The sequence below is a fragment of the Numenius arquata genome, chromosome 10, assembly GCF_964106895.1.
Source record: "Numenius arquata chromosome 10, bNumArq3.hap1.1, whole genome shotgun sequence".
NCBI classification, from domain to species: domain Eukaryota; kingdom Metazoa; phylum Chordata; class Aves; order Charadriiformes; family Scolopacidae; genus Numenius; species Numenius arquata.
In genome coordinates, this window is record NC_133585.1 from 2,348,714 (window position 1) to 2,587,447 (window position 238,734).

General features: G+C 43.2%; 3 protein-coding genes and 1 long non-coding RNA gene across 4 annotated transcripts; 3 read left to right on the forward strand and 1 right to left on the reverse strand.

Annotated features, from left to right (window-relative positions):
* The first annotated feature begins 37,560 nt into the window (after nt 1-37,560).
* On the forward strand, nt 37,561-50,908 carry LOC141469603 (uncharacterized). Its single transcript, XR_012463464.1, has 3 exons — nt 37,561-37,585; nt 48,522-48,548; nt 48,765-50,908. It is a non-coding gene; the product is annotated as an uncharacterized lncRNA (long non-coding RNA).
* A 16,976-nt stretch (nt 50,909-67,884) lies between these two features.
* On the forward strand, nt 67,885-103,093 carry VSTM4 (V-set and transmembrane domain containing 4). Its single transcript, XM_074155041.1, has 8 exons — nt 67,885-68,009; nt 73,434-73,832; nt 80,269-80,337; nt 81,346-81,453; nt 85,488-85,521; nt 90,898-91,010; nt 91,301-91,362; nt 102,926-103,093. The coding sequence occupies exons 1-8, from the start codon at nt 67,955-67,957 to the stop codon at nt 103,049-103,051; spliced, it is 966 nt and encodes a 321-aa protein (XP_074011142.1). The 5' UTR covers nt 67,885-67,954; the 3' UTR covers nt 103,052-103,093.
* Nucleotides 103,094-114,757: 11,664 nt separating this feature from the next.
* Nucleotides 114,758-234,793, reverse strand: WDFY4 (WDFY family member 4). The gene is made up of 62 exons (XM_074154726.1): nt 234,723-234,793; nt 233,925-234,198; nt 228,414-228,528; nt 227,576-227,679; nt 225,963-226,109; nt 225,395-225,584; nt 224,063-224,252; nt 222,777-222,937; nt 222,013-222,465; nt 220,301-220,405; nt 219,752-219,942; nt 216,522-217,132; nt 212,792-212,885; nt 206,138-206,352; nt 205,145-205,248; nt 203,993-204,200; nt 203,642-203,718; nt 202,074-202,292; nt 201,244-201,428; nt 198,601-198,832; nt 197,526-197,677; nt 196,870-196,981; nt 196,566-196,756; nt 194,853-195,005; nt 194,385-194,458; nt 193,382-193,543; nt 192,640-192,731; nt 191,546-191,645; nt 190,548-190,753; nt 189,788-189,957; nt 189,157-189,282; nt 188,901-189,062; nt 188,608-188,805; nt 187,486-187,603; nt 186,751-186,908; nt 186,075-186,313; nt 183,531-183,640; nt 182,430-182,621; nt 181,674-181,813; nt 170,716-170,793; nt 169,578-169,781; nt 168,717-168,768; nt 167,219-167,385; nt 158,355-158,503; nt 157,127-157,247; nt 154,893-154,978; nt 153,585-153,647; nt 140,782-140,824; nt 139,861-139,980; nt 139,316-139,433; nt 138,508-138,617; nt 134,119-134,272; nt 132,446-132,537; nt 128,412-128,624; nt 127,868-128,015; nt 126,855-127,012; nt 125,912-126,070; nt 122,208-122,387; nt 119,323-119,505; nt 118,620-118,707; nt 116,186-116,297; nt 114,758-115,165 (listed from the first exon to the last, which is right to left on the reverse strand). Exons 1-62 carry the CDS (start codon nt 234,791-234,793, stop codon nt 115,099-115,101), a joined length of 9,666 nt encoding a protein of 3,221 aa, XP_074010827.1. The 3' UTR covers nt 114,758-115,098.
* LRRC18 (leucine rich repeat containing 18) lies at nt 150,648-151,460 on the forward strand. The gene has a single exon (XM_074154431.1). The coding sequence runs from the start codon at nt 150,648-150,650 to the stop codon at nt 151,458-151,460; it is 813 nt and encodes a 270-aa protein (XP_074010532.1).
* Nucleotides 234,794-238,734: the final 3,941 nt, after the last annotated feature.

The following is a 238,734-nucleotide window of genomic DNA, read 5'->3' on the forward strand; positions in this document are numbered from 1 at the left end:
AGCCACAGCTTGCCCCAAAATGAAGAGCAGAACCACCTGCGGTTACAGCCCAACTCCCACTTCCGCGGCAGAGCAGGGCTCCACGTGAACCCAGCGCTCATTTGCATTTTAAAAAGAGCTGCTAATTACATCGCTACAGCATGAGCGAGGCAACAACCATGCAGTATCTGCTGCCTGAGAAACTCCAAGCATCAGGAAGCTTGTGATGAACTAATCCTCTCTGGGATCCAAGAGTAGTTGAAGCTTCCTGGTCCTTGGTGGGACAATGACCTGCCTTCTCCAAAGCAACCTTCAGCTTTGAATTCCCCACCTGGGAGAGGTGCATCCTTCACCTTAGATCCCAGCAGGAAGGTTTTGCAAAGTCCACACTCTCCTAAACTCCTGGTCTGGGCTTTTGGCGCTCAAGCGCTTCTCCTAATTCATCCCCAACTGAATGCTGGTCCTACCAAACATCTGGGAGCTTCTGCAAAGTTCTGGCCCCAAACTCCACGCTTCCAACAGCTATTCACACCCTGCACCCATGGGAGCATTTATGCACAGAGTCATGGCACCTAAGAACCAAGATATCAGAGAGAACTGGTGCACACTGGAAAGAAAATTAGAAGTTTGGGATGAAAACAGACAGCAGAAATGTAGTTTTTCAGGCACCACTGCCACTAATGTCTGTCTCTCCCACACATTTCTGAAGAGGGGTGGAATGTATTTCTGGAACAGCTGTGCTAAAAATAAACCCATCCCTGCTGTCTATGAAGGGAGGCAGGTAGAGCCCTGCTTTCTGTAAGCCCATGAACTTGTGAACTGCTCAGAGGCTGAATCGCAACTAGAAAGACCCCTCTGGAAATCACAACCGCTGGTGCGGGAGCAGTGGCTGATGCCTTGGAAAATTCTAACCAGGGACATGGAAGCAGCTGGGGTTAACACTGTTCATCATGATGAACGTGCTTTTCAGGCTCCAGCTTTGAAAAGGGTTCAAATCTTGGGATAGGCATGGTGCTTATTCAAATATGATGATAATAAATACATATATTTGCAGATTCAGTGCTCAGATGAGACTCTGGGATCAGATGGCCCGTCATTAAAATAAAACCACTTCTGGGGGAAATTACTGAATAGCACACAGCAAACACAACCCAGCGGCACTCAGATGTTGTTATCCCGCTCCCAGGAAATTTAAAAAGCAAAAATTCCTGCTGCTTCCTTTCAGTGAGTGCAGAGCAATAACGGATCACACTGAACTTGTGTAGGCAGCAATTTGGACCGAAATTCTAAATTAATAGGAAAAGAGTAGGCAATTTGCACAAATATGTCAATGGAAAAATGAATGTATGTACATATAATGAAATCCATCTTTCACACACACACTTGAAACTTGTACCCTTGGCAAGGCTGAGACTACAGACGTGAAAGCCTTATGCAAGAGCAGCAGATTTCAGCCTTTTCTGACTTGTATCCCATCCCTTAACACTTTCTCCAGGGAAATAAATGGAGTTCTGCCCTACTGAGAAAGACAGGGTTTTTTCCCTTTGTTACCTTAGCTGTAAATCCCAGAGAAGCCCTGTGCAGACCCCGAGGGGTCAATGGACCGATCACAGGCAAAGAGTCCCTGGTACATGAAGACCAGAAAGTGGAACTGATTATAAACAGAAATGACAACACGCCACCCTAGACTGGGAAAATGCAAGCATCAAACTGCTTTGGTTGTAGAAAGTAAATGGTTTATAATTCTCACGGTGTTAACGAGCAAGGGGCCTATTTAATAACCCATGAGAGCAATATGACTATATTGAGTTTTAAGTCACTAGTTTACAGCACTTTTCATCTAGAAGAGCAATGGAGGCTCAATTCCTACCTGGCAGCCACAAGCTGAATGATTTGTTGAGTGTTATCACAGTTGCTGCAATAACTTGATCTCCAGGCAGAGCATGGGCTGGACATCAGCTGAACAAAAGCAGTGAACCAAGGGCGAGGACATGTCCCACAGCAGGGACAACACCTTCATCTGCTCTGCATGTTGATCCCCACGCTTGCAGGTAGATATTGCTGTGTCCCATCTAAAAAGTCTTGCAAGGTCTGCATTTCTCTGGAGGTGTTTCTAGCCCCTGCGTGTCTGCTCCTGGATATGGCCAGGAGTGCATAGAAGTTAAAATTAAAAAAAAAGAAAAGTCATGGTGCAAACCAGATGCTGCTCCACCAGCCTCCTTGGGACAGCCCAAGCCCCTTCAGCTTGTTCTCCAGCAAAGGGGGCTCCACCTCCATGTCTGGGACCTGTCTGGACAGGAGGTGGCTGCCAGTTCTATCCCATTTCTGCAGCTTGCCAGTAACCTGGACCCAAATCCCTTCCTTCCATGCTCAAGCTGATCTGAATACACACCTCTTATGATGATGGAAATGCTCCTTGTTTCTGGGGAGGGAGGTGCACCACTTGTTCCTCCTCTTGAAATCTTTGCGTTTCATCCCTTGCTGAAAGGGAGAGAATGGCTGAAAATGAGTTGAGGTCTCCAGTTTTGTATTCTCCTCCAGGAGGCACTGGGCTTGCTAAGCATCTGCACGTTTTCTGCTATATGAAAGTATCACCTTTCAGGTGCCTTCCAGTCCCTAAAAAGGCTACAGGAGAGACGGGGAGGGATTCTTGATCAGGGAGTGAAGAGATAGGACAAGGGAGAATGTTTTTAAACTGAAAGAGGACAGATTTAGATTAGATCTTAGGAAGAAATTCTTTGCTATGAGGGTGGTGAGACACTGGAACAGGTTGCCCAGAGAAGCTTGATTTCACCTTTCAGAATTTTATAATATGGTACTTAATAAAATTATTTTCATCCTGCCCTCAGAAAGTAATAAAAGATATTATTTTCTAACAAACAAAATGCTATGGTTCTTCTCTGAAAACAGATTTCTCATGAAACCAACAAACTTTGCTGCATTTCAGCTTTGACTGCATTTGCGATCGCTGGCAGACATTGGTACCACCATCTTTTTAACATCTGTGGATACAACCTTAAATTCAATTTTAAAGGAATTTCTACAGCCTGATCTGCTGCCCCATCGATACCACCGGACTCAGCTGACTCAGAGACGACTCGTCTGGATTCCAGCCCCCAACACTCATCCTAAAACTGGGAGGTGCCCGGGCTGTGGCACCAGACTGGGGCTCAGCAGCTCTTTTATGGCCTTCAGGGACAGAAGGTAGGCTGGAAGGACTCTGATGACACAGCCCCAGTGACAGTTTTTGGCAAGGATGTCTATCGCAACCACATCTTACCTATTTCCCCCAAACCAAACTGACTCTCCAGTCAGGAGGAAGGTCTGGCTTTTGCTGGTAAGAGAGCCGCCTCGCATACATCAATCATATCTGCAGAAACCCAAAGAGATGCTTTTGTATAACTGTTTCACTATTAAGCACCCTGCCAAGAGCGGAAGACAGATGTGACAGAAAAGAAACCTACTACAGGAAATGCTAACCCCAGAAGATGGCTAAATTATTCTGCAAGCAAGGGTTTAATCCTGCAAACCACTGTTCTGTATCTAAAATAGCCAAAAATCATATTAGGTACCTATCTGCCCTCTGGGCACTGATTTACCTCGGAAATCCTTCCCTTCCCATCAGGAATTGTCGGTGAAATCAGCAGGAACTGATAGCACTTTGCATTTCGCAGGAGAGGTTCAGCCCGTCCCAGGACTTGCAGTGAATCAGCCTTTCAACCAAAGGTTAGGGAATGGACACCCTTGTGACAGGTCAGATGAGGGGGAAAAAAATGCCTGTAAATACTCTGAGCGACCTAAAAATTAGTTCTCTTTAAAAACATCACACAGAAGCCCGTGACATTTAGAGATATCAGGACAAACGCATTAGGTATTTTATAAACATAGCCATAATCCATCTAATTTAAGAAAAGAGGTTGGAGGAATGTGGCGTTACTGGCCGAGTGTAAATATTTCCTATTTACAAATCACAAAGCAAAAACCGGAGACCACGGGCTCATTAAAATAGCTGGGCAGCAGCGATGGCAAACACAAGGTGCTATTTTTAGGGGATCATATGAGCACCCAAGCAGCTACAAGTCCCGTCAACCCCAAGGTGTCACATGGCTGCTCGCAGAGTCCTTTGCACTCTATCGCCCCAAGGTGAACACGGGTTTTTGCTCCAGCCCCCCCCCGCGCCCCCCACCAAATTTCACACGGCAGGTTGGATGAATTTCCACGGAAGTTGCCCCAGGACCACTGGCCCCATCCTGTGCCAGGTCCCTTTGCAACCGAGAAGAGGGTTTTTTTGGGCAGCGTTTGCAGGGCTGACACCGCCCCCCCCCCCCCCGGCCCCCAACCCTGACGCTGGGGAATATCAATGTTTTACAAGAGGAAATGGTGTTATGCTGCAGAGGTAGCTGCGGTTCACATGCGAGCTTATCTCTGGGTGGGGAGGGGTGAAGAGAGAAAAGATAAAACACTAAAACTTGTTACAGGCTAAGGAGTCTGCCTGAATTTCATGGGTTTTAATTTTGTGGTTTGCAGAATACACTTGCTGTGGGCCAGGAAGAGGAAATAGTGAAGCACAGCAGCAGAAAATATGAGAAATTTATTCCTCAGCAGTACCTGAAGTTTGAAAACATATTCAAAAACTCCTATCGCTGCCAAATGTGTTCAGAAAATACTGGGGTGCAAGATGTCTACAAGCTGGAGCCCTGGTGGGCAGCGAGGGGAAGGGCAGCCTGGCTTAGGAGCGAAGTTTCAGCCCAGATGTGAACCAGACAGGGAAGGATTTTCTATTTGCACTTCCTCCTCAAACCAACTCTCTTCCTAGCTCAAAAAGGAGCACTGGAAACCACATAAGGTCTTGAAAAATATTTCAGTTTTGCGTATCTTGGCAGAAAACAGGCACCAGTAGAATCATAGAATGGTTTGGGTTGGAAGGGACTTTAAAGATCATCCAGTTCCAACTCCCTGTCCTGGGCAGGGACACCTCCCACCAGACCAGGTTGCTCCAAGCCCCATCCAGCCTGGCCTTGAACCCCTCCAGGGATGGGGCAGCCACAGCTTCTCTGGGCAACCTGGGCCAGTGCCTCACCACCCTCACAGGAAAGAATTTCTTCCTAATATCTCATCTAAATCTCCCCTCTTTCAGTTTAAAACCATTCCCCCTCATTCTATGGCTCCACTCCCTGATCAAGAGTCCCTCCCCATCTCTCCTGAAGCCCCTTTAGGGACTGGAAGGGGCTCTAAGGTCTCCCCGGAGCCTTCTCTTCTCCAGGCTGAACCCCCCCAACTCTCTCACCCTGTCCTCACAGCAGAGGGGCTCCAGCCCTCTGAGCATCTTCGTGGCCTCTGGTAAACACCAGTAAACACAGCAAACACCATTGCCTAACCCGTTTCCAGTCCTCTAGCAGATCAGAACACACCAGTTCACCGTGAAAAGCAACATAGCACTTTGCCTTTTTCCCATTCCAGTAATCCGAGGAATTATAATATTGCATTTCTAAAATAATATGACTTTAAGTCACGTTTGAGAAAAGTAATCTAAAATTGGCATTCAGTAAAACAGGCAGCACTAGAAAGAGAACTAGAAGTTTATGCCCAGTCTTTCAGAAAAAAAAGCCAGTGAGTAATTGTTCAGGATTTTGCTGAATGTCAGGAATGGAAGATTAACAAGCCAACAGATGGTGATGCAGCGAGATTATCAGCGTTAGCGGGAGGAATTCAGGCAAACACAGAAAGGCCAAGAACAGCTAAAAAAACCTGGCCTGAAAGATAGCAAATGTGCTTCTTCGTGGAACAGAGCGAAATAATGACTGAGAAGAAAAGCGCCAAATGAGGAACAGAAAGCAACCACTGCAGAAAAGCCAGAGAACAGAGACGTGGCAATCGAAAACCCAGCTCAGAGACCCAGCTCAGAGACGGGTCCCAGCTCCTCCACCTGCAGACACAGCCCAGGACCTGGCTGGGAGGTCCTTGGCACAATCTGCCTCGGGAACTGGGTGGACTGGAAAAATAGGGATGGACCTTCCTTCTTTTCCCTGTGGCTGAACTTGGAGAACAGAGTGAGAGATGTGGAGTAGATGGGAAGACAACATCAGAGAAACCCCTAAGAATCCTCCAGGCCTAAAAACTATGTCACAACCCCTTAATGAGGATTAACCAGATGAGTCCCAGGTAATCAGAGACTGCTCTTAGCAGCGAAGTGATTCCTAGGACTGAAATTCACTGTACCAAATGTACTAAAGTGGCTGGTAGTAATAAACTGACAAATGCAAACAAAAGAAATCTTCTTTAATCTCATTCCATTAAGGAAAGGGCACGTGGTTTGAATTATGACCATACAAACCACTGACTTCAGGCACTTTTTAAAGGTTTATAGTCTGAAAAACTCATTAGAAAAAGCTATGCTTTCAGATATTTGAAGAAAAATATAATGGGAATAAAAAGATAAATATTGTCTTTTAAAAATTGTCACAACTGGTTTCCTCTAAACTTTACAAAGGCATTTTAGGCAAAAAGATGAACATAGAACAAATACTAAAATTACTGCTGCTGAAAATTCTAATCCTGCAAACATGTATGTGATTAATTATTTTCCTGCAGGGATCGGGGGTCCTACTCTGAGGAACAAAACTAAACATGTTGGCAGAACCAGGGCCCTACACAAACCTACAACACACCTCATGCAGATACTCTCAGTGACTTCAGCAGAAGTGTTTACACACCATGTAGAGCACAGACCGAAGCATTTAAGCACTACAAGCTCAAAGTGCATTTTTATTGCCATCTTTTTTGTTACCGGCAGAAAGTATTGTTGTTTCAACATACAGCCCTAATTCCCAAATCCAAGGTGGATCTGAAATCCATTAAGAAAATGACTGTGTGTGCAGGGAGGCCTGAAGAAGGAGGCAAGGTCTGATGTCTCCACTGATGACACCTTTAACAGTGTTCATGTCATTTAGGATCACAAGTCCCATTGATTTCAATATTCCAACCCTGCTGAAGGACAATGGCCCCCTCAGATGTTTCAACATGACACAGGGAAGCTGGATATTTTGGAAATTGCTGTTGAGTGCAGAAGCACTGGCAGATACAGCTGAGCCAGCTCCAATCAACAGAAACCCTTCCAGAAACATGAGTGAGAGCTGGAACCTGCTCCATTTGCTTATTGCTTTAAAGGCTGAGTTTGTGCCGTCCTCACAGAAGGGATGTAATGAGACCTTTTTCCAGCCTAGTTGAGCACGACAAGCATGAAACATCCGAGTAGAAAAAAATATCTCTGCAAATATTGGAAGTCTACAGGTTTTTAGCAAAACAACTTAAGAAACAAACTTCCACGTTAGCAATGCAAGACCAGAAAATATAAAGAAAGCAAGGAAGTGGTGGTGTAAATAGAAATTAGTAAAAATCAAACATTATTTAAATAACACTATTTTTACATTCAACATTAAATGCTCTGATGTATGGTTAATTCCAGTGTCCCGATTCCCATTTTCATTTCTACCTCTCACAGCTTTACCATTTATTCTGGCATCAATGTAAAAAATGATAGCCAGCAAATTCTCATAGCTTCTCATAATTCAAAAGTAATTTGCAGACTCACTCTTTCCACAGGATACTTCAGATATAATCACACCGTCCTTATGTTTACTATTTGAGTTACATTAGTTTGTGAAGTCCATGAGATTTTAATAATAGTAATCAGGTCTATTAAGGGTTTTCACTGTGGCCAGTACCAGAGTGAGCAAGCACCTAACCTTGCCCTCAGAGAAGATGATCTATAAATCCAGGCCCCATGTACACCCAGTCCTGTTGTTTTAAGAGAAAAAAACCCCAACAACTGACAATTTGAATGAAATCATGCTGCAAAATACATAAAGATTCATATCAAATCCTTCTATTGGAATGCTTTCCGGATCTCACCTTCAGTTAAACACCTACAACGTGCTGTGTGGACACACTGTTAGATTCGGACCAACTAAACTATACACTGAAGGTTACACTGGGCACCTATAGAAAAACCAGGAAGAGAATCCAGCTCTCTTTTTCCAGCATTATGGACGATTCATCGACTTACGCTGAGTCCTAGATGGGGTAACCTCCAGGGAAGGATTTTTATTAGCACATTCTGCCTTCTGCAAATTACTGTGGTATGATCATAATGCCTTTGCGCTTTTCTAAATACTACCAGTAGGTAGACAAAGTGCCTATTCCTCTTGAGTGTAGAGCTGCATAAACAACAACAATAATAATTAATAACTTTTGCAATTATCTTCTGCCAAATGAAATCTCATCCTCAGCTTCAACTGGATACATTCATCTGTCTTAAGTTGTTGTCTAGGGTTGCTATGCACTAACTGTTGGTATGTTCCATCCCAAAGGTGGCTCTTTGGGAAACTTTCAAGCTCTATAAATAGAAGATATTATTATTATTGGGAGGGAGCAGGAATGCAACAATTCACTCTCAGGTGACTGAGACACTCAAGAACACTTGTTTCAGCATTCGAATGTACGGATAGTTCACAATCGGTGACGTGAGGGAGAGAAAAAGCTCTAGCTCAAAATACCCTGGATGAGCAAGAAGATGGGATCCAGTGGATGGAATCCATCACACCTAGTGCTGGTCTTTTAGGAGTTTAAACTGGCCACCTAGGCTCCCTTTCTCATCAGTGGAGGTTAGCAGACACCTCCGGGAGGTTTGAAATGCCTTTCTTCCTGCAGGCAGAGTCACAGTCTCAGGACATGGTCCTCCTGTGAGGACCATGAGAGTGGAAGCCTTCCTGACCAGCTTAGCCCAGCCACCGAGTGCTGAGACAGGTGAAGAGAGGTGGCAGGACCCTGGCCCCCAGAAAGGGGACCAAAACCCAGAAATGGCTGAGAACCCCAGAACAAGGAAATACAAAAAAAATCTGAGGAGATGTAAAGGTAGTGGGGATACTGGGAAAGTCCTAAAAAAATAAGTAAAGAATAAAGGGAAAACTAGGACCAACAAAACAACCGAAGTCATTGTCTTTCTTCTAAACTTTGCAGGTCTGGTCCTATTTCTGTTGACTCCTTGTAACTTTTCCAGGAGGAAATGTGAGCAGATCAAGATTTTATAGGATCTGATCAAAGGCGCCTAGAAGAATGAAGCGTTCTCCTCTACGTCCCTTCATTTCAGCCTCCCTAAGCAGATCAGACCACACTAAGCTGCCCCACTGCCCGAGAAGCCCTGCTGGGCCCTCAGCGCTGGGCAAGAGACAAACCCCTGGGATGCCTTTATCATAAGCTTTGGTTTTCAGACATGAGTGTCATTTCTTGACCACCACAAGGCCACAGGATTTTTTCAGGGCTAGGCTAAAAAGAGGAAGAGAGGAGGTGGACGACGAACCCAAATTTGAGCAAGACAAGGTGCCCTCCCTCACCAGCAACAGGTCCACACAAGCGAAGGGTGTGACATTTCACTTCAAAACCAGCCAGGAAACAGCGTTTCACCCAGAAAGATGAACCAAAGAGATACGTACCCAGTTGTCCCTGCAGTGTCATGCCCACCTGTGCCAGTGCCACCCCGTGCCGGTGTCCTCCTTCCCCCATGGTGGCCAGGAGAAGGACTGTGTGACACGGCAGGGCCACGGTGGCCTGTCCTGTGCCAGCCGGGGGTGCTGAGCAGCAGAGTGACAAGCAAACACTGCCTTCCCCTAAAGAGACAGGTGCTGTTTTCCAGTTAAACGAGCTTTTAAGCTCTGTTTCCTTTCACTGGGCATTTGACAGCCCTGGAAAAAGACATGCGGAGTGTTGTTGAGTGTGAGCATGAGGGCTGGAGGACACCGGAGAGGGCGGCAGTGGCTTGGCCCCGCTTCAGCAGCGCTCTGCCTGGAAGCAGCGAGGGGGACGAGTAGTTCCAGTTCAACTCTTCATTCATCAACTGAAAAATTTGCCTTAACTGTACCTCATTCTTCTCCAGAAGAAGTCCAACAAAGGGGCTGGGGTGATGCAACCTGCTGCTGCCCAGCCATGGGCAAAGACAACCCCAACTGACCTCTGTCAGGGAGCTGAGGGATCGATGCTGGAGACGATGGTCTGAGCACCAAGGCCTGAAAAGAGGGTGGAAGATCAGTAGACATGAGAAGTGGCCATTAGCAATTAGGCTTCTGAGACATGCTGCTAGTTAGAAGATCTTTGATTAATACCACTAAAGACAAGAATCCCTGCCCACCTAGAGCTAGATATCTGTTGCTTACTAAAAATGCCAGGCTGGAAACTATTTATGCAGCCTCTATCAAAGGGCCAGACTTTTTTGCAGCCCTCTGTAGGGGCTGCACTGTCCACAAAATGGGACAGGCCACTAAATCCAGGTGGACGCAGGTGCCATGGTTCAGCCCAACCTTCCTCATAGCAGTCTGGTGACTTCTCGGCAAGTTAGCCAAAGAAAAAGATGCAGGGAGGTCCTTTGTGCCCCCATTCAACTTGTTTTTGCGCCAGGTGATCAGCGTAAACCCCAACCCTCTTCCACTGTGCACTGAACTTGTGCCCATAAATCTTTTTTCAGTGGTGCCCAGCAACAGGACAAGAGGGAACAGGCACAAGCTCAAACACAGGAAGTTCCATCTGAACATGAGGAGGAACTTCTTCCCTTTGAGGGTGGCAGAGCCCTGGAACAGGCTGCCCAGAGAGGTGGTGGAGTCTCTGTCTCTGGAAACATTCCCCTGGACAACTTCCTTGGACATGTTCCTGTGCAACCTGCTCTGGGAGGGGGTTGGACTGGGTGATCTCCAGAGGTGCCTCCCAACCCCTATCATTCTGTGATCTGCACAGAATTGTTGTGTCCCAGGAGCTGCAGCAGCTCAGGTGGTGGTGGCCACAGGTCTCTGCACCACAGAGGCATCCCACTGACAGCTGCACTCCCACAGACTCGTGAGACCTAAGTCCACACACCTTGGGAAGCCACCTGGGAAAAACCTTCCCCTAGAAGTTCTTGTGTGTCTGTCACGTTGCTAATCATTTTATCCCAAGCATTATCTGTTTGCCTTGAAGTCAGAAATGCCTTCCGTTTGTGGAATTAATTCACAGTCTTAACAACACCAGAAGGCAGGTTTTTGTGGTCAAATATATTGCCACATTAATAACTTCAGAATATTACATGAGGCACAAAAAGAAAAGAAAAGAATAAATTAACAGAAGAAGCCTGCATGGCACACTGGAGAATTAAAGTGCCATTTTATTACACACACCTTAGAGTTAAAGTTTTAATTTTCTTTTAAAAGATAGCAATATATCATCTTCATCCTCTGTGTTCAAAAACACTTAGAGAGGGTGATTTGTTCTTTGTTGCAATCTACAGGACAGCCAAAGCTGTAGTCAAGCGGTGTTGACCAAATCCCTGCAATTCCACGGTGATAACAGAATTGTTATTATTGTTTGTATTCATTATTGCTCTAAATAAGGGACTTTTCTCCAAGGATCCTGATGTACTTTAAATACAAATGAATGAGTCCTCCCTAATCCCTTGTGATCTATTCTATTCTTCTATGATTCTATTACGTAGAATCCCCCTTATCTAACCCCTTATTTTACAAAGGGGTTAGAAAGGAGGACACGGAGGCAGAGAGGGCTTACTGGCCTTATTTTCACAGCAACTGACTTCAAAACAGCTCCTAGTCAGTGCTTTGGCTCAGGCCAAAGCTCTAGCTCTAAGTCAGAGGCAGCTCCAGGAATTATTCCCAGCTGGACATGCTCCCCCTGCCCAGATGTATGGCCGCATACATCCATACAGTACACGTACAGTAAAATCCTGCCGCTTGCGGGTTTCACTTGCTCTGCTGAGCCGGCACGGAGGAGCTTTTAAAAGTGGAAAGGCATCCAGAGGCATCTTTTTCTTTTACAAGCTGCAGACATTTGCCTCTTAGCACAGAAGGTCACCAAGCAGGCAGGGAGATCTCGGTGGATGTCACTGCAGCGCAGTTTCCAAAGCTCCAGCAGCTCTCCCCACTGCCTTATACTGCAGACCAGCAGAGCTATATTTGGAGGCAGATACGGGGGGTTATGTTCCCGAGGGCCCCCGACAGAGTGAGTTCAGAGCGTGTTGTCATGATGGACATGCACACGTGTGCCCTAGCAGAGTGGAGGTCAGCCATCATTCATGAAGATTGTGGAGACCACTTTACAGTCCCGTTACAGCATTTGCTGGTAGCACGTGTTCCCTTCCCACCCTGCTTTCTCCCCAGTAAAGCTGCTACATTTTTAATGCCTCCATTAGCTCTTGGAACAATTGACAGCTTCAAGTCTTTCCCCTGCAATGAGCTCCAACGCGGAAACGCCGCACGGCTTTCAATCACAAGCCAAATGGCTAAAGATTTTGAGAAGAGATTTAAATTCCAGAAGGGGAAGCCTGCCCAGTCAATGCTACACCTTTAACATAATTATTAATTATTCATAAACAACTATAAACGCACCTAGCTCCTGTGGTACCATTTCTCTCTGGAAATGCCCTTGCTGCAATTGCCCGCAGGTGTCTGGATTTTCCTCTCCCAGTGCATCCACACCCAAGGCAAAGTGGCTGGACCTAATGCCTCTATTGAGAGCCAGAAGATTCCGTGTTTCATGCAGAGACGCCAGCTTGTCCCCTAAAACATATCAAATTTTATGTTTCTTTTAGCGCAAGAAATGATTCTTTCATTTAAAGAGGACAGTGCAGTTAAATGGTTTCTACACAAGGCAGTCAGACCTCAGTCCTCCCAAAAAACCACCCAAGTCTGCATTCACAGCTGCAGAAGAACTGTAAAGGTTCAAAGCGCCAAGCAAATAGAAATAATATGAAGCTTCTGCTCTCCTGAAATCTTGTGTTTTTGAGAGATGCTGTCAGCCCCACCAGCAATGAAAGATGTTTCTCTAAGTGCTTGATTTAGTCTGGGAGCAGGAAGTCACTCAAGGCTCTTAATTGAGACATCGCTGACAATTACAATTTTGTTATCTAAAGTTGGCTCGGTTTTAGTGGAAAAGCCCAGCCATGGAGAGACACGAGCCTGTCCCCTCTCAGGCGGTTCAGCTTTAGCTCTTCAGAGCTATCAGGAATAGAAAGAGCTAAAATCATACTTCTGTCACGGAAGGAAGCCACGCACATGGTTTGAACACCAATTTAAATCAATTCAGAAAATTATTTTGTTAAAACAGATCCGTCCCTTGGTACAGTTCCTTTGATTTTAGCTTGACAGCACTGTTTTGGCGAAGGGACTGACTGAAGAAAGAGCAAAGCAGGTCACCGAAGCTGCAATTACACGTGCTGTGCCCATCGCTGTCGAGCTAGTCGAGAGGTCAGTGCCCAACAGTTTTCTGCCCCATCTTCCCACTCGGGATCTTACTGTCCCCTCCGGATTCCCCAAGCCTGACTCTGCAGAAACAGCACAGACTGAAAGTCCTCCCGGTAAGAGCTTAAACTAAACTTCATTTTTCTCATGGATCTGGGTTAGCGGGGAACCGCACACAATTATGTTGGCAGAGCAGTGGGGACAATAAGCCCCTGGGTAAGTAAGCGGTGATGTGTGGTAGCCCATCCGCTGTAGGAACTCAGACCTCAGCCCGAGCTCTTACGCTGCTTAAAAGCAGTTTAAGCAGTTTTAAGCAGTTATGCTGCTTAAAATTTTGGATATTGTTTGACTTGGTTCAATGATTCATGACCAGCCTTTGTGTAACACACTAAACCTGCAGGCAGATGCGCTCCTGTGACAAACTAGGTTACAAATTTGTCACCTGAACCATGCTAATAACTAGCCATGGGCTCGTTGCTGCAGCTTATAGCAAATATGATATAAAATGCGTTGCCTTAAATTCCAGTGAAATGAGGGATGTTAAACTCATTTAAGTTCAGCCACACTGACCTGTATGGACATACTCTTCTTGTTTGAAACCTTGCTGGCAATGCTTAACCGTAAATACCTGTAGAAGCTGGAATGCTCTGGGTTCAGTTTTAGCTCACAGACACATCCAAAGCACACGCTGGTTTTGGTGAACCGTTTCATTTGAGCTTTTGGGAGGCACCAGTATGTTCCCAGAGACGGAGAGAGATATTTACTGATAGAGAAAGGAAACCAAGTAAGAGAGATATTGGTGTGGTAAGCTGTGGCTAGCTGAAAGTGATAAGAGAGCTTACTAATTTTAATTCTAAACAACTGTTGCATTTGGAGTGAGAAATGAGTCTAAACTGCTCATTTTCATGCTGTGGATAATGCCAGCTGAGCAAGGCATTATAAGGAACTCTGGCTACACGAAACCTTGGGTTAGTTGGGCAGTTGTCTCCCTGTTGCTTTTACGTTCCTTTCTTGATGGTGTCCTTCCCAACTTGGGCATGGCTTGGCAACGAACTGTGCTTCCAGACCAGGGGAAGGGTCCTCCATCATACCACACACACAGCCCGTGGGTGCAGGCGGCATGACCCTGCCACACTGACAGGATATCATTCTGATACTGCTTGCAGTTCATGTAAGGTTAATCTCCACTTCTTGTAGCTGAGCAAGGAGACAGCATCCTTCTTTTCATTGCCTCCTCTCCCCCTTCTACTATCACAGTTTCTGAAGGGATAATAAGTGCTCTTGCTTTTTCTCACTTGGGAGCAAAGAAGTTAGTTATCTACAACTTCCCAGCAGGAACACTTTGGACAAATAGAATCATAGAATGGTTCAGGTTGGAAAGGACCTTAAAGCTCATCCAGTTCCAACCCCCTGCCCTGGGCAGGGACACCTCCCACCAGACCAGGTTGCTCAAAGCCCCATCCAGCCTGGCCTTGAACACCTCCAGAGATGGGGCAGCCACAGCTTCTCTGGGAAACCTGTTCCGGTGTCTCACCACCCTCACAGCAAAGAATTTCTTCCTAAGATCTCATCTAAGTCTCCCCTCATTAAATACATTTCACCTATTGAAGGCTTTTGTAGGTTACCATTCACAGTTCTACTCCAGCACAACCAATGAACAACAAATTCTCGTAAACACAAAGGAAACCAGCACAAGAGCGTTACCAAAACCAGCTCACTAATATAAACCTTCAAGAAACTTCTGCTGCAGTGAAATGGTCCAGCAAAAAAACACACCTCCACACATTGAAATCTTTCCCTTTGAGATCACAAAAGCTAAGAAAATGGGTCATGAATCCCGTCAGTCAAGATACCCACCCACTAAAGGTCTCTATTCAGTCAGCTAGGTAGACAGAAAAAGAATTATGATATTTAAACACAGCTAGATGGAGGCAGGGAGTTTTATTATTACAATCCTATACAGCTGGAGAGAGCCCTGGGGCCACTGAGTGAGGTCCTGACCCTCAGTACCCAATCTATCTCCTGGATGATTCTCCCAACAGCAGCCAGGGGAAGCCTTCATGATGCAACTTCTATCTTTCCTGCACTTACTGAATGGCTTTGGTTTCCAAGTAAGTCTACAGGACCCTGCAATCAAGTCACTCATTGCTCTCTTGAACTTGGACCCCACAGGCAAGCCAAACTGAGCAATCAGACCTCACCCCTTTATCTCCATGCTCCCACTCCAAAGTCCTATTTTCAAAAGCAACGTGAGCACTTAGGAGAGTAAGTCCCAATGAAAATTGTTCTTTGCAAGTGGCACTAAATCTCTTTGGCACTTTCAGAGTTGTATCTTGACCTCAGCTTGTGCGGTACGGCCGGCAAACCTTTTCATCCAGCTGCTGACAGCCCATCTGCAGAGCACAGCTCCTCAGGCTCCTAGAAAACATTCGTTTCTAAACAAGACAAAGCCAAAATGGACTAAATCTAGTGCTAGCAATAGACCAGCTCTGAGAAGGAGGTTGGGCAAGAGCCACTGGATCTTCTTTGCTACCAACGCTCCTATGATTTCTACGGTTCAGGAAGGAGAAGGCGCTGGCAAGACTCCACGTCAGCCCTTCAGCGTGGGAGAGTCTACTCTTCTCTAGCATCCTTCAACACAAAGATCCCCAGATTATCTACAACCCAATTTATTTCAATCACCTCAAACCACAAGGAGTCCAGGAGCTGAAACACACCAGAAGGAAACAAAAAGACTCCTCCAAGTCTTCCCTACCAGGGATTTCAGAGGGAAATGAGAGATGCACCTATCCATTGTGGTAGGAGAAGACTTTGAGATGTGCAGTCTTCAGATCTACACTGGACAGGGCATACCCTTCTCCTGGGGAAAAAAAGAGAGAAAGAAAGCATTTTTGCTGAAGACTAACAGATTAGAGATTTCTGCTGTAATAGCATGGAGTTCAAGAGAGACTGTATGTGCGCTCAGAGGAATGAGCAAATCTTCGCAAACGCTGATAGACTGTAAATAAATAAATGAAGTATTAATCATCACTGCCATCAAACTCTGGGAGAAATCTATCTTTGTATTATTTGGATGAGGCTCTGTCATTAGTTCAACCTTGCCATTTTTAGAAATTATTAGAGTTTTATAGCAGGTCTGAAACTCTATGCCAACGAGACTGTGATTTTAATGCATATTAATGGGGCAAATGGGGGAGGGGAAAGGAAGTTGGTACGATTCCCTTACAGAGCAGAACGCTAAATAAGAAGATTCCAGCTGTGCAACAGGAAAGTTAAAATGGTTTGTTTGGATCATTAATATTGCAATGAAAACTAATTAAACCTAGAGCTACAAGGAGGAGCTCATTAGAGATTTGAAGAGAGGCAGCACAGCACTCAGCAGCCTCCAGTTTTAGCAGTTTCTTTTATCACACCAAGTGGGGATAGCAAGAGTTCACCGAGCAGACTGAGGATAGCCTGAAGAGCCAAGGGGATATGGATGCCCAGTCCAGGGGATGCAACTGCAAGAGGCACCTGGATGCTACAGGCCTTCTTTGGAAAACCCTGTGTTGGTTTTGTAGCCCTGTAGAATGAGCCAAGACCTTTCACTGGGTCCCTGCTCCAACGAACATCACTGCGCTCTCTGCTTTTCACCTGCAGCTCCAGCCTTGCCTCCTGCAATGTTACAGCTTTGTCCCCTTGTCTGACTCCACATTTGAAACTTTACCTAAAATTTTCTTGGCCCCAAAAGCTGCCTTAAAAAAATATCGTTGGTCCCTCTATGCCCACCCTTGGCCATGGCACTTCAGAGTCTGTAGTTTTAGTATGATCCTCAGTTTTGCACATTGTTTCTTCTCCATGCAGCTTTTGCTGTAGCCGGAGAAGTTGTCCCTGCCCCCGCTCCATGAACATCAGCATCCTCCTACAACTATTTAACTCTTCTCACCTCTGATAATGTCCTTCCTTCCCCCATGGCCTCCCTACACCCCAAACCCCACAAAGCCCTGCTCCCAGCTCCACAAAGCAGCCCAGTGATACAGGACTATCTCAAACTCTTCCTTACATATTTGTTCCAGGAGTGAATAATGATCAAATTGGGCCTCCTTGAGTCTTGCATCCTCAAGTAAACACTGCAGCCCCAACTAAGTTGTTGCTTATATGTGCTAAGTCCCGGTAATGGCGCTTGCATTTCACCCCAATAAAGGCTGCAAGGACGAATCACCTCTTAATGCCAATCACAAAGGACTCTGTGGGGCGAGTGCCCTCACGGATGAAAGACACCTTGTAATTTTACTCATGTTGCCTAAATGTTGCTGGATTGGGCTCTTGCTGGTGACCTGAGAAATTTAAAAATCCTTTAGTTGTAGAGGAAACAGAATAAGATACTAAACTGAAGACACGTAACTCAGATGAGAATTTTCCTTGATGAATCATAACCGAATGCCAAAGAAACTCCCTCAATCACAGCGTCAGACCATTTGAACGTGGAGACCACTGAAAACCCGCCCATTTTCAAGTCACTATAGGAGGTGCTGACTCAGGTTTTTATTAATTTTCTCCATCTTTGGGCATCAGGGACATAAATTTGGGAAAAAACCTTCTGCTGCATTCACTGTTAGGAGACACTACAGCCAAAGGAGTTGGCAGGAAAAGAAAAAAGGCTCAGAAAAGGAGAAAATGGACAATAAATACTGAAGATCCCAAGTGATGGGAATGGACCCAAGCAAGTCAGCAAGACACCAGCCCCAGCCCAGCCTGTATTTCCAGGCAGGTATTATCAAGGCAGGGTCTTCCCTGGATAGCCAAGGAGAAGGAAAACATGGACAAATGCTGTAAAAATAAAAAGAAGTCACTGGAGACGCAAAATTCAGTTTCAAAGATGACATCTAGGCATCAGTCTACTCCATTTACGCCAGTAAAGACCCTCACAATCAACTCTGCTGCAGCATTTCATGGAGCGTGGGAGGCACAGAAAGGCTGTTGGACAATGAAGACTATGGCGTGTCCTGCAGATTCAACCCTGGTCGGTGCCGGCAGCCATGGGGAGCAGGGATTTCTGCACAGGCACAAAGGAGATGACAGACAAGCTGTCTGTTTAGCGCTGTGTAACAAAACAAGCTCTTGCTTTGCTTGGCCCATGAACAGACTTGGTGGCCATGGGCAGGTTTGGGTTACAACAAGCCCACAGAGAGAGTAAGAGCCCAAGTGAGGCAAAAGCGTACTTGAGATTGCCCTTGAACACAGGAGTCCCAACCTAAATTTAGATGCATGGATGTACACTGGACCAGATTTATACAAACCCTGCAAAATTCACACCGAGAGACCCAAGGTAACGTTATCTGTACTGTTTCCACTTTTTCCCTGGGGGAGAAATAGCCGAGTTTGTGATGATGGCACTTCTGCCTCTTAATAGACCGCAATGCTGAGGACCTACATTCCACTTTCTATTTTCCCCTCCCTGATGCTCCCCCTCAACCAAAGTCCTCAACAGCATAGTTTTGGAATGACAGATATTTGCCCAGGCTTGAGTGACTGCTGTAACCTCGCATTCCCTTTTCTGGTGCAGCTTGGCATAGCACAAATTCACACAGTTCAAAGTCAGCCCTTGAATACTTCACATGCTGGTTCTGCTCTTTCCTCCCCAGACATCAACACCTTTAAGCAACCCTCTATTACCCCTGAACTAGTCCATCTGATAAACTTTTGCTTGATAAACAAGGACAGTGACAAACAAGGGGGAAGGAAATCAAGAAACACATTATGGCCAAAGATTTCCACAGAGAAATGAAGACCAGGGAACACATTAAGCTGTGATCAGTGGCCAACTCGCATTAGTTGTCCATCACATAGGGCTTTCAAGGACATCTTCAAATAAATCTAATTCACAAGGTGCTCCATACGAGGGGGAGGAGGGGAGTGGGAAAACACAAGCTCAGTAGAGATGGACAATACAGGGGAACAGCATCTACCTGCATCTGTGGTGTTTCAAGGATTTCATGGGAAAGGCAGTTTAGTTTCAGATCCTCTCCATAAGATTATTTTGTGCTGTGATGCGAGCAGACGTGGGTAACGTAGTCAAAGCCGAGTGTCTTGGCTGTTGCTCGGTCATACATAGTGATGATTTTACTAGCAAAGTGCCTGGGCACCGAGATGTTGTTTCTGCTAATTGCCCATCATTAACGCTGCCTCCACAGGAAAGACCTTGGGCCTGAGCTGTCAGAAAGACAACATTGGTTAGATGCTCTAACCTAATTTGAGTACCTTAAACCATAATGTAGGTGCTTAAATTCCTGTTGAAGGAGCTAAACCTCTGTCTGTCTACATACCTAAATGTCTATATAAGTGCTTAAAGAAAGAAGGAAGGTGACTAGAAACAGCCCCACCATGCAGAGACCGAGATTTTTGAGAAGCCTCTGTCAGGGGCCAAAAGCTTTCAGCTTTCCCCAGCACCACACACAGGCAGATAACGCATCTGGGGGGAATCTGCACGGAAATGAATGATGAACCATTGTTTTATTTTAACTTGGTGTTTATGAAGAATGCCTACGGATTTCCAGTGCTTTTCAGTGTTTGGTAAGCGTAAAAGGAGAAAAATCACATCATTCTAATCCCAAAGCAGGGCAATTGGTTTGTTTATGCCTATTATATTCCATTAAAGATGCAATATCTGCTTTATCTCAAGAGATGTTCCAGCTTATTTATGCCGGCTTACCCCTAGTGTAAGGGCAAATATTAGTTAGCACCAAAATGGGATGCAGTTAAGTCTAATGGCACGTCACCAGCATTGCTTATATTGTAAACAAATTAAGTGGCACTTACTTTGAGGCAGAACTGGATAGTTTGTTCAAGTGGCTCTGCTTTATGTGCATTCAGAATTTGCTTCCAACAATAGGATTTCAAGAGTAAAGTGGAACATGTTCATACATTTGAAGTATAATATATACATTCTGTAGGAGCCTGTTTGTCCACTGTTCAGGAGTCATCGCTGCCCTCGACTAGCAGTCTGACATCAAATGATTCCCTTATCATTAAAACAAACAAAAAAAATCCACACACACACAAAAAAAAAAATCCAAGCTGAACATTTCTACTCAGAAACGTACCAGGCTTTCTTGTGGATCTCTCTTATATCCATCTCATGTCCCCTCTTTTGATGGTTGAATTGACTAGTAAAAAAAAAATAATCCCTGGATGTATCAAATTTTTGCTGTGCCAGTGCAATGGATCATCCTGTCCTCTGGTTACAGCACATCATGAGAATGCAATTCCATGGGTGACCCAGCCAAGAGAGGATAACAGGGACACAAACTACCTGAATCACAACTCCTATAGGGCACTGCACCTACTTTCTCAAAAAGAAACAAGTGGTGTTTTTCAGGAGTTCATTCCTGATGGAAGCTCTACCTTTCTGCATTTACAATACATTTTCTTGAAAGATTTATTCTGTTGAAAACCCTATTTTACATCTAGGAACAGAAGAGACAAGAAAAGTTTCATCCAGATCAATACCCATGTCTCTCAGTGGGTCATTTGGAGGAAACAACCTGCAGATTTTCGGCCATAAGGAGCCCAACTTCTCCTGCCCAGGCCGAAAGCAGCAATGGACCCTGTGCCTTCCATACGTTGCCTGGGCACTAAAGCTGCAAAGTGACATTGGAAGCGCATCATATACTTATCCTGCTCTATACCTGTAGCAGTAGGTACTAGCTTTGAGCAGCGTGTTATGATGCTCTTATTATTTCCTGAAAATACTTATTACTGAATGCATTTTTCACTTCTATATTTAGACATGGCCCAGAATTTCCTACATCACTGGTTTTAATATAGCAATCCTACACTTATTCTCACCTTAATGAAGTTTGGGATTTGAGATGAGGTAGGCAGACAAACAACAGACAGTTTCCTTCCTACTGAACTAGAGAGACATAAGGACAGTTTTTCTCTCTGGGAGACATCTTGGTACTAAAGGGGACTGCAATTAGTGCAATTTTTATGAGAGAAATCAACAATATCTCATTGAAATACACATTCTCTCTGGAAATCCTCTATCAGAGCCAGAGGCCATGACTTTGACACCATTATTCTTGAAATACTAATAAACTGCTTAAATCACCACACAGCAAAGAGCTGCTTCCCCCATATTCAACACCCAGCACAGCAAGTGACCTTTTTTGCTACCCACAGAGGCCAGCGAGTGTAGATTCTCCTGGACCTACATGGGGAGAAGCCAGAGAGGAAATCCTGGTGTCCTGCCCTTCCTCTGGGAAACAACGAGGCTGTTCATTCAAACACCTCCCTGGGCCGCAGCTGTTGCACTCAAAGAAATGGTCTCTTACGGCTGTATTAGCAAAAATGGTTAAGTTTCCCAGTTCTCCCACTACCTCCAAAACTGCATCCTGTCCTACACAGGACTCAAACAACCTATTTCACTTTCCTGACACCAGTATAATTGAAACAGGACAACACACACATGCAGACATGAGCAAAAGACCAGATCACCTCCTCTACAGCCACTGAAGACAAGAGCAAATCTGTCAACTCTGCCACCTTCTCCTCCCATCCACCTCCCTTGATTCTTCCCTTCAAAGCTTAATTGATCCATTAAAAATAAGTATTATTACAGGTGGGCAATTTATTTTTGCCACCCTCTTATTGCTCACCCTTAAAAAAAAAAAAAAAAGGATACTTTCAGTATCTGTTAGCATCCCAGATACCTTAAGAAGCTGTACAAGGCAAACACATCAAGAAAAGGCAAAGCTAAAAAACAGGAACTGTGACTACACCAGGTGTCCTATCTTGCTCATTTCATATCCTGCTTTAAATTGAGTAAGTACTAATAGATAAAAACATAAGTGTTTTAGAAAAACAACAATAGAAACACTCTGTTTTGGCTACAGTGCTGTTACTTTCATATCGTTTGACTTCCTCATTTCTTTCCTGGGCACCCTTAGGTTTACCATTAACATAGCTATTTATGTTCATATTCTTATAAACACCAGCTAAAGATTGTGCTCCATCTCCTGAGTTAGCAGTGGAATTAATAGGCTGATTTTCAGGAGTAGAGAGCACCTCTAGCAGAGCAGGAAATGATGCTGCTCCATACTGTGACAGCAGCAGCAGCAGAAGGAAGAGGAATTTAAGGTGAGCAGGACACAACCCGAGAGCGGCTGGGATCTGCCTCCCAGTCCTGAACCTCTGTGAATTGCAGAACTCAAAATATCATTTGCAAAAAAACCAAATCCAAAACCAAATCAAGCTAAAAGCAAATCTTTGCATTAGAATCACATACTATCTGAAGAGGGCGAAGAAAAACCTTGTGCCTTTGCAGCTGCTTCAAAATTTCTGATGGTTTAACGTCCTCTACAGTATAATTCCAGCTCCAGATTTTCAGGGTCTCTGGTGTTCGGTTTTGTTTTGTTGGTTTTTTGTTTTTGTTTTTTTTTCCCAATGACCACTACGCCCTTGGAAGTGTTTACCCCATTTTACTGATAGAAATTACTCACAGTGGCTTCCCTTTGTTGAAGTCCAACATGCTTATACAGAGTACAGATGGGCAGGAGATGCATGAATACTGGATGGGAACTGGACACACTTTACTCCTTTTTTTCCTCTTGCTCTGAATTTTCCTGGGCGCTGCCTTTTGCTCCACCACCACACATGCCACCTTCAAAAATTAAACACCCAGTCATTTTTGGAGTCTTTGGATCTTTCTAAGTTATCATCATACACTGCAAAGGTATTTTAAGACACAGCCGAGCATATCAGAATGTGCAACAACAACAAAGCCGGGCTGCCTGGGATGTTTTGTTCATGCCGTATGAAAACCTCCATAGGAAAAATTCCAGCACTGCTACCCCAGTAAAGGAATTTTATCCACACAGAGCCCTCCAGCGACTGGGACAGTTGATAATCAGCGGAGCAGACAATATCACCCAGCGAGTACCAGAGCTTTCATTTAGGGTCACCCAGTCCTAAACTCATTGCTCAGAGAGCCAAACTCTCCCCACAAGGACACCTTTAATCAGCTTTGTGGGATCGTTGCTTCCTCCCACAGCCTCCCAGCTCCTCTAGCACCTTTCCAGATGCTACAGCATCTCCACCATGGCTTACGGTGCTTCAGAGAACATAGAGCACGTGGAGGAATATCCTCCTCTGGCAGCTCACTCAGACAGATGTGCTCAGCATAGAGAGGTTTTCCCACAGGATGCTGAATGTACTGACATCCTCATGCTCGGTGAAGAGGGTCCCTTCTGTCCCTGAGCAGACTCTTGACTCCAGCCTGGAGGTGACCTGCACAGAGAGGAGCTGTCAGCCAAAGCCAGCCATGGAAAACACACAGACACCTTCTTCCCCAGCCAAACCTGGCTTTCTGGTGGAGTTGGACCAAGTGGTCAAAGGCACCTGCTGATGCACATGAGCAGCTTTGCTGGGGTTAATACAAGTTTGTTCTGTTTGGCACATGGGATAGATAATAAATGGGGCCTGTTAGTCCCACTGAACGACGCAAATAAGGAGATATATTGGACAACTGCTATCTTCACTCTGCCTTGTTCATCTTCCATTTCAGATGAGGTGAGGGTCTGTCCTTAAAGTCAGGTGGAGACAGGGCAGGAAGGACTCATAGAGCGAGTCTATGGAAATATCATGGAAATACACAACAAGTTGAATTAACGTATCTTATATCTGAAATTTCACATGGTAGCCCAAACAGCATTTCCAAAAAGCTCATCTTAGTGCAATACAGTCCTCCTAATGTTGTTTTGATAGTGTTTCCTAGGTGTGCGTTTTGGTTTTAAATAAATAAATAAAAATCCAGATTTGGTTCTCTGACTTTGTAACAGCATCCCTTCAGGCATCATCAGCAGAGTTAGACTGTTGAATTTTCCATACTGTAATAGGTATTTTCTACTCAACACAAGAAATCCATCCATGCAATACAGAAGGACACACAGTCAAAAACCCAACAGGTTATCCACATGGGAGTACATGCATTTTTTAGACAACCAAGCCAAAAATATTGCAGGGTATTTCCAAGAGGCAATGCTGGTGAGAGATGGGGAACCACAGGTTCTCTATGGCATGTCTCCCTACAGCAACAAAGCTCATATGATCACACTGTCTGTGTTTGTGTCCCTCAGTCCTCCCAAAGGCATCTGAACTTACTGAACAATTTCAGGGTTAAGATCTTTTCCAGTTGGTGAAGTTTTTGTAATTTTAAAAGAAATGTCCCACCTGTTAACCCTCTGAACAATATCAGAGTGGAAAAATAATCCCTTTCAGGTAAAAAAGCAAGTCAAATCAGATGGGCTCAATTTGCAACTAAAATGTGACCTGGTTCTCTTGAAAATAAAACAAGATCAAGCTACAAAAGAAAACAGAGCCTCTGTTGACTGTTATTTGCAACCTCACTTTTGGAGGAACACAGGCTGAATTCTCAGTCTTCTCAATTTCTTTGACTTGTCAAGCTTTTGCTCTGTGTGCTCCCACACACATCCTTCCCCGTGACTCACGGACTACAATGTCTCAGGCAGGATCCTGACCTCTTTCCTCACCAAACTTAAACACTTCGCAGTCATCTCAAGCATGAACACAACCTCCTACTTCTAGATTCTCTTCTAACTGGCAGGCCAGCTGGGGACTTTATGAGAAGGTTGGAGGAGTCTTTATCATTAATCTTTTTAACCTAAATAAACTATTTCGTACTAGACAATTTGTCTCCTACTTTTATAAACATTTTATACAACAGGCTACAGATCAGGCTATAGTTGCCTAAGACAAGTCAGATTAGAAGTTTCTGTAAAACTATTCCTCTGAGCTGAGGTCTACAAATACACGAGGCTGTGGGGTATGTTTAAGCAAAAGTAATCCTAAGAACATACCTACAGGTCTAAACGCACTGGCTGGAGATTGATACCTCTCCTAGAAAAATTTTAGCTGAAACCAGAAAGGAATTGAAATCATCTTATTTAAAGCAGATGAAGATGGGAAAAATTGCTGCCGTTGCTGATGCTCTCTGTATGCTACCTGGAATCCCAGCCTGTAGGAAATCAACAGTAAGAGACACAAAGAAAATGCTAGAGAGACACTTACTGCAATGGAAGAAAGACTGAGCTATAAGTCTGAGCTATAAACTGTGTCGTCAAGAAAGAGGATCAGTAGGTTCCCCAGGACCCCAGACCACAGCAGGAGTCTGAAACCCAGCCTAGAATGTGTTTGACTGTTTTCGTGCAAATACCAGATACGTACCTTTCAAATACCCAAATACCAGATACGTACCTTTCAAGCAGAAAGATTATCCTACAAAAAGCTTCATTTTCAACCCAAATTTATATCTGCCTTCCTGTGTTTCATGCCAGCACCTAATAGGCTCATTGCTCTGTTTTAACCCCAAAAATATACAATCTCCCAAAGTGATGTGCAGGTGCTTTCCTTCACCATGGAAGAAATTGCCTTCTGTTTTAACACCGTTTTTCCCTGTTGCAGCATTACACAGAATCAGTCTAGTTTAGAAATAAAAAAAAAAAAAAAAAAATCTTTTTCCCTGGGAATCAAGGAATAATGACACATAGGCGCAGACCACCTGAATGAATAATCCAACCACATCTCGTATGGAAGAAATTAAGCTCAGTAAAAGTTATAACTTCCAAGAGGGACACCGCACAGTTTTATAAACCTAAGAACAGAGCAAGACCTGGGGCAGCACATCTGCAAATTACCAGACTGCTCAGATGAGCCGTGGACGGCTTCAGCATTTCCTTTCTTGATGTTACACGAAACGGACTCGAGTACACATGTCCCAAGGCTTTTTACTTTGTCTCCTTGCACCTCTCCGAGTTTGGCAACAGCACTAAGTCTCCCTCAAGTAAAATCAAGAAAACGTGTTTTTAAAATGTTTACAGTGTCTCTGTAACGTAACACGTTTCTTCACATTGAAAAGGAAACGGTGACAGAGGAAAAAAAAAAAAGGAGCAAGACTGAAATGGTGGTTTCCCATAGTATTCCTTATTCCTTAATGTCGAGGGAGGAAGGTGCCAAATAGCTGGTGCAGGCGTGTTTCCCTTTGTTAACACGCCTGACATCTGTGATTCTGCTGTTTGCTGAGATGTGGAATCCCTCCCAGTTGTCCCAGCAGCTCAGAATCCTGACAGAGGAGGAGACAGAGAAAATAGCAAAGGAAGAGCAGCTGTGAGTTTTCAAACATAGTTCCCATTTGTTCCGGATGCCCAGAGCAAAGAACCATGATTTTTGGCAGTCACCAGCCTGAACATGTTTTCTTCAATTTGTTCTGTTCTGTGACGTGGCGCGTTAATGGAAGGCAGCGCGTCCACGCACACCGGACTGCCCGGAGGCTGCCTCATCTCCATCCACAGCCGTCGAGCCAGGTGCACAAACTTTTCCAATCTTCTTCTAAGAATCTTTTTCAATCACACCTCACTTCCCCACACTCTGAAAGCAGATTTTGAGCCCGAGGACTGGATTTGTGTGATAATGAGTTCTCATCAAGAGCTGTTAATGAAACAAAGGAAAAGGCCCCTTGATCAGACCAATGAACCTTTTTGGCTCCGGCAGTGGCCCCAGCAGAGGATGCCAGCAGTGGTTACAGGCAGTGGCCCCAGCAGAGGATGCCAGCAGTGGTTACACACAGGTCAGGCACTAACGGAACATCCTGGGCAGCCAGGAGGTTTCTTTCTGACTTCTCACTTTGAGACTGACATGCATCCCGTTGCATTGGAGCTTCCTCTTTCCTTTCAAATAGGTTGGATTGACGTTATTTAAAGAGCATTTTTTTTTTCCCCGTTTGGTTTGTCCTGCCGAATTCTTCATTTCACATTTGCTTTCTCTCCCCTTGCTCATTTCTGTGAGATTGTTTAATTCGTTCTGTCTATGGCTCTGTTGTAGTTCCTTATATTGTTGCCACGCTGAAAGCAATCTGAATTTTCTCCTCTCTATCGCCTCAATTTGTTACATGCTTTTGCTTTAGGACCTACCCTCACAAAAATCACACAGCCAGTCCTGCTTCAAGAAACTAACTCCTACGAGAAAAGAGGCAATGCTGAATGGGTAAAGGCTTTGGAGAATGGGATCCTAAATGCTCACATCCCTTTTTTTAGTTAAGCGGAATAAATCAGGCCATCTCCACAAACTGTGTTACACCAGTTAAAACAAAAAGGGAACAAGGACTTGCATGTCTGGTCCCTCAGAATCTTTTAAGAGGATCCCCTTTCTGAACCCACCACAACTATCCTGACACTCCATCCTAAGCTGCTTTGGGCTTGGCTTTGTCCTGTTCAGTGCAGTTTGACTCCCTTTTTGTTTCCACATGGGACAAATTCCACAGAGAATCAAAGTTTGCCAAAAGGACAGATTTCTTTTGAACCTCGGGTGGCAGAGAAGGAACAGCATTTTAGTGTGCTTCTAATTACAGCCACCATGACAGTTCATATGTGTAGCAATAAAAATAACCATAAACCTACCTAATCATTAAAGTAAAGCAAACAACTCCTCTCTGTATCATCATACACAGGTACTGGAGTTGCTAATAAACCAGGAAGAGCACTGAGGCACCGGAGGAGCATCTTTCCTATCTCCACAGTTTCTTAAACAACTTTAGAGGCATATTTTTATTAAGTATATGCAAGGCAGATGATCTTAAACCTCAAAAAGAGTCTGCATAATAATTGTGTGCTCTTCTAATGCTCTCCAAAGACCTATTCAGAGTCCATTCTGAAAGACAATAATATATCAAGAACTTCTGCAAACTTCCTCCTAATGAACACATGCCAATTTGAGACCAAGAATTCTGGCCTCAGAGGACAAAATAACCACTGCTCTTAGTCTCTGGGTGTTTTGCTACTTTATTTCAGAGTGATTCAAAATCTAATTAAATTTCTAAACTCTAATGAAATTACAGAAGAAAAATCATTTAGGATTATATTATATACAATTACTCACAGCTGAAAATTACAGTTAGCCTCTTTCACCAGGATAGGGTCTCCTGAGAAATCCTTGTTATTCATGTAACATATAAATCTGACATTACTCCCACTATTTACAGGTCGAAGGTAAAAGCAGAATTAATTAAACATATATATCCTGCCCAGTGGCGGGATGGTGGAGAGTGGGTAACAGAGGGAAGGTTGATAATGATCACTGTGCTTGAAACCACATTTCTCAGTTTGGTCAAGAATCAGAGTTTGTTTGCTTGGTTTTGGTGTTTGCAACTCCGATCCCAGAGACAACCAGGAAGAGTGAAAGAGCAAAACTGGATTACACACATGTGCATGTGTGCACACACGCACACTCACAACGGGCCAAAGCATTAACAAATACCTTCTGTCACATCCACCACACTCAGTCAGTTCTACTTATGCTTCATACAGTAAAATAAGCCAGGAATTAAGGCCCCCTCAGAGGGTACGTGGGACATCTTTACTCGTATTTTCAGTGCCTCAAGAGTCTTATTTGTTGGCTAAGACTGTGTTTGGCTTATCCTTGCACAAACACCTGGAAGCCATAATCACGATTTTTTACTCACAGCTTGTCAGAGCAACTAAACATTTGTGAATATCTTACTCATTTGCGGCCATTTTTCCTCCAAGGTGGCCATACACGCGCAGTCACCAGCGTTCCTTGTGGCCTCCAATAGTCCCATTAAGAAGAGACCTCTGGAAGGAGGGATTTACAACTATAATTTACTCAACAAGACACATGTTTCATCCAGCTTTAAGATGTGAGATTCTGCTAAGACCAGATTGCTCAGACATTCCCTCACCAACAGGAGGAAAAAGAAATACCCAAGAGGTTTTTTTCTCTTAAAACTTCTCACTCAAGGTGTGTTTCAGATTATTTTCATGGGAGTATATAAGCATCTACCTGAGATGATAATACCAGACAGCAATGGACTAATCTAAAACAGAAAAGCAAATCAAGACGCAAGAGGCAAAAGCAATAGAGAGTCCTCTGTTGCAAAAAAAAAAAGAAAAAAGAAAAGAGGTCCATGTTCTTGAGCCTTCCACCTCTGAAGGATGGACCTGAAATGAATTGGGAGGAATGGGTTCATTTAGCAAAAATTGTTAATATTTACTTGTATTCTTTGCTGCCATTCATTTTTGGAACAGGTTAAGCTGTTTGAAAAGATGAATTTTCCTGAAGAACAGGAAAAAGTCTGTTTTTTCACTGTGTTTCAAAGAACAAGCTCCCTATCAGAAGCATCATCTGCCAGTAAGTTCCTGCTTTTCAGCTCCTGCTATGTCAAGAACGTTCTAAGGTAGAAATTATTTTCCAGGAAATGGCTTGCAATGGTTTTGCAGCCACGGTGAGTTTCTTCTGCTCTGCTCCTGAAAAAGCTGGTTTTGAAAGGGAAGTGTCTCTCCTCAAAATGTTATGGTGGCATTAATGTTGAGATTAAAAAAATAAATAAAATTTGGCAGCAGTGAGATAGATTGCCTTAGAAGGTTCTTCGTCTAAGACAGAAAAGCCACTTGCATCTCAATAGATTTAGAAGACATCAGCGGAGCCCAATGCACTGTGATAGCACTTTTTCAATTTTGTAAAAATAAATGTTAGTATTTAAAGATCCCCTGGAGAGCAACACAGCTGAGTAGGCTGTGACTGTTGGCCGTCTACCTTCTCCACAGAACATTTTCAAGCAGGGAGTTTATTTATATGTTGAACTTAAAACCAAAAAAGGGAACTTCTGTTTGCAAATGCAACTACTCAGGATGTGACTGTAGTTGCCCAATACAGTCACATGACCTGCTTTAATTTTTTTTTTTAAAGAGGCGCTGCAGAAGAGCTAAATTCAGAAAATTTGGCTGAAAGCACTCTGTTGTCAAAACTTCACGATGACCTTACTAACAAGCTGGATACCAGTCCTAATGGCATTTCTTCTTCTCTTACGTAAGTTATCTATCATATTTCTTCTCCATCCTTTTTGAGAGCTTGTTTTTTTTCCCCCTGAACTTCGTGGGGTTATTTCTTTCCTAGTCTAATTGTATGTATGCAGTTTAAAACTTTGTTTAGAGCTTTGATCCTTGGAAAAAGAGTATTTGTTGGGTCTGTGGGGATTTTTGCTGAGTTTTCTAGCTAACACATCCTAGACTGAGTGCTAAGGGGGCAGCTGTGCTCAATCCAGAAGACACCAGGAAGTTAAACACCTGTATCTTTGTGAATGAGATAGACACCATATAGAAAACAGTAATTCAGTAGAGTATAAGGGAAAAGTTGATCCGTGTGCATGTTTTCTGCAAGCCACTTTTGCCCTCTGCGACTCTCACTTACAGGACTTCTCCTGTCTCAAGCTGCTTGTAATCCTTCCTGCCAGCCCAAAGGATGAGGGCTTGCTCATCCTCACAACTTGCCTCTGACTTCACAGTTACCTCCACTTTGTGCAGGGAAGAAGCGGAGCTCATAGGTAGGAAGCATCCACTGGGGTCATATTAGCATTGGGAGTGATGGGGCGATGCAGCTGGCAGGAGTTGCAAAGACAAGTTTACGTGGGTTACTGTGGTCTCCGAGACTTTAGGTAAGGGGGCAGGCACCCTCTGGTGGCAAAACCCTGATCTTCACCTAATAGCCACCTCCCACACCAGCCGGCTTCATGCAGAAATTGAGAGAAAATCATCATCTACCCTTGGGGAACCCCACAAGGGCTGTTTGCCCCACCTGAGGCATGCAGAATAGCTATTCCAGCTGGCATCCACTGGATATCTGCTCCTGCCTCAGCTTCTGCAGCAAAGCAATCCATGGCTCTACAGCAGCACACTATCCTCCTGTCATTCCTCTCAGGGTATACACCCGAATTTGTCTCTCACTGTCTTCTTTTGTTGGCACTCCAAGCCCTCTCCGTCTTCCTGTATACACTTCCAATATTCCAGAGAAGTGGAGACCGTCCAACACACAGGACACACATAACTAACTGTTCTTATAGACGTGAAGAGAAAATCAGCAACGATTGCTCCCTAGTTACTGACTAGTCATTGCTCAGCAAACAAATGGCACAAGTCCCATTAATTACAGCAGCATCTGCCTAGAGCAGAGAGACGCGGACTCATGAGCAGCAGGACACGTTCTACAGCAAAAGGCACTTTGTGATAGATAACAAGGGAAACGCATTAATATGCTTCCATGGAACGGTGCAGGCAAAGGCAAATCCATAGCCTGGCAAGGACTAGAGCTCAACAAATCCCTGTCTTCATGTAGGAGTGACTCCTGTCCTCATCTATTACCACAGAGAAGGAATTTGCCTCTAATTTGAGGACCGAGGAAGGACCCCATTTGGCCGGGTGCTAACAGTGCCCACCTTATTAAATTTACACGTAACTGGGAATTTTGCTACACTAAATACCAGCCAAAATACTTTTCTATTTTTTAATAATAGTTTTCAGGGACAGTTTCCAGCAGGATTGTTGCCTGTAACCTCTTTGTTGTCACGGGCATTCCTTATTTGACTCCGGAGTTGCTCAGACACCAAACGTGAGCCACCCCTTTTGTCCACCCTACCTCTGGGTTTCCCAGATACTAGCTTCCTTTCCCATTTGCTGCCTCAGAGATAAATGGCACTGAACCACAGGACTAGCCACTCTCCGCTGCAACGAGGAAAAACCTGAGATGGGGGAGGAAGGGAGAAGAAAAGTCACATGGAAGCAGGAGATCACAAGCAAAGGGACTCAGGCAAGCGCTGTGCCTGGAGAAAAACAAGGCACATGTTGCTGTTTATCACGGCAGGTTATGGCTGGGAGTTGTTCACAATATTTAATAAGGTGGGGAAAGTGAGCTATTCCTGCTCCCTGATCTTATGCCCAAATTGTCGTCTGCACCACCACTGTCCTCACTGGGCTGACCTATGGGCACTGCGCGAGCATGGTTCGGTGGCAGAGGGCACGGGGAGAACAGGACGTCCCTCAGCATGGCTCCGGAGCTGTTTTCTGCACAGCCCAGCTCTGGCCACAGCAAGTCTGAGGAGGGCCAAGCCTGCCCAGGGCCACCAGGGGCTGCCAGTCTGGTGGATTTATTTGCAGGTCCATCACCAGCAGATCATAGAACTGCCTGGGTTGGAAGGGACCCTTCAGATAGTCGAGTCCAACCATCAACCCAACACTGACAAAAAGCATCACTAAACCGTATCTCTAAGCACTAAGTATACCCATCTGGAGAGGACCATGCTGGCAGAGGACTGCAGTGGGCAGCCAGAAGCAAAAGCTTCCTCAGCTGCACGCCTGCCTCCAGCATACCTGACCAAGCCCGGTCCTCAGGCAGGTGGCCACAGCAGGTTCACACTTACTACTTCTCCATCCCACTACCTCTAACAGAAGGCCTGTCTAGTCTGTGGTCTCATCTCTGGACTCTCTACCAATGACCTCTTCCAGTCCCTAAAGGGGGCTACAAGAGAGATGGGGAGGGACGCTGGATCAGGGAGGGGAGCCATAGGACGAGGGGTAACGGTTTTAAACTGAAAGAGGGGAGACTGAGATGAGATATTAGGAAGAAATTCTTTCCTGTGAGGGTGGTGAGACACTGGAACAGGTTTCCCAGAGAAGCTGTGGCTGCCCCATCCCTGGAGGGGTTCAAGACCAGGCTGGATGGGGCTTTGAGCAACCTGGTCTGGTGGGAGGTGTCCCTGCCCAGGGCAGGGGGAGGACTGGATGATCTTTAAGGTCCCTTCCAACCTGAACTGTTCTATGATTCCATGACACATGCACAAAATGTTCCCCCACTGGCTGGAGACACCCCCTGGTGCTGCCGGAGCCCTGGGGGTGACATCTCTATTATAGTGCCTGTGCCAGGAGAGGTGAGAAAGCACCACCAGTTGCTTTGAGACCCTTTGCAAAATGACCCACGAATTACTCAAGTATAGATATAGAATTCATCCGCAAAGCCCTTCCACCCAGAAGCAAATATTCTCCAAGTTCAGAGGGTTTGCTCATCCCCAAAAGATCTGACCCGAAGAGGGGAACCTCAGTCAAACAGTGACACAGGTGTCATTTGACTTGGGGCCAACCCACTTCTTTCCACCTAAAGAGAAACCAAAACAAACAGGAGCCGGCTACTCTGTCACAGGCCTCAAAAGCAAACGGTATTTAAGCAGCATCCAGTAAATGATATTAAACCTTAATTAAAACCATATTGAAAGTATGAATTGAAAATGTTCTCTCTAGTCCTGTGGGTTTTCAGAGATTTCCCTCCCTCCCTTTTAAAAAAGAAACTAATAATTTAATCTCAATATATTAAACTGACCTACATAAAATATTCCATGTAAAATATTATTTCTGCCATAAAACACATAATCTGTCACTGGTTTAATTCCATTAGAAAGCATACATTAAGGTCTATGTATTACGATCATTAGGATAATAAAAGTAATACAATATCGCTTTTATTATGTTTGAATTTAAAACATTCTTCATATGAGCACAAAGAATAATTAAGGAGATGGAAGAAAGGGCTTTTTTTTAAAATTTATAATGAAATAAATTCACAGGCGAGAGCAAAGAGACGGGATTTTAATCTGGAAAATCAGGAGCTATGCTTTTTACACCCACTGTGTAGTCTCAGACCTTTTTTCTCTTTTTTTTTTTTTAAATTTCCTTTTCTTTGCAACTTTGATTTTGGTCATTTAGACTAGTCAGCTTTTGTGATCATATTTGCAATTCAATTCCCCTCCCCCATCCCCAACGCCCTTCTCTGAGTGTCACAGGCTTTTTGGAGAGAAAACATTTCTGTTTGTATAAAATAAGTTTCCAGACATTTTAATTATGAAGAAAAGTTTGGCATAAAAGGACTTTCCGTTCAGAATTGGGGCTCCCAAAATATAGTTGCTTTAAAACTCAAGCTCGTGATCAGATTTTTGAAGCTTGGTTCATAATTTATGAAAATTTGGCATTAGAAACGCGATTAAAACCAGGAAATAAAAACAAATCTGATGTGAGCCACCCAATATATCAGATTTTTCTGACATAACCACAGAAGCCCCAGAGCCCACACTTGGCTTGCGAGTTTCAGCAGTCAGAAAAGCAGACTCAAGATGGATTTCTGTAAAGGTACAAAATGCCTACGAAAAGACAAAATTATGTGCAAAAGAGCTATTTTCCCCACAAGGTCCCATGTATACTGTCACCTAAGCAGTGGATTGCCAGAGAGCCAGCGCTGCAGGACAGGACTTCATGTTCTGCCTCAAGCACGTACAGGAGACAGAGATTTCATAGCATATTGTTTTAAAATGCAGGAGTCATATCTGCCTTCAAAGCCTTCTCCTGCTTCAGGCACCTCCTACATCTACTTGAAAAGACTTTGGAGGAAATATCCGTGCATGCCCATCACTGAAAAAAAATATTTGAGCATATATTTTTGCAATTTCCTATAATAAGCAAGTGGCATTGAAACTAAACGTGACTGCTCTCCGTTTCTTGACTTTTTTTTTTCATTTGGAAAATTTTGAATCCGTTTCCTTCAAAAAGTGTGTGTGAATGAATTGTTTTCCTCAAAGCCTAAAGCCTTGCACAGCCCGAGCATCAGGCAGAACAGCCCAGTGGCTTTATGGCAAAGGGAAGTGTTAGGAGAACGCCCTTTAGATGAACAGGGAACTTGGCATGAAAGTCTCTGAAAAGGTTCCTTCCAGCCCATAACATTTTCTTGCAAGAGGAAAAGACTCTCTGCCGAAAATAAATTACATTTTGAAGACTGGAACTACAGGCAGGACTGGGACTCATGTTTTCTGGAGCGGGGTGCTGGGGTGTGCCGTAACCTATCCTGTTAGCATCTCTTATTATTTTTACTGCATCCTTAATCTTTTTCTTGATTTATAGAAATTTCTCCTGCATACAGTTCTCAGGTTTGCTGTAAGAAAACTCTAGAATGCAAACAGTGCTAAGACAACATAACTTTTTAAAATTGTATTTTCTCTTCTGTCCAAAACTGGGATGTGGTGGCCACATCCCTAGAATGTTCTCATTAACTTGACTGATAACACTTCACCACCCCAGGAAGCCTCAGGTCCTTTCTCAAGCTTTACCAGGCTCAGCTATTCTCTTGGAAATAGCCAGATACAACATTCTCCTTGATGTCCTAACAGGCTAAAACATTTCCATTTCAGATTTTTGGAGAGCAAAGGTCTATGCTTCTGGAAACTCAGAGGAGGAAATAGGTGAGTTCAAGGTGAGATTTTTGCTTCTGGACAGGAAGTTAGGGGCAAAGTAAATATAACAAAAATGGATGTGCTTGGAAGACTAAGACTTTATGTACTTTTTACGTCTAGAAGATAATCATCCGGCTGCGTGTTTGTACTTTGCCGAGCACAGCAAAGCCCTGCCGTGTGACTGGGGCCTTTAAATGACTTTTAAGTTAATATAAATGAGCATAGGGAGGAGAGAGCCTGGAACGCAGATCCTGAACACAGGCACCCTCCTGCCTGGCAGATGAAGGGGGACCCTTATGTACACCTTGGAAACCGTGTCACATCTGAAACACAAAGACTGTATTTATTACCTAATGGTCTATACTCACTGGCTTGTTTTCAATTTTTGCAGATTTCACATATGTTATTATAGGAGTTACTCTGGGAGCAGTTCTAGCAATCGGTTTTGTAGCAGTAATAATCTGCTTGATCAAAAAACAAATGATTGACAATGTCTTTGGAGGTAAGAAAAAAATACTCCCTGATTTCTTATCCAGAGATCTAGATTTCCTTATGTTCTGATACAGCAGATCTGAGCTTCAGTGTTAGGAATGGTCTATGCACTATGGCTCTGGGTTTCCTTTGAAAAACTACCTTAAAAGTGTCTGAAGTACTGAGTCCCTAGAACTGCAAATTCACATTTCAGTACGATCAACTCTGCTCTTTAGCCTTACAAGAGAAGTAGAATTCAGTTCACCTTACTACCTGGGTATATTTTAGAATAATTATTTTTTAAAACAAAATTCTGTCTATTCAACATAAGTTAAAGAGCCTGTTGGATTTGCAGGATGGGTAAGAGACTTGCTCACACTTCCTACCCAAAATTACTATTTATTTCCCTGACTCTGGACTTTTGCTTCAAATGTGACTGTCTGACTCTAAGACATGCAGTTTCCATCAGAGTATACACTGCAAAACTCCCTATAACTTTTCCACTGTGACTAGTTTTCAAGTTGCCCCAGGAAAGCGTATTTTTCACCTGAAACAGGCAAAAGCGCTTTGATCTAATGTCGCGGTTTGGACTGGATTGGCCAATGACAAGCTGCTCTCAGTAGCACATGAAAATTTGGCTTGGAAGGAAACCATAGCAGAAATGGAAGCAGTGAGGCAATTTCATTAAACATGCAGGGAAATAATCCTTACTGAAAAGAGAGGGACTACAACAACAGAGATTGGGGACTGAAAGTATCACACTCTCTCTATGGGATCTCCGTGGTGAATATCTAAAAGCACTTTTATAGCCCTGGTTGCTTGTTCTAAAACCAAAGGAATTCTCATAGACGCAGCCAGTTTCCACCATGAAAATAAACCAGACATTAAACAAGGAAAAGGCAGTGAGAGAACTCAGTGAGGTTGCTACAGCCCAGGACAAGGAGCTGCTTGTCCATCCACTGTGTCCACAAACGTTTGCTTCCGTGTCCAGGTCTTTGCATTAACCTTCACGCCACAAATGAGAGGCCATTTCCCAGCATCCAGAACTGTCTAACCCTACTAAGTCAGCAGCACACCGTGACACACCACTTCAGCAGCAGTCACAGATCTCTGCTTGGTGAAAAGGAGAGCAGAGTGGTCTTAATTATTAAGCTTGAAGTGAAGTGGCCTCAGCTCTCTGGACCTAGTACTGCTACAACGAGCTCAGCCATGACCTGATTCCCTCCTATTTGCAGTAAACACTGGTCTTTTAAAGGACAATTTTGCAAACAGACTCCCCAGGTAACCCATGAGGGTTATATGACAATGTATACAATGAATTTTGTCTTCCCCAAAGACGAATGGCTGATGCTTTCTTTCGTGGCACCACACAGCAGACCCAAAGGGAAACTGCTTCTGCCTCACCCGCACCAGCCATCTGCCCTCAAAGTTGTTTCTTATGACACTTTGGGGATGTGCCACCATCAAACTCAAAATAGCCAAAACATTAGCAACGATAGAGCTCTGAGAAAATTCACACGAAATATTCCAGCTGGAATAATGAAGAAGGGCTTTAGGAAGGTTACACAATGCTACTAATATCAAAGAGTTTTGCCTCGGAAAGGATGGCTGGGTCTTTACCAGCTGTAACTGTGTTCTCCTGGATGCATCCTCACAACTTCTGAGCAGGCCTGTTACCACTCTGTTCCTGGCTCCTTAACTAACCACGTTTTCCTGTTCTCTCTTTAGAGTCAGATGGCAAAATGGATAGAAGGTAAGAGTCATCGTCCCACGCGTTTTCTGAGGTGGTGCCATACACAAACTGTAACGTTTAACTCCTCTCTGTCTCTATGCATGATGCTTCCCCACAACTGGGATTCGAATAATAACATATAACACACTTGGAAGCCTCTAGAGGACCATGACACAGAGTGTATCTAGTGAAGCTGCATGGAAAAAGGAAATTCCTTGTAACAGGATTTTGACATTTAAGAAATAGGAAAGAAATCCCAGCAGACTGAGATTTTCTTTAAAAAGAAAATCCTTCAAACAAAATTTTTTTTTGTTTTTAGTTTGTACTATGTGTTATAATTGTAAACTCATTAAAAAAAAAATAATACATTTTTTAGGGATGAAAACCAAAGGTCTTGTTTCAAAAGTGCAGAAGTTAAATGTTCCTTGACATTGCTAGAACTTTTCTATATTTTTTCTGAAACAAAGTTTTTACTGTATTGTCACATAGTCACAAGCCCTTTAGATTAAAAAAAAAAAAAAAAGAAGAAAAAAAAAGAAAAAAGAAGAAAAAGATGCAAACCAAGGTAAACAGATTCATCAAAAATTTCCCAGTTACTGTGTCTGGATCTCAGTTCTGAGAATTCCCTTCACTCCAGGCTCTTACTGGTCAAGGTCAAGATCATTCCTGCTGGAAGGGATGTGGTTTTACCCTTCGTCTTCCTCCCCGCTATCCAGAAAGAGTAAGATCATTTTAGGTTTGGGCACCTGATGGGTTGCCAGGCAGAAGAGACAATGCTGGACTGCTTAGGCAATAGGGTAGAGATGTACAGGAGCAGGGACACTGAACTGCAAGTTGTCCACTGACTCATGGTAATCTACAGATGTGGACACATTGTTGTGCCCATTTGAGACATTTTATAAGTGGCTAAAACTGCCCAAACATGAATTAATCAGCATTCTCAGGAACTGAAGGCAACAGCTGTACTCAATGACCTAAGAAGTGGCTTTTAGCCTCTTTCAGAGAGCTGGATAGAAGGATGTCCCCATCAGAGTCGTTCCTCATCAAGAAAGCACAGCATATGTAAACACTCAACTGAAGATCAAAGTAAGGGCTCCCCTTGGAGCAAATACTTCAATGTTTTGCCTGTCCAACAGAGAAGGGCCCCAGCCATGAAGCATCTGTTATTTTCCCAGGAAGACACTTCCCCAACATAACACAGCTATCTGTCACAAAATGTTTCCTTTCTAGTAACATACTATTCTCTTATAAGACACTGATAATCTCTGTGTATTTACCTAAAATAGATTAGAACTATTAGATGAACAAATACAGAATTAGAAGAACAAATATAGAATACCCAGTAAACTTTCTGGTGTATTAAGGGCAGTAGAGACAGAGCAATGAATGGGAAGGGCGTGAGAAAGCTAAGATCAAATAGAAAAGTCAGAGACCAGTCAACAGAAAAGGGAATAAAGGGAGTAGAAGGACAAAGACAAGAGATACAGAAGGCAGCATATTTACTGCCTGGATGAAACGCAGACAATATGATCTATGAAGTACTCCACATTGAACTTTTCTACCTCCCCTTGCTGTTTATTATGTGTGATATTTTCCTTCAGAGACAGTTTGAACATCTACGATACCATCCTCTGATCTTTCTAGGGGAATTGACTGACTTTGTCATGGCAGCAAAATTTAACATCTTTAATGATGACCTTACATTCACCCCTTTGATGATTCCTCGTCCCAGTCTATAGGAGTTTGCTGAAAGGTAGAGTGAAGTTTCCAGTTTCATGCCAAAATTCTGGTCTTAAGGCTCAAAATGTGACACAATGCACAAACTCTTTGCCTTAGAGCCACCAACACTGACCAGTGAGAGAAGCTGTAATTCCACAACTGGGGATCGGGACAGGCTGGACCGATGTGCTGAGTCAACTGTATGAGGTTCAACAAGGCCAAGTTCCAGGTTCTGCACTTGGGTCACAACAACCCCCTGAACGCTACAGGCCTGGGGAAGAGTGGTTGGAGAGCTGCCTTGCAGAAAAGGACCTGGGGGTGTTGGTCGACAGCCAGCTGAATATGAGCCAGCAGTGTGCCCAGGTGGCCAAGAAGGCCAACAGCATCCTGGCCTGTATCAGGAACAGCGTGGCCAGCAGGACTGGGGCAGTGACCATCCCCCTATACTGGGCACTGGTGAGGCCTCACCTCGAGTACTGTCTCCAGTTTTGGGCCCCTCATGACAAGAAAGACATTGAAGTGCTGAAGTGTGTCCAGAGAAGGGCAACGGAGCTGGTGAGGGGTCTGGAGCACAAGCCTGATGAGGAGCGGCTGAGGGAGCTGGGGGTGTTCAGCCTGGAGAAAAGGAGGCTGAGGGGAGACCTTCTCGCTCTCTCCAACTCCCTGAAAGGAGGGTGTAGCCAGGGGGGGTTGGACTCTTCTCCCAAGGAACAGGCGATGGGACAAGAGGAAATGGCCTCAGGTTGCACCAGGGGAGGTTTAGAGAGGATATTAGGAAAAATTTTTACACAGAAAGGGTGATTGAGCATTGGAAGAGGCTGCCCAGGGAAGTGGTGGAGTCACCATCCCTGGAGGTATTTAAGGAGGGCAGATGTGGTGCTGAGGGACACGGTTTAGTGGGGGACTTGGCAGCGTTAGGCTAATGGTTGGACTCAGTGATCTTAAAGGTCTTTTCCAACCTAAATGATTCTATGATTCTATTCTATTTTCTACTTGACCAGTGATGATTATTAGTGCTTGTTCAGGAAAAAACCTTTATCCAACTGATAAAGCACCCACCAAATTCACCTGCAGCCAAATTTTGTTTTAAATTTCACATCCTTATTCCCACAAGCATCTCAAGCCACTCAATAATTTCTCTCCCCAGCTGGGACATACTCTGAGTGGGTGTCACCCAGCACAGGACCATCATAGTCAACGGAGTTGCTCAACCTCATACCAGTTGAAGGCCTTGATGCAGATAATCTTTTATGCGAGAACCCTGATTATCTGGTACAGAACCGAACCAACACATTGCAAGAACAGGTTTCCCGTAAAATCAGGAAGCATTCTGATGTGTCCTCCTGGATACTTTCCCAAATAATACTTAAAACAGAAGTGTTTCTACATGCGCTGACAGCTCACTGTAAAATAATTTACAGCATTTACCACTTTATTTAGTTGGGTATATAACACTAAGATTTAACCACTCGATTCATAATGGGATGCCCTTAAACTCAATGGGATATTTACTAACACTTGAGAAGAGGCTTGGGGCAAGCTTCTGTCAGCTAACAAACCAGTAAACTAGGTGGCAACTGACAATTATTTAATGTCCTCTTTTTTAATTAATAGCCATGTCAGTTTCAAATGCCATCTTGGTGTAAGCTTGGTAAATTATAATGCCTAAAAATTTCATGCAAGTTTAATGTATTAATAAAAATGTCTGGGCACATTTAATGCTAGCAATATTTTGAGTTAACTACACTGCATGGCAGCCAGATTTATTTTGACAGAAGGAGACAAAGAGAGAGACATCCGGGGATAAGGAGAAGGATGGGGGGGACAGAGAATGTTTACTGAAGAGGTACATATTTTAGACCTGCTGCAATAGCGAAAAGGAATCTGTTGCCTCAACACATCCTGGGCAACAGCACACACCAGAACTCCTCACGCCACTCACCGGGTTCTGCAGGCCCCTGCGTAAATCACTCAGCAGGAGATCAGGTTTTAAATGCAAATCATTCTGAGGTTTGATGGAGGAGAGAAGGAGCTCGAGAGCTGCATCGGCCAAGCGCCTAGTGTATCAGTGATTTTCTTTCGCTACCCATCAGGATGGTCTTTTGTATTTTCCCCACTTCTCAGGGACTGACTTTTCTTTCCTTTGCTGGACTATGGTGGGGAAGCACAAGGTACTCTTGAAAAATCAGGGCAAGTTTGAATGCTGAGCCGCAGTTTCTTCCAACTAGCAGAACTGTCTCAGCCTAAACATTTGAGCCGAGAACCCTTTTCCTAGCATTTTGTCACGTTCAGGTCTATAGCCAGCTTGTGCTGACAGGCAGAGACGGTGAGCAGGATCTGATCTAACAATGTCACAGCCTTCAAACAGGACGAAAGTCAGATAGAAAGAAAAAAATCTCCTGTTTTGGAGGCGACAGCAGTTCTTTCTGATCTAAATACTCCAAACTGGTCTGTGGTACTGCGAATTGCAGAGCGCATCAGTAACCAAGCAGGAAACCAATCTGGCAGGCATGAGTCATACCACTGCATATTATCAACTGCAAATGAGAGACACAACCTGTCTCATCACCGGAGTCTGAGCTCACAGAGACCTAGTTTTGACGCCAGGTTGCTTGAGGAAGCCACAAGTGGGAGTCCTTTGGAGAATGGGCCCCAAACCCTACAAATCCAAATCCATAAGTAAATAGGCGTTGAAAGACGAAAGACTGCAGCCTGGTCTGAACACGTCGCTGGACGAGGTCGGGGCACAAGGAGAAAAGCATGAAGATCTAGAACACGGTTTGCGCAGGATTTGCTGGGCTTTGACCTGCATTGCAGCCACTCAGCTACGGCATCAGCTATTCACACGTAACACTAGACATCGAGTCGGCAGCCAGGGAGCGGAGCCGCCTCAGCCGCTCTAGTGGCCATTGAAACCGTATCTGCTTAAGATGCGGGCACACACCGCCGCTCTGCCACAGGCAAGTTCAACGGCAAAAGTACCTGAAATAGCATGAGGCCAAAAATAAATCTGCGAAGGAATTATCCTTATCCAGTCCCTAACTAAGATGTCTTTTCCACAGAAGGTTTTTATACAAAGAGAGCAAGAAGCGGGGACTGGTACTGGTTGTTTTAAGCCACAATACAGCAACTTTTGTGAATTTTAAATACTTTGCAATGAAGTAATTCCCTCCTGTGGAAATTTTTAGACTGGGAGATGTTTGCTTTGCACTGAGCTAATTTTAAGAGGACGTTTTTCCCAGCAGTAAGGTACCTCCCATTTCAGCCTGGAGAAACCTGGAATGAGGCTGGTTCATTCTCCATGTTTCATTCAGGCTGTGGCCTTTCCGCTAAGACCCCCATTAAGAAGTTAATGTAGGATTTGTTTGGACACCTCTCCAAAGGGAGATGAAATCAATGACTCATTACACAAAAATATGTGACCACTGAATTATCTATCTCTACAAAACACTTAGAAACATTGTCAGCTGCAGATGAGTATGAAGCAGCACACATTTTCCTAAGCATAAATCTATGTCTGTCACATCCTCCCAGGAGATGGGCACTACAGCATCCCATCTTTACCTGCAAGGTTACAGTCTCCACCTTCCAAATTTCCTATTGCTTAAAGATGCTCCTTCAGGTACCTTCAGCTGCCTCTTATCTTTCTGATTCACCTCGTTCAACCATGGAATGCAAGTAAGAAATACAGGCATAGGAAAGGAATTTGTTAAGCACAGTCACTGGTATTTTTGAGTGTTTCCAATCTTACCAGAAGAGCAAGTCTTGGTATAGAATGGTTTGAAAGGCTGCGTTGGCTTAGCTGTTCATGCAGAGTCCCAGCTGCTTGATCTCTTCTCAGTCTGGCCTTTGGTAACAATGAAGAATCCTAATTTTCAAAAAATACTTTCTTCTTTAAACGTAATATATGACTCCACCTGCCTTCACTCAAACTGCAACTGTCTCAAATCGCAAACTCACCAGCCTTGCAAAAAGGAAAAAAAAGAAAATGAAAAAAGAAAGAAAAAAACCCCAACCCAGTGACTAGAGTTACCAGAAGCCATTCAAAACCATTGGCACTTTATGGGTCTCTCATGGGCAGTCCTTCCTTATGTATCTCATGTTTTCACATTAGCAGAACAGTGCTTGGAACAGCCTGAATCCTCCAAGATGCTTTTCAACAGCAAACATAAAAACCCAAGAGCTTCAGCTGTCAGAAACTAGAGCTGCCAGCAGGACACCTGGCAGAAGGCAGCTCTGACTTCACACAGTCTCACAAAAACACACCCAAGTGGATCTGCCCCAGCCCACCAGTTGCCTCCTTCTCCAGGCTCAGTTTTGCCCTTCTTGTGTGCAGCCATGGCATTCCTGCCGCAGAAAGCAAGCATTGTCTGCTCTGGAAATAGCAAGGTTCAGCAGAGGGATACAGGAAAGCAGAGAAGAAAAGGAGCTGGAGAACATACCAAAAAGCTTCAATCTCCACCCATCTTTCACCTGCCTATGACCGTCACTGCAGCTGATGGAAATGGCCAAGCTCTGTTGCCTCCTAGTCCATCTATTCTCCCATCTCCATCCTGGCTACCTTTCCCAGTGCCCACTGGGCTTTCTTCATGCCTCATCTGTAGCCTGCAGGTATCTGTTTCTTCCCACGTGGAGGACTAGAGATGTTAGTGCTTATACAATACAAAGTCTGCCACAATTTCCCCCACACCTTGCAGACCACTGCTCTTGGACAGACTGACCGTATCCCTGTCCTTGTTTTGGAGCACACCCTTTGGCCTTGAGTCTTCATCTTCCACAGTTCCATTCCCCTACAGCCCAAGTATCTTCTGGTCTTGCGGAGAAGGCAAAACCAAGCTTCTCGTGCATGGTGATAAGGCATCTTGCAACAACAGAAGTGAAGCATTAAAGGGAAAAAATTAGCCATAGCCTACATGTACTCCTGTCCTCTCTAAATTCCCAGTAATCCAGACAACTTCCTGGATTTCTCCAGATTTCCTCAATTTCCTTAGAGCCACTGAGTTGCCTGCATCTGTTTTTGTTCTCCTAAGACAAGTCTCTTTTTTCTTTTCCTTTCCAAGGAATATTACTTTTAAATTATGACAGCCAGTGTCATCTTCTTGGATCTGGAAAAAAAAATCAGTCATGTAGATTCAGCAGAATCTTTGACACCTTTGGGGTCAAAGAGTTGAATGTTGTCTCTTAACACCCCTCAGCTATATACTAAGCTGTTCTTTCACTTCCCACTTTTTTTTTTTTTCTTCTTTTTTTCCCCAAGCAGCTCTTCACAAGTTCTTTCATTCTGACAGCTAATATATTCTACAAACAAACCAATCATTAGCTCAGCAAAGTTTTCCTAAGTTGTTAGAGGTTTACAAATAAGGACAAAACAGAGCCAACAGAGACACTGAGCCTCCTCCATTACCTAAATAAGCCTCACAAAATCAATCAAAAATTATTCCTTTCTGGTCTGCTTTGACTTAGCAATATGGTTTAGTGCTGGTTTTTGTCAGTGTTAGGTTGATGGTTGGACTAGATGATCTGAAAGGTCCCTTCCAACATGGGCAATTCTATGACTCCAGAGCCTCCTCCTTCACGTTGCCACCATGGCCAAATACCAGTAGAGAACAACTATTGGGAGAATGGGAGTGGAAGGCTACATGGAGGGCTACAGTCCTCTTGGGCAGAAGTGCATTTGCACTTCATTAAGGAGCAGATACCAGCTGCACAAGAGGAGTCTGGCCCTGGTGACACTCCAGAGCTGGCCTGATTCCTTGGTCAACGCTGTAGGGATCAGTGGGTGGCCAATAGACTGAAGGCTGTGGTCACTGCTTTAGGTTTTCTCAGTCTGCATCCTGGGAATGGAGTTTAATGAAAAATATTTAAAAGCTGCATAAATGCCGTAATAACACGTTATTGCCAAAAAAAAAGAAAGTATGAATACAGAGGGCCTAAACAACTCCATGTGTGTTTGTGTAAATCTTAAAAAAATGAGCAAATGATTGCAGCAAAAATGGCTGTCTCAACTCCTCGCACGTACACATTTGCAGAAACAAAATGAAAATACCCATTCTGTGTTGAGGCAATGGTCACCAGTGACAACAGCAATAAACAGCTTTTCTACCTGGTTCTGTCACTGCCCTGTCTAGTCAAACTTGCCGTTCTGAACAACCTTGGACAAGTTACTTTGGCTCAGGTTACCCTTTCCATAAAATGAAATTAATCTTTATATCACACACTTCAAACCCAAGGACACTGAGCTTTGCACTGTGCTGGGGACACCAGGCTTTAAAAAGCAGCACTAAGACACTCCGTAGGCACTTTCAGGCCCTCAGTTCCTCTTAGCACCATTCCTGAATAGAGGGAATACTTCATATACAGACACATACGCACACAGAGACAGGTTTATATATATATATTATTTATATATATACACACACACACACGCATATAGCCCACACTGTTAGAGATTAATTCATTAAACCCCTTTCCAGGATACAGCATACTTCACTGATGCCAGCTACCAGCCTGATGGGCAGAGCCACACTCCTGGCTATTTTTTGCTCCTCCTTGGCCACTCTCCACATTCCCTGGGAGAGCATCTGGCCCGGGGTGCCTGTGCCCCCTTCAGACCTGGGCGGGGGGGGGGGCTGCAACTGCCATTGACCTTTTTGCAGCTGCCAAACCGGGGAGGAATCCTTACTCCTTCCTACCCCTCTGCACAACTGTTTGAGGCTAGTTTTGAATAGCTCTAAATCATTTGGTTGTAAGAGCTGGTCCCAAACCTGCTGAGTCAGGAGAATGCTTTCCTGGTAATATTCAGCCACCTGTTGGGAGGGAATTCCTTCCACAGCCATCGTGGGCTCTGCTGGCAAATTTGCTGGTGCCTCTAATTCCAGCAATAAGTGAGTAACTCTGCCTTTCCCTGGAGCTGCTGAAAGTCTGGATTAGAAAAAAAAAAAAAAAAGTAAAATAAATAAATGTTTCTGGAAGAGTAGCCTCTTCCTATCAACAGACATCCAGGGTAACTCAAATATTAGATGCCACCGAGCAGAGAGCCTCCTGCCCCTGGGCAGCGCCTGTCTGCCATCCAGAGTAGCTTTATGTTGACAAGGGCTTGTCAGAGAGGTGACAACACGGGATTAGTGAGGAATGAAAGCTGCTATCACAGCTAAAGCACAGCTTGAAAACAAAACAAGGCCTCCCGTCGCAAGAGAGTGTACCACGGGTCTTAGCCAGAAAAGAACAGCATCAAAGCAGAGCTCCTGCATATTCCAACTCGCAGAATTTCCTGTATTTCATTGAATTTCTGGACAAGTTCACACTGAACGTATGAAAAAGGAATCACTGATTTCAGACGGGCTCCTAGGAGCCTTTTATTTTTCAGTGACTTCTTAGAAAATAAGATTATTTATAGATCCTTTTTTAAGATCATGTATATAGCCTGTCAGATCATTTTACTTCAGTTCCCTGATCTCTTACTTTCCAAGAGTTCTGCCTGGAAGGGCCTGTACTGGGTATCCAAAAAAGCTGCTTGTTTTCCTTCTGGCTGTTGCTTATAACCACCCACCCCCATATCCCACGTGCACTTCACAGCCTGGTGTCGGAGAGCAAACAGCCAGCTGAAAGAAATGAGCAAATATATATTTGCAAAGCAAAGAGATACCAATTTCTGCCTCGGAGACTGCAAACGCTTGGGGATCCATGGAGCATTTCTCATGGGTTCACAGAAGTTTATGGGCTTAAAGGCTTTCCACGTGGGTTTAAATTGGGCTTAAAGACACTTCACAGAGGCCCACAACTTCCATGGAAAATTTGTATGGGCTCATAAAGGCAAAAAGACAGAAAACTGGCTGAAAAGTAACTAGGTTATTTTTTTTGTATATTAAAAACAACACCTGGCCCACTCCCAAATCTGATTTACTACATCGACATTGAAACGCTTGTGCTGGTGAGGATCGGGTTGGGAGCTGGAGACAAGCGCTGAAAAATAACTGCCCCTTTAGGTGGAAATGCTGTTTTTAAAGTGTTTGTGAACCGGTTCCTTTGAGTGCGCTTCCACAACTCCCTGGGAGAGAGCAAAGCGTGGGATTAACAGCGTGTCCCATCTCCAGAGACAGTCCTGCTCCGCTTCCCCCTCACTCCCAGCAGAGCCACATGCAGCCATGCATCTCCACTGCCTCCAGTGAGCATCCCTGGACCTAATCCATTCCGGATTCACCCCCGTTATAGCTCAAATCACTTTGCACTGGCCTTATTCGGCATTAATCTGTTGTCACAGTCAGAAGAAGAGGGGAGAATTGTTGTTTTTAGTGGCTACAGTTCCAGACAGGCAGAAACTCACGTAACTTAGTTCACATGCTTAAATCTGCATTATTTTGTGTGAAGAAATTTTGACAAGTTCATAAGCACAGCCCTTATCAGGTCCCCTGATTATGTTCTGAAGCGCCTCTCCTTTCTGGGAATGAGCTGCCCCAAACAGCTTGGAACAAGCTGAAAAATCTCGCTGTGTAACCGTGATGTCCTGGGTAACATCAGGGCTGTGTCACTGAAAGAAATCCCTTGTGTCTGCAAAGCGCCAGACCGGTGGCTCTGCCATTTCACAGAGCTCTGCTGACTCACCCCAGCCCCACGCTGGAGAAAGGAATATGGGAGAAAACAGCAGGAAAAAAAACAAACAAACAGAGATTTCCCTCCGATTCCAGCCTTTCTATGCCTCACCACATGGTCTCCCACGGACGCTATGCCCTGTTCAAACTGGAAAGAATCAGGTCTTAACTCTTTATTACAGACACTAACAGTTAGTGCAGTGAATTTCACGTGAACAGGAAAATTCAGCACAGGTTTCTAAAAGACACGTGTGACAGAGTTTCTCTCGGAGAAGGAAAAAAGACCGAGGCAAACGATGAGAAGGCTGTCAAAACTCCTGCGAGTTCATTCTTTAGCAAAGCCACCAGAAAATGCTTAAGTAGTATTGAAGGAAACGGACTGCGATGGATACCATTTCCCAGCGGAGTCATGAGATCTAAGAATAAAAACAAGCTGAGGGCTGACAAGACAAGAAAGGATCTCATTTCCAAGCACTGACGCTAGATGGAGTAAAACTGAATGAAAGATTAAGAGCAGTGAAGAAAAGAGGAGAAAGGAGGAAAAAGTTCCTGTGTTTCCCCAGCTGCTACTGTGTTGCTTCTTTGAATACTCATCTTTTGATTACTGCTCTGAAAGTCACAATTAACATCTCACTCTTTATACTTTGCAGGTCAAACATGGGATCAAGCCAAAACAGGTACGTTCCAGAGGGACCGGGGTGGAGACGCATATATGCAGACGCATAGAAATTCATGAATGTAATTCCAGCAGCTCCATTAATAATTTTCTAGAATTCCTCTATTTTTTATCTGGGAATCTCCCAGCTCAGCTTTTATAATGATGCTATGGATCATGCCAGGTAAAACCAAAGCCAGAAAGTTATTGCTCATCTGTGATGTTTCTTTCTTTTTAGAGACGACGTCAATGTACTCGGAAAGCAAAGTACAAATGATCAATAACCCTTTTGCAATCAACAGTTACCTGCTCCGAGGATCGATAGAAGTCTCTCGTGCATAGGCAGGAGTCTCACCAACACCGATTCCTTTCTTTGTTCTTTAATTGAAAGACTGATTGATTGATTGATTACAGGAGGAGCTCATAGTGCATGCTAACTTCAATCACCTGCACACAAAAATCCTCAACAGCACGTACATGAAGGAAATCTATGAGGAAAACAAAAGAGATGAGCTCTCCTCATTAATAGATCCTGTTAAGCCTCTGACAAGTATATGTTTGATTTCTAAAATCAGTTAAATACAGGGTAATCAAAAAGGCAGTAATACATTTCAGCAGCAGAATTCACGGTCACGCCCGTATTTCGAGATAGGTAAATAGTGACTGAAGCAACTTGAAAAATCATTCATTCAAGGTTGAAGCAAAACAAGGCTTCCCATTTTTTTCAGGAAATACGTCTTGTGTTAATAGGAAAACATTTCACTCACACTAAAGTTATATCTATTTTAGCTTTAGGACTGATGTCTTTTCTGTTTAACTGTAGATGGTAGTGCTAATTTCAGCTATTTAAAGTTAATTGTGGTCACTTAAAATGAGAAACTCCTTTTTGAAATAATGTTTTTCGTATTTTGTTCTTAGAACATTGAAACGAAAACAGTTTTGCATACTTGAAAAGTTTCTGGAGATCTGAAACAAAACATTTCATGTCAACATTCTACAACCAAGCTAATCTAACATTTCCAAAATTCACCCAGCTCTGTTTTTTTTAGTATAAAACAGTGCACTGAGTTCAATCAGAACTTGCGAATAATTTCAGTCTCCCAACCCCTTCGTTCTTGTTCTAGCCTTATACATTCTGTTGAATTTGATGTCATCAGAATTGCTTTGCCTGGCTCCAATTACAAGCTTCTTACAGCGGGAGTGACAAGAAGAAAAATCAGAGCTTTGTCTCAAAACATTTAAAATAGTTTAAATAATTTTAAATGGTTTAAACCCAAGTTATTTTGTAGACACATCCCAGCTTTTACCAAAGCTGTGAGCCTGGGGCTTCGGTCTCGGTCCAGAAAATAATGCTGTAGATTCTATTCTGTTTAATCCCCTTCTTTCGAGAGTGCCGTGTTATAACAGATGTTGTCATCACAAGGTGCATAAAAAGTAGGAAGATTTTGGTGTTTCAAGCCAGGCTTTCCTTTCAGCTTGGGGAAACAGGGCAGCAAATGGCAGGCACGACGTTAATTAATGGCACAATATTTTGCAGCCATAGCTGTTACGTTACACTATTCCATTGCAATTACAAAGAACCACCATCCAGATGCAAAGACCACAGGCTGTAAATAGATTGGATCTTCCTAAACGTTTAGCTCAGGCCAATGTCTATAGACACATGGATGTTTTTAATCTCTCATTTAACTTACATTCCTAAAGTTAACTTTCAAACCAGTGTCTGCTCTCAGTTATGCCATGTGGCAGGTCATAATAAAGAAAGTTCTTTCCAGTTCTTCGCTACTGTAATATAACAGAAGTTATCCAACTTAAAAAAAAGGCAAATATTAGACTGAACTTTAACCTAGAAATTCTGTGTATTGTTAAGAAATACCACTTGAAAAAATCATAGAAACCAGGGCCTCCTGCCCAATAAGCAACTTTCAGACCGTGAAGAGCTGCGATTAACCCTACACGTTAAAGGCAGAGCTGATGTGCTGAGTCAGGGACTCAGAGTCCACACGCTGTCAGGACGTAAGAGCAGCTATATCAGAATATTTCTATGAAGAGTAAGCTACTCTACTACTTGTAACTGTAACTGAAAGGATTTGAATATATTTTTGTTCTGACCTTAGCAAAGCAGGTAATTTTCCATACGTGGAAAGGAAACTGGATGGCAATTTTTCCACACATTTTGAACAACAAAATGTAAGGTTTATTTTCAGAGAAAATTGATAGGTTGCAATAATTTCCCTGGATTCCTGGGTGTCTGTTACCCAGCTCGGTAACACTGCAGTTCATTAGCAGCATTTGCTAACAGATAAACTAAAGCAGTAATGTGATACTTGTAAGTAATTGTGTGTGAGTACATGTGTAAGTGAATAAACCATCTTGTAAGGTATCTGCTAATTGATTTGCTTCCTTTAGTACCATTTTAATTAAGACTTGGAACAGAAGAGAGCATGCGGTCAGGGAGGGAAGCTACTACCTTCCCTCATTTGCGTGAACAAATGTTCCTTTCACATCATTTCGGTACACTACGGGAAATAAAGATGAAAATAAACAAAAAAATGGTAAGTTAGAAGCAGTAGAGGAGAAAGGCCTGGAGAATTAAGCTTAGTAATCTTGATTAGGTGAATGTGCTGGGGTGGTGAATAGATTTTGAGTTCCTGAAACCTTCTGATGCCTGCCTTGGCTCCCTGGGTGTGGGAAAAGGATGGGCAGCACTGAGACAGAAAGCTGGGGACAAGGGACCCCTAGAGCTGCTGTTCCTGCTGCTAAGGAGAGGTTTGGGCACACTCAGCAACTGCCACCGCTGCCATCAGTGCCCCATAAAGCCCAGCTCTCCCACCCCATATCTGCAGCAGCCAGCCTGACTCCGTACGGACAAATGAGGCTGCTGCAACCATTTTGCCACCCCAAAGGAGCTGCTGGTTTTGCCCATCCCCACAACCAGCTTTTCCAGCATCATTGTGTGTGTTTGCAGCCCAGAAAGCCCCCCGCATCCTGGGCTGCATCCCCAGCAGCGTGGCCAGCAGGGCGAGGGGGGGGGATTCTGCCCCTCTGCTCCGCGCTGGGGAGACCCCACCTGGGTACTGTGTCCAGCTTTGGAGTCCTCAGCACAGCAAGGACATGGACCTGTTGGAGCGGGTCCAGAGGAGGCCAAGAAGATGATCTGAGGGCTGGAGCCCCTCTGCTGTGAGGACAGGCTGAAAGAGTTGGGGTTGTTCAGCCTGGAGAAGAGAAGGCTCTGGGGAGACTTTAGAGCCCCTTCCAAGTCCCTAAAGGGGCTCCAGGAGAGATGGGGAGGGACTCTTGATCAGGGAGGGGAGCCACGGGTTGAGGGGGAGTGGTTTTAAATTGAAAGAGGGGAGATTTAGACTATATATTAGGAAAAAATTCTTTGCTGTGAGGGTGGTGAGGCACTGGAACAGGTTGCCCAGAGAAGCTGTGGCTGCCCCATCCCTGGAGGGGTTCAAGGCCAGGCTGGACGGGGCTTTGAGCAACCTGGTCTGGTGGGAGGTGTCCCTGCCCAGGGCAGGGGGTTGGAACTCGATGATCTTTAAGGTCCCTTCCAACCCGAACCATTCTGTGATTCTATGATCAGCAGCTCCTGAATTTGGGCCAAGCTGCGCAGCACTGCTTGGAAATAATCAGTAAAGGAAAGAAAACTAGATGAAAGGGGAGCATTTTGGAGACATTCAACCAAAAGAAAAAAATACACTGCTAGTTCCACTAATTCTTGACCAAGAAGGCAGCCCAGGCAGGCCACAACCAGCACAACAGGCATCTGCTCTGGCCTATTTTCCTGTCCAGCACAGGTTACGCTGCCCATGCTGAGCACCCCGAGCTCTCCCTGAACTCGCTGGCATTCCCTTGAATGGATAACAGTGCGAAAGACTTCAGAGACGGGCTTTGGACACATGCCCCAGTTATGTCACGCTGCAGTGTCCTCACGGCAGATGCACAGCAACATAATGATGCCCGTGAATAGAGTTATTCAGAAGTGGAGACTGTTGTAGACACAACAAGTGAGCTACGAGGTGCCTACACAGCGTGCATTTCTAAAGAGACAACGAAGCAGCGCTGGGTTTAGTGACAAAATGCATGAGCCACAGCAACGGTGGCATCATTCAGGTCAAATCCTGCTGTTCAGCGGCATCGGTGCAAACCCCGACCAACGGCAGGGGTCACACAGCTCCATGCAGTGCTTGCTTTTAGGGTAATAAATCAGGCAAAACCCCACTGGACTCAGTACAACTGCAGGGGGAGAAAAGAAGTGCCCGCGGGAGGAGTCCTGTAGATCAGACCTCACTGATATAAATCTGCTCCAAGAGGTGTGATCACCTCTTCCCAAACAGAAAGGATGGCAAATGTCATAATAGTCAAAACAGTTGCAACCTGAATCTTTCTTGGCCTCTCTCACGCCTGAAAGTGAAAAATCAGATCGTTTTAGCCAAGAGCATTTTTTCTGTTTTTTATAACTGCATTTAATCAAATACAAAAGACCAAGACAATTAAAAATGCTTTGACTCACCAACCAAATATGGGAAAACAAGCGAAGCACCTACCTAGCAAACCTGATCAAGAAAGGATGTTTATACTATACAAATAGGACCTATAGAGGCTTCAAACTTCATAAAATTGCGCTTATTACACACAGGGAATATTAAAATAGCCAGCCTAAGTCTGACTGGAGCCTCTTTGCCACAAGGGCTAATAGCAAACATCTAGATGAAGTCTAAGAGCATTACAAGCATGTGCCAATGCTCTCCTAGAAGAACTTACCACCCTACAGCAAACTCCTGCTTAGCGTCCCCAAGCCAAAAGTGGTCCTGTTGAATTTAGTATCTTCTGATGTACTTTCCTTCCATTGTCAGAAATGGTTGATTCCACAGATACTATATATTTATACATCAAAAAAATCACAAAGGCCTTTGCCCTTCCTGTCACTACATCAGTGAATTTTCACGGTCACGACTAACACAGCAGTTCACATACTCCTAAGAAGGCACGTCCACTCTTTACAGAGAGGGGAAATGAGACATGGAGCAGCCCAAGTGCTGCACCAAAGGCCAACGCAGGATCAGCAAAGCAGAGAATAAAGACAACACTTTCCAAGTTCAACGTGGGTGAGCTAATTACTAGACCATCATTCTTCTCTACTGCCACTTCCAACAAAAATGCTGGTTTTGGAACGGTTAGGTGTTAAGTATTTCACCTTATTGAATATATGTGGTCTCAATTCTCCTATTTCAGGCTTTAAGCCCTAGAAGAACCCTGTGCTTTCACTCACAACTGCATCAAACAGGAGCCTTGGCCAAGTCGGTGACATTTCACTTGGGTTAAACACCATGTGGACTAATAACGAGCCCAGAGGAAGACTGGGACACTGCACACACTCTGCCTTCCCCGTTCCATTAAAAAATGTGTCATCCCAGCCCCACAGCCCATGCAGTGCTCGCAGGAGGCAAGTGATGTTTCATTTGCATCCCTCACACCACCACTGATGGGGGTCTGTCTGGATGCAGACAATCCACCCAGCTTTTCCTTTGCAGATCAGACTCTACGCAGCGCTATCAGAAATCTATGAGTCAATGGGCAATTAAAATAATTACCTTTAATCATATTCTTCAATTACTCCGCAGTGCTGAGGGAGGGCTCACAGAGCTGGGGCCAGACACAAACATACTCTGTTGTGATTAAAACTGGCTGAAGTGCTCCAATGAATATAAAACACTGACTATTCACCCCTTTTGGGAACAACCCCTTTATGTTTTAAGCCGCCTGATACTTAAACTCATTACAGTGACACCAGGGAAGCAACGGAAACCTCTGGTGAGTGCACAAGGGCTCCTGCAGGGACTTCTTCAAAGGAGCTGCCACCTTGAAATGCATACAAAGCACAAACCAGTGACTTAGAAGAAAAGACGGCTGCGTATTCAGAGGATGAGCAGCTCTAACAGCAACTGGCAAAGCGACCCTGAAGGTTGGACGGGTGAATCTGCCCCTCACATGCTGAGTATCTCCAACAGCTCCAGGACCTTGCTATTCCAACCCTCTCTGGGAGGCTATTGGCATCTCTTTGTCCTGATGGAGGGTTCCTGACAAAGGGTGGCCGTGACTTCTGCGTGGCTTGTCTGTGAGAAACCACACCAGTGTCAAGGTGCATCCAGAAGGCATACCAAGCCTCAAACCAAAGAACAGCTGCTAGTTCTCTGCTCCCAAACCTTCCTACTGACTTATTTATTATCTCCTCCTGCGTAATTTGTCATAATCTCTAACGCGTCAGGCCAATTAATCATGCTTCAGAAAAAATGAGATTTCTCACAAGGAGATTATCTGTCTCTGACAAACAAGGAATAATTCAATTAGCTTCCTTTTCTAAACATTTATTAACTGGTTTTGGTAAATTAGTCCTTTTTGTAATTTAGCTATAATTTAGGAAGATTTAATATGTCATTAGGCACACCGAATTCTGCGTTAATATAACATTATGGCTGAGATTTTAATTGCCCCAGAGTCAGGAACTGTATAGATAAATGGCTTGATTCCCACATGGAAGTGGCTGATAGGAAGTACACGGGGGCCCACAGAAATTCTCCTTAAAATTCCTTCTTTCGTGAGTTAAGCACATGCTTAAGGACTCTGGAGAATAGGAGGCTTTCTCTCACTCGGGTAAGGAGTCTAAGAATTCAGTGAGAAAGAGAAATATTTACATATTTATTTACAGAATTCCTACACATTGGACTAGATCTTAAAGGTCCCTTCCAACCTAGACGATTCTATGATTCTATACTAGAGAAATTTATAGTATACATGGATTTAACTCTCCTCACAGTTCTCAAAGTTCCTGTTTTCCATACCGCAATTTCCTGGGAAAATCCTAGTATCTAACAGTAGTACCTGACTGTGGCCTCTCAGATGAAAATCTCTCCTCTGTTTCATTCTGGATTATGCCTTTTAGTCCTTTTAGACACTGCCAATTGATAATAATGTAATGGCCTTAAAGAAGTTGATGCAACTTCATACTGAGAATAAAAATCGGCCTCTTTCATGCTGGGGGGAAATCAAGAGAAGATCAAAACAATTGAGTTGTGTGGATGTTAAAAGGCATAAGAGGAGAAGCAGATGTAGGTTAAAAGCAATGTTAATTACTTTACCATAGCAGGGCCATATAGACTTTGCCTAAACTAGAAGTGAAGAGTCAGTTTAAGCAGACTAATCCCTACATACTGACTGTAGCATGGATTCAGAGCATCTTAACTGGTCCCTGGAACAGCTGAACTCCAGGTATTTCCTGGAACACCTGGTGGTAACCTGCCCATGGCAGATCATTTCAGACTTTGTTTTTGACAGCGTGGATCCACCATGAAGTGCTGCGATTTGGGGAATCTTTTATTTCAGAGAATTTTAGAGCTCAGGCCAAGTCAGCCTCCTCCCACCAACATCTGAACGTATTGGCCAGTTTCTGTCAGAACTTCACAGAAGGGCAGAAGCCTCCAAGACAGTTATATTCTAGTACGCTTCATGAAGACAAGCAGCTAGAAAAGGACCTGATTAGTCCTCTCCACAGTGTGGATACCAATACCTAAGATGACACAAGACCCCATCTGAAGCTTTTCCCAAGGCTGGGGCATTCTCTATATCTCTCTTTACAGATTACCTGACACCTAATAACAGCCATAGCCTTATTTAGTTAATAAGTCAACCAAGCGCATAACACAAATCTGTTGGGAAGCAGACTCCATTAGTTCTGCTGCTCGCAAAACGTATCTGCTTACATTTGAAATACGCATCTGACAGCAGAAGTGGGAGGAAAACGGCCACAGTTTAAGAGAAGCCACTTGAGCCCCTTGGGCTGGCACCGCCAATACACACCAACCGTGTGGTAAACCACATCTCAGAAAACAGAAAGGTTTTTAACACAGGCAGCTGCCTTTCTGGCTGTCAGCTGGAATGACTGGTACCCATTTACAGCTGAGTTGACCAAGAAAAGCCTCAGAGCAGCAAGATCTGATTCTCTACTTGTCTTGAAAACACTCATCACAGGCACAACCAGGGAGCTCATACCTCTGGCAAAAAGCCAGATGCTGTAACCACTCTGCCATCACACCCTCACTTAGGGAAAAGAAGAACTTCCCTTAATTTTATTTTATGGTTAAGATACTCCAGGACTCATTAGATGCTATGCTGTTCACTAGTTTAAAGCCATAAATTCACATTTGAAAGAAATTGTACGAAACTGAGGCTTTTTCATGAGTTATTTCAAATGGTAACAGGAGGCACTATTCTGCACTCAGCAACACACCAACCAAGGCTGGGAGTAACTTGGTGGAATTACTGCAGGAAAGAGCAATGCAGACAGGAGGAGAGCACAGACCATGTATTTTAAAATTTTAAATATTCCTATATTTAACTACAACCCCAAACTCAATAATTATTACCGTTAAGGGATTTATTAGGCAAGGATTGCTCTGGAGAAAGCCCAGCTGACCTCAGTGGGAATTATGCCCAAGTAAACTTCCCACTGGAGCATGCAATACTACTCTTATGCTCACACTCACGAGCATTAGCAGAGCCCAGACCCATATCTGAAAACTATTTCATTAGCTCTCAAAGGTGTCATTAGCAACAGAGGCGAAGCTTTAAAAACTATTGGGACGGATTCCCTCTGTCCCTTTTCGGTCTGTACAGCATCCATTAACACTCTGCAGGCAGCTGGGAGGAATTAACAGTCCTGGGCTGCAGGGTGCATTAAGCTCTTTTAATTTTCCTCCTTCTCAAAGCCATTGAGGGGCGTAGAAGAGAGGGAAAGGTAAATGTCCGGGGGAAAAAGGAGTGTTCCGGGCACGTGTCGAGCTGTGCCTTTGGAAAATGTTGGTGGGAGATGCATAGAAGGAAACATTCAGTTAGATGGATGCAAAGCAAGGCCGACACGTTCAGATATCACAGTTACAGCCGGCCAGACTCAGCACTATCTCAGGACACAGTACAGCACTGGGGCAGAATCAAACCAGAAAACTGTTCTGCAGGAATGAACAACGGAGGGGGTCAACTCCCTACTAGTGAAAAAAAAATCCTTACAGAAGACCTGCCCAGTTTCTACAGCTACAAAGAATGAATGCTATCAGAATACCGGCCAGAATGTCTGTTTATTTCTGATAAAAGTTGCATGTCTAACAGTTGAGGTTTTTAATACTTTTCAATTAAGACAGCCAAGAGAGTGACAATGAAAATGGACTGCAGAAACTTAAGGAGGGCTGCATTCCATGCAAAAATGGAACAAGATTTGTTAATGCACGGGGAATGGAAAGTACAAAATGCAAAAGAGTTTGTAACAGATCTAAGACCTGAAAGACAAACATTTTTTCTGGAGAGGGGAGAAAGGGAGTTGGGGAGGATAGGATCTAACCAGGTCCCTGATAAGAGAACAGTTCCTCACTGGCATTAAGACCCACACGCACATGGAAGTCAGAGACGAGCCCAGAAATAAACTCTGGCAAAAACATTTGGAATCTGCCAAGCAAAGGAAGTCATCCAGACTTGACTGAAGCTCACAGAGTGCAGGCTGTGCTGATACTGTGGCCACGATAGTGTACAAAAACCACTGTAAGTAAAGAAATCAAGACAGAAACTGCCCGTGGAGCTCGGAGTCCAAAATAACAGCACGAGACTCAGAAGCCAAACCCATGGCCAGAGTTTAAAACTATGCGAAAGCCATAATTCTTGAGAAGATGGCAAACAAGGCCTGGTGAGTTAAACTATGGTAACACCAGCACTGCTGCTTCTGGGGAAGTCTGCCCAGCAGGGCTACAAAACATGGTTTGGCCAGCAGCTGTGGGATGTTTACTAATTTTGTCTTTGATGCTCAAGTCAGTGTAATGCCAGGAAGAGTCATATTAGCACTACACTGAGGAAAAGATAGGTCAAAGGCAAGGCCCGTTAAAGAACTATAAGAATTAGATGTATGGACAGTTAACAAACTGGAAACAAAACAATTGTCTAAGACATGGCGAAGAAGGAAAATCTTCTCGCTGATCTTAACGTGGTAAGTCTATCAAGACAGAGCACTCATCAGAGAAGGAGGGACCAAAACAACTAAAGAAGGCTTTAGTGACACCTTTCAGGAGATAAGGAAGCTCTCAAAGAGTGCCGAAAGGACACAATTACCCCAAGACACAGGCCCCCAGGAAAGAGGGGGCCACAGGCCCCCTAAAGAGGAGCCAAGCTTAGGCCCGTTTCTCTGGGAAGGCAGGGAAGAAGTATCCATCCAGTTGCTGTACATCTGTTCTGGTTGCTGTACATCTGCTGTAGGGGGCAAAACAGACAATTCATGGAAAGACAGGACGTCCCTGACAATAAATGCTGATATAAGCGAAATCAAAGTACAGCTCAGGGTATTATCATTTTTTAATTTAAATGTTAAGTGTGCTTTTGCACATTTTATTAATCCACAGAATGTGCAGCATTTAAAAATGGAAATAACATAGCTAGAAAGAACTACAGATGTTAGTAATTAGTGGCACATTACTCACATTTCATCCTAAAACAGATGTGTGTATTATTTTAATTATAATGACTAATATAACATATGCCTTTGACATATATATAAGCACAATGTTTTCTGTGAGTCAGTGCTTTAAGTATGGTTTTGATTTTGTTTACTTTCCTCAGTTCAGTGTCAGAGAAAGAAAGTATATTTGTTACATCCTAAAAGATCAAAAGAAGCAGAGAAAGTCTCTGTGTATTATGGGAAACCTGTGTTTTGACGGTACACATTTGCAACTGGTAAGTGGAATGTTACAATCTCCAGCTTCACTCAAATTACTTCTCTTTAATGATGATATTTCCTTACCCTGAGGCTGTACCACAAACAATTATGGAACATTTTGGAGCCTGCATTGTATGCTATTACTTTTAAAAGATAGTATCCTGCTTCCCTTTTTCCCCCTACAATCTTTTTGTCTTCAGAGAACTGTCTAAATACACTCTTTTTTGAAAATTACTTGCATATGCCATGGCTTGTGTTATGGTCATTTAGCACTGTGGTCATTTACTGTAGGGCTGACTTTTCAGTCAATTTGCTGACTGCACCGACAGTCAGAGAGGAGGTTGTATTAAAAATAAATAAATCGGACTTCAAGAGCAGAATCACCAGCAGGCATCCAACAAGGCACTAATATACTGTTACGGTTTGGGCCAAGTTGGCCAATGACATGACAACACGCTCTGCCCCACCTCTTGCTCCAAGGAGAGGAAGAAAAGAGAGAAAGAGATTTATGAGTTTAGGAAAAAACTAAACTATTTCAATGAAATATTAATAATAACATAAAAAAAGAAACAATGAAAAAGATACAATATATAAAAATATATACAAAACCATATCAAGGTCCCAGGGAGATGCTACCAGCAGCACTGGGAAAGTTCCAGACTGGTCTCAGTGACAAATGGGAACTGGATTCCAGAACACTCTGATCAGGATCAAAGGCAAACAAACCAACAGGGTCTTCCTCAGGCACCAGTCATCAAAGAAAGACAACAATTGAAGAAGAACCCTTAAGAAGGAGCCAACATGACTCCTTTGCTCCCTCAGCTTTTATACCGAGCATGGCAGATGGGATAGAACACCCTATTGGTCAGTTTTGGGTCACCTGGGCTGTCCACGCCTCTCCACAGATGTGACCCCTCCATGGGGTAAACAACCAAGCCAGCTGACCCTGGTGGCCACAGCAATGAGTATAAGCAAGAGTGTGTCTCACTGAAGAAAAAGTTGGCTGTGTTCCACCCCAAACCAGGACATGTACCTTATGTGCCATTTGGGCAGAATTTAGATGCTTTCACCCATCTATCCTATTTAATTTTAGAGGTTACCTAGGTTCAGATACTGATTTCCCCAGAAGATGAGTGTGGTGTCTATTGTGGGTCCCAGGGAAGGAGCTGAGCCCTCCTCCTTTCTATTTGTGTCTCTCCATAGCCACTCAGGCACGCACAAACCTCCGAGCCCCTCCATCAGCCTGATGAAGTCAACCCCAAGCATGGGACATCCATTTTACACCCTTCAGCAATAACCCTTCCAGCTGGAAGGCCTTTGCTCAATGTCTGCTGTGGCCAACGTATGTTTTGATAAAATTGCTGCTCCACGTAACAGCATTGCTTTTCTAAATATAATCCTACAGACCCATAAAATGCAAAACGGGTATTGACTATGTCTAGGAGTGATCCTTCCCCTGACCAACGGAAGATTATTTTGGAGAACCTGAAGTGCTTCACCTAAGAGTGATGCACTGACCTTAGTATGACAAGTTTCACCCTCTGACATCCCCCCCGCTTTCCGTTTTCTCCTGGCAGATCCCAAAAATAAACAGTAGATGAAGTATTGTCATGGACCATCTTCTCAAGGATGTAGTAAAACTCCATGGTGCCAAATTAGTAAATGACACCCGTCTTTCCCTGCTCCTGTCCAGCAAATCCCAAAGTGGCAGGAAAAGCCCCCATCCTCCTGCAGCCGCTGAGATTCAGCAGACACGAAGCCATGAATAATTGGCCTCTCAGTATAATCTGGCTCCTGTCAGCTCTGCTGCTGCTCTCAGCATTGCCGTCGTAAACTTTGCTGGCAATTTCCTGGAAGTTTTTCATGTCTGACCTTTTTAAAATTTCACATTTTATTGTTTCAGATTGCCGTACCACCTCTGCCATTGCACCCAGACACTGCTTATTGGCATTCTCCATCAGCAATCTCCATCAAAACCTTCCACTCCTATTATTGATACCTTTTGACAGACTTTAAAGTTGGAGTAGAAATATTCCATGCATAGGCTCTCTGCCAGGAGGTTTCTTTTTCAACTAAGCAAATATTAGTCACCATTTGAAAAAAAAAAAAACCACCAGGGAGCTTTGCCAACATCTGACTTAAAATCAACACAATAAGCTTTTAATACCTTCACAGGTGGGAAAAGTCATTTGTCACGCTTCCAGGGGACAATCCTGAGTTCAAAGCTGTCTTGCCCGAGTCATAGAGTATCGTCCATACAGGTTTTCTGTCATTTAGAAAGTGCAGAGGAAAAGCCCCTTTTTGTACTTGCACAGAGGAATTTCACGGCTGCTCACTTGTCATTCTGCCCACGTCCCCGCTGCCCTGCACAGACTATTGTCCAACGTAGCCATGGAGCCAGCAAATCAGACCGGACACAGCCAAAAGGGATCTGGCTGCTACTTCACCACATCAAAATCACTAATTTTAATGGGTCAGGACCTCCCCTCCTCCATCAAACAGTGCAAATAATTTGGTGCTTCTCTAAGGCCTGTGGTTGAAGGAGTTATCTTCTCCCTGCTTTGGCAGACACACGAGGAACTTTGTCTATTGGCTTCTCACGTAAGGAGAGGAATGCAGGAAAAAAGATCAAATTCTTTTTTATTTATTTTTTTTTTTAAAATAAGTAAGTAGTGCAAATTTGAGAGTTTATACGAGGTAACTTTTCAGACGGAAGAAATGCAAGCTCATCTTGTGATATGGCAACTCTACATCTCATCCACGTGGCCACAACACCGCTAAGAAAAATGTCTCTGTTTGGTTAAAGGCTGCATCCAAGCATACGGTATGTACGGTATGCGAGATGTGGCTTCTCTCATATTCTCTGCAAAGAATCATTTAGCAAATGGCACCTGAACTTCTGTTCTTTAAAAAAGAACAGATAAAGCATTTCTTTCGCTCCTTATTTTTACCTTTAAAGGAAAGAAGATGAAGAACACATAATATTCGGCACCTGACAGCTATGCGAAGGAGATGCCTTTAACTCGCTACATTATCAGCCTATTTTTCACTTAAAGGTAGACACTGTCCATCCTCATTTACAACATGAGAAAGAATATATCCTAAAATATTCAATATTTGAAGGACATGAAAGTCAAATATTTTGTTTATTCAAAGTTGTGCCAAAAAATCTTCAGAGAGATCCTAGGAAAACAAGTGAGGTAACTTTTTAAGCAGTTCATGGACCTGCTGGATATTTGGATGGATATTTGTTCCTTATTTTACTGCTCAGCAGGAAACATAACCACTTGTCTCATCCATAACTCCTCCTGAAGCTCAGAGGTCCAAGTTTGACCACTACTCAACCCTGTATCGCATACTAAATTTGACTGGTGCTTACTGATGAAACTGTCTCTGGTAAAGATCTTTACTGAGAGAATTCCTTAAGAAACAGTAGGTTTTTACTCCTGTTTTTAAGTTTAAAGAATCTTTTTATAAAGTTAGCGGCTGCCAAAGTGTAGCAACACCATTCCTGACAACAGAGGAAAAGGCAAGCACGTCTTCCAGGGACATTCCTGAGGTTAGGGAAGGATTCCCTGCTTTTCTGACAACAAACTGCACTGTGGGTATGTGTGTGGGTACTTCGTTTCCAGCCTGGAATGTTTTAAAAAAATACAGAACACAGAGACGCAGGATTTATTATCTGAACTTAAGAAAAGCAGAAAGAGAAGAAAGTCTTGGGGGACATGGTAGAAAATGGAGATAAGAGAGCAAGATGCTGTGCCTGAGTAAGACAAAGTAGGTCAGAGACAAAATGTTATTATGGGATGTGAAAAGTGAAGAGCTTAAATGTCTTTTCTGTGGCCTGTTCAAGGATTTAGTATTTCTACCAAGAGAGACAACAGAGAGAGAAAGACCATAAAACAGTATCAAAAAAAATAAAGCTAGAAGAGTTCTTCAGATCTCTTCCAATATCTGGTCCAACATCCTTCTGAAAAGCTTATCAGCTACAGTTAGGCCATTTCTGACAAATATTTGAATTCAAAAGCCTCTTGCAATGAGGGCCCCCCACCTCCCTATTCCAGCCCTTCACTGACGTTGTGGGTAGAAAGCATCTTCTAATATCTAATCTCACCTCTTGCAACTCAGATGCGCAGTTTCTCATTCTGCCATCAGCCATGTAGCACCAGTCGGCAGCAGCGGCTGTTTGAGTGTCCCTGGGCAGGTTCGGTGATTCTTTCCTGATCAGCTTCACCTAAGAAGGTTTTCCCTCTGTAACCACCAGGCTGCAATCCGAACAGGGCCATATCCAGCACTGTGGGAGCCACCTTGACCAGGGAGGAGGGATATTCTAATAAATTCTGTCTCTTCAGCCCAGAATGAAGAGAGAAAGGCACACGTAGCATGGTCGGGCCCCATCAGTGAGCATCTGAGATGATACAACGTCTTGCTGAGGCAGTGAGTGTTGCAAAGCAAAGCTGGAAAAGTCTCCTGGGAACACAGTATTCCTGGAATATTCCTGGGAAAATTCCTGGGAACACAGTGTGTTTTCCCTGGCCATACTGCACTTCTTTAAGCATGCCCCATCCCTGGAGGGGTTCAAGGCCAGGCTGGATGGGGCTTTGAGCAACCTGATCTGGTGGGAGGTGTCCCTGCCCAGGGCAGGGGGGTTGGAACTGGATGATCTTTAAGGTGCCCTTCAACTCTAACCATTCTATGATTCTATGATTTGCCATCAGCCAGTCAGGAAGAGGGCACTGAGCTAGAGACGGGTCATTGCTTTCCCAGTAGAGTCATTCTTACACATCCTGTCGACAATAAGGCAGTGGAATATCTCTCAGACTGAAGATCTGGAGACAAATTCTGGACACCAAGTTTTAAATACGCTGCCAGCACAGGGTGTGCAGAAAGCACAGACCAAATCCCACGAGGCAGGAGACTTCACAGATCAACCACGTCCCTTCAGTCTTCAGGAGAGGCTTGTGCTTCCTCAGACTTGGTGGCAACACTTATCTGGGGAGACAGACAAGTCAAAACAGAGGATGACATGGTGCATGGTCAGGGAAACTCTCAATGACCGTGTGGTTCTGGAGTCAATGCCTGTTCTGAGCCGAGCAGAGTGGGATCAGCAGGCGCACAGCGGGTAGCCCACAGCAAAGCACTCAGTAATGTCTTAAACGGGACATGCGCCTAATGAGAATGCGTAGCCAGAACATATTAATGCTCTGAAAAGGCTTTGAAATCCATCTTAGCATGACATTTGCTCACCTACTGCCAGAAATACGGACAGCTAAAAGCGACATTTTAATAGCTTTGGAGAGCAGAACTGGAACTGCAATGGACTTTTGCAGTGGTCCTCAGATGACACTATATGAAGCTGAGACCTTTTAATAGAAGAAGACAGGTTAAGAATAGCAGCCAGGGAGGGAGGACGGGACAGCAAAAACCTGTTGTTAACGTTCCCTGATAGAAGTGACTTTGCAGAGAGGCAAAGGGGGGCCCAGAGCAACTGAGGCTGATGATTTCAATAACGCTGCCCCTGGGGAGCGAGGGGCTCCAGGCTCTGCGGGAAAAGGCAGTCTGAGCTGTGTCAGCTGCACCAAAGCGCTGAGTAAGCACTTTCCACATCAGGGCAGACCCGTTCCGGCAGGAAACGAGGCCACGTCAGTGCTGCCAAAGCCGAGAAAGCCGTATCCTGCGGGTCAGAGGCTCCGCTCGCAGGCGTCAGCACACTTCCAGAGAGGCTACGGGGGGGTGCACTGCCTTACAGAGCTGTGTGCCCAGCCTGGGGGGTGAAAAAAGGGGATTATACTGCACTTTCATTTGGCCCCTGGGAGTTTTAGTGCATGGGTAAACTCTGGCAGTATCAGGTACAAGGCATCAACAAGCTTGAGTGAAGGTTTTGCAAAAGCAGAAACATCTGGGCTGCTCCAAATGGGTTGAAGGGATGAAAGATTTTAACGGTGAAATAATGCAAACCACATAATTGCAACCTTCCATGCAGGTCCCCCCCAGTTCCATTAGCAAACCCTTCCAATCCAGGCACGAAGAAAGGTTACAGATGACCCAGCTGCAGCCCAGAGGCTGGAACCGATCTGCGTAACATCATCCAACAAGTCAGCAGCAAATCTGAGAAGATCGGGAGGTCAGCAGTCTACGTTTTTCCACTTCCCTAGCCTGAGTAGTGCTGTCTGGCCCACGAGTATATCCCAAGAGCTGGCAAAATGCAGATTTATTTAGGTACATTAGGTGCTGGGTTGCCCAACAAATGTTGCTGGCGGCACCTTAGCGGCAAGAGAGAGACCCTTGCATAGAAACTTATGGTCCTGTTCCTAGCCATGCAAAGAAAAGCTAAAACCTTGGTAAAAAAACCCACAACTAAATAGGCAGCATCACCTGAGCTTATTTATGCAATGACAAGGAGAAAAGACTCTCAGCCTAAACCACTTTACATTCTGACATTTAAAAGAAGTATCCCTTTAAGAATAAGGAGTGCTTTTTGTGTTATGTTAATGGCGATCTTTCGGTGGGGGAGAAATGAACTAAATAATTCTACACAGAAGAGAGAACCCACAACACACGGGGAACTGTCAAAGGTGCAGAGATCACAAGCAGCAAAACAGAAAGACTATGTTTTCAGGAGACTGGAGAAGTCCAGATGTGCCTCTGACTCTTCTTCTACCTATCTTCTGTCACAGGCAAATACACCGTATGAAGCCTTCTCACCAATCAATCGTCCTAGCTCTGTCCCAAAGCTCATTAGGGTTCTTGATGCAATTAAAGGAGCTGTTAGTGCATCGGTGACTGGGATGGGCTGATAAAGAATGACAAACATTGATACTGATTCTCATAGTGTATCTTTAAGCTCTGTAGGGTCCAGGCACTCACACGAGAGCTTGGGCAGTCCTTTTTGATATCTTTACATCAGTATTTTGTACACACCATTGAAAGATCTGTAGAGTGAAGGAATTTATGGAGTGAGGCATGACTTAGCCTAGCAGAATTATATGAGAAGGTCTAAAATGTCCATCCAGCCCAATATCTTTTCTCCAACGATGGCAAACAGCAAATGCTTTGGGAAAGAGTATGCAAAATCAGCCATGCCTGGTTTCCCCCGCAATCAAGTCCAAGGACTGCCTGAGATGGAGCTTCCAGCAGGACCATCAAATTAAATAATTGCCGGTAGTTTTTTGGTGAATTTGGCTGTTTCTTTTTGAATTTGCTTATCTCTTTGATAGGATTTCCCTTTGCCGTGTTAAAGAAGTCGAATCTACAAATCTTAATTAGGTCCCCAGGCAGTACAACTTTCAACAACTCCCTGTTTCCTCACGTCTGCTGATGGTTCTGTGCATAATCCAGACCTGCCATGCTCTCGCGAGGAGTGTTTGTACGGACGCAGAAGCCTGTCCCTGGGGAAAACGAACTGCCTGATATTAAAGGCAGTGTTCGGTCTCATAAGGATCAGATGAAGAACACGCTAAATTATCTGTGATCCTTAAAAGCAGACATGTATTATCCTGCCCAATAGATTACTAGGAGAGGGGTGGAGTAGCAAAATCTGTACTAATTGCTTGATCCAGGGAAGCAGAAATGCCAAAGTGCTTGTATCATCCACACTGCACCCAACGTGAACACTAAAATCAGGCATCACCCATGATACCTGCTGGCAGAAGGATTAAGGCCATGTCTCTGGAGATTTGTGGGCTTTTAAAATGATAAACACTTGCAAAAGGGGCAAGGGGGAAGAGTAGACTCCCAGGTGCCAACTTCCCTTCTCCTTTCTGGCCAAGAAGCATAGTGCTATTTGGCAAAACAAGCCCAGTAACCTTGGGGGGGATGCACCTTAAGCTGCTATAGCAATTAATTTAGAACTTTTTTAAAGAGAGGGTGAATGCCAGCGGTTGTGCTGCCACAGGAGAGGGTAAAATCCATCCAACACCTGAACACCGTGGGTACTGTCCTAGTACAGGTCTCCAAACAGCCTAAAGCATCCACCCCATGCCTGCTGAAGGGCCACTCCTGCCTGCCAGACCCCCTTGTCCCCAGCCTGCCACCAACAGAGCCCAGGGAAAGAGAGACAGCCGTTAGCTAGAGCTGCCTGGAAACGGTGGTTCTGTTCCAGTTAAGGAGCGGGATGAGGGGAATAGCCGTGAGGGCCTGAAAAACTTCCCACACCTCCAGGAAAGCAGAGAGGATGTATGACACAGCCTTCCTCGTCCCACCACCCTGCCCCACAGCCCACAGGATCTCTCTCACCCGCTCCCAAAGAGGCTTTCTGTGGTGGGAGAAGGGAGCTTCCCGCTTTCCATCTGCACAGATCCATGTCCTTCGGGCAGGGGGGGTGTGTGCACAGGGGGGGACCACGGGGACTAGAGATGGAGCACCCCTATCTAGCCCTAGTGCCACCCCAGAGGCCCGGGAACGGTGGGGGGATAAGAAAGGGAAAGAAGGCGAGAAAAAGAGGAGGGGAAGTTGAAGGGGGCGGGGGGGTGTGGGGGGGCAGGACGGTGGGAAGAGCAGAGAAGTAGGGAGGGAAGGAAGAAAGCGGAAAAAAAGGAGGAGAAAGGGGAGGAGATGAAAGGCAAGGGGAGAAGGGAGGACCGGGCGGGGAGGAGGCGAGAGGCCGGGGAGGAGAGGAGGGAGGCAGCTCGGCGAGGGAGGGAAGGGACGGGAACCCCGGCGCCCCGCGGGCCATGCGCCTCCTGGCCGCGGCGCTGGCCGCCCTGCTGGCCACGGCCCCGGCCCCAGGTAAGCGGCACCGCGGGCGAGCAGCGCCCGGCCCCGGCATCCCCTTCCCGGCCGGGACGGAGCACCCCCCTCCAAGTTCGGCCGCCGGCGGGACCCTGGGCTCCGCCTGGAGCTGCCGCTCGCCCCTCGGATCCCACCCCCCGCCCCCGCACCGTGGGCACCGGGGAAGGGGCCGCGGCGGCTCCCGGGGCTCGGGCACCAGGAGAGGTTGGGGTGCGGGGGGGGGGGGGCGCCGGCCGGGGATGCCCGGCAGAACCCTCCCCATCGCCCCGCTGCCCCCACAGCCGGCCGGGCTCTCCCCGCCGCCCCCCGCCTGGGGTGGTCCCTCGCCGCCCCCACGGCGCCCCGCAGCAGCGCTTCTGCACGGCGACCTGACCCGCAACGCCGCTGTCACCAAAAATACCGCCCCCCCCTCTCTTCCCATGCAGAAGTTTATGGAAATGTGTCCCCTGCCACCTCCCGCGCCGGGCGGGACAATGCTCAGCTGCCCGGGCAAAGTTGAGGCGAGGGGAGATTGGGCATTGCCTTCTCCACGGGGGCATTCATCCTATAGGCACCCGGTGGAAACGGAACCCACAGGTGACTTGGAAGAAACCTCCTGCGCTCAAGACCTTTCTGCCCCCAAAATCAAAGGGGCGGTGGCCAGCGTGGTGTCCTAAAGCTGCAAAAACGGACACAGAGTCCGGATCCGAACTTCGGGTTAGGGAGCGGGGAAGCCCTGCTCATCCGCGGTTAATAACGAGAGTTGGATTTGGATCTTCACCTTAAAAAGGGCAGGAGATGGTGGAGGCAGAGGTTTGGTTCAAGTCCATCTTCAGTCGCTTCATAGGCTTTCGCAGAGAAGGAGCCTCTGACTTGTGAAACTCGCAGACAGATCCTCTCCAACTGAAAACAGCTGCTTGCTTTTGGCGATCTTGCTAGCCAGGCTCCTAATTATTTTCATTTAAACAAAGAGCTTTGCTTCTTCCTGGCCTATCTGCTCTTCTAACTTTGCAGTTGTAGCGAAGTCAAAATTAAGCAGGCTTTGACAGTAGCGTTGTTTCACAGAACAAACTACAACAGGGGTAAAAGCCATCCCAATATGCTTCTGGTCATGGAAATCCAAGACCAGAAGGCACCTACCCTGACGAGGTGCCTCTCTTGTCCCTTAAGCTGTCACAGGGGCTGAGGAAAAAAAAGGAATATTGTAGATTCTGCCAGTCAGTCCCCATGGAGGAAGGAAAAGGGGCTTATGTGTAACACTGATCTCGGATCTTGAGCAGTAGTGCCCAGTACTCGTGAGTATCTCCACCGAAGTAGCTGGGGTTCTTCCACCAAAAGGCAGCCCCGCTGAAACTGCTCACCAAACGTGGGGACCCTGCAGTGACTGTGGGTCCCCTGCCACTCTTCCGGCACAGACAGGTTTTTGGCTGCTAAAAGTGTAATTTCTTACTTCTGATGGTGCCGTGGAAGCGTTTTGCTGTGTAATATAGAGTCAACTATCTTCAAAATAGGATTTTTCAAACCAGAGTAGTCCACAGTGACCTTCCCTGAACCCCAACAGGCTGGTGAGACCTGCAGGTGGAGGGTACCCAAGAAACAAACAGCTAAAACATCGGGATGGGGGCAACTAAACGAGCTAATTACAAATGGGAAAGACGTGATTGATGACTCAGCGCCCTGCAAAGGAATCCTCAAGTCCTTGACTCACTCTCCTCCCCTTTTCTATAAATAGTTTCCCTTTCCAAGCAGAAGCAAGACTAAAACTCTTGTGGTGGGCTCCACCTGAGCGGGTACATCACACTGTACTGGGAAGGCAGGAGAAGAAAACCAGTGTTTCCCCACTTCAAGCAGCAATCTGAAGTGTAGAAATCCAGTGCTCTGTTGGCACACGAGCCTGCTCTCACGTTGTGGAGGAGTCTCCTGCCTTGGCGAGGAGCCCGTTACAAGGGTAAAACCTCACTTTGGGGTTGATCCAGCGCTTGCTACAGGCAGGAGGAACATTTCTGCCGGTGTCTGGGAGCCGTGAATGAGGCTTTTCCTCTCCACGTAAGAGGTAAATGACCTCTTTCCTCCAGAATCCACCATCGTTCCTGCTCCAGTGGCAGTGGGAGGACAGTCACATGGACACTTTTAATGTTTTTCATAAAGCGTCACCTGACCCTGTTCAACATAAGATGAGATCATGGCAAAGGCATCAGGAAATGTCCCAAACTCGCCCCATTGCCACACCAGCAGGAGCCCCAGAAGAAAGAGGAGACGGGTTCCCACTCATCAGACAACACAAAGGATGCAAAATTTGATATTTCCTGATAAAAAGGGATGTCCCCAGAGGAGAAGTAGAAGCCTTAGGTATAAAATGCCAATGTTTGTATGAGTGTACACAGCAAGAAAGGGATCAGAGACGCCACAGACAATGCTGCTTTATCTTCTTGCAGAGGCTTCCATCGTCACCATATCTGAGTTCCTCTGTATTTTCTCTTGGGTACTTTTTGGCACTAAGTTCTGCCTAGTTTCAAATTAAGCAATGATTCTTTTTGCCTTTTACTTTGGGACTCTATTCCACAATTAATCCTAGCCAGCTTTTTCAAACAAGAAGCTCACATGTCAGGAAAATGACATAATTGTTTTTCTTTACAGTTTTCACGACGTGTTCATAATTTCAGTAGAAAACGGTTGTGTTTTTCATTTACCCAAACCACGTTTTTATGAATTATTTATTAAACGTTTATAGCCTAAGTAATTATGAGGACCTCCAAAAGTATTGAAATTCTTAAAGTTATTCCTTATTTCCTGAGCAGCACAACCTTCAAAATATAATTTTATTTTGATGGCAGAGGGAGCCGTCTTATCTTCACGTCTGCCTGTAAAGCACCAAGGTCAGGCAACTCCAGCAAGTAATAACTGAAGTTTCATGCCTGGAAAGCTTTTGGTGGTATTCAGCCTTAATTTTCAATTTCAACATCCTGTTCTACTTGTGTGCTGTCTGCAATCCAAAATAATCTCTTGCTTTGGCACTTACATGAATTGCACACGCAAACATCATGCACAGATAATTATATCAATAATCTAGGCCATGCTTAGCTGCAGTTTCTTAAAGAAATTTTAAAAAACCTCCAAACTTTCTTTATACAACTTATTTTCTCCTTCATAAAGAAAAAATAATGTCTACTTAGAAAACACACACCATTCAGTAGAGCTTTCTATTAAAACTACCCCAAGTAATTATTATACTATTAATTTTCAGAGGGTTCTGCTCAAACAACTGCAGTGTAACCTCTTTAATTTAGTGGATTTACTTTAAATAAGGTGTTAGAATTTGCCACTCAATTTCATGGCTTCACTGGGGCCATAAAACCAGTGCCTCTGCCTCCAATACTCCTTCAGAAATAGAATGGAAATACTTGACTTGCTTATTTTGAAGATAAATGTATGTCTGTGTTTCAGGAGCTGATGTCAGACGAGTCTCTGCCAAAACGCTCATCCCCTTTGTTAAAACGTTCCTAGCTGATGTGCTAGAAAAGTGTCCAGATATGAAAAAAAAAAATAAAAAAAAATCATTCTCCCAGAGTTACAATTCTCATTAATATTTGGGTACAGGATATCCACATAACAGGAAGCTTAATATTCACAATTTAGAGGCCATTTCACGCTTTGCGGAGTGCGTTTCAGGGAGTGCTTGCTCACTCACTGCTGAAATATGGTTCTCTCTCTCCCGGATGCCATCAGACCGATGGATTACACGTTACAAGTCATTTAGGGAACACATCGCCACCATATACCATTGGTCAAAAATAGATCAGTCTCTGATATGACTAATAAGAACGTTCTTAACGTATATTAGGAAGGAAATAAACTTGAGTGTTGATTCCCATGCCTCAGAAAATCAGCCCAGCGTAAATCAGTTGGGTCAGGAAAGAAAAATCTTCCTCTAATGAACAGCTATGGATTTCTTTCAACCTTCACCAATCCTGGCCGTGGTTAGAAATAAAGCAGAGAGACCAACAACTGGCCTAAGCTAGGTTCATGCTGAAGAATGGAAAAACAAGAGTCAGAAATGAATAGAATAATGGAATAATAATTTCACAGAATCATAGAATGGTTTGGGTTGGATATTTGTCCCAGTATAATCTCATGTCATATTTTGTCATTCAAATAATGTCAGATTAAATTGAATTTGTAGTCAGAAGGACTAATCTGACAGATTTAACGCCTCTTGAGATGACCATTTGATTACGATAAGGAAAATATTACTTGAAACAGAGGCCATGGGGAAGTGTAAATGAGGAGCTGGTTACAGGCGTATAGGGAAGTTAATAGTCTTTCAGTGATTATCTACGGAACAGCATCATGTAAGGTTTGTACAAATGATGTCTAAAAGAAGTAACATAAGCAATGCACATTGAAATTATACAATCTTATCGATTTAGCATAAGATTGGGATAGAATGTAGGAAAAACACAGGACCAAGTAACAGAAGTGGAGCAGAACTCAGTAAAGCAAAGCCACGCACTTGGGTATTAGTAAGAATTTCTCTGATACGCTAGGAACTGAACCACAAGTGACAAAGAAGGGAGAATGCCCAAGTATATAATTTAATTATATATGTGATAATATCATGAAAAAGGACAACATAATTGTGGGATACACCAGGCAGGGTATATGCCAGTTAAATCTGGGGAGCACCGTGACTATTTCACTGGACATTGGAGACCTTCTTTCCAGACACTGTCTATAATTCCAGGCACCCACATTAAAAAAAAAAATTAATTACAATCAAACCCAAAATTTCAACTGGAACCAATGCAGAGATGGGCAACTAAGGTGAATAGGGAAGTGGAGACACCCCTTTACTAGAGGAGACTAACAGAGCTTGACTTCTTTAGCTCAACATAGCAAAGGCTGAGATACCAGATAATTGCTTTCTATATGTAGTTAGGAAGCAAGTGCTAGAGAAGAAAACACTTATTTAAACTTAAAGTTGGCACAGGAACAAGTGGGCATAAACTGGCTATTGGAACAAATTAGCCCGGCTGTCCTAAGAAGGATGCAAGTTGCCAGAAGAGCTGGTCAAGGAACAGCTTTCCAAAAGACATTCTTGGCTCTTTCTCCAAGCTAGTTTCAGATTAACGCTTGTTCAGATGACTTAAGATATGTGATGTTGGATGAAAGATATGTTGATGTGATGAACAGCAGTAAGGTGTCCACTTCAGCCCTGTCTTATTAATTAGCGACAGCAAGAGCACTAGAGCAGACTCAGCGAAGGAGAGCCTCATACCATCTCTAACATTCACAGAGAGACAGTGGGTGTCGGGTTCTGAAAGCTCATTAAATCTCTGCACAATGAAGGGATGCCATCGGTTGGGTGGACTTACACAAGGGGACAGGTTATGGTGCTGTTGTGCCGATATAGAGGACTCTCACCATCTTTGCTTTCCTTCGCAGATGTTTGTGAGGCTTTAAATGTGACAGTCTCTCCGGGACCGACCGTGCGATACTCCGAGGGGGATAATGCCACCCTTTACTGCCACATTTCTCAAAAGAGAAAGACGGACAATTTGCTGGCTGTGCGGTGGGTCTTCGCTGCATCACCCACCCAGGAGTACCTGATGATCAAAATGACAAAGTTTGGCTCTGTCCAGTACTATGGAAATTATACTCACCATTTCCACAAGCAAAGACTGCATCTTCTGAAAGAGAAACATGGAACTATGTACAAATTTCTTATCCTAAGCCTCCAACAAACAGACCAAGGACATTATATATGCAAAGTCCAGGAAATTGGCAAACACAGGAATAAGTGGACAGCATGGTCAAATGGCACAGCAGCTACCGAAATAAGAGGTGAGAGACTACTGATTTCAATTCTATCATTTTTCTTGTGCCATGATCCTTTTTTTTTTCTTTTCTTGCAAGTTCATCCACAAGGTACCGGAATTTAGGTTATTTTAAGTTTTATGTGTGGATATGAGAACAAAGCCTAATACTCAACTTCTTTACTTGCACATTGCAATTTATTCAGCCCATAATAAAATGTAGAAAGCGAGAAGATTGGTAGAATTGTTGAAGATAGTCTATTTCCTTTGCCTTTTACCAGAATAACAGTAGTTAAAACTCCTTTACATTCAGCTATAGGTTTCTACAACTTTGCTAGTAGGAACAAACAGATGCTATAATTATTTAAATACAAAGAGACAGGAACAGGGAGAAATTAACTTATTTTCTGAAGAATATGCAGCAGGTCAGTCCAAAATAGAAGCATTCTATTTTAGATCTATGTTTTGCCCCTCTCTTGGTGTTTTCATTGCTTTTAGCAGCAGTTGGTGAGTAGCATTTTGAGTATCACTTCTGTACTTTTGATTCTATCACTTGTAGGCAGGAAGCAGAGAATCATAGAATCATAGAATGGTTAGAGTTGGAAGGGACCTTAAAGATCATCGAGTTCCAACCCCCTGCCCCAGGCAGGGACACCTCCCACCAGACCAGGTTGCTCCAAGCCCCATCCAGCCTGGCCTTAAACCCCTCCAGGGACGGGGCAGCCACAGCTTCTCTGGGCAACCTCTTCCAGTGCCTCACCACCCTCACAGCAAAGAATTTCTTTCTGGTATCTAATCTAAATCTCCCCTCTTCCAATTTAAAACCATTACCCCTTGTCCTGTCACTACACTTCCTGACAAAGAGTCCCTCTCCGTCTCTCCTGTAGGTTCCCTTCAGATACTGGAAGGCTGCTATGAGGTCTCCCCGGAGCCTTCTCTTCTCCAGGCTGAACAACCCCAGCTCTCTCAGCCTGTTTTCATAGGAGAAGGGCTCCATCCCTCTGAGCTAGGAAAGCAGCAACCAGCCTGCTGGTATTGATCTTCAGATAAAGAAGTGACCAGAAATGAGGGAGGGTTTTGAACCAAGTTGAAAACAGGTCTTCTCTTCGGGCCTTCTCTTTGCGCTTCATGAAGTTTCTGCCATTGCTGTTGACGCTGAATTTATTGTTGTGTGTAGACTGCAAAGGTTACTCCTGTAGCTGGGAAAACCCTAATCCCATGTATCCAGTTTATGTTCTGGGGAAGGCGACCCTAGCTCTCCTCTGAAACCAGTTTTGCTCTGAGGGAGTTCTGTTGGCTACAGGCCTTTTCAAGATAGATTCAAACACTTTTAGGTAGTCTTTATCCAAAGCACATTCTGTTCAACATCAACTTCACTGGTGTCATCCAGGTTTCTGTATCACTTTTGGATTATACACACACCAGGGAGACAAATGTCACAACAAAACCTAATCTTTGTGAGGGTATGGCCTCCTGTGGATACCTCTCAGGTATCACACGCTTTGATTTTGATCTATCAGAAGTACGAGAACAAAGATGTGAAAAACACACTATAACAAGAGATAAACAGCAGCTTCACGTTGACCAGCAATGTTTAAACCTGCCTTGAGAAATGGTGGCATTAACATAACGTAATTAGCTGATTATTACTAGCAATAATGAAAGACACTAACAATCCAAAGCTGAAGTTCTGTTTAGATGAATAGGAAACACCATGGATCAATTTTAAACAACAGCAAGAAAATCCAAGTCTAAACTGTTCGGTCTTACTGGGTATGCAAAAGTTGTCTGGAAAGCCTCTGAGACATTCATGTGGGATTTTGTTCTAATTCCTGGTTGCCGACAGTCGGAAATATAAATAGTGACAGAGCAGGACCCAAGTCCAAACTGGAACCCTACCTGTCTCCACCAGGGAAAGCCCAGCCCTCCAGCACCCAGACCCCAGCTGTGTGTGTCTTCTTTTGCACAGAAGACCAGGGAAGTGGGACTTAAAGGAAAATGTCACCAAAGTTCATTAGGCTCCTAAATACAAATCACCAGAGCAATCAGTACCATGGGTCGGAAATGTAATCCTGCAACCAAATGTAATCCATAACCTGGTATCCTAAAGAAACCAAAGCCTACGTGATCACAGTAACTAGTCTGCACCCTTTTGAATTCATGGGCTGATTGTAATGAGATAACGGCCTTAAAGATATTAAGGTTGTACAAGTAATGTGAAATTGACTGCGGGGAGGGAGAGAACGTCTGCGTGAACTTCCTCACTGAAAGAAAGCTGTAAGAACAAAAAAAGGTAGTTACTATTCTTGAGCTGCCATGTGCCCAGTGACCTTCCATGTTGGAGACTGGGTCTCCTGGACATACCATAGGAGGAGGTGTACTAAGGTTGCTGTGGAGAGGGGAGCCATTAGGGTATGTCACACAGGTTTCATTAGCTTCACAGCTCAAAGAGCAGTTTCTTGTCTGATTTTTGCTGCTGTTTTCACTCTTGTTTTTGAATGACGAGGAGTAAAAACACTACAGCCCAACATCTCCTGAACTCAGCCATCTCGGTCTCTGGAGGGCATTAAGTTTTACAAGCACTGACCCCACGTTGGGTGGCTGGAGCCAAGACACAGTGGTTAGTCTTGTAACCACACAGGGATAGGAAATGGAACTTTATTGCAGGCAGGATTCAGACCTGCAAACTTCAGGCACTAGCTTGCTTGGTGCTCAGCAGTTGTTCTTCCCCGCTGTTCCTGTGCTTGGCTTGGAACTGGCTCTCCTCCTCCTCTCCCTATCTCTTCCTCCTTCACCCTCTAGATTTGGCTGAAAGGAGAGATTCCGCCAGTGCCAAGAAGGAACTGGCAAGCAGGGGGACTGGTCACCCCAACTGCCTCAGCCTCTGGGAAGGGGCAAAGCTGGCGACTGGTGTGGGGAAGGGAAGCCAAGGGTCTCATCTCAACCTACAAAGAACCAGAGGTTCAAACACGGTGCTGGAGGAGAAGAGGAGAGGCTGAGAGCAACTACCAGGTGGTGTTACTTCCAACAGCACCTCGAGGGGATGGCCAGGGCTGAAGCCTGCAGGGCTGGGAGGTCACCATACAGTCCCAGAATCTCCTAGAGGATAGACCACACCTTTTACCAGTGCTATGGGGAGGAAATTCTGAGGATAACTTGAAGGATGGGAGCTAGAGAGGGCCAGGTCTGGTGTCAAGACACCGAGAGAAGCAGTGAGGGAGGAAAGTGCTGTTGCAGCTGGGGGCTTAAACTAAACCGGCCCTTCCCCTCAAATCCTCTGCGCCAGGCCAGCAGCCGTCTCCAAGGGCAGTACACTGAAAGGTGGAGGGGATAACAAGAAATGTGTTTCTTGTATGAAAGACTTGCGAAATAGACCAACGGATGTATCCAAGGGATATAGAACAAGTAGCAGGCTGTCAGGAAAAAAAAAAAAAAAAAAAAAAGGAAAAATAGACAGAAAATCAGATGGAGAATTCAGGGTTTTCCTGTGACGGTGTCATTTCGTACGGCAGGTCAGCATTTTAAAGAGTGTTTTCTCATTCACTGAATGATGGAATTTCTTAAGTGCCTATAGAGAAACATACGGATTTGTCAGGAGTGCTTGGGAAGGGAATGACATATTCCAGGTAAATGGCAGCAGAAGGAAAAGCAATATAAAATACTGTCAGACCACCCGTCGTACCCCTCCTCACGAAAAGCCACTCTGCATCTTTCATAGCTGCTCAGGCTGTTGCTAACTGTAACACAGGAACTTCCCATTGCTCTTCCTAGCTAAAGTGTGGGGTTCAGATCAAGTTAGTTATTGCAAAGAAGGAATGCTCAAACTTTTCCCTCCAGCCCTTAAATACTACTTCCCTCCCTGATTTTTAGTATGATTTATGAATACATAATCAGAGCGGGGATTTGAGACCACCCCGGACCCTCCAAAAGAGTGTTTCTTCTAATACTAAATCCAGATCAAAGATACTAAAGGACATCTGAAAAATGACATCGCTTTAAATACCATAGCAACTGTTTTATTGCTAAAATTCTCTTTACTGGAAGCAAAGGACTGCCTTAGCTCGCAGTCGGTTAATGCACTGTGAGCCACAGGACTCGCTGCACACGGGAGGGAAGACAACTCTTTTCAGAGCGGCGATAAAGTCTCCAGTTTCCCCCGTGGTAACACTTGGGCTTTTCAAGGAAATTTTCTTCCAAACACATTTTGTGTTTTATAGTATGATCAGTTACACTTTTTATTGCAAAGGGATTTACTTGTATTGCAGTTAGATCCAGGACGCAGCAAAAGGAGCAAAACAAATTGCCTGAAGCATTTGGATACTTAAGTTGTACTGCTTGTGCTTTATCAAATAAGGTAACAGTATTCAAACAAATCACAGTTGCTGTCTTGTCTAACATTTTGTTCCAGTTAATGTCTCTGCAGTTATGCCCGAAAAACCCAACAAAAAAGAACTAAAGCCTTTTTTTTTTTTTTTTTTTTCCCAGGGAAGGTATTCTAAAATACTTGTCAAAAATCTGCCTGTGTGATGCTTTCATGTAACAAATGAGTAGATTTGTTAAAATATTCAGGTTGCTCTTCACATCATTTATCACAACTGAGCTGAAGATTTCATTAGTCCCGAAAGCAGTTCCATATCCTTTGAATTAGCCCCACACTTCACATCCCTACAGGGCACTCCTTAATGAATTCCCTTTTCAGTAAGATACTTGTTCTTTAATGATTTCCCACGTGGACCTCTCCTGGACGTTCAGACCTCATTGGTAATCTGGAGGACGCCACCAGACTCCTGCTCCATTGCTAGCAGGGAAAAAAATGATGGATTAACATAAGTGAGGTCATCTAATCTGATGTCATCAAAAAATGCCAGCATGTATAAACAATCTGGGGCTGAGGAGAGAGGAGAGGGTTTTGAATAGTCATCCAGCAGCTAGAGCATTTGGATTCTAGCGCTGGGTTGTACAACTGTTATAACATTGACATCCATCAATTTGCCCAGAGCTCTGTCGTCTGCTCCTCCTCCTGAAACAGAGAGGGCAATTCTGTACAAAATCTGAAGCTATTTTCCCTCTTTACCAAGTCGGAACATAGACGTTCAGCCATCCCCTCTTCTAGGCTATAGATGTGAGCTGGGACAACTTGTGGTCATGCAGTCTTTCTTCTCAGGGAAAAAAATCCCACCCGCAGAATTACGCCAGCTGAGAACTTAAGCTGCTCTACACTGGTCAGTGGTCGTTGATAGAGCAGTGACAGAGCAGTTTATGTTAGTTAAGATGTTCAGCCAAGTCTGTTCCTACATCTAAGCCAAGGACACCGAGGGTAAGTAGATGCGTTCAGCTTTCCAGCTCAGATAGGCAATTTCTGAAGCATTTGGACACGCTTCAGAAAGTCCATGCATGCATGGGTGGGTTTTTTCAGGTAGGCAGGTATCATATCCGTGTATATATAAAAGGCATGGCACAGAAGCCAACTTTTGAGGGAAGTATGAAGAAAAAGGAACTCAGGAGCAGTGCTTTTGCTTGGGGTCTCTCAGTGTGTTATTTGGGCACTGTTGTAGGAATGGCAGGCCAGTTCAACCTGCCAAGGGACATCCACCAGGCTTTTGGAAGGAAGGCAGGTTGGACCAAATCGGGAGCCTACAGGGTCAGTCCTGAAGCTGGGGAAACGCTATCGTGTCCACAGAGATGACTTCGGTGTCAAGCACTGCTAGAATGACTTCCCTGTTTTTTAAAGAAGCTCTGCCTAAAGTGGCAGAGTCATTCTCAGGAAGCCTTCAGAGCCGTGTCCTTCAGTAAAGTTGCTGCTCTTCCAAATATTACTTTTCCTTAACCTCTAAGTCTTAGCAATAGACTACAGTGTTTTAAATCCCTCATAATAACCACAAGGGAAATTAAATTCCCATCCTCTTGAGCAAAAGTTGTTCATCTCCTCTCTAAAAAGTATCCTGTTTTGGGACAGAACACAAATTGCAACCCTAGAGGTACAAGTTCTACGTAACTGAGAGCACAGAGCTGGAATAAAACCAGCTGCATACAGTATTATTGACAGCTTTCTCCCTGGGACACTCCCCACAAAGCCATTACAGAATTTATAAGCACACGGCCACCCTATTCTAAGGCCTCAGCTCTTCTAAAGTGTGTTTCTGTTCTTTTGCTGTTCTTCACTGCATTTAACTTTCAGATGAAGAGCCACACGTTACATCTTCCTAGAATAAGATGACAACGGGGAGGCAGTCTCAAGCCATACAGCACTCATGGGGGGTGCCAAGCCAGATGAGATTTGATTTTTATAATTCTGTTTTATAACTGAAGGGTTTCGTTGAAAGATAATTACCCTGTGAGATAAAGCAAGATCTTGGTGCACTGAAGTCTAAGGCGGAACTACATTTACTTCAAGAGGTCTCAACTTTTTATGCCACACATTTTCAGTTCTTGTCATGTCATATTTGTTTTCTTTCTTTTTTCAGTGATTTCATCAAAATCATCTGATGATCCCAGTTTCAAGAAAAACCATGAATCTTGGAAGTTTTTTGAAGGTAAGGTGCATCTGACTGCTACTGGTTCCGTACAAGATGTCAGTTTAATCCAATGCTACGGGACAATTAAAAGTGTCCCAATCAGGACCAATTTTGCTAGTTCCTGTGCAAACTCAAACCTTCCCTGAGAAATCATCCTACAGTTTGCAAACTATATTGCTGTCCTGCATAAGGGCAACAAAGCACAGAACTGCAGGTCAGGGGTCTAGTTCCAGCAACGCTATTTTCTGCAAGAACACTTGACCTCCGAGGCTTAGTTTCCTCTCTGTAAAGCAGGAAAGAAGCCAATATACCTCCCTAGGGACATTTCAAGACATTAATGGGTAGAGCATCCTTAGAGTACTCTATTTAGAGTTCTAGTAAAAGCAGAAATAAGTCATTAAAGATTTCTCCTTCTGAACAAAATACTCCCTCTTGATCTGCCACGGTACAACTCCTGTCACCTCCACTGGGAATGTGTTATGGCACCTGAATGCGAGCCACGAAGGGAGACTGAGGCCGTAGAGTGGAAAAAAAAAATTATGAAAAAATTACAAAATTTTCAAGCTAGTGCTTCCACCAAAGGAAGCAATCTCAGACTTTCGTCCTCCTTCCTCAACCATTCAGCCCTCCCACCCCTCCACTTTTTTTTTTTTTTCTTTTTAAATGAGAAAGTACAGCTGTTTGAACTGGGAAATTATCCAGCTGAAGTTCTTTTGTTTTCCGGTTGCCCAACCAAAAAACAAAGAAAAAAAAAAAGGAAAGAAAAAAACCAGCCCTTTCCTCCCTCCCAAATGTAAGCCCTCTTAGTGTTACTACACCAATTTGCATTTACGGGGATTTCAGCCAAGTTTTAAACTGAGCAGGATACTATATGAAAGTTTTAGGAGGGTTAAATTACTTATGAACTATTACCCTAAATCTTTTGGGCTGGGGTCTATTTAGAACTTGCAGATGTAACTGGTTTCTGTCCTGTAAGCGAGAAGGGTACAGCTGTGACACTGACCATTGCCTGTGCTTGGCTTTCAGATCTCTACGTCTATGCGGTGTTTGTGTGCTCGATAGGAATCATCAGCGTCCTCCTTTTCACACTTGTCATTCTCTGTCAGTCACTTCTGAACAAGAGGAGATCCACAGGTGAGCGAAATGTCATTTTGCGAGGCCCTTGCCAAAGAGGAAGAGGGGGGAGGAAGGAGAACGCAGAAAAAGCAGGAAATATCTCCTTGCCTTGATTTCAATTAAAAAAAAAAAAAAGTGGTGGAAGAAACCATTTCTGCCAGCAAAACTAGAGCAAAGGCATTTTGCTCCCTTTGAACAGCTATTTCACTTTACATTTGCTTTGGACTTTCCAAAATCTTTCAGGTGTGCAGAAACATAAATTGAAGGTTGTTGGAACTTCTTTCAAAGGTGACCGAACGCTGTATCATTACATTGCATTCTGATCAGATCTAGCTAACGTTTTGCACAAGTGACATTTCTGTGGACGTTCAGAGGGGTTTCAAAGCAGTCTTACTCTCTTCTATTTTCTTCTCCCTTCCTGACTAGCTCTCAGTATTCTCGGGAATATGGGAGTTGTTATTACCATGCTCTCATTTGTAGCGTTCTTTGAAATAAAAGCATCATTTCATCATTCAGATCTGCCATTTCATAATAATCTTTCAAGATCAAGGATTAGTGTTTCATTCTTCTCATCCTCAGAGAGGGTTTCTCAAAGAGGCTACATCTGAATGAAAGGAGCCCTATTGTAATGAAAAGCGCTATTCCAGATCTGTGGAATAACCAGTGCAGGCTCTACTTTTATTTTAGTTTAAAAGTGGGTTATTTGGAGAGCTCACCCGAGCTGTGAGGATGAGATGCTTCGCAGCCACCATGTTAGAGGAAAGCAGAAGGACCATGTCTGAACAGAAGCTTTCAAAAAAGCATTTGGTTAGTGATTTGTCCTGTTAATGACTGGAGAGAGTTGTGACTTTGCTGCCTCTTCAGCACGACACACGTACCACGAAGGAATGAGTGACTCAGATACACAAAGGAGAAGACACGTAAACCAAAAATAGATGTATACAGAAGTCCTTGCCTGACCGCAAACACATTTCAGGCTGTGGCTCTGTCTTCCCGTTAGTGTGCTTAGTAGAGTAACGCTGATTCTAACTGAGCCCAACAACTCTGCTGGCCAAGGGGAAGGAGCAAGATCAATGTTATTCTTCCTCCCCTGTTAAGTGATGACAAAGGTTTTGTGCCAAGGGAGTACCCACGCTTAAGTATGTTGGTCATGGTGAGTCACCCTGAGGCCACAAGCACTAGACACGCAGATGTATCCCATTTTTTTCTTTAGCAGACATTGGGCTGGATTTTGCTTCTGGTTTGGGTGATTTACACTGGTGTCAGCATACAAGCAGCTTGCAGAAAAGGTCTCTTTACACTGAGCCAACACCAGTTAAATAGAGAAATAATACAGAATGCAATAGATATATATAACAGGGAAAAAGTAATTTTTTTTCTGAGTTGCAAAATCCCTTCTTCACCACCCTAATATCTGAATAATTTCAGGTTCCAACAATTTTTTATTTAGATTTTGAACATTATCCATTAAACACTGGCAGCATTAAACTTATGGGTTCAATGAATAAAGCTTGGCAGACAGGCAGCCAGTATACAACAGACAAGATTTTCAGGCAAGCCTTTCAGCTACGTCCACTTGATCAGAGTATTTTCCAGCCTTCCGTAAAGCATCAGGGAATTAAATTTCTGGTGGTGGAAGAAGCATCAGTGATGGACACGGTTTCCACCAGCCTCATATTGCTTTTTCTCCCCATGACTGCTGGGCCATGGTGGCAAGCTCAGCCCTGAAGCTCTGCTTCAGGGAGCAGTAGGTCCCTGGGAGGTACTTTCTCCGCTCATCCGTATGGACACAGTGCACAAACAGCCCCCTCCTCCCTCAACACTCTTCTACCCCCTCCAGAGGCACCTTCTGGGGGTTAGGGTCTGACCACAAGATACCCACCCTGTCAGCCAACAGCAGTGCTCTCCCATTCAGACTGTTAAAATAAGGCATTTCTCCTCAAAAAGTGTTATCTTACCTCCTCTCCATCCTCGGCATTCTGTACCTCCATCCTGGGCTGCACCAGGCAGATCCTGGTGTTCATGTGAAAAGAGCCTGCAGGGAAATCCTAAAGTCCATCCGCCCATCCTTCCTTGAGGAAGGGAGGAAAGACAGGGACAGCAAAGCAGTCCTCTCTCTGCATCACCCCAGGCCTCCAGGTAGGCTCCAGGTACAGCCGTCTTCCACCTTCAGTGAGATGGTTGCAGCATCATCTTCCTCAGAGGTCCTCCAAGAGAAATCTGGCTCTGCTCTTCCCCTTGATGTCAGGTCAGGAGCCTAGGACATCCAAAACAATCTCATTACCTCACCTTGCTAGGCAAATTTCCATCAGGGCTTTTCCCTGAACCTCCCCAGTCACCCACTCCTATCACAGGGACACCAACAGCTTTCTCCACTCTCCCACCACTCCAGCTTCCTCCCCCAAGTTCCTTGGCTTCAACACCACCACAAGGAGGACAACCTGCCCCACCTCACCACACCACCACATGCAGGGAGTGGAGGCAGATACCCTTAGGACTAAACCGCAGCCCCCTAGGAGCTGTGTGGCTTCCTTAGAACGGGAGAATTTAGGTAAGACCAAACAGGAATCCTGGCCAGTGTCAGGAACAGTGTGGCCAGCAGGACTGGGGCAGTGACCATCCCCCTGTACTGGGCTCTGGTGAGGCGCCACCTCGAGTGCTGTGTCCAGCTTTGGGCCCCTCACTACAGGAGGGACATTGAGGTGCTGGAGCATGTCCAGAGAAGGGCAACAGAGCTGGTGAGGGGTCTGGAGCACAAGTCTTGTGAGGAGCAGCTGAGGGAGCTGGGGGTGTTCAGCCTGGAGAAAAGGAGGGTGAGGGGAGACCTTCTCGCTCTCTACAACTCCCTGAAAGGAGGGTGTAGCCAGGGGGGGTCAGTCTCTTCTCCCAAAGAACAGGCAATGGACAAGAGGAAACAGCCTCAAATTGCGCCAGGGGAGGTTTAGGATGGATATTAGGAAAAAAAATTATATTGAAAGGGTTATCAAGCATTGGAAGAGGCTGCCCAGGGCAGTGGTGGAGTCACCATCCCTGGAGGTATTTAAAAGCTGGGCAGACGTGGTGCTGAGGGACATGGTTTAGTGATGGTTTTGTCAGTGTTGGGTTGATGGTTGGACTGGGTGATCTGAAAGGTCCCTTCCAACCTGAGCAATTCTGTGATTCTATGAAAACCTTCCTGTAGAGACGGGCATGATCACATAAGTGCACCATTGTCTGGTTTTCATGGCCTCTTAAAGAACGGAGAACATGAAGGGAGGGTGGGGTCTATGTTGTATTCAACTTCCCATCATGGCTCAGGGATGCACTCTCCTTTCCTTCTGAGAAATAAGCTGGCAGTAAGTTGGCCAGAAGAGCCAGAGCCTCTCCTCCTGCCTGCGTGTCTCCACGCTCAGCACGTGGCAGAGCTTGGGCAGAGCACAGAAGCCACTAAGCCACAAAAGAGCATCTTAATAACCCTGGCTCCGAAAAGGCTGCGGGGAGGGGAGTTGCCCTGGCTCAGGGCTACAGATTCAAAGTGATAGGAAGCAGAAGGATTTATCCAGCTCACACACAGCCATCGGAGACAGGAGAGTGGCTGGACTGGACCTCTGATGTGACCCCAGGAGGCAATCCCTTTATGCCTGAGCCCACAGTTTAGCTTACGTTAGGAACAGCAGTGGCTCCTGTGGGTGAATGGTTTATTTCAGGCTTCTGGAAATAAATAGAGGCACCACAAGGGAAATAAAAAGTCTTCAAAGTAAAATTACTGGCCTGCTGTACTTTTCCTTAGCAAGCTGTCTTTTGGCTGGGCTGACCGCTGGAATGTGTGCTGCCCAGCACTTCCACAGCAGATTTTTGGTGTTGTTGATATGTTCCCCGCTCCAAAGCCCAGCTACGTCTTTGAGTCAGAATACATTTTAACGCACAACATAATGTATGGTGACCATTAGCAGCTCTCCCAGTGTAACAACCTGGCAACTCCACACTCTCAGCAGTGCCCAGTTGTAACTCATAAACTGTGATGGTGTGACACCACATTTTCTTTCTTTCTTTTTCTTTTTTTTCTTTAACAGTGAAGCATTACCTGGTGAAATGCCCCCAGAACAGGTAGGAGATTACGCTTCTCTTTACTCTAACCCAATGCACCAGTTCTGTTCTTGTTTTGCTGAAGGAGATGAGTGATGTTTTTCAAAATGCCTACAGGAGGATAAAGAGTCCCGAGTCCGTGGCTCATGAACGTGACTGCAAGCCAACATCTGCTGTGCGTGATAAGGGAGACCTACCTGGGCTTTCCAGCTGTAGGTCCTGCAGGTGCTTCAGTGAGAAGCCTCTCCTTGAGGCCCTGAATTGCTTTCTGGACAAGCCCGTTTTCATCCCCTGTGACTTTCTCAGGTTTCCCAACACCTCACCGGGATGGTAATGCCTTAAACCATCCATGTAAATAGAAAAAACCATAATGTAGCCCAGCGATTCCTGCACCCAGGATCAGCGAGTGGGGCTCAAAAGCAGATTTTCAAGGCCCACAGTCTGGTCCCAGCTGAGGATTCCAAGTGATGGGAAAAATTCTGCGTCTGCTGCAGTCATTTATCACTGTCCCTTTAAATACCACCGACTGCCAAAAGTTCTTGACTGTGTGATGCTATAAAATCCGTTCCCATTGTATGATTTTCCTGAGATATAAATTGTACTGGAACTGCAGTAAAAAAAAAAAAGATGACAGAAGTATTTTACAAACAAAAAAGATTAAAGAGGGATTCCTCATAACAACACGGGAGAACAGCTGTTGCCCAGTTTTCAGTGACATAAAACATGTGTTTCTAGCCTTGTAGCTTAAATCCAGCATCACTTGATATCACAGATACTATTTCTTATGGTATCTTTTTAAATACTACGAGATTCAATGCCAAGTACAGCAGACCCGAGGTCCTCCAATAGTGTAATTTTTAGTGCATTCTGGTGGCATTACCGCTGTATTCAATCTCACCCACGCTCGGATGGAAGTGAAGTCACAACAAAGCAAAAGAAGGGTCAGCGGAGGCCAGTACAAACTGAAACTTTCATGTTATTCATGGAAAGATCTTTGTTCTCTGACCCTGACCAGCCATTGCACCACACCAAAAATTTACAGAGACAGCTCAGCAGTTTTTATTTTTCCCTGGATGTTTTCTCTTTCCCCTTCTTTATGAGCTGCTGGGACAAAGCTGGAATTACAAAGACCAAAAAAAGAAGGGTGAGGGGGAGGAAATCAAAGTAGATTGGGAGGCAACACAAGAAGAGGAGAAAAATGAGACCCGACTGAAAAGATGACTGAAAAAATGGAGCAGGGCAGTCAGATAAAGAGACTCGTACTACAGAGTCTGCCTCTCAGGGAAGAGACGATGTGGTAGTGATACTGCTGCGAACACTGACCTTAGGAGGCTGAATAGTGAGGGCATAACAAAGCAACAGGATTTCTTTACTGTAAAATGGAGTCCCCAAAAGGGAAAAAAAATGCATGAATCTATATGGATAAAAATACAGTTTCATGTATTTCAGAGTGACACTGAAATACATGAAATAATGAATACAAGAAAGACAGGGAACTGCTGGAGAGGGTGCAGCAGAGGGCTACAAAGATGATGAGGGGCCTGGAGCATCTCTCTTACGAGGAGAGGCTGAGGGACTTGGGTCTTTTTAGTCTGGCGAAGACTGAGGGGGGATCTGATCAATGCTTATAAATACTTAAAGGGTGGGTGTCAAGAGTATGGGGCTGGTCTTTTTTTACTGGTGCCCAGGGACAGGACAAGAGGAAATGGGCACAAACTTGAATATAAGAAGTTCCGCCTAAACATGAGGAGGAACTTTACTTTGAGGGTGGCAGAGCCCTGGAAGAGGCTGCCCAGAGAGGTGGTGGAGTCTCCATCTCTGGAGACATTCAAAACCAACCTGGACACGTTCCTGTGCAGCCTGCTCTGGGTGACCCTGCTCTGGGAGGGGGTTGGACTAGATGATCTCCAGAGGTCCCTTCCAATCCCATATCATTCTGTGATCCTGTGACATGATATGCTAATGAAAGCCCCAGTCCCACAAATGCATGTCTAAAGCACACTGACTTCAGGGCTTTAAAATTAAATAGATGTTACCAGTATCATCAGTTTTGTTACATTTCACACTTGGTACCATTTATTTTTCACCCTCTGCTCAAAACGCAAACCATTAATTCCTTTGAACTCGTTTCTCTTCACCTGCACTTTCCTTGTCTTGGAACTTAATTCAACACATTTAGACTCAAAACGCAGTGTCTAAATATCCATCAGGCCAAACTGATGAACTAATTTGCAAAAGGCTCCTGCCAGTCAAAATGACTGCGCTGTGCAAAATTCAGCCTTGATTAGAGAGGCTCAGCTCCAACTCCCTCAGTGATATTTCAAACTCAGAGCAGAATCCAGTTTCAAAATTACATTAATAGTCCGGTGTCTAAGAAATGCCTGTACTCCCACTGCAGTAATACCTAAACATCTTAAAATATTTCATGCCTTGACATCATAATGGTTTTTTTACTTAATTGGAATCTGAAGCGCAAAGGGCTAAGTGATTTGCCCCAGGTCTCACAAAATGGCCTTGGTAGAAAAGAAAATTAAATCCAGATTTCCTGAGCAGAACAAAGCAAATGTTTGGGTTTGGTGTGCTACTTGACCAATAACAAATTAAGGAAAAAAAAAAAAAGTTAACCAAAACCCAGTTCTTTCCCACATTTTAAAAATAAATACCTAAATAAAAAGTATAGTTATTTTGGGTTTTCCAAACCACCCGATTCCATTTTCTGGGGTTTTCTTTTCTTTAAATATCCACCTTCTTATTATAGTCCTTGTTATTAGATCATTTTGTCAGTTTTCAGACCCAGAAAGCCCCAGGAGGTGTAGCTTTGAAAATAGGAATTTTTTTTTTCTGTCTTTTATATTTTTTTTGGCCTGAACTCTCCAGTCCGTCAGTGACTGCTCTTCTGGAGACAAATAATTTGAGGTGAAAGAAGTGTATACCTCAAAAAGCCGTCCATGTCGACACCTTGGGTTCCGCGGTGCCAATCTGACATGGCAGGAGCAAATTCTGCAGGACTGAACCAGGACCAAGTCCATCCCCAGCACCTTTTCCCACAGCTCCCCTGGATGGAAAATAGCAAAGTTCACTCCAGTGAATTTTTTGTCATCCCCCTGCAGACCTTTGACAAGAGGAAATAGCTGACTTAGATGACAACAGGAAAAGTTCCACATCCTTGACTAATAAGGGCAGTAAAGTTAAATTTGTAGTAATTTGCCAGCCTTGGGACAGCCGTGACCTCCACCAACCTGCTATCCTGGTGCCATGGTTCTTAGGCATCTTCCACAGGTGGTTTTTTTCCCCCCAAATCCTGTATTTTTCTTGCTCTCTACAAACTCATTAGATCCTTCAAGAAATGCACAATGTGACACTGTTGAAATAGAAGCCGGGAGGCCAGAGGAGGAGCTGGAGATAAAAAACTAACTTTCCTTTTAGACACAGAACAAGACAAAGCTCACAAAGGGGCAGTGTTTTGGAGCCAAGGAGTCTGTTCTGAGCCGCCTTGTTTGGTTTGAGGAGCTCAGTTTTAAGACAGCAAGAACGGTTATTGTATCACCCAGAATTAGTTAACCCTCTATGGCCCTAGCATTTAAATGAAAAGTGTAAACCACAAATACATGCCTCTGTAGCTTCACTTTTTCAGGGGCAAAGCGGGAATATTAACTAATGCAATGAATTGACACTAAGCCTTTTCATATATTGTGCTTAAAGTAGCTATATCAGAATAATAGTATCTTTAAGCTACGCATCTGCCTCAATAACCTCAGATTATTAAAACCAAAAACATTAAAAAAAAAATAAATCATTCTCATCTCCTTCTTGGTATTCTTTGCAGTTTGTTGTGTTTGGGCAATGGAGCCACGGACAGTTTCATTTCCTGCTGGTTTTAAACCATTTCATGTTTTGATTTTAACATAGAAACAACTGATTGTTGTGAGACAGGTTCACAAAGGCTCAGGCAGAATTTGAAATTATTCTAATGCAACCCTCAGCTTACATAATCGATGTGATTTATTTCTAAATTATGAAAATATTTTACCTTTTAAACACTTTAAAAATTTTTAAAGTTTGGCAGCAAACCTATGTTTTGGACTGAGTACGTGGATCAGGGTTCTGGAAAATCAGCAAACCAGAGGCTTTTTGTCATCTATGCAAGTGTAAATCCAGAGTGATTTTACCAATGGTAGCGACATTCATCTGGATTCACAGCTATGTAAAATGATAATATCTATTATTTTGTTATTCTCGCATGGGCAATCGCTGCGACATCTTAACTTTCATTAAGACTTTGGCCCAGTTTGAATATTTTACTCTATTAATATATAGAGAATGTTTCATTATGCAAAAGCACCTGGAGAGGAACAGCAACATGGGATAAATGATTTAAAATTTGGTGAAATCAGTGTTATGACCATGGAGGAGACCTTGGTTGGATCCTGTTGTATGGTGTAACTCACCAGTGCAGAAGAGAAAGGTCCCCCCACCCATAGTGAGTTGATCTTCTCCAGGGTGAGCCCATGGTCAGATCCATCTGAGCAACAACTTCTTACCAAGTCACCTCCACCACCGTAGCCATCATAACCAACTGCTGTACCCTCTCCCCACACCCCAGCTCTAAGTTAAGATTTCTTTCATTACCGATTAAGCCCATACAATGTTATTTCACATTAGTTCCAAGCCAGGAGCACCTGCACCGTCAGGTACCACAGCTCAGCTGACAGGTGACAGCAATCACTGCACCCTCACTGCGCATCCAAGCACTAAATATTCAAAGCAGGATACACTGCCTCAGACTTTGGGAGATGCTATGGGTAAAAAAACCAGACTTGGAGGATGTAAAACCGTAAGAGTCCAAACCCAGAAGCTTTCTTGGACATGAGTCTGTTTACAATATGGCTTGTAGTCTTCCCTCAATACCTACTAGTGCTTTTCCCGCACAGATGTACTGGAGAATGCCCAAATTTAGAGACTGGGGCACAGCATCAAAGATTTTGCTTTGCCATAGGCTTCCTGGGTGAGCTTACCCAAGTCACCCAACCCATCTGTGCCTCTGCTCCTCGAGGACAAAGGGTTCGAGCTCATCTGGGATGCAGTGGTGAGATCATACATGTTTTTAAGGAATAGGTGCTATGAAAAGAGCCTTGTTTAAAACCTGACACTTTGCATTTTCTGTGCCAGGACAAATCAGACTCTTGAGTTTCTCAGCCAGACCGTATGGTTGAAAAAACCCAGAGTATTTCCAACCCCCGTAAGAGGTTTTTCAGTATATCCCAAGGACAAAATACAAGTTTTTGAGCAGGGACTCTCACAAGCGGAAGGTGATGCGTTTGCATGAACTCACTGGGACAAACTGTCTTTCCCTCCCTTGCCTTCTCTTTTCCTCACGTATGGGTCTTTGCTTTGCAGCTCAGGGGAGACAGTTACCAGCGTGACAAGCATGTCCCCTCTACAGCCCAAGAAAGTAAAGAAAAAGAAAGAGAAAGAGAAAGTGGAGCAGCCACCAGCCATCCCAGCAAAAGGTACGAACACAGAAGTGCAGAGGGATTTCAAATCCTGAGTACAACCATTTTCTGCACACAAAAAGCATGTTTTGCATATGAGATTCTTTAATCTTATGATTTTTTCTAATTCATAAACCCTATGCTTCATTGTAAAATGTTACCCAAAATACAGTTAAACTCTGGTGTAAGTACATGTATTTGCTCCTAATCCGCTATTAATCTGTAATTTATAAATTCATAATGCATATACTAAAAATGACAGTGAATGATGATAATATGAAATGATGCCTTAATATTTATTTCCATAGCTCCAATAGCCAATAATTTTCCTAAGCCCAAGCTCTTGAAACCTCAAAGAAAATTGATCCTGGTAAGTAACTGTCTATGACATTATTTTCTCCACATTCTTCTCTTTCAATACAATTGCTGTAATGCTGCCAGAACTCTAGGTTCAGAAACTGTAAATTGGCTTAAAAATCATATGAGTCCTTTTCTTTAAGTAATACTTTCTCAAGTGATGAATTGTCTTGGCTCTTTTCGTTTTGAGCATTAGGTTACACTGGATTATGTTTTCCAGCTTTCTAGAAGTCCCAGTGTCTACAAATTTAGCCTGTTCTTAAATGAAACCTGTTATTGATTCTCACGTGCTTCTGGCGGCTGTTGCTTTGGGAAAAAAATACCTGTTACTGATAGAATCACAACTGTACTGGTCACACTGGTCTTGAGACTTTTCAAGTCAGAAACAGGAGGCCTGATTCTGGCCTACAGTGGTGTAAGCCAGGAAAAAAATGAAGTTGCAAGAATAAGATGTATGCATATAGCTCATATTAAGGAAAAAACCCTCTATCTCAGGATAGTTTCTGTGGGATATAAGTTTCTGTTTGAAAAAAAAAAAAACAACAAACCCTGCAGATATATGCCAGAAAAATAAAATAGATGGAGAGATGTTTCTCTGCTCCAGTTACAAAGCTGTACCTGGGCAAGGCATGCAGGGATCATAGAGACAGTTTGATACCAACTACCTTCAGCTGCCTAAATAAAGAGGGTGGTCTGCTGGACTCCCTGTACAGTCAACAGAAAGAGAGATGAGTTGGAGTAGGAGCCTGATGCTCCTACTAATTCAGACCAGGTGCTCTGAATTGCCTCATGGGGATGCTTTCTCCGACTATAGAGAGAGCCCAGAGTGAGTAATTCCCTCTCTTCGGTGAAAGTGGGTGCCTAGAGTCAGGCCACATGACTAACCTGAAGTCCTCTGTGATGGCTTCGCTGTCAGATGAGGGTTGGCACCAGCATCGGGGGGGGTGACAGCCACCCTTTGCTGTGCCCACACTGCATCAGTCACTGTGCCCAGGCGTGTGACTCCACCAGAAATCAGTCCTCAGCTCTCCTGGGAAAAGCTCTCATCGGTTAAAGCCCTCAGACTCTTCCTGCGGGTCAATAAAGCACAGCAACACATGCTGAACTTGAGGTAAATCTGTTTCCAGATGCTCTTTCTCTCTGGAATAAATCCAAGGATATGGGCCACAAATAGCTGTTTGCTCTTCCCTTCCTGCTCCACAGCCCCAGTCAAGGTTCAAACTCTTTGGAGATGAGCAGGAATAGAGCCTTTTCGAGCAATGAAATCAGCTTTGTTTCCCCTCACGTCATGGAGAATCTGCACGAGACCAGAGGGTTTTAATGCCTTGCCGTGGGACTCGAGTCTGAGTCTGCTCTTTACCCTTCCATATTTCACTTATTTCACCTGGAGAGACACCTCAGCCTGCAGAAGACACACGATCTAAGGACCTGAGTTAGTCTTAAATCAAGAACTAATCCAGCAAATAGAATCCAAAGGATTTTCAAGAAGGAAACCCGCCCAGCAATCCTTTACAGGGCAAAGTAAGCTAAACCCATGTCAGTCTATCAGGCACATTCAGAAGCTGAGCAGGACGCTCCCCAGAGCTGTTTCCCATTTCTGTTCCTCTTCCCTCCCTTTACCACACAGTTGGTTAAACCCCTATGTTTTAGTATTTTTAGAAAAAAAGAGAAAAAAAATATCATTTTTTCTGCTTTTAAAATGATTTTTCAGTGAGGGACTTACATTGAAGTAAAAGATGTTTCAACAAAGATACAAAATGTTAATAATTACAGAGAAAAAGAAGTACCAAATTAATCTAAATGAAACATTTTCTTGATTTTCAGCACACTTGCCTTCCCATTTTTTTAATTCTCAAAAATTTCTCAGATTTTAAATTTTCAGTCTGCTTTGGGGCAAAATATAGTATCTCTGCAGGATGAAAGACTTTTTTCTTTCCAACAGTAATTATTGCACAGCTGGTGCCTGCACCGGGTCTTTTTTCATTGATGGCACATCGTTACTGTGTAATTGTCACTGCAAAGACAGACTGAAATTGCTGAGTTTCTGGACTTCTCCTGCAGCTTCCCTGCACAACGCAAGGAAGGTACCACACTGGGGCACTGGGAGAATATTCTAGAAAACCTAAGCAAACAAGCTAGAGTATAAGGGAACATTACAAAATAATTCCAGCGTTTGGGGAAATTTTTTGTAATAATCTAAATACCAGGAAAATTATTTCCAGAGGACATGTGCTTCTAGTTTCTTGAAAGATGTTTATAATAAGCTGGAGAATTTCTTTTGTTGTTAACATGCTAGAGTGGGTTGCAGTATAATTTTACAATAATACAATAACCTGGATAAAATATGGACATAATCTCAATGAAAATTAAAAAAAAAAAAAAAAAAGAGAGAGAGAAAAAGCCTAATATCATGTTCAATTGCACAGCCTTGAGTAAAGCCTTTTAAAAACTCTGCTTAAGTCATATTGCTTTTGCTTTAGCCAGAAGAACAATTCTATGCTCCCCCTGTTGCAGAAGTATTCCCCATCAGTGTCATTCTCTATTAGCGTCAATGAGAAATGTGTACAGATCAAAGGAAATAGAGATGCTGAGATGCAGAAAGGGATGATTTTTATCACAGGCAAGAAGCACGGAGAGTCGTTAGGAAGAAGAAAATCCTAGGGGCCCACAAATTCTGCTCTCTAAGGGCTGTTCTGCTGTAGCCTTAAGTACTTAGCCCTTTGAGTTGGTAGAGATAAATCTTATGCTTCCTCAACCAAATTTTCTGGTAAGCTTTTCATTGCCTCCCAGAGATGAGTTGTCACAGCCCAAGAGTGTAAGTTACAGAACATCATCAAAATGAAGAGGTTTCAGCGTCTTTTCACCAAGGTTTGCACCACCAGGTTTAAGAGCTCCCGTGTGATTCACCGGAGCCAATGAAAGGATGTGAGACTTCAGGTTAGACCAAATCCTGCGGTCTTTCCTTCTGCCAAAATTTCTGTTGACTTCACCGTTTTCACGCTAAATTTTAATGGGAGGAAATTCCTGCGCAGAGAGGACAGGCTGGAGGAAATCTTCCTGATGGCCTCTGCTAAGTCATATAATCGTCCCACTTTGAAATCCACTAAATATATCCCGTATCACAAATGATTCCCTTGGGCCTACTTCTTCAAACACACTGCACATGTGCACACAGTACATAAGAGTTGGCTTCTGCTGTTCCTACACTGAGTAACGTCCTGAATATAATCACAGAATCACAGAATTGCTGAGGTTGGAAGGGACCTTTAAGATTGAGTCCAACCATCAACCTAATTCTGATAAAAACCATCACTAAACCATGTCTCTAAGAACCATGTCTGCCCGTCTTTTAAATCCCTCCGGGGATGGTGACTCCACCACTGCCCTGGGCAGCCCATTCCAAGGCTTAATAACCCTTTCAGTGTAGGAATTTTGTCCTAATATCCATCCTAAACCTCCCCTGGCACAACTTGAGGCCGTTTCCTCTTGTCCCATCACCTGTTCCTTGGGAGAAGAGACCGACCCCCCCTGGCTACACCCTCCTTTCAGGGAGCTGTAGAGAGCAAGAAGGTCTCCCCTCAGCCTCCTTTTCTCCAGGCTGAACACCCCCAGCTCCCTCAGCTGCTCCTCACAAGACTTGTACCCCAGACCCCTCACCAGCTCCGTTGCCCTTCTCTGGACACGCTCCAGCCCCTCAATGTCTTAAATGTCTTTCCTTTGATAACGATGACATAAAAAGCTACATCATCAGGCAGGGCTTATGGGAAAATTTCTGGAAGTAATTTTGTTAACTTTGAGCGAAAGTATAATCTTTTGCGCTCATTCTGCCAGTCTGCCTTCTTCAGGCACCACAGCTTCCCTGCTCCTGCCGTGTCCCCAAAGCACAAGGGTGCTGTTTAGAAAAGGAGCTTTACACAGGTTTGACCCCCCTGGGGAACCGAGAAGGCTGTGACTTGGTCTCATCACCTGCTCGTACTCAGCCAAATCGAGCTTTCAGCATTACGCATTTAGCTAAGTGTTCTACATCGGTGTACGCTCCTGAATCAAGCAGTGCAGATGGGTGCTCCTAAAGCTGCCCAGAAGCTTAAGTTTCCTTCACCTGAAAAATCCTTTTGCCTTTTGAGATTTCGGGAGTGCGTTTCTCATTGTACAACAAACCAGCCAGACCCAGTGTACATCAGAACCAGTGACACTGGAGTCCTTTAGGGAAAGGGGAGGAGATGCACGAGTGAATGATCCGCAGCCTGATTTACCACCTCAGAGCTGTGAAACGGAAAGAGCTGCTTTGGGTTTTTTATCACTGAGGAGTTTGTGCCTTCAGGTCAGGTTTTTGCACAACTAGTAGGATTCCTCATTAGTCTTAACACTTAGGTACCATTGGCCCTTTCCTTGAGAAAGAAAAAGGAAGTGAAATACATCTGTTCAGTAATTCGTGGATTCTGGATCTGGGAACAATCAGGTCTCCCTTCCTCCTGGATGATTTTAAATTAAAAGCTATGCCACCCTCTGTGTTTCCTCCACAATATGTAACAATGGGTGATGATTTAAGTTCCCAATTTCTTAAGGCATTATTGATCTCCACAGACTTCAAGTAACATTGTACATCTGATATACAAAGAAATGGTGAACATTTTTTTTCCTTGACTCCCTGTGATTCTTGAATATTTCCATCCACTCCACATAATTTCTCTCTCTGTGAGATGAATAGTCCTTTTTTTTTTTAAGTCTCTCCTTGGGATGTGAGACGTCCATAAGAACATGAATATCATTTACACGTTCAGGTTGACACTCAGAACACAACTTACTCAAACCTGCTGAGTTATGCCTGCTTCCCCATTCAGATTCCAGGTTGCTGTCTTTACCCCCAAGAAGGAACAGTTTGTATAAATACATCAGATCTCTTGCTGGAATTGTGCCGAGGCTTGTGTATTTATGAAATCCCGTAGCAGATGATTTTTGTGTGATGACACATTTGGAGTAATAAAAGTGTCACCAGAAAACTGAAAACCTTTAATTACTTCCTTGGGCCTTTTTGAAGGATAAGAAGAAATGGGCCTGATTTCCAGAAACGTTGGTTTAGAGTCTAGGAATAACCCTGCAACTATAAAAGGAATAAAGCATTAGCAAAGGTGAGAACGCTCTTCCCCAAAAGCTGTTAAAACAGGCTGGACACACCTCTGCCAGGTATATTTAATTCTGCTAATGAAGAAAGATGGATGGGCACATCCCTTAGAGCCCCTGCCTGCCCTACATTTGTGGGATTCTCTTTCTTTAAAATAAAATAATTCAGTGGGATTAGTAAATGATCTTTGTCCCTGACTTTGTTACCATAACTCCTCTGGGATTCAGCAGTAAAATTTAGATGCAATGCTGAAAGAGGCTTCACAAATTGTTGTAGATACAGTTTCCAGGGAGTCTGGGAAGTATTTTTTAGTTTAGGGAGTAAAAAATAGACATCTTAGTGAAAAGGACCTGTCCTTTTTAACTGGTAGTGACACTAAAAGTCATACTTCCTGCTCCCCATATTTTCCAACGTCATATTTCTCAGCTTTGGTACTGAGAAGACAATGGCTCCCTTGATCTTTCAGTGCTCTTACTGGCCAGCGGTTGCATTTCTAGGGGATAACTCATCTTGCAGATCTCAATTCAGTTCTTCATAAAGGTCTGCAGAAGTAATTTTTGAAGCTCCTCTCTTCCAGGGGAATCTCTGGCTTTCTGCCTGCAATCACTGACATTGGTAAATACCCGGAGCTCTAAAGAGTTAAAAAAAGTAATGTCTTTCTGACTCCTGAGTTAAGCTACTCTCTTGATGAAGGAGCCGTCCCACTGAAGTTCATAGGGTTTGAGCATAAAATGTATCTACAGCCCTGAGGAACACTTGTGATTTCAGCACGAGAAAGACCACACATCCTTGAGAGAGTGGTTTTCCAGTGTATACTGAAAAATAGGACTGTCAAAGGCTAATCCTTTTCTCTCTGAAGCTACAAGGAGTTTTCTCACTGTTAACTTTGCAAAAACCACTTTGCCAGCATGTTCTTTCTGTCCCCGTCCTGGTGGCCCAGGGAAGGGAGTCACAGCCTGTCCACCAAATGCACTGAATCTTCGCTTCAGCACAGTCTTGCCTTCACCTCCATAACTGACCCTCTGGTGATGGCCGAGCTGGCATCCCCTCCCACAGCTTAAAAAAAAAAAAGACGCTTGTGACAAGGAGATATGCAGAGGAAAAGACGGACTAGTCCCTTTTCCTTCAGCCCCATGGAGCATGTGGTTTCCTCCCATCTGGGCATTCATGCAGAGAGAAGCCACAATCTGTCCCTGTGGCCAAAGCCCATCCTGTTGGGCCTGGAGAGTCCTGTCTAGACACTGAGTGTGCTCAGGCGGTGACACAGGATGCTCCTGAGCTGTGCCATCTGGACAGCATCCACATTATTCCTGTGGAGCTCTTTACCGAGTGTGAATACAAAACAGGATGTTTCTCAAATCTGAAAGGGAAAAGGCCAAAGAGCTGATTTTTGCCTTTGCAAGAGAAAAGGAGAGAAGAAATGGTAGTTCCAGCATGTGCTGGCTAAGAAAGAGCTACTTCATGGCACTGGGGCAGAGCTGCTTGCTTTGTCCTGGGGAATGACCTGAAGAGAAGGGCAATTCCTAGAGACTGGATCAAAGAAACTTCACCAGAACCTCTGGATTCTCTATCTTTTCCATTTGCGTTTCCTACAGCATCCCCACAGCATGCACCCAGCAGCACAACATGGCCAGTCCACAGGTGGCAATGTGCCACGTACTGGCCATCAGACCAGCAAACGTACCACCAGTGAGGGTGGGGTTTCATTTTCAAGTGTTGCTGCAGGAAATCCCGGTTACTAAAAATATTACAAAACTCTGACTGGAACTAATAAGCTTATTAAATCCAGAAAACTGAGAAATAAAAATTTGATTTGGTCTATAAACATAATTTTCTTGCCCTGGTCCCACGTTAAAATCATTCTGCATCGTATCCCAAACAAAACCATGCAATCATAGAGACACTGAATTCCAAGGCAAATGTCTGCAGCAATAGTCGCTAAAACATTTCAGATTGAAGTGAACTGGGAAGTGAGCCCTTTTCTGCTTATTTTTGATAGTAAACTAGAATCAGGGGAATTATTATTTTTTTTTTTAAATTAGAAATTCACATTCATTTTGTCATCTTCATGATAACTGGTGTGGTCATGGAACAGTGAGATTTCAGCAATCCGTAAGTGCAAGTTGGCATCAGTTTTTTGCCAGACAAGTTAAATTTATGAGGTTATTATTTGCTTTTCTTCAAACCTAATTATAAATTTGGATAAAAGTGGTCTCAGTTAAAACTTCAAGAACTTTCAGTCTGACAGTCCTCATGGTAAACATCCTTGAGGCTGCCAAGAAACAAAGCGGCTAAGCCTAGAAAGAGCAAAATCGACATTCCTGGTAATTATGACATAAAAAAATCAGAGTAATTTTCATTAAAAACCCAGCCCTTCTACATAATTTCTAATACATTTATATACTGGACAAGCCCAATAAAAACAAAACTATGTATACGCATACTTTAGTTTCTTTTACATATATTCGCATTATAGACTTTGCAGACTGTTTATTAAGAAAAATGTTGCTAGAAGTGAACTCTTTCAAATAGTTGCCCGTGGCAAACTCTTTGACTGGAATAAACTAAAATTAAACTGGAAGAAATCTGGGAGAGGAATTATTTTGTGTTTGCCAGAAGATACACTGGAAAATGATGACTATTCCTAATGTATATTTCTGCAAAGTGTGCGATCCCAAGATGAGAAAACAGATAGAATCATAGAATGGTTTAGGGTGGAAGGGACCTTAAAGATCATCCAGTTCCAACCCCCCTGCCCTGGGCAGGGACACCTCCCACCAGACCAGGTTGCTCAAAGCCCCATCCAGCCTGGCCTTGAACCCCTCCAGGGATGGGGCAGCCACAGCTTCTCTGGGAAAGACAGACAAGAGAAAGACTGTATCTAGAAACGTCACTTTGGAACAGAATTCTATTTGAAGAAATCATTGCAATATTATTTTAGAACAATGATGTAATTTTTCAGGAAAGGCTGTTGTAGCCATAGAAATCCCAATGACCTCTAAGTGAAGAGGCAGGACAGAAAGAGGGGGGCGAATGGCCACTCATTTCATTGTCGTCTTTTCCTATTCTGCCCTGGTATCGGTCCCACTTAAAACATCAGTTATTAAAGTCACGCTATTGTTCCAACAAAGGAGGTGGTGGCAGGACTCCAGGTTTACACTGCCAAAATGCTACCCAATCCAAATGAGAGAGGAAATCGTAGAATTAGTTTTCTTTCCCTGCCTGCTCAAAAAAAAAAAAAAAAAAAAAGGGTTTTGGACAAACAAACCAGCAAGATTAAATTAAACATATGGTTGATAAATGAAGTACAGAAGAGCGTATGGAAAAAACCCCTGGCTACCATAGGTACTTTAAAGTAGTGTTGGCTTCCATGCACTGTTATTACGCATCCTTTGCTGAAAACTGTATACCCTTCACAATTTTGAACCTCCTGTGTGTTTCCTCATATTTTCAATCAAATTATTACATACTAGAAATATGCATAAGGGAAATTATTCTACACATTTTATGGTGTGCTGTTGCTTGTAGCAGTAATTGAAGTACCTTTTCCACTTATGAAAGTACTAATTTTATTTGGTTTTATTGCTTTTCTAGATGCAATTATTTATTTAGTGTGTTTTGGCTTTATTAAATTATGTTTACTATAGGAACATCATAAAAATGTATGAAAGCAACACATCAGCCACTACTGCCCAATGACCTGTTTTGGGGAATCTAGTGTTATTTTTCATATCCAAACATAATAGAATAAAGTAAGAATAAAGAGATAATCTACACTGGAAAACAATGCAATTTTGAGATAATATAATAAAACACCTGGACAATATGATTTCATAAATCTTAGTTCTAAAATTTACATGAGCTGGGCGTTGGGTTGGCTATTTTAGGACATGCGGCACTTTCTAAATGGAAACATAAGATGAAATACAATTAAACAGCAAAGGGGAAAGCACGTACAGATTTAGCTTGCCCGGAGCAACTGATTTCTACAGAACAATGAAAATATTTCTACTTCAAAGGATGCACTGGGTCAGTCTTAGGAAATGTAGGGTTTTACTCTGGCAGTGACCAACGGTGTGTTTGTAAAGTTTTATCAGATTCATTGTTAGGAGGGATTTCACATGTGGTGTATTATTCTGCATTTAGGGTCTCGGGTGACACCCAGTAAAGTTGGCAGCAAAACTCACAATGTTTTAAAATAGAGACCAGGTGTGCTGTCATGGACCAAGAATAACATCTTCAACATTTGCTGCTGTTATTGTGATGTCCAGCCTTAGTTTAGCTCCTATATTTATTTTAGCCTCTGCACTACCTATTGAACAGCACATATAGTTTTGAAATCTCAAAAAGAATTTTTTTATTTCTATCAAAAAAGGCAAAACCAACTTAAGTGCTCACAAACTGCGGCTAATTCTCTCAGGCTAGAAAGAAGAGTGGAATATAAAAGCAGAATTAATTATCAGAGTGTTTGACCAAGAGTTTTTTCTAACTCTTTAAGGCAAAGCCAGGACAGGACAGATGTTTTTCTGGACATTGTGGTTTAGCTCAGTCCCGATACACGAACAACGAAAAGAAAGAACTGATTTTATTTCTGTTACATGCAAGATGAGGCTGGGATCCACAGGAAGTCCTTTTACATCATTACACCAGAGAATTCAACAAAAGGAGGAAATCTGTGTAGTCAATAGTGGAGCATTTGATAGTGAATGATGACCAGAAGCTGAGATGGAACAGGACCACCCAACGCAAGAGGGGGAAGGAGGGAGGGAAAACCATGGGAATAATCAAACACAGAGATGACAATTAGCCCCACAAAAGGCCTTTACTCACATGTACAGACCAACTGACTTCAATGACACCACTTGCAGCAGCTGCACAAAGTATTTCAGGATCAGATCTGCAGAGAAGAAATAAGATTAAATTAACGCTGGAAAAGTGTAAACTGATTCGCCCAGAGGGAAACAACGTGAAATGCAGTGTGAGCAACTCTCAAGGCAAAAGGAGAGGGTTCCAGAGCAGCGCAAAAGACAGGACTCAAGGGAGCACAGGGACTGGTTTCAGAGGATATTGGATGATTATCTTTTTAGCCAGAAGACAATATAACAATTATTCAGACACATTTCAAGGAAAGAGGAATCATTTATGTTAAATCAGAAAGAAAAAAATAACAGTAAATAAAACATAAAGGAAACTCTTGCCATTGGAAAAAAATATTGTCCATGTCTTCACTGTAACATTTAAGTACTGTATGGGAAATCTTGGCTTATGAACTTTGAGTTGGTTTTCAGTTTACAACTGGCAAAGCCTTTCTTGGTCTCGGAGGCACAACCTTTTCTAAAAGGTATAGTCTTGTGACTGCAAAAATTTGCATCGCTGAAATGTTTTTTGTTTTGGTTTAATTGTCCTTTTTAGGCTTAAACTTGAGGACACCCATTACGTTCAGGTAGAACACAGTACCCAAGAAGATAAAAGAACAAATTCTCCAGTTCTTCACTTGCACAGGGCCTTAGCTCTTCAGGGAGCGCAGACTTTAATCATCTACAGATGAAATTAAATCCATTTCAAGTCCTAGGGCCCCACCTGCAATTCAACAGAAACTCTTTTGTTTGTTGCTATATTTTCTGAAGTGAATTTGATCTGAACAACCCAATCCCAACCAACGAGCCAACACACACAAAGGAACACAAGACTTTCCTCCTCTAAGCCACTGCTCTGAGTCTGAAGTCCCCAACAGCTGTAGGCAGCTCTTCTGTCACCCACGTGAAATTTGTTCAGTAGATTTTCTTGATAGTCTCTCTCTTAGCTAAATTTTACAGTTTTAAAACTAAAACTCAACCGGTGTAATACATCAGACAGCGTTGGTGGTATGGCCTTTGTTCCAAACTCTGAACTCATGGCAAAAGTGGTGAAATCCCATTGGAATGCCAGGAAGTCAGTTCTATCCATTTGTGTTGCCTTCTGCATATTTTTAAGGTGTTTTTGTTCTGTTAAGAAACATAACGAGAAGTACTTTGAGTGGCTGTGATTAGAGATTTAACTGGTCCAAGGTTTACAGCTGGGAAGCAAATCTGGCATATGTATTTCAAATTCTGAAGTCTGCAATAACTAAAATTAAATCGGGCAATTTAGGATTAAAGAGACTGAACATTTCACTAACACACATCTTTCAAGCAAATTGTCAAATTTAAATGTTTAGTGTTTGAGAAACAAAGAGAAATTGGTAATGAACCTGAAAATCCTACTATTTCCTGTTTCTAATTTTTAATGTTATTTTTATTTCATCTTCTGTGAATTAACTCCAGTGCAGACTAAACTGATTGACAGTATAGCAGAACTAGAATGTGTGAAAGAAGAAATGTAGTCCATTTAAATATTCTACAGAATATTTAAAGTATCTTTTGCATTCAGTGGTAACGACATTGTAACTGTACTTTTTTTGGTTCTGTTTTTCTAGCCAAAAATTGCAGAGGAGAACTTAACATACGCTGAACTTGAACTTATGAAGCCGATTCAGGAAGCCAAAGGCATTCCCAGTACGACAGTCTACGCACAGATACTCTTTGAGGAGAACAAGCTGTAACAGTTCATGCCTGTATAAATGTCCTTTGTCTGTGTTCTATTTAATTCTTGCTGTGCTGTTTATTTATAAAAATCATACAAATGTCCTTATTTTTTTATTTCCATTCCTGCACTTCTATTTTTCTATGAGACTTTTAAACAAAACATAGTTGAAAGGAATCATAGAAAAGCAGCTGGTCGACAAGTGACGTCCCAGAGACACCCTTCGCAGTGTTCGCCCCCTCCTGTTTTAAATGGACTGAAGTTCCATCTGGGGCATTTTCAATATTAAACATTATTCCTTCTTTGATGCTAATGTGATGAGTCCAGCTGCAAACATCATCATCATCATCTGAGCAAGCCTCAGAAGGACTGGTGGCAGGATCCGTGCACATCAGCCTGCTTCTGAAGGCAAAGGCAAAGACCACTGACCAAGAAATTTGTCAATTTAATGCTGTTTTTCTCATCAGAAACCTATTAATTCAGTAAAGCTGAGACTTCTTTCTACAGCAAAGGAAAAGCTTAAATTACTTTTTCTGCTATCCAGAAATAATTATCAAAAGAGTTGGTTTCTGTGTTTTCAAATTCCCTTTCTAAATGACTTTGTATTTAAAAACTCGTTACTTTTAGTAAAGTTCTTCCCTAGTGCTTGAAATCAAACATTACAAAATAATCCAAAGGAAACATCCGTAGTTAAACCCCAATGATTTGAGGAAGAATATTTATAGCTTGGGAACATTTTCCAGGATTTGATATTTTTAAAATTCTGGTTTGGAATAGGAAAAAATTTGATTGCAAGTAAGACTTGGACAGAACCAGGACACTGATCTTGGCCTTGATCTAGATTGGGGCTCCCAAACTTGGGAGAAGTTTCCTCCCGTGTCCTACATCACTGAGCTGCTGATCCAGAGGAAACACTCACACAGCTTCTCCTCTAGAAGGGAGCAGACTCCATTAACACCCTGCTCACTCACTTTGGAGTTATTTCTTTGGAAAGACCAGGACTTGGGAGAGAGGGAAAAGAGCCTAATGTGGGAGCACAAAATACTCTTCCTCTTTCTTCACCTCTTGGTAGCTGAGAAGAGATTCTTCCTTTTCCTTTGATACCCACTCATGGAAAATGGGCTATTCCGTGGCATCCTGGGCATTTCAGTTGCGAAGGACAGATGGACTGGTGTTTTCAGGCTCCTAAATCTTCAATGCCCAAACTCCACCAGAGGTCAGGGAGGGTTGGGTACCCAACATCCTTCAGCCGTTGAGAAGCTTTAGCCCTTGATTAACCACAGAGTTAATGGAGACGTGAAAGCATGGGCTCTGAGCTCACTGTCAGCCCATGGAGAGCTGATACTTGTCACGTGCCAGGTCCTCTCCAGGTCTGGGAGGGACCCCTCGACAGGCCGCTCATTCAGCAGTATTTGGAGCCCTTCTCCCCAGGGCTCACACGGCTGGGAACCATCACAGGAACTCTCAAGCCCTTAGTCCTGTCACTGCGTGGGAGCGCAGGAGAGGAGGGCAGCGGTGACAATGCAGGGATGGGGACATGCGACAAAGAGACACCAGTGCCTTTTGGGGGGGTTTCACCAGAATAAGCGAGACTGTATAAACTGCTTTTTAGCTTTTTTGAAGAGGGGTAGCGATTAGGCAGCATAAACCATCCCTTACTGTATAGCTAGGACGTGTAAAGTCACCTGCTTGCATGTTAGATAAAAATCTCTGGTATAAAAAAGGAATTTAAGAAAAGCTTGTCAGGCTGGCTGATATCTACAGTACTAAACTCTAGTCCCTCATCAAGACAGTTCTTTCCAAAGGCCAGCTTTTATCAATAAGTTTGCTAGCAATTATTTGCCTTTTTAATGTTTGCATTTGTGAGCTGTCAAGAAAATGTTTGTTTCACCTTTTCATTATCCCAGGAGTTTAATCACCCACCCAAAGCACATGGTATCTATCCTTGTTCTCTGACTGGGTGATGGATTTTCAATGACAACAGCAACCAACTCATTGACCAAAAAGAAACTGGTGCTAAAAAGTGATCAAACATTCAGGGATCAGTTTTGGGCCAGCCAGAGTTTGACTGACTATTCAGAGAGGACACCTCTTATGCAGACAGCTGTAAGAAAGGCTTTAGAAAAGGACAGAATTTATTAGTGATTCTTTTGGAATTAAAAATAGAACCCTAACACATTAATGAGCTGACCACTTAGTTGTGAAAACTTTCTAAAGTTTGGTACATAAACATTCCTTTTACATACAACTGGCCGTTGTGCCCATTGCTCAGAAAAATCCTCTACTGTATGTTTATGCCCAGTATTTTAATGAATACCACTCTTTGTGTATTAATAGTCTATATAGTCTTGTTTATGTTTGGTATCTAATTCCCCAAAATAATAGTTAATTAAGCTAAATAAATTACCTTTTTTTTGGCGAGATAATTCTCTCAGTCTGTGTAGGATTTATTGCTTGCTAGAGAACGATTCGAGGATATGTGTTTTATCTCACGCTCAGCATTTAGACAACCCCAACAGGTGGGAATTGACTTTTTCATTCTGAAGAAAATGCCATGATTTTGAAATATTTTCCATTGGTGACCAACTTCAGATGGCAGCAGAATCCTGAAAGGCAACAGACCAGCTGAGTGAAAGGAGGCCAGAAGTACTGCTTAGGAGAAGACCCACCTTCCTGAGTAGGCATTTCCTATGCATTTTCATGTGCAGCGCCTACCCAGATTTTCATAAAGTCGGATATATCATTGGAGAAAGAAAAACATCATCCTTTTCCTTTCAATCAATTGTACATCTCTAAGTATCAAAGCAACTCACTTGAAAGACTATGGAGAAGAAAATTTCACTGAGTATAATGTGCTTTAGTGGGAGAAATGCAGAATGAGTTGGATTTAGCTCCTTGTAACAGGAACCTCCAGCCTGAATGACTCTCTGGCCTGACTCCCTCCAGCTTCAGCAGAACAGCAGCAGAGCTGAACGTGGTCCACTGAACCTGTTCTTTTATGACAGGAGCTCCCATGAAGACTCTTAATATCCTATTAAGCAGCGGTTGGAGTCTGCTGAGTCACACTCTTTTGGTTACTCCTCCCGTTGTCATTGGTAAAACACAGCCCAGTGCTGAAATTTTAACAAATACAGCTCTATTAGCTTCACACCAATTTAGTATCAGATTGTTAAACGTTAATGTACTGCACCCTATAGCTTTAAATAGAATTAGAGATGTTTACAGCTTTGGTTAAATGCACCTTGTTCCTCCACATTAAATTTTATTACTAGAATCCTCCATCAGCAAATAGGAGTAAATCATATTAGTGGTGTGGGCTGTGTGGGGGCTAATTCTGCAGCCCAAGGAAAAGGTGGTTTATTACTCTTTATTACAACTTTCTAATTGGTAGGTGTGGTCAGAATGTCATTATCTCTGTAATTACAAGCAAATTATTTGTTTTAGAATAACTGTAACATAATTGTGGGGTTCTCTTCATTAAGAAGTTCAGTCAAAGTTGTGTCCTTCACCAGGGTTTGGCCAGGTTCTGCTGGCACAGCAGGACTCAGACCAGGTGAGGTCTCATTTGATATTTGATTTGTAGGTCAAATTCTACTTCTTGAGGGCTCCTCCAAAACACCTCTGATGAGTGACATCAGGGTGCAAAGATCCTTTATTGGCTTCAGTCTAACCTGCCAGGGTAAAACATAAAATTCCTAAATTCCACTGCATAACGATTGCTCTTCTGAGTTCCCTGCACTAATCTGAAATACACTCATTTGGTGTGCTTTGTTCCACCACCTGATTTGACCCTATTTTATTACCTTGGTGGGGAGGTAGAGTAGACCCAATGAATGCACGTCAATAGAAGACTCCAAGTTTGTGTTATTCCTCTCAGAATAAAAAAAAAAATAAAAAAAATAAATAAAAAAAAATGGAGGTGGCATAGATTTTGAGATGTCAGATAGTCCACCACCTGATCTCAAGGCTGGACCAACTCAGCCTGACTTGATCTGGTAGAGGTTGGTCCAACCTCTTCTTAGACACTTACAGTGATAAGGTTCCATACTCTCCTCAACATCCATTTCCACAGCCCTATTCATTCAAAGTGCTGAATGACTGAATGATAGGATGTTGAAAATACCCCTAGCATATAGGCTGTATCTTTTTGCCTTTTCCCCAGCAGAAATGCAGAACATTCACTCTCTCTAAACAGCGTTCTCCAGATTTGAAGACTACTGAAGGGACGGTTATAAAGAGAATTATCAACCTCAATTCTGTCAGGCTTTCCTCTTGTAAAGACCAAACGATTCCAAATACTGCTTCTCTGGAAAAGATTAACAAATTATTCCAGAGAAAACAGCCCTGGAAATTCAGGGAATGGATAGGTTGGGTTCTGAGCTGGCTTCCTACAATATGTGGCTCTCAAACAACCTCTCTCCCTGGCTGCCCCAGTTCTTTCAAGCAAACTTCACAGCAGTTGCCTGTTCCAGCATTTCCATGCAAAGCCCAAATGCTGAGCAATGTGGTCTGCTGACTGCAGAGCAATAGGTAGGTCAAGAATCCTACCTGTCTTGGCACCATTTTGTGTTAAGTCTTTTTCGTTCCTCACCAGCATTGCTGGGTTGTTTGCAAACCCCACAAGAGGTTTTTCAGTCTTTGGCCACACTGTCAGCCCTTTTGGAGCCTCCAGCCAAGACCTGCTCAGGGTTTCATTTGTCCCTGCAATTGCATTTCTCCCTGCTGTGCAGGACCTGGGGCTCTCCTGCACCTCACACCAGGGAATCAGGAGGTCAGGAGGCCCCAAGCAACCTCACCTGGGTTCTGCTCCTGGCTCAGGAAAAACTATGGGAAAAGGGACTTTTTCCCTCTCTGCCTGCCTGTTCCCTGTGCCCTCTTGAAGACAAGCTGTTGAGTTGAACTCAAACTTTCCCCCTTGGATTTAATTTGAGCTGTTAAGCCATGTTAAAAATCCTGTCTATTTTATCTGCAGAAATATTTTACCATAAGGAAGAGAATGAGAACACAATGGTGCATAAGGAGGAACTTCTTTCCTGCGAGGGTGGCAGAGCCCTGGAACAGGCTGCCCAGAGAGGTCATGGAGTCTCCTTCTCTGGAGATGTTCCAAACCCGCCTGGACATGTTCCTGTGCAACCTGCTCTGGGTGGACCTGCTCTGGCAGGGGGTTGGACTGGATGATCTCCAGAAGTCCCTTCCAACCACCACCATTCTATGATTAAGGCTCTGTACATAAAGCCACACAGACAAGATCACCTCTGGGGTCTTTGCCTTCCTGTTCTGGGCTGACATGGTCACAGGCACAACTGACAGCAGCTACAGCACGTAGCTACAGACAGCCCCACAACTTTCTTTGAGAAATTAGACATTGATCCTTTGGGATTACCCTTGGGAAAGAGGAGGAACTTCTCTGGCTGCTAAAAGTTCTCTCCTGACACCGGGCGGGGGGCAGCACAGCACAGAACCAACACGTCATGTAAAATATACCGGGCAAAAAACACACGGGGATGGGCAAGAGTTATCACTTTCAAACAAGGTATCTGGACGTGTGTCCTCCCCTCACCATAAAAGCAAATGAGGAGTCACTGGATACTTCTCGGTGATGCCACATCACATCCTCCACCTCCAATTCTGCCCGCGGTGCGTAGGGACTAGAAGGGAAACTGTGCAGCACCATCTGTGAAGGGATTTTCAGGCAGGCAGTTAAACAGCTTCACAAACCTCATTCCCCTGCACTAGTCCTGTGGGAGACAAGTCAGTGGAGAATCCTGGCCTCAGTACTCAGATCAGAGAGGATCAACAAGGCTGACAGGCATCCATTAGTATTCTATATGGCAGCTCTATACGTTAAATGGTCCTTGCAATGACTCTCTGCTCTCTGGGGAACACGAGCCCTTCAGATCCCTCAGGCAAACGTAGGTGTGCTTGCTTCTACCTCGGCTTCCTCCTTGCTTGCTCTCAAAGAGCAACCAGAGGATAGAAGAGCTCTGTCCTGCCAGGGAACTAACTCAAAAGCCAAAATTAGTAAATCACTGTGCACGTGACCACAGCAAATGGCAAAGGCCACTCCTATGTATCACTATAAAAAATAACATTAATTGGGATGCTTTGCAATTTCCTGTACAACTCATAATTAGGTTAGATAAGAAACTAGCAGTGTCTAAGTGCTATAAATGTCTAAATTAAGTTATTTTGAAAGTGCTTGGCACTTTGACATTTGAGAGTTCAGAGTAATTGGAGTATTGAAATAAAATTGCTTCTGTTATTTAAAAGGTCATTATCTTCTTCGGGTAGATATATGAGGACTATTTTCCACTCTACTGAGCCGTTCTATTTGGTACAATTAGACCTGCTTGAGTAGATTTCTAGTGGGCCTCCTCCCACTTATCACAGTCCCAGCACTGCCACGGGGAAGGGCCTGTAAATATACAGCCCAAAGACAGAGTATATATTCAGCTCATAACGGGGCTCCGAAGAGCCAAGAGCTGCCCAGAGCTTCAAACAGACACCCACCAACACAACCAAAGTCAACAGAGGCAGAACCCAACCTGCCAGGCAGACAAAGGCTTTGGAGCGAATCAGGATTTCACCTTCCCAACTAAATCACCCCATTGTCTGGCAGCACCTCTGGTTATTTCAATAATACTACTTGGAATCCTTTGTTTACAACGTGCATGGTCCCACTGTCACAATAACGATATGCCCTTTGCTCGCTTGCCAGATCCGGTGCTCTGTGACTGTGACAGTCAAAGATGGGAACTTAAATGACTACACTTTGACTGCATTTTATTTTGGTTAATCCAGCGGTGTCAGTAAAATAAGGGGGTATAATGACATAGACATTGGCAGAGGAGATGTAACTTGTCACCACTGGAGACTGTCACAACCAGGATGCCATGGGCTGAGGACAGGAGTGGCCAAAGAGCACTCTCACTGTTCATTCCAGTGGCTTAATCCCTGTGCTCCCGCCATGGGAGCTGAGAACCCCACCAAAACCGGAGTGGCTATGGGAGTACGACTGTTCCTTGTCCCTCCTGGCCAGGGAACAGATGTATGAGGGAGAAGCAAAGCCCTTAGAGCCTCCTGCTCTAACTGAACAAGGATTTTTTGACCTGAAACAGGGAAAATTCCCACACTGCTGTTGCAGTCACCCACCCAGAGACAGCTTCTCCCCCATCAGTAAGAGCTCACGATGTTTTCCCACCACAGAACTCACCTGACATCCTCAGCTCCAGCCACCCAACCTCTGGTGCTGTCCTACACCAACAACCCTCCATCACGTTGAGTGATCACTGAACACAGGCAGAGCCCGTCCCCATCACAAGGCCTATATTTGCAAATACTACTCATGGTCATGTAATGTTACACCAAATATTACAGAATCACAGAATGATACGGGGTTGGAAGGGACCTCTGGAGATCATCCAGTCCAACCCCCCTGCCAGAGAAGGGTCACCCACAGCAGGTCGCACAGGAACGTGTCCAGGCGGGTTTGGAACATCTCCAGAGAAGGAAACTCCACTACCTCTCTGGGCAGCCTCTTCCAGGGCTCTGCCACCCTCACAGGAAAGAAGTTCCTCCTCATGTTTAGGTGGAACTTCCCATGTTCCAGTTTGTGCCCATTCCCTCTTGTCCTGTCACTGGGCACCAATGAAAAAAGCCCCATCCTCCTGACACCCACCCTTTAAGTATTTCTAGGCGTTGATCAGATCCCCCCTCAGTCTTCTCTTCTCCAGACTAAAAAGACCCAAGTCCCTCAGCCTTTCCTCATCAGAGAGATGTTCTAGGCTCCTAATCATCTTTGTAGCCCTATGCTAACGGTCACCAAGATCCCAACGTACTGAAGGCTGCCTGGTTCTGGAAACCAGGTTTCCATAAGACATTTAACTCTCCAGTGCAGGGAACGGGGAGGGTCCCTTTTAAAAACTTCATGCGGCAAATTTCCAGGAGTCTCCTGACGCTTGGGAAGAGCTCTGATGACAACCTGTCTGTAAGGCTGTCATCCCTCCACCAGCCCCGTTCCTTCCCCATCAGCCTGGCTGACTTCAATGACATTAAGTTCTATGTCCGAAGAGTGACACCAGTAACGCAACAACCAGTCTGATCCCCAGGCGATGTGTGTGACCATAAGCACACACATCCCCCCAGGTACCTGGCTCAGACGTACTTTGTTCCAAGCAGGAGGAGACAAGAGAGCTGGGATCAGGTCCAGAGCTTTTCTGGGCTTCTTTTTCGACTTCCGTGGGATGTCCCGCCTGAAACAATGTGACACAAACATGACAGGCTGGGTTTTCACGCAGAAGAGAGCATATTCCTGCAAATTATTGTAGCTCATACGACTCTCAGACAGCTTCCCTTGTGACAGCCACAGGTGATCCCGAAGGAGATGACCTCCTTACCCATACCCTCCCGCAACAAGCTCTGAGAACCCTGTACGAAAAGGACTCGGGAACAGTAGCACACGGTGACAATCACAGGGAAACTTTCCCATGGGGCTCACCGATCGGTTTGCATGGATTTCTCAAGAAAAAGCTTTGAGCAAATTCCTTTTTATGAGGCTGAAAAGGCCCCGCGGTGCGCAGGCAGCTCTGCAAATATTGCTTCCCTAGCATTTATTAGCCAACGGAAAGCTACAGAAATCAGACAGTATTTAATGCTCACTGTAACATTTATAAGGCTTCTATTGCCGAAAAAGGAAGCAAGATGGTCTGAGCAATAACCAAATAAGTGTGATTAAGGCATTTTAGGGTTTATAGTCCTCGATTAGATTAAACTGATTTTTAAAGTCACATAAAGGTTGTGCTGTTCCACATTTCTCTTCTTGGTTTCCCCACAGGGCAGAGTTAAGACTGTGCCTTATTCCTGCATTTCTTATCCTAATGGGATTGGATTTCTTTTAAGGGTAATTCTCACCCTGAGCTACTTACCCCTTGCAAAATTTGGTTCTGAGATAATTACAACACCCTGGTGATGCTTGCACTGTGCCGCTTGCCGTAACAATGGAGTTATGCTGGAAGTATTTGCTGTGGAATTGCTCTACTTGCTTAATTTTTCAAGCATATCCCACATCTGCTGCCCCTACATCCCACGCGACCATTAGGGAATCAACGTCACATCAGGACACCCACCAAGTAGGTGCCACTACTATCCCTGAGGTAGCACCGAGTCTTGTCTACACATTAGTGATAGCTGCCCCCATGTCCAGAACTGGCAGAATTTCATGGAGATTCCTCATTTACCAAATACACAGGAGACCGACATAAATACAAAAGTAGGTGCTTTTGAGAGGGTTGATATCAAAGCTAATTGTTCAACCACATGTTACAAATTTCTAGCAGAAACTTCACGTCACAGAGACTTGCCTGCAGAAAAATGACCAGGTAACATTCCACCACTATCGCACACACGGGCTGTATCGGACCGAGGAAATTTGATGACATTTGTGCCTTCAGTGTGCAAGCAAGAAGCGGTGCTTTCGGGACTCACAGCATGCATTAAATCCATGACTTACGACTCTGGGGAAAACTCCTCTAGAGCTAGAGGAGAAACCAAAACTTTCTCAAGCAAGCACTGCTATACAGCAAATCACTCCTAATCAGAATTTTCACCAGGAGGAAACTGCAACCCATTTCTATCCAGTTGCCTTTTATATTCTTCCAAATTGCAACTCCCTGAACAAGCTCAACTCAGGAAGACATTAATTCTTAACCTGCTGACTTCCATGCACACATGCGCACCCTGGATTTGTTCTCTGTGATCCAGAACAACAGCTGATGCACCTCGTCCTTCTCTTGAAGATGTAAGAGAACTGATGTTAGGCACAAGGAGATGAGCCTGTCAAACCCATGCGTGGGCAGCCTACAGCTGGCTTCTTCTCTTACCAAACAAAGTCAGGTTGATGTCTAGAGCATGGGAGCCATCCGTGCTGCCATCCAGGCTGCAAAGGTGATAGTCCCAGCTCCAGGAAAGGGAGTATCTGCCATTGGCAAGGACAGGCAGCATGAAAAGGCTAAAGGAAGAGACACAATTAGCAAGCAATCAAGATGCCAACTAGATAGCCTTTCATGGCTCTTAATCACCTTTATCACGGTTCGGGAAAGCTGTATTCACAGTTGACAGGAGTCCAAGTCTTAACTGTCCATGTATCCAAATCACAACTTACTTTTAAGGAACATGCAGAGGGAAGAGGAAAGAAGTAGCGTACTTAATTTTGTTGAATCCTATGACAATTGGCCTTTCCCCAGTCCTCAGGCAAAGGAAAGAGGAGCATGGACCACTTTTGCTCCACAAGGTTACCTTGATTGCAAAAAACATTGGTGTGTTTTGGCCTGGTTTCAGCGTGTGTTTCACCAAGCAGAGCAAGGGTAGTATTTGAGTCATCAAGTTGAGAAGGGCTAAGCAGGCAGGTCACCTGTGTAGACACGGTGCAGCTTTCCTTGTATGTTTGCATCATGATGTAGCCTCGAATTACTACATTTTCCACAGGCAATTACCTCTTTCACTGTGGAGGTTGGACCGAGCTGTGGGGCAGGCTGGGGGGGAGAAATGTCTCTCTGTAAGGAAGGAAGCTGTTTGCCATAGGAATTCTTGCTCATTCAGCAACAAAACTTCAAAGGAAGTGTCATGAACAAAGCAGTGCTCTACAGGAAGAAAACAGTTGATGGTGCAGTTAGATGAAGACTGGTAAAAACCTGTCTTCTACTCCAGATTCTTCCCAATGATGCTGGCATGTCTTTAGCACCAAGCTTTTGGCCTATAGCAGTTCCTCACGTTCCTCAATCTCTGTCTGTCCAGCGCAGTACATGCAGGGCTTCACTCCTGCAGTGCTAACCAGTCCCAGTGGGGTGGAAATCAGGGAACTCTCCTGGCTCTGTCTGGTCAGGGCTCTTTGGTGGTATGAATGCAAAGGACCTTCATGGCCATAAAGTCCTTCATGTTCTTCCTGGCTCTACCCTGATCAAATCTGTGGTGTTCAGGAAGCTGCTTTGCCTAAGTGGCTACTTAGCCCTTCATGTGTAAGATAAGGTACTCGATTTATTTACCAGGTCTAGGAGGGGCAGGGGAGAGAAGGAGTTACCAGTTTAGCTCCTTCAAATTCTCATAAAATGGTAAGGAGCTTTATTTTTCACACTTTCTCCATCTCCACTAGGGACACAAATGGCACTTCAATTTATTACTCTATGGCCTCAGCCTTCTTATACTACAAATACCCACTTCTACCATGCAGGGTGATGGTGAATGTAAAGCCTGAAGGACGTCTCATCTACTGATATTCCAGAGACCATCGGGCCAAGGCCAGGAAAGAAGGCAGTGAAGGAGGAAAATGAAAGAATATGTTGACCAGCTGTGTCAGATCTTCATCTTCACCCATTCCATGCATTGTGCCTGCCCTGCTCACTAAGGAAAAAAAAAAACTAGTCAGAGATTACGAAACCAAAGATTGCACCATAACACATGTTCACAGCGGGGCTGGATAAAGGCTCCACTGCCAACCTGTGAATTCCTGCCTTTGCTTTGCAAACAAAATAGCTTTCCAGAAGGCACACATATCTTTTCGTGCAGATTCAGGGAAGGACGAAGAGTAGAAAGAGAGATACTAACATAGTTTTATGTTAGTAAGAACAAAGATACTGCAACAAAGTCAACATCTGTTTGAAGCCTCAGTATTTTCTGATTTCACGGTATTAAAATTAGAGTATGTTGATTTTATTAAGCTGCATTACTCTTTGGCATAATCAAGGCAGTTTTATTTGCTAGCTATTATTTGTGAAATTCAATGCATTATGTCAAATTCAGTATCTAAAATAACATTTAAAATAGAAAAGTTTTCCCAGATAAAATACTACAAAATCGCATTGTCTCTGTGCGTGTCTGTCAGTGTCTCTCTCACAGCTTTGGAGTCCATTCTCTAATTTCAATCAGACTTGACTGTGGGGTCAGTCCAACAACTTCTTTGAGATTCAGTCCCCAACCATAGGCTTCCAGTTTCTTCAGTTCTTTCATGCTCTGAAGAGAAATTTTCTCTCTATCCAAAATGCTGAAAAAACAAGAGTTCTTGGCTATTTCTTCCTACCCATCCACAGACCAGCAGCAGACTCTTCCCCAGTCATCACCAACAAGGAGCTTGGAGGAATTTCTTGAGAAAGAAAGAAAAAGAGAAAAATGTTCAAGAACAAGATGTAAATAGGATCCAGGCTTTCTCCTGTGTGTGTAGCAATTAGAAGGAGGCAACATTGAGGGAGTAGGTTATCTTTAATGTTAAATTTGAAGAACGATGGTATAGAGTAGACCAAGATTTGCACTTCCAAGATTGAATTTAGAACTGAATCCAAACTTGCCTGGAGTTCAGTGGGTTAGTTGTGGACAATCAGAAGCTCTTACGCTTCTCTGAGATTCTATGAATGTTAAATAATTCAGAATTCAGACTTTGCAGCACAATGTTACGGCTTCAGCCACTGAAATCTCTGCTTCATGCAGCGTCACCAACACTAATGAAACTAACCCTCCCCCCCAAACTTCCCCACTTTCGATGCATATAAACATCATGGTCAGTACGTGCTCCAAATCTGAGCACGTAGAACATAGGGATCATTTTAGCAACTATCAAAATGCCAACACTTTTGGAGAGAAAGATAGCAGCTGTTTTACAGTACATCACAACGTCCTGGAGCAGGAGGTAACAACGAATATTACAGCCAGAAGAAGCTGCAGGAGGGGAGTTGAGTAAACTAAAATACTGCTGGCTCTGCAAACTGAGTAAAGTTTAACAAGATTAACCAAAAACTTCCTGTTTGCATTGTATCTCCAGCAGCTCCTCGGATAGTGGTATTTTTATAGTGTAGAGACAGTGTGGCAGCTACTGATCTCTACGATTCTTTCCAAGAGCTGCTGTTTCTCCTGTGTTGTCTCCCATCTGTCCAAAATCCTTCTCTTAATACTCTTAAACCAGGTCAGCTCCCAAAGTGACTGCATTTGGTAAGACAGAGTGATTCGACTGAGATTTAAAAAACAGCAACAACAACAAAAAACCCCCCAACAACAACAAAACCCCAAAACCCAACCACCCAGCTGTAATATGAAGTTCAGAATAAAATAAAACCCCCTGTCAATTCAGGGCAGAGCAATGGAGACCCCGAGGCAATGGGCAGGACGGTACCTGGATACAGCCAGCGCTGTCACTGCTGGGCTGGTCTTACTTGGTTTTCCAGTCAAGGCAAGGCTGGGATTCAGTTCCCGACAGAGAACAAGATGTTTTCCACACTTGTTACCTGTTGTGGGGTTTAAAAATAAATATTTAGGAAGTGTCTGGGGGCAGCATGGATGGGATTGTTATTATTTACGGTCAGCAAGTTGTTAAGTTGAGAACAAATATATTTAATCTCAGCCTGTGCTGTTGCAAAATAGGCCCATCCCAATTTAATTTGTGGCTATGATAGTTACATGTGCTGACGTGCGGCTGTATCAATTGTGTGCTAAATTGGATTTGTGTATTATTGCTTTCTAAATTGCATGCCTAGTTCAGCAAAATTGTTCATCAGTTTTCACTGGCTCTATGCTTAATAAGATGCCCCACAATACTTTGCTGCTAGGATATAATACAGCCCATAATTGCCTAGTAAAAAGAAATTACATAAAGCCCTGGTATTATCAACTTATCTAAATCTGCTCATAACAGAACCAATAATTAAATGCTGAGAACATTCCACATACACACACATACACACACACCCCCCTAACAACATAACTCAATCATAGTTACTTTGGTCTTTTCAATGACTGTGTTTTGTATTAATTTTATTTTCTTTAATGTGTAGAATGAGTTGTGGGAATACTTGGCCATTTAAAATAATTCTGAAGTCGTCTGAATAGTTGAAGGGAGCGTGTCACAGCTTTGATTACACCTCCCAAATCTTTAAATAAAGAGCGTGTGTCCTCGTGCTCATGTGCAAACGGGTGTGTGTCTGGGGTCAGTGCACGTCTTCCACAATCCTCTGAAAAAGGAGGAGTATTCTGCTGAGCTTCCGTGGGCAGCTTTTAAGTCCTCGTTTAGAAAACTGTTTAAGATCTAAGTTTGAAAAAGAGCTAAAATTTCAATTCATTCAAAGACATTCCTATGTGATCGTATCTGAGCAAATAGGACATGGAAATATCCAACACAGGAAGTTACGGATGAGAACTTAGGAAATTCTTAAAACAAATTGGACATTCCTACATGTAAAAAGAGCCAGCAAAATGACTCCAGAATACTAGAAGGATTTTGGAAGGAATGCTGAGTCTTTTGCTTTGACTGACAGCAATCCCTGACTGGAGACCACAATAAAGCCAAATACGTAGCTACCACAGCCAGACTCTCTACAGCTGGCACCTCTGGTGTTTTTGCACCTTCCCTAGAAGCATTTGTCTCCAGCTCCTCTGAGACGGGACAAAGGCAGGATGGGCATCCAGTCTGGCATTGCCAATATGGCTCTGTACGTATAAATATTTGCACAAAGCAATCTAAGTAATGTACACACCAAGTTCCACGAACAGCACTTCTGAAGATCTCAGTGGTAATGGCCAATTACTATATAATATCTTTTTATGCAGATTTTACATCTATAGCTCTATATTATGCAAATTGTGAGCATAAAATTGAAGTAATAGAGAATGTGTGTAATGAGGACCACAGCAAATAAGTGGTGTAAATTATACATACTAACACCACAGTTCCTTTCTTTTACAAAAACATGCTGCGAAGAGAACCAAGCTGTGCTATTTAGGATGTGGCTTTAAGGCTCTCTGGCAGGTTTCAGCTCCCATATTTGTTAGAACGGAGAAGTGAGCCTGAGTTGTTTTTAATACCAATCAGCACCGTAGCTCCATCATCTTATTAACCTCAGCTCTGTGAGAGCTCCAAGGTATCAGCCTCTAGTGTCCAAGATTACTGGTTTGTGGTGGGGTGCTGTGTGGGTGGGTGATGGTTTTTGGTTTGGTTGTTGTTGTTGTGTGTTCAGGTGGTGGGTGGTGGTTTTGTTTGTGGTGTTTTTTTGTGGTTGTTTTTGGGTTTTTGGGTTTTTTTTTTTTTTTTACTGTTGGTTGGACTCGATGATCTCTGAGGTCCCTTCCAACCACTACGATTCTGATTCTGATTCTGAATAAGCAGCTCCACGCACTAGGGCCTGCTGCTGGCCTCCCACCAGTTTGAAGAACCTTCTGACCTCATTTAAGGTGGAAAAGACAACAGGCTTCCCTATTCCATCCCAGGGCAGGATCTGGCACTGCCCACTCTGCCATTAGGCCAAGATACCTTAGTACTGGCCATCAGCAAAGATGCCAAGGGAATGGGCTTTCTGGAGTTGGAATAGTTCATTAGTTTCAGAGGTTTATAGAAAAAGATGGTCTATCAAGCTTGACAGAACCTGTGAGAAAGCCCATGAAGAAGCATTCAGCTCCATCCAGGCAGGACGTGCCCACGAGACTGGTGGTTCTCTGTCTCTAAGGTGGCTACCCATCACTTCTGCTGCTGGTTGTGCTCACACACCCTCTCCTGGCTCCCAACCAGACAAGGTCTCCAGTCACCCTGCACTTCACAGCCCACCCTGTGGCCATACCCATGTTGCCAGGCTCTTCCATGGTGCCTCTCTGAAGTCCCAGTCCAGCAGCTTGCCCTGGGGTACTGGTGTATTCCGTCTTCCACAGCTATGCCAACAAAGAGGTAAAAATGGAAAAAGCATGGATTATAACAAAGCAACAAAGAGATGTGTCTGCTTCCCAGCAAGGGGCAGAAATTGGACTTCTAACATCAGAAGAGAATTTTGCAGTGTTGTTTCTCCCTCTGCCACTGCGCTGGAAGGCATCATGCTGGAGAAACGTCTGCAGGGAGCTGGTGGGGACGCAGGGCTGACATGTTAACAAGGATCCCAGTAACCCAGGAAGCTCTCCCACCAGAGTGGAGGCAGAACCAGCAGTGAATTCTGGCTCCTGAGAAAGTATGACTTAATAAACTGAACTGTGAACCAACTGTGAGGAACCAGACTCCAACATATTTCTGCTAGGCAGTATAATTTTTACTTTCAAAATCACACCGGAATGAAAAGCCCATTTTCAAAACTCTTCCTGAATGGCAAATACTCCTCCATTCCGGAGGATAAAAGCTGAGAGGAAGCAAATGTTTCACTCTGATTTTCAGCTGTGCTTCCCTGTTCAGAAAACAGTATGGGTTTTTAGGATCTTTGACCCTACATTTAGGATGTAAAATCCTGCCTTTGGTGTCCAATGAATCAGGATTCCCTTCCCTCTCCCCCTTCCACCTACCCGCACCATTCCATCCGTGCTTCCCGTGACGATGATGCTGCGTGTGTCCCAGTCCATCACTTCAGCAAAGCAGCAGCAAACGATACGGCTTTGGGGGCTGCAGCTGGTGTTAACGCTGGCCAGAAGCTGCCCATTGACTGTCCACAGATACAGGTGAGATGCAGCACAGGAGATAATATCACCCTGTAACACAGCAAGAAGCAATGTCTCCAAATCCTACACTCATCCTCCTCACAGCTCTTAAGTGCTGATTATAAATTACAGAGTTGCTCTGACCTAAATTCTGACCTTTTTTTTGCTTCTGGGCAGATGATGTAAATGAAAGAAAGTAAAAATGACATTTTTTTTTCCCCTCATGAAAAACTCTGACATTTTAATCTTAGATTTAGCAAGATAATGCAGAAACAAAGAGGTTTGGGGTTTTTTTTTGCATTTTTAAAAATGAAAACATTTATTTAAATGTTCCCTTTCTGTTTTCCAGAAAATCCAGGCTTTTAGTCAAACAGCAGACTGATGTGCAATGCCCAGCACAGGCTCCGGGCCAGGACGAGTGCTCTTTTGAAGTTTTACAAATAAGCATTCTCTTAAACAAGGACCTGGTGTTCACCTGCTCGGCTGCCAAGCCTTTGGTGATTTCACAATCCTCCTCTGCCCCTCACAGGGAGCTTAATGTCATCGCATTTTCAGGCTGTGTTTTGTGTCTGGCCAGTGACCAGCTCAGCACTCTGAGCTGCGCTGCTGATGCTGAAAACATCCTTTGCATCTGTATCTCTCCTCTCCCTTCCCCGTGGGTACCAAGTCCCACCGCAAGGAGCAAACACACAGGGAACCCTTGGGGGCAAGAAACATGCAGAACCAAGAGCCAACGCTGCAATTTTAAATGATCTTATCAAGTTACTAATTGAAATTCCACCTAACCTTTCCACCCTAAGAACCAGCTAAATAGAACACCCATCGGCAAAGTCACCTGATTCTGGCAAAGGCCAGGGTGCCCCTAAATTAGCAGCAGGCACCTGGTTTAAATAAGTAACACCGTTCTTCACCCGAGCCTGGTTTGGGGCCAGAGCTCTTCACGCTGAAGATAAAACAAGGCCAGTGCACCCCAGAGTTGCCAATAATTAAAGAGATTAAATTTCAGCTGCCTTATCTGTATGAGAGGACATAACGTCCAGGTATTTCATAACAATGTACAGTGTTTTTCAAGTCTAGACCAGGGATTTAAAACTAACTGAAATCATTAGTTACAGCAAGGTTTTACAATCCTCCTCAGCTTATAAACTTTTTGGAACAGGCTTTTTATTTTGTGTCTACGTGATACAAACACCACGAGGTTTGGATCTATAAATGGAGCTTCTAGGTGCTTGAGCATATAAAATATTTGATATAAAACCCAACAAGCACATAACAAAGAGCTGTATAGCGTTCTTATTTCACAGAAAAGTATCTGGTTCAGAAATTTGTTTCCTTCAAAACATTCTGAATTTTCCAGGAAAAAAACCTGTTATTAAATATGTAATTTTGTGTCAATTAAAATATTTAATTTAGTACAATGTGCTAAATTTATCTTTATGTTATAGTATATAAATATATTGACAAAATTTTAACAAAAACTCATTTCAGAACTAAACATCCTGTTCTGCTAATGTCAAAAAGAACTTTTTCATCCACAACATACGGACCGCTTCATCGTTCGTTCCTTGAATTTTTTGTCATACTTTTCTAAGGATTTTCCTCTTTTAAGTGAACCTTTCTGCAGCCTATTGTCCAAATCAGCTTAACCATTTGCACTCCAACAAGCTGGAGAACTGCTCTTGGATCAATCACTGGCCTGTTCCTGGCATGGACCATCTCAGTTTTGGACATCTCCAGAAGAGGAGCTACCAACTAAAAAGCTGCTGTCACTGGTGGTACATAGAAAGGAGAGGACTCCATCCTCTTGGGACATCCCAGTCCACCCACTCATTTCTGAACGCGTGGCACTGGCTGTTTTACACCAACTGGGAGCCCTGGGGTGGGGAGCTGAGCTGGCACTGAACAGACGACTCACCCTCGATTACTAACCATTGGACTGCACGGTTAATAAAGCTCTGGTATGAGATGACTCTTTTGGCACGGATTAGAAGTAGAGAAAGTCTGCCCAGTTTCTTACTGCTATGAACTCAATTTTACCTCTCTTGGTACAAGCTCCAGTACTGGATCCAACCTCAAATTGTCTGTGCAGGTGGAACCCTGCTCTAGTATATTAACAGAGAGAGAAAATACAAATGGGCAAGCAACATTTGGGGGAGGTAGAAGGTCAGAAAAAGAATCTCATCCGGAGTATTTACAGTAAAATCCAATACAGAATATTTTCCTATAAACATGAATGCAATTCTGGCCAGGCACAGACCACAAAAGACTTATACCCACTGCTGTCAAGAGCTACCCTCGCAGCTGAGAGTAGAAAGGAAAGCAAAAAGCCACCACTGTCACCGCAAAGGTGTAAGATAGTTGTCAGCTGAGACAGAAGACTGAGGTCTAACGTGCCTCAGCTGACATTCATGCATGAATGTCAGGAGAAATTAATGAACTAATGGAGGCAATAAGGTTATGGGTGAGCCAAATCCAGGAGCTACCAGAGTAATACTTCATGCTCCGTAAACTAAAAGTTGTTTAATCCCACCATCTACATGTCCAAAGATGCCTCTACTTAGCCACTCAGCCTAAGATGCTGCTGTTAGTGCTCACCTCTCATCATTAAGAACACTATTAGCAATCTCTGTAGAAAGAAAAAAAATCAATGTATCAGACTCTCAGGATGTTTTTATGTTGGGAAGAGCACCCATTAAATTATCATGAAATGTTCATGGATGCATCAGAGGGAAGATGATAAATGAAGATCTTACTGTCGAATTGTTGATGGCCAGAGAAGAGAGGCTTTCCCCGTGGGCAGGAAGCTGGTTTATGTACGTCAGCTGGTTCAGGTCCCAAATGATGCAGGTTCTGTCATCGGATCCGCTCACGAAGATGCCGTAGGTCATGGAGGCAGCAAGGCAGGTCACTGCCTGCGTGTGCCCGTACAGAGCCTGGTGGGGGAAAAAAACAACAACTGATAAACCCCAGCAGAGGGTGGCTGATTTACTGGGGAATCACTGTCCTGCTGTCATCTGCTTCGTAAGAACAAGCAACTTTGTCATTCTTTGGAGAACTGAGAAGGGTATGAGGGGGGAACACCAAAGGATCTTATAGAAGTATCCTTGTCCTGAACTCATAGTCGAGAAAAGTTGAGGCTCCAAGAGACTTTATGACTTGCCCAACGTTGCACGGGAACTCAGGGCCCTGGGCATACATTTCAGACTCTACGACAGTGCTTTGTGCTCAGCAAAACATCATTTTTCACTTCAGTCCATGCAGTTTTAAGTAAAAATCATGCTTGGAAATTACTATTTCTCAATATTTAAAAAACGTTTTGAAATAAAACTTACCAGGATCTATTTCAGCGACCTTTCTCAGTCTTATCTTTCTGTTTTTTCTGAACAAGTACTAATATTTTTCCAATTTTATTTAAGAAGTAAAACAGTATTTGGGGAGAATTATTGCTTTAAAGCCATATAGGAATTCCCTTCTCTTTCATCATTACTCAACATTCTTTTTTTGTCGTTGTTTTATAGGTTCCGGAGACACAAGGAGTGCCCGGTATAATTTAGCCTTATTTAAATAATTTCATTAAAAAAGACTACACTTCAGGCAATTTAATAGCCCAGATAGAAGTCATGGATTGAAGTATATTGATGACAAATGTTTAATGCAGCAGTCTCAAGTGACAGCAGTATATATTTCTGCTGCAAAACCAAGAATGACAGCAAAGCCTGTTGGGCAACAGTCCTTCACAGTTTTCCAAAAAAGCCTTCCAGGGCTCAATTTTTAGCTGCTTTACTGTGAAAAAAATCAGATCCACCAGTTTTAATGTTGGTTTTAACAGTAAAATGCATATTCCCTGCTGGCTTTCTTGACATGCCATAATTAGCACATCTTCAAACATTAATCCAGTGGTGAAGAAGCCGAGCTGCAGCAGGCTACGTACTACTGAAGGTGACCCACAACTGCCAGGGATGAGTCTCAGCTTGTGATTTATTCCATTCACAAGAACTGGTCGACTAAAAATACTGGCACAAAATGGGGGGTCCAACAGTGGTTTTCAGAGGTCAGAAACACTCTCAACTGAGCCAAGAAAAGGAGGCTCAACAATAGCTTTGACTGACTATAGAGCAGCCTCTTCACAAAGCACTGGACATAACCCAGCGCCTGCGCTTGAGAACTGCACAAGAGCTCTCCAAAACAGGCTGGGACAAGGCAGGTTCAAGGGCTAAAAATTTCTTGTCCTTCCTCCAAAGCATGAAAGAACACACACTTACTGTGACAGCATCCAAACTGCCAAATCTACCCAAGCTAAGCTCCTGCACAGGTTTTAATATAGCCTTTTTTCTTCTTTTTTTTTAAGCCAGAAAGATCCTACCTGGCAGCAAATTGCTTTAAGCTGAGTGTGGAAGAAAGGGCTAGACCTGAGCCCGGTTGTAATCTCAGCTTCAATCCACCAGCGTCTCAACACACATTCATGCAAAACCAGTCGCATCCCTTTAGCTCTCTGCCACCTTCTCGTTATTGCTCCGCGAAGACTGATAGGTCTTTGGGAGATCTCCTGCAGCACATCTGCAGAACGAACTGGGAGGTCTATCTCTAGAGTAATAGCAAAAGAGGACCAGCTTCACTGCAGAAATGCTTAGTGCATGAAAACTTAAACCAAGCTTGACCATCCAACTTGACTGCCCCACACGGACACAGGCATGTCCCCTCCCTGGGAGGGCTGCGTGGCAGACACAGCGTGGATGGCCCAGACCTTCTCCCAGTCTAGTGTTTCATTTGGCCTAGAAATTCTGGGGGCTGGATAACATGGATTGCTCTGCTCCGTGGTCTACACTGAGGGAACTGGTAAATCATATGGATCAATACTGAGGCTATTATGCTCGATCTTTAGTGTTCCACAAAACAGTGGAAGCAGCCCCTGCTAGAGAGGGAAAAATGACTTTTTTCTGCTGAAATATAGTTTCTGTACTTTACTACATTCCAAACCAGAATGTGTCAGTCCCCTGAGACAGCTGGTAAGTGAATAGCATCCACTTTATAGCACATCAGCTTTACTTAAGCAAAGCTCACTCTCTCAGGAAAGATGATACAATTTTTTTGTTCAGCAGAAAAAGCAGCCACCATGAAACACTGAATTACATGAAAGCAGCAACTAATTCACTAGAAGACATTTAGGATCATAGTTCAAATTTACATCTATGCCAGACAGTCATCAAAAAAAAAAAAAAAGCCTCCGCTAGCAAAGAGAGGGGGAAAAAGCACAGTATTTGTCATTGTATGATCTCATGCCACTTTATGGACTTTGGGTAATACCAGATTAATCACAGTGGAACACATCAGCAAAGCTAATTTTAGATTGCTAAAGACAAAGACATTATATTGGGGATAAGAGAGCCTCTTAAAACAGTTGTCTGAAACTCAAACGGAACCTCTGACTGGTATTATTTTGATGTTCCTGAAGATTACTGCTTATGCTTTTCTCTGCTGCTATTTCTTCCATTTCTATATCCACGTCCTGGTTTGGAATAATTAGCAGCAGGATTAAAAGGTCATCAGTGAAGATCTTGTCTCATATTTCTGGCTTCTCAAGCAGGAAACACTATAAACCTCAGAAGAGAGACTACTCTAAGCACAGTTTTCCCCCAATTTCAACATACAAGAATTTCAGATAAACAGACATCTGAATACTTCAGAGTTGTCATCCCAACAGACACTGAAGTTTTCACATCATTTAAAGACAAATAGAATATGTTCTGGCTCAGGGTATGGAAAGCACTGAAATATCATCTGAATATCCCTTCAGAGTAAACAAACAGAAGAAGCTTCTAACACTTGGAGACCTTCTTGTTGATCAACAAACCCTTTACTAGTTTGCCTCAAAGTAGCAGAACAGTTTCTGTTCCTTAATTTCTTAGGGAAGAGGGAGTCACACACTGCCTTTCAGGTATGACAGAGACGTAATCTACTCATGGAGTAACATAAGCCTTTTAAGTTCTGAATTCTGTCTGAGAGAAAAGAATCAAGAGCTTTGCCTACCTGAGCCTTTATCCCCACCAGCTAAGTTCGTGGGGTGTTTTGGAGTTCCTGTCCATTGCTCTAGCAGCCCAAAAATAATTATAACCATCTCCAGGCAACACTGTTTTTGAAAATAATCCAAGGGTTGGCTGCACTTCAAGTGAGGACAGCGTATGCCTTACTTTCACTGTTTCTTTGACCATGATAAACTTTGGAAGTGCTACCAAAGGGAAGAACCCAACAAGCAGAATACAAACCTATAAGCTGTGGGTATAAGGCATATTATCAGCTCCTGATCTTGTAATGAGCTGTCACACGATGCCCGTGATTATTGGCTTTTTCTGCATTCTTAATTCATGCAAAAGTGTTTCCTCTGCTGGTCATCTGAGAGAAGGAACCTAATCCTTTGGTTTTTACTATGTTTCTATAGCAGAAGAGGCACAGTACTCACCTGTCTCAAGTTGAGACTTTTCACTTTGTCCTTGACCAAGGAAAGTTCCCAGACACACACAACCGAGCTTGTTCCAGACGTGATCACGGTAGTTGCTGAAGGACACACGGCGCAGAGGCACTTTCCCCAGTCCGCCATGCACTCGAACGTCGTCATGTTCTGTACAAGAAAGCAGCTTTCAGTCAAATGCTCATCTGATGATACGGTGCATTTATTCAAACCAATACATCTCATGGCTTTTTCACTTCCACTGACTGTGGGGATGTCTGTAAAAACATAATGATGTGGCTTCACAGATACCCAAGCCAGCATCTCGCTGAATGCCATATTCTGCTATGCTGGTACCCGAGTCAACTCAGATGTCTCTGTGTGCCATAACTCTATTCCAAACACATCCAAAAATCAGCGTGTTTGTGGTAGAGAACAAAACTGAACCTGTCAAGTACCCTAACAAGCAGTGTGATGACATAGACCATTGATTTTTAACAGAAAAGAAGTGTTATCTTTCTAGAATAGAAGATACTATTATTTTGTCTGAATGCACTAGGCTAAGCTTGGGAGTCAGGGGGGAATTGACAGATAGTCCTATCAGAATTCCAGCAGAAAGTTCTGCACAATGAAATTCCTAATCAGGGGCCAAGAGACCTTGTATTGTCCTTACAACCTCTGAAATGAGTTTTCTCCCTCATTTTAATGGACAACACAGTCACTAGAGATAATTTAGATTGGAAACGCCACATTTTTTAGCAGTGTAGAAGTGTAGACTTTGTACCCCGATGGGATATCCAACTTAAGATTCCTCAAGAAGCTTGACTGTGAGAAAGTCCTGTACAGCATCCTCTGAAACCAGCTCCCCAACAGCCTCTGGAATGGGTGCCCGAGCCAACCAAAGACCACAATATTTCATTCATTTCTGGAATTCTTATTTTTTTTTCTTATTTACCTTCTCAGACCCATAGTTGCCAAAGCAGCAAGTGAAGTCCTCAAATCCCCAGCAGAATGTTTTGCTCCAAAGAGGAGGAATCAGAACTTTATTCTTTTCAACAGCCAGAATGCCCTTCTCAGTATGAACAATGTGCCCAACAGCTCCCTTGGGATAGTCTGACAAGACAAAGAACACAGTTAATTCTGTTGGGTTTAGAGCACTTCTGTTAACTTTCCTCCTGCACAGGTTATGGGGTGAGGCTGGCAAGTCCTGCAACAGGGCTCAGTGGCCAGGTCCACAGACAGAAACCCACTCCACAACTGAGATTCCAGAAGGAACAGTGGAAATGCTCCTCTCCAAAGGACCACATAAATCCATGGAGAGGGAGTGACGAGCTCCAAAGGTGGGGGTTTCACAGCAGTGTCATTAAGCTCTGTTTCATTGGCAGGTTGTCTTATGCCATGAACTACAGAGGATGCTGGGTATGTCACCAACAGCCTCTATAGCACAGCTACGGGAGCCCACTGTCCCCACAGATGTGTGTGATGCAAAGAGCACCACTGTGGGATGAGAAAGTAGACACACTGAAATTTTCCAGGCTTCTTCATGGTAAAAGCAGCAGACTAAGAAAAAGATTAAGAAAAAGAAAAGATTTTAAGATAGAGAAGTGGAGAAAGACAGTATTGACTTTGATGTTGAACATCAAAAGAGAGAATGAGAATAGAAAACAGTGAGCTTTATGTTTCAGTTTAACATATTCAGAATGTAGAAGAGAGAAAAGATTTGTTTCTTACAAAAAAATAATTTGTTTTGAACTCTACAACAGAAATTTAAAGATTTCTTCTGAGTATTTGAGTGCTTTCAATGATCCCTCACAAAGCACACATACACAAATAACAATTGGCAGAAGGCATCTTGAATGTACCAACTCATGCAAAGCACTGCTTTTGTGCTCTTGAACATCCAGATTCACCCCATCCAAGAATTCTGCACTTATTGGCTCAGAAAATGGCGCACAGCCCCTGCAGCACCTTTTATTGTAACTGGTGAGGGCTTCAGATTTTGCAGGCTACTCAGAAAAGGAGGAAGAATTCCACTTGAGTGAAGGGACAGAAGAGTCTCTCTTCCTGATGAGCTTTTCCCTTGGGCATTCCTGGATGGATGTGGTTTTGTGAAGAGCTAGAACAAAGAAATGGCATTGAAAAATTAATCTCTCTTCGCCAGATCAGGCAGGAGAGACATCTGTTTAAATTCTTAATCATAGACTCTAGGACTGTCCTACATGAATGTCTTCGTTAAAATAAAATCTTACCCTTATTACATTTTCATCAGACTACATTCTTTCCTCACAGAGATAGGAAGCTAATCCCAGTGGTTCAGGAGAAGAGAGAAAAGTATAGGTGAGGCTTTGAGCTGCCTTTATTTGACTGTACTCATTCCCAGAGCAGTGGTGAGCCCATGTTTCAGCAGATTGACATCAGAAAATGACTCTGATTTAAGTTTCTATTCTTGCTTTCCAGTTGAAATACAAGATCAAAATAAATCATGCTCTCCCCTTTCATTGTAAACTGGTACCTGCTTTGGTATCTGCCCAAAGTTGCTGATAAAACCCAGGATGGTGCTCTTAATAAGAGGATCTTTAATGCTGTTGAGGTCCATCTTGTCTCCGTAAAAGTAAGGGTGGTAGGTGTTAACTGCCTCCACCGCAGCTGAGCCATGTTGCTTGTGGCCAAAAATCAGATCTATCCAGTGATGGAGGTGTGCACTGACATAGTCACTCTCCAGTGCCTGAAACCAAAAGAAAATAAATTCAGTAGAGTGTATCCATATTACAAATCCATTACCACTTTCCGATCCCTACTGGAGTCTTAAGTTGTTTGCAAGTGAATCGTCACATTTTCAGTTCCTCCAGTGAGGAACAAAACGTGACCAGAGATGAAGGGTGGCTCCCCCCAGGAAGAGGAAGGGCAGAGTGCTTGATCTAGGAGGAATGTCCTCAAAGAAAAGACAACACAAGCAGGTTCCACTAAGAAAAGTGCAAGCACTTCACAGATCTTGGCACATCCCCCAGTTTCCAGCACAACTTAAAGCCTGTGCTATCATGTGTTCACCAACACTGTTACTGACACAAGATGGTTTTGTTTGTAAAATACGCCTTACTTATGAACATGAAAAGATACATAAACATAGGTTGGAAAGGGAGATGACTGGCTTTAAATTGGGTCTCAAGGATACATCAGGAGAGGCTGCACGCCATGAACCAGCAAAGAGAACACACAGCTTGTAGAGAAATGTCTTCCCAAGCCAAGAGAGGAAGGGGGTTGTGCAATAGCAGGGTTGGGGTGCAGTGGGGAAGCTGCATGACAGAAGCTTCAAGACTGCTTGAGTCTGATCAATAAACATTTTGCTACCGTCATAGGGCTTAACCAGGGGCAGTCCCAGCACCAGATTTCCTCATGCTGGAAAAACTCGGGGCCTGAACTTTTTCCCCCCCAAATAAGAAATTGTTAACTTTGATTAGACTTGCCACCCATAGTGACCGCTCTGTGGGTTAATGGGACCAGAAGAAACGATCACTACTGGAGAAGACTTGGAGAGATGCTACAAGGCAATACATCCACCCCAACAGAGGCTCCCTAGAAAGCTCAATGCAATCACAGCAGAAGACTTGTGCTTGGAAGACCCAGACAGCAAGTTCATAAGCAGTGGCCACAAATTTGGGTTGAACCTTTGCCCACCTCCAGCTTAGCCAGCCTTGCCCATAAGGCTTCATTAATGCTACTGCCCCTGCCACCACCTGCCTCACCAAATTTCTGTGCATTCCCAAATGGCCTTGCCCAGTGATTCAAGCAGCAGTGATAAGCATTACTAAAAATACTTTCCTATCTCCAAATCATTTGCCGGTGCAATACTCCCTGATGCCCAGTTAAAGGTCTCCCAAGCAGACCATCCCACCCGGAGCACAGCAGAGATAAACAAGCTAATGGGATCCTGAAGAATGGCTCATTTCACAGAGCAGACACTTAGCCCAGTGCAGCTGGTTTAAATGACCCTGCCCACAGCTGTAACGATCACAGGGCAGCTCAGAGAACAAGCGCCCCATACAATCTGTCCCCAGCAAACAAAGGGAGAACACTTCAAACAGACTCAGAACTCATCCTCATTAATAAAAGCAGTTAGTCCATGAATTACAAACTGTAAATTTTGCCTGGTATCACCTCTAGAGCGAAACAAAGCAACCAGCAGAGCTGCAGCCATGCAGCCTCCCAGCATTTCCCTGAGCACTATGACAAGCTCAGCTATTGTGGTCTAAGGAGGAAGTAAATAAATTTCTTTAGCAGACTGGATTCCTAACTTATTAAACATGAAACAGGGAGCTACTCAGAGTTCTATGTGAAGAACAATTCTTTGCTTTCATATTCATTAAAGCAATAGCCAAACCTCAGAATAGTGTTGACCTGGTTCTGTTTAATGCACCAAACTCACTGTGAAGCCTCCTAAAAATGACCACGATGCCAGTAACAAGCACATCCAAGTCTTGTGGATGATTTCAGAGAAGACAGAAACCCTCACATTTCAGAATTCAAGATCTCAAAGTCTTCACTTCAGGGTTAAGGAACTTTTCCAGTCAGGCTAATCAACTTTCTTTCCACAGCAAGATTTCTTGCACTCTCCTGTGTAACATCTAGTACTAGCTATGGCTGGAGAGAGAATATTGGACTGACTGTATGCAAGGTCTGATCGGGTCCGGCAAATCATTAAGAACACAAATCTATAAACGTGCTCTTTCATTTGCTAAACTGCTCCTATTTGAGATTTGAATTAATTTGTAAAAGTTGTGTGGCTTTCTCGGCTGTGCCAATGTTATCAAACAGTACAGCTTAGTGGAAGCAGATCTGTGGAAGAGAACAGATGGCAAAGAGGGCCCCGTATCCGCACTATGTGCACTGTGGGGGCCTTACTCCAAACTAGATCCAGTCTGCTCCCACAGGCTAAATGCCACCAGCCTCTGGAGTCCACAACCCAAGTGCAGCTTTTGGTTTCATTTCATCCAAACCAGATCTGCTTCACACAATCTGAGATCACTCTGCAATGACAGCAAACTCATTCTATACCGGGATGGCTGATAGATTCATTTCCAAACTGCAGCCTTGCTCCAAAGGACAAGGCAAAAGGAGATGTTCCCCATCATATCTAAGTGTCTTCAGAGTGCTCACCATTACACAAGCAGTAAGGAGCACAGCTCAATGCTTTACACTCCAAACAAACCCCTTCCAGTTGTCTCTGCACTGACTTGGACCAAGGTACCTGGACATCAGAAAGAATGAGATGAGACTGAAGAGAATGCCCAAGAAAAGCAGGTAAATTATTTAATAGTATGGATAATCATAAAAAGTAAGGACTCTGAATGCAGCACAGAAATGCAGAGCAAAGGACGTCATAGTAACTTAATGGGAGCATTGTGGTGGCGCTCAATGGTTAAGTGAACAGTGGAGAAAAGAATATTTACAAGACAAGAGCATGATTCTGGTTTTGTTCAAAACAGGAACAAAAAGTTACGGCAATCAGTGAGGAGGTCAGAGACAGGATTTAGGAACCGGCATTTGGAGAGGTCAACTGAGGAAAAGCTTATTTGGACATAGCAAAATAGAAAAGACAGCTGTAGCCACAGGTTTGGACGCAATCACCTATAAAGAGATTATATTGAGTGAAAGCTGAACCTGCACAGCACAGGAGAAGTGAGAAGAACCCACTGAGACAGAAACTGAAGCTACGCATGACAAACCAGGTTGATGAAAAGCCCTGAAAATCATGGGCTATTTTAGTCCCACTAATGCTAACACATATAATCATCACATTTCTTGTACACAGCAACAATCTGCACACACTCACAAATACAGATTAATTCCTTTTGCTGGAGGAAATCTGATGGGATAATGCAGGGGCACTAAGTACAGCCCATTCCCTTTTTACCTCTAAGAAGAGAGACCTGCACCAAGATATTCTGCTGCAAATTCTCTGTTCAATGCAACAACCTTCACACAGAATTGCCTTTTCACTCACCACTACGTAGCAGGTGACATCAGACAGAAGTAAGACTTCCTACCTATTAATAGATAGCACTAATAAGTCTCAGGCCCTTAAAGCTATTTGCTTTCAAATTGCCAAGGCTGACTCCATTAAAAGCAGGAAATCGCATTAGGTTCTCCCCCCCCAAAAAATAAAAAAATAATTGCAGTCCTGGCATGACTCAGAGATGGAGGTAGATGGTTTAAACAAATACACGGCTGGTTGGCAACAACAGGGAACTGCACCAGTATAAATGCCATGTGCATGCGTTCTGTCATGTTCACATACACTCACGGGCTGAGATAGGCCCAAGGCCACAGCCCTAGATACAAACCTCACCTGGTTTGGAAAACTGGCCTTGATTCAGGGTGAGTTTTTAAGCATACAAGAAAATACGCAAAGTTCAGAACCCAGCATGAACTCCGCAAAGGCAGGATGCGTTTGGATCTAACATTTTGTTTTGTGATTCTAGCCTTCAGAGTTCCATTTTCAGTGGGACCCAGTTCAGCATTTTGTCACAAATCTGGATATTCACTGACCTGTCTGTGCAGGAGAATGAATTTATGGGGGTCCCCGTCTGCCCATGGAGGAAGCTGCACGTCTCCCAGCACTGTCCCGTCCTGCATGCAGCCTGTGGGAATTACACAGGGAGAATTGGAAACAAGAATCACACACGTTGCAAATAGGGTCAACTTTTCTAAAACACTGAAATAAAAGGAAATTGAGGTGATTTCCACACATGCAGTTTCAGGTTCTACATCAAATATAGTGCCATAGAACGCTGCAGAACCAGTTTCTCCTGGGATTTCTGATCTAGTAATAAAGCACCAAGAAGATGATGTTCCAGTAACTGTCGCTAATACAGTAAAAATATGCATGTCCTCAGCATAAAGCATTTTAGCACAGACTGCAAACTCAGTCAAGACAAAGCTGCCGGCACAACTTTCTTTTTATACATAATCCCATGGGCCTAACTCCCAGATATTCCTACTAAATTAGCCACTGGGAGGGGTTTTGTTCTCCTTTGCAACCTGATTCCTTTCAGAAGAGTCTTAAATCAGAGCACAGTGTTGCGCGACTGGGTGAATTCAACTCTTAAGTTAAAGCTCAGGTCCGGGACTGCAGGTTTCCTTACAGTGAACAGATTCCGGCTCTTGGATTTGCCTGTTGTAAAATCTTCCTGTATATTTGCTCTCAACTGGCAGGATTCTGGTGTCTTTTTTAGGCCCCTCCACTTGATTCCACTCAGGTCAGTCTCTGGATCTTGATTTCAGCCAGGCTTTGTTTCTTGGCCTCCTCTCAAGATTAAACTACCCCAATTCTTTCTTATCTTTTAAAAATCTTCAAACATCTTTTTCCCATTCTGCCCTTTTCTTAACATGTCCCATTTCACTGAGATCTTAGATACCATTATAACTAGACCTCAACACCATGAGTTAAGTGGCCTTTGCTGTCACAAGTTTAGGATGATTCTTAAGGTATTTCTGCTCTGCCTTGATTGTTAACCAACCCATGTCCACTTCAAAAAGCAGCTTTGTATTGCGAATACTGTGAATTTCCTGTAAAGTGAAGTGAATCAGGACTGCCGTGCCTATTTCTGAATATTATTCTTTCTGGATTCTCTCTGAGCCTCCATCACTGGTGCAAAAAGGTCTAGAGACAGCGTATATTCAGAAGGGATTGTGATGCTGCCTGAGGCCAGGGATGATATATCAAGTTCATGTGACTTGCGCAGAACCTTTCAAGATAATAGCGAGGACATTTGGCAACTTCAATCACCAGAGACATGAGATTTAAAAAAAAAACACACCACCTTTCACCAACATCATGCTCTGTCTCCAAAGTCAAATGAATATATTGTTCATAGCCACATACCCAGAATGATACAGACCAAAGTTTCAAAAGCAGCCGACTCGATTGCCTATATCAAAATTCACTTTTGTCTGACAAAACACGTAATTTCCTAGCACAGTAACTAATAGGAACTATAATCCCTTCCAAGTTAGAAACATGGTTCTTATAATATCATCCTATATCAGAAGTTTGTACTCTTGTAGCCTGATTTTAATAAAAATTGATTTCTCTAGTGATGAGAGCCTCATCAGTCCACATAGTCCAGGGACCAACTCTCAAGACGTGATCTGGATCTCTTCCCTTGGCAGGATGCTGGGGAGCAGAAGCTGGTAGCGCTGAAGCCCCTTCGAGAACTTACCCAGTTCAAAGTGATTGGCATTGGTTAGGAACTCCGGCAAGTAGAAGAATTCAGGGATGAGTTCCCTGACGTCACTCATGTTGTCCCTTGAGGCCGATTCCCACGTGCTCTTGACGCTGTGAAACATCCTGTCTGCAACATCGAAACTCCCGCCCTGTGAAAGGGAGACAGACGAAAAGACTGCAGTGTGACAGCATCGAGAGGGGAAGAAAGGAAGAGTGTCTGGGTCCCAAGCTGAAATGGTGAGTATGGAAGGAGAAACAAACTGCCTCACATCCTGAGAGCATTTGCATATGTTTAGTTTAATGAGAGTCAAACACTAGATGAAAGCAGCCTTATTAGCCCAGGACATCATTCTGAACTAAGACCTCAAATAGAAAGAAAAAGGAAAAAAAAATAATAAAATCACTCAGCATATGAAGAGCATCGAACTTACATTGAAACTCTATTTCCTGCAGGAATTTCTAATGGGGTTTCAGATACTGTAGGCATTTGTGAAAATCCACGTTCACCTTTACATAGGGATCCCTACATCGAGTATGAAAGGATTCATTTTAGCGAAGTTTCTACAATAATGGAAATAACCAAACAGACAATGTGTTTTTGGAGACCATCTGAATGAGCTTGTCAGAACAAATAAGCTGTTTCAGAAGAAAGCTGACTTTTTAACTGTATAAAGTGACAGAACCAAATTGTTTCTCAATACCTGGCTCAGGTACTGGCAGCAGAATGGCTGCCCAGCTGCAGCACGCTCCCAGACTAATAGAGGTATTTCTCAGTGGGGTTAATTAATTTGGATTACATGTCATGGGACGTAACACTCCATCCCACTGCCAGGGCTCAAGAGAGATCGTCAGAGATAGAACAAATAGTTCTGCAGTGCAGTGAAAATGTATAAATGACTGCTCATCCTCAACCCTTCAGTCATCAAAGCTGTTTCATGAGGAAAAAAAGAACAAGCCAGTGGGACTGCAGAATGAAGGCAGTAAAACCCAGAGGTGGTGAAAGAGTTAATTAACATGTTAATGAATATGAGGTGCAGTCAGGTTCTGTCTATGGCTGACCTCTTGGGAAAACTTGATAGCTTTGTGTTAGTTTTCTCCCTGCCTGCAGAGTGTTGCATGTGCCAGAGGAGAAGGATGCTGCCCTTCTGCACAATAACAGCTGAAGCTCTGAACTGCAATCTATTAAATAGGAAAATAACAACTAAGCATCTTCATGCTGGAAGGAGGGGATCCCACTCCCACGGACCAGGTGAACCCTGAGCAGCCATTCCCACATTGGTTTCTGATGGTAAGAACCCCTGCCCATTTGACCGCCCCATTACACATCTATAATGCAACTCCTTTGGATCTACAAACACTGCCAAGTCTGGGAACTGAAAGTCAAGAAATAACTTTTGCCGTATCTTTTGTTTGGGAGAAACTACCCTCATGGATAACCTTAAGTTCTGAAGCCACATCTCCTTGCTTGTCTTTTGAAATAGACTCCCACTAAAAGCCAACACATATCCCAGACGGAAAGACCCCAGCACTGGTGAATTCTGACCAGGCTTTTGGTCCAGCATAGTTCTGCTTTACTTCCTTGAATTTTATGTCCTTCTTCCTTACACCACCGACAATTGTGAAGCCTTTCCCACACCCACTCAAGGGACTGAGTGAAAAAGTGGCTAATCACATGAGTGAGCCAAGCTGGAGTTAATCTGATGCACAAGGTCATCTTGTTCTTGATCATTATTAGGCAGGGACCCTTGGAGTCAAATTCAAATTGAAATTAAAACAGAGTAGAAGGAGGACTATAAATAAATCAACAGCTAACAAGTATCTCATTGAAGCATATTAAAGGGCTTTGTATATTTAATCTGCACACAGTGCGCTGTGTCTGGTGGTGATTGATGCTTTTTCATCTTTTTTGCAGCTTTTATGAGAGCTGATGGTAATCTCCTGAGAAACAATATGATTTGTAATAAAAAGATTACCTGTATTAAATAAAAATAATATATACATAGGAAATGCTGTTAGCGCGACAAATCTGGTTAAAGATATTACCACCACGAAAAAATGTGATTTTTTCCCTGGCTGTCTAATTCATTTTAGGGAAAAGTAATATCTTTAAAACTTAAGCCTGTATTATTTATAAAGGAAGCAATAACTGATTTTCCCATTTCCTATATTAATAAATTTATTTGCATATATTTATATCAGAATTAATGAGTTTTCTCTCTCTATGAATGCAAAAAACTGCACTGAAAGGGAAAAAGAGAACCAAGAATTGCTTTATGCCTTTAGAGTTGACAAACTCTTATGGCTTTTCTACAGCTGGATACAGCGAGTCTCTGGTTTCTTTCCTCTCAGGAGAGGCCTTACACTACCAGCAGGAATACTGGAAAAACAAGCTTTTTAAAGCTACAGTTCAGCGGGGTATATACAAAGCAACTAATCAAAGTGATCTCTAGAGAGAAGTTAGAGCTTCCCATGTTTATAAAATTAAGCACCACTGATCTTCGGCAGCACCTTAAACCCGAAGACCTCAAAGTGTTTCTGTGAGACGCTCACAAAGGTACAAAGACTTCCCATGTGCCCAGAGATGCTGAGAAGTAATTACTGTAATTACAGACAGTGGTTAAATGACTGCTCAAGAGTCAGTGACACAATGAAGAGTAAGAGCCCTATTCTCTGTAGGTACCTTTGAGAAGTGAACGCCAGGAAAGAAGATCAGCCTGAGAGCCGAGATGCAACAGGGGGATAAGAATGAAAGGCAATAAAATCTGAGTTGAATCAAAAGCAAGTGTCACTAATTACTGAGGGCATGGGGTCCTAGAATGCCTTTCCAATGAAGACACTCAGCACAGAAACTTTTGCTACTTTTCTGTGGTGCTGAGACCAATTCCTGAAAGCAATTCTAGGAGATACATGACTAAGGTGAAGTGGAAGGCACCATCCAATACTTGTGTGATGAGCCAGTATTTCATCCATTCCAGTACAATATGCAAAGCACATACCCTTTTTTCCAGAGTCAGATCTCAAGACACTTAAAAAAAAAAAAAAAATGAAATAATAAGGTTTTGTAAACAGCTGTACCGTTCCCTTACTACAGGAGATGCTTTTTCACTGCCTTCTTCTGTGGCCAAGAGCAAATCAATTGTTTCACTTGAGAAACAGGATGGTAGGTCAACAGGAAGTTTTCACAAGGGGTGCACCCAAATTGTTGCATCTCCTTATCATGTGCATTAAGACTGGCAGTTTGTATAACTTTTCCACTTTTTATGATGCTGAGAAGCTTTCAAAGCTCCCAGCTCAGCACCCTTCTAAGGCCTTGAGTTTGGGAATACTCCTTTTCCAGTCTGCTCTTGACTTGTTCATCCAGTTCTCAGGTCTGCTCTTTGCCTGACTGCATCTCACAGATAGCAATTGCTAAGCCACTGTGGGACCAGTCACCTGGGGGACATGATAGTGATGAGCTCAGCTGAACATGCAGCAACATAAAAGCAAAGGAATGAGAATGGAAGAAGTTCAACAGTTTCAGTGGGTCCCCATCCAGACAAAATTTTGAGTTCTTCAGAGCTCAGAATCCTTTGAAAAGAACTATCCCCACAAAAACGCTGGTTACCTGCTTATCACACATAAAACACAGCCACAAAGCAGCTCCTCAGACTGGGAACTTGTTATGCATGAAAAGCGTGCCAGGGAGATACAGCAGCCTTTGCTGTTTACAACAAGAAATAACTGCTCCACAGCCATTCATGACTGCAGCTACCATATGGCTCACAGAGTGCAATGGCAACCATTGCCTCAGGTGGTTCACTAACCCATTAGCTACTGCTGGTAACAGCCAATATCATAGGGCTCATTACTTAATTAGCGCAGTGCTTTGTTTGTATTAGTTCATTAAGAAAAAAGGAAAAAGAAAAATTAAAAAGAGCAGCACAACAGCAAAGAACTTGGAAAGCTGCAGGATGCGTGGCCAACCCTCAGCATACGTGCAATGGTCTTCGAGTGTGGGATATTCTGGCCTGGCTGTGTCCCTCACATCGCTCCATGAGGACAGGCAGATGCAAGACACTCCTTAAAAAATACACTTTTGAGGACCTGTCCTCCTGGTAGACCCTGCTACAACACAACATGTATTACAGAAACGAGGGTAGCAACTGTCTGCTGCAGCCCAAGTGTCTGTGCTTGTGCATCACCAGCAGCCTGCTGAAGAGGGCTGTCGGGAAATTCGGTGCCCCCAAATTCAGACACAGCAGAGAGCCTTTGGTAAGCCCAGAGTCCACACAGAGTATACGGAAAATATCAAAAGAATTAATCCTCCTTCATTGCACAGCCACTGTAATGTGCTACATGGCTCAAGATGAGGTGTAGGAGGGAAGCTATCTTCTTGCCCCCTTACCTGCAGAGAACAGAAGGTCTGGGTGAATGGCTCCATTCGGACCAGGTAAGATGCCACTATAATTGCTGACGAATAGTGAGTACAGTAATGGCACTGCGCTGAGAGGTCTCCTGGAAATTGGACACAAATCAGATTTCAGTGCAAAATATCACCATTTCAAACTGGACACTATGGCATCCAGTTACTACAGCACAACTAAATAGGGAGCAGGTCTTTAAAGCAGATGTCTTCAAGGATCTGTGAGCAAAAGCACACTTTGCGTGCTTGCATTGAATGCGCACAGTCACTGCCATCTCTGTACGTTCTGTTCTTTGCCTTTCACATTTCATTTTTTAAAGAATAAAGCCTTTAACTTTCCAGACCACCCCCTTCTCCGTTAGTACCAAAAAAAGGTCTTGATCTCCGGAGGTCAACAGCCTCAATGTTCTGTTGCCTTTTCTTACAGTAGGTGATAGCTAAGCTGTGTGCAGCAGTTTTCTACATGCAATGTAGCTAAAAGACAAGATTTGTGAGTGCATCTTTGCTAAGAAAGCAGGCTTTTCTAGGGAACACTGGGTTTTTCTGTAGCATCTCTTCCTGCCCAAGGGAAGGGGGCAGAATGCTGCAGTACAAGGCACGTAAGGCAGCGCTTGCAGGAGTCACTTCTCTTTGAATCCTCAACCAGTTTGTATCCACCCAGAAGTGAGAGGATCTTCTTGGCATGGTGGTTCCCTTGGCCACAGCTCTGGAAAGGTTTTGGGTGACCTTTTCCAAGGGATTCCCCAGGGGACTCAAGCCTCTGCTGTCTGTTACTCTCCTAAACACTCACCCTCACTCTTCTCCACCTCATTGTAGCGCTGGATGAACTTGTGTTTTCTCTCCACAGTTTGGGCTCCCATGGGCTTTGACAGGTCCCGAAACGTATGGGGATTAGAAAGGTTTAGAGTCTGAAAAGCAAAACCAGCAAAGAGGTGGATTTTTAGATCCCTGAATCTTAGACATCACGCATCAGTGATGACAGCTCAGTGACACTGGGTAGCAGCAAGGCTGGGTTGGGAGTTTCACCCGCACAAGAAGGCCACAGACTTGGTACTAAAACACCCATCTCCAAAACCAGGATGGGACTTGGAAAGAGAGTGGCAGCACATGCCACTGCAAGGACAATATGTACAAGGAGCTTCACAAACAAAGGGCCTGGCAGGTTGCAAACGGCTTTTGAGGCTTTTCTGTCCAAACCTCCTTGTCAGGGGCCACAGAAGCCCATCTCAAACTTTGAACCCTTGGTCTAGACCCCTCTGCTTCAATGGCATTAAACAACAAACCTTCACATGGTTGCTATCACAGAAAGCACAGAATTCTGCAGCAAGCACTGACCTCGGAGCGATAGTCAGCGAGGACCCATGGGAACACAGGATACTGCATGTAATCGTTGTAGCTGCGGCCAGCCAACGTGTTGAGGTACATGAGGTAATCAAAGTTGCTGATCTCCCTCTTCTGTCAGGGAAAAGAAACAAGCAATAAAGTTTCCTGACTTCACCCCTGAAAACCAGATGCCCCAAAGGCACCCTCAGAGCCCTGTGGTTCCTACGTCCACAAGGAAGAATTATAAATAGTGTAGTCAGTCACCCATTGCTGTTCAGGTCAGCACAATATCTCGCATATAACAATCCATTCAGAATCCGAATCTTCATTCTGGCTCTTCTTCAGACAGGCCCTTTGCATTTGTCTATAGTCACCCAGTGCTTTTATGCTGTATTGGCATAACAGGGAACTTTTCCCCAATTTAAAAGTGAGCCAAATGCATGTAAAGTGCATATTGGAAAATCCTGAACAACTGCCTGTACAGAAAAGGTTGCACCAAGTGCTACATATAAACAAGAAGGTATAGATTTCTTCAATGTGTCTTGGGTCACCAAGTTCGGGGGTACAGGAAAGTAAATGCATCTCTCAGCTCAGAAAAACATCTGGGAAAATGAGAGGTGCACTGATTTAGATGCAGGGACGATGTGTGAACAGTCATTCAAAACTAGGTGGCTCTCCCTGGTCTCGGTTTAAAAATGTGCATAAAATCACACTTAATCTGCCAGACAGTAGCACCATATGGTTCACAGCAGGAGAAGCAAATCCTCTGCAATAACCAGCCGTAAATACTCTGCTCCTCTTGCCAATAAACTCACCTCCAGCAGCGAGAGAACAGCTTAGGCCCTGAAGTACATACGTACACACGCACGTATCTGTACACGGACAGGTGCGGGAATTCTTTGCTTAACCACATGCAGCCAAGACTTAGCTTACCTGCCACTTCTGGAGCATTGTCTTCTCCCCTCCTGGGTGCTTCCTGCAGGGAATAAACATACAATTGAAATAGCCTCCTTCATAAAAATAAGAGAAAGTCAGTATATTAACGTCTGTGCTCACTGTGCCCCCTGCTCTCATCCCACAGAAATGAGAGAGAACACCAGGCCTAGAAGAATGTTGAGGTTTCATCATTGACCAAATAATTCTAAAATCAGAGCATCACTGGTTAGGTTAGTGCTGCAAAATACACATTTCATTACTGCTTTTGTTAGGAAAGAACACTTTGCCTAATGAACAGGGGTGGCCAAGGTCCATCCAGATGAATTTATCGCTGTCGGTCACTCTCCCTGAGACACGCTGACCCTCCCTGAGCTACTTGCCAGTTTGCTCCTGAATGAAGTGCCGCTTAAGCTATGATATTTAATAAAGAAACCAGAAGGAAATAGGGGGGTGGTGCTAAGGATGGATTCTGTTTGCCTTAAGATATCGCTGCAAACTGTGGTGGTGATGCCACACGGTCAACGGCAGGAATTCAGAAGCTGGTTCACAAGCAAAGATGATGCCCCTGAGGCAGAGGCAGATGGACCTGAAAATGTGGAAGGGTCAAATGTTCTGGGCAAATAAAAGTAACCTTTCAACTACACTGAGCTAGAAGGTGTCACTGTCTGAGGGCCATGGACTTGCTCTCGTCAATCTCTAGAGACCGAACTGAGACAAGTGACAGCTTCTGGATTAAAGACGCTTTTGATCTGCCAAAGTAAACAGGGTCACTGACGTGATACGATACAACTGGTGGTAGGAGATGCGGTTCCCCTTGAGTGTACAACTTTAATCCTAAACTCAGAGACAGGATTACTGACTTCCTGAAGCGTAAGGGCATCAGTTCAGCCACAGATTATAAAACTGCTACAGGAACAACTAGCTGTTATTTTGCTCTCTTGTGCTCTGTATTGGGTCACGCTAGAAAGCCTCAAAACTGGGCTTAAAGCAGCCTCAAAGAACTAAATGAAATACTGGAATGGTCTATGATCATTACAATTTTATTGAATTAGCAGTAGTAAATTTTGTAAACTGCCTCTCATTATTATGAATCATTAGATACAAGGAAGAAATTCTTTCCTGTGAAGGTGGTGAAACTCTGGCTGCCCAGAGAAGCTGTGGCTGCCCCATCCCTGGAGGGGTTCAAGGCCAGGCTGGATGGGGCTTTGAGCAACCTGGTCTGGTGGGAGGTGTCCCTGCCCAGGGCAGGGGGTGGGACTGGATGATCTTTAAGCTCCCTTCCAACCCAAACCATTCTGATTCTATGATTATTTTACTGCCTGTTCACTCCTGGACCACTTAATAATGTACATAAAGGAAAAACACTATGGTTTCCTCACAGTATTTTATTCCTTGCTTAGGCACTCTCTTCAGAGAAAAGTGTGTATCTGAGGGAAGGATTTTCCATAACCTAGGTAATAACCCTATTCCATGAATGAACATGAAACCCAGGACTAATTCTAGCTTATGGTCTACAACTCCTACGCTTTGTTTAGTTCTCCTGCTAAGCTTATCAAACCTAACAATGACAGGCTGTATTTGTAGAAACCAGTTAAAACAAAAATGTGTAGTTTGTATCTGATACAGGAAAATAGGATCTTCACTCTTTGTCCAATAGAAAAGAATAGATTATATGATGGTCTAATTCATAAATCAGAAGTCCATTGACTAGAGTATAGTTATGGTGGTTTTGCACCACCTGAGCCACACATAGCTCAAGAACATGGGAATTTTAAAGTAAAAAATACATATCATGGGGGTTTACCAGTTACAACTCAGCCCTCTCGCACTATATGTGGATTTCACAGAGCTCTGCCCCACTGGCCTTTGTAAAGTCTCCAACAGAGAGACTGTTGGAGACTTGGAACTCAGAGAGAGCATCTCAAAGGGATGGCACAGGACCAGGATTCCTGGCATTATCTGAAGTGTGGCTGGATTAGGGTGTTTGCCACAGAGGGATCAGGTTTGGTTCTTCCCTTTCCACAGGGGCAGACTCACTAAAACTGCCTGGGTTTATTTTGGATTTATGGCTGAGTTTGAAAGCAGGGGGTTATGCAATGTACAAACCAGCTCAATCCATTAGCCCTCCAGCATTTTGAAGTGAGAGCATAACAGATTACTATACACCGGACTACACTGGGCCAATCTGTGTGGATGTTTTGCAAACATATATAATATATGTTGACTTGTGGGTGCCATGACCCTCTAGTGGAACTCCTGCTGTGCTTGTCACAAGCCCTAAACAGTGAATAAAGACTCTACAAGGGTCAAAACAATAATTTCTCTGGTTAAATCTGGTTGGAAGCCGCTATATAATTCAAAGAGGTTGATGAGTTCACCATGTCGTGAAAATATGCAAGGCTAAATGTAGGCACTCGCCTGTAAGAGCCATACTTCTGGGTCTCAGGGGACTGGGCAGGATGCTCCCTCTGAGACTCCAGAGATCTGGAATTCCACATTCTCCCTTGTTGGCTCATAAGGACTTAGAACACAAATCGTGTTACTGGCAGCTCAAGCTCATTCCTCCTTCTCCTCGGTAATCAATCAGCATCCTCCAGACAACACCTCTCCAGCCAGCACAGAAAAAGCTCAAAGCAGATCAACTGCAGCCATCCAACCGCAGTAAGTGCATTTAAAAATAAATAAATAATCAAAGGCTGGTTTGAAAAAGAAACAAGAGAAGCGTTTCATAAATGTAAATAACTAAACTTCTTATGTAAAGTCAAGAGAAGTATCTACATATTCCTCTATACCTAAATCTATAAGGTATTTGTAGGGCTGTAGCCATGGCAGAATCTAAGCATGATGATAACGATGATCCACTTTTGACTACACTATACACAAGTGATTTATTAATCCCTCTTCCATTAACACCAGACTATGATCTCACTCTTGTGATAGCCAGTGCTTTCCATTTACTAGAGACAGGTGGACCTTAACCCATTTGGAGATTCATTGCAGATGAGATAATCTCAAAGGGTAAGTTTTTGCCCCCACTGAAATGAATACTAAAATTCCAATAAAGTTAATTGGGTTCTTAGACTTCACAAAAGCTGCTTTCATTTTCCTTTTTGTCTTCCATCCTCCTGACTTCTCAAGTCTACTAAACAGTGCTGAGGCTCTCCAAAAACCACTTCTCTTAAAAAAATCGTTGCAATTACCAAAAATATTGTGAGGGAAATCTGCTTCCTGGTGAGCCACAACCTAAGTCAAAGTCCTACTATTAAAAGGAATGTCAGCTTTCCCTGTGAAACAGTCAAGTCTCTCTCAAACCTCAGAAAAGTGCTATTTTAGAATAAAGGTATAGGGTCCTCCTTGTTTGATTGCACCACCTTCTGGGTATTACTCTGTGTTCAAAGAATAGAGGTATAATACAAAATTTATAAATAAGTATAACATTAAAGTAGGGTTCCTCAAAGTAGGATGTCTTGAAGGGTCTGGAGAGGAAGAAAGGAATCTCCCACTTTTACAGAACACTGTTTGCACTGTCTGTATTCACACAGACAAAGGGATAACACTTCCCCTGGGGAAATGCCGCACCCAGGCACACTTCAGGTCATAGAAGAAAAACGTCAGGTAAATTTAATTTGCTGAGGTGAGCAGAACGCAAACTCCAACCCTGGAATCAGGCAAGTACAGCAACATTATCAGCTTCTTTACGCCAATAATATCCCAGACCCATTATGAGCAAGAAAAAGGGACCTCAATGTTGCATCTCCTGTGACCACCACCTACCAGGAAACACTCAGCTATTTCTCTTCCATATCGCTTTCCCCCAGATACTATTTTGAAATTATTGCAACCAGTTACTAAAAGCTTGAGCTTGGTAGCCCCGGTCAGAGAGACAAATCCCAGTAAATTCACATTACAAAGAAGAAAATTCCTATGTTACAAAGGGAAGCTGACAAACAGCTTCTAACCAGGGCGAGAAGCTTTTTCTTTCTGCATAATTTGAAATTGAACATTTCGGGCACTGCCTGCCCTCCAGTTCCTTCCCCTCCGGCTTGAGCTCCCACGCTGGAACCAGACGTTATTCTAATGATCTCCAAGGACCCAGCGTTGCTGTTGCTTAGGAACAAAAGTTTCACAGTCTGTGGAAGGAGACTTGAATAGAGAGACCCTGGAGCTGGGGAACTCCTTTTTGCCACTCCTCCTCTTCCTCCTCCCCTCACACACACAAGTTTCTTCATTTTCCGTCAAGGAAGTATGATTCAGCATTCGCAGGACCGTCCAAAGGAAAGCGTCCTGTGCTCCACACTCACAGGTTTATTTCCAGACTGAGAGACTAATTAATTGGTCAAAGAAGAGCAGACAGAGGACGACTGCACAGTAACAGAGCATGAAGATTCATCCCACACTACTGTGACATCTCTACCTCGCCTTCTAAGCCTCCCTAGCTGCTGGGTAAGATCTTGTGCAGGGGGGCAGTCTGGCAGAATTGTTAAGAGGAAACAGTATTTTTATTTATTCTTGGTGGGCCTCGGTTTTATAAGTGACCTTGCTCTGAAGCGATCTAGAAAAGTAAGAAAATTAAGGAAGCAAAGCTCGCTTTGTCTATTTGCTCCCGGTTGGATGGAGTCCAAACCTGCCTGTTAGCAAGAGACTGCATTTAAGACAGTCAGGGAATTAATCTCTTTTCCACAACAGGTTGTATCCAACAACAAGGAAATGGTAACAGGCTCCTAAGCAGGGAAATAAAAACATTCCCTGGCTGGAACTGCTTGGCTTCGTGCAAAAATCATTGTACTGTACGAATGCTGGTTTTAAGCTTTATATGAAAGTATTTCCCTAGAGCTATTCCATGGGTGAATGAGGTGTCACCTCACTGCTTTCCTGTCCCCAGAGAGCTGCAGGGCATGCGGGGCTCTGCCGGGCTTGGCAAACCTGCTCCGCAATGTGCTGACTTCCAGGAGGAAAAACAGAGGCAACTTTTCTCACAGACCAGTTCAAGGTGGGATCAGGATGGTTCTGTGCAGCTTTAGGTGCAGTGAAGTGGGAGGCAGCAACCTATGGGAGGAGAAAAACAGGCAGAACCACAGGAGGAGGTCCTGAAACACCCAGGCAGTGTCACAGGGCAGAAGGTCTGTTCTGCTCCTGCCAGCCCTATGCTGAGAAAGGAAGAAGAAAGGTTCAGGTAGAAGAGACTGCATCATCAGGATTCAAAGTTGTATTCTAGGGTCAGATCTTCTTCTTAGGACAGGCTTAAACTACAATGAGTCATGACTGGGCCCTGTGCAAGTGCTAAAGTGCACATAAGGAGAAATCATAGAATGGTTTGGGTTGGAAGGGACCTGAAAGATCATCTTGCTCCAACATCCTGTCATGACCAGGGACACCTCCCACCAGACCAGGTTGCTCAAAGCCCCATCCAGCCTGGCCTTGAACTCCTCCAGGGATGGGGCAGCCACAGCTTCTCTGGGCAACCTGTTCCAGTGTCTCACCACCCTCACAGCAAAGAATTTCTTCCCAAGATCTAATCTAAATCTCCCCTCTTTCAGTTTAAAACCATTACCCCTCGTCCTATGGCTCCCCTCCCTGATCAAGAGTCCTTCCCCATCTCTCCTGTAGTCCCTCTGGGGACTGGAAGGGGCTCTAAGGTCTCCCCGGAGCCTTCTCGTCTCTGGGCTGAACCCCCCCAACTCTCTCAGCTTTTCCTCACAGCAGAGGGGCTCCAGCCCTCGGATCATCTTCATGGCCTCCTCTGGACCCATTCCAACAGGTCCATGTCCTTCCTGTGCTGAGGACTCCAGAGCTGGACACAGTTCTCCAGGTGGGGTGTCACCAGAGCAGAGGGGCAGAATCACCTCCCTTGCCCTGCTGGCCACACTTCTTTTGATGCAGCCCAGGATGGCGGTTAGTTAGCCCCAGACTTCCAAAAGACCTATCCAGAACAAAGATTTTACCAAGTGTGAATAAAAAGGGAAAGAGTTTTCTAGTCAGGGTGCTCTTTAGCAAGGCCTTATCACATCAAAACGCAGAGCCCCAGCCTTGGGCAAAGCCTTGCCAGCAACTCAGAGAGTGAACCCGGCAGTGGGGTGAGGGTTTAGAGAAAATGAGTAAAGAGAGTTCCCTCTTGTCATCACCATTTCTTAGGTAGAAGGGCAACACACGTACCTCTCCCTCTGCTATCCCCCAGGAGATGCACTGCGAGCATGAGATCGAACAGGAATAATTAACATTTACAGAGATGAGGGCTCCTGCGATTCCTGAATTTTTAATATCAGTGGCTACGGAACTGGAGCCCTCTCATGCAGAGCTAAAGAAAATGAGACGTGGCTAAGTAAGCTCCATTATCTCCAGTTACAGCCCTGTGAAACACTGATAATTAGTTTACAAGCATGCAGAGACAAGAGAGCTATTCATCCCCTTCAAGCTGTCTAGTGCGCTGCAGTGTTTCTGCAGAACTCTAACGCTAATCCCTATCTTCAGGATTGAAAATCATAGAATGGTTCGAGTTGGAAGGGACCTTAAAGACCACCCAGTTCCAACCCCCTGCCATGGACAGGGACGCGTCCCACCAGACCATGTTGCTCAAAGCCCCATCCAGCCTGGCCTTGAACACCTCCAGGGATGGGGCAGCCACAGCTTCTCTGGCCGTTACAGCTTCCTCGGCCTGAACCAGCCCCACCATCCACCTCCTCTGCACACCTTGCCTCATTGTCCCTTACAACTCATCTAAGTCTCCCCTCTTTCAGTTTAAAGCTGTTACCCTTTATCCTGTCACTCTACTCCCTGAAAAAGAGTCCCTCCCCATTTCTCCTGTACCCCTTTAGGTACTGGAAGGAAAATCACCTTTTTCTAAGTTTGAAACATGGCTTCAACTTTTAACTCAAATGAAATAGCGCTTGAAAAGTGTGAGCACTCCCCAGGGAGTTTTCCTCACGTTTTCCTTATCAGCACATCTTAGAGGCCCACAGTAGGATTTAAAAAAATCTGACTAAAGGAGGTGTTTAAGCCTCCCTGAAGCCTGGGCATCATCCAGTGCATCACACACAGAGATCTGCCTTCAGGAAAATTACCCTCATCTGTCTGTTTGGACTTCTTAAAAATCTGAAAGGTCCAGCTTCAAACTTCATAAAAGGTTGGCAAGGTTTACTGACAGCAAAGTACCCAAAGCCAAAAGGTTAAATTACTCTTACTCCTGACAAGGCTCCAGCACTCAACCTTCTACACCAGGCTCCCTCTAGTGCTCCCAGGCACACACAGCACCGAGGGACACCAGTACCAACAGCCAGCTGCAGAACACGTCCCACTTTCGGCTAGCCGGTATTTTTAAGAGAAGAAACTGATTTGGAGCAATGTTTCCCCCGTGGAATTTAAATGAAAAGTAATAGGAAAAAAAAACGCCTCCTGGGAACAAAGCAAATTTTTTTCTTTCTGCAAGTTTTAAAGATATTTTTAAAAGCATTTTAAAAGAAATAATAATTTCAAATTTAGAAAAAAATGTATGCATTTTTCCTTGAGGCTCCCTTTCATATTTTTTTAAAGGCATACTTGGATGAAAGCCTTCACTCCGCGTGCACTGAATGTTTTGGTCAACTCATCCAACACAAAATTCAAACAAAGAGGAAGTTGGACCCCAAAATCACCAGGTTCACATCAACTGCAGGAAGCAGCAAGTCTCTTTGTATCCAATTCTGAAGCACGGTTGCCACCCTCTGTGCACCGGTAAGGGACTTCGGATGCCCTGAATCCGCAGCAGGGCTCTGGCATTTCCCATGCAGCTGAACTTTATCTTCAGAGAATTGCCAACAAGAATATTGCATCAAATCCTTAAAATGAGTGAATTGTGATTAAAAAAACCTCTATTGTTTTGATGTCCAGAAATTCTTAACCACTCCTAGGCCAATTATTTAAGCTGAGATCAACAAAGGTGGAAAAAATGCTTAATTTTCTTCTGTATTTTGCTTCAGTTATCAGTCTACATCATCGATATTAACCCTGGGACACTGTAAGGTTAAATACAGCAAAGAGTGAGAGGCCTTCAGATATAATGGTAATATGGCCCTGCAACTACTGGCAGAGACAGGAACATGGGAGACAGACACAGAAAGATTTAACTGTGTTTGAATATTTTTATATATAATAACAAAGATTCAATTTTGGAACATACCCTCTGGGCAAGGCTGACCTCACTGCACTGCTTCCAGGATTTTCTGAAGCATCTGCCTCATTGCAGAGCTCCCAGGAGGGTGGGTGGTGACTGGCAGAGATCCCTCTTGCTTTTGCATTATTTTTGGCTATGGCATGTAATTGAAAAGGAGCTGAAAAGCCTTAGTTGTAGCCTGAGCTTCCCCTTCATGTATTTGCACATGATTAATGAGTAGCCAAAAAGCCTGAAGGGTTTGTAATGAAGCTTTTCTAATAGGGAAATGTATTGTAGACAAATCCATATTTTGTCCCAAACCATCATTCATCAACGCTTTGATGACGCGATTTGACTCTTCACAATTAAATGCCAGAGCAGCCAGAGCATCCTGAGATGAGCCAGCTGTAACCCATGCTCCTCTCTGCGCTCTGCTGAGAGGGACGTTGCCATCCATTTCCAGGGAATCAACCTATTTCCTTTGTCACTGGCCATAATTAGCACCTGTATTCGATGGCCTTTGATTAGAGATCGATCAACAAACCTGAGACTCCAGTAGACACAAGTCATACAGGCCTTGATCCATCAAAGCACGTAGCACGTGCTGAGTATGAGTCAAAAGCCTGACCAGAACACTTACACGTGTTTTTGGAGGGCAGGGTACCTTTGCAGTGGGAGTCCATCCGTCCCACAGCATGGATGGAAAGACAAGGTTGGAGTATCCAGAGTCTGTCTTTGAAAGGGGTTCTGGGCTCCCCCAAACATGAAGAGGAATTTCTTTCCTGTGAGGGTGGCAGAGCCCTGGAAGAGGATGCCCAGAGAGGTGGTGGAGTCTCCTTCTCTGGAGACATTCCAAACCCGCCTGGACACGTTCTTGTGCACCCTGCTGTGGGTGACCCTTCTCTGGCAGGGGGTTGGACTGGATGATCTCCAGAGGTCCCTTCCAACCCCATATCATTCTGTGATTCTGTGAAAACACAGAAGACACCAAGGCCTGGTTTAACCTGTCGTTAAGCAGCACAGACACAAACCCCCTGTTGCAGACCCCCTGCAGGTGATGTGTGAACTGCGAGCAGTCCTGGCAAATCTGGGAGCCCACTGCAGTGGTTAAACAAGACTCAATCCTTTGCTTTAAATATTTAATCTTTCAATAGCGTCCAGAGCCCAAAATCTCAGGTCCATTAAACAGGATGTTTAACCAACCTGTCAGGAGATGCCAGGCCTGGAAAGAAGGCAGCCTGTTGGTCTGGTAGAATAAGTACAATTTTGGATAGCTTGTTTTAGTGTAATCCCTAACGACTGGGTTGAGACCCAGTATACATTTTGCTTAGGTCCTCACATGGCTGATGGATAATAACACATTTCATTCAGTTTCATTACATGCTGAGCTCAAATTAGTACCAAGGGATGAGAGACAGCAAATTTCTCCCACTTGCAATATAATACAATATAGGTGTTACAATGCATTAAAATAATATTGTAAATTATTAGAATTTCACATACTCAAAAATATTTTCAGGAAGACCTTTCAGAGTTGCAGCTCCAGAGTTGAAAACTCCTGAACTTGAAAAAAAAAAAAAAAAGACTTCTGAAGAGTCCAGCGGTCACATGTTAATTTATAACTAAGTGATTATTTTGTTTTTAATTAGGAAGTAACAGCCACTGCTTTCAAAGGCCTTACTGAAGTTCCCAGGCTTCATCAAGAGGCTGATGTATCTGTCCGGCTCTCAGTGGACAGATGGCCAAGGGGAAAGCAAAAGGTCCAAAAGGGAAGAAGATCACCTTGAAAATTGCCAAAAATTCCATCCGGATAACTCTTGATGGACGGCGCCGTCTTGACTTAAGTAAAATGGGTATCACCACCTTCCCCAAGTGCATTCTGAAACTGGCTGATGTGGATGAACTTGATTTGAGCAGAAACATGTTAAAAAAGATTCCAGGTAGCATCGAGAAGTTCCAGAAACTGCGCTGGCTGGACCTGCATAGTAATCAGCTCGAGGAGCTGCCCGAGGCAATAGGGAAACTTCAGAACCTTTTCTACCTGAATATATGCAACAACAAGCTGACCAGCAGCAATCTGCCAGAAGGGCTGAACCTTCTCAAGAACCTGCATATTCTCAACCTTGGCTTGAACCGTCTTGACAGTATTCCTACCAGTCTTGGGGCCCTGAAGGAACTTACAGAGATAGGTCTCTTTGACAACTCCTTGACCACCATCCCAAACAGTGTGAAAAGGCTCCCCAAGCTCAAGAAGATGAATGTAGAAAGAAACCCTTTCCCGGAATCAATAAAGCAAGAAGACCATTCTGACCCCATCAAACGTGTAGAAACGCTTCACTTAGTGCAAGAGAAAGACCTGTGCTCTTCTTGCCTAAAGGTGTGTAAGGGTGAGAGAGACAAGCTGCACCAGTTTATGGACGTGACACCAGGCTCCTCAAAGAAGTCAAGTTTCTCATCACTCCTTACACCCAATTCCACTGCAAAGGATAACCAAGAAGAATGGAGATTAAGAGATGATCTGTCAAGTCACTCCATGGACGATGTCTCATGAAGTCCATCCCAAACTAATAAAAAGCTGACCTCCTTCCTCCTGCCTTCTCCTGCAGTTCTCTTCCTTTAAAGATCTATGCGGTTTTAGACGCAGCAGTTACGTGTGGCCTCTGAAATGAAATCCAAGCCAACTAAACCAGATGTGTATTTGGGAAAGGAAGGACTATTCTCTACCATCTGTACCTCTTCCTACAACACCTTCTCCCTGTTTGAGTTTTGGGGTTTTTTTTTTGGTCTTTTGCGTGTGCAAGTGTCCAGTGAAGGAATCTCCAAAAAGAAGCTTTTCTAGTAACTCCATTCCCACCACTGAGCCGCAAACATGAGTCCTGTTCCTTTTCATAGAGTGAGACAGTTAAACCAGTCTCAGTCAATACCATTGGGAGGAACAGAAACAGACCTGAGAATTTTCTGCTGCTGGTGGCTGTCACCAGCCCCTCAGAGAATCTCAGACGGGCACCGTCAGTGTAGGAACCATGAGCCTGTTCCAATTCTGCCGACACAAATGTTATGCTCAGGAGTAAATAAACAGTGCAAAAAAAAAATAATAAAAAGCTTAGAGCTAAACAACCAGTGATCCTGTTTGCTCTCAAGGGGCCAGACTCTGCTTAAGCAAGTTCTCTGGGATTTTGGGTGCTATACCTGGGTGCAGTGATCTCTAACTTGCACAACACAATCAGCATCACTACTCATTACACTCATTGTGTTTTGTCTGGCTCTGAGTTTCCCTCCAAGAAAGGTCCAGAAGGGGAAAAGATTCCTCTTTTTAAGGGTCCTGGGCCCATCACTTCAGCAGTGACTAAGAGAAGAAGAGTCATCCTTTTCCATGATCCAAGAGTCAGCTGGTGAATTGATAAAACCAGGTACTTTTAGCTTTCTGTTCACACGTGTGCACGCACGTGTGCACCTGAGCACACACATCCACTTGCTCAAATCACACCCCTAGGGCAGAGTGCCGGCAGCCTGCGAACAGCAATACGCAGGTACAAGCAAGGAGCAGATTATAAAAGCAGTCAAGCGTGACACGAGAAGAGGTGCTGGCCCGGGTCATCGTAACATACGGTGATAGCAAACATTTAAGAATATTTAAATGAAGAATAAAGCGCCAGGGGCAAACTACTCAGTTGTCCAGTAACAGCCCATTAGAATTTTTTAAGTGGCTGCAGTAGAGCCTGGGAGTCAGAACTCCTGTGCGTTAGTCCTGTGCTTTGGGTGGAAAAATTGACTGGGGGTTTCCCAGAAATGCTACTACCTCAGTGTCATACGATACTTCAAACTAGTAATTTCTTCTTTCCACACCTCAGCTGTGCAATTATTACTCGTGTGTCTGGGCAAAGAGCTGAGCCTGGCCTGCGTTCCTGTCTCCGTAGGGCAGGAAGGCCTGGGATGCTATGGAAGATGGTCATTGCTCCCTAGACGGGGAAGGGGCCCCTTGTGCTGCTCTTGAATTCTTCTGACTCAGGAGCAGCTCCAGCATTCAAAGGAAGGAAAAGTAAACTTAAGTCCTCAGTCCTTCAGTTCCCAGACTGGAGCTCGATAAAGGGAAGCATGCCCACCAGGGTCATTTTCTGTCTTTCCTCGGAAGCACAACTTTTCTGGAATCATTACTTAGGCAGTGGCACTATCTTCTGTCTATTTTATTTCAGCTCATGTTGAAAGGAGCCAGACTCTGCACAAAGCAAGTTCTCTGAGTTTTTGGGTGCTATGCCTGGGGGCAGTGATCTCTAACTTGCATGACACAATCAGCACCACTATAAGATGCCAAAACATCCATGTGTACATCTATCACTGCCCTCACCATGCAATAAAGAGGCCATTAAGCAGAAACATTATAGATTAGCTCTAACCTCACTGTCTCTTTCCCACATGAACCATCCGTGTAGAGTTTACCAATAAAGTCATATTAAGGAGGTAATAATTATTAATCAACTATGCACAATCAGCTACTCAACACATCTTTCATGTCTTCACTGTGAGTGCTGTACACTGGAATGCTTTTTGGCGTTTTGGGGATACCTTTGAATCTTTAAAATAGGCAGCACAAATAGGTAAGTTTTAAGGTGAAATTTAGTCACACATTTGCACTTTTTATCTACAGTTATCCAATGTTTCATATGTTTTGGTTTACCTTATATTCAGGGACTCTTCTGTTATTCCCTTCGACTTCAAAGCTGGTTGGAAAGAGCAAAATCTACAGGAGATATGAAAGGTCACATTACAATTATTTAAGTAGTTATCTGTCTACATTACGTATCTATATAATCTATGTCACGTCCTGACAGCAACTTTCTTCCTGAAGGACACCACATCTCACTGGCACTCTAACCCAGGACAAAGCTGCAAGACAACACAGCAAAAGCATACATTTAATATTAAGGAGTTGCCTATGGGCTGCATAGAAGCAGTTTCTTTCCCAAATAGGGCCTCAAATTGATATATTTGGCTATGGACTTATGATCAGGTAGTTTAAAGTTCTATTAAAGCCAGAGAATAAGAGCCCACTGTCCTGGTTTCAGCTGAGATAAGAGTTAATTTTCTTTCTAGTACCTGCTGGGTTTTAGATTTAGTATGAGAATAATGCTGATAACACATATTGTTTTAGTTGTTGCTAAGTGATGTTTCCATTAGTCAAGGACTTTTTCAGCTTCCATAAAAGCTGAGAGGGAGCACAGACAGGACAAGTTGGCCAAAGGAATATTCCATACTGTAGATGTCACGCTCAGTATATAAGCGGGGGTTGGCCAGGGGGGCAGGGACCTGCAATCACTGCTCAGGGATGGGATGGGCAACCGATAACTGGGTGGTGTGACCTGTGTTGTATCACTTTATTTTGTATATTCTTTTACCATCATTATTATTATTATTATTATTTTCTCTTCCGTTACTGTGCTATTAAACTGTCTTTATCTCAACCCACAAGGTTTTTTCACTCCTTTTTGTCCCTACCCTACTGGGCGTGTGGGGGAAGTGACCAAGCGGCTGCGTGGTCCAGTTGCTGGCTGGGGTTAAATCCCGACACCCACTCAGACATTTATCTAGCAAAAAATGGGAGAACAGAACATCAACCTTCTTTCACCCAGTACTCCGAGGTGAGATGGAGGTGTCTCATCTCAGTGAGAGGAAGCAGCATGGCTATAAGGGCAATTTCCTGGGCTGCAGGGACATAATACACACCACTGGGTGCTAGAAGAGTCCTACACACGCATTAGCTCCCTTGATAAATCAATGCCTATATAACGCTCTGGAGAACTCCCAGGTCAGCAAAAGGAAAAATGTTATAGCTTTGTTGAAGTGTAACCTGTTAAAGACCAAGGAGCTGCAATTGAAGACAAAGCCCCTGGAGCAGCACCAGACAGACACCTGAAGCCAGGATAAATAGGAGCGATAGACCAGGAGCGTCACCTGGGTGTTCATGTTATTATGAAGTAGCAATTACCTCTTAAATATCTTATTTCGGTCGTTGTCATGGAAGACAAGAAATCTGGAGTAACCATTTTTGAAGAATATTTCCAAGGCGATCTCCTGGAAAGGTAAAGCATTTACAGTGTGAAGAGCTGCAGGGCAAAGCCTAGTGCTGCAAAGAGTCCATCGTGGCCTGTCCAGTTCTTCAGGGCTTTGAAAAAAAAAAGGCCTTGACTTTGTATCAAGTGTAAAGAAGTGTAGCAAAATATGTCTAATATTCCCAATTTCCCCAACTGTAGGAATAGCCCTACTGGGTTGACTGGGAGTTCAAATGCTTCTCTGAAGCAGAACTAAACAGATATTGGTTCCATCACCCGCCTCCTCCTGCTGCTTCTGAAGCATTTTTGTCTTGAAATCTCAGAGTGATTTACAAGACATGAGTAGCGTGAACTTCTGATTAGGTGAGAAAGATAACACGAAGAGGGGAGGCTAAATAAGCATTTCTTTTCAAAAGCAACCATACTGGTTTCTAAATGAATAGTGAGCTCAACAGAAATGCCAAAATAATTTCTCCTGCCTAGAAGCAGCAGAGGAGGAAGGGGAGTTTATGACATTTCTCACTGAAGCTTTTATTTTTAAAGTTGAAAATTTCACCCCCTTTTTTTCTGCAATATCTCCACACATTGTTACGTTGGGCATTTGCATATAATCCTATTATTTACTCAGTGAGCAGTCCTTTTTCCCCCAAAGTTGGTCAAGTAAAACTATAAATAAGGTGCAGTGTCTGGGAACCCAGATATGAGTTTCAATCCAAATGTGGCAGGTACGATACAAACCTAGAAAAAACACCACAATGGCAACTGCCCCAAACATGATTCACAAATTAATTGTAAAGCAGAAAGGTAACATGAGAGTAGCTATGACAGCTGATCCACCTGTCCTGCAAAAAATAAACAAAAAAAAAAAACACCAAAAAAAACCCACAACCAAAAAGCCACCAAACCCCCTCAAACCCACAAGCCCTGCCTTTGCCCCAGGCCCATTCAAAGACTGTTTTTACTCATCTCCATGTTTTACTTTGGGTCACAAACCATTTCGATTTCACACGTTTAAAAAAAAAAATCCCCGCATACACAAAGATGTGAATATATGAGAACGTGGCAAGATTCCACTGGCAGCTTTGATGCTTTTCACAAAACAGAAGAGGTGACAGTTCTGCTGCTCAGGTTGCTCACCAGTGATGGAAGAAAATAAGCTTCATACAGTTACTCAGAACAAGACTTAACATTCCTGTCCACGCTTGCAGAGTGACCTAACTACCGAGATATGCTATATCCTAAAGCAAGTCTCACCTACTAAAACTGTCCATTTTGCATACATAATTAAATATAAAATAAACTAGGGATAAGTTATGATGCCATCCTACATGACATAAGACAATTATCAGCCCCATTTTCTCCAACTTTTTGAATTTTCCAAACAATTTCTTAATTCTCTGTTGAATCTCAGCCATCCGAAAATGGATTTGAAACAACGGTAACTGGTCATGGGCTGCTTCAAATTAGTTATGGCTCTTTCAAAACTCTGTATTGTTCATAACGTAAATGAAATCTGTGAATTATTCTGTAGACTGTACCAAAAGTACAGGCTCTGGTGCTGCAAGGAGCTCCAGCTACAACTCTTTTGTGATTCTCATCAACGGGCTCATCTAAACTAGACAAAACGAAAAGGGTACCAGGCCACTGGTGATGAGTAGCTTCTGGGTAGCCCAGCTGAAGACAAAGGGGATTCAAATCCTCTGCTCCAACTTACGATTCATTTATTGCCTCACATGCACAACTTGAAAGTTATTCCAAGAAGCCTCATAATTCACCAATGTCCAGAACTACTGAAGTCTGTGGGAGCTGAGTATTACTGGAAGTCAGACACTTACTGAGGAGCTTCCATCAAAACACAGGGACTTGACTTCAAGCCTTCTTTCCAAAAACATTGAGATAAACTGTGAAGTTGTGAACAACTGTGATTAGCTGTTAGCCTTACAACTAATGAGACAGCCACTCCACTGAGGGTGCTTAAACTCTCTGGTGAACATAGGAATGAGTTTGTATTACCAAAAGCTAATGAAGCAATAATGGGAGCAAAAGCATTTTGGGACTCAAGCAAAGAAATCTCAGCAGTCTGAGTAAAAATTGTGCAAGCACTTTTCAGTCACACATCATTATTGCTGTTGCAGCTTTCCTTCAAATGACTGAGCATGTTACTTCCTACCTGCAGAAGAAAGCGCATCAGATGAATCTCTTTTATATCATGGTATGAATAACGGGAACACAACTGATCTCCCACAGCACGATCTTTATGACATAAGTTGAAAATAAATGGATCACTGATGCTGGAAGAGAAAAATATAAAGAAAGAAAAACTAATTTGAAACAAAAAAGATCAGGAGAGCTTTCATGAACATCCAAGTCTTCCATAAAGAAGAGTAAAAATACTAAGAGACAGCCAGATCACATACATGAACTGAAAACAAAGCTAAATACTGAAGGCAAATTTTGCACTAGTTCCCAAAATAAAATAAAGAGCTTGTGGACACTAAGGGTAGGTCTGGAATTATCTTAGGGCATGTAAATAGGCAGATGGCAATGTTCTGCACGCACTGAAGTCTGAGAAGCAGCAAGGGAAGGAGCTGGGTGGGAGAACCTGAAAGCCTGAGTGAAGGGCAAGCATCGTATGGACATACGGCTATTATCAACAGCAATTAATTGGGACTAATAATTACGCAATTAATTCATTATTACATTGGTTGTGTACATGTACTGCAATTGCTATCTACAGCCTTGCCCATAGTAAATCCCTTAGAAAAACCACCGAAGCTTTTATCAGACCCAGTCTAATTGACCCGTAAGTCACCTGATCAGATTGACTGGTACCGGACTGGGTAAGAATCGGATGCAGAGCAGACAGTCAGGGAGTAAAAACACCGAGTTACTCACTGCCCCACCGGGCTTTGCACATGAGCGCACAGTACGCGCAAAGAGCTAAATCTAACAGGCTCATTTTCAATATTGATTAGTTTCAATAAATCATGAGTCAAAGATGATAGCAGTGTGCCAAATATTAATTACGATTCTATCTTGGAGAAACAAACAAAAAAACTTCTGAGATGATGAAGCTAAAGGCTCTTGTAATGACTGCTCCGTATGAATAAAAGATGGGAGCCAGTCAGAAACATTAACAACACTTTAAAAGACTTGGAAAAACAGCAACCTATGTGTTAGGCTGCCCACCATCTCCATCTGTTGGAGCTGGGAGCTCTTGTTGCACCTCCAGAGCCTGTCAACAAGCACCTATGTTAGTTATGTTAAATACTTCTATGAACAGATGGAAAGGATGGCAAACTTCTTGCTGTGCCCCTTTAGTCTGTGCAAATTCCAGGTATCCACATGCCAACACTGAAGTTAACCAAGCAGATCTCCAGAGAGAAAGAAGGACTTACCTGGACAAGCAGTGACGGGTACAGTAGACTTCTTCTAGCGGGGATAACACAAAGCACTCGCAGATGTAAAAGTGCTCTTTGCCAAAGAGCAGCACTCCTTCCAGCGCTGTATGTCCCTGCACCACTGCCACAGAGCACTTGAATGTGACCTGGTACAGGAGCGAGCAGAACGAAGCCAGGAGTGGGTAACACAGGAGATGGGGACAGCAGGGAGCAAGACCCAACAATGCAGAGGGACGTATGTTTGTACCAAACCAGCTGCCATCTCTACTGGGATGCAGCCACAAAATCACCATGAGTGACAGTGCAGGACTCTGCGGTGCCAGCAGTGGGAGGGTCTGATGCCCTTTTTCCCCAGGAAATCTCTTCCTTCCCCATCTATCTGGGGCGACATTTAGCAACATCACTACAGAACATGAAGAGCTTGAAATCTTAGACAGCAACAGTTACTACACAGGCAGAGGGTTGAAGCATGGAGGAAAGAAGTGACTTTCACAACATCATACAGAAAACCGGTGGCATAAAAGAAGTATATGTATATTTATAATACAGAGAAAAGGCAAATACTTTGATTTAGATCCCAGTGAAATCTCTAGTTGAAAAAATCCTGCAAAGGGATCCCAGGGAGCAATAAGCAAGGAAAGGATTTAACACTCGAGGTATCTATCCCACCACATCCAGCTGAATCAGCACAGAAAGGATTGAAATCTCAGCACTCTTTGCACTGGCACTTTTCCCTCCTATATTATACAGAAGGCCAATCAAAATATATGATTCTATGATTCTAGTTGTCTTAAAGATTTAGTTAAACATTCTGGAACAGTTTAAAAAACCTCCCTTGGCATCCTAAGACTCACTTTGTCTTTCTCCTGAGCAAATTAACTTGGCCCTTAAAGTACAGGAATTTCTAACACACAATTTAGAAGCAGTAGGAATTTTTAAACAAAGTAGTTCTTCAGTCATATATGCTAGATCATAGAAAGTTTTCTTGAGAATCGACCAGTTTTGATAAAGAAAAAAAGGTCTTTTTTTTTTTTTTTCTGGAACTGGCTGAGAGATGGTGTAGAAAGGAAACAGACCAACACAGAGACCAGAAAAGCCCAACTATTTGGAAAGTTGTGTGGGCTGCGTGCAGGAAACTTAAAGTTCTGATTTTAAATCAAGCAGTAACTCATTGCAAAGAACTTGCATGACATTTAGAGGCATGAAGTTCCTTATTTTTCTTGTCTGTTGATTCAATCTTCTACACATACTCATACACGATGACATGTAAAGTAAGTATGGTTCTCCTTCGCCTTTTTTCCTACCTCACTATTTCTGGAATCAGATCTACAATCTTCCTTGCCTCCATCCCAAAATACACAGAGGTTAACTCAGGTCAGCTCAAGCAGACCTGCAGGAGTTTCCAGTCTTGGCTGCCAGCATAACATAAATTCATAAATAATTGAAATAAAATCTTGTTTTTACATTTACTTTTTTTTTTTACTGAAAGGCAATTATTTTACCAACAAAACGGGGGGTTCGTTTTGAAATCACTTGAGTGGACACAGAAGGTTGTTTTCATTCTGGGGTTGAAAAAAAACCCAATGCTGGAAGATTTCTGTGGGTAATTTTTGATGAAAATCCCTTTAATATCTCTCTCTTTCCCCTCTAAATTATTTCTAAGAGGAAGCTGGCATTTTTCCATCACCTCTCCTGCAGATCCCACAGGAATGCCTGTCTCTACAGGGATGTGCCAACCATAAAACTGGAATATGTGTGTGTGCCGTTACGTGGTTAGAGACTTGTCTTCTTGCACCTAGAATACTGGGGAATACTGGTCACAGTAGTGAACCACAGGGTTTCCTGAAGTAGTTAAATAGCAGAAAGTCTGCTTCTTCCCGAAAGGAAAGTAACTGAATGTTGAAACACCAGGCAGTCGTGTAAAATTGCTAAGCGGACACAAAGTTGAAATTCAGATTTCTAAGAGCTCCACCTCGGCAAACCCAGCCCGTGTGTGTGGTTTTGGGAGACACGTGGATCGTGCAGGGGGGCTCCTCATCATCATTAATATGGTCTGGCACGAATAATCAATTCTTTACTCCGCCTAAGGCAGGACCACATCAACGTTAGCAGGCCTCGAGCGGGCAGAGAGCACATATCTCTTTTTCTCAAACCTTAAATTCTAAGCTCCAGTACATTCTCTCTTCTGGTTCTCTATACAACCAGTTACAGTCACCGGTGCCAAATCCATTTCTTCAATTTTATGTTATCACCCCCAGCAGAATTAAATACATCTGCACTGTTAGAAATACTAGAGCCCTTGGGCTGAATCAGTTGTTCTCATTTGGAGAAGGGGGCTCATTTTATTCCAGGTGAGTAATAAAAAGCTGACAAAGAGGTGCACTAGAGAACCCCCACCAGCACAGTCTTGTACCTACAAGTCTTGGACAGAAACACCAAGGAGCCTGAAATTACCATAGATTAAATAAAAACTTTCCTTTTCTGTCAAAACAGAACAGAATCCAGTTCACCAGCCACTAGAATCATTAATCAATGAAGCAAACATGACATAAAATAATTGAATAATTACCTTCCAAGGTATTGCCCAGAGCCCTGGATCTCCTGATTGCTCTGTTCATTCAGGTGTACGAGGGAATTAAAGCTAAAGGCGTGTTTGGGTTGGTTTTTTTTTTTCTTTTTCTTGTTTTTCAGAAAAGCTGTTTGTAAATGTTCCAGTTGCAATTAAGCAAATAGCCATAAAAGCGTATCTGCTCTGGAGTCCAAGAGCCAGATTTCCAAAGGAATTACATGCCTAAAGACTCAAACAGCCTTTCCACAGTTTTCAAAACCACTGGAGGAGGTCAGCCATGGATTCCTGCAGACTCCAGTAGTGTTTTAGCACGGCCGCTCCCAGGAAAAATATAATGCAAAGAAATTAAAGTCACAAACCCACATTACTGGAACACACTTACACATACCACACAATCACCCGAGCACAGAATTTCAACAGAATAAGGATAAAAGAATGGCTACTCCAAATCAGTTCAAAGGTCCATCTAAACAACTATCCCGTGCCTTAGTAACAGAATCTTAAGGAAAGAGTGTAAGGAAGATGCCAGGTATGGAGTGATTCTTTATCTTCATATATTTTCTCAGCAACCAGTGGCTTAGAGACTTCCTGAAGCTCCTTCCTCCCCCCCCTCCTCATCACATCTCCTGTTTCCCTATAAACACTCACAATTGACTCGAGTCACTTGCTCAGCAAAAGGTACAAAAACTGCACAATACACAGAAAAGCAACGCATCCAGGTAGCACCATATCAGGCATCACAGAGGTGAAACCTGCAGTTAAACACTCTTTCTGCCCTTTCTGTTGTGTATTGAGGAATCCCAGGGTCCATCAGCTACCAAGGACCTGTTAGTAAAGCAGGGTCAATGCCATTTAGGGCCACGGAGTTTAAAATAACTAGGAGTACATGAAATCAAATACGTTGCTTTCGCAATTTTTGCTGGGGAAAGAGACTTGTGTTCTCATGGTAAGTGGGAGCAAAACAGGTCCCTCTCTCTGCGCCACTCACAAGACCTTTCCTGCAATGATTGTGTTTGCTTGTGGTTGAAGTCTCATCTTACTCTGAAACAGCCACACACGCGTCTCATTAATCACAGCTTAAGAATACATGACAGGTTGCTTCATTCTCTCCAGCTGCTCAATGACCAAAGGAAACTAAATCTACTTGACCTAGTCTTTAGTGGGTAGGGGCTCTAGGCTCAAGTTTGGTCACATCTGAACTGTTACAAACCTTGGATCAATTTTCTTCTGCTCAGACTTGAGTGAAACCATTGCAATTGCTTGAAAGAAAGCCTTGCAGTCACAGCTTTGCTTTGAAAGACGCAGGACACATTCCTCTTTTTTAGGTAGTCTCCATTCACCCTCCTTCCCTCCACCACCGGAGCTAAAACCCCATGTGGGAGGTGTTTCTTCTTTCTCAGGCTTTAACAACTTCCCAACTGCTGCAAGGAAAGAATGCCAGATATTTTGGAGAAAAGGAAAACGGCACAAGTATGTTCTTGTCCTGTACATGCTCATGGGCACCGGGACTGCTCTTTGTCCTTGCTTTCTGTGATGAAAGCTGCCATCTGTGCCGGCCCATTGCCAGCCGGAGAAGTTGGCATCCCTTAGCTGATGATAGCATCTGGAAGCCAGTTCTAATAGGATTGTGCTCATACCTCTTGCACACCCAGACGTCTCCGTCTCACTCCAGGCTCCTCTCAACCAGAAAATGCTGCCAAAAACTAATACGAGCCCTTAAATTTCCCCTTAGGTCAGTTCACTCAAGTTCATGTCCTTCCCACTGCTCCCATGACTCTCTCAGGAGTAACCGCAGCAAAGTCTGTCTGCTTCTTTCCCCGCTGCACCTTCTACAGACAGCAACTGGTAGGGGATCATCTCTCCTTACCTGAGGTGGTAGCCAGCACCCTGGGGTTTGTCAGGAGCTCTGCAGAGATCCAGAGAGTAGCTACAGCCTTACAACTGAAAGATGAAAGATGAACACCAAAAAAACCCATCCAGCAGCAGATATGAAGGTTGGATACTAGGAAGTATCCATGGAGCACAAGCAGCACAGTGAAGGAACACAACAAGAGCACAGATCTGACTAAAGCTGCTCTGGTTTGTTTTGGTGACACCTAGAGTCAGATCCTGCCCTTTGCACCCAGTAGCACAGCTGGTCCCCGAGCTGGGAAGGGGTGCAATGCCCCTAAAAGCACTGGCTCCAGCAAGAGGCTGCAGAGCAGCCACACTGTTCTGCCAGTCCTAGATGCTGTTCCCTCTTCCAACTCAGCCTGTTCTTTAAGCAGCCCCTTTCTCCCAACCATGGATCCCACTCCCTTTAACTAATTTATGGTAGTCCCTTCTATTATTGTTCTAACACCTCCTGTGCTGTCTCCAGCCCCTCCTTCAAGGAAAGACATTGTGCCCAGATTTCTGCTAGGCCATGCCCTCTCGTTAACTTCAGATTCATTACCCCAGCTGCTTGGATTTCTTACTGGCTCAAATGACTTGCTGGCAAACAGAGGTTTACTTTTCTCCAAAATTCAAAATTTCCCCACCAAAATCATTCCCCAAGCCTTCCTCCACTTTCTTCATCTATTACATGCTAATCACACGCTAATAACCTGGCAGGACTACTCAGGTCTGTAAAGATCAGGGCTGCAATCTTGCACTTGGGGGCTCAGGTTGCAGATGTAGGAATCCAATCTCCCTGCCTCCACTGGGAAACCAGGGTTATTTAAAGGGTTGGCTCCGGCTTTTGGTAGGCAAGTGGATTAGATCAGGCCAGGTTCCTATCTGCATTTCTCTTGCACAATTCTGCAGCAGCACATGTCGTGTAACATCACTCATAGCACATGGAACCTCTCCTTCCATGCCTATGGTGTGTACAGTCTCAGAACAATGAAAATACATGCAAAATATAATCTTCACCTGTACACACTATAACCTCAGTGGAGCAAAATGTATAACCAAGGAGCCAGAGTGTGACACCAATAAGTTCTGAGACAACAGCCCTGACAGCAACACCTGTAAATCTGCACCTGCAGCCTGATATATTCATCTAGTGGATTACACACATTGACTTCTGTGTGCAGGAAAAAAACATCTTGTGCTTTGGGCGTATACACATAGATGTATGTGTATACGCCCAAAGCACTTTACGCTGCTGGAATTACAGCACCAGTTCCAAACATTTATCAACGAGGGCACTCGATTCCTAGCTTTGAGTTCAAAGTCACATTTTTCCCAAGCACACCAAGAGGAGTCCTCGGAGTCCTCCAAGGAGGAGGTTTCACAAGGGGCCAAGGGAGGAGGTGAAGCAACAAAATCTCAGCTACCGGCCCGCTATTTTCCTTTGGTATGCAAACAACTGCCCTGACCCTCCATCCCTTGTGCCCAGCTCTCAGTCAGTGCATGGGCGAGCCACAAGCTTCTACAACTCCTCTGAACCCCCACTTATTTCTTTATGTACCTCCATAGAGCCAAAACACAACAATAGCACTCTGTATTTTGCATTTCACTAGCACTGCATACAAGGCTTTTGGCTTTTAGATCTGGCTCTAGCAGTGAAAGCTGACGGGGACCAGGGGAAACTGGTGCAGAGTATAGAAAGAAACAGGCAAAGAACACCAAGGAGCCCCATGTAACTGGAAATGACACTACATGTGGGGCAGGGTAACTGCAGAGGACAGGACTAGGGCTCTCTGGGCAAGGGAAATAAGATGAGATCGAGAATCCTGAGAACTGGAGCCTGCGCTGTGTAGGTGGGAAGAATGGGACAGATTGGGCTCAAACACAACAGGAACACAGGGGCAGCCGAGAGGGGAAAACAGCTGAAGCTAAATTTCAAATAATCAGGAAAGAAACTGTGCTCACCACAACACACTGTCCCTTCAAAGACAAGGCTGGGACATATGGTGGAGGAGGCCCATATCCCCCTGATAAAGGTTATAGTGTGTTCATCTAAAGGCTGAACTTTGCATGCTCTGGGTGTTGTTAAAACATGGAGTCTGAGTGCTCCCTCATATGATTAGTCCCCACTCTGACAGACACTAACCCCCACCACCCAGTAGCTTCCTTCCTTTGCCTACACTAAAACTGCATCTATTTGCTTTCGCCTTTATAGTCCCTTTCTCTCACAGTCCAAGCGATTAACACACCTTGTTTAATACTTAATTTCACAGAAATGCCTAGAAATGTTTTCTAGTCTATTTTGCAAGCAAGATAAAACAGAAGAGAGGATGATATCAGCATGACAATACCACACCTACCCCCATATTCTTGTTGAGAACAGACTCTGAACCAACAACGTCAACAGCATTTAATCATAGAATTGCCCAGCTTGGAAGGGACTTTTAAGATCGAGTCCAACCATCAACCTAACCATCCCTAAACCATGTCTCTAAGCACTATGTCTACCTGTCTTTTGAATACCTCCAGGGATGGTGCCTCAACCACTTCCCTGGGCAGCCCATTCCAATGCTTAATAACCCATTCAGTGTAAAAATTTTTCCTAATATTCAATCTGAATTTTATCTGCAGCTTCTTCAAAAAAAGCCATCTCACATATCTGAATATGTACAAAGGTGTCTGTTTAATGGTAACGCAAAGAAATAGCACCGAGTGACATTATAAAACAGTGACCAAGTGCTTCTCTGTGTTCCAGAAATTAATCCAGTATCTGCCAAAGCATGGCAATGATTTTTCTGGGCAGTGCAGTAGGTAAGATGGTGCCAGTTGCCTGTTTAAAGTGCAAACAGCTCACAAGGCAGCCATCGACGAGGCAGGACCGCAGCGCACTAAGTGAGCGCAGGACAGCTAATGTCACCCCCTGCTGCTTTTTTTAATACTTCTGTCAGCGCGGCAACGCGGTGTCAGCCGCTGGAAAAAACCCCTGCCTGGCGTTTCTGACGGCTTCCTGCAGAGTTACACGGAGAGGAGACAGACAGCCTGAAGGCTCAAAATGAGATCAGCACACGGAAAACATGCCTCACATTTTCATGCTTGTCTCCTTCTGCTGGGGAGAGGTATGTGGGGGGGTGGAAAGGAGGAGGGAAAGGGAAATGAATTATGTTGTATAGACAGACAGCGAGGAAGCCATCATCTTAGAGTGCACGAATGTGACCCCTGGCCACTTGCAAAGCATCAAGAAAATTTGGTGATGGTATTGAGACATAAGAATAAAAAAATTATTTCTATATTTATGTACAGCTATCACTGCACTATGATGGCTGAGTTTAAATACTCCAAGACTGACCCTTGGCTTCCACTACAGGATACTAACTGTGGGGCCAACGGGGCCCAACATAGAATCGCCTGGGTTGGAAGGGACCTTTCAGATCATTGAGTCCAACCAATTAACCCAACACTGGCAAAAACCATCACTAAACCATATTGCTAAGGAGTGATGCCACTGGAAGAAACAGGTACACGGCAAAAGATCAGAGAATGAGGCCAGGTCTGCTCCTCAGGACAAAATCTCCCACGGTCCTGCGGAAAATGGTTACGTGCAGTAAACAGCCAACATCAAGGGTTTGATTTGGAATCACCATTGTGGGGACTATGCTGAAAGTGAGGGGCAGGTTGTTGGCTTTCAAGCAAAGGGATTAAATTGAGAATACCAGACCAGAGTTACTGTCCCCCTAACAGTCCACAGCTCATGTCCTCCCCAGTGTTCCTGAACCTGGGAGAAGGGCATCCAGTCCAGTACAAGAATAAAGAAGGAACAGCACTGGTTTGACTAAATGACATGAGAGGGAAGCATCAAACAGGAAGCAGGGAAAGTCTCTATGGCCTTAGAGGGAAGAATCTGTCCAGGAGAGGCAGAGGAGAAAAAGACGTGAAGGGAGGAAGGAAGAAAACATTTTCTGGTATTCAGCAGGAAGAGGTTTTAACATCACTGAAGCAGCAACCTATGCAAAATCGGCACAGTCTTCCAGAGGTAATAAATAAATTTGATCCAGGCACTGCTCTGAGCATGAGTAATGGTGGGGAAGCAGGACAGGAATTCTCAGAGTCTCATAATTTGCCACGTCTTTGGCAAATTCAGGCAATACTGTCTCACAGGTATGAGAATACCTTGGTCGCACACCCAAATTATTTTCTGTTGCTTCAAAGAGTTAATATTAAATGCTCTTCAAGAATAAGTCTATATAGGCATTTATACAGAGGCTGGAAAACTGCAATTGCTCTAAGGAACCAAGTAGTGATGTTTCCTGTAGTCTGAATCTACTTGAACCCCAAGCTGAAAGGAGCAGAAAGGCAACCACATCTGATTCACCCTCTAAAATGCCCCCTCCCCAGAGAAAATTCTCCCCTTGGTCTTTCCTACCTTTTCACTCTCTGCAAACTCCTGCAATATGATTTGTCTCTCCATGCACAGTTCAAAGAAGTCCTCTGAATGGAAACTTTCATGTAGAGCAGGGAAGAATGTTAGCTGGTTACAGTCGGATCCCTTCTTATCCATCTCCCTTTCTGCTCCATTTAACGTCAGCTCCCCTATATCAGTATAAAAGAGATTGCAGTTTTAGTGGCAGTCGGACGACACCAAAAAGCATTTGCAATTAGACTTTCACCCAATCTGCTCTACCTTGGGAAACAGCACTATTTATCTACAAAAAACAGGCAAGAGAGAAGTAAAATCGGTCCCTGCTAAAGAAGGATGCTTAGTTCAGGGAACTGAGAACAGGGTGCTGCACTCAGTCATAATTCAAACTAAATTCCTATAATCACTGAAGATTCAAAAATATTGAACAAATGTATTTATTCTCATTTCTGCACTGCATTGGGCTGGTCATCTGATAATTAAATAATTTTTAAAAAGAAGAATCTGTTCACAAACATGAAATCAGGAAAAAACAAAAATCAGAGTCTTTTTGGGGACACACACTGAGCAGGACCTTAAGAGACCCCAAGGAGACACAACCCGCTCTTGCCTTGCCCAAGCTGTGTCCCAAGTTTTGCGGATTAAGGCAGCGCACACAGCCAGGGTAGGAATGATCAACTTTCTGATTCAGGTAGACTGTAACCACTTTCACACAGAAACTACTTCAATCTTGTTTGGAGTCTAGAACTATGAGCTCCACTGTCACTTGATTTTTGGGCCCTACCACACTACAAAGTATACAACAACACTGCCTATTTCCAACAGGGTACACCAGAAGCTTGACCTGGAGCAGCCATACAGGAGGCTGAAAACCACAGCCTTTGACTTGGCTGACATTTCCCTGTACCATATTTCATCACCCCCCACCCCATTCTTCTAATGTCTCACGTAACAGAAAGCCTGGCCTTGGATAATGAAAAATATTCACATAATGGAAAAATCTGGTTCTATTTTAAACAGTGAAAAACAATTTGACATGTTAATTTTCTTGATGATTTCCTTACACTCTATAATTTTGTCCACATTCTTAGAAAGCTATTACTGCTTCTCTGAGCCATATATCACCTGGTTTTAAATACTATTGCAGAGGTAGGACTGGAGTGTCTACTAAAAACGGAGGGGGGAAATCTGCACTTTTCCTCCTGAGTTTAAGCAGTTGGAAGCTTTCCAGGTGCCCAAGAATGCCCAAACGTTTCATTTCAAGATCGCTTTTTTGCTTTCAGATCTTTCTGGTGGCAACAAGAGAGTAACAAGTTCTGAAGACAGTTTATTATATCACCTATAACAATTGTATCCCTCTTTTCCCAGATGTTCAAGTGACTTTTTAGCCCAGAACACTGACAATAAGTTTTATTTACTAGATGAAATTCTGACCTGGAAGTCCGTACATTAACTCTAATTCTCTTTGGCTGTTTGATGATTTAATTTATCCCTCAAAGGTTACCTGGATTCACTTCAGCAGTGGGGCTTGTTGCATTTCTGTTTGCTAGGAGACCCTGAAAAGAGACCAGGTATGATTGAAGTGGAGTATGCAGGGAGGTAAACATAATGTAGAACTTCATTGCAGAGGAAAAAACCCACAGATTTAGAACTACGTTGCAAATAAATGCCTTGGAAATTCAAATAAACTCACTTGAATAGACCCAAAGGAACAGTTAAATGCAGGATTAAGCAAAAGGACTGTTGTCTTTTCAAAGATGACCCCGCATGAGGCCCAATATAGGATAAAAATCTTATTGCCCAGTCTACAGGAAACCGCCAGAATCCAAGCTTCACATAAAAGCCGAAAATGTTTTAGAGATGGGAACCTCCTGATGTGCTCAAGCACTTCAGCTTCTGGTTGACAGGATTTGGCATGTAGACACTACAGAGAGTAGTAAATATCCCACATCTACAGTTCAATGCTTAGTTCAAACCACGCTAATTCCCCTTTTGATCATCCACCAGTTCTAGCAGCCTGAATAAACACGTGAGACAAAAAGACAGTGGAGCCTTCTAACAGGACTCTGTTGCATACATTGGGAAGTGCTATTCCCATGAGATATTACAAGCAGAAAGGTATGGTTGGGTTATGCTCTCCTCTGTCTTGGGAGTTCTTATACTGGAAAAGAGGGAAAATCACTCTGTTGCTGCTAAACACACCACAGCCCCTCTTACTCGCCCAAAGCCAGAGCCGTTCAGTGGGTTCTCTATGCACGGCACAGCATATCGATGAGTCAGGGGACAAGAACCAGAGGAAAGAGGCGAGTGCAGAATCTCCAGCAACTGCTACAGAAATTGTGCACCTCCTGCAAAAGCTTTCTACCTCACTCTTCATCCGCATCATTGTCACTCGGGGGTTCATGTGCTGAATCCTCCTCCTCATTCGTGAAGGCCCTTCATAACAATCAAGAATCCACCGTGGCTCTAAGGATCGTGACACGTGTCCCCATGGGCCCCTTCTGTAGAAAAGTTGCTCCTCAAGTATCATCCAGTCCTTGGCTGCTTTGCTGTAGCCACACTGCAGCATCTGTAGGACAGAACCACTTTGTGACACCTTCTGCCCACTTCCCTCCTCCCATCCAGCAGTGGCACCATCCCAGTGATTCAGCGGGACCTACCCAACCTACGGGTTGGGACCAGTGGAGAGGGATCTACCACTGCAGACCCGGCAAACACAAGTCCAACTGCCCACTGAAAGCGTTCTGTGGGAGATGCTACCACTCAAACTAAGATATAGTGACAAATATAAGCATATGGCAAAATTCAGCCTCCTTGAAAATGGCTACTTTCATTAGGTTTCCAACTCAGAAGCAGTAAGGCAGGAGAACAGCATCATAAAGGTTTTATTCACTCTGGTTTTTCCTGGTGAATGTTTGCACCGAACAGCTACGACTGTGCTCACTGAAAACATAGTCTGGAAGTCTCAGTCAGAAGTGGACTGTGCTCCCTCCAAGCATGGCATAAATTTAATTATTTATATTTAGGAGGTGTGTGCAGGGAGCTGGGGGACACTAAAATATCAATTTAAAGGAGAGAAAAAAGTTAGAATTTCAAAGAATGAACAGCTTGTTGGTCTCTGATGGCCAATTCTGAAACAGAAACATACCTGTGAGATTTTACTGGCTATGAGCTTGAGACCTTTTGAAAAGTTTTACCGGCTGCTAAGAAAAAAAGGTCAAAGTCCTCAATTTCATTTCTGCTACTGTGAGAGTGGAATAATACATTTAAACAAAAGAAAAAAGGATCCTGAAGATAAAGTGAGGATCTGCAATCTGACTGGTGAGTGGCACTGTATCACACTTCAGTGGGGATGCCAGGAACGGAGTATTGACTCATTAACTCTCAAGCATTTCTTCGGGCATAACTTTTCATCTCACTGATCAAATTCCTGATTTCTCAGGGTAGTCCAAGGGCATCCTTTCAACAACAGAAAGCTCTTGCAGAATACTCCTGTTCTTTACCTGTATGTGGTTCTTGTACAAAGAGGCGTACAGCTCCTGCCCAATTCTTCGGTACCGTTCCATACATGACACGAATCCCTAGAAGAAACATCAGAACAAATTATATCAAGGTGCTGCAGGTGTAAACTCTGTGATGGCCACAAGCGGGCATTAGTTGCTCTGGCTTTTACAAGAATAGTTAGGGAATATATCGACCATAGAAGGGTTTGGGTTGGAAGGGACCTTAAAGCCCACCCAGTCCCATCCCCTGCCCCGGGCAGGGACACCTCCCACTAGACCAGGTTGCCCAAAGTCCCATCCAGCCTGGCCTTGAACCCCTCCAGGGATGGGGCAGCCACAGCTTCTCTGGGCAACCTGGGCCAGGCTCTCACCACCCTCACAGCAAAGAATTTCTTCCTAAGATCTAATCTAAATCTCCCTTCTTTCAGTTTAAAACTGTTACCCCTCATCCTATTGCTACACTCCCTGATAAAGAGTCCCTCCCCAAAATAAGATTGCTTGCCCTTCCCAGGAACTTACAAAAGGTAGGCCAGAGCCACAAAATGAAAAAAAACAAACAAACAAAACCCCAAAACCCAAGCAAACAAGAAAAAAAAAAAAAAAAAAAAAAGAGCATCAGAGTGGCTGGCCATTAACTGCATTACATGAAGTAGCAGAAGTATCTCTTCCTTTGATAAAATCATGAGGATTAGAGGAGGCAGAAGCTGTTTGGAGATGACATAGGAGAGGTTAGAGCCCTCCCAGTGCCACTGGAAGGCTTTCGTGCTCCCCCCAGCTTCCCTGGCGAAGGTGAGATCGCTGCGAGTCCCAGCGCGAGGCCAAACCAGCTGTGAAAGTCCCAGCCTCTCGCTACCTAAAGCCACGGCTCAGATGGGTAACTTTTAAATGCATGGACTCTGTGCCACGCTGGCAGCGATTCCTCACCGCAAACTGTCTCGCTGCTGCTTGCACTGCGCTATAATTAAGTTAAGACCCAAGGTCTACGTGGTGTGCCGATTAGCGCTGGCTGCCAGCCAGGGCTGTGTCCCTGCCGCGAAGTCACATTCATTGGTGTTTCCCTGCAGGAAGCTCCTGTTTTACACTGATGAAAGTCATTACATTTTTGTTTGTTTAAAGCATCATTAAACCTGTAATCACAGTTGCGGCCTCACAAAACTATTCCATAATTCATACAAAACTCCCATAAAGGCTGACCTAGAAAGCAACAGCGTCTCTGTGCTTTTGGACCAGGCTCAGCACAGGAGAAGGGCTGAGATCCCAGCTCGATGTGGACATCGGGCAGAAGCCATTCAGAACAGACAACCAGTTCCTCCCAGCGGCAACCACCACTTCAGACACCCCCAGGCCATTCAAGCCCAGTCAGGGTTCTACTGGCAGCTGGTCCAAAGCTGCTCATAGTCTGTATTTCACTGATCAGATCCCTAAGGTCAAAACCCACATCATAAAGATTCTCACTGACTTCACTGCCCCAGCTCCTGGCCTTTGGAACACGTGAAGGGTCCCCAAGAAGGAAAAATTCTGCTAGCCACGTTCGGTGAACCAAAGGCTAACCACTTTGGCTTCCAAACGAGCTATAGTTAGCCATTTTCAACCAGATGAACATGTCCCTGATGATCATCCCCACAGGAAAACCACCTGGTTGTAAAATGAAATGAGCAGTTAACAAAATTGGAGATCACTGTGATTAGAAAAAAAAACGACAAAAACCAACAAAAAACCCACAAAACCTGAAAAAGATATCTAATAAACATGGAGAATATAGACCAGGCTATATAGACCAAAACAATTACAGTGTAATGCTTAATGAACAACTAGTCCAAGTAAGTTTCTAACAAATAAACAGTTTCCATTAAAAATTGTAAGTGATTATCTTTCAAAATGGCAACTCTTTATGCAGTACGTTAAATGCAACAGTGCCACAGCGCAGTATCTATCTTGAACAAAACCAATATGCCAGCTTTGGTAATTCTTAATATTGTGTAACATAATGAAATGTTTGAGTTTCACATGCAAAAAAGCAGGTGTAAATGCCAGAAATATGACCTGCGTTTTAAGGAAGAGCAGAATAAAAGGCCATATTAATCCGTCCTGGCCTAAAAATCCATGCTTGATACCATGTTTTAAGTCTTTTTTATCCAGACTTCTCTACCTTGCAGCCTTAGACAATCACATTCTAAGTAGAATCAGATCATTTTGCCGCCTCTGATTCCCCAGCCAATATTTAGAGCTTGAAGAGGTGATGGAATTTACAAGCTATTTCCCTCTTAAAAAAAACAAACCACAGAATCAAAAACCTGTTTCTCCTCTTGCTGCATGGAGACCTCATGCAAATAGGAGAGAAAATGATCAGCATCTGGGAAAGGTGAAACCAGCAAGAAGAAAAATGCTGGCAAACAGAGAAATTAGTATGCCAAAAAAAACAGAGAGTGGGTTTTCTATCATTTCTTTCAACTAAAGCAATTGAAAGGCTGCTTGTAATAACAAATGATTGAAAAGAAAAAAAAAAGAAAAAAGGTTGAGGTGAGACTTCTAAGTTAACAATTCTCTACTGAGCTCTGGAATGCTTTATATTTGATTTTTTAAATTATTTGTATATACATATTTATATATATATCTCACTTACCACTCCTGCACCCCATAAATATTCAGGCTTGCCATAATAAACTCATATTGCATGATACAGACACCACATATGCCACAGCTCTTCCCTAAATAAACATGATGCCAATGGAGCGCTGCACTTCGAGGCTTTCTTTGGGGAATTAAAAGCTATGTGTTGCATTAGAGAATATACGTGCACACAAAAGCATGTGCCAGAAGTCTTAATAAATAAAAATAAATTTCAAGACAAAATAATTTTGAACTTGGAAGAGCCAAAGGAAAAGCCCAAATGTCCAGATCCCTCACTGAGCCAAGTAAGGTCCTTTTTCACCGGGCAGCTGCAGGCACTTTTCCCAAGGCCTGGAGCTTCCATGGGGTTGGTGTGACCCAAGGGCAGGACCCAGTACTTGGCCTCATTGAACCTCATAGAGCTGGCTTCGGCTCATTGATCCAGCCTGTCCAGATCCCTCTGTAGACCCATCCTACCCTCAGGCAGATCAACACTCCCACCCAACTTGCTGTCATCTGCGAACTTACTGAGGGTTCACACCATCCCCTTGTCCAGATCATTGATAAAGATACTAAACAGAACAGGCCCCAGCACTGAGCCCTGGGGACACCGCTTGTAACAGGTCACATACAAAACCATCATATGTGACAGTGGCAAAAAGTCTGTGCGTGGCAGAAACAGATTTGATGACCCTGATTCAAGAAACCACTATGTTTCAGGATGTGTTCAGGCATATAATTAGCAATTTTTATATACCGGTTGTCCGCTACTGAGGGGGGACAGATTTGCCTTTAATCCAAGCGTTTCAGATACAAACATACAGATCACACATATGCATTACTTGGACCTTACAAGTGGCAATTAAACATGCTTAAAACCTTAATGGGTGATGACTGCAAGAGGGAAACAGGAAATTAGCATCGTTAGAATAAGAAAAATGACATGATACTGATGTGATACACTCTTCCCATTTTGTATCAAACAGAAAAGCCACATTTTTGATGAAATTTTGAGCCTAAACTGTTTTGAGGTGTGAAAACTATCTTTTTGTATTCACTTCAGTTCTTATGCTCCGCCTTTTTCCACACCTCGACCCAGACTTTCCACTCCTGACATGCACAACGGAAACCCAATACTTCTGGTCCTTTCCTGCTATATCAGAGAGAATAAATCAATCCCTTCTTCCTCAGCCTCAGAAGTAGAGGAGAAGATTACAGCGAGCATGGTGGTGTTACAGAGAAGTAGTTCAGTGTTATAATAAGTTACTAGAGCTGGGTGAAGTCTCCAATCACCAGCCCTGTTGAATTCAGACACAGGGACAAAGTGTGTAACGTCTCCAAGTCAATCACTGCTACTCAATCTAACAGGGCGAATCAGAGACCAGGTACCCCCTGGGCGAAAAATAAGCCACCCATCCTGTGACCAGGCTGCTTTTCAAGTAATTTACGACACCCTAGGAAGCGAGTAGGTTCATCTCCTAAGAGGAAAAATTGTCTCATTAGTCACCAGGTAACAAGCACTAAGATAAGGCAGATAATGTTTTCCTGACGTAAAGAGCTGTTTGTCCTAGTCCTTCGCACACACTCTCTACACCGAGGGCTGTTTGCAGGCTCTTCTGAATCACAAAATTGCTTATTGCCATGTGGGTTTTATTGTTGCTTTGCCAAAATTCATTTAGCTTTTCAACAGACTGTAGCTCCAGCAGTTAAGTGTTGCATGGAAGCTTCGTGCCTCAACCCGCTAGGAGGCTAATGCGCAGCGCCAACTGCTCCTCAGGATCATGGATGGATTCCTGGCATCGCCAGTTGGTTGGGGAATAGCAAACTTAATGAGAAAAACCTCCATATTTCAATGCATCATAAATGTACCCCCACACAGGGGTGGGTTTCAAGAGGATAAACCCAAAGCGTGGTGGACATGTGAGGAGACTTCCACACTGATTTATCAGCTAAGTGCGGGCAGCACAGAAGCAGCTCTACTCCTACAGCAAATGTGTATTTGCACGTCTGTGCGTGTGCAGACACACACACTCCTTGCACAGATGATCCTGCTGAAGAGATGAATTCCTGGGAGAACAGACAACTTGTCTCCGAACAGCCAAAATGCACAATGGGAGGCAAGACATGTTTGTTCTTTAATCCTGTCTCTGACAGCGACTTCTGTGACTTTGGGATAATTCACTCAACCTCTTGAGGGATCCGTTTCCACCCTGTCACAGCAGAAATATTAACTTTTACCTCTAGTGAAAGGTGAAGGTCAGACTTTGGCATTACGGGGAATAGCAACAGGCTCTCTTCTCACCTTCACTTGTTCTTACTCACCACTTTCCAATTTCTGTTTAAAATGATGATTTTCTATGAAGTCCTACAGGTGTGTATAACTCAGGGCTTTTATTTATCTGAACGCCTCATGCGCTGGTGTTTTCTGACTACATTTGAATCAGCTTTTCTTGGAGAAAAATGTGCACTTCTAATCCTTTGGCTGACAAAAGAATTCCGTTAACATTAGCGTATTCTTAGAGCTCAGAGTACAGAATACAAAGAAACACCTCAACCCTAAAATTATCAGTTTTCCTGGAACTCATACCTAGTTTTCTGGGCACCCAGACTCCTCTGTGCATTTTATACTGCTCCCCGCATGAGATGAAACACCATATATAAACTCAAAGTGTTGATAAGCAAATTTGGCCATATTTCTTCTCCTTATAAAGATTTCTAATAATAAATAGCATAGTTGAAAAAATGCATTATTTGTCTCCAAAAAAAGAACAAATATAGAACTTTAAAAAATAATTAATAATGGAAAACTATTTTCTTGTGGGAAACTTTGGATGAGAATGTTGACTCCATCCAGTTTTAAAACAAAAATGTTAAGTTTAATTCAGTTTAAATTGTGACATCAGGCTTTTGAATCAAACAATGCATATAAAGAAACTTAATTCAAGCAATTTCTTTTTGAAATTATTATAAATAAAATGTTGCAGCAAAATTCGGGAATAAAACAGGCATATTTGAACCAAGAAATATGAAAAATTATTTGTCTTTATATATTCAGTAGAGAGAAAAAATAAATCTCTTTCAGCAGCCAGCACTTGTTTCTAGGGTTTCTCTGCAACAAAATAAAACTCCGCTTTCATCCACATTAACACCATTCAACATATTTGGCATCATCTCTGCTATGTGAAAATAAAACTGCAACTAGCAGCTCTTGAAAGATGAGATTTCAATGCCAACAGCTTTAAACATCAAACTCCACTCGCTGAAATCCTATATCCAAGCTTAAACCTGAACCAACCACATTCTCTAGCTCGAGAGGCAAAAATATATTTTAAAAAAATATTCAGGAAATATAAAAGAGACATCTTTCCCTACAATGTGCAATTAAATGAAGGGACTTCACTGCCAGAGGACTCTACTGAGTTTAAAATCACAGAAGAAATCCCTCTGAATAGTTACCCACAAGTTTTGGGAGGAATATTATTTCTTATATTTCAGGTTTTACGATGAAACTGATATAAATCAAAAAAGGAACAATTTTGCTACAATAGATTTTTTACTGTGCATTGTGCTGTCACACAGCATCTCTTGGAGCAACCGGTACTGGATTTTTAGGGGGACAGATTGAGTCAGTCTAATCATTTTTATTCATTATCGTACAACATTTATATTCCAACTTCTCTGTTAAAAAGTTATCTTTAATGAATGTGGAAATTATTCCCATACATTTCAGAAAGTTGGGTGATTTTTATTACATGGAATTAGACAGCTCTGCATGTTTCCATGCAGTTCTTCTCTAACTTCTTGACCTGTTCAATTATTTCTTTATGATCTTGTAAACAATCTGAAGATGATAAATGAGCAGCGTGTCAGATATCCGTTTAAGAGGACATAAAAATGGAGTTGTTCAAAGTTAAAGAAACTTTTTCCAGCTTGCTGCAGCATACTGTAATTTAGCTTTGAGCCAGTTATTAAACAAGACAATAATATTATAATGGAAATTGTTTAATATACATCATTAATAGTAAAGAGCCTGCTTTCATTGAAGTAAAAAAAATGTGTGCTATGAGCAGTTTTGAAATGAATATTTGATTCCAAACTTCCCTTGTGCATTTAATGACATGCTAATTTACATTTTAATTACTTCCTAAGAAATCAAAGCATTTGTTGACAGAAGAACATAATGTCAACTTCACGGTGCACTGTTGGTGGATAGTTAATGAACTTAATTAGATAATTAGTGATGTTAATTATCTTTCTATTATGAAGATAAAGATATTACACAAATGATGCACTTTTCAAAGAAAAGAAATACCATTAAATGTTTGCTTGTTTTAACTCAGTTAACTTGAAAAGCTGCTAAAAGACCAACTGAGCGATAGGTAAGAAAAAATATTTGTATAAGTAATAATTGTGATTATGTTTCAAATATTTCTATCTTCTTCATTGCACTTACCATGAACTGCTAAATTGAGCTCATCCCTCCTTCATCCCAAATTATCAAGCTCTTTTTATTCAACCCCGCTCCCCTTTTCACTACCTCACAGACCTCCCCACCTTAAACAACTCCTCTCTGCTGAGGCTTGAAAGCCCAGGCTGCTCAGCATCAGCCTTGATTTTACAGTCAGGCATTGAAAAATGCTATAGCAATGCAGGAAAGCGTGTTGCCACTGACATCTTGGGTGATAATGGCCAAGTCTCTGTAAATTCATGTCCATCAGCTTGAGATAAAGCTTCTTTCTTACAGAAGTCAAAGCCCTTTTTGAGCTGATGCTGATTTTATGTCATAGAATGGTTTGGGTTGGAAGGGACCTTAAAGACCATCGAGTTCCAACCCCCTGCCATGGGCAGGGACACCTCCCACCAGACCAGGTTGCTCAAAGCTCCATCCAGCCTGGTCTTGAACACCTCCAGGGATGGGGCCCTGGGGCTGTGTCTCCTCTTCCCTCACCCAAAAAATTTGTCAGTATGATGTGTACATATTAATTTAAAACAGGACATTGTCTCACATTATCTCACAAAGAAGGTCAGATAATGGTTATCTACAACTGACTTCACAAGAGTATGTTCACTGACCAAAATCCTACCATAAAGTTTGTGGTTTTGTAATTACAAGTGAGGAGGTTTCCATTAACCTCTTCATTCTGAGGACTGAGATTAAAAAGACCTTTTCTATTTCATTCTCTCAAGGTATATGGGCCTCTGGCACAGAGGAATGTAATTAATGAACCAAAACAGAAGACAAGAGGTACGATCAAGCCCTGCTATAAAACTCCAGAGGCTCTGCATTTCTTGTAAAGGGTAACATCTATATCTGCAGCCTCAAGGCTGCGAAGGATGCTGCTTGTAACCCTGCTTGGGCACTCATCCTTGGGAAGAACCTCAGGACACTGCATGGTAGAAGCTGTTGACTGATTTACAACTTACTGAAATATGATTGTTATAGTGGTCTCTCACTGTTCTTGCAGCTTGTGAAGATGAGAAAAACAATGTCATTGATAACCTAAAAATTAAATGCATATCCTAGATTCTGACGGCAAAACTCAGGGGGAGGAAAGGAGGAGAAAGAGCCAGAGATGAAAAGAGTTGCTTTGAAACAAGTCAATGATTTGGAAACCTTTGGCTCCATATTCATAGTTTTATAGACCCTCCTGCTGGCAAATTTACCCAACACCTGTAAGCTTTAAAAAAAAAAAATCTGACTTCATACAGCACTCTTTTTGTTTCCGCATGGCTACCCAGACTGCCAAGAAAACACAGAACAGCAGTTACCAGAGCCGTTTGTTACTCTTCTACTACCAGAAAATGTGACCACGCTCTCCTTTCTCAATGATCGCACCTTCCAAAGCCCAGAACAGAGCATGAGACAGCAAAGTGGACTCAGAAATATGGGGAAAACACAGCTGCATTTGATGGCTAATTCTGACATTTGCCACCAAATAGCAGGGAATTGGTTTCACTGATGCTGGAGATCCCAAGTGAAAGCACAGCAGAAAATTGATGCTGATCCTTTGCTGGAGACAACACTTTGAATTTTGCTGTTTTTTCCAGATTGAGGATTGGGTCTCAAAAGCACTCTTGCTATATTGTAAATGACATCAGGAAAAAAGCTGATAGTTTTGAGGGGGATGTTCTGTATTTTGGGGGTTTGGTTTGGTTTCTTTTTACCACTGCTTCAACTTCTTAGTTTATTTTCACTCTATAACAGAACCAAATTCACAACCCAGTAACCAACCCATTTCTTCTTTCTATTGAGCAAAGCTTTGAAATCTTGGCTGAACTACTAAGTTTTGCTCAGTTAGGAACAACCATGCTTATCTCTCAATAAATGCAAAGATTTTTTATTTTACTATGGGATTTAAAGGCTTTGTGTCTCACTACACAGTTCATTCTACTTCTCCTTTTATGTCAATGTTTCAGCCAGGTGCCTGTTGCTGTAGGACATAGGTCCATAACCAGCAGGAGTGAAGACAGAGGCCAGTATCTGAAGATTTTTCCCAAGTGAATACCGAAGGCACCTGAGACACCGCAAACAATGCGAAATCACATTACAGTGCCTTTAAAATGACTACCAAAATGAGGTCAAAAAAACTAGTTAAAAACATAAATACCATTTACTTTTAATGTAACTTGTGCTCCCAACTTCCTTTGCTACTGAAAATCCTGCCATATACCTTGCTTGTGAAGTGTATGAAGAAAGAGGGCTGTTGAGGAGCAAAGAAATTCATTTTCTTCCCCTTAGATTTCACCTCTCTGAAAAGTGCATCAAAGTCTTTCAAGATTGGCTGGAGGGAGAAAGAGGGCGAGAGAGAGTGGAGAATATTTGGAACTGTAGCTTCACATCTCACTGAGAGGAACAATTTATCAGAGCTGTGGAGCTGTCAGTCCTTGACATGATAAGGAATAACACCAAATGAGTAATGTTTCCTCCAAACCCAGCTCCCTTAATTACAAGCCGCTTCCTTGCAGAAGAGAGACAGAAGATGCAGAAACACCAATTTCATGCACTTGTGCCTGAATAATGTCTCCGTGCTGCCTTTTCCAGATGGCAACCTTTTCACTGGAGGAACTAATGATGTGGGCATATTTAGGGAAAAACCAATAACGGAGTCTTTAACCTTCAACAGCAAAAAGCATGTTGTACAAAATGTTCCTTGGGATACATTTACAAATATCAATTACATTGCTCACTGAGGTGTAATCAGCTGTAATAATCAAAATTAATTTTAAAAAATAATTAAACAGACCCCAGGGCAAATAGTCGATGCTCTTGTAGTATGACATCACAGTCTACATACGTACCTGGGAAGAACTTGCTCACTCCGCAAGAACCAAAGGGATTCTAAGGAATTAGAAGGATGCTGTGGCACACTGAGAAACAGCCCACAGCTCACTAAGGTCCTGTCAGACACGTTACCGGTGTACCACAGCCTCCCTGAGCAACATACCTGGAAGTCAACCACTGGGGATAAAGATGCAACCTTTAGCTACAGGCTAAGCTAGAGGCTGAGATAGCTACAGGCTGAGCTAGAGGGTGAAAACTCCTTAAACTGATGCTGTAACAGACTCGCTGTCTCCTCAGCAGGAGGAAAAGACCTTAATTATGTTCGGCTCTGTAATAACACAAGCTCTGGCCAAAGCTCTGAATATTCTCTCAATGCACTGCTGCCTTACCCTAGAGCTGGTTACTCCAGCCCTAACACACTTAAACATCTAACGGGTGCTTTTTATTTGTATTCTTGGCAAATGCCCAGGAAAAACACGGAAAAGGCCCTCTCTCTCAGCAAAGGAGGAGTTTATACATGGAAAAGACAGTCCAGCTGCACTGCTGGAAGTGGGAATGCTGCATATGCTCCAGAGCCAGCCCCAGTTTATATAAACACTTGTCTCCTTATCTCTTGAGGCTAAACTAAAATTTTGTCCTTTAATATTTCATATTGAGTAGAAAATGACAGGACAGCACTATGGTTAATACCCAATCCTTTCTACTAATTCAGTATCTGCAGCAGCAAAGCCAGTGTCCCCTCACCCTGCTCTGAGCCAAGCAGAGCCCTGTGAGCACAAGCACCCACAGGTTGCTTGGGTTTTTCCTTTCAAGTGCAATACTTAGGCCTCAGGCAAAAAGTATGCATTAATACATTATATATTAAGGCTGCCAACCAAAGTTCTTCAGATCAGCAACTATTTCTTAGTGATTATTTCTAGCAGTCTAGAAAAGGAACCTTAACTGTGTCCGGTTTACAATGGAACATATCAAGAGACACTCAGAAGCCCCTCAAGTCCAGGCAAACCCTCCAGAGCCATATCAAAGACTGCTGACAGAGACAGAAAAGACAAAAAACAGAAGTTACCTCAGATTTGCATGTTGTTTCCTTTGTGTTTCGGCCAGGCATCAACCTAATAGCTGAAGAGAGGCTTTCACTCCAGGAATTGTGCTTGCTCTGTGACAGACCTGACCCTGATTTATTCTGGAGAATCTTCTTTTCAGATGCTGTGGGCCAGAACAGAAAAAAAAAAAAAAGCTTGTAAGACTTGAAGTTGAGCCTGTGGGAAGGTAGAAGTTTTGTATCCACATTACACAAGACACAACAACATGGCAGTGCCTCACTCCAGCTGAGCTGGCCAACTATTTATAAGAGGACCAAATTAACATATACTTTTCAAGTCTTTAAAAGCCACAAAGAGGTCTGCCATGGACCAGTATCATTATATGGACATTGACTTTCAGTCCCTGCAGCACCACACACACTGGGATGCCATTCTTCACCCAAACATCTTCCTTTTTAAATTCTCTGATGGGATACAATTGTCTAAGTAGATTTCAGCATGAGCCTTACAACATCACCAGACCATGGCGGAGGGGGTTGGAACTAAATGATCTGTAAGGTCTTTCCAACCCAAACCATTCTATGATTCTATGATTTCAGAAGGGCTGGGGCTTGGCACAGCAAGCAATCACAGTCCTGGATGAGAGAAACTGAGAATCTGCTTTATCCAGTAGGTGATGTGAGAAGAAGGGTATAACCACGACCAGCAGTCCATTAAGCACTACATTTACTGCAGTATCTTTGCTTGCTACAATGAGTGTTCCATAAAAAAACACAGACCTATCAAGTGTTGCCAAGCTTTTGTCATAATTTCTTCCCATAAAGGAGTGATCTCTGTTATCTTCATGTCCCTTTCTTTGTCATTTCCTTTTACAGAAAGATCCATCTTGTAAGTGTCCTCCAGAGCCTGTCGCCTCTGAGAAATGAGCTGCTTCCAGATGATTTCTACCATTCTCAGAATCTCCTGACGGACTAGGAAACAGAAGAAACTATAAATGAAGAATCATTTGTCTTGTGTAACAAGTCAAGCAGTAGATAAAGCAAAACCATCACATTTGGAACAGCACTGGTCCAGAGAAACTGCTGGAGTCAGTGGAGGTGCTTGATTTTATCTACTACCTCCATAAATTCCACTACAAAAAACAGCAGGACATTTCTTTCACTATATTGCAGCTCCCTGGAAGAAACAAGGGGGAGTGACAGATGATTCAAACTGGTTCCTGCCTTGGAAAACCATTTAATCAGAATTTTGATGATCTTATCATACCTAGAGTGCTAAAGCATCCTGTTGCCAAACATCACTAGAGAAGGTGAGGAGAAGGCAATCAAGTTCTGAAACAATTTGACACAGCAACAGGATGCTGTACAAAGAAGTGCTGAGCTGTTTTGCTGCATTTCCCCGCAAATCAGACTTATTTGGTGGGAGGAGAAGGGAGGGGAAGGGAGGGTCACTCTGCTGTAGGGTTCAGCTGACAGCCCCCACACTGAACCCTGCCCAAAATTTTTACCAGCGTTTCTCTTAAAAGATCAAAGTGTTTCTTCCTGTGTACAACAGAGACACAAGCTCTGTAGAGGCCGTGAAAAAAGAACTAGAGCTACAAGCACTACGTAGCTGGGCATTGATACTGGCCACAACATGGGGAAGTGATCTCCAAACCGACATCCGTTACTTCGGAGGATGTGGGGTGTGAATTTTGAATAAATAGGTATGATGTGAACAGAAGTAATTTTTAGCACAACATTCTTTTCTCCATGCTGTGCCTACAGTGTCTGTACACCGAAGAGGCAACTGAATAGCATTCACACAGGGTGCTCTGGTAACTGTTTAGGGCAGGCACCTTCCTGTTCCGTAAGGCAAAGGCAACGTGTGCCATTAATTACCATCATCTGGAGAGGGCAGGCTGCCCTTTTCCTCTTCATTGGGTGCGAGGAAAATTTGGCGATACGAAGCCAACTTTGGTTTTGCATCCACCCCAAAACCTTCTGGATAGCTGTGACAGAAAAAAACCCAACAACAAAAACAGGAGGGGAGCATGTGAGGAAACCAGACTTAAAGCAAATTGAGGATAGCGAAAAAGCTGAAGGTTGTTTTTACACATCTACTCTACTCGATTCCTTTAGTAGGCAAATATTCCCAGGCTTGAGGACTTACACTAATCACATGATACTGAAGAATTTACTGGAAGTGGGAATGAAACCACTGCCAGTTTGGTCTTCAAAGCCAAGGAGCATTCATCAAGATCCTATGGATCACACTGTTGTACGTGCCTTATCCCTGCACCTCTTCAGGGACTTGTATCTAACCGTTCCTCCCAATTAGCTGGAACACAGGGCGGTATTGGTGCAGCCAGATTCTATCCAGCTTTCTTACACCTTCCCTGAGCATTTTTACATGCTGACTCTTTGCTCTGGATTTCTTCACTAGAGGTATCTTCCAGTATGTGGGAAACATGGCCTTGCTGTACCCTACGCCTGAACTGCTTGCTTACACTAAGTTCTTTGCACCAATGGTTGTTCATTCCGTTTACAAAGGGCTTGGCACAAAAAAGCTGCAGACTTTAACACTGTGACGTTAGTGTCACGTAGATGTGGTTATAATTGAGAACGTCACCACGGCCAAAAAGAGTTAGTGCTGCTTTGGGGGTGTGTGTCAGAATTTACTAGTCAGTAGATAAAAGACACCAGAAATTTCAGCACAACGGTAGTACTTACAATAAATGCAACAGGCCTCATTAAGGCATCCAGACAACATGGACCTGGTCACAGAAGTGCTGGTAATAGTGTATATATTATACATAACCACTAGTGACATACTACATTCTTTCAACTGTAAACAGACACTACTACATGGGAGAGGCAAATCTCTTGAGCGTGCAAAGCTGCCATTTTTATTTCTGATTTTCTTTTAAACACCGCAATACTGATTCCCTGGATGTGCTGTGTTTGGCTTTTGGATAACACCAACACTTCTGTAATTTATTTGGTTTTAAATGTTTGTGCTCTTGCTACATACAAACAATCCTTACCCCATCTCAACAGTTTTGGTCTGGAAATTGTTGTCTAACTGGAATAAGAACCACCAAGAAAAGACCTCTGGAAGTGCAGCTCATTTCTGGTGTGATACTGTATTAATGGATTCAATTCAGACCATCTAAGCAGCACAGAAGGTTTTCATTAGAACAACAAACATCATTCTATCGAATAAAGCACTAGCAAAGATTTGCTTCTTTTGACAAAATAGCGTTGTCCAAAATATTAGCAAGATACCTCTGACACATTACCTGTCGGAATACCAGCCAGAGTGGGTATGGATGTTCTAGCCCTACCCCAGTCAATGGCAAAACTCCCAAATTCAGCACGACCAGGACTTTGCAGATCAAATCAAGTCACAGTAATTATAACAGAAAGATTCACAAGATCCATGCACAGTTTTATGTATGTTTTAAATGTATCCACACAAGAATAGCTGCTGGATCAGAAAAAACATCTCCCTGAATTAGTCCATGCAGGTATCACAGAGAATGGCCGTCTCCGTGCTTGTGGAGTGGTTCTAGCCCACAGCCCAGAAAGATTCCCAGATTCTCATTTTAATGATGGGCTTGTGAGCCAGCTCCACTGAAATCAGTTCAAGCTTGTTAACTGCAGTTACTACTCCAGAGTAAGCTGCTGGAAAAGCTGGATGAGTAAAACAGATACACACAGATGTTTTGGTTAATAAAGACCAGCAATTAAGCCTATGTGCAAATTTAAGGGTTCTGCTTAGACAAACACGCAAGCTTGTCTGGGTGTCCCTGAAATGAAACACGCTTTTCAAAATTAAAAAAATGGAATTAAGTGTTATGTTATTACCATCCACTATGCCTTTCTTATTACACCCACAAACACACAGACTACCCTGCCTCTGTGCAAGAGAGGTGGTAGGAAATTTTCTGCTCACTAGTATTTCAGGGAAAAAAATAGTCTTCTGATTGAAGAACAGTTTATCCCTTCCACTTTCTGGCTGAAAGACAATCCATTGCCTCCAGGATACTGAGCACATTAGTAACCTTCCTCTCCTCCAAATTAAATGACAAAAAAAAATTACATCAAAACATTTCTGTTGTTGTTTTTCATTTTTTAAAGTCTATGAGGAAAACAACCATCTCTCTCCAAGTGGCTTTACTCTGCCACTTCAACAGACACCAAATTAGAGTCATGCTTTAAACTCCCAGAGTGCAGAGCCCAATAGGTCAACTGCTTGCTTTGAAACAGTACATATTCTACATCCAAAGTCCTTGGTCGAGCTGAATCCAGTTCAGTCTCAGCTTCTACTGCTTCCCCCAAGTGGATATTGCCTAAGTTTTGTGAAATCTCCCCTTCTGCACCCACTCCCACAGATATCGGCAGAGAGATGTAAGCAAATGTTATAGAGACGAACATTTGTACCTGCCCGAATTCAGCTGGCAAAGGCAGTACATCAGGCAGATGACAAAATTATTATTTGAGTTGTAAGTCGCAAAAATAGTGTCCCACTGCTCCTGCAGGACATTGAGAGAGTTCAGGACATTAAACTGTTCCGGCAGCGACTGCTGGGGTCTGGATAAGCAGAATAGGATGGTTCTGTTTAGACAGCTGTACAGGGCAGTCAGGAAAACTTCTTTTTGAGAAACGGAGCTTTCTAAAACCTGTGAAAACACAAAACAGCAGAGCGCTTGGCTTGCTCAAAGAACTCTCTCCCCAAGGACCCACTCCTCTCACTTCATTTAAGCTGTTGCAAACTTATTTCAGCAAAATTCCCCTGAACTACCTGTTAGATACAAATTCAATTTTTTTTGTATTTCTGCTGAAGTCCCCAGGATTGTGGAAGAGATTAATTTATTCCCATTCAGCAACACAGTCAGCAGAGAGTGGCACAAAAGAGCTAACTATCCTTTCTTTACGCTGTACCATCTACCTCTGATTGTCATTTAGAGCCATTACCTGCTCATACAAGAAAACAGGAATAATCACAATCACCAAATGGATTACAACCATATTGAGAATTGTGGTATCACGACCTCAGTGTGAAAGAGCACATTACAACATGTTGGTAACAGTTGGAAAAACATTTCCTGTGACTCACCCCCATAATCTGTTTTGCAGTGAAAATCAGGATTTGCTTGGGGTCGGCAGCAAACATTCTGCCATTCAGCTTCTCAACCAGCTTCTGAGAAAAATAAGCAACATTCATCATGGACACAGGTGCAGTTGATTCTGAAACGCCATGAGGATCACTGCTCCCTGAAGAGGATACAAGAGTTGATTATTCCAAAACACGCCAAAATGCAAAAAAAAAAAAATAAAATGACGTGAGATGTGAGGTTATCAAAGCTGAGAAGGAACAATCTCATGCCACAATGTCACAGAGTCGGGACATGTCTAAGAAAACTATAGGTCTAGCAGAAATACCTTACTCAGACTGGAAATGAAGGCTCCATGCAAAAGACTGAACCAATCTCACTAAAATATCAAGGAATATCATGGTCCAACTTAGAAAGGACTCAAAGGAGGGAGCAGCAACAACTAAGTTACCAGGGTTGTTTACAAAAGCACTCAAGGGTAAACCTAGGTTTCTTTCTAAATACTCCCTTTTTAATGTTCAGAATCTGTTCTCAAAAAGAGAGAAAAAAGTGAAGAGGCTCACTAGAAAAATGGTAAAACTACAGTAATTTATGCAAACTGGCCCACAGCAGGAGGGAATGCACTGTCCAGCCTGCTGAGCTGGACTCTCCTCCTAGCTACTGTTTCCAAACCTTTCTGGCAATTACATCTACATGCTAAATACTGGCTACCTAATGATCCGATTCTCACTGCTCACCTCTTGGTCTTGTTTTCCCCTCACCCTGGCTGGCAACACGGAAGACATCCATAGCAGACAGCAAAACTTTCGTCTGAAAATGTCTCTTCTGCTCACTGGTGGCATCCTCTGGAGAAGCCTGTATAGTGACCATATACGTATTAGTACAGCAGAAAAACAGCCAGGAAATCAGCCTTCAATTCACTTTCAGCCTTTATTGAAAGGCCTTTCATTTCATTGCACCTTTGACAGATTATGCCTGTCAAAGATCCAGATTCAGTAAAAGTTTTGCTCAAAGAAGAGAGTAGAAATCCCAAGAGACACTCAGTACTATCCAAGATAATTCAAAACGCCCAACGTTTCCCTTAAACACCTAGACACTGCCAGGAAGAGGAGGGGGAAAAACTGTACAAAAAGAGCAAGGACAACTGCTCCACCTCACTTGCACACTTTAGCCCTTTGCTTCCCTTTACCAGGCTCAGGATTCAGGTGATCAGAAGAGCCATCCTCTCTTTTAAACTCTACCAAGTCTTGGGATGTTACTGTATAAACCTCTAGGGAACCGCTGCTCTGCAAGGTGATTTATCTCATGACAGTTGCAGTCAACCTTATGTTCATTTCTACTTGTATTATTAAGCTAAGTCTGCATCAGAATTCACATCTGGGACACATGGACTATTGACAATTTGGAGCTGAAGCCCAAGTTTTCCATTTTCCCTTTCTTCAGGCTACTCTGACTCTTTCCAGCGCTTTGAATGTTTGAAATCCATAATCCAGACTCAGCTGCTACAACTTCTATTAATCCATCCTAAAAGTGGGGACAGTTGTTTTTGGTTTATTTGAGCACTGAAAAGAAATCGTCTCAAAAATCAGTACACAGGAACGCTCCATGTGAAATCTTCTGTTGTCAAGAAATTCAAGGGCTGCTCTAATGACAAGCAGGTATTACTAAGGAAAAGTGAAATTTTTTTTGCTCTGAGAGCTGGGATCCCAGCCCTATCCTAGGTTTTTGAAAATGTTGACTGGATACACCTCTTTGTCACTGTTGGCAGTTTTTTTCCCCAGGCCACTAGTGGGATACCACCTCTCCTTTCACCCCCAGCGCAAGGTAAAGCAGCAAAGCCTGATGACTACAAGAGAGACCTCGAGAAGCAGCTCAAGCGGATGCCCTTGTTTGTTTGCTGGGATGTTGAGAAGACTGTCCATCAGGAGAACTCGCACAAAATCCCACACTTGTTTCTTGGCAGGGTGTGGGAGGAGCGGGAGAGAGGAGGGATCAACACAGCCTTTCCCTTCAGCAATGGCTGGATCATCAGGAGTCAAAAGGCCTTCAGAGCCTCCCTGTGGAAGCAGACAGCAATGCATTTTAACTCATAATCTTTACATTGATTTTTCCTCCTTGCAACCCATCTCTGATGTGGCTCAGGTGCACATACCTTGGGTGGTCCAGAATGGAAAGCCACCATAGCCAAAGTTCTCAAGAAGTCAGGACAGTGCCACACGGGGTCTTGAGTGTAACTGTGATAGATCAAGCCCAGAAACTGGATAAGGTTCCCTGGATAGGCAGTGTCCCAGGAGGCTTCCGCATCTGCAGTAGGCTGAGCACAGACAAACATGCATCTAGTCATAAGCTTGTCTTTGCTCCTCTCTAGGTATTCCTAAGCAACTACGCAAACATGACAAAACTCTTACCTTGTCCACAGTGACTCTAACCATTTCCAGCAGTAACACAGCTGCCTCTGCACACAACCCAATTTTGAGGGCATTCTCTGCAAGGTGGTGCTGCAAGATCCACTGCAACATAGACTCAAGATCTTTCTACAACAAGAGGAGAGAAGAAGAGATGGGAATTATTTATGATACATCAAGAATAATGCCTGCTTTCTCCACATCAGAAAAAAACCAAAACATCTTCATCTCTAGCAGCTCCTGCCTCTCCTATTAAATGTGTTTCCCCAGGATAGCACTAATGGATTGTCCTCTTCTGAAGTGTATCTTTAGCACTGCTGGGGCAAAAATACCTTATGGCATCTCAGGACATTGGGGAAATCTTGACAATGTAAGAACAAACAGGGAAGCTAATCTGAATTACCTTTTAAAGTACAGTAGTTAAAGAACCTTTAACATCTGCATGAACAAGTTTCTTCTGAACACAAGTTTCCTTAAATCAAAGTTAATTTACTTCGTTTTTAAAGTATGAAAGTTTAACTAACACAACAATCAAGTAGAGTTAACTTGACTGAGAATCTTCAGAGAAATGACCACAAATGCCAAAGCAGTAAAGCAACAGCAGCTTCATGCCTGTCCACTATTTTTTTCATACCTTGGCTGCTTCAGGTGGTTCAGGCTGTGGAGTTGCCAGAAAGAGCCCTGCCACGAGCAAGTAGATCTCAGGGATGTGGACATGATCAGTCAGACATCTTTGCAACACAGAAAACCCAAAAATCAAGAAGGGGCCATTGTCAGGCACTGGAGAATGGGTTCCTAAATTATCTTTAAAGGAAAAGAAAAGGAAAACATTCTGAGGAATTATCTAAAAATTAATGCTATATCAAAGGAAGGATTACAGACCCAATTTTATCCTCATTTTTCTGTGTCCCAGAGGCCAGTCAGTACTCTGCTAGGCTGCAATATCAACAGTTTATAAAACTTTCTCAGACTAACAGATAATTTTTCCCACTATCGCTTTTATTACAGGAAATTCTCCCTGAATTCTTCCTTTCTCTCCCCTTTCTCAGAACAACACGTCTAGTTATCAAAAAGCAAGCTGAACAAATCTTAAAGAAATAGAAGGTTTCAGGGCACAAGCTGACATGTGAACACCTCACCTGATTTTATGCAAGACAAAAAGGCCCGTCTCCCTGCAACTGCTAATCAGAAATGTCAACTCTCATGCAAGGGAGAAACAACACTTTCCTCTCCTCAGCGCAGAAAAACTAAAGTACTGGGACAAGCTTGCCGTAGAAAGTAATACCAATTCTTGGTCTACTGAGATCAGTGGGAATTCTATCACCTCCATCAGTGATCTCCTGTCACTGAGCTGGACCAAGGGACTGTTTTAGGAGCATTAAAGCAAAACATACCCATTAGAATACTCAACTCCGCAGAGCTATTTTCCAGCCAGCGCCCAGCCACTATCCCCTCCTTGAATTTGTTCAGCAGCAAACGGTTGTGGAGGAAGCACAGAAGTAGCTTGATTCCCAGCACAACCGTGGTGGAGTGCAGGTAGCTCTGTGTAAACAGCAGAAACCAGTCTGGCCCCAGTGCCAAAAATGTCTCCTCTAGTTCCCTAAGACAGACAGGGAAATGAAAACACATGAAATGAGACATGGTGGAAGACAAAAAGGGGATTTTATTTAAAATTATCTCTAAGTGATTTAGAAGCTCAAGTTTCTCTAGAAAAAAATCTGATTAAAGGCACAGAGCAACACAGAATTACAGACTCCTCCACACAGTTCAAGCCACTTAATTCCCACTAAATCCAACCTTATATTACTGTCAGACAAAAAAATGAAGCTCCTTCTGAGAGTGTGTATCAATAACTGAAGTCAACTACATCCCAGATTAGATCTTTCAACCTATGAAATTCGAAATTCTCATTTAAATTTTAAATTCCAAGATGTGTTAACTAATGAAAATGCACAGTTACAGCACCCAGCACTATGACTCTGCCTTTCAGTTATAAAAGGTAGAGCTATGGTAACTGCATGTTCGTGGTTACAATAGAGGGGTGCAAGTAATCCCACATTAGACTGAATTGATTTTCAAAGACAGCTGGGATTTCTTCAACCCTTGCAAGGCAGAAGAAACAGCAATATCCCAGTTTCTCCTTTGAGACATTTTCTGAACACATTAAACTTTTTTTCAGGATGGATCTCAGATGTGTGATGTGATCACACATCTGTGTGAACGCCAGATAAATCACCGACAAAAAATAACTCTGAATCCAGCCTGCTCTTAGTTACTATTTTGTTGAGACTCAAATATTATTGGTGTGTTTAGTCCTGGTCAAGCACCAGCAAAGAGGAAATCTAGAAGACAGAGACACTTACCTATCCCTTCCTAAATTGTTTCTACTTACTCAGAGGACAGATGAAGTTTGTCTGAGTGCATTACATCTAACAGCATCTTCAGTAACTGGTTTCGAAGCCAGATTGTCTTTCCAGCTGTTTGGCTTAAGGCTACAAATATCAGAAAGTAATAAAGAGTAATGAAGAGACAAAACACATGTTCCATTGCTTTGATGAACAACCTTGTTTGCACCAGATTAGTTCAACAGAAGTACTTAGTCTTTTGTGGAGTAAAAAAATGCAAACATCAGATTTTAGACTTAAGAATTCCTGCTAAAATCAGAAATGACCAGTGTATACATTGTCAAAGTCTTCTCTTTAGGGTTACTCAAAACTCATCCAATGCACATATTGAATAATAATCCACAGGAAGTAATCTCAGGTTAAGCAGAGAGGGAAATGTAAATGGGCAATCTGACTTGTATTGCCTTGCTGTGGTGTCTCTATACATAAACTACAGTATCAGTCTCTCCTTAATATAAAATATTGTTTAGAGGTGCAATAACAATATAGTCTCAACTGAAAGATCACAATAGAAGAGCCAGCTGACTGGAAGTTCATAGATATTTTATACACAGATTCTTTAAAAAAAGGTGCAAAGCTCCACATTTGCTGGAACTGTAAATGTAGCAAAGTGTTCACAGAAAATCCAGGATGCCAATTGAAATTTTATTCCTCGTAACAGCCCAGCATGTTAGTTTTGGGGCAATTTCAATTTAATAGCCTTCATTTCTGTGTTTATCTGTGAAATCCAACATTGTGTAGGCTCTGGAAAATGCAGTCAAAGTACTGTTGGCTTATTAGCAGAGAGAGGACAAAAGGAGAACTCCCTTAGCAGGAGGAGTAGGTCAGGCCTTCCTGGATATATACACAGTGATTTCACTATTCTTTACCTCAGGCCTTTGTAGCAATATAAGTTTTCCCCACGGTTTCAGGTCACCTTAATGTAGCCTGTCCCTTTCCAGACTAAGTAATTTGAATGGTATCTCTTCCTGCCACTGGTGGCAGAAGCACAATGTTGCATTTAAGGTTCATCATGCACTGGGGAAGAAGGGAAGTACTTTAGCTGTCTATCAGAACACATCCACCAGAGGTAGCTCCTCACCTTCGTTGGGCATCTCAGCCACACTCTCCAGGCAAATCTGATTTTCATCCACAGAAGAAGGTTTCAAAGTGTAAACAAGGAACAATCCAATCCTTACAGAGAAAGGGGGAACCAGGTTTGGTCAGCAGAAAGACAGACATTCATCTAACCACCTTGAGATTACACGCAAATCTCAATACTCATTAACGATGACTGCTAACGACAACCATTGGAAATTCTAATTGCTGCAGAAGTAGGGTTGAAATAGGAATGCTGACATTCTGTGGAAAGCAGACAAGGATTTAAATTCTTTGCTTCATGAAATCCTGACTAACATATCTTAACTGATTAAAGTTCAAGAACGAAAAGGATAGTTACCAGCACATAAGCCAAACCAACAGGACTAGGTACGTATTTGCACTGTAGTTGCAATACTACAGTGATTACAATACTTTAGGGGAGGGTTTAATGAAAACAAATATTAAGTACAGACGTTGAGTAGTCCCAGTCATACTAGCAGAACTCTTTGTGTCATCATGATAAGGGCCATCACCCAACCCATCTTCACACAAAGATAAGGTTGGACTGAGTTTTGTTTTGAAGGCACGAAAGAGTTTTTCGTCAGTGGGGATCCTGCAGTTGCCAAAGATCTGGGGGCTCCAACCAAAGATGAGGTGAGGGAAGTTCTACTCTAGCGCTCTCTCCAACGCTGGCAGGAGCGTAGCTCATCCACAAACTGAGAAGCTGTAGACTTGAAGGTTACCTGAGAACATCCCTTGTGTTAAAGTGTCCTTGCAACAGGTGGGAGAGAATAGTGCAGGCCACGGTGATCCTGGAGTCACTGATTTCAGGATCGTTGAAGAGGAAAACGATCTTGGGCACCATTTGTGCCCGGTAGGCAACTGCAGCGTTCTGACATCCATCTCTGTAAGAAAGCACAGTGACTATTAAAAGCTTTTACTGGAAAGAACCAAAATTTGCTGAGTTTCAGCTAAAAGGATTCTCAGGTTGCACTGACACTTTGCACCTTTGGCTTCTAATGTTGTCTTGGCAACATTTCAAACACTGTCAGACAAATTGAATATGTGTCAGTGATGAAGATCTGAAGATTTCTTTGTGTGTTCTCTACCCTTCCCATGTGCCCTCTCCCCTGGAAACTGCTGCATTTCAACAAGTTCAAAGAAAACAACATTATTGAATTTTCAAGCAGTGAGTTGGCGGTAATAAATGCTATTCCTGTAAAACTCAGCAAGGGACACCATAGAGCTCTGCACAGAGCTTTCTGGCACCAAAAAGAAGGAATCTAGCACCCTGCTCTACTCATCCCCTTGCCCATGCTGTGTCTCTTCAGGTACATTTAGCTCTAGTACAGCTGATTAGGGAAGATACTGTTATAAAAAAGTCTTCCTGGGTTGTGTTTTGGGTTTAAACACAACCTCAATTATAATTTTTTTATTATTATTTCATATTCAATTCAAACATTCAGATTACCCCTCCCCAGCAGACATTTAAACTTTCACTGTACAGCAGTGGTTTCATGTGAACCAGGTCACCAGGTAGCTTTTCCCAGTCTGGCCCCAGAGTCATCTCAGAGGGTGGTCAAATCACTAACTCCAGCCTTAAAAGAGCAGTATAGGAATGATTAACTCCCAGAGTCCTCTGATTCCAACTAAGATTGGATCCTTCAAATCCACCTCACAGTTCCAGCTCCATGTTATAGGTGAACTTGTCCCACATGTTTCCGATTCAAACACGAGCTTTTGTACCTGGAGGACTGCAAGATCTCCACGAGATGTGAAAAAAGAGTCAGGTCAAGATTTTCTGGCGCTTTCATCCAAAGCTGCAAGACAAAGGAAAGCAGAGGTTTTACTGCTCTGCTTAACTGAGAGGACAGTAACCTGTGGCAGAGAAGCAGTTACAAATAGTTCCAGGAGGACACCATCATAAACTCTCAGTTGTTTCTGCAGTGACAACCTGCAGACACTGGGAAATCCCTGTCAGTGTGAGGAGTTGCTGCTCCTGAGGTAGTCCTGAGGAGAAGACCCTCAGGGTCGGCAGAAACACTCCAGAAACTGCACCGGGGCACAGTGGGGAGCTGTGGTGACAGATGACTTGCCATTCCAGGAGCTACCACCTCCCCAGGTGAGGTGGATCCAGATATTGGATCCAGGAGGTGCTATGAACAAGCCATCTTTAATACAGCCAAACCTACAAACTAAAATCAGCAGTTTTACCTCAAAGTTGCAGAGAACATAATGGAATGCACTGTAATTCTTGATGACTGAAGACTCAAAGCCAAGCTCAGCTGTGCCCACGAGGGAGAACATTAACTGTAAAATCCTGTTGTTTAACAGCTGTGTCTTCCTCTTCAATAGATAAGTCAGCAGCTGAAAAAAAGGATTTAATAAATATCTTCTAAGTATCAATCTGTATACATAAACTACCATATAATACTTTTTAAATTAAAGACAAATGCAGAGTTTGCTTGGCTGTAGTAGCCATACAGACATATATCTTATGTAAGCATCATGAAGAAAGTGAAGATTTCAGTCCAGGCAAAAAATTTTGCACAGAAAGTGACCGGGTAAGTTTCTTACGAAGTTTGACAACTCTGTGGCATTGAACAGGAGCAAAATACATGCCATATTATGTCAAATGGAATTTACAAAAAGCAACATAAAAATATAATCGTAAATAAGCACAGTAGGTTTTCTACACTATTCTTCATGGATGTATTCTTAGTTGCTTGCAAATGGTGATAGCTTAAAAAGAAAATAATTTAGTGTTGGCCTCTTCAAATGAAAGACATTTGTGTGAAACTGCCAGTTTCTCAACTGAGTCTATCTTTGATTATTCAATGAATTCCTGATACAGTGAGAAAAATGTTCAGAAATCCACTACATTTTGAATAGGCTGGGAGAAGTAGACGTTCATTTGAAAATAGATATCAAAACATGTTTTTATTAGTTGGCTGTGAAAAAAAAAAAAGGTTCAGAGAGCCAAACAAAGAGCAAACCTACTCCATTGCAACATGAAGATTAGTCAGATGGAGAGAACACTATTTAGCACGGAGTCGAAAGGAACAGCTCGTACACAAGCTAAAGGCTGGCATTCACCTACAAGAACAGACTGGGCAAGCAGTATCTAGGTACGATAAATATCCTCATATGAATCAGGATCAATTTATAAACAATTCACAAATTGGGAAAATAGAGAGTTTATAATAAATCATGCATGAAGCCCTAATTTTAAGAGCCTTGTTTGGAACCATCTCTGTTAAAGAGGCTTCTCTGCTCAGCCTATGCAGCATAACGTAAACGATACTGAACCGAAACTTCACACTTGAGCCTTAACCCACCCAATATTACATATATGCTTAAATACACCCAAACTCTTCAGTCTGCACAGATTTCAGGTTTGAAAGCCCAATTTAGGACAGACCTAATCAATGAAATCCAGACAGCACTTGTTTATATCAGCACAATTCCTAATGCACAGTGAAGACTGAGCCATAGGAATTAACTGTCAGCCCTACACAGGACAGTCTGTAAAGAGAAACCTTAGGCTGGATGAGCCACGGGGACGGAGCAGACCTGCCAGAGAAGTCATCTCTTGTGGGAAGGACCAAGTGTGCTGGGAAAAGTTGAAGGCTGGGTCACTCCCAAATGTGCTGCACTGGTTCCTTTAGTTTACTAGATCACACCTGACCAAGAGGCATCTGTCCTCACCTTCCCATCAGCAGTCATACTCATATAGAAGTTCCCAAAGGCTGTAAGCACAGGATTTAGAGCACTATCCTATATCCCCCTCTCAAAGATCTCATAACCTACAAAGTTCCAACCACACGTGCCTATAGCCAGCTCGATTCATTGCCATTGATAGGTTTTGGGATAAAGCTCTCCAACAGAGAGACTATAATCAGAATGAACGAACAAAAGAGTATCTACCTGGTATCCATGCATGTGCCTCATCAATTTTTCACTCATTGGGCTACTGTTCAGGATGGAGTTGAGGACTTTGACAGCTGCATACATGGTGTGGTCATCACGGGCCATAGCAATGAGACCCAGGAGAATGGCAGGGCCTCCAATGAAGTTCAGGCTGGTAGCTGCTGGAGAGGACTGGAACACTCTTACCCCTAGGAAATTGCAGTGTTACTCTACCAGGAAGTTACATGGACTAAGTTTGTTATTGGACAGAGAAAGGCCCAACTCTTAAAAAATATGAAACGCTAAGGCATAGTGCATTTACCATATTGGCCCACAGCAACTGACCCAATAGTCCTCAAGGAACCTGAGAGGTGTCCAGCGATATTCTTAGCTAGGAATATCGGAGTTGAACTGTCCCGAGAGCTAATCCCAATCTAAAACAGATAAAAGAGACATTCTAAGAAAAACTGCGGTGGTACTGAGGAGACAAAAAGTAACAGCCAGATGGTCTAATACCTTAGATTATTTTATTAATTTTAGACTATGAAAATATTTTTTTTTCCTTCAATGTTGATTGTTAGGACAAACATTCACCCACCTAAAATATCCCGCAGCCCCATTACTTCAACATGTCAGTAGGCCTGGCATTGGCAAGAATGCTAGAATAGCATGTGAAGGGTCATTGTGAAGGTCATTAAGAAATCACAGACTGAAATAAATTATCATTAGACCTGAATACTATGGCTTCTGTTGCTGTTTCAAGAAAGGCTTTTAACATAGTGTTCATACTGTCCAATCTATTCCTCTCCACAGATAAAAACAAAACTGTAAGTAGAATAGGGTTAAGGAAGGGGAAGAAAAGCTGGAAAAAAAAATCCCTGAAGGTATGTAACTAAGACAAAGTCACAAACTTTGCTCTAGGAAACCAATCAGAAACAAGAGCAAATGTATTTAAGACAAATAATGGAAATTTGTGACCTCTTTAGCAATCAGCCGGCCATCTACTTCGTTGTAGGAACTTTTTATATCTTGGACCGTAGTGAGAGATGAGCACGTGGCATTGATTCCAAAAGAAATCTTCTCTTCTGCCACCAGAGGTGTAGGATTATGATCACTGTACTTGTCCTCACCTAAAACAAGAGAGACTATAAACCTCTGAAGGAATTCTGCATGCTCAATATTCAAGACAGGAGAGAGGCAGATGAAAAAAAAAGTGGAGGAAACCAAAGTTTAGACAGGAATTTGATTTTCACTTAACCATAATCAGAAAAAAACCTTGACCCTGTACAAGACAGTCCACGGCATCTTGCCAGGGCTGTATTTTGATATAATTTTTCTTTCAGCAACTCCTTCCTATGCTTGGAAATTTTTGTTGTCTGGATAGACAGCATTCTGAGTACTCTCAGCCAGCCTTTTCACTTTGCTTTAGGCTGGAGCATCATCAGGTGAGACTATTCTGCTCTTTTCAAATGGGAGATGACCATCCCATTTCATTCTGAGCTCTAGTACAGAGGTGAAGGCACTACTTGTTGAGCAAACAGTAATCAATAACTGAAATGTTTTGTCTGCCTGTTTAATAATTGAAGCTAACAGTACACTTTAGTTAAAAAGCCTCTTCATTAAATGGAATGTAACTTATTCCCCTACCCTTCTCTCCCCAGTGCTCTCTCCTACTCTGCAGGCATTTGCAATTAAAGATGATGATGCTTCTTTTTCTGCAGCACCATAAATGCAGAATGTCTCAGTTAAAGCTGCTGCTTTAATGTTTGTCCAACAGAAACTGCAATCTTACATCTCCTCAAGGACATGTTATCCCTCCCTACTCTCCAGCTCTCTCTGCTGCTTGATTCCTACCCTTCTTTTTCTGTTCCATTTACAGTATGTTACAAGATCCTCACGGTATCTTGCTATAATCTTGTAGAACACTCAGTAAGGCAGAGTTCCAGGCTTTTAGAGCAAGCTCCAGGCACAGCTGGAATACTAACAGCAAATTATAAAACTAAAAGGAGCATTGCCCTGACAAACAGTGGTGGATATGGGAATTATCACATACCTTGAAGCTGTATTGCTTGGAAATTGCTACAATACTGTGGCCCAAGCTTATTAATCACCTCTATGGTTTCCACAGAGATGGCTTCTTCAAATAAGTACGTAGGGCCAAGGCGCCAGGTCAAGGAGGACTTCTGTTTCCAGATTCGAGGAGTAGCTATGTAGCCATAGACATCAATAAAGGAAGTGGGTTCCATGGAAATGCAGCTGCCTGGTAAGGGCTGGAGATACTGCATCTGCAACAGAGGAAGAATTCACTGAGGGGACCCAATACACTCGGGGTGTCTTAAGGTCTTGTCCCTGGAAGGTACTGCCTGCCCGCTCTTTCCTCAACGACATCCCAGTCAGCAATGCAACACAATTAGCAACTACCATTTAGAAACTGGACTTTCAGAAGTATCACAAAAATAAGCATTTTGAAAAGCTCAAGCCTACATTTTGTTCAAAAAACACAGTCAAAAATCATTCCAAGCCTTGGCAAAGAAAAACCCTATCTTGACCCCAGACTTATTTTTCCTGTTCTAAACTCCATAACTCAGACTGTGACATTCAACACAGAAAGCCAAGTTACAGGGAGCACCTTGTACCATTCACCTAGAGAATAAACAGGTTTTGAAGCGCAGAGTGTGGAAATGCAACAGTTTGCTTCAGTGAAAGTGACACAGGTTAGGAAATTGGACCGTTTCTACCATTTCTTTTTGGTATCAAAAATTCAGCCTCCTAAACTGAATTTTCTATTTTATTTAAATGGGGACAGCTGTAGTAGGTCATAGTTGGATTTTTTTTTTTTGGTAGACAGAAACTATATTGTACTTCAGAGCTTAGCCCTGCCTTTATCCTTACAGCAAATTGTTAAGAGACCCTGAGAATTTACCGATCTCTGACTACTGAGATGTAGAAGCACCACCCACCCCCAGTTCCACCACCCCAAAATAGCTTTTGGTATTGTTAACAACCGTCATGCAATTCTAATTTCTTACACAAACTCTTCTTCACTGTACACATCAAAATGAAGGCTTGCATCACGTCAGAGACACCAACGCTGGGACCATCTTTTATTTACTAAATTCTTGTTTTATTTATTATGAGCTGCTTCACCGTACGTTAAACACATTTGCTGTGAATTCTTTAATCAATTGCAATGCTTAGGCCTAGTTTTATTGATGACTTTCAGTCTCATTTGAAGGAAGGCAAATTAAATTAAATTTTCATTCTTGAAATGGATATAGGTCCCAAAAGGCATTTAGAAGACAGATCATTTTTCTCAAGTATGGGAAAGAGAATATTTGGAATTAAACAGGTTGCTTTTACAAGGGAAGTATAAAACACACAAGTGAGCTTTGCATGCGTTGAGATTGATTTGAAATATGGGAACAACAAGGAAGAAACCAAGGTTACAAGATCCAATTAATAAGAGGACTTATTCAAAACCAAAACCAAAACCACACCACACCAAACAGCTGCAATAGAAATAGCCTGCATTTTCAACATTGCTGGTCTGAAACATTCAAAATCCGAGTATCAAATCTCAGAAATAATTTGAGATTAGCTACAAAACCAGGAGCATGATGATAATGATAATATAAACCAGCGGTTCTTCTCATTTATCCTGTGGATTATGAACCCTTCAGGTGCATTTGGATTGCTTTCTTGTGATAACTCATGCAACCTCAGAAATTCCCCATTTGAGAACTGACTCCTGTGCAACAAGAAGATCACAAGAAGTGGAGCAGTAGGGGAAGTAGTAGCTACACCAACATTTGCAATTATAACATTGAAATTTACCAACTTCTCATAATTGAAACATTTCTTTCATTTCTATTGACTCGAAAAAGAATTATTATTTTAATCCAAGAGCTATCACACACTGAACAACTAACCTGGATGAACACCTATCTGTTCCTGAATGCTTAGAGTGCCAGTGGGGAAAAGGTTACTGGTTGTTCACTGGGTGTAAGAGGAAGAGGACAGCTCGAAATGTGCCTGTATAAGATGCTTGAGGAAATGCCATCAACCTTGGGATCCTTGCAAAGAGCTCACCAGTCACAGAAGCTTATTTCTTTATGACCTTTCCGCTTTTCCAAGCCTTTCTTCAAACATTGAAGCTCTCCATATCACTCATCACCATTGTAGGTTTTAGCCTAAATCCAAAGCACCTTCAAGTTTAGGGTTCTCTGATCACAACTTAACATGATGTACTTTTTATAGATGAAAACTCCTGAAAATCTTGGATGTAAACTGAGAGTTCCTCAAAATCACTAACCAATTCGGAAAATTTTGGGCTAAGGGTACAACTGAATTTCATCAATGTAACCCTGAGCTACTTGCAAACTCTCCTGCAAGCTACCCCAACTCTCAGATCAATGTCACCACTCAAAATCACCCTGGTTATCTGCATGCTGAGAGGGGAGGTGGAACTACCTCAAAGCATCAGTATAAACTGATAACACACTTCTGAAAAGCAGCACAGATACTTTTTGTATGGATTTCTAACTCCACTGATGTTCAGTGCAGAGTGGCACATGTCATATATGCAAATCATCATGCTTTGAGTCTCAGGTTAATACTGAAGAGTCATGGTATGTGCATGGGGAGATGAAAATGAAAAGCAAGTGTCAGGCACAAGATCTACACAGAGAGCCTTTACCTTCGCAGAGCCAAGCATCTGAGCGTTTATATAAGCTGACACAATGCAGCTCTTCTTTGCTTCCTTAGCAACTGTCACTGTGAGATGATGCCACTGGCCAGTGACCAGCAGGTTGCCACAGCCAAACTGGACTTGCCCCGGAAATGGGGAGGGATTCAGGACCTCACCCTCAGGTTCCATGATATCTGTAACAGCAAAAACAGGGGGCGGTGAATAGAAATTCTCTCTTACCTTCCCTTGCCTCTGGAACACACTATCAAATGCGACACAAAGAACATGACTCTCTGTAGGTAGGGAGTGACTTGGTGCTGTTCTGTTCAATGTCTTTAAAACGTTCCCTGAAGGTCTATTATAAGGACCTGAGACTTGCACAACTCTCAAGATCCCTCCAGTGTGCCATGCTCCTAAATAACACCTTCCAGCTGCCTCAATGTTGCAAAACCAGAGTGAACTGGGACAAAACCAATGTATTCCAAGAGGAGAACCCCTCAGGATATTCACCGAGTTAACCAACACAGAAAAAAAAGTGAATTCATGAGATGATAAAACTCTGTACATTAATTTGTAGTTTTTATAAAAAGAGGCAAGCTGGGATTTGTAACCTCATCTAAGGGAATCAGAGCACTCCCACAACATCAGCTGTGCATGAAAAAATCCCAGCTACTATTCCCACTCCATTTCCAACCTCCTCTGCAATGTTCAACCACATTCACATTTGAAGTACCTACTCTGCTCAGTAAGAGGAAAGGGATAAATGTCAGCAAGGCAAAAAGATTAATAGGCTGGCTTGATAGAAAACATTCTAAAAGCTTGACTGAGAAGAGCCTTACCAAGTGGCTGGAATTCCACTTCTTCCGTGGAAATGACCAAAGAATGGTCCTGTGGGAAGAAGCTCACTGAAAAACAAACAAATTCTTGCTCTGTTCTTGACATGTGCCTCACGACCGTGAGGAAACGGAGTGGGTGACTGTTGTGCACCAAACCAAACCTGCTAACGAGAAACCAGCAGGAGAGCGTCAGGCCACCTGAGGGAGGGAACATCCTGGTGCCTGTGGACAGGAAACAAAAAAGCAGTAAGGAAGTTGGTTTCCTGCTTTGTTTCATTTGTAGCCCAAACCATACAAGAACCAACATTAGAATATGAGGTTTGATTTCTGTTCTTTTCTATTAGATTTCCCTGCCTATCTTCAATAACATAGAGACTGTACATATGAGTTTGCACATGTATAAGTGACTTAAGTTGGCTAATGAGAAGTGACTACTAGATCTCCATGCCATGGAGCTTGTCAATTGGGAAGCACTGAGCCAGAAACGAGTTTTCCCAAAGTTCACAAAACTGAGGAAGCAAAAGGTACAGCCATTACCTAGTTCATGCAATAGAGGATTTTGATCTACAGGAGTATCCTATTTTGTGTTCAGTGACAGTTTCTATTCCTTCCATGGGAGACTACCCTAAAATCTGGTGGCTCTTATTTGTTAAGACTGTTTTCTTAGCAATGTGCTTTTTTTTTGCATTGCCAATATTAATGCTAATGTAGCACACTATTAAGTTGCATCTGATACTGCATTTTCATGAGCAGTCTGAGTTCTACAGCTCAGAACTAGGCTGGGACACAGAAATGGAAGTGTATTGAAATACAGCTTATTTGCTGCTATTTCTTACAAATGTTGAATCCTTTCAGTGGGGCTGAAACATCAGGGCTTTCAGGAAGCTGCAGGTGAGTCAAAGTAAATTCACTTGGAATTCAAGTATTCACCTCGAATACTGTGTCCAGTTTTGGGCCCCTCACTACAAGACAGACATTGAGGGGCTGGAGCGTGTCCAGAGAAGGGCAACGGAGCTGGTGAGAGATCTGGAGAACAAGTCTTGTGAGGAGAGGCTGAGGGAGCTGGGGGTGTTCAGCCTGGAGAAAAGGAGGCTGAGGGGAGACCTCACTCTCTACAACTCCCTGAAAGGAGGGTGTAGCTGGGGGATCCGTCTCTTCTCCCAAGGAATATGCGATGGGACAAGAGGAAATGGCCTCAAGTTGTGCCAGGGGAGGTTTAGGATGGATATTAGGAAAAATTTTTACACTGAAAGGGTTATTAAGCCTTGGAATGGGCTTCCCAGGGAAGGGGTGGAGTCACCATCCCTGGAGGTATTTAAAAGACAGGTAGACATAGAAATACGTTTTAGTTTTGTCAGTGTTGGGTTGGTGGTTGGACTTGGTGATCTGAAAGGTCCTTTCCAACCTGGGCAATTCTATGATTCTATGATCATCAGGTATTTAAAAGACGGGTAGATGTGGTGCTGAGAGACATGGGTTAGTGGTAACTTGTTGGTGTTAATGGTTGGACTAGATGATCTTAAGAGTCTCTTCCAATCAAAACAATCCTATGACTCTATGAAAGTGCTTACCCATGCCAATTCCTCCTGAGACAGATTGCTCTGCACTGGGTCCCAGGACAGTGGCCAAGGTAGGGAGGTATAAACACCTATAAAAGCAAGCAAGCACCCATTCATCAGAAATGCAAAATCATCCCTGAAGGTCATCAGTGACTTAACACTGCAGAATCGCCAGTGCAAAGCAGAGTCTATGCTATCACAGTAAGACAATAATAAAATAGGTTGGCAAAATTGCTGCAAGGAAGGCAGCAATAGGGCACAAGGATTGACAAAGATGGAGAAAAAAAGCAATTAGTTGCTGTCTCCAGAATAAGGGGTTGAATACTGCAGAGCAGCAAAAGAGAAAAGCAACAGCAGCAATACCCGTATCCTTCCATGGACATGTCAAACTCCACAAATGACGGAGCCAGAGCAGCGCTGCGGAGCTGGAAGTGTCGAGGCGACGTCATGGAGATGAGACTCATTGCAGTCTGGAGTGCCAGTGTAGATCCCTTAGACACCCAAGGAGAGCTGCTGACAGGCACAACTGTCTGAGGATCAGTTTTATTGTCCACCGCGTCCTCTTCTGAACCTACAAGATCAACATAGTGCCTAGTCAGATCAGTGTCTACGATACTTTTTTCAGTCACAGGCTTTGACCGTATTCAGTTCATCCCTGCTAAGAACAGCTTCTTCAAATAACACTTCCTCAGCAGCCTGAAGAAATCCTCAGCAGCACAAAAAAATGTTGCACTGAAGGAATTTCAAAACGGGAAGCTGGGAGGAGAGATGAGCTGACAGAAGTGATAGCTATATTTTCTCCCCGCACATCTTCAGGCAGCTCAGAATTTCACCTTTAGTAAAAAAAACGGTTCCTGACCCATTGGTTCCATTTTCCTTATACACAGACCATTCAATTCTGCCATAACAGAATGGTTACAACCAACATGTGGGAGAGGATCTAAAGAATGACTGGAAAGAACATAAACCCCATATTTCCACCATGCTCTATCAGATGTCTTATCGGCACGAGAACAGTTTAAGCACCAAATACTACTACTATAGCCTTTCACCTGCAAAATATGTCAGAACAGAGAAAGGCCTTGGATGGAAAATGGCCTGCATGAGCAAGGTAGACTACTGGGGTATCTTAGGGATTACAAAGAGAAGTGCTTTTTTTTCACATTTTTATTCTATTTCTAGCTATAAACTACAGGGAAAACATGCTGAAGATACTCTCCTTGGCTTCTAGAATATGATTAATATTTTTATAGATCGCTTCCATGTCTGTCTTGGAGCAACCTACTTCAACAGCAGTTTCCCATCATTACAGAGACATCCATAACCCAGCCCCTGTCCTTCCATTACAGAGACATCTATAACCCAGCCCCTGTCCTTCCATTACAGAGACATCCATAACCCAGCCCCTGTCCTTCCATTACAGAGACATCCATAACCCAGCCACTGTCCTTCCATTACAGAGACATCCATAACCCAGCCACTGTATCAGCATCAGGCTGTTCATTGTGTGTTTACCTTTATTCCAAGCTGTATTAGCTGAATCGCATGAAAGGGCATCAGACTTGTTTTTGCTGGGCCTGGAAGGTAGCGGTGGAGAACCTCCCAACCAAAGAAATTGCCTAATATGAAAAAAAAAAACCCAAACAAGAAATCAACCAAAAAAAGGGGAAAACAATCAAGCCAGACACTTTGGAGTCATAGCAACCACGCAAATACTGCTCAGCCCTCTGGAGACCAACTTCCTTATTGGATAGTAGATTTTAAAAACATCCTAAGGAATGTTTTCCATTGTATCGTCACAAGTATTTGCTTTGCTCTACACTCCCTTTTTCATGGTTTTTCTATTGAAAAAAACCCACAGGTTTATTTTCTTCAGCAATACTTTTGAATACTAATTTCATCAGAAAAAATCTATGTGGTTTTTTGGGGGGGTGTGAGGTGGTAGGTGGGGTTTTTTTGTTGTTGTTTTGAGGGTTTTTTTGTTTGTTTGTAAGAAATTCTGTTCCATTTTTGAGTAAAATAAATCCAACCTTCCCGTGCATATCCAGCTTCATCTGCACTCTGATCTCCATTTGGTACTCTCATGCCTATCATTTGTTAGCATTAAAGAAGAAAGTACCTCCTCAAAGTAGAAACAAGAGAGACTGGGAAACAAGGCTACACTTTTTAATTTTGCAGCTGTCATTGACATGGATCCTAGACAAGAACAAGTCACTTTTACTCTTCAGGAAGCAGCTTTACCATATGAATACCAGGAGAGTTGTTTTGCCATTGCTTAATTAGTTGCCATACCTAAAAAGCTTTACAAGCCTTGCAGAGATGATGCAGCAGAACACTACAGGCTCTTACCCTCCTCAGTAAGTCATTTAAGCATCTACCCTCTGATCAATATGTAAGTATTAACTGAGATTGAAACAAAAGGCTAAGAGTCTTGCTGAATTAGAGCACTACACGACAAAAAAATTGCACCACTAAGGCAAAGTGGTTCCATTAGATACAATCTGATACCTCAACACATCTGGCTCGATAGCCTGCGAGGCGAGTTTCTCGAACACCCTCGTGAGGGGCAGGTGGAGCGGATGGCTCTGGTTGCGGAAGGCATCCTGACAGGAGGTGACGATGGTGCTCAGCAAGCCAGACCCACACATCACCTGGCGGCTCTTCTCAGACTTCACCAGAGACTGGATATGATCAACCACAGCACATTGGATTTCCTGCGAGAGCTGAAACAGGCACAGAACTGAAGTCACTGGGCTGGAACTAAAACTGTACATGATAGTTGATTTTTTTTTTATTTTTTTTTTTTTTTTCCAATTGTCTAACCTCTGGGTGTAAAAATATGGGCCAGAACAGAAGCTTCTAGGGCCAGAGGCTCAAGTGTAACTACATGGCTGTTCTATAAAGCTCTGCACTTGAATAGTGTATCCACCTGAGGAGCTGCTTGGCCATCCACAGTTGAGCTTTCCTGCCACTACACCATGGTGGTGAAGGAAGAAAACCATCAACTCTCATTCAAAAGAAGTGACCACCACCAAGGACAGGTTATTAGGCATAAACTTCAGGACCAGCACAGTAACTCAGAATATATTTAATATTAAGCACGTGTAGAGTCATCTTAACATGATCTACTCCACTCTAAAAGCCTTGCTCTTAAACAAAACTGTATCCAGCAATATCATGGAGCACTTAAATTTTAAACACTTCTCTACATGTTTTGCTGGATTGAAGCTTTACTTCATTATTGCTTCTTAATTGTCTTAAAGAAGTATCTCAATTCTCATAAATTATCTTCAGAGCAATTGGTTCCCAATTACGAGTGGAGCCTACCCCATTGACCTAACCAGGTTTCACACTAAAGTAACTGCACATCATATATTTAAACACAAATCTTAAAAAGATTAGATGTTCCCCACCCCCAAAAGCTTTTTGGATTTCTCATATGCTCTTCTAGGAAATACCTATGCAAACTTCTAAAGAAAAGGACAATAGTGGCGGCAGACGTGCAGACTGGGACATTGGGATTTGATTTTATACCATGAATAAGAGGCAACTTCACTGGATTCAGAATAATCCGCTTTATTAAGTGTAAAGAGGAATTCAGCTCCTCTGCATCCAGACCAAACTCAAAGCCAGTACAGAACAAATTCAAAGCCAATAACCAATTTATTTCCAAAGTGCTCAGCAACCAAAAGCCCCCATTGCAACCCTTAGACAATAACACCAGCACATCCAACACAACGTACATGTTGTTTTTGTAAACTCAGCTACTATTTTTGATATCTGAAGGGCAAGCTCTTTGGGTGACATTTTCTTCTCTCTGAAGGACTGTCCATTCCCAGTGTCACAAGTTTCACTGGGCATCTCATTATATACAGAAATCATCCAAACTGAACCACACTATTCTTCACAGAGAGGCACTTGCTGCTACAGTGCATCAAAGCCTCACTGTAGTTATAAATTTCATGGATCTTTTAATTACTGTTTTACTCCATTTATGAGTGGATGCAGGAAAGTATCTGGATATATAAAACCACACGAAAACAGAGGGCACAGGTCTTGACTAAGCAAAACTACTGGTTTACTCCAAAATAAATACAACAAAAGCATAATGGCATATGAAAAAATCGATTATTTTCATTAGCTTAGCAGCTTTGTCAATACCAGTATTGTCTTGTTTTGAATAAAACGTGCTGTTTTCATGGATCTTAGTTCCAGTAAAATGAGACTTTAGTGGAAACATTAATGGTGGCCAGGAAACCAGGCTGCGTGTTTCTATATGCATGGATTGATTTTCCCAACGTGTATTACTTGCCCCATGAATCAGGATATTGAAGGTGCCGTTAGAATGTTGCTGGGCTCACGGCTCTGCCTCAGATTGGAGTCTTAATGGCAAAATTTGCCCAATCTGTTTAAGCAGTTCCCTGATTCTTGCTCCTAAGACCCCATAGTTCCAAAACTTGGTAGCTGAATTTCATTAACTGTTATTTGTTTTCAAAATTATTATACTACGTTTAAGATGAGCAAGAACTTTGAACCTCTGGCAGTGCGGGTTCAGTCCAAAAGGATGTTTATTTTCTTAGGGTTAAAAATGACACAGCAATAATTTGGTTGCAATTGCAAAAAGCAAACTTTTCAATCTCGGGAGCACCTCTCACTTGAAAAGCCAGCAGCCCCTCACAGAAATTTCGAAGTAACTTCCTAACAAACCACAGAGATTTAGTTTTACTAATGAAGAAATCAAGGCACCAAAAGTAGCGCTTTCAAAAAGTTCCAAGTGACCCAGGCTTTAAATCATGCTTTCAAAAGAAAAGCTAGACATCCATCACCTTAAAACCCATTGTCCGCAGAGAGTTTGAGTCATTTCTGAAAAATCATCTGTGCATTCTTTTTCCCCTTAAAATGATATCAAAAATAAATAATTCACAAATTTATCGCAGCTCAAATTACTGATGAATAGTTCCCAGCCGCAAGCGCATTCCCATTCCCTCACAGCATTTTGCTGATTAACTCTCATCTGCTGACCTTAACAAGCCAACACTTACTTTGCTGACAGTCTGGGTGACTGGTTTTACAAAGATACAGAACAACTTGTGCTCATGCACTCCTTGCAAGTAAACAGGGAAAAAAAGACTTATGAACTGCATGAATTGTTTCTACTTTTCCAAAAACATGACCTAGATAGGGCCTAGTTAAATGCCTCACAGACATTCTATCATCTCCGTCAGGCTTTTCGAGTTTCGCCTTGGTACAGGGGAAACCAAGAGGTTTCTACTAACCATTCCAGGCGGCGTGGAAGAGAAGCTACAGAGTTTTCCTCATGTGAATACCAGAGCTGCTATTGACTTCTAGAGAAAATATAGTAGCAAGTCTCGGCCGTTTGAAGCCAGGCAACGAAATCTCTTCATAAAGTTAAGAATCCTTTTTTTAGTTTTGGTGGTCCGACAGACCTCTTGCTTGCCAAATTACATTTAATTGCAGTATTTTTTCTCCACTGTATTAGCTAAATGCAGTGTCTCTTCCTCCTTTTCTAGGCTACTATGCAGTGCTATAATATGATGTTCATCAGATACCCGAGATGAAGGCAAAGCTTTTTCCGTGTGCCACCTTGTAAATGATACGACTGCATGAAAAACAACACAATGTAGAAAATGCTCTTCAGCCAGGGATTCCTGGCAGAGTTCCTATCTCTTCAATCCAGGGAACATTACCAAGATTTTAGTGCAACTTCAGAGACGCTGGCTGCTTTTTAAGGAGAAAGTGAATAGCAAGAGAAAGAGGACAAATAAAAGGGCAGGCTGTGGGGTTGGAAGCACAGGAGGAAAATTGCTTGGTCTGTATAACCAGTGAAAGCTTCAGAAGTTGGGTGATCAATGAACAAGCAAACTTCTTACTAAAAGCCCCAAAATAACCTTGGAAAAGAATGTGCAGACAGGCTGTGCATTTTCTTTGAAAAAAAAAAAAAAGCCAAATAAACCCACTCATACTGTAATAAGAACAGGCTCAGCAAAGAAAAATCCCCCAGGAGACAAGGCTGGAGCAAAGCCGGCAGGAAAGTGCTCAGGGGAAAGAGCTGACCTTCTGCTTTCAGCTTGGACTGGAGGACCCACTGCCAGGGTGTCTCTGATGTCCTTCCTCCTACCAGAGTTCTGGTCCAGTCTCTTTTCCTTTGTCCCAAAGCCTTGGTTGCACAACCCAAAGGGGAATGAAGTTCTGGCCAAATACCCAAAGAATTAAGGAATTCACTATGATATTAATACTTACATTAGCAGTGATATCAGTAATATATGTCTGAAAGCAGACAAATCTCAAACATCACATGGTCTTCTGTGGGCCATATCTAACTATATCAGAGAGCTTTTAAGTTCAGAAAGAATTTACATTTTTAAGAAGTACAAATACTTGGAAAGCATTATGCTGTTCACACCTGCAGTGAGAACAACTAGCTCAGGCAAAATTTAAAACAGAGATAAGGGTCTTTTTAAAAGTTGCAAAGTCCTTATCGATGCACAATGTTTTAGTTTCACAACTGTGAATATGACAGCAGTTCATCACTGGAGAGACATGGATAAAAATAGAGAGGAGAAATCCAGCTGTGGAAGCAATAATATTACTGAACAAAAGCATAGATAATTTACATAATGAATCATGTGAGGGTTGGTGTTTTTATTCCCGTACTCACAAGAAACCTGCCAGGATGATGACACAGAACTGAATCGTGCTTTGATTCTCTTCTTAAAAGTTCTTTTCTTTCCCTTGTCCAGCCCTGTCAGCTCTAGGAGATCTCCTTATCCGACATCGTGAACAGAAAAGATCTGGCATCACACTCAGGAGTCTTAAAAGCCACGGTTCCAAAATGCCAGCCAAGGATGAGACAGGTATGTCTGAGGGGAAACTTCTTTCTTTTTAAGGTAGAAAAAACCCCCTGTGAATATCCTGAGCCACACATCTAAAGTGGATGTTGGCATTTCTCACTTGTACTTAGTTTTTGACACATGTGACGATGGCTTCTTTCATCACCGAACAGGCAGCATATTAATAAAAGGAAAATCCACCTTTTATTTGGTCAGACTGGATGTAGTTTGATGGGAACTGGATTAGTACCAGACCCGGCCATGAACATGTGCAATATCCTCTAAATAGAGTCTACTTACTCAAAGGCTGTCTCTTGGGGGGTTTTAAGGCTTTTAAGCAAATTTTCATACCCATATGACATTAAAATGATTTTTGATCATACCTAGGAATGGCAGTAACATACAACCACAAATCTATTCTCCTCAGCTTTTATTGCCATTCTAGATAGTCAGAAGAAATGGCTGAAGTGCAAGACCCCTTGTTTTACTGTCTGCTGCTGGTTTTCCTGTGCTGACAGGCTCAACGTTGCTCCAGCCCATCGCTGTTTGGGTCTGACAAAGGTCACTGAGAAGCAGTGAATTTGGCAGGAAATTGATTCTGACCCTCAGAGGTAATATCCAAGTACATTAATTTTATTGAGTTCCATTAATGTTTCTGTAAAAGCAGTGGGTTTTCTGCCATTTCTGTGAAAGCAAAGGATTTGCACGTGACCTGAACTGATTCTGAAGATTTTTCCAGATTACTCCAGAACACCTGGGCCTAAAAGATCTACCACAGCCCTAGAACAAGCAGAAAGAGATGAGTTACTACCTGTCCTTCATCATGGCTCATAAAAAGTGTACTATTTGGCTCGGGCTTAAACTCAGAGCAAGAAACCCCTTCAGATTTTTGAATGAAAGTCTACAGTCAAAAAGCCCCATCCACAAAGAAATTATTTCGTCTCTCATACAGCTGTCAAACACTGCCGCGCTAAAAGAACAGACAGTACCCTGTTTGTGGCTGAATAGATCTATTCAAAGGGAAATTTCTTCAGTTATTATCCTTCACCAAGTAGCTCCTCTTCACTAGCAAGTGAGGGTCCACCTTTTGCATCAGATCTTGCCTGACTCCCATGTTCCGATTCGCACCTCATTTCACAAGGGTTCATGCATGTTATGAGCAAAGGTACCGAAGTCCATCCAGCCTTTTGTGTCACTCCCTGGCAGCATCAGTGAGCTGCCCAGGCTGCAGAACATGAAGTTCCACTCATTCCCTCACCCGCTTTTAAACACAATTAACTAAAAAAACCCTCTATTTTTTCCTCTCCTCTTTTTGTGGGTCATTTGATGAAAACTCTTCAGGACGTGTGTTGACTCCTGCCTGGAGTCAGGACCCCACATAACAGTGGTCCTGTTTTACCTGAGGCAATCCTATTCACAACAGTAATCCTAAACAAACACTAGCAGTATTAATTTTTTGTTGACTAAGAAAAGAAGGAGTGAAAAAGAAGAAAAGATGAACACACTTAACTACATAACTGAAATTGCTGGAACTTGTGCTCTAACCCTTCATATTTTTAAGAACACTGCCATCTACTGAGGGTCTGAGAGGCTCTCTCTCTCATACAGCTCAGCCTTAGAGCCAACTCCGGTAGTTTCTTGATGACACTCTCTCTCATCCAATTAACCATTCTACTTGTTTTTCAGAAATTAATTACTGTAATTAACAAAATCTCACTCGCTGCTGGCTTGGTTCCGCTACACAGAGCTGCGATGCGCTAGCCATTAGTTGCGCTCCCACCTTCCACAGCTCTGGGTCAACAATCTGGTTTTATTCCAGTCTTTCCCTATGTACTTAAACTGTATCCAAGTATCTTAGACCAGACAGCAGATATAATATTGGCAGTATATTTGTTCACAGTGGGCGTGTGTATGGAAAGTTTGATAAAGCAAAGCAGATTCTAAGCTGCATTGGAAGTTTATGGGCCATTAGGCTTGAAGAGACAGACTGTTCCGGTTGCTGGGTCCATTAGCGATATTTTACACAATTTTTAAGGGACTTATGCACTTGTGGTGCCTTTGCAGTAAATATTCTGGGACCAAGACCCATGCACTGCATCAGGCAGGTATGGAAGCACTGAGTCAAACAGAGCCAAGAGCCTTTGTTCTTCTGATAGCTGTTGACTCTGAAATTTGCACTGTCCCTCCTGCCAGTGTTCTAGGTAAAATTTAATACTTCCACATCTGCAAAGAGTAAGCAATATCCTGGAAATGAAGGTACAGAAAAGCAGAAGATGCTGCTCAGATGGCACTTTGATATGTTCAGACTCACCTGAGAGTGTCCCTCTTTGTACAGCTTTGGCAGCAACCTCACCATAACACAGACAGCACCGGGATGTACAATGGGGCAGTTTCCCATCTCCCACCTGCAGGAAGAAGACGCATAAGAATTATTGCCATAATTATCATTAACAACAGCAAGGAGAGTCCAACAATGTTTCAGCAGAGTCCAGCATTCAATCCTACCAGCAGAGTCCAGCATTAAATCCTACCAGCAGTAACCAGGTTCAGCATTTGAAACCAAGCAAATACAGATGCCCTGGAAGAGCTGGAAGAATCCTTAGAGTACCAAAGTCAAGACAGAACCTGCTCATGAGCTCACAGCTCACGGACCTGCAGATTCAAAGATTGCAGCAGCCTCTTTAAACAAACTTTGCCTTTGAAGGTACTTGCCATACAGAGAACAGACAACCAGAGGGATCTCTCTGATGCATCAGCCCAGAACTAGTGCTGTATTTTCTATTTTCAAGCAGTTTGTAGCTTTAGTCAGACAATAACTTCAGTACTTTCAAACCAGAAGAGCAATAAGCAGAGATCAGACAGTCTTGATGAAACCAGTAAGTATGCCACCCTTCCCTTCCAACACCAGAATCTGCCTAAACTAGTAAAAAAAAGTTAAATACCTCTGCTTCCCCATCAATTTTCTTTTGCCACATATCACCTTTGTACATTCAGGCACAGGAAGGAACTGAGGCATCAAAGTTATGAGACAGAAGATCAGCTTTTGCCATGATGCAGGCTCGAGGTCAGATATGTCTCAAAGACGCAGCCACAGCACAGCAGTAACTCTAGTTTAGGCACTGCAGGCTCATCGTGTTCAGACTATAATCAGCATTTCTGAGTGCACCTCTGAACCAGAGATGTGATGTGCGCTGTCAAAAACATCTGTCCCAAATAGATCTCGTGAGAAAAGGAGAGGCAACATCTAACAGCCATAATTAGACTGAAAAAAATAAAGCACAATATGCTTTATGGACTGGATAAAACAAAGGGTACAAGTAAAAGAGTGAGCATAAAAAAAGCTTTTCCAAGGGACCTAAAGGAGGGCAAAAAGGCTGTAATTAACGTTTTAGCCATTTCTAAAAAGGCTCATCTGATACATCAGAGCAGCGAGTAACGTGTAGCACACTGCCACACAGTGACAAATGATTCTTACTGCACCCTCAGGAAAGATACTTTCAAAGAAATTGCTCTTTTGCAATATTTTCTGTGTAATGAATCAAAATCAGATTTAGTATGAATGCTTACTGCAAAGTGGCTCCCGCGTGGATACATACACCTGTACTTGGCACGAAGGTGGGTGAGTTTTCAAATGTCAAATAGGAACACAAAATCACAGAATCATAGAATTGCCCAGGTTGGAAGGGACCTTTCAAATCATCTAGCCCAACCATCAACCTAACTGATAAAAGCCATCACTAAACCACGTCACTAAGAACTACGTCAACCTGTCTTTTAAATACCTCCAGGGATGGTGCCTCAACCGTTTCCCTGGGCAGCCCATTCCAAGGCTTAATAACCTTTTCAGTGTAAAAATTTTTCCTAATATCCAATCTGAACCTCCTCTGGTGCAACTTGAGGCCATAGTACACAGTGAGAATACAGTCTCCTCCCACCTCCCCCAAAACACTGTAACCACCTTTAAAGAGAAAAATCCAGTCCCACCAGCATCAATGGGATCAAAATTTCAGTCTTTTTTCCTTCTGTGGCTGCACCCCCCAGAGCAAGTCCATTTTTAGCCTAAGCCACTATATTTAAGGACTGACTCCAAACTTCAGAGTCCCTGACCAGCATCAAACTACACCTCAACTTCCCCACCAGCACCACACACTCGGTCCCCTCTAAGAATATCATATAAGCCCTATCTCCAGGCTTTTCTGTTGTTTTCCAAGAGGACCTGATTTTCTGGCTTGTCTTAGTACAAAAGCTGTCTCCGTGGACCAGCTCCCCACTGCTGCCTCAGGGCTTCCCAGTCAGCCCCATGATTCCACTCCATCTATGCCACCTGTATCATGGTGTGAATCCCAAATCTGCCCTGCGCTCACTGCTACTTGAAAGTAAGGCAAATAAAAGGGCCTGGGGACAAAATGAGATGCCCCAAAGAATCTGAAGAGCCATTAGCACAGTTAGTCTGTGGTAACAGCAGCCATTCTGCTAAGGTGGGCACAAAGAGGGGCTTCTCTCACAAAGAGAGATCAGCCTCATTAACACAGCTTGCAGCAAGCTCTCTCTAATTACCAGGAGCAAAAGGAGAAACAGAGACCCCACGTGTCACAGAAGGTGTTTCAAACATTATCACAGGAGCAGGAACACAGAGGGCTGTTTTTCAGATGGAAATGGAAGGGTTGATTCTCCTGTGGCCCAGCAGCTTGCAGCATCACTGACCACAGGACAGTGTAAGGGGCTAGAATATTACCCAGTTAAACACTGATTTTCCCCTCCTTTCCCCATTTTCAGGGATGTTAAATACATGTTGTGGGATGGGGCAACACAGGCCACCTACACTGACCGCACTCAAGTTCCTCCTTTTGCGTGGCACAGCCCCAGGCTGAAGCCTTCTTCAGGAGGAAGTGTAAGCATGGAGTACAGTGAAGAGGAAGCTGCCTCAGGGGAACCACAGCCTTGCAGGAACTCTGGGAACTTGGTTTCTTGTTTTTATTTTCAGAAAACTTGCTGCTGGAAAAGGACAGAGGCTGCGTGGCCTGAAGATTGATGGCCTGCCCATACACGCTCCTCTGCTGTGTTTGCATACGCTTATCCTGGGCACTCTCCAGCCACCTCTGGCTTCCCTTTGTGCCTTCACATCCCAGAACCAAAGCGTCCCAAAGCAGACACTGGGAACTGAATGGATCCCAATTTACATGATTAATTTCCACGGGTCTACTCCTTCTCCAATATCTTCCCCAAGCCTCCCTTACCCAACCGCTTAAGCTGCAGGCTACAGACTTCTCACAACCACCACCATCCATACACTTTCCGCACATTGATCCATGTTCTCCCAAACAAGGCCGGGAAGATCTACTTTGAAAAGAGTATTCGTTCCGCCTGAGCCACCAAGTCCTCTCCCCAGTACTGATTATTTTGTTATTGATTCACAGCGGACAGCTACTTTGATTTCTGGTGTAGTCTTTCCTTCCTGCAAAGGATATATATTTTGATACAATCCTTCATTATGTGAGGCAGGCAGCATTACTATTCCTTTTCCAATTTTCTCTATTTCAGGTGGATGAGTAAATGAGTGAGAGTGTGTGTCTGTACACACGTGCCTGGACACACACGCACAGAGGAGCATTTAAAATACATTAAAAACAAAAACTATTTTCAGTTACCAGCTGACTGGAAACAGCTTTCCACATAACTGAAAAAGTCAAAATTGGTTGGGGCAGATTCAAACAGAGACTAAATCCAAGCTTCAAGTCCCAGCAATCCTTTCCTTAGAGCCCAGTCCCGCTCCCATGTTGCGCATCAGAACCTTCAGCACAAACTCTGCAACTCTCAGGGTTGTGTGTCCCACTGCTCCACTGAACACTTATACCCCAACGTTTACCACCATCTACCTTTCAAAAAGAGGTCACTTCTGCTTTCCAGAGGCCTAGGAGTTGGGACTGTGGCACAGATCTGTTTGTTCCAGGCAGGTTGTCACACCTTATCTCAGTTTACTACCGTATAAAATGCAGATACCTGTCTTACTATTATATTTCCCGTAGTAAATAAGGACTTACTTCTCTTCAGGGTTTCCCCATAACCTATGGGCAGAGGCAGGTAATTTGTTGCCTGGTTTCTTGAAAGCAACAGGATGCTCTTCTTGACCTTGGGGTCCCTCCTGATCATCTCTCGATGCCTCTCCCATCTCTGGCTTTCTCTCCTTGAAGTAGTTCTCCAGATGAAGAGTTCCTTTGACCATGTGATCAAGAAAATTCAGAATCCATACGCAGTTCTTTAGCCACATTGGGAAAGGTTCTGAAGAGCAGAAAGCTGCATCCAAGAATTCTCCAAATGTCCTTGTCTTCTCAAGGCTCAAAGAGATTTGCCCTTCCCCTTCTGTCCAGAAGCATCCAAGTGACCCAAGATCCTCTGCCATCTTTTCAAAGAGACCATTCCTCTGGAAGAAGTTGCTGTTGACAGGGTCCAGGTGCAGGGCTGCTGTTATCCCCTGAAGTGTGTAGAACACAAGCTCCAGTACACAATTCTGTCCAACTGCTGCCCACAGCCCAGACGGAGGGTCCTGCAGTGCACCTTCCATGTCCGAGAGAAGGGACAGGAGCCCATTGAATCCACTGCAGGTTCTGAAAGCTGAATGGCTCTTGGGACTCTCCAGTATCCTCAGGAGTGACTACAAACATGGGGAAGAACGGAGACAAAAGAAACACTTAAACCAAGGGACAAAGAACCTTTAGAGTATTTTAAAATTCCAAGTTTGTACCAAAATTCTTTCACTGAAATTTCACTCTCTTAAGAAAAAAATAAATTAATAAAAGTTGTTCAAAGTAAAGGTCACCACTGCACAACCGTTTTCCTCCTCCCTTCCCCAGTATACCCAATGAGTCAAACAACCAAGACTGGAATGCACCCTCAGGAGCAATCTATGGAATCAGCCTGAGGTAGGGAATAGTGCTCACAGGAATAAGCAAAGAAATCTGATTTCTTGCATTACATATCCTAGTTAGTTTGGCCAGAGGTAGTGTCAGACCTTCTCAGACTCTCTCAAGAAATCTGCCTTTGCCTTAAATAAATGAAAACAAAGATTCAATGGTAAATAACCTCATACAGAAACTGAGAAGGCGGCGCAGCTCGCTATAGGCAGGTCTTCCTACAGCCCTGAATACACACAAGGGGCCACACTAGACTTTTGCTAATATGACCGAGCAGACCCTTTCCAAAAACGTAGCGACACAGGATGGCCCAAAGAATACTGCAAGCAGCAGTCTCTCCTTATTAAGGCAGGCAATAATAATTCCCTTGCTCAGCAGAGGTAGTTTTAAAGTTTGCACAGCACTTTGGAGGAAAAAGGCCGTAAAAAGTCAGATCCCAAGATAATGAAGTCATTAGATTTTATCTAACTTCAACAGGTTAAAGCGGGTTATAAGTGAATCCCACTTGACAATATTACACGTGCATAAACCCCAGCCTATACCACTTGTAAGTTTTGAATGCTTGCCATTTAAAAAAAAAATTTAGAAAAATTATGAAGAGTTGTAGTAGTGGAAGTAAAATCAGTGAGAAAAAAGAACTTCCAAGGAAACAGTCTGCTATATTTGAATGTAATCCATTTTTGGGATGTTGCACAATTCATTTTGTAAATATGATGCTTTTTCCAGCACCAGGGACCTTTCAAATTTGAGGCTGTACCTTTTCACATTGGAAACGGCTAATTTCACATATAAAGTTTCCCAAGAGATATCCAATGACAGAAGTTCACTTCACAACCTGCTGAAGAGGAAGAGTTCCTAACATAAATATATCTCCCCGTAACAGGATCTAGGACTGTGAGAAGGGGTTGCCACAACTGGAGGGGGAGGGGGAACTCTATTACTGTCATTCAATTTTGTATGATAATGTATCAAACCAGGCAGAGACTTCTGAACAGGGAGTAAATTTAATAACTCAGAGTTGAAGTTATCAGGATGGCTTTAACACATTTCAGAGAAGGTCAACAGTAACCACATTTCCTCCAGCTCTAACTCAGTTAGAATTTAATCGCCTGTGAGTTAGTATTCCTCTGTCTCGAATCTATAAAACTGATGTCTGCTGGAAACCCCCTAACTCAGTTTACGTTAACAGGATTTATTTCACATTCCATTATTTGTTATTCCTCATAATTGTCCACGTGCCACGCTGGAATACAGCCGTGTTAATTGCATTTGGGCTCAGGCTTTAACAGCTAAATATATATTAGCAAATCAATCTGAATTTGTGTGTAACACAATCACAGTCCCAGTCGATGTAGATAATAAATTCATTTGCTTACATTATGCTTTAATACATAAAGCTTTAATATTGCTACATTAATACATTATGCTTTAATACAGTTATCATTTGTCAAAATTAAACACTGAAGCTGCATTTATTTTCATATTAGTTTGGACACCCTAGTCAACTTTTCCACAAACAGTGTTAAAGTTTTCTGTTTCAAATCTAAGCTATAAACTTTGTCACATTTCTGTTTTTTTAAAGTAACATGGTTCTTGTATCACAGCAGCAGCTGCTGAAAGGTGAATTCAGTTCACACTTAGTAGAGAAGGCAACATGAAACTCTAAATCAGTGCTCATAACACTGCTGCTTTTCAACTTGATGCCTATGATCAAAACCAAAATAAAGCCCACTGATTCTTTCCTCTGCTTCATTGCTTATGGATCAGACCCTCTATAAACACAATAAAGCTATGAATAGTTCCAATTTCTTCCTCCAAACATTCATAAGACTCCTCCTTTCCATCATCTCACGTCTCTTTTTCCGTGACACCGGTGTATGCAAGAGACGACAAAATTAAGGACAGCAAAATTTTCAACCTTGTGAAAATAATCAGAATCAAGCTGTTCATCTCGTGCCTACCCCACCCCTTCCAATCTTACTCCTTCACCTCTTCTCACATCCTTCCTCCGCATCTCTTCCCCTTGCCTTCATATTTGTTTCTCTTTTCTCTGCCATACTACATAGAACTGCTCTTACAACTGTGACCTTTACCATTCCAATTTCTCCACCCTGCATTACTATTTACGTCTCCAAAATACTTCACAATCTGATAGTGAGTGAAGGTGTTGACCACACACACATTGGTAAAAAAATCAAAGCACCCAATTTACCAGAATCTAAAACTGGTCCATGGCTCCTTTTTCTTCTGCACTTACTTTCTTAGAAAAAAACAAGTGCTGGTGTGAGATTAGAGCAATTCGCCACAAGCCAAGCAGTTTTCAAGAAAACAACAGCCAAGTGGGAAGTGACACCAATTACCTTCAGCAGATCGAGTTTCAGCTGTAGCTCCCCTTGAGTAGAAGAACAGAGGGCCCCAATAATAATGCTCATGTATTCTTCATAGTTGATGACTGATAGCTGCTCCAAGATGCTGAGAGTAGCACTCCGATAGCACTCATCGTCCAAAAATATCTTGATATATGGCACCATTCCATAGTCCTTCAGAACAACTGGGGACAAATATGGTATCATTTGTTACTTAAACTAATTTTTACTTGTAGTTTTCACAGGCAGATTTTCAGTGTTGGTGTGAAGTGCCACATTTCTACAAATACAGCAGGAGAGGCAAGAAGAGCTGGCTAAGATGAAGATAACACAAACAGAATGGAACAAGAACAATTAGGGATAAAATGACTGGATGACCATGGTTTCTAGTCATCCAAGATTACAGCTTCCCAATATAACAATGAATGAAAAGGAAAAGATGCTTTAGATCCCTAGTTTTCAGCTTAAAGATCTCTTTAGTTCATGAAGGGGACTGTTTGATAGTTGGTGACAGCATATCTGCAGTCATATGTTCTATCTTACCCGTGTTCCTCACAGAACCCACTGTAAGAGCAGCCACCATCTTCAGCATCACAGCATTCAGTTCCTTCTGAGTGTCTTCTTCCAGACCAGGCACATGGGTTCCAGCTGCCAGTACATTAAAACTCATAATACAATTTATACAAGACATAGTTAACTGTAGCTAAAATATATTAAAGCAAAAAGGAAAACCTGTTCTCCAGCACATTCTAGTTTTCTCTTAAATATTACTTAGAGGCTATTTGAACTTTAAAATGAGCAAAAAATACAGACAGGGCATTGTCTAATCTGGGATTGGGACATACAGGTCTGATTCTATGCTTTTCAGCCCATATCTCCTGCTTAACTGTAAGCGATACTGGCAATACTGGCGTTTCCACTTCCCAACTGATGCAGAGTTACCTGCTCAGTGATACCTGGTAGGGTAGGAACACACACAAATAAAAGAACATTACAAATTATGAGCTACGAAGTGGTAAAATGTTATAGCAACAGGGAATACTTAAATAGCTAAACTAAATCTGAAGATCAGAAACCTCCTGAGGTTCAAAGGCAAACAGTTCCAGGATCAGACAGTGTAAGGTAAGTTATTTTTAGATCTAAAAGTCTTGAAATCTGCAGGCTACATTTCTGGAAACCAAACGAGGGAAGTAGTGATCACTTCACATACTGTTTTCCCACCTGTCCTTCATCTGTGTGTCTAAGTTTACAAATTACATAGCCATTCCATCACTTCTTCCATAAAATTTAGATCACCAAGTGATCCAATGTGGAGAAATTAATGCAAAGACAGAAGAAAGCCCCTATGCATCAGCTTATAACCAGAAGGTAAGTTTTCAAGAATCTTAGTATTTATCTTGACAACCCTTATCTAAGTACTCTTGTACAAACCCGTAGTTCCCTGATATCAAGAATGCAAATCTAAGTGTCCTTGCAGGTAATGGATGTCTGCACTCCAGAACTTCTGTTGCAATTCATATCCTTCTGTTGCTTGGAATAAATGCATATAAATAATTCAACTGTGCTTGCTGCATCAGAAGTTCTACCTAGTACTTTGGGTCCCTCCTCCTTTACTAAACTACTATCGCATTGAAATTTAAAGGCATTTCCCAACTCATTCAGCACAGAAAATGTTATCATGCATTTTTCTTTCTTTAAAATAGTACTTACAAACTTTTCAATACGTGAGTCTGTCCCCTAAGACAGCTGTACCCCACAGTTACCGCACCAGGACTATTACCTTCCTGTTTTCATAATAGGAGACGACTATCAGATGACAATGGGTAGTAGTAATTGTGGGTAATATATACCCAAAATTCAAGAAACTGCTTTCCATCATCAGTCCTCAGGATTATCATTTTCAGAGGAACTAAGCACTGTGGAAAACTCTTTCTTCCACTACTCTCAAGCTGCCACCCTAGAGAACCCCAAATTGAGACCTGTTTAAAAGTGTGGGCTGAATGGTGCCCTCCAGGATAGTTCATCGCACACTGGTGAAGAACAGCCCAGAAGCGTTTAGGCCAGTGAACGAGCAATAAACAGCTAAGATTTCAGAGAGGACCCAGCTTAGTATGTCATAAACTTAGGCCAGCTGGCTTGCAGACAAAATCTAGCTACTCAGTATATAAAATTTATAAATCGACTGTAGAAAAAGATTCACTCATTCCTATCGATCCACCTACTTAGCAATCATCGTGAACGACATTAAGTTGTACCTGACTTCCTCAGGATCTTGGCTTGCTTCCTCAAAAGCGCCAACAGTAGGCCTAAGAGCCCAGAGTCACGGAATATGTCGCTGAATAACGGGTCCTTCTCGGTCATGCTGAGAAGGCACCGGAGAGCTGTTAAGGTGCAGAATGGCACTACGTTTTCCTTTATCAAATACTGAACCTTCTTCAAAATTTCATGGGGGACATAAGACAGGTCTAGCACTATGGATTCCACCAGTCTGAAGAACTGGACTTGGACTGGGTGTGGTTTGAAATGGATTATGTCAGTAAACTGGTTGATAGGTTGTAGTGTCCATTCCAGAAGAAAGAAGTTCACTCTGTCCCAGGCCCATATGGTACTAATGGCTTCCAAGACTCTTCCGCACAGGTGCTGATCATTGCTTTTCAGGAAAATGGACTGCAACACCTGAAAAGCCTGAAGGTTTTTCACTGTCATTCCTGTGGGATAAAACCAGGTGAGATCATTTTTACATCAATGCCATTTAAGACTGCGAACACCATAACTATAATGTTAAATCATGTGTGAGAGTGAAAATAGGAGTCGCAGACATGAGGGATGTGTTTGGGAAGCGCGTTCTCAACCTTGGCTCACACCCTCCACGGTCAGTTCAGGTTCCAGCAGCATTAAACACATGGATCAGAAGATGCTATCTCATACTCCTTTCTCCATCTTAAGACACATAATGCATAGAGCCTCACTTTTTTATGTCCCGCCTACATAGCCACACATATATAAATATATACTGTACCAGAAGATCGTGTCTGTTCGAAGTCAAAGTGTGGCAATTGCGGGTGTACAATATTGCCAGAAACTTTCAGTTCAGTTTTCCCACAGGTTGTCAGGCAAGTCAGCATGTTCAAGATCTCATCCAGATAGGGGTCTCCCTCATTTTCCTGCAACCCCTCACATCTAGGAACAAAATTTGGGATGGTCATATGTTTGTGCCATAGTAATAAAACATTTTGGACATATCACCAGGTCCTGAGCACACAGGAGCTACCCATTTTACTCCCTTCTCCTCCCCAGACTGTTTTACTGTCGTCTTGTCTTAATTCTGTGACTTGTTTAACCATCTTACAAACAGTAACTCCACACCAGGGTGGCACATTCTGAATCAGAACAAAACCTACAAACTGAAGAAGAAAGCTGAAGTGACACTGTAAGAAAAGGAAGATAAAACTTGGAATTTAGTCCAGTTACATGTACTTCAAAAAGAAAGTCATTCTCTCCAAAAGAACGCCTGCTTTGGGGAGTCAAAATTTAAATTTTGTGAGAGATCAAAAAATTAAAGCAGATATTTCACATTAAAAGGTAGGCATGTGGTTGGCAAGGTAAGACACTTGCTAACTGAGATAAATAACAGAAAAATCTCAGCTCTCAGGAAGGAAAAAATACTGTATTGCCTGAGCTTTGTGAATCGGACACAAAGATGGCATGTCTCTCCTACATAAGAAAATAGTTTAAACTGTAACCCCAGATTTGCCATAGTTTAGACTGAAGTGAGAGTCTATCAAAGGGCAGAGAGCTGCTTATCATGTTGTCCTATTCTGTACTGCTTAGAAGGGTCAGTTCTTAAAGAAAACTAGCATCTGGGCATGTGTTAGTAGCAAAGCAATAGACTGATACCAGAAGTTAGGAACACCACAGAAGAAAACAGAACAAATATGTTCTGTTTTAATCTAAACAACAACAAAAAAAAGGCCAGAGTAAACGTTAGCATCCATTTTGGCAAGAAAGAATGGAATTAGCAAGATTCTTTTTACCTGAAAAAGAAATTCCAGACATCAGAGAAGAGGAAAGCTGGTCACAGAAAACATTCAGGAAAGAAGCTATTTTATCCCCTCCAGCCAGTATATGCTGGGAAGGGAGACTAACCTGAAGCCCTGAGCACCTGTGTGCTATTTCTGTTTCTCCAGCCTAATTACATCAGTTAAAAAGGATGGGAGCAGTCATAGCTCTTACTGATAAAGATCAGGTGTTCTGAAAATGAAGTTTTACCATTCTCTTGAAGCCCATTAAAACCTCTCTACTTACCGGAGTAAAATTTTTAGCAGGAGTTGGTAGCCATCATTATTTTCAAACTCTGTTAATAAAGCTGATGATATGGGATAGGAATCTTTCACAAAGCACAAGACAATACTAGCAGCTTCACACACATCACAAGGAGGTATGGTATCAACCAGCTTAAAGAGATTCTGAATAGCTATTTTAATGCAGTCCACAGCTGAGGGGAGAAAAAAAAAAATATAGCAGGTATTTAAGAACTGACTGCCAAACAAGTTCGAAGTTACTAATGAAACCAGAACAAGTTCCCAGTAAAAGTTATTTCCCAGTAAAAGAGGAGTCAGTTAACTCTTTTTCTACAAAGAAAAGACAAGAGGGTATATGAAACCCCACTCATCTCAGAGGCTACATGAAGAACATTTCTGGTTTTAAAGCACACGTGCATTTCTTTGCTTAATTCCCAGAAGCTGATTCACTCTCAGGAGTATAAACTTCCAACCCACCCATTCACCAAAATTCATATACAGTGAATCCAAGGTAAGTGGAAGCTGACATATTTAATTGTCTTGTATTAAGTCAATCACATATTCCCTGCACAGTTCACAGATTAATTGTTTGCTCGATGAGGCATATGTAACGGGGTACACACCTCTTGCTCTGAGCAATGAAGCCTAGTCTTTCTTGTCTAATCTGATGGCCGGTCCTTCCAGGACAGCTTCAGAATGTCTAAACAGTTCAGTACTCGTAGAACTATTATTCCTCAGTCTTTCAATCTCACTCAGGAAGCCAAATTTTTATTAAAAAAATTAATAGAGATACCAATTACTCCATGACAAGAAATACTGATAGTAAAGAGTGGATTATAAAACTTTTTTTGCCTTCTAAGAAACTGAGACTCATGGCCTTTGCACTTCTTAATAATAAAAAAAATTGCTTACTCTAATAAAGCCTAGAAGAAATGTGGATGCAATTCAACCACTTATGATGTTGTCTCTAAAGATACTGTTCCTCTGGCAGTGCCCTCAGCCTCATATTTAGAGTGTGCATGAGCCTTAGACTCACACATTGAGTCACACAACTTAAAAAAACTCATAATACATCTTGTCCTTGTCTACATTAGTGTTATCAGGAGGGATTGACTCTTGCTGGTAATTTTATTTCTTGTGTAGAAAAAGCTTCAGTTTCCAGATGGCTACCAGTACTAAATAAAGCTCCTGTCTAGAAAGCCAAGAGCCCATGCTTTGCAGTTGACTCACTACCAGAATGATGTAGATATAAAAATCTGTCCCAGGGAGACTCTTCTTGAGAATTCGGTCTCAGGGTAGCTACGAGGAAAGGAGAAGCAAAAATACCGAACCAAACCTTGTAGGTACACAATGCTGTTTTTGGTCTGAGCCTTTGAAATAGTTCTCAGCACACGGCCTGTTGGTACTTTCCATGAGTGGCTACACTGGTCCCAGAGGGAAGCAGTTGCTATAATTAACGACTGAAGCTTATCAGCTGCCAGAAGTTCCTCTACACCTTGTTTCTCTCTGTACATGTTAAGCATTATCTGAAAAGCAAACAAACATCAGCTACAATAAACACCTCCATAAAATATCTGGGAGATGAAGAAAAATCCAGGGGGGTGGGGATTATAGTTTGATACTAATACCAGGAGAAAGGATGCAGTGAAATGAACAAGTAAAACTACCACTAGGATATTCTCAATGGACTTTTTCCCACTTAAAGTCATGTTGTTTTGTTTAACAAAACATAAGAAATATAGTGGGATCATCTCAGTTTGTTTTATACAGATCCTGATGCTTGTTCAATGGTTTTCAGTCCAAATTTGCTCCTTTTTTTTGGCAGTTTGGATCAGTCACCAGCTAAAAGCCTCAGTGAACATCTGAGTAGTCAGGGCAAATGAACTCCTAGAGACGCATCTCACCTTAACAAGCATTTCCTGAGTTTGAATGTCATCCTCACTTGTCTCTCTGTCATCACTGGTTTTCTTCAGAGGAAAAGTGAAGAAAAGGTACAGGCACTGCATCAGAGCAGCTGGAAGGCCAGATCCAATGATGTTGCACACAGTTCTCTAAGTAAAGAAAATAAAAATCAGTCCCTCTAGAAGCTGACCACAGTTTCCTTGTGTTTCTACACACTGATTGTACTCATGGCAGATGAAAGAGCTACTTGAGTATTTTATCCTTAAAGTGCTCTAGGACATACAAACCCAGCAATCGAATAGCATGGCCCTACAAATCCACTTGGCAGAAGTAAACACACTGACTGCTTGCGGCCATAGCTGTTCCCAGGACTTCCCACTCCAGCTGAACTACAGCTTTGACTGAGTTACTATGTCCTGCATGAGGAGAACACAAACCTGCAGACTAACTAGCAGCTAAAACAGCTGTACAGCTGGGGGCAGACAGTGCCCCCTGTATCGTTAGTTCACAGGACACCCTGCAGCTATAGAGCCCTGATATGTTAAAAGCATGTTTCATGTTAAAAGCACGAATTCTCCATTCCCCCCATGACCCAGCATAGCAGCAACTTAGCTATAACGCCTTTGCTTTTGAAACATATTGAATAACTGCACACGCACTTCTAATTATAGCTTTTATAAATGCAAGAGACACCGTTTCTCCACGATGTTTCTCAACACTTAGTTTCTTCCCATCTTCACTGCAGCTGTGTACAACTTACAGAGAAGTCCCAGTGTGCCTGCTCGGCACGCAATATTCAGAACAAAAATCAGCAGCAAATTAAACAAAAGAGAGACGTTTCAATAACAGATTTTGTTAGTGGGTGCCCTACAAAAAACAGCAATGTCTTAAATGTGTGAAAAACACAAACCTCATCAGGAACGCAACCTTCAGGCTGTGACTGACTATAAATAATTTCATAGAGCTCCTTACGAGGCAGAATATATCCACTAGAAGGTGACAGTAAGATTTTATTTTCATGTATCTGAATGAGGATGAGACAAACTGCTCAGCTCAACGGGAGGGATAAACGCACCCCTGGTGCCCATCAGCAGGCTGTACTGATAATACCAGCCTGCATTCAGGATGGCTGTACAAGTAAATTTTGTGAAATGCTTTGAAGTGCTTCAAAGTGAGAGGCTATCAGGATGGGAAATCCAACCACTGTATTACCAGGCAGACAGATCCTTCTTAGTCATGTTTTTGACGTGTAAACTGGAGTGACAAAGACGGGTTGAAGAGCAGTGATACACAATTGAAAAAAAAAATTGTAAATCAGAGAAATAAAAGCTGCTTGATGATCAAAACAAAAAGGGTACCTGAAAGCACAGAGTGCTTACTTCCCTCTTTTAGAAAAGCCTGGACTATAAACCTAGTGGGGTGTTTTCTATCTGACTGTATGTCCTGGGCATGCTGAATCACAAAGCATCAGGGAGAACGCAAACAATACAAGACCTGGGTGTTCCACTGCTGGGGTGGCTGCCCAGCTTTTCTGAAATAAAAAGGGAAAAAAAAACAACAACAAAAAACCAAGACAAAACAACAAAAAAAACCCATTTGTAGTCATTTCTCTTACCAAGTCAGTCTGTGAGAGCAGATACACAGATTTCAGGAGTAAACGGCCATCTTCTGCTTCCCCTTTCTGTTGCAGCAATTGCTCCAAAGCAAGACGAGCTTCCTCTGTTACCACAAAAACATTAAAGTTCAATTCCTTAATGAAAGATGAAAATGCTGCATTGACCCTTTCTGACAAATTTAACAAAATTACAATAGCAGGAGTCCACTGGAGTGAATAGAAGGACATTAAAGGATTTTGATCCAGCATCAGGCTTAGATCATAGAATCATAGAATGGTTTGGGTTGGAAGGGACCTTAAAGATCATCGAGTTCCAACCCCCCTGCCCTGGGCAAGGACACCTCCCACTAGACCAGGTTGCTCAAAGCCCCATCCAGCCTGGCCTTGAACACTTCCAGGTTGGTTCATGTAAACTAAGAGTTTCAAACTGTCCAGCTTTACTGGGAATAGCAGCTCAGTTCATGAAGGCTGCCAGCTGACCAGTGTAAAGAATGTACACCAGCCACCAGGAAACCCATGGTTGGCTAGAAGTATTTATCTCATTAAATAAAGCTCCTCAGAATAGTGTGTAGCCTACTCTTTTATTGCTTAGCTGCAGTATGATACGTTTCTAGCTACAAAAGTTTGAAAATCAAGGTCATTACAGCATACCAGGCCAGATCATCAGTGCAATCATCCAGAACCAGTGCTAGCTCACACCTACTAAAAGATCTGGCTTGCTACACTTGGCATCGTCCTGCTCCCCCTTTATTTCCCTCATGGTAAGCACAGAGGACAGCTGAATGTCAGCACATTCCCAGAATAACTGGATCCAGTGGATATGGTTTGGGATCATTACCTGCGGGCTTGCCATTGAGGTTCCTCTTAATTTCTTTTGTCAGAAGCTTGGAAACCTCACTGGCCAACAGCTGAATGTTGGGGAATACGATCACTCCAGCAGACTGTTCCCAGGCCTGAAATCCAAGTGTAAATGTTAAGTCTTTCTGATACAGCAAGCCTTTGGCAGATTGTGAAGCACTAATGAATATAAATAAACAAACATAAAGCTAATATTCCCCTGCAAATTTCCCTCCCCAGCCAGTGTAGTCCATTAAGCTGCGTTTGCCAGACAGGCAGGAGCCTGACACTACAGATGCAGAAGTCGACCTGGAACTACCTTTTGAATCACGTAATGCACGTACTAGAGAGCATTTACATTATTTCCTCCATTGAATACAATCAAAACAATGTAAATGATGCAATGGAAAAGATGCACTTCTAAAATGCTGAGATTATGACAGTAAGTGTTTACTGGATCAGGATTTTTAAACATTTCCCGTGCTATAACAAGCACCCCAGAATAGGAAGGTGTGGCTAGCCAAGGAAAACAAATCTATACACAAGCTTATAAACAAAATATAAATAAGTTTATAAATTACTTGTTAAAGAACAGACAAGCAATTCAATGCAAAACTGACAAGAGGAACAACAGCAAGACTTTATGATTCCCTGCTCTGAGTCTGACAAACAGATCCTCTCTCATATACTTCTTAGCCTTGACTTTGGGGAGAAAAATAAAAATCAAAAGCAATAAAAAAATATTCCAGTAGATTATTACTATGGCATCCATCTGGCCTCTGAGAATCAGGTACCATTACTTTTATACAGAACATCCAAGGCTACACACATCAATATATTAGGGATAGTGCAGCATTCGCCCCTAAATACCAGGCTGAGACATCTCTCTCCCCAGCAGCCTTGAAAATTCTCTTTACAAAAATCTCCTCCTGCTAAAAGCTCAGAAAAATCAAGCTGTAAGGCCAGATGATGAAAGGAAGGTAACAACAATAATGACATCTGTTCTCCTAAAATGATTTGGAGCAGACACCCCATAATACTGTCTGCCAAGAAATCAGTAAAACTCTTTGTGAAAGAAGATGCTCTATAAACATTATTTCTTTCCCTACCATTGCTTTCAATTACTTGTTCTCTCTTTGCTGATGGCAGCTCCTGGAGAAGCTCTTTCTCTCTGCAGAGTGCCACTGTCTGGCAATCAGGTGAGCACCTACTTTTTACTTCGTTTTACTGCACTGACCTCTGGATCTGCACCCAACTCTGTTTTCTAGGCTACAAAAGAGTGAAATGCAATCATACAGTGTGCCTATCAATCAATTTTCAATCAATCAATGATATTTAAAAAAAAAAAAACTTTTTTTTTTTTCAGATTTTGACCATAAATTGTTTTCAGAGACTCTCAGTTGCAGGAGCAAGGTCTGCTGATTCCTCCACTTCTGATGCAGAAGTGAGAGAAGATTTGCAAAGATCGGAAGCGAGCTGGGCAAACACAGTGACAAGAAACCCACAGCCACTTCAGAATACACAGTGTTTGTCATTAAGCTATACCCTTTTTCAGAAGAAAGCCTCTGCCTCAAAGAGGAAAACCCTCTGAACGCTTCAGAAAGGATTTGTTAAACTCGCTCTTCTGCTAACAGAAAGAGCGGGGTAAATTTCAGAAGTTCAGACTATACTACCATTGTGCAAATATTTAGCAAGTTATCTCACTACAGACCAGGCCTCTAATTCTGATTTGAATTTTATAGGTGATCTCTCTGTGGGTCAGACACCAACCTCTAGAATACGCTCTCTAAGAGCAGACCTAATCAGTTCTATATTCATTTTTGAGCCTATAAAAGATTTGTATCTGGAAGAATATCAACCTGACTTCATTCCAGGATGTCTGCCTTCAGAGGAAACTCAAATAATATGGTATCAACGTAATCTGTTTTTCTTTCTTCCTCTTAAGGCGGTTTCTACGTGTTTAAGACTCTGCCACAAGTTCCCTGTGTCTGCTGATGCCATCTGTCCTTTCTATTCCATGCTTCATGGAGAGATGCTAGCTCAAAAGCCAGCCATGAAATAGAACATTCTGATACTTTGAGGCACCAAGAGGGAAGATACAGAGGGCACATTAAAATGACACCCAGCCTAGGCCTGAATCACAAGCTAACATTTTCCTCCTACACCTTTTCCTTCTGCAACAAGGAGCATCAGTGAGTAATGAGCCTCCACACCCCAGGTGGCTCCTGGTTAGTGCCCTCTCTCTCCAGCCAACTGAGTAAATGCTAAAGCACTCTAAGATGAAAAGAGAGAGATGCACCGGCATCTGCGTGATCAAAAAAGGAAAGGAAAAGCAAGAGATGAAAATCCTCCAAGGAGGGCAAGGACTTATGCAGAGTCCCCTGTTAAACAGGAGGAAGCAAGGTAGTTTCTGTAAGAACTTCATAACGTGCAACTCAAACTGAGATGCGTTTCCCCGGGCCAGCCCAGGGGCTGAGCACAAAGCAGAAGGCTGGGACATGAAGGGAGTAAAAGTCATATGGAGAAGGACATGATGACTCAAAGCTAAAGGGCCAGACCCTCCACAATGTACTCCTAAATCAACGATGCAAGGCCAAAATGCTCCAGCCACACATCTGAACCTACGTGCCTACAAAGCACTGCAAAGCTCCACTGATACATCTAAGAAAAGTGAAGGGGAAGAAATCTCTTGGGGCAGAAAATCAAGTGTTAAACTAATGAGAAATTCACTTGTCCATTCTGAATATATTCTGTAGCCCAAATATCCTTTAGGAATTTAAAATCCTCTCTTTGTAGCCATTACCGCAATTCAGAAAATCACTTTCTACAATGTTAAAACATGTGAAGTTCAGCCCTACAGAGGGGAAACACGATGGGCATGCACATGCACATTGCCTTAGCAGTACTCACCTTGCCTCCTGGGCAACAGCTGTCCTTTGACCCACTGTTTTAAATAACGAAAGTTTATTTCTCTTTTGTCACGATAAACAAGCAATTTCCTGCTTAGCTGTTCAATTTTAAATTCCTAAACATCTAGATTTTATAATTGTAATCACCTTTGTTCAGTAACAACAACTTTCTCAGTCCTCTGAAAGTTCCACTCAAAAAAATGACCTTCACATGGAAGATATTCTTGCTATTCATACTTCGTTAATGATCAACAAATCTGAAGTCGCTCTATATAATCTCATCTTGACAAGACTTACTTGTTTCATGTTCACTATATGGTATTCAAAAACTCAAGCCACAACAGAAGTCAGAAACCCTGAGATCTGAGAATTTTGATTTCATTGTAGATTTGAGGCAGGAAAACCTCAGCAGAAGGTTGAAGAATACATGGCTTACATGAGGGAGAGGGAGCACTTCAGAGAGACAACAGCAAAGCCTATTTTTGTAGGGATGAATTTATACCCTTAAAGCATTAAGGATGTATGCTTTGCATGGAGCTTCAAGAAGAAAGAAGACAGGAAGTCTGAAAACAGCTCTAGGAAAAGCAGAATAGATGGCTCTTGCTGCAAGCAAAAGGTTGTATTTTATTGCTGTGCTGTCTCAGAAAAAGACGAGTGCAATTTTCAGCAAGCCATTTAAAAAGCAGATCCATGGAATAAGGTGCTTCTCTACAGAAAACTGTTAGATTAACAGTCCTGATTTGAGTTTGAAGAGCATTCTTTGAAGGATTGTTGCCTCTTTGCAAATTTTTGTGAGCTGATAAAGCAGTGGTGAGCTCCCAAGAGAGCTAAATCCAGCACATGTAGTGCCATATGCGGAGAGACAGAGATTTGTTTCCAGTGACAGGCACGTATGCAGAGCAACAGCTCTTCTGCTCAAATACAGCTTTCAGTCTAGGAGGAACATTCTCCTACACAAACAAATCCAGAGGTTGAGAGGAAGTGATGAAAAGTGAAAGCTTTGTTCAGTAATCATAAAATATCTGTAGGGCCATTTAGACTAAATGAGAAGGTGGCTTCTGAGACTCCAGGCTACACACTCACTGCCTTGTCAGACCCATCCATGCACTGCCTGGGACCAGGGCAAGCTTCTGCTCCAACAGAGCAACCTCTTCACCATCGGCACCACCAGAACCTACCCGCAACTCAGCGGTTTGCATCACGCTGACACCACCGAGAGACCTGCTTCAGTGCTGCTGACACCAGCATCCACACGATTTCAAAGTCTTGCTCTGCACCAGGACTTACTGGCTTCACAGGTTCATGCTCCACCCAGCTGAGTGAAATATTTATTACTATATGGAAGTTATTGCTGCTTTACTGCCATGGACACCAAAGAATTCCCAGTGATTTCCCTGCGCACGTAGTTCAAAATGTCCCTGTCACTACAGAATATCACTCTTTATGTCCCATAATGCTTCCGTATAAACAGAGTGACCACGTTATTAACTTATTTTTTTCCCCTCACCTACCCACTGACGTACTTCTAGAAAAGCAGCTCAGGTAGGTAGGGAACAGATGGATCTGAGTTGGGTCACTCGAGAACACTGAAAACTCACAAGAACAGATGGCTTAAATATGCCACCATTAAAATAGGGTTTCATCAAAAAGAAGCTTTTATTTTCATTCTGAAGGATTTACATAGTAAGAGAGTATAAAAACACAGATTCCATACCCATAAATATCCAAGAGAAATTCAAGAGAAAATAAATTCTTCTCTACTGCAACATGGCCACAGTACATTTAAAGATAGACCAGGTTTTCTGCTCCTCTCGGTATAAGCTCTGCCACTCTGTCGCTGTATGGCCCACTCAAACAGTTCCCTGTACGTTTCACACACTCTAGCAAACAACCCCAACACATAAGGCTCCCACCCATTACAGAGCTCTTTAAGTTTAACCTTTCAAAATGGCCTTCTCAGAAATTATTGGCTGATGAAAGCTCTAGGGCATGGGTAAGGGCAGCCTGCTAACTGAAGTGTTCTAGTTCTCAGTTGTGTCCCTCACCCACAGTACGACCTTCCTCTCCTCATGCCACAGTTTCCCCATCTATAACACAACTCCTCTGTCAAGCACTAAAATTAGACATCAGCACTCTCATCAACCCAAAAATTCCATCTGAAGACTGTAACCCTGCGTTTCCCCCAGCTGGCTGCATGCCACAACCACATTTTCACAGACTAAAACTGTGCTCAGCCCCCAACTAAGGAATAAAATAGACGAGACAGACGTGAAGCGACCTCTTCACAGAGTACTCACTTTGAAACACGCCTGTCTCATCAATATAGCACTTGACTCCAAGAATAGAATGTAGCCATTCATGAAAGTAAAGCAGTGCTCCCCCACATACTTTTCTCATGCTAACGTAGCAGGTTACTCAGATGGAAGGAGGATAAGAAACTGTTTCCCCAGGATCCAAATAGCATAAAAGTAATTATCACCTAGACAAAGGGATCATGCTCCAATTAACTTGACTGGCACTCGACTGGTGACCACAGAATGGACAGAGCAACGGAAACTCATACATCCTCGGCATCTGCACCAAATGCAACAAGGAGAACAAACCTTTAGGAAGAGGGGAAGAAAGTCCAGCAGCCTTCTCTGTTGCTCCTCTGGGATGAGAAATGGAGCCATCTGCTCATACTCTACAAACTGTCTGCCTAGAGTCTCCCACTGGAGGGGCCTGTCCTTGCTGTGGGCAGGCTGCCCAGGCACTTCTGCCTCGTCTCCATCACCAGGGCTTTGCTCTTCTTGTCCTGCTTTGCCAGGCGAATCCTCCAGCTGCCGCATGGGCTCAGCTGCTTTCTCCATGCTGAAATGAGACTTGAAGTTACAGATACTCTGTTATTTACAGTTAGCATCATCTCTTACCCGTTAACTGTCCCATGACCATAGACACTGACAGTCTTAACTACTCAACCCCTCTCCCATGAGGCACGTGTGCATGTGCTACACACCTCAACTGGCCTTTGGCAGAACAAACTGGTAAACCATGCAGGATATCCAGATTCCAGCCCCAGCTTTGCCACTGAGCCAGATCATCTCCCTATACTTCAGTCTCCCCAAGTCATAAGTCTAAAACAAGTCGTAACTATTACCATCATCAGATCTGGAACAGAAGAGGACTGCCCAAGAGCCAGGTTACACATTTCACTGAGAATGGATGCTAAACTAAGCTGCACATCTCTGATGCATTCCCCACCTAGAGTGGGGCTGAAGCACTGGCTGGAACAGGAGCTGTGTGGGAAAGCCTAGGAATCGCCACATGGATGTGCTGGCCCAAATAGGCAGCAACATTCAGCTCTTCTATCCTGCAGATGTACAGCTCTGTGTAAGAGGGAAGTATTTTCACTACAACATTACCTGTTTTGCTGACCCTGTAAACCGAAATGGATATGTCTCAGTGAAGGAGCTTCTAGCAGCCTCATTTCCATCAAAATGAATCTCCAATGGGTCCATCTTGCACTATAGGTAGAGGAATCCTTCCAGTACCCTCATCTCAACCCCAAGTCCTCTCCTCTACTTTCCAGCCCTGTTTTCATCCATAGTCTTCTGGGAGGTCACTGTCACAGCCTTGAATCCACAGCAACCCTACTCCTTTTCCATAGCCTTCTGTGAGCTCACCCTGCTACCCAGAGCCTACATAATGACAACGCTTACACCAGTGGAAATTGGGCTTCTCCAGGTTCCACCAAAATCAGCCATATGCATACTGGTGCCTAGGACATCATCTCGACACTCAAAATATGACATACATAAATTATCACAGTGCGGGCAGGCAGCTGGGGAGTTGTCACCAAGTTGAACGTAGCTCATCACTTTGCTTACCAAATACATTGTCTTTTAAGAGCCTAGAAGAATCTTTAACACATCATTATACTTCCTCAAAGTAGAACACCAATGTACCTCCATTTCTAGGGAGCAGGTTTTTCCTCTGTAATGGCTCTTTGATTACTACTCTAGCTTCTCAATAAAAAAGCCAAAAAGTAAATGTAACTAAAAAACTGAGTCAGATCTCCTGCACTACCAATAGATACACCCCTTAAAATAATTTTTAGAAAAACTATCATGAGCCTGGTTTCAAAATTCTGAGCCAACACTATTATATTTGGGATTCTCTTCTTTCGCCATCCATCAGTTACGCAGCTTGCTTACTGCTTGCATCCTGCCCACTCCAAGCCAGATGAACCAGTTCCACTTCCACACTCGGGCAGTAGCTCCACACTGCAGAGGTGAGGAGGGCGACGTTATCTTGTCACTGTGCACCATAGCACACGCAGCAGGCTGATGGTCCTTGCAGACACCTAGGCTTGGATGCAAACGTTGATCCTTCATGCTACAGAAGAGGCTAACTTATTCTACCACAGCCCATATTTCATCCTTCGCTAGGAGATGGAGAGCTACAAAATTTTGGCCAGTCTCCAGGGATGTCAATCTGGAACTTCCTGCCTCAACAACATTTTGTGTTTCACTGCTGTTGTTTTCCTTAATTGTCTGTGTTAAGACAACACAGCCCTGTGAGCAGAAAAAGTGTGACGACTGTCTGCACAGAGTAAACAGGAAGACTGTTCCTCATGACTGTGTGGGAGTTACATTTGTCATATGTTATACTTAACCCTGCAATGGGATTTCAGCCCACTCGACTCATTGTCAAGCTGTACAGTGTGTTAAGAAAGTCTGGGTACTGTTCTAGGGGCTTCAGTGAGCGTGGTTCAGAGCTACTTTTTCCATGAGGCTGCTCTTGCATCCCAAATGGCACCATTCTCTTCCTAAGGGAAATCTCTCACCTTGGAAGCTACTCTGCTAAGCCTAAATAAATGCTAAGTAACAAGTAACTCACTCCCACCTTGATCATTTGTCTAAAGAAGCCTAAAATCCTTCACAGACAGTGAAACTGAGGCATGGAGAAATGGAATGAAGTGCTTACGCAGGCCTCAGAAGGTCGGTGACTGACCATCAACGTCACAGCTTGAACTGTACTGCACTGAATGGTGATTACCAGTTTTCCCTCTTTCTATTCATAACTCACTTACCAGTGAGCCAGGCCTTTCTTGCTGGTGGCACAGCTAAGGCAGGCAGGGCTGGTCACTCAAAAAATTCTCACTCTATAGATCTATGGAATGAGAGAATTCTCTTCTCCACAGAAACTACTAAAACCAGATACTTCATTAATGTAGCAACTTCATTAACGAATGAACTTCATTACAACCAGCAACTTCATTAATGAAGACCTTAATGTAACAGACTACGTAAGACATTCGAGGGTACGTGGAAATCTTTAGTCCCCAGAAGTACATGAAAGAAAAGCGAGGATTATGATTTGCCTCCTTATTTACTCCAACTGTCCAGATGAGAAGAGGTATATCAGACTAAATATCAGTCCTCTGGTATTAGTCTGTTGTCTCCACTTGCACTATCGGCTTTAAATCATTCCTGCTCCCAATAGCCTTGTCTTGCTTGTTGCATCTACGATTTCATTCAGGCTTCTAAATCCTTTGCATTTTCTACTCCTCTTGGAGGATAATTATCCCTCTAGACCAGTCACAATATCACATTCAAGTATCTTTGGTATTAAGGATAGCTTAGATATTTCGAAAAGGTCTTATATGTTGGCTCTGTACTACATCTCACCATTTGGCCTGATTCTCTGTGTAAATTAACAGCTTATTTCAGTTTTGATAAGTTATAAATATCACAATGATACAAAAAGTAAAGTCTAAATAATAAAGATTTTAAAAGACATGAAAGTGAAAATATATCAAATAAACCTGACACTATCATTCAGAAAGTAGTGTCAGGTAACAGAGAGGAAGTGGAACTTATTCATGTATTTTCCCTTTTGTTCTAAATGAAGCTTGTGTGAAATCTCACTGCAATGTGGCTACGCCTCTTCAGACTGGTGAGACAAAAGGGAAGAAAGGCCTGACCAAAGCTGGCAGAAGGACAAGATCAAGAGGTTTGCTTATACACAACATCACTTGTTATCAGAGAAGGGTCTCACGACGAGATGGTTGACTAAAACACAAATCAAGCGTCATACCAAACTTCAGAGTTTGGTCCACTTTTTATGGTAAGTATCTGAAAAAAAAAGTCAGATATTTGAGTGTATATGGGAATATTTACTCTCCAAAAGCACATAAAAGCAAAATGAAAACTACAATTTGCCTCCTTATTTACTGCAACTGTCCAGATGACAAGAGGCATATTACACTAAATATCAGACCCCTAGTACTAGGACTACCTGCCTTAAGTATTCCTTCTCCTAATAGGCTTTTCTTGACTACTAAAACCCAGGATTTTGGCGACTATCAGAAACACATGGCTCACAGCATCCCAAAAATCCACTGTGTGATACTTCTTTATACTCCCTTCCTTTCCTTGGCAGCCAAGATAAATCTGTTCACAAAACAGTCATGCCAGTCAATCATTTTAAATGCTAATAGCAGAGATTCCAATACCTCCCCAGGAAAGCTGTCTGATGCCATAACAGACAGTAAAAGGCATCGCTTGTGTCTTTTACACAAATTCCAGCTCTCTTCCAATTCCATCACCAACTCCCTTTGTGGCTCACACCATTTGGCTCACAGGAAATGACAGTGTCTTGGAACAAACCCTGTGCCAGACACTGTCCATCTACTACTCTCTTACCTCTGTCCCTCCTAATCACCTCAGTTCTTCCTCCCTGAGCTCCCTCTGCCTTTCTTAAATTATCTACACTCATTAGTCCCATGTCTAGTGATCACACTGGACATATTATATGAGGCAAAACTAAAAACAGCATCAAAAACATTTACACTTTGATGTCACTCTATTTAACTTCTCCAGTATGAGGACTGCAATGAATTAAAACATGTTGCAAAATTAAATATCCTACCCATCCTTGCCAGGTCCATTTAATTGTAAATTCTATGGAGAAGATGCTCTCTCTTCCTAAGTTCTGGCACAGCACTTTATACAATAGGAGCCTAACCTGGCTGGTGCCTTGAGATACAAATAGCTGACAAAATAAAAACAACAGAGGGGTTTTAAAACACTTGTCAGCTTAGAGAATGTTGAGTATTGTTCAAAGAACAAGTCCTATTTCAGTAGGACACAGCCCCTACTTTTTCAGCAATATGTATCATTTCAGCTTGTTTCAAGGAGTTTTGACATTATTACTACCAAAGGAGTTGCATTCATTTACAGTAGTGCTTCGTTTGTCCAAGCATACTTTTACCTTGAGTCCGTATAAGTTGGACAAGGCATTTCTGCAGTACAACCTCACAAATCATTAATTCATTTTCAAACACTTGACTGCACTTCTCTTTACTTCTGTTTGAAGAACATCTCCATGCAATCCAAAAGTAGCTATAAATCCGACTTAGGCTCTCCCTCA

What these genes read in the sequence shown, in the direction of transcription:
- VSTM4 (XM_074155041.1), top strand. Translation starts at nt 67,955, where the DNA reads ATGCGCCTCCTGGCCGCGGCGCTGGCCGCCCTGCTGGCCACGGCCCCG. An exon ending in GTGAAATGCCCCCAGAACAG is followed by an intron (nt 85,522 to 90,897) that starts GTAGGAGATTAC and finishes TTTGCTTTGCAG; the next exon opens with CTCAGGGGAGACAGTTACCA. An exon ending in ACCAGCCATCCCAGCAAAAG is followed by an intron (nt 91,011 to 91,300) that starts GTACGAACACAG and finishes TTATTTCCATAG; the next exon opens with CTCCAATAGCCAATAATTTT.
- LRRC18 (XM_074154431.1), top strand. Translation starts at nt 150,648, where the DNA reads ATGGCCAAGGGGAAAGCAAAAGGTCCAAAAGGGAAGAAGATCACCTTG.
- WDFY4 (XM_074154726.1), bottom strand. Translation starts at nt 234,793, where the DNA reads ATGGAAATGAGGCTGCTAGAAGCTCCTTCACTGAGACATATCCATTTC. An exon ending in TGGGGAAACCCTGAAGAGAA is followed by an intron (nt 212,886 to 216,521) that starts GTAAGTCCTTAT and finishes TTCTTCCTGCAG; the next exon opens with GTGGGAGATGGGAAACTGCC. An exon ending in CAATGCTCCAGAAGTGGCAG is followed by an intron (nt 139,981 to 140,781) that starts GTAAGCTAAGTC and finishes TTTCCCTGACAG; the next exon opens with AAGAGGGAGATCAGCAACTT.